Consider the following 288358-nt stretch of genomic DNA (forward strand, 5'->3'; position numbering starts at 1 on the left):
ATGTTTGTAAAACTAAAATACCAGAGACAAAGACGCGAAGAACATGGCATTCGTTTTTTAATTCAAAAAAGAAACAGAATATAAATGTATAGTAAAAAACGTGACTGTTTAATTTTTGAATGAAAACAAAGGAATTGATAAACAACGTTCGTGTGTTTTATAAATGTGTAACAATTGTATAAAATACGGAAAAGTTACTATAAATGTTTTATTAAATAATTTTTGTTACAGAGATATATTTTTTGTGTATATAAAAATCGCTTTTTAATATTAAAAATGTATTACAAAAAAATAGAGGTAAGTGTAAACGTTGATAAGAGGTATCAAATGTTCTTTAAATACAAATACGTTGGAAGAGGGTGTATTATAACACTTTTTAATCAATAATAAGCAAAAAGTTTAACTCGTGGAAAATATAAAACGACTACATTATTATTTATTTTAAAAGTATTTAATCTTACCAACAAACAACAAGCAAATGTATTTTTCTTTCACTAGAATTCGAGCACAAATAAAATACACTATGTATGTCGAAAGTTAATAAAGTTTGTCGTTTGCTCGCGACGCTTAAGCGCTACGTTGCCATTCGGCAGCTGTAGGCGTTCTGGGCGACGCCAGACTGACGCGCGCCTTATATCGCCCGTAGCAACCCCTGTGACGTTACGTTTCCCGCCAAACACCCCTTGTCCATCAATAGAAGACAGATAAAAAAGAAACCTTTTTACTTTCGTATATTTGTTTTTCATTTTTAAACTTTAATAGTATACAATTCTTCAAAATTTTCAATAGTGCTATAATTTTAAATATAAGCATTTTTCCAGATGTACGTAGCGTATATTTAGTTTACCTTTTTTACATTTAACTTGACGTTTCAAATAATTTTATCTTATGTTTCTGTAAAACTGGTTACTGTAAAGTAATCGAACGTAACGTCGGGTTAAGTATTAAAAATGTAAATGTAAAATTAAATATACACAATTTAAAATGGAGAGAAAAAATATGTATTTTTTTATATATTAAAGTTTCAGATTAACTGTACGTTGATTTTCGTATATTGTAATAGATTCCTTCTATTTCGATATTTTAACTTTAAACTATGATCGGGTTTAATTTCTTCCAAGATAGGGTTGAATTTTAATTTCGTGTCTAGTATATTTTGTACGTAATAGTGTTCCCTGTCATTTATCTATTTTTTAGTCCATTAAAAAAAATCAGTTTACAGTACTTTACTGGTGTGTATGAAGTATAAGGATATATATTGTTCCTTAAAGCTTTGGTCATCTGTTAATAAAAAAACTAGGTTCTCTGGTTTTATTGACACAATGATATGTTTTTATGTATCCTTTAATTTATTTATGAAATTGAATAACGATATTAGGTGTCCTACACATCACATGAAATATATAAATATATGAACCCATTACCCCATGAAAAACACATATACATGATCTAAATATTTTACCAAACACTCACAAACAAAATACAAAACACATTCGATATACATTACATTTCTAATTTGAATATCTTACAAAACTTTTGTCAAGAGATTCTGTTTATGACGGAATCACATTAATTTACAATTTATAATCTGTTACAAACACTTTCGATCTCATTTTCTCATTTATGAGTGAAAGCGTCAATGTGTTATAGAAATTTGTACTCACCTTAAGACGCGTCTCTCATAACACAAACTTAAATAACAAACACATTTTAAATAACCGGCAACTGAAATGAGGCAATCAAACACAATAATCTCGGAAAAGTGCATCGGAGTCACAATTAAACATAAAAAAACTGTTTGTTTACACAAGCTTGATACTAAATAAGATATGTTATGCGACCTCGCGAACGGCGACTAGCGGCGGGCACGTGAAACTCGCTAGGGCGGCTAGGGCCGAACGTAGGGTAGCAACTGTAGTGATGTGCCTATTTCCGTCTCATTTTCACGCATAGCGATACGAAAATCTCTGTTATATAGTGTTACGCAAAAACGGAGCTTTTATCAATGACATAGGATATACAGATTCTTGCGTACGTTGCGTATCTCCCCCGCAGGCGCGTAGTGGCCTTGAGCCTGATGTTTTCATCCCGTGTGCGTAATAAAGCGTTTAGGAAGGGGACGAGTGACTTCTTCTGAAGGATTTATGGACGAATCTCTAGAATTAATTCGGACCGATTTTAGCCCTCGTGCCTGTCAAGGGGAGATGTTATACTTGGAGTTATTTACATAATTATTAGCGGCGTGTTGCCACCATTTGAATATTATTGTAACGATGTTTCGAAATTTGAATTTACATATTATAATTTCTTAGTAGACGTTGAGCTGGTGACATATGGTTAGATTCCAGCAAGAAGTTTAAATTAAATTTTAAAATAGTGCATTCTAACTACACGAACAAAATTCTTTTTATTAAAGAAACTGTTCATGTGACAGTTTGTATATATAGAGAAGTTACGGGGGTTAAGAAGACCAAAGGGATATTATAAACTACAACACGAAACCTCCATGAAATTGTATTTACACATGCGAATCAATAAAATAAATGATTCAAAAGAATACTAGAAATTTATATTGATATACAAATGTAGGACACTTAAAGGGCACAGACATTCTCCAAAAAATGGTATGATTGATTTAAACTATAAAGCAATAACAATGTCAGATTTAAAAAATGATAAGCTTTTGTTTTTATTTTCAACATCTACACATAATGCAATTGAATCTTTAGATTTGCATCTTAAATTCCTCTTACATTTTTAAATTTAACAAAAGGCAATAATATTAAAGCCGTGTACAATAAAAATCAGAATGAATTTAAAATTTATTTATAAAAACGAACATTTAATGATATAAATAAACAGAATACACATAAAAAAGCAATTGCAATTTACCAAAAGTTCCATTCAAAATGGTTTTTTATTAAGATTTTGATTTTAACAAATCTAATTTGTTGCATCGGATATAAGTACAGTACAGCCTTTAAAATGCATAGAAATTAAATATTCTTAATATTTTAAATAATTTGACACTTGTATTATATTTTTATGTACTATATCTGTTATTTGACTATAAGATGTTATCCAATGAGCATAGGTTCTAATTTTCCGGAATCATAAAGATTTTTTACATCAGAACCACCACCGACACAGTTGCCGTTGATAAACACTTGAGGTACCTGAAATTGAAACAAACAAATTTATGATTATTTGTGATGTTTTCAATAATAATTTAGTCTTATATAAATATAAAAAGGAATTTTATGAAAATTTCCAGTATATAAATGTGATAGTTTCTCTTATTTGTAAGACAGTTAGTGAAACATTTAGAAATCTATGTAGGAGTTATCAGAATTTGTCCGTCAAACTCAAAATATGGTATATATATATGCTACGGCTGAATTAAAGGAAAATTGTATACAAGATTCTAGCAATACAAATAGTGAAGATAAGTGATTTTATTCAACAAATAAATTTTGGTATCAGAAAGCATTTTAAATTTTTTTACTAAATAAACTTGTGTCCTACATATCAACATTTATTTAAACCAATTTACTTAAATATGTGTAAGACAGAATATTAAGTTTGATTGAAACAACCTATTAAGATGTTCTTTACAGTCCATCAGTTTACCGATATACCTAACTTTGGATAATTAACAAAGACTTATTTTTTTTACAATGGTAATGCCATTGTAAAAAATATATGTATATAAAACAATATTATCAGTATCTATTAGTATGTGACCACATTCACTTTCCACAGAACCTTATCAAACCACATTAAAATTTTATCAGAATATGGAACTTTGCCAATTTAATTGATTCTTTGTTAAAATGGAAAATTCTTACTTATTCTATATATCACTAATATTATATATTGTATTATATACTACTAATCATTTTTATTTTGGATGTCATTGAACTTGTAAGGTGAGGTGGAACATTTAATACAAAAAAAAAACAACTATGAATCATAAAATTGTTGAGGTCACATTGATAATGAAATAGTGTTTTCAAGTTACTCATGAAACTCAAAGTAATTTACCTACTTTCTAGTCAAACTTATAGGAATTCATTTAAATAATTCTTTAATAAAATAATTTACATACCGTTCCAAATCCTGTAATTTTTTTAAGGTTTTCTTGGATGACTGAGCCGTCTTCTCTCTCATCTAACTCGTATACTTTTATCGGCTGCTTCACTTTGCTGAATACCTGAAACCATTAAATTGTTCTCTATAAATTTATTATATTGTATAAAACATTAAGCGTATACGAGTTAAAGAAAACAAATAGAGAAAAATACTTAAACAAGTTCAAACAATAAAAAACTTACATCTTTCGCCAGTGTACAGTAAGGACAATACGATTTTGAAAAAACTACAACTTTTTCTTGAGATATAGCATCTTTAATAAATTGTTGAATTTCGGCAGAGTTCGCCATTTTTGAAGCATGAGCAATTTTGCTGGAAAATAGACCCATTAGACAGTGAGTTGATTACCACGAAAAAAAAAATAAGGATGTTTAAATAATCGATGTGAAATTCGAAGCAAATGTTGTTTTAATCGGAATAATCGATTCACCAAAACGTTTAGATAAAAATTATTACAAAATTTCCAAAAGATAATCGATTGCAGATCGTTAAATGTGATTTGTAGTTTTTTGAAAGAACAAAAATTTTCTAATCAGTAAGTATTACATAACAATTTAACATTATACATATCGTTGCAATGTAATCGATTTTTGAAGTGAGTCCATTTCATCGATCAAATAATACATTACTAACAATGTTGCCATCAAAAAAAAAATAGACATTGACACACTATCAACCCATATTGAAATTTGTATAAAATATATCCATATAAATTTTCAATTAACCATTGGTCCTGTTTTAATTAAAATTATAAAAAACTAAAAAACTAAGAAATATCCGAAGTTTAAAACAATCAAAAAGGTAGCTGTTGTTTAAAAGATAAAGTCTTTAATATCAGTTATTTTATAATGATATAACATAGTTGTAAATTAATATTTCTAGTGAAATATTAATTTTATTAAAGTAATGGAATATCATGATACAAAATTTTATAATTCATCCATATTGAATAATAAACCTTATAATTTCTATAGAGTGGTTTTAAACCACAAGAAATTTTGTAAAATTTCTACTTAACACACTATTTGTTAAACAGACCAAATCAGCACTCTGTATTAAAATGGATTATTAGTATAACCGTTAGTTAATTACAGTAGCGCAAAATTTATAACTTTGCGCTTGTCAATGATTCTGGTAGCCCCGAGAAAATGAGTGCAACTGGAGATTGATATGTCAAATTTATCAAGCCAACATCTTCATCATTACTGATCTCCGATTTTAAATAACAACATTTATTAAACAAGTTTTGATTAAAACTGTCCACCAAATAACCTCTTGATTATTATTAACTATTTTTTTTAAATTTTCAAATTAATTTTTTTTTTTATTTTATACTAGTTTTTGCCCGCGACTTCGTCCGCGTAAATTTCAGAATTAGTAATATATAGCTTTTACCCGTGACTTCGTCCGCATTGGATAGTTTTTTTGTATAGTAGTATGAAAAAACCTGAGCTGTACTTTTTGCACGTATGTTTAAAGTGTACCGAGATGGGAAGAGGCCATACTAAGTGTGATTGTCATAGGTTAGGTTAGGTTAATACATTTTAAGAAGAAGATAGGTTACTGCAAAACATTTTTATATTCGATGTTTTTTGTTTTTCCTTCCTTGGCCAGAAAAGTAATTTTTCCAATGGGAATGCGTTGTTTTCCCGCGGTCAAAAGTAACTCATGTCCTTTCTTAAGTTTTAAACTATCTCCTTACCAAATTTCATTTAAATCTGTTCAGTAGTTTAGGCGTAAAACGATCTGCTCACCTGAATTTTCCCATGGCAATGCGTCATTTTCCCGGGGTAAAAAGTAGCCTATGTCCTTTCTCGGGTATCAAAATATTTCTATACCAAATTGCGTGCAAATTGTTTCAGTAGTTTAGGCGTCATTGAGTAACAGACAGACAGACAGACAGAGTTACTTTCGCGTTTATAATATTAGTATGGATAAAAGTAGCTTATGTTCTTTCGTTCCTCATTAATTGTCTAAATACAAAGTTTCATTGTTATTTTTCCAAAACTGACGATTTTCCATACGAACATTCATAACCTGTTTTTACCTCAATTTTCTCCCTCAATTTTCGCTATAAAAAGTAGACTATGTTCTTTTATTCCCAATAAAGTGTTTAAATAAAAAGTTTCCCTGTTATATCTTCAAAAATGACGATTTTCCATACGAAATTTCATCACCTCTTTTTACCCATTCTCCCTCATTTTTTAGTGATAAAAGGTAGCCTACGGTCTTTCGTTTATCATAAAGTGTCTAAATATAAAGTGGCTAAATACAAAGTTTCACTGTTACAGCTTTAAAAATAACGAATTTCCATATGAACATTCCTAGCCTCTTTTTACCCATTCTCTTATTTTTTGCAATAAAAAGTAGCCTCTGTTGTTCCTCAGGGTCTATTCAATCGTTGTACTAAATTTCAGCAAAATCGGTTCACTGGTTTAGGCGTGAAAGCGTAACAGACAGACAGACAGACAGAGTTACTTTCGCATTTATAATATTAGTATGGATTGAAGTCAAAATTCATTTGAAAATCGAATGCTATAAGCAAGAAAATATCAATCTTATATTCTTCCCGGGAAAACTTAGCTTTTTTCAACAGTGTTATTACTATCTTGGAAAATAAAACCTTCTCGAATATTAAAGTTCCTCTTTTTGCACTGTGGGTAGTAGATTTTATTTATTCTTTTAGTTTAACGGACCACACTTTATCGAAAAATACGTACTCAAGAACCTACAGGACGAAGGAGAACGGAATTATATATGTATCATTATTATGGTCTTTTTAATTAGATCTAAGGATATACATATTTCATTTTATTTTACATATAATGATATTGTGATTCAAAAATAATAGACCTCTGTCTGGCGTCTCCATTCCATTCAGGGTTTTATAAGTCTGACTCCTGACTTATGCTTATGCTGACTTAAACCTTGGCCTGGGTATTTTATGAAAAAAAAAATATTGCGAAACAAATTAATTTGAATGATAAGTGCACATTGTTATTAAGAGGTTCTCGTAAATTCTAAAGAACTTTAAGTGTTCTCTCCTTTTTTAGACAGTACGTCTTTAGGGGTTTGAGTCACATTTTTATTTCTTCTGACAAGGATCTAAATTCAATGGACCGTGTAAAGGATCAAAATAAAGAACCTCATTGTTCTATTATTATTCCAAAAATCTAACTAACAGCCAAGATAAAGTACAAATATTAAAGAAGTTTTTATTAGAAACTAGATTCCATTTACTCCTTTATTTATTACCAGCTTCTTTTAATTAAAAAATTTATTCAACCTATCGAACTTGATGCCTACAATTATTTCATTAACGTCTGATCTTTAATTGGAAGTGTTCATCTAGAAATGCATGATCTCTGATAGATTTGTGGCATTTTATATGTACATGACGTGTTTTGAATATCAACATGAAACTAATACTCCCCACAGATATTAATAATAGATCATTGTTAGACCGATATATAAAACATCTTTAGCACCTGGCCATACAATGATGGACACAGGAACTTCTTTGTTTTATTAGTAGATAGATATACTTCAATTGTGTTTATACTGAATATTCATGCTGTTGTGAGTTCTGACTAACGTGATTTAAATATGACGTAACGCTATAATTTTGTTATGAACAATCTCCTTGTATTTTAACACCAAGTGCAGTTAAATCTTTTATACAATTTACTTATCCAACATCAAATGGTATGCATTCTATTAGTAGGTAAATTAAAATAGAACCTGAGGTTTACGAAGAATTCGAGAGTGCACGCTGGTGACCGTTTACGGTCAGGTGAGTTGGGCAAAGGCGTGTTAGGCAAGATTCACATTATCTAGAATAGGATAGGTGACTGAAATGTGCGTAATAAAAAAAAATGAGGTGGTGAGCTGCTCCGTGCTTCATACAATATGTAAAGTCGTTTGTCATAACACAGACAGCATTTATTACAGCAGGTAGCGTGTAGTAGCTTAAGTTGGACTACAGTGAAAATTTTTATTCCGGACGTCCAAGATATTAATACCAAATCCTAATTTATGAAAATATTGTCTCATTATTTGTTTTCTCTAGGGAAAACCCGTAATACCAAATAAAAAAACATTTAACATGGCACCAAAAATATTTCGTCTGTACATTGAAAAAAGTTCTATTTCAAAAATTATAAAAATATAACTAAATCAAGATATCAAAAAATTAATATTTGGAAGAAAAGTAAATAAATTAAAATTTTCGGTTTTCCATGTCTATGCAACTTCAGCGACAAGTAAAAAAAGTGACCTAGATTAAACAAAAAAAAAAAAAACATCAAATGTTAAAATAATCCAATCTTAATAGGATCACAAACAACGACAAAGCGTGAATATGGTTCGTTAATAATAATTTTTTTGTTCGACTGAGTGTCCTAAAAAAATAATCGTCTTTAAGATAAGACGTTTCCCTCATTAGACATTGTAGATCTTTGTTTTGCGAACAGATAATGTAATATTCATCATCTTGTGTGTTTATTCAATTAGAATAACAGAACAATGACACATTTCTTTCCGCATCACAGCACATAATTACAGCATTGTTTGAAAGTAAAAGGATACGTTCATTTAAGACATCTAAAACAATACTTCATCTCGCTTATAAAACATAGAAATCCGATAATATTTTTTTATTAATAATCTTAATTCATTTCATTGAAAATCAATCAAATTAAACCACTTCACAGAACTTAATATATAGATTTTGTTAATGACGTCAGTGTCTATGCGTCATGACCCAGCACCATTTTTAGGTTGACAATAAAAATACAACCACAGCAAATTCAAGGCATGTAAAATTTTGGTATAACGTTTTTTTTTGATACATATACGTTGTTGCCTATTGAAATTAGGTCATTTGAATGAAAATATAAAAAAAAAATATTTTGAAAAATATATATTTGAACGAAACAAATTGTAAGTTTTTGTCGAAGTACGTGTTTTGTTTGAAAAACAATGATCCTCGAGTCGTTCGGGATCTTTTTAGGTGTTTGTTCAATTCGTTTTCATGTAACAAAACCATGTCGGTGATTCGAGGAACAGTCATAAAACGAGTAACATTGTCACGTAACCACCTTGAACCTGATCGTACGTGTGTAAGGTTTATTATGTAAGGTTCAATGTTCAAATTGCAATGAAAAAAAAATACAAAATTTACATTATAAAACTATGGTTTACTAATATTGTCTCTATAACGAAAATGAGACTTGAAATTTATGATGTTTTTTTATTTTTTTAAATTATAATTATTCTGCTTAATAGAAATGAATTATTTATATATATAAATTATTTATTTTGTGAAAGGTTTAATATGTGTAGGTTTAGTTAAAATACCGTTTTACAAGTCTAAGTTAGCCTTAATGACATCAAAAAAAATATTGAGTACTTCTTAACGGTACAAAAACAGAGCACCTCACGGCTCAATAAAGTAAAGGTAAAGTAAACTTTTACTTATGATTTTATATGAATATTTCTTGCCAAGTGATTTTTCATCCCATATTTACAATTTACAGATGCTCGGAAAGATTTATGCACTCCAAGAAACCTTGCAACTCTTGCTTACCGAGTTGCCTCCACAATTGATCATTTTGTGATACTGTTTCATATAGAATTACAATTATGATTTTCCTGTCGTACTCTGTGACAAAACACCAGGACTAGACATCGTAAACATCGTCGAAACCATCTTACACAAAAAAATAATGTAGATGCGACTTAAAGTTATTTAATATTATAATCACTATGGGATGTTTGACCGATTATTCTTGGAGTTTCATTTCTCGTAAGTTTGTGAATTTTTGAAGCAGTGAAACTGAAAAGTTCTAGAAATGTCTTGCAAAACAAAAAAAATATTTTGTTTCTATCAATTTGATAAACAATTTGAACGCTTCTAAGCGTCGTCAATTTAAGAAAAAATAAGAAAAAATCTGGTTGAAAATTTTATAAAATAGATAATTTATTACTGTCTTATATATATTTTTAAACCATTTTGATTGATGAAGAACGATACCTAAAGTTTAGTACGATTGTAAACTGTAAAAAAAAACTAAATGTCTTTGTAACGAATATACGATTCAAGCATTTTTCTTTTTTTTTTTTAATGAACACAATAATTAATTAATTATATGAAAAAATAAATATTTGTAAATTTATCCTTATACTTTCGTTACACTAAATAATTTAAAGATTTTTTTAAATATGAATATTTTTTTGAATTACATCCATTACAAGTATTTGAAGGTAAAGACTAGACGTAAATTATTAATTCGCATGTTTCCGATGGCTCGTTATCTATGATTGTGTTATCAAGATGGATAATATGATAAGAATGATTAATTATCCTTGAAAATTAACGGAAGAGAACCACTTAAGGCTTACAATCTAGCATACCTTATAAACTTATAACCTAATTTAGAGATAGGCCAATGACAGTCACTAGTTGAGTTTAAAATGATATCTTATATATTATTAAAGGGATAGCACCTCTATGATATTAAATTTATTTTTTATCTCTAGCGTTCTTACAATTCGGAAGGTTCTTCTTGACTCGTCTTGATATCGGCCAATAAAAATAGTTGTTCGATTCAGGTTAAGCCTTCCAATACCGAATGTCCCACAGCAATGATGATTATATACTAATATTGTAAATCTGAAAGTCACTCTGTTAGTTTGTTTGTTATATTTACTCAGTTTAATCACTGAAACGATTTCAATGAAATAGTTAAGAAGATGGGTAGACTGCAAAGAATTACAGCGGCCACTTTTATCTTAACAACCTAGAAATTCCTTTTAACTTTTTTTGGATATTAGTCCTGCTAAAACTATTCAAAATTATTGAATACATTCCCAGCAACCTGTTGATATTATACTGACAAAAATTATACATTATTAACTTTGTTATTTTTTACAGCTTTACAGAAATCATAAATTCTCTATAAATAAGTATATTTTATTAACAAATATTTCAGAATTTAATTCGAGATCAATTTAAATTTTAAGTGAAATTTCATTTAAATTTGTACCTATTGCTCATAAAATCGTACCTATCATCATATTTCTACTTATCAAATACTTACTTTGTAAATTATAATATTAAAAATATATACAAGATACAGTTATAATAAAAAACGGTAGTTGTGCGGTGCAATTAAAATCATGATATATATCAAGTGAGCACCGCAAGCCACAATACCTACATTACGCAAGACGGCCATTATTTATGTTACAGACACTCACACAATAATATTCACATCTATATGAAAAGATTGTATTGACTGATTGAGAAGAAAACTAAGGCTGATTAGTGGTTCGTCTGTACCTTCAAAAAACTATTAAGTGACGGCATTTCTATCTACTTAGCCGAAATATGTTTGTAAAAAGAGACGAAAATTTAAATTAGAAGATATTGAACGAAAAATTCGTTTACACGAGCAGGATTCGAACCTAAGGGTTGCGAAATGACACGTTTATATTGCGTTACCAATTAAGTTAAGGTGTCAGGATGCGACTATATATTAATTCAAATATAAATCAACATTGCTTTTATGTGAAAAACATAAAATACCTACATGAAAAGTTGTTCTAAGATATTCATGTAAATGCGAAGGTATTTGTAAATCGCTGTATATGCTGTAGGGCACAAAAGGTAACATTTTGATGGTCTACAATATCGGTTTGTTAAGCAAAACTTCTATTTTTACACTCCTTACGAAGGTTTTCCCGTATCTTTTTCAACTGAATAAGAAGCGGGGTACATGCTAGGTTACTTCCTACATTAATACTATAATATGAATCATGTACTAACAAGAAGTACTTTAATTAACCTAACTGTAGAACGTCTGCAATATCTGTCTGCTTAGCATGAGTATGCATCAACATACTACAGACGAAGCGTTTCCCGTTTTTTAATTAGTAACCTACGTTAATATTATACCTAGTGTAAAACAATTTCAGTGAAAAACGTTTTGTATTTTGTGTGACGATCTAAACTTTGAGTAAGCGTAGTGTCGGCTGAGTCTCCTATACTGATCTAGTCTGACAATGACTATTCATTATCTACCTCACTTTTAAGAATTACAAGTTATTCATTCGTACTTCGCATATATAAGCTCAAAATAATTTATAAATAAAATTGTCGTACAATAACGCCATAGTTACATTTTTGTACCTATGTTACTAAGACGGAGATTGATTTAATTTCATTAATTGAATTACACATAAACAAGTCTTTTATATACGGCTTACTTTCAATAAAAATACGGACTACAATTGAAATTAACTGAAGCGGTTAGTATGAATCTACTTTAAAGTAGTAAATGATTCTCGGACTGTTTGTAACGTATAAATAATGCCAATAATAGATGTGCTTGAATCTTGCATGATCGAGAACATGCTAAAAATAGAATTAACTGCATGCTTGTAGATGTTTAGATAAATTTATTTCACCTGCCTCTAAAACGGGTTCCGCACGAGATAACACCATTTGCAAAGGATTTCAACCAAAACAAAAACTTTCAAATATAGCCTATATAATTATGATTCTGAATCATAATATTCTATGTATCTATTGAGATGTTCTAATAAGAATTATACCCAACATTAATCATAATATTGTTTAAATTCATTATATTGTGATAAATTTACGAAATAATACATATTATTTATATATAATGTATGTATATGAACTAAAAATATGTAAACTTATCCCGTTCTTGGATTAGAATTTCTAATTTAGGGGAAAAAGTTGGCAAGAAGATTCATTTACAAATAAGGAGTCACTTCATTTATAGTTAATTAGAATTTCTAAACAAAAATTTGTTAAAATCTCAATTATACACTTGAAAACCAAATCGCCGAGATTATGAACTCTGCTAGTTTTGTCATTTAAAAAATCAGGTTACACAAAATATGAACTTTGAATAATGTATTAATGTAAATTGGTTGGAGTTAACCTAGAATTCCCAAATCGCTAAACGCTGCTGCAATGATAGATAACTCAATATGATAATTAAAAAATCCAACTTATTTATGGTTCATCTCTATATTTATCTATGGGCTAGCTATCCGCCTATCCACGCTAAAAACAAACAAAAACATATAATTTAGTTTAGTTTTATGAACTAAGTGGAAGTTAAGCGATAAGTTAATATAGCACCGGTGTTAAATAACATCAGAGGGCGATTAAAAGGCTTTGCAGAGGATTAAAATATTGAGTGTCGATGGTGCCATCCGTCGGGCGAGCGGAAACGTTACTCGTGACTCATACGAGTTGTGTGTAGAGTGGCCATATAAAGACCTGTATGCAAAACACCAGTTCCACCGATATGTGTTTAAGATAGGCATCGATTTTAAAATACACTCTTTACTTATGTAGCGTTTTTTATCATTACAGACATTACAAGCTAAAAGTTTTGATTAGATTAAAATTGTTATTAACAAAGGTAATTTCCGAAAGAAATAAATAAATATATATATATACATATACCGAGCTATAGAAAGCCAGAATTCTTTAACGACTCTACATATTTTATATGAAATATCTAAGACTTCCAGAAAATGCGCTATCGAATTGCAAAGGCCGCATTTAATTCGGAACAATAGATTTTGAAAGAGATCATGCATATTTCAGAAACTACCTTTTTGAAGTGTATTAAAAGTTCCAGTTAAATTAAATATCGTTCCTTATATACCTTCAAATCATATTTATAATAAAATTTTATATATTTATCATACATATATAGAAAGTATGTATAAATGACTGTTTCTCAGATTTTTTAACTTATTACGCGTGTTTTACCGAATGTAAATAAATAATTCATTCATTGTTAGTCAGAATTAAAGAAATATTCGTTCTGATAGAATATTTTAAAGATTATTACAGCGATAAAAGTTTAATTAATTTATATTTAAGAGCGACTGTGCCTGGCTATGTATATTATTGTTTTTTCTAGTAGATAAATAGTAACACAAATTCTCTTTATTCACATATGGACCCTTTAAGAGTGCATCAATGGGATACTTGCTGCAGTATTTCCTAAATATATATTTTTATATGCACATTATGTATTTGTGTATTTCAATATTAATCATCCATTTTTATGTTATCACACCTTAAACATAAACCACGCTCTGTCGGTTCAGCGTATTCTTTACAAACCTCATATCAAAAGCTATCAATAAAACTGATAAGTGTCAACCTAAAGCTGAATACAAATATTTTTAAAAACTTACAAAGTGCGAGCGCCAATAAAAGCCGGAAGTACCAACAATTTATTGGAACGACAAATATTCTCTATTTGGTGCTAACTATTAAGTACATATACTTAACCTTGTGTTTGTCCACGTTATCAGATAACATAATCTGTGAGCGGAGATAAAGATAACAGCTTTGATGAAAAGAAAACCTTTATAATCTGAAATAATCTATAAAATTAAAAAAAAAATCCATCAAACTACTAATAAATATTAAATTAGTATGTATTAAAAATCCCTTAATTTTTTAGAATATTTATGTATTTATACCAACTTATATATATAATATTATCAGCTATAGTGATGGAAATGAGTTAGTTATCAAAAATATCCTTCAAGAGCGAGATATAAGTCACGACTAAACTGTCAATCTCAAATAAACGCGGATCATAGACACCCTAACCGGGCGCCATTCTCTTCCATTGTCTACCGCTCTTCATAAACTGTGACCAGCCATATATGTTATCATAATAAACATGTCGTTCATTGTACCACACAATGGTCAGCTAGATATTTATATGAGAATATGATTTTTACACGAATAATACAGAAAATACTTATAATCAATTTTATGTATTATTTATAAAGTTGTATCATCTTATATCATTGTTAAATCTGTTTCAGAAACACCTTTGATTGGATGGTGCCATTTTTTTTTTTTTCTAAAGGGTGATGACCTTAAAATACATATCTTATTACATTAAAATCAAGAAGCAGTTCTAACATGTTTATAATAATAAATAGAACTATTAAAATACATTTAAATATTTAATACTCATTAGGGAAAAATAAACACGCGTATACATACTTACAATATTGAGATTCGTCATTAATAAAAAAAAATCGATTGATCTCGAGGATTTCATTTTAACATAATTAGAGCAGTTAGTTGTAATTTACCGATTTTTATTTCAAAATCGGAACAAATATCGGTATTAGCAATTAACGTAGCTCTAATTTCTAGAAAAAAATCGTATGGTATTTTCATTTCATTTTCTGTTAATATTCTTTGTTAGTTAGCTCCCAAAAATTTTAATGGCCCACACGACATTTTTCAATGATAAGAAATATATGTTATACCGTAATATAGCTTAGTAGGTTAGTATACAAAAAAACTCATAATATATTCATAAAGTTTATTAATATCAAATTAAGAGATGTAGCACGTCGCAGGCTTATCGATAAATCGATATTATATTTACAATTATCTTTTACGCGGGAATCGATAAAGCAACTAGAACAAAAGTAATATAAAGTTGTATAATATTATGTAAGTCGTTCCAATTTACATTTTATAGACTGGACGGGTCAAGTTTATACATTTAATTAATTATTTCAAGAGAGCTGATCAGGCGACGTGAGAGCTATATACATTTAGCTCCCACAGACACCGAAAAGTATTCTAGATCAATTATCTAGTAATTATCTTAATCGATTTGATTATGTTAGTCATTACAATATTTCTATACAACCACATCAAATCTTAAATTGTAATAAATGCGCAATAAGCCTCGCAAAATTATGAAAGCGTTTTAACATCTAAAATATCTTAATCAAATCATGGTCAGTCTTATAAATCTTACAAATTACAAGAACCAACTTAGGTACTTCAAAATTTGACAATAGCTGTGTAATATCAAATAGTACAGGAATATATAGATATATATTTTTTTGTATTATTCGATACATTTTCTTTCAAACTTATAGAAAGCACAAAACCGTTATGTGCGCCCGCGCAATGCAGTCCGTAAAATGCTGGGGAGCGCCGATCTAATGTTTTCCTACATACAAATTGTAACAGATACACATTTTGACTGATTCACATGCGAGGCTGAATTTTATTTATGCGTTCAAAGTTATTTTAATTTAGGCACTTTTAAATTTGGTCACAAATATTTAACGCAACCCGAAGTATAATAAATTAGAAATACACTCGATATCACAAAATGCATTCACAAAGTACGTAATACATAAGTATGAACTGGCACGCCCTAACGGCGCCGTGGTACAGCTGTCCATCGCAATCACTTGGGGATCTTACAAATGAGTCAATCTTTATCACGGAGCAGCTCAGACTTTGCACTTTTTTCGTTTCCATGAAAAGAAAAGTTCTGATTATCTTTTTGTTTATACGCTTTGTTGAGTTTCGCCGCAGGAAGATCGTTATCGACGGGCGCGGGGGGCACCGCCACCGACACGGGCTTGGCATCTATGTTTTCACAACGGCAGAATTCTTGTAACCAATGTTCAGAGTTATAGGAAGGCCCTTCCCCGCCTAACTCCGCTGGTAAAATATCCAACGGTAATGCGTCATGTAATGTAGATAGATTGTTCCCATGTAGAACTATTCTTTCACGGGTTTTCGCTTTTAGGTAGGGCTTGATAACTGCTAATGCTGTTTCTACATACCATGGCTGTCCAATGAAATGTATGCTTTTAAACCGCGCCGGCATGCAGTCTTGCAAACAATCGATCATCATTTTTAGGATTTTCGCTTGTAAGCTACACGACTGTTTAAACGTAAACTCTGTCCAGTCAACAACGATAACGTATCCGTTGGCTTGATTTTGCACTTCATTAAGAGTCCTTTCTAGTGTGAGAAGCAGGGCACGGAACACAGATATTAGAGGGCATGCATGCGGAGTCCAATTGGATGCAAACATAATGAGCACGCAACGACCGCGCCGGTCACGTTGCGCCAGCACGCCTGGGAGTCCATCGGCGAGGGCCCTCAACACACCGCCGTCCGCATTCGCCCATAGTTCCGGATGCTCCCGACGATGTTGATGGTAACGTACCAACAACTCAAAACTCTGCTGAACGTCGTGTTTACGGGCGTATAGAAACCGTCGCAGAAAGTTATCGTCTTGACAGCGGCTCTTGTCGCGAAGGGCCAAGTTGAGACTCGAGTCTACGGCGTCCTTGAGGCCATCCAGAGCTCGTTGCCTGTCCCCATCCGTAAGTCTCTTCCTGGACACGTCACAGAGCCTTTCATTCTGAATCTGCTGCAGCTTCCAGTCGTACTCCGCGTACTCGTTCATCTCTATCGTTGCTATGAGTCATGCGTCCTTTCACCGTTTGTCTGTGTTGCGCGCGCGCCGCCCGGAGCTCGAGGCCGACTGCGCTCTGTGCTCGCTCCGCGCGCCGCCATCTTGGGCCGTTCATTAAACCGCAAAATGCTTCCTTTACATTCACTTGATGGTCGAGTTACTCGCACCTATGACCAAGTTAATTTTTCACACTACTTTCAGACCAAATATTATAAAATAAGAATTGTGTCTTACTTTATGGTACATTTTTTGGTAATATTAACCGAACTTTACTATTAATATTTTTCGTTTGTTACATAAATACAAATGTTTCATTATAGATATTAAAAAATAAACCTAAATATAAAATTCGATTAAAATAAAATAACATAAAAAGTAAAATAACTTTTGACCAAGAAAATTAAAACATACATGTTATTTTTTTTACAGTCTAATTTTGTTTTATATATTATAATAGACATATATATTAACACTGATCATACATAATAATCGCGTTCAAGTGTCTTGCTAGTAACTTGATTCGTTCAAACGAAGCATAACTTACCGAGCGAAGCGAGTTATAAATAAAAGAAAAACTGAAGGTTGACTGTATACCGGTCAATTGGCTGGCTGGTTTCTGCGATGACGTCGGCCGAGAGAGTGAGACGAACATACACATTGTACCATAATTTCGATGAAGCCTTTTAAGCGAAGTATAAACGGATGGCCGAAAATCGTATAACGTCCGCGCTTTGTCCACATTATCGTATGCCTCGTAACCGTAATGGGTAACATATTCATGCAGCATTCATAATAGTTTCCATACCCGTGGAAGACAAACGAGTAACATCATTATCATATATAAAATATAATTTGGCATGACTCATCCGAGCGTTATATAATAGTTTTGTTTTAAATTTCGAACATAAAGACTGGTTTCAGTTGACCGGTTGTTGTTACTTATGCTATAGAATCTATCATCTAGAAATACGATGTAAAACACGCCAATCCACACAATAGATGAGTTGAATTCTCAAAATCAACACTTAGAACAGAATACAAAGGCACATAATTCCTTTGGGTTCACTTTCTCTTTGTAATGTAGGTCTTATCATATTTGGTTAAGTGTTAGTAAGGACGTGAGGGTTCCGGTACACGAAAGTGGATCATAAAATACTGACTGACATTACCTTGACGTTTGATTTCGGGTCTAGTCGGGGCAATGACTTTTAAAAAATCATCGGTGGCTATGCATCGCATGGTCGTTGCCCCGTGACTAGCAGGCTAAGTAAAAATAGATTCTTGAATCCCAGATTGTCCCTACGTGTAGCTCGTAAATGGCGATGCATCATGAACACACGAACACAGCATATAGGATCACGGCTAGACTACGCAAAAACATGATAAATCATCGCTTTGACATTCGTGTCATGTAATGCATAAGATTGATCACATGTACGGCTGTTTTCTTTTTTATTGTTCATACCCTTTAATATAATTATGTTCAGTTTTATCAAATATAATCAATGTGTGTTTACCTTTATTTTAAAAACTAACATCTACTAAACTTGATAAAATTTCATTGAATAATATTGTTAAAAGTTAAAGCGTGCCCAACATTATTAGTTTTAATACAATATAACTAACTTTATGTATGTATTCTGTTTATCACATCAAAGGAAATATGTTGTTTCTACCTAAAACGTAAATAAAGCTGTCACACGGTTTGTCTGTTGTGTAATGTGATATTCATATTAAAGTTTAATAGGTGTTATTCATTTATGTAAAAACGTACATACACTTCGTACATTAACACTCTTACTTTGACAGACTACTTACTTAAAAAGTTTTTTTTAACTATATTTTTAAAGTAAAATTATCTTCCGACATCTCATATAAAGCAAAATTAAAACTGTCTCATTTATTTATATCGTCTTAAAAAAAAATCATTTCTGTTGAACATGTACTGACATAACGCAGGTCCTCGCTACATAAAACTATCGATTTACTCTACAAATTAATTATAATTATTACAAAAGATACACTTCTATAATACCTAAGTTCATATTTTCTAATAGAAAAAAATTACCACAAAATTCATACATTTTGTGACGCAACGGCGATGAGTATCTTAGTTCATACAAAAATATTAAAAGTCGGTCGAGTATATTTTTCTCCTCAGATCCCAAAAACTATTTTATCTCGTTTTTGATTGATAGCTACTTATTATCTGATTGGTATCAAAAATTAAATTAAATACCAAACGTAAGTTATTATGTTTTAATATTAATAAAGACTTAATAAGCCTATGTTCCTTATGTTCCTAATATTAGGTTCTTATCTTCAAACCTAATTCAAATTTTTTTATCGCACATATTTAGTAATGGCACTCAATGAAGCTGTACGGCTTTTCAATTAAAAAAAAAGATAATATATTTTAAATGATCCCTTTTTATTATTACTCTAACTTCCTTCTAAAAGTTTAATATATTTCTTCATCATTCAACAGCCAACCTATTAGTCTTGGTTTATACTTATAAAAGCTTTACATCACCAATTATAATTATGTAAACATATGTACATCCAGCTTAAAATACAGTCTTACTTGTATACGTCAAGTTCATTAAAGACCATTTTAATTTTAATAACATCTGTTATTATCTGTATTTTAATCACAATGACGATGTACAATCTATACTGTAATTTATTTACTTATGACAGATTTGCAAACACTTTTTGTAACGAAATTATCATACGTAAATCGTAATATTTCATTCGTATATGTTTAACTAAAAGAGGTCAACTGTTTTCAGACGTAAGATAAAATTGTCATTAGATTGTCAAATATTTACACTCTGTGACTCTTGTAATCTAGTTAAGGTTTCCAAACGATTTTTCTTCTATAGAGATGTATGTACATATAAATATGTTTTATGTTTATGACATACTAAGTTTTCAAATTAATGTTTATAAAATTAATAACTTATTGTTTGCATATGTATGTATATTTAAATCAATTTAAATCTTTTCTACGAGAAATAAAGAACTTGAAGTATATTTCTGATTAAGTAGATATGATAAATTATTAATTGGTAACACTTTGCAGGAAAATTAATATAAAACGGTGTATTACCGGCGAAGTGAAACATAAAATCAACAAAGCATCCACGTTTCGACCGGTAATTTTATTTCCCATCTATTTAATAATTACTAAGGACCCTATTCATAGTCATACATTTAAAAGCAGAACAATAAAATAGTACGAACTGTTTTAAAAACCTTCACTACGTAAAACAATATCTTTTATTTATCGTTTTGTTCACTCTAATCTCCGAAACTACATAACGAATACGTATTTATTCTCAAGGTTTTTATAATAGCAATGAACTTAATTTTAAGTAACATTTTATCTTTGTTTCATTAAGCCTGTAATCATGTATTATTGTATCTGAATAATGACAACAGAAAACTATGTCTGTTCGGTAAAAGGTATACCAAAAATATTTATGGAAGCCATAAAAATTATAGAACCCATAGCAACTATTTTTGTTTCGCTGTTTTCAACTCTGTTTATGTGAGTGTCCTTAACTATTTAACAGCTCTACCCTCGAAATTAGATAATGTCCTCTGACTACATCTCCATTGTTTACCAAACACATTTTTTTTAGCATAGACTATATAATAACATTTCAATTTCATTAAAACGTTCCTTTAAACTAAAAACATTAGAAAAAAGGTTTGTTTTTGTTAACCGAAATATTAAATTTGATTACTTTTTGATCTAAATTTATTTAAGAAATGCTAAACGTAATAAGGTGATGCGTTGCTTTTCTCATAAGGAGAGAAACAGTTCATTATGTTCGAATAAAGTAAGGAATGAGAAAAATAAACATATTTTTCTGTCAATTACGATATTTCTTGGAACACTGACTCGTGACAAACTTAAGAAATATAACGAACGTAACAATGAGTCAGCGATTGTGTGAAACGATTCCTTGATCGATATAAGAGTAATATTGAATACAACAAAGATTTCCAAAATGAAAGTAATTGGAGGAGTTATACAAAATTTAACGGAGAAAAGTAACGAAACGACTTTCAAAAATGGCGAAGGACTATATAAATACAACCCGCATAGTAATTCCTATTCAGGATTCTCGATTTAGTGGAAGCATAATGTCTTGTTTAAACTTTGTCTAATTTCAATAAATTTTTGACAATTTTAATAGCTCTTTATTCAACCACCCTAGACTCAGGACGATTTAGAAGTTGTCAGGTATTCATGGTACTACATAACATTCTAGAACATTCCATTGTAATTTATGTTAAAAAGAGGTTACATTATTCACGAAACCAAAACTAGGGTGATTGTCAATAGTTCTCAGAGATAAATAACGATAACTTATCAATACCAGATAGTATGCCATGAGTGCAAAATCTACATTATAACCATGCACATGAGATATATAGAAAAGAAAACTATTGCGTGTTATGAAGGAACTAATTTAATTGCAATTTATGATATCATAAATGAATTATTAAAGAAGACTATAAACGAGAAAGTTTATGCTTTCAGTCACGCTGAAGTTGCAACACAGATAATTTACATGTAATATTCCTCATACGTATAAAAATATACATACTTATACAACTACAATACACATTTTTTTTGTAAATCTTTATAAACAAAGAAAAGCAACAATAAAATTATTAACGGACTGCTTATTCTATGTTATCTTTTTTTGCTATTTTTAATTTCCTTTTTAGTCTGGGATAATTTAGTTCTTACTTATAAATTATGTTTAAACGATTTATAATGTGTATGTAGAATGCAAATGTCCGTAGCACGTGTCATTATTGACGTAGTGTATAAGTCAGGATACAACATCACCTGGCCGGCTGCAGAGAACAGAGCAGCTGGCCACTTTACTTCCCAATTGAAATGAATACCGTATCAAAAAAAGGTTAGGTCGTCTTAAATTTAAAGTAGAACCGTCAGAAAAAATATATTATGTAAACTGTTTTCGCAACTTAGTGGACTAAATGTTACTATGTTTTACATGATCAGTGAAAGTCCAGTTTATATATCCCGTATGTTATTTAATTTTACCTACAGTGATTATGATACTAGAAAATGCAAATATTTATAAATGTTAAACTGTCAACTACTGAACATTTATATATCTGTGTGACGATTCCATCGCGGTTCTAAAGACTCGCTTTTATTATAATGTCATTTCATGCCAAACAAAAGAACTAGGTTAATAAAAAAAAACCACTAAAATAAAAAAGAGTCAATGACCTCTCCTAGGAGATTATTAAATAAAAAACTTACCCACATTTTTATATAACCATACGTTACGTTATCATCTCAAAGGCTTAACTTAACCTACATATTTTGTAAATAATATGAAGACAAATTCCTCTTAAAATAAAATAAGGTCAGTGTCAGATAAGACGCTCCAATGTATTAGGACTCAGTAATCTACATTCGTTCAAAATCTGTTACAAGCTATACAAAAAAAAAATTAAGCTCTGTTGTCTGTTAATACAAGTCTAGAACCACTTTACGAGCAGCTACTCTAGTAGCATTCGCATATAGTTATCTCCCGCAACTCCGTCTAGCAATTTATTTTATAGCAATTGGGAATTAAAACCAAGAATTATTTAGCATTCATTCTAATATCTATCGATATGAATTGAAAAATTACTTGACAATCAGTTCAGAAATAAGGCCTCAAAACAACTTGAAAATAAACAAAGTTACGTATTAAAAATACTAAGAAGAATGAGTGTGTAAATACTTTATAACGATAAAGAGATTAAAATGACATTTTGGAAGAATTCGGTCCATGATTGAAAAAAAACGGATCTTAATATTTTTTACGTACAATTCTAGACAACACTGCCAAAACACTCTTACTTTTAGTTCTACATTGTTTGTTTCTCAAATCTAGTATGTCAATGTCATTTATTACGTCAATGTCATGTCAATGTCATGTCAATTCCAGAAAAAAATAATTTAATGGATGAAATTAAGAAAAAACTACTATAAATTCCTATGTGAATAGGATTTTTTGACAGTGTTGCAGTCATAAAACTATCGAAGCTCTCGCGTGGGAAGTTTAATTAATAAAAAACTATGTAGTACACCGAATAATTTTCCATTTACTTATATATATTTTTAAAATGTGTACCACGAATAAGTCAACTCCAATATATTGCTTTTTAATATTCTAGACAAAATTTTAAATTAATCGGTCTAAGTAGTTAAAAAGCATAAAATTCTATTTTTATCACTTTTTTATGAACACATTGACCATCAACTGGAATATACTTGTACTACTAAAACTTGTACTGAGACTCGAAATAAATTCTGACCATAAGTAACTTTTAGGAGGGGAGTCAAAAAGCCACATGGTGCTAGGACAATAAGACACGTCAGGTAACAGCGCGGAATCAGTTACGAATTTTGTTAATGCCGTCACAGTTATGTAAACATTGATGTATCTTGATGATACAGGAGTTTTATCTAAAGTACTAGGGTCTTTTTTTTGTGGGAGCCAATGTCTAGTAGAATTAAACTTCCGACATGTTTAAAAAAAATCAACCATAGTCTCGTCCTTTGTACTACAAAAACCAGTAGCTTTTACTGTAGTTGCCGATAAAATCAACTTAGCCTTTGACGCAGATTAGCCAAATCTTCTTAATCGTCTTAATAAGTGTTTATTTCCGATGTACTGTTCTGGGATCATTGCCTCAGGTTTCATATAAAGTAAAAAATCATTAAAATTACCTAAATCGCCTACATAATTTAAAACAGTCTCATGAAATGCTCGCTTTCTTTTTTGTACTTTTCACAAATCAGGAGTCGTTGACTAAAAGGTTGTATTTTCTCTTTTCAGATATATCAAAAAACTAGGCGATGTTTCTCATTTTTTATCAATAATCTTTCAAAAGTAGCACCTTAAGTTTTGCAATATTTTTGTTAGTAACAAAACATTCATGGGCCTCAAAAATTAGAAGGCGTTTAGTGCGATTCGTCTTTCCAGCTTAAGTAAATAAAAATCATGTATATATATATATATATATATATATATATATATGTATACATATATATTTATTTATTTATATATGGACGTATCTTCATATTTTTTCTGTCTTACTATATAATTCACTTTCAGTTTATATTGCAGTCAGGAAAAAATTAAGAAATACTACGTAAGTATATCCCAACCTTCCGTTTCAAATATATCAACAATTTTGCTCCTACATCTACGGTTTTTTTTTAAGAAACTGGCCGAGTGATATATATTATACGAAACTTCTTAAAACACTTACACTTTTCAATAATATTTTTATGGTCGTACCCATACCGATACAAATGTAAAAAGAAAAAATGTTGAAATGGTGTTTAGTTTGAGTCTACAAGATCTTCTAATAATAAACTTGTTTCATATATTTCATAGTATGATACAATAGATAATCTAAATCACATACCAGGCTGTATCAGGTTAGAATTTTATCTGATTAACTTAATTATAAATGGTCTCTTATGCACTTGCATGCAAATAAAATTCATACGCCGAGAAATCAGGAGAGAGCGTGCTCATTGAATCATGTAAAGAGGTCTAGTGTTACCAGAGCCGATATGGCTGAGGATAACATAACGGATTATATGTCATATTGTGTTATAATCGGAAACACGTTAAAAATATTATCGAAAAATAAATTTAAAAAGTATAATTTTACCATGAAGGTTACGGTGTTTTAAGTAAATATATTTTATGTATAACTACTTCTTCCCTTTCACATGACATTTATATTTTCTTTCGTTCACTGTTAAATTTGTTTATAAAAATTTTAAAAATATTGAACTCAAAAACCTAAACGCTGTTTTTTATTTTTAAATAATATTTTCGTAGATATTTTTTAAGGGGGTAAAATAATTATCTGCTAAGACATCTTATTATCGTCCCTTTATTTAAGAACAGGGCACAGGCATGTCCAATTTAAGCGTTTCTTCTAGCGATATTTTGTTAACATTTCATGCCAGCGTTATAATGCCAGTGTTACAACCTCTAATAAAGATAATTTCGACAAAACGTGCATCACGTTTCATCATATAAGTGTATTATTACACATACAAATTGTTTGGTAATATGCTTTTTAAAGATTGTCGAGTTTCCACATATAAAATTTTAATTTGGACTTGTTAATTAAAATTTAAATCAAAATTAAGTTAAACACTAAAAATATTCATATATTCGTTTGGATCTATAATTTGTTATGGGATATCAAAAATCTATCGTTTGTATGTATGTTTCTATACCAACAACAAAGAAAGACTATTAAATTTCGTATGAAAATATATTAAATCGTATTAAAATAGTCCTAGCAACAATAAGCTCCTATTAACCAAAAAAAAAAATTGTTTTTACCATATACAAAAAGCTAATAGCTTACGTTTCAAGTGGAGCAAAAAAAAACCTCGACATCGGAAAGGCTGTCAGTCCGGTTCTCGCAGCTCGTTACAAAAATATGGCGACATATTTAATTATTAGGAAACAATTTTACTTATACATATTTAAGGTAATAACACACCCTTGCTTATTTTTTGTTTTATAACAATATACATTTTAACAGCAAGTATCTTGAGTTTCTGCGTTGTATTCAAATTTGTGTTGGTTCATTTATAAAATGATTTAAATTTCTTTATCAATTGGTCTTTAAACACACTTAGCTCTCTTGACGCATCAAATGTTATCTCTCTTCTCGACAGTTTTGACTTCAATCTGAATAAGTGAACTATGTACATATTCTTCTTCAAGCCATTCCAAGGCCAACAGTGAAACTTTATGTGCTTTGGTTCATCCGCAAGAGTTACATTACTAGACTACATATTTTGTTTGAATCATATAAAAAAGACTAAAAACATTTACTGTAATTGTTTTTTAGTTCATTAACATCATAAGTAAGTGCCCCCGTTGGCTTAACAGCGGACCAAAGCTAACGTTCTATTTATTGGGACATGCAACATGCAACTATTTCTAAATATCATAATTTTTATCAAACTAATATACGTATATATATGTATAATTATTCAAAAATATTCAGTTCTGTATAATATCATTACACAATACTATAAGGTCTCAATTTCATATCAATACCATATTATATTTCGGTTTTGTATTTTCTACGACATTTTGTTTTTGTTTTGGCATTGCTATTACCTAAGCCGGTTGAAAAGAAACAATACGTTACGCAACAGCTTGACCGGTTTCATCTATATCGTATTAAATAGAAACTAATAAAAATATACTAACGTAATAACAAAGGAAGTGTGTTAATTAGTTACTGAAATACGTAACTGTAATTACATGTGATTTATCCACAAAATATTCCGCACGAAATATTTTAATTGCTGGCAATAACAGAAGTTTGATGGCAGTATCGAAAATGAGAGTATAGTATAGTTATAATAAATTAAAGTAACAATTATTACAAACTAATTCATAGGCTGAATTGTGTTGCGGGAAATGTTTTCACCGTTAACAGAGTATGTCGTAATAATTGCAGACGTTGGAAAAACATTGCCGCCATTTTCATCCGCATTGCATTTGACTAGCAAATTTCCATTGGTCTATTGTTACAAAACAAGTTGAGTAAAAAAATGGTAGCTATAGACCTGCTTATATAAATTTTATTATAAAATGATATTAAATTTAAAAAAAATATATAAAAAAAATCAATTTCTAAATAATAAATGATATAACGTATTTTATGTATTTTAAAATGGCTCACGAAATTCGATTATTTCTTTTGATATATACTAGATGGCGATACCAAACTTCACTCAGTCCTCGCCCGCATCAAAACCGCATACAATCATTTTGCACCACGTTACTTTAGACTTAACTTATTACGTTATCGTTATAAAGTGATACTATTTTTAACATTTTCGACGTATGGCAGTGTTTAAATTTTTGGATGTATTCGATTTGACAATTGCGGCGTGTTAAGTCAATAGCATGAACCGACATTGACGAAGTGGCAAGCACGCCGCTACAACAACTTACCGCAACATTCTTAGCGTAAAAGTTACCGTGGATGGTTTACTCTAATGTAATTTGCGATTGAGTTTATATAAGTCGATCGAATAAAGTGAAACGAATTCGAAATATCATTTGACTTTGTGATGTGTGATACTGATGTCCAATATAGTTTTCGTGTATGAATGTTATGTCCGGATTTGCTTTTATTATTAGCACACGTAAGTATTGCAGCCCTTTCTATAACAAAAATAATGTTCTAAAACTTTTAAGCATTTAATTTTAACATAATTTGCTTACTGGTTTTTATAAATAAATGAGAATAATTTAAACATAATTTTTTGAATTAATGTAAAACTACAAAACCTCATTTGAAAGTATGCAATAAGCAGGTAAATAAAATTTGCCCTTGAATTTGATTACTCGGATATTTGGTTCGCATTTGTGTATAGTTTTAATTTAACATTTTATTTTTCTTCAATTCACCGAAGAATCTTTAATATATTCTTGTATCTCATTAAACAACAGATCCTGAAATAATTAGGTAATTATAAAACAACGCCCTTGAGTCCCAATTTACTTGTTTCTTTTTTTCAAATATTTCTATTTTTGAATCAATTTTTTTCTAACATAGTGAAGAGATCAGTAATTTTCCGTATTTCCTGGTACACCTATTGAGCTCGACGTTCATAGTATTTTCTTATATGGCGTGCCATGGAGTTTTCTAAATAATTACGAGCGACTTTCTAATACATGTCTACAAGTATATATTACGATAAAACATCTTATTCCAAAAATAAAAATATTTTTTCTTGTATCCATAGAGTTGTGACGTAACTTAAATTGAAAATCGACTCACCTTTATGTTCGAAAATCAAAGCCGATTGTCGTTCGTTCGAAATGAAATTAACTTTTAATATACAGTTATTGTAAAACTGTTTTTAATTTTTCGTTAAATTACTCCGTGAAATAAGTCGGAATGGAACTCGGCTAACAGTTTTGTTAATGTTTTATAACAATTTATATTTATGCTGTAAATAATAAAACTTCCAGCATAAAAAGTAATAGCTCTGTAAAAAGACTCATGAATATTCTATTTTTTTTTTAACATAACTCCTTGTTATTAAATTAATAGCTTTAACATTATTTAAACATACCTACTTATATAATTATAATATTTTGTTGTAAAAGTGAATGTTAAATAAATTCAACATTTTCTTCATCAGCGGTTCGTGCCTAGAAGTAGGTTCTGGTGTATTGTGTACATAAACTATGATTGCAAGCACAAAATAGTGCTTGTGAAGCGAATTGTGTTCTTGCATTATTTGCTGAGAAACATTTGTTTGCTGGTTTTGTAACTAGTTATGTGTTGTAATACTACGATTTTTGTATTAGTTAACAGAACATAATGTGTTTTATGATTTAATAGTCATTTTTAATTATCAATTGCAATACAGATAATACCGCAAAAGTTAAGTCCAACGTTGGCACCATGGTAAGTGTTCTGACCCCTTAAATACGAAGTACGTACATCCTAACAGTTCAATAGCGCAAACCCTACGTAGCTATTTTCCCTTTCTATTCCCGACTGACAGTAAAGCATGGTTCTCGAAGTGTCTGAATTTAGCTATGGCTATAATTTGGGTTTATGCGTCCTGGCGTGACCGATTGCAAAAAATCCAAGAGGCTCCGCGAAGGAGTAAGCAGATTTTTCCAAGGGTCTCCACTCTCCGAACTATGGTATAAGAAAGACGAATGAATAGATAAAAGGAAGGTAGCATGACAATTCTATAGGATCACAACTGGAAAGAAGTGTACGAACCTAGCTACGTATTAATCGCAAGGAAACCCGAGAACGATTGGTCAAGTTTTAACCTTGACTGATCTGTGGTTTCTGTCTCAGAAGTTTCATTTCAGATTTTATAATGAATTAGGTACATTGCTAAAACACAAATATTTGCCATCACAACAGCTAAGTCTAAGAAAATGTAAGCGTAGGTATTTTTTCTTATAAGTGCAGCAGAAAAACTATACTGTCCCATCTTAATATTTTATCCTGTTTGATTGGGCTTGTTAAAAGCTTGTTATCAGCTAGTTGGTAATAACTATAACAAAAATTAGTAAAACTATTTTTTTATTCGCTAATAATCATAATTATTAAATGTTTGTATAAATTTAGCTATAATTCGCAGCATTTTTGCAGACCTCTATCTGATAACAAAACGAAGGATTTAATTCTTTTGCGTTCATAATTTACTTTATATGTTGTACTGAACGCTGTATTTTTTACAATTTTCGGCATGTTACGATCTTTCATTGCAATTATAACAGCCGTTGTTTCACCTTGAGGCTGTTATTGAATCTATTCTTCTAGAATGTGTAAGTTGATAGTTACTTATACAATTATTTTAATGTATATTTTATTTAAGAGTGTTAATAACGCCCTTCCCTTCAGAAAATATAAATATGAAATGAAAAAAAAAACTTTATTTATAATGAATAAAATTATATAACACAAAGTAGTAAATAAAGAAATAAAGCATTATATATTCTATAGCAATAACTTTACTTAATTGACTTATAAAATCCTCGATTGTAACCACTTCATTGATTTGGAAAATATAAAAAAAAATCATTTTCATATATTTTGCTAGGTATTCTGGAGATTTATGGCGTCGGGACTTGACGACCCCATCGCCCACCGGGTAACCGGTGCAATCAGTCACGGGGGGGAGGCAGGACCTTGACCTCCTTGTGGGGTCTTGGTCCAGGGCTGAGGGTCAGCCCATGGAGGAGGCGGCCGTTCGCGGCTGCCGCGTTTGGCGTCGGGACGTGACGACCCCATCGCCCACCGGGCAACCGGTGCAATCAGTTACGAGGGGGGGTTCGCCGCTGAATGCGGTGAACGGAAACTCAAGCCTCTTCGGAGGTCCGGGTCGCTTGATGGCTGGTCTCCGCTCTGTCTGCCGTTGGACGCTTGCGCTCGGCGGTGGGTGGTTGGAGACTGGCCGCGTGGGCTTGGGTGGGAGGGGTAAGGGGTTAAGCCTCTCGCGATTAAGCAAGCTCGCCAGGCGGACGCTCCTTGTCACGTGGAGTGAGCCCTCGGGGGGAGGTGGCCGTTCGCGGCCTGCCGCCGGATCGTCGCGGATGCATGCCTTGAGCGATTCCCGCGTCGATCCACCAGGCGGTGAGGAGAGTGACCGCTGGTTTTTTAGTGGGTACCATGGGCCCTTCTGGCCCGTGAATCCCACATAAGATCCTCCGTCTCCCCTAGACGGAGGGGTAGGTATAAAAAAAAAAAAGATATTCTGGAGATTTGATATATTTTATTTATAAGATTTTATTAATAAAATTGAACAATCCTTTCTCATGGTCTGTTGGAACTAAGTCTAATTGTAAATTCAAAGGAGAACTATAAAAGTCACGAGCTACTTTGAAAATATCGTTTCATACAAGTAACGCAAGAATGCGAAACGATGCTAACATATACAAGGTTGCTGTCCTTGCATTAAGTTCTAAATAATTTTTCATTAATTCTTACTGTTAAATACACGTATTTATATGTATTTAAATGTCCATAATTTTTTCAGTTTATTTTTTTTTTTTACATTAGGTACAGTACACACTCCGTTCAAGAAACAGTATTTTTATGAAAAAGTTCAAAATATACCTACCACAGATTATAAACGTACGTTATGGAGTACCGTTCTGTTGCAGATATTCATGTCGCGTGAATGCAAATCGCAATTTCCTTTCATTATCAACTTCAATAATCTGAAACACAATATAAAATATCTCTGAACATATTAACATCGTATTAAAAAATGGAAAGCTGTATGGTTTGAGTTTTTGCCGTACGAGTATCTTTACTTGATGTCTCCATGCGTGAAGGTCGTGTATAAATGATTTATGTATAGTGAAAATAAAATACAAGCATCAATATGTAATTAAAATTCCAGATGACAATTTTTTTTAATGTATGTGAATAAAACAATACCATCCATCAATTGCGCGATCCTAACATATTTTTTTATTATGTCATTTTGAGGTAGATATGAGTATATTATGTATTAATGTTAAGACTCTATACATACTTTTAAACCGATAAAGAGGAAGACACTGAAATTTCATCCAGAAAAAGACTGTTATTTCCCGATAATCTCGACTTACAATAAAATCGAAATACGCTGTGAGCACTTCCTTTTACTAAAAATTTAAGATATTGGAGGAGGTTTTGTTTTCATTGAGTTTCGAGAATTAGCCAGTTTATTTTTCCCAAAAATTTAAATTACATTTACCTGACTAGCGTAAAGTCAAATTGTAATAGTGTCGAATGTCATTGCGTCTTTCATTTATAATTTCTGTGTGACCCTTGTCTTCACTCATTGATAATGTAACACGTACATCAAGGGACATATTATTTATAATCATAGGATGTCATAAGTCAGTCAGTTTATAAACAAAATTTACCCCCTTTTTTGGCCTTCAATGTAATATTCAATCAATGAAGTTTGAATCACATTTGGTTGTAAGAGATGTGATTCTGTTTCAACTAACTGTAACCTTGAATAGAAAACGGTAACAATAAACTTAAAACCACAGCATATAAAAAATAACATCGAACAGAAACACGTCACTAAAAATTAAATTGCTACAAAACATTGCTTAAAAAATCTCCTTATAAAACTACAAATGAAGATCATTGAACTATATAAAATAAGATAGAAGTATTTTTTAAGAATTAAACACTAAGTCTCGGTGTCGATAAAACTTAGAAAAAGTTTATATGTTTATAATACGATAATAAAAACGAATAGGTACCTATATATTGTAACTAAAACCGACAGACAATAAACTGTCTGTTTAAGATTCAAATGATTAAAAAAAAGCAGATAAACAGTTTTTGCGACATATTTAAAAAATATAAATTAACCACCAAAGAAAATTAACAGATATAAATAAAAAGACGATAACTGATTTAATTATTCTATAAAATTCTTAATGAAAAAAAATATTAAAGAAAGTATTAGCTTTACCGAACATTTTTCATATTATTTCCTTCCTTTTCATCAGTAGATTAAGTCAAAGTTATTGACAGTCACATGTTCTTTAAGGACCACATTCAAGAACATAGGTATATATATACATAAATATAAATATATAGTAAGTAAAGTAAATATAAGTAAAGAATATTTTTTTAAATCAACCTAATTCGAATATATGATACGAAAATGAGAAAAGATAATTTGGTGAAACAACTTTAAACACTAGACGATTTAAGATAGCCCGTTAGTCAAGTCTTTAACGTGGCGGTCTCTGTTTCGTTACTTACATACGGATACCTACTTTTCTGTCGAGAAGACCGTGAAGTTACATTATGCGTGAGTTTTAAACCGTGAAATATGATAAAAGTGTACACTATGTTGTACTCTATGGTAAAAACAATCTATTAAAAAGCTTTTACAAAGATTAGATGTACGCTACCTACGATGTAATTTATAGTGCATGTCCACTGTGTATAAATGCTTATAATTTTTAATTTTTTGTCAACAGATATTTCAAAATTATGTAGGTATTTTCTCTCTGCAATTCTATGTTAAATTATTGATCTTTTAAATATCACACATCTCTGAAAACCAGACTGAGGTTAGTTTCTAGAAGACTGTGCGTTATACACGTGCGTGCTACAAGTTAAAAAATTATAACATTGCTAGTATAATAAATCTTAAAAAGTAGCTCTTCCTGACATCATTAAATATTATTAATATAATAACTAGTCTAATGTGCACACCGCACACGGGCCTTTGAATAGGTGTCGTAGATTTCCGACAATTTATTTCTTACCGTTCTGAAAAATTCATACATTAATTCAATTAATAAAAAAAATAATAATTTATCGTGTATTGTATTTGATATTATAAATATTTCATGTTTCAAAAAGTTAAGATCGTATGACCCACCACTTTCGTATCAATGTTGGCAACCTGACAAGTTCTTAAAAATAATATATTAAAATCGAGTTTCATTATGCGACAAAATGGATTTATAGTAAAATTGCCGAGCAGATATCTCGATAACGCCGAAATATTAACTCTAAATGTCATGTTATGCGTAAAACATTAAATATATTTAAACTTCGCTGAATACTGTCATTAAAACATTTTAAATTTTATTTAATTACTGCATATTTATTCTGTATATAACATGGATGTACAATGTTTACATTTTTAATTATCTGTATGTCATTGTTTTGATTTTGATGTTTGCTCCCAGTTTTTGCAACTTCACCATCTGTTTTGTATTTTATTTTGTAGAGCACCTGGTCAATGTGAATTAAATAAATAAAATGAATAGAAACTGTGGTAGAAAGACAGAGTTTCAAGACGAGCACTACTGCGCCGGAAATGTCACTGGGAATTTCCGACGCGCTTGTTCACTGCGGCTGCGCGGTGAAAAAATGGTGCAACGATCCCCTTTAACAACTAGAAAATATATTCCAATAATCACGGAAAATACAAACCAGAAACAAAGAAATGGTTCCCGTCTTCCGGAGCCGAGCTACCGCGCAAGGAGTCAAGTATGTTCATAATATATAACCCCTAAATTAACATTCTAATTCGATAATTTTTTCATGGCTACCCTAAACAGGCCGTCGAAAGTTATAAATACATTAACCTTTTCTATTATTCGATACTACGTCACCTTAATCTTTAATTAAAACCACTGCGGAATTGTAACATATGTGTTTTATTTTTTAGTCATTTAACTCCACACAAAAACCGAAAAAATCCTGTTTAAAATTCCAAGAAACCTCCATAGATAGAAACCTCAGTATGACAGACTCGGCCCACACACCACCAGGATCTCCAGAAGATTTACCCGACGATGAATCTTTACATAGTTACGGAAGCGCAGCCACGGCCGCCTCTATTGATGCTGGATATGCACCATTCAATGGCACTACTTTCAGTGGTAGATCGATGCGTTATGTCTTACACTGTTCCTCACATGCCGGCCTAGCTGGAGAAGATTATCTCACACCAACCCAGAGAGCCCAAAAGCAAATACGTCGACTGAAATCTCTGTTAGCTCAGGCCAAGAAGGATTTAGAAGAAAAGGATAGTGAAATTTTTCAACTTACAAAAGAAGTTGTTGAGCTCCGTCTCTACAAAGCTTCAATATTTTCTCCAGATGAAAAGTCAAACTCAAGTGAAATTGTGACCGTCCGAGAAAATAATGATGAAGCTTCCATAGAAGAAGAGAGCATCAAATGTAAAAGTGCCCTTCGGTCATTTGACATCACTGATAGTCCTTTGTACAAAGATCAAACACCAACAAGATGCCGCAATGAGATGCAGGGCTCGTTTACTGATTCCGGTCACTTTGAGGACCTAACCAATTCTTCTTTACATTCAAAAGAATCTGTGCACATGTTGACCCATGATGCTGCATGCATGACAGAGACAGTTGACAGTGATGAAGAGCGCCGGAATTTAATAGCTTTCTATGAAAAGAAAGTAGAAGACATAATGAGAGCTCATGTTGGTGAGACGCAAGAAATTAAAAAATCACACAATGACAAAGTGGAGGCGTTATTACAAAAGTTATCAGATGTCAACACCAGGTATTGTGAACTTCTACCAAACTATGAGCAGGCTAAAGAGAGGATACATATACTGGAAAAACAGTTAGAGAATGCCAGCAAGCAGTTACAAGACGAAGAGAGCAGACACCGTACAGTATACTTACAAATGTACAACAAGGGAAAGGAAGCTGCAAAGTTTGAACTAGATAAAGTATGTTATATATAAAAACACTTTATTATAATAAGTTTATGTCATATGTATATACTATGTTTCATGATGTTGTAGGAAATAGATCCCGAACCTAGTACAAGCCAGCTCAGTAGAGTCTCCGTCGAGGAACTGTTGGAACAATTGCAGATAACGCAGACCGAGCTCGAAAATGTCAGAGTAAGTAATTTTATTAGACAACTAAAAATAGCCAATGACATTAAACAGATGCTAATATGTCATTCGAACCAGACATTTAACTTATATGTATGCTATGATTCTCAACTAGTAATTAAATAATTTTCCAAATTCTAAAACATGCTAACATTTCCTGTGTATAGTCAATAAAGAATTTAATCGGCGCCGTTAATATCCGTGGGTAAGAACTACCCACATTGGAATCACAGCAATATGCATGTAGTGGCTATTAACAAACCTGCTTTAACATGTAGTGAATTACAGGATTCGGCATTCACAGCGGACAGAACGGCAAAGTCACAAGTACTTCTTAGTGCAAAGGAGGCTGTTTCTTTATGGGTCCTAGGAGCTCGAAAGGTTGGACTACACTACTCAGAGAGTTCAATAAACATGTATCTTTTTAATGTACACCTCGCTTTAGTGCACAGGTCTTAGTCATACTGTTTGTATGAAATTAAAATTTTCTTAAATATAAGTATGTTATATATATGACTTTTCATGGAACTTATTGCATGTTAGAATCTTTTTTTTTTTTTTGTAATTCCTGTGCTATATTTAAAGTTTTGTACATATTATTTGTATTGATGCAGTAGGTCCCATTATAGTGGTTATGGTTTTAACATTGATAATCCTAGGAAATCTATTCTATCTCAAGGAGATCCTGTACTTATTCAATATGTCATTGATATGATAAGTACAGATCCTAAATCCCCTGTTGGTGTACCCTCATGCTAGTTTATTATTTTTATATGAATTAATCCAACCTGTGCTTTAAGTTTAAGCTTTGCATGCTAAGTTGAAACAGCCTCTTTTGGTTTTGGGGGAAGTACTTGGAATACTATGGAAGGTATAAATTTAAGTTTTTAGAATAATGACGTAGATAAAGCCAATAACAACGTTATTAGGTTACTTGCGTTTTATTATCATGTATTATTTTTATGTGCACATTTCAAATTCTACTGTAATTTTTTCAGTTACTTTTAATATCTTATTTTTATTTTTGCTGTTCATATCGTATGTTAGTTACGCGAGTAGACATTTGAAGTGTATGTTATTTTTATTTGCAGTATGTAGATATTAGTATAACTACATAGTTCAGCTTAGTCGATATATCCTTATGAATTCTAACTCTATATATTACTTGCAGGCAATGTATCGACGTATTGTGGAATCCCAGAAAGGTAACAAGACCATCATTGATCCGGAAGTGACCTTGCAGTTCCTGAAATCGGCGATCTACTACTTCCTGACGGATCCCGAAAACCATCAAGGTCACCTGAATGCCATCGAAAACATCCTAGGCTTCACCGAAGCTGAAAAGAAAAATATACGCAAAGCGAGAACGACGTAGGCTGCTACAAATATGTGATAGTAATAGTTACATGCCACTTAGATATAAATACTTGTTGCATGTCCACAAAGACTAGTTGTTTAAAACAAAACAGATGCACATCGTTTTAAGTTGTTCATAATACTTTTACCATAATAATTATTATTATCTTGCACTTCCGAACTGTTTATCAGTTTGTTTATGTCTTATTTCTGCAAGTTATCTATCGAATTTTTTTAGACATTAAATTTGTGATTATTTTTTTTACTAGTTTTTAAGCGCCAAAGAAAAGCATTCCTTGTCTTGTTTGTGCAATTTTAACTTATCTTTATAAGTGTACAATGAGGGTTCATTTTTGATGACAACTATTTTAAGCGTTACATATTATGTTTCTATATACTTTGTTCCTTTTTTTTATTAATTTATTTTCTGTTATGTTATTTCGCATGTGATAAGTTTTACTTATTTTATTTCAACATCCGTAACGAGTACTTAAAATCTGTATAACATTGGAGATAAATTTTATATTAACTGCCAACACGACAGCAAATCTTATGCCATGTACTAAACAACCAGCCGTCCCCGAGTTACAATAAAATTAATCTTCTTTAGTTATTACGTTCTAGACTATACATAAATCGTATTCTTGCCTTTTAAAAGCTGCATCTGTGATTAGACTATTTATTAATTAAATATAATATCATAATAAAATCATGCTTTGATCGCTGTTCCATCCTTGTTTGAAATACTATAATTTATTTATAATATACTCTTTTCAATTTGAAATTCACAGAAATTTATTTTCATAATAATGGATTAGTGAAGGCATGATTGTATTTTTAAATGCTATATTGTAGGTAATTTTTAATCAACATCACATATTATTTAAGTGATGCAAATGTAAGTGTAATTGAGATCAGGATATTATAATAACTTTTCTGGGTTTGTCAAATTGATGAGATTAAAGTGAAGGTATAATTTGAGGCTATCGGGTGGATATTTGTGATTTTGCAAGAAATTAATGTGTGGAAATGTCTTATTACCTGAAACACGGTATATACCTATTCAGTATACTTATTTACATAAGTAACTATAAGTTATGACATTTTCATTGACAGCAATCTTTGTGTTTTCAATAAAAAGTGAATTAAATTTGTTATTTATTTACCGAAGTCCTTGATACAACAAAAAAATATATACGATCAAAATATGTACTAATAAATAAATCACTGATCGTATTTCAATTTACATAGAATGTTAATAGTTGTATTAACTTTAGTTCATATTTAAACTAATGGAAAAAAACGTATTTAAAAAATACTGCTTTGAATCGATAAGAGATTCACGTGAGAGAGAAAAATTGTATTTATACAAAAATGACCTGTTGATGTTTATGCATAGATAAATAAAAAATAATGAAATAATGTAAGCATAAGTTAATTCAATAAATCTTAATTTCTTTAAAGGCCTAAAAGTGCAAAATATTCTTCCTTTTCTATATATATTATTTATAAAACCTGAAAAATATATTTTAAACCTTAGTCCCCATGTGCACTAGGATTAAGACATTTTTGAATATGGTGTGTTCTTAATTTTTACTTGTACAATGTATTAAGATACTTTTCAAAATAGAAACAAAAAAATTAGTCGTATTATGCACTGTCTGTTAAGGAGCTCTCTGTCGTTTTATAATTTGTTTTCATTAAACCTATTTTTAATTAGGAACTGCAGTTTGAACTTTGATCTCTTTACTGATAACTGGCAACAAATATTGTTTATTACAATGATTGGTAATGTCACAGTCAATCTGTCATTGTATATGTAAAAAAAACGTAGAATGGTATTTTTTTTTTGTTATAAAAAACCTAATAATTTATAATTAAATTTTTATTTGAAAATAATCTCTTGTATAATGGAATCATACTACCGCCTGACGGGTATAGGGAATATAATGACAGCTTTTTTCTGAATAACGATTAATCCCAAAATGAGTTGTTTAGTAAAAAAATATTTTACTTCATATAAAAGATACAAATATTGATAATCAATTAAAGGTTTTATGAATCAATAAAGACGGATCAATAAAAAACTAATGAGATCTAAGACTTTCGCGAGTATTCATTTAGATGAAACTAATACTTTCGTATTACTACGCGTATTTTATTATTTTTAAAAACTAAATCCTCCCTGACTTTTCGGTTACTTTGCAGCAAACGTGATCACGGAAAGACAAGATGTGAAACATGTCAGTAAGTAATTAAAAAAAAAAATACGCGTAGTAATCCGAAAATATTAGCTTCATTTAAATGAATATAAAACTCCAATAACCGGTGGTCGATAAACCGTACTATGCCTGCCTGATGAAGGACTAATAGATATTGAAGGCATTTAATATTCCACTTCCGATTTTGATAGCTTTAGAATTTTCATACTTGATAAACTTGAGCAGAGCTGTAGACTGTTTTTGTGTTTGGAAATAAAAGAAAAATAAGTAAATTTTCATTTATAAATATTTATTTCGGAGAGCATGTAAAGACGTCACAAGTAAAAATATTAGCATACAATTTTAAAGCTAGCACAGACTTAATTGTATTGAATAATCAATCTTAAATGTAGACATTAGTTATAATTGTACTTATTTCATAGTAACTTCTATTGGAAGACTGCAACACAAACAACGTTAGAAGTCACAACCCTTGTACAATCGCAAAAAACGGATACCTCGTTTTAACTTTGATGTTCTCATCAGGAAAATATTAAAACTACTTTATTAAGTAATTAATAGATTTGATTTCAGTAAAATTTTTCACAACACATCATGTGATTCCTCAGGTGTACAAAAAGACCTCGTGTCTATACTTTTTATGGCACACAATAAGCATTGGATTTATTTGTTAAAACAAAAATAGAGATTCAAATCAGTCTTGTTGTAGATTTGTGTATAAAACGTCACAGGCGATCTTTATATAATGTAAAAATTCCTATCATTTAATTATTATTAATAACTAATTACAATATTAATTAATCACTGTTACCTTTGGGCTGGATGAAAATAGCATTTGAACTTTTGCTTCTTACAAACTAAGGGTTTATCAAAACTGTACTGTATATTTATTAGCATAAATGTATAAAAATACAAAAATCAAACACAACGCGTCCGCCATACTAATAGTATGTTCCGTTCCGGACGGTAAATGCATATTCAAAATAAATTTAAATAGTCGAGATCAAAGCTCCGATCGATATGTATGTCGACGTTTCATTATTCACTCAGCCGCTGAGACAATAACGAACGAGGGTCACGTTTTTCAGTCGAAACTAAATTTGACCTCCTCGCGCGAGGGGTCCGCGTTGGCTGCGACCGCTTGTAACCAGTACCGACTTATCTGGCTTTCAATCGAGGGAGTACTTTCTTTACGCACTGAAGCTCGTTTACGTTTGGCTTTACTGTGTTTTGTCCGCCGCCGTCCGACCTTAGTCTTCATTTCAGCTATTTTCACCGAAAGTTGACTGTCGAGCGAGTTACGGCGCGATTCCACGGACACGTGGCGGAGGCTGATGCTTATTTGTGAGTCCTAGAAACAAATAAATATTAAACACATATTAAATTTAAATATGCTGAATGTACAAGCTTTGCATACATTAACCGATATAAAGCCAACTCAATTCACTCTTATCACACGGATCTTCGAAACGATTTACGGCTATTAAGTGCTTGTGACAGAATAGAACTGAATAAACACTAAATAATATATTTTAAATCTTGTGAAAAAATATAATGTTTTATTATGTAGCTTATTGTTTGAATAAAAAGTAGAATGTGATTATTACTTGTGAGTTCCTGCGGTCCGGAGTGGAGGACATGTCGTGCGAGTGGTGCGCGTGTTGAGGCAGCACTAGGGCGTCGCGACGTCGGACGAAACGCGGCAAGTTCGCTGCCCACGACGACGACAACTCGCCGCTGAAAACAATACCGCTGAATCAATTTGAAATTACTATAAAAATAATATACGTTTATAAGAGAAATCATAATGAAATTGAACATAGTATAGTGAATGGCAGTTTTGTTCGAATTTAATATTTAATGTGACCGATATCAATATGGAACATGACTTAGTAAAAGACTTTTTGTGTTTTAGGAATATTGTGTTAATTTCATCAAACAATAGTAACCACAGACACAGTTATTGTAAGTAAAAAATATAGTGATTCTTAAACACTTGACATATGATTTGGGTAAATTGTAGTTATTGCAAATTTATTACGTAAATTATATACAATTGTAACTGTTCCTATATTTCTTTACCTCTCATGTTTGGCGTCTTCCGGGTAATCAGCGGGCGAGTTGTCCAAACAGAAGCCCACGGGATCTTGCCTGGAACCTCCGAGCGATATGGAAAGTCTACCTCTAGTAATGAACTCGTTGCGCCGCCTGTACGCGCGCGCTATCAGCTCGTGTTTATGAGCACGCCGCGTCATATCGGCTTCTACAGAGCAACCACATTTCCTACAAAAATAATTTTATTATTATGATTCAAAGGAAATAAAAACACAATAAATTCTGTACATGTCAGAATTTTTTAATATCTATGTCATCTCAATGTTTAAAACACAATACGACGATTAGACTCATCGCAATGTTGTTATAATACTTTTAAACTTTAAGTTTGATAGTAAAATGTAATACTTGGCCATATATCGTCTCCAGGCGGCTGCGGCTACGGGCGTCCAAGTCCACGAGGCCATTAGCGCTCCCGACGCGAAGCAACACAGTAGGCGTAGTTGTAACACCGACACAGACGGACGAGCGCCTTGCGAACACTCGCGGCCAGCCAGTGACGGATCACGCCACGACTCTAGGCGACAGCTGGAAAAATATAATCACAGTTTTATAACTGGAATTTAGATACTATGAGAGTGATGGTTAACTATAACTTAGATTTAAATTAATAGTTACTTGTCGAATGTAGTTCAAGTATTTTTTTTTCATTTGATCAGTCGTTTCGATTACTTTTTCAACCAAATTAATTGGGGAAGACGAGACGAACGAGACATTTTTATCAATGAGTGATCACTAACAATGTAGACGAACGAGTCTAAAGTATTAGTTCTCAATTGAAAAGATTGATGAAAGTTACACATAAGTATCTAAAGGGATAATAATCTTTAGCACCTCTTTTGAGGTGCCATCGCTTATGCAGAAACAAATTTATTTTTAACAACATTGCAATAGAATAATAAAAAATGGAACCAACATGATGTTATTCTTGAACGCTTCCTTCCAAGCCTCGGCGTTTCTGAACTCGTACACGTGACACGCGAACGTGACGCAGATGAACACGGCCACCAGGGCAGCGGTCAACGAACACCGGGTGATAGTCTGACGGATCTTGTTGGAGGCACGCGGAGAGATCACGTCCTTACTGGACACGCGGACCGCTATCAAGGAGAACACACCTGAAAAGTTTCAAACATAATATATATGTAGTGTCAAACGGCTTAACGATCGAATATTGTAGAATGTTCTCGATATTTAGCGACAGCGCCATCTCGTGACGAGTGGGCGGACTATTAACTAATCAGACTAGTACCCTGATTATATTACATATCCTGTATAAAACGATACCAATGTCATCACTGGTAAAGTCATTCAGAAGATATTCTAATATTGATTATATGTGGAAACCTTTTATGGAGAACAAACCTATATAAATACTCTATTTCTTTTATAAAAATAAGTAGACGAATGTGCATATGTCTTATGCTAGTGCCATAATTTATAACGCATCTGGGTTGAATACTATTTTTATATAATTTACATAAATAAAAATTAATGAAATGTTAAAAATGTATGTAGTCTTAGTCACTCTTTACTACATTAGCTATATGCCATTTGAATGACCCTTCAAAATCGTTCTAGAATTTTCAGAGTTTAGGCCCAACAAAATGAAGACAGTTGCAAAAAAAAAGGCATTTTGGTATATGCACAGTACATACATCCATATGCACGTAACTTAAACATAGCCAGTTATATCTTACAAACAGACTCCTCGTTTTATTAATTTAGATTTTATATTGTTTTTTAACACTCAGTAGTCAGTAGGCCACTATACAAACCTCTCAGTAGGAAATAACCGCCGAGTAACAATACTACTGACAGTGGTGCCAACAACCAGGCCGCTCTCATCGGATGGTTGACGTAACCCACGAAGCAGATGCCGGTTACGCTGTTACCGTCGATCTCACCGAACGCCATGGTCGTGATAGTGAGTATCAGTGGTAGGGACCACGCCACCAGGTGAAAATATGCCGCCTTCTTGTCTATACGATCTTGAATTTTACCTGGAAATAATGGCAAATAGTAAATGAAACCAATTTTCTGTCTGTTCGTGATCAAGGTTCAGCAAAGTAACCGAGATGTGGGGAGTATGTATTATTTAAAATAATAAAATACGCGTAGTAATCCGAAAAATAATACTTTAATTTAAATGAATACTCGCGTACGTCTTATATGCTTTAAGACAGGTTCTAGATTTCATTATCGTGTCTTGAATTTACTTATATTCAATAAATATTTGAATAGATATTTATGTATTCTGCTTTTTTTCTATTTTCTTGGTAATCACTTAATCACAAATCCCGCACAGACTTTCGTCTTTTTTTTTTATAATAAAATATATAATATTATATACTCGTGGTGGCCTGGAGGTTAAAAGGCCCGCCTCTCATACGTGAGGGCGCGGGTTCGAAACCTGGCAAGTACCAATGTGATCTTTTCCGAATCAAATGTATTTTCTAAGAGTATTTAGACACCACTGACGGACGGTGAAGGAAAACGTCGTGAGGAAACCTGGTCTTATAATTTCGAATTATAAGACTGAAATCGCCAACCCGTCTTGACAAGCGTGGTGGTAATGCTCTAACCTTCTCCATGTGAGAAGACGCCTTTGCTCAGCAGTGGGCTCGGATAGGCTGATGATGATGATGATATAATATTAGTAGGAGAATAATCATACCAACACTCACCCAACGCTTTGAAGCTCATGTGCCACGCGTACGTGAATATCACGAACCAAACGCATGCCGCCATCATGAAATAATAAACCTGTTGAACAATTTTTTTCTTATATAAAACAATGTAAATTAAAATACAAGTAATTATTTTTAAAAAAATTTTTACCAATACAAAGACAACAACACAAGACAGATTCTCTTCAGCTGAAGGCTCTCCTTGGCGTCTAGTGCCATCTTTCGAGCAAACTATATCATCCCTCGAACCCACTCCGAATTGTACCAGCCAACTGAAATATAATGTCTTTATGAGCATTTTATATATTACAATAAAATATGCTTCATGTGATGTTAGCCACGAGGCGTCGTTTTATTTTCTTTAAGCAAAACAGCTGTCTTGTCATATTTTGTAGATACAAACAGTAGGTATTAGAAATATCAAAATTGTGCTAAATATCATCAATTAATACCCCATGGACGCTACCGCGAAGCACACGTTGATGTAGAATATGACGAGCGCGGGGTACTTATTAGCGCTGCGCCAGTCTATAAGGAAGGTGGCCACGGTGAGCAGGTTGAGCGCTAGACATGAACCCGCGCCCCATGCGATCAGACGGTGGATCTGCGCGTGCTCGTCCTCCGTGTACAGGGGATCGCGGCAAGGTACGCCACAGCCCGATATACCTGAACAAATTCATTACATATATATAGAGGTTTCGTTTGTCTATACACACAGATATATATTCATGTGGTACAACTAGTGTATGCCCGCGACTTCGACTTCGTTCATAGAGGAAATATTAATTAATAATGTATACTGAAATAGAATTATCAGTAAACAACTGTCTGTGACGTGACAAAGGTCTTGACAAAATATAGCTAACGATGTGTTCCTTGGTGAAATATATCAAGATTTTTCATAATACAAGCAGGATAAACATTAAACATATGTACCTTCGTAAAAGTGATGTCGTTTGTCCGTGTGTATAAGCGGCGGTAGACATTTACCGGTCGTGTTGAATTTCATCTCCCTGGCAGCGTTCTCGCATTTCGGCGGGAACAATGTGGCGTTGCATTTCAGAAAGGACGGAAAGTATGAGGTGTTATACAGGATCGCACACGGCTCCATAGTTATTTTGCACATCTCGTACGATGGCAGGTGCACCATGTCCTGCCCGTTAATACTCTCGCAATTGGGCATGAACGTAGCACAGAGCAGTGGCTGTATAACCGCCCAGCATTTAGGAACGTTTATCAACTCCCTGTACAGCTCCAGTTGGTTTTGTATTTTGTACTGACTGTCGTAGAAGGTCAGGCGGACGCTTGTCCTATTGTATGGTAACCTAACTCCCAAGCACGTGGTTTTGGTCAAAGGTTCGCACTGGGCTCTCCTGACGCAGCTGTCTAGCTTCAACTCCCGTTCTGGGAACCATTGAGGACTTTTTTCTGCCTTAATCACTCTGTAATACAGAGTTCCCTCTATGGCTTCGAGTCTGACGGTCGTGTTTTCGCTGGTTCCAGTCGCGCCTAGCGAGTTCTTCTCGCCGCCGTTATCGTACTGGCTCGCCCAACAGCTCGATACAACCAGCATACCCCACAACCACCCCGAGCGGAACATCTGTAACAATAAACAACAAAAATGACGAACACCTCCAACAACATCAACAGGGTATTCATTGTATGTGATAAATTAAAACTACTTCATTGTTTTTTTAACGATCTCTTTATTTATGTAGGCAGAGGGCGATATCAAATGAAACCCTTTTTATTTCAATAAATTTATTCTTTAACAATTTTCAAAGGCTTAATTTTAATAATTTCAATGTGCATGCGTGACAAGAACAGTTCGTGTTTTAATCCAAGAGGAAAGGGGTGGGTGTGAGGAAGTCAGTACAGAAAGGCTTTAAAAAAAATGTTAGCAAATTAGTTTGAATACATTAATAGAATATCATTATATTGTCATGTACGGAGATATTTTTATAAAATACACTGTACTTGCTATTATTTCACCATTTTAATATGTTATATTTTATGACCAAAAATGTCATTGTGAAAATCATTTTTTTTTTTCATGTATGCGGAGTTAATAATTATATTATAATTTCAAAACATTTTTACAAGAAGATACAAACAAGACTTGTACTGACTATTTCCAGGTACACAGGAAGGATGTCTTTGGATTTTAATTGACTATTTTTTTTCTCTCTTTATTGCAATTAATCCCAGATAAACAAAATTATGTATAACAGAATATAAAGGAATGGGTTTAATTTTATTTGTTTCAAAAAATAAAAACAAATTTATTTATTGACAAAATCAAATAATACCAGGCTCTTACTATAATTATGATGTGTATCGCTGTGGTGGATCCGAGCAATTTTCTTCACAATTGGATCTCCATACTGCTTCTAGCCATCGGTGTCTTGATTTCTTCCTCAAGGAAGTATTACCTGGTATTTTAGAGAAAAAAAAACAATGAAAAATTGTACGAATAACAAATTAATTTTAAAAATAGAACTGATAAACTCACCGTCATATCCGCCGAAAGGAATTTCACAGGTGGAATGGAAATCATCAAATATATTTTTTAACTTAATATAAATTTATTAATTTTTCAACTTACGGAAATGAAATACAAGCTGTAAATAAAATTATGTACAACCTTTTTATTCACCAACACTCTTACACTTAGCACTTGCAACTTATAGTTCAAATCAGTGTATGAATTATTGTCTATGAAACATGCAGTTATGTGACAAAAATCTATCCTACGCTAGTTAGTTTGTTTGCTACCTCTTCTAAAAACCCTATTAGCTCCTGTACCGCGACGCGTCCACGTAACGCCTCGAGGCGGACCTCCCCTGCGCATATTCCTACCGAAACCATTCATACCTCTACCGCGACCTCGATCCTGACCTCTCCCACGGTCGTGACCTCGACCTCTATTGTTTCTCTCTTGACCCCTGCCTCTAAAACCACCAATCCACCTCTGATTTCTTCCATAGCTATCATCACCGTCCTCTTCCTCATTATAATTCTCCTCCTCATAATTTTGGTCGAATGATTCTTCTTCATTATATTCACTATTCTCTTGTGAAAACGACTGGTTACTTTCATAACCACCCTCAAAGTGTCCTTTATTGTAGCCGTTGTCTGAGAAAGGCGGTAATTGGTTCATATTGCCCATCGGAGGCATATTTCCCATGGGGCCCATAGGAGGCATTCCACCCATAGGTGGCATGCCTCCCATGTGTGGTGGTGGCATGTGCATGGCATGAAGTGGTGGCGGCCCTAAAGGCGGTCTCATAGGTCCCATATTCATTGGAGGTCTTAACAAACCCATCGGTGGCATATTACCCATAGGAACCATGGGAGGCATCATTGACATATCGGGTCCATTATCATAATTATTATAATCTTCTGGATTCTGTTCACTAGTTTCCATCTCATTGTTAAAATATTCTTCTTGTTCATAGCTTTCTTTTTCCGCATTTTCATTTTCGCTTTTCTCACCTTCATTTTCATTATTCTCTTGAGTTGGATATTCAAATGGAGGGAAGTTGTCGTCGTCTGCGTCCTCCTCCAGATGGGCCATCATTTCATCCAATTCTTCAATTTCGCCAGTAGCTATGTATCTCTTTAGTGCAACATGACCTTCTGTTATAGCTTTTTCTAATTTTGAGCCAGGTTCTACTGGTATTAGTTTACCATAAATAAAGATGGCAGAAGGATTGATCTGCTGCAGTGGAACAGCTCCTGGAACAGATTCAACTAAGGCCTGTGTAAATGCCTCGGCAGCTGCATCGTCTACAGCTGGGCCATGATTCCACTGGGCTTGGAAATTCCTTGGAATAGGTTTGCTATAAGGCACCTTCTTAACTTTCTTCTCAAACTCCATTGGAATTAATGTAGTATCTAAATCTAATCCAGGAATCACCTTATCGGTGTCAGATGAGAATATATCAACCTTATCTTCAGGACCCATTCCAGGGATTGCTGCTGGTTCTTCAAGGTCATTATCATCTTGTACACCTGGTGGTAGGGTATTGAGATTATACTTGTCTCTCATTTGATCTCCAGGTCGATTGCGCGTCCAAAATTTCGAGGTGTGGTCATTTGATCCTGAACACAATATATGACCGAGTGGATGCCAAGCCATAGTCCAAACAATTGATTCATGGGCTCCTTCTATACACCCTACTTCTTTATCTGTACCTACATTCCAGAATAAAATAGATCCATCAGAGCCACCAGAACAAAACAGTCCTTCGTGTGTTGGGTGCCATACAACACTTGATGCTTCTTTCTTATGACCTCTAAACACTTGTACTTCCGTGCCTAACTTGCGAATATCAAAGAGCTTTAACAAATGATCACGAGATGCAGTTATTAACCAGTTTCCATTATCATTCCATTTCAAATCCATAACTGTTGATTTATGTGCATGAAGAGTACACAATGCCGTACCAGATTTGGGATCCCACAATTTTATTGGTTGTTGATTATCTTTACTTCCTGACACAATAAGTGCTTTTGTAGGATGCCACTGTACACATTTTACGTCAGCTCCGTGGCCTCTTAATATTCTCTCTTCTTGACATCTATAGAAATCAAATATGCGCAATGTACCATCATCAGAACAAGTTACCAACTTAGCATCACTGGGGCTAAAACTTATACCTCTAACAGCTTCTTTATGGGCTTGGTACATTTTAACATTGTTCATGTTGCTTTGCCAATATTTTATGAAGCCGGAGTGGTCTCCTGTTACCATCCAGCCCTCTCCATGAGACCAAACCATAGATCTGACTGGAGAGTCATGTGCTTGCAAAATTGTTTCAAAATTAAATGTAAGACCATTCCATAAAGTAAATTCACCAGATGAAGCTCCAGTTATTAATCTCCGACCTTCAGGTGTCCAGGCAACAGCGAAAATTGGACATCTCATTTTATTTGTTGCAGTCTTAACAAATCGTGTGGTTACAGCATTTATTGGATTGTCTGGGTATGAAGGTGGTGGTAATAGATCAGGTGTGTACATAGCATCCGGTTGTAACGCATGCCTATCCCGCCAATCCCTCTGCCAAACGCGACATTCTAAAGCTTTTATAATAGCTGAATTATAGTCTACAGTCTTACGCATAACTGATTTACGTAAACGTTTACCATCAAAATCATCTTGAGTCATGTTCAAAGGACCCTGTGGTGGAAATCGCATTTGATAATTGAAAGGCCTAAAATTATGGCGAATATTGTTTCGACCTGGTGGACCCATAGGTCCTCCCATGCCGGGTGGAGGCATTCCCATGTTTGGAGGAGGGGTCCCAAAATCCATGATTAAGACTTCGACACCTAATCGGACAAACATGAGGATTACAGCTTTATCTAGTGTAGAGTCTTGTGTTTTTTCGATATTTTATAAAGCTTTCAAAGCGGTCTTACCTTGTTTTTAATGTAGACGATATGACATTATACACGCTTGGTCCACATTCGCACACACAGCTTCGAAATACAAGTTTGTATACTATTAAAAAAACATTTATTACTAACAATCACAACTGAATAACCTATATATAACTGAAAATTAATTTAGCGGAATGCTACCGAAAAATAGACAGCCAACTAACCAAGCCAGCCATGTTTATTTCTGTAGATTATAAAGGAATAAACAATGCATAAACTGTTAGCGAAACAGATAAAACAAAAGATTTTTATAGAAAAATCTTTAACTGAATTATTTTTATAAAATATTCATGTATGTAAATTATAAATATATATATATAACTTAACAAGATATATATTTTAATTTATTATAAATAGTCTATTTTCAAAAATAACATTTTCGATAACTTTTGGTTATAAAATTTTATGTGAATAAAACAATAATATAATGGTATGAAAGGTTCACGAGATAAATTAACTCCTTTATTTTCACTAAAAGTTTTATTTATAGAATCTTTATGTAGACTTTTTAATGTAAGACGTTCTTTATTAAATACTCTTGGATCTATTGTATTATCTTGGATAAATCGATTTTCAAACCGAGTAACAAATGCATACACATTACAGTGAAATGTAAAATATTCTTCACATAAATCGCCATTCGCCATCAATTATTATTGAAGTTGATTGAGTATACGATTTGTTCGTAGAATTATATCTAGCCATAATTAGTTCTTACTTGTTATTATGATATTTTCATACAATATAGTAATTCGGGGACGGATGGTCAATGTACCAGTCCCAAAACTTACACTCATCAAAAACTTACACTAAATTGGATTATTATTAAATTATTTCAGAACGATATAGTAGAATAACAATTAATAGAACAACAGTAATTTTTGCGTTTGGACTTCTAATAGTTTGTACAGCAGGGCCGATTGGTAGCCGTAAGCTAAGCCTGCTCCAGTAACCTTAAAGCTAAGTTTATTGATTATGGATTTATTTATATCAATTGCATGAAGATTTTATGACTAATACTATACTATACTCATATAATTAAATGTTCTTATTAAAAATACGATTTTGAATAAAAATTACTTATTTCTTAACTTGTCAGCATGTTGAAGAGATTCGTATTATAATAAATATTATAATCTGGAATATGTTTTGTTTCATAATACCTTTGTAATATATTTTTGTTGTTGAATGCGATATACTTACCTACCTAGTACCTACCTATCATCAGTAAGCAACTGTGACAAGTATTTATTGTTTCATTAATAAAATAAATGTCAATAACTAAGTTTCAGTAATCATAGTACAAAAAAAAGATAAAAATTTCACCTTAATCTTAGTTTATTTATAACGGTCAGTGAAAACATTAGCTACATCATTATATGTCATATGACATTCGAAGAATTTACTTTTATAGTTTCTCGACTAATTCTAAAGCAATAGTAAGGATAATTAATCTATGACTTGACAAAAGAATTCTAGTGAAAACTAGAATAAAATAAAAGGAAAAACAAAACACTCATAGATTGTACACCTCCATAAATCACATTTATTTGATTTAAAAATCTGGTTGTATTTTTATAAGTCGTAAACAATTTTGATTAAAGCGTTTGCCTCCTTTTCAGCCTTCCTTCCCTTGTTTTATTTAGACTAAAATGTATTTAATTAATTAACGTTTCTCTATAGATATCAGGTGGCCAGGTACCGGATATAATAATATTTCTATTTTCAGACGTTCGCAACGCTTTGACGTTATTTTGTAACTTCTTATAATATTTGCAAGGATGCTCTTCATGGCCAGCATCCCAAAATGACGCCCTGAAAGAAAATTTAAATTTCAAATAAGATAAACTCTCATTAATTAAGAAATTAAGTTCTTTTTGAAGGTTTTTCTACCAGAAATCCATATATATCGTTAATAAGAATAGGAACTGCAAATTTATTCAGGAGGGTATAAAATTTTAATATTTTTCACATTTAGGTTTAGATACGTGGGGGATCCGTTTTGAAAATTTTATTCACAGACAATATTATTGTATTGAACCATTTTCAGCATAATATTTGAAAATGCATTCTGTTGTTTCAATTTTTGAAAACCTGACTGTTGGTTTGAATTTTTTTGGTTTGAATTTTGTGCTTCGAATAGAAGTTCCTACAAAAAAAGTACTGATTTAAGTTATCTTTAATTCCGAGAACATTGTCAAATTAATGTTGGCTATTTAAAAGGACAGACAAACGCACCTATGCAATTTCTATTGCCGTAACTGAACGGTATGTATGAGCAGGGATGACGCTTTGCGCTGTTCTCTGGGAGGAATCTGTCAGGGTTGAACGTGTCAGCATCCGAGCCCCAAATACGTTTCGATCTGTGCATCACGAACAGTAACACAGCACAACCCACACCCGCAGGAACTGTGCATTTCGCTGAAAAATTCGTAAAAACAAATTCAAATATTGTTCTAGTGATAATTTTTTTTTTATATAATAAACGGCTAAACACAAATTAGCGTCAAATTGGCGTCTTTAAAATAGTTTTTTTCTTTAAAGCCGCAAAGTATATTTTAGCAGACCGTACTGTATATTTGTGTTCGTTAAAAACCATGTGATTTTTTTTTCTAGTACATTTAAGAGTTCAAAGTTAATGAGGATTTCTAACTTCCATAACGAAGTTTAGGTACCTAATTGTGCCTTATGTTATGAACTTAAGCAAATTTGAGACTTAGGCAGTTCTATTAAAGTTGAAATAACTGTAACTTACAGAGTTTTATCTCCTTTTGAGTTTCTCTGCCGATGATTGGAACAACAGTGTACAGCCTCATTGTCTCTTTTATCACCCTTTCCAAATATTCCATTTTATTTAAATCTTCTTTAGTTGGCGATCTCAATGAATCACCAAATATATCTCGTAATCTAAAATTAATTATTGATTTATACAATTTCACAACAAACAGAAATATTACAATATATTTAATATATATTATATATGATTAGAGAAGGCAGCATTAAGATTGCTTACAAGATTTAGTACAAAGAATCAATAGTTATATCTACTAATAGTATTATTATTATTCGCTTCGTAAATTTTCGGTTTTACCTCAATTACGTAAATAAAGGAAAAAATACTTGAGATATTTATTTTATATATTACGTACTCATTGTAAACTTTATCCTGTGCTTCAGAATGTTGTCCCAATAACAATAGTGCGTAACATATAACTAGAGCTGTGGTATCATTGCCCGCGATAGTAATAGAGTCTATATGCTCTCTGAGTTCCTCGTCCGTAAACTTCGTGTCTCTATCAAGCAACAATTCTAGCAGATCTCTTCGACCTAAATCAATTATTTTATAAATATACTAATAAATTCCTTAACATATTGCTTAGTATATAATATTTACCTTGTGTTACAATTTTTTCTCTGGCCTCGAATAAGGTTCGCTTTTTCTTTACTACCTATTAAAAACAGGTAAATATTAAAAATATATTTTTTTTTAATAGTTGTCACGAATTACTTAGCATTTCGATTCTTATTTATATATTGAAGATAATATTTACATTATTCGTGAAGTACCACTTCAACAGAGTTAAAAGATTTTTAAAAACGGAAGATCCTTTTTTTTATGTTTTTTTATTGTGCACATTCTTGCGACGGAAGAAGACATCGAATAATAATGAAAATCTACTCACAAAAAAATTCTATCAAATTGATTATACATAGCTAGTTTGTAGCTATGTATTTTCAAAATTCAATGGAACATTGATTTTTATTACATACTATTTGGCTGTCAACAAAACGATTAATTATATATAAAACCATGAATTTTTATATACATGACGATTCTAAATTTTTATTCCAAACAAACAGTGCCGTTATGTACAGTGACAAATGAAAAAAAAACTTAAGTTGCCGTGTTCTATAACAATAATTGCTATATATACAGCAAACGGAATTTTAAATCTCATTACCTTGGTATTTTATTTCATGGTAACATTTGCAAATGATCCACTAACAATGACATCACAATATACCAAAAAACCACTGTAATTGAATATTAAGTAACCACCGCTTATTGTGGAAAGTAAATTTGTTATTTTTTTGTTGAATTACGAGATTAAAAGATATACGATTGTAATAAAGGACAATAAAAACGCAACTATGAAAGTGACAATAATTAAAAAAAAACAATACACTCTTCCAAACGACTCGTCTAGCAAATATAAATAGTTAAACATTATAATTACCTCATCTGTGAACTTGTGTGTAGCCTCGATGTTTTCTTTCTGAGTTTTGGAATAAGATGTTAGATTAAATAAGGCGTTTGGTTGCATCCAGGCTTTAAAAAGCCTCATTCCAATTATAGATATGACAGTGTTACGAGCCCGCAAGTATGGAGTGTCAGGATTATACTGAACATTCATTTTCTCCCCCATAGCAGTTTCTATGACATAAATAATACATTTTGAAATATTTAACATAAGTGTTTTATTTACCGTCTGACAAAAAAAACATTATTTTTTTTAATAATCGGAAAGATTTATGTATAATGTTTGTAACATCCAAAATAATAGTTAAAACTTTTTTTATATGAATTTTCTATTACTAACCAAATACGATATCCAGCATACACGAAGTTATGTATCTGAACACGTCAAACTCCTTTTTGCCTACTTGGTCTTCTAGTCGTCCAACCAAGACTTTTCCTTGTTCCCCGAAAACACCCACGTAATCTTCAATAATTCTATTGTGAAACACAGACAGAAGAACTTTGCGATGTATTTTCCATAAATCAACTGAAATTAACAAAAATTATGATAGAAAATTATTAATATGTAGGAATACTAATTTTATAAATACAAAATTGTATATGTATTTATTATTTTATAACACAAACAAATGAGTTTTGGAGTCAGTTTTGAATTACGGTGTTATTTTTTTTTTCTCCTTTTATTTAAGGAGTGGAAAAGAATCTCTCTAAAGTTCTAACTTTCGAAACTTCTTATATTTTTAACGTAAAGTATTTATTTCTCTAATTAAGGTTACTAATGGCAACTGGATAAGAGATACGGCGAACACATGGGCGTAATAGAGTTTTTATTAAATTGAAATAGAACAGAAAAATATATTCATCTTCAAATGTTTGAGCCATTACATGTAGTGATTAAAAATTTATTTAAAACAAATTATTAAGCCACATTATTAATTTAATTAATAAAAAAATAAATATAATGAGATCATAAAGTATGATTATGGTTCTTAAAAATATGTATTAAAGCTCCAACGTACCTGGAGCCACAAAGAGACCATTTCCCAACCAATCCTGAAGAAATCTATACGAAGAATCCTTTTGAAGGGAGCCCTCTAGAATTTTTTGGACATCTTCTGGATTGAAACTCACTAAAATATAATCATGTTTCAAAGCATATAATTGAATTAATAGTAACTTTTCCATATGTCGTTCTAACAACTCACCGATGTATAATGAAGGGCCGATCCAAATTTTACCAATACCGCCAGAATCATCGACCAATTGAGCTAGCTCCAGTATGTTACTTAAAATCTCTAAAATTTTTAAGTTATCCATATACTTTTCAGGTTCATAAATTGTTAATTAGTCCAAAATAATAAGTATTTTTTAATACTTTTATTGAAGCTTCCTTTATATTTTAAAGCTTTATGTGATTGAAATATTCTATGTAAGTTTAGTTTATATGTTAAAGGTTTTGCGATATCAAAATTAGAGCCATTTAAATATAATATGTTTTTTAAATATTAATTATCATGACTTACTTTCCGGTCCTCCAATAAACCAGTGTGTGTGCCCAAGTATCGGAAGACATCCCGTATCAGGCAGGCTCTCAGACAATGCATACAACGGCTTTCTCATCCGTCGAAAATAAACATAATATATACAAGACAATACAATTAGGAGCGGTATGATCACCATTTTATGTCCTGTCTTTCACAATTTCTCTCACAATAAACATAAGTCAATCGTACTCGTTTCAGAACCGCGCAGCAAACTGCTGTACGGGAGGAAAGTTACGTAGTTTTATTGACATCAGCATTGTTTACAATATGTTCATACGGTAAAATATAAGTAATTATGATTTATCGCTTTCTTTATAAGTAGTCAGGTGTTCTTCGTAAGTATCATGTGTACAATAACATTACTTATTATAATATTGTTATAATTAAAATGTTTATTTTTTTATTAGGAAAAATTACTTTAGTTTACCTTAGAACCAGCTTGCTTGGCCAACTTAAGTAAAGGAGGTTTCCAAATTATTCATGTTCCTTTATAAATGTTATCGTCTAAGAATTTTTTAATTAAAATCCTTTGAACTAACGATGAGATCTGGATTCAGTTCATGATATCGGTCTAAGGATCTTCTTTTAAAGGCATTTCATCTGTGTTTGTTATTTTATGTGCTTGTTAAAGAATTCATACAATCTCTGTAACAGCTATCAATGGAATATTTTCTATAATATTATAATATAATTTGTAATTTGTAGCTATTTTTTGTACTTAACTGTTTATAGTAGGTACGAATTTTTTTTTTCGTTTATAATTTGTTCTTGATTAATTTAATGTGTTGTCATATTTATTATAAAACTTAACCACCTTCGATGAGTGACGATGAATTGATGAAAATGATGAATTTCTGTCACGGTCACCGTATGGCGCAGTTAAAACGTTAAACCGTTTTAAAACAAATATGTATGTTATAAGCTATTGTAAATGAAGCGAAAATGTTTGTACATTTTGACGCTGTATTTTTGCTTTTTTGCATTTTATAGCCTGATAAAAAAAATCTTGTCTGGATATTCCGTTCTGAAACAATAATAAATAATTTTAGTACCCTCAAAACGAGACCGCATCAGAAACTAAACACAGATAGTTTCAGACTTTTCATTAATACTTTGATTTAATAATGTGCGAAAACAGGAAAAAAACTGGTTAACGAATAAGGACACGGTAGCTTTAATACAAGTTTTGCATTGTCGCTCTACATACCGAAAGATCAAGAAATTAATAATATCATTGAAAATTCTAAACTAACGTTTCGTTCTAAACTAACGTAACGAGTGACCATGCAGACTTGTTGTAATAAAACAGATGGCAAAATAGACAATGAAACAATATCCTTCGTATGATGTTGTCTTCGGAATTCTTATGCTATATGTTGTCTAGTTTTCAAATTAGTTTTGAATTTTAATCCTGACAATCACACTAAGATAAATAATCATAATAAATCTATGTTTTACATACTAACACACGAGTCGCGGGTTGGGTTGTACCTAGGAAATTATAAGGCTGCGTCATTTTTAAGACTTATGATACAAATTTTTCAAATCAGTTTCAAATATGTACGTCCTCATCTTTATAAATTGTATTATGCAATGTCGTTTTGTTTTTGTGTTTTTAACTAACAAACATATACATGTACATTTTTGTCTATTTAAAGTACTTCTAGAACCAACATATTTTACTGCATTTACATATTCCACCTTGTGTTTTCGTAAAATGACTACGTTACTTATTCGTCTTCAAATCTGTATATTCTTTTTTTATTTATCTGATTACTAAATAAAGTGATAAATAAATATTAATTTCGTTTTCATCTTTTATGAGCAGAAAAATGCGTGTATATAATTTTTCCTTCACATGGCACATTTTAAACAATTTCCATGTACATAAAACTTTGAATGATTCTTTGTATTTTAGTAATGGTCATTAAATTTAAAGAACGTGTTCAATAACACATGGGCACTTAATCATAGTATTAGGCTCTGTGACCAGAAGCAATAAAAGGTGATTTTTATTATTTCCAGAGTAACTTTGCACTTGGTACGTTCTATATGTTTCTTGTAAACATTTGATGAGTTTTTAGCGTGTAAACAAACTGGAAAAACAAAGTTGTATATGCAAGGAATTGTTGTGGTATAAATGAAGTTGAAATCATTAGCAGTCTTCACTCGGTATAGCTATTTTCATAAGAAAATTTAAGTGATTTTGGACTGTTACAAGTAAGTTGAACTTTTTTAATTTCATCGTAACAATGTGTACTCGAGAAGGTTTCTGATGCCATTTTTAAATATATAATTATAATAATACTTCATTGTTAAAAATATTCACCGCTGGTACCGAAAGTACTACAAATACCTATAAAATTTTAAAACTTTTTTTTATTTCTCTATGGCACTTTGAGCCTAAATGATGTTAAGGAAAGACATTTTTAAATTTTAAACTTCTGTGTAATCTTTTATCATGTTATTATAATATATAGTGTTTTAATAATTAATCTTAATTTGACAAAATAAATCCCGATTCCAATCTAACGCCTTCGTTGTATGTCGCGATAATTAATTTCACCTTATTAATGGCAGTAAAGATAACAAGAATGATACTTCCAACTCATTTTTGGATGGAAACCTTTTCGATAATCTTACTCTAGTAGGACTGTAGATTGTGCAATTTTGGTAACAAATTGGTCAACATTGGATGTTATATGACAGAACTCATTTTGTTTGACTGACACTACAAATAAAAAATATTCGACTGCCTCAGGGCGATCTCCATTCAATGTCCGTAACACTTCAAGAGATTCTTGAAGTGTTACGGACATTGTTTTGTAACTTGTTGAATAATATTTTTAAGAGTTTAACGCACTTACATTGTAACAATGAAAATACAGTTGATGGAGAGGTTATCTCACTATACAACGATACTGGTGCAAAAGAAATCGTTCTTATTGAGTAATAACCATGACTACTGACGCTCTTAAACGGGTTCGATAACGACCTTGAAATAAACAAGAGGCTTCATGAGAACCTAGAAAACACCATATCTTCCCCTTTTATTTGCAAAGTAAAGAGAAGTCTGGTCAATTTTTTGCACGCTTCTCCACGATGATAATTTCTTAGTAGAGCGCTATCCGACGTTTGTTTGAAACACGCCTTCAAGTGCAACCGCAACATGTACATTGAGGGTTGAGGGCTAAAAATGTTTAATATAAAATTAAGAATTGACTTCACGTTGAAATTATATTTCAAGGGTATTATTTTCTATTCCGAATCTATTATTATTCGAAGAAAAATTCAAAGAACTTCTTATTTAGATATATGGGGTTTTCCAATAGGGACGCTTGAACTTTGACAGCTGATTGCGGCCATGTTGTTTGAGTGACAGCTGTCAAATGCAGTGTGTTACCCAAGAGCTCAAGGTTAATGACCATAGACAGCGCCGTGTGTTCGCTGACTGGGCATTAGAGCAGTTGGAAGTTGACGCCGATTTTGGCAAAAAAATCATCTTCAGCGACGAGGCGCATTTTTGGATGAATGGCTATGTCAACAAGCAAAATTGCCGTATTTGGGACGAGACCAATCCACACGAGGTTCACCAAGTGGCAATGCACCCGCAGAAAGTGACTGTTTGGTGCGGATTTTGGGCCGGAGGCGTGATTGGTCCGTATTTTTTCGAAAACGATAATGGTGTGGCCGTCACCGTCAATGGTGAGCGATACCGGTCGATGATAACCAACTTCTTTTGGCCTGAAATCGAGAATATGGATCTGGACAACATGTGGTTTCAACAGGACGGCGCTACGTGCCACACAGCACACGCTATGATGGAAGTTCTGCACGAGCAATTTCTGGACATGGTCATCTCGCGCGGAGGCGACGTGAACTGGCCACCGAGATCGTGCGATTTGACCCCGCTGGACTTTTTCTTGTGGGGTTTTCTTAAGTCGCAGGTCTATGCCAACAAGCCGCAAACCACCGATGCCCTCAAAGTCAACATACGCCACGCCATCGATCAAATACAGCCCGATTTGTGCGCCAGAGTCATCGAAAATTGGACCTTTCGTGTGCGCGCCACCAACCGAAGCCGTGGCGGTCATTTGAATGATGTCATATTCCATACATAATGGGGTCGATAGACCTTCCAAATAAAAAAAAAATTTCGCAAATATCTTTCCTACATGTATTTTTTTTTGCATTTCAAAGATCAAGCGCCCTTAATGGAAAACCCTATATGACGTATTTTGAAGGAGTTCTTGTCTGAGCTTTCATCGTAAAACTTTTACTTAAAACCGTATTTTCCAAGTCCAAGACGACGGGTTATTTTTTTTTAATTTTATTTGTTACTTTAGAAGTGCTGATGCGCTTTTAATTTTCTCAACCAATGGAATTCAGTTAATAATTCTCTCAAAAATATACCATTTCATATTTTAATAGTATTTTTCTGAATGCGAGTCTGAAACTATTTTACCTCCATATTAACATTCTGCCTAACTTGGTAGAGATCTAATTTCTCCCAAGGTTCAAACCATAATAAATAGAGTTTTTCCCGTATAAAATATATTTTTGCTTTCAGTATACACTACTGCTGGAATATGATCATCTTCCTGATGGTAGTATTCCTGTTTTGTATGTACTGGTTGTTCTGGATGTCAAAAACACGGCGCATTGAAAAGTTCACGGCATCTCTCCCTATGCCCCCATCCTTACCTGTCATCGGCCATGCAGCCCTTTTCTTAGGAAACACCGAGAGTACGTAGACATAGTCTAAACAGTATCTATTTATTTTTCATTTCATTGTATAAAATAATTCTAAAAAATATAATACCTCATACGTTTTGAATTCTTTGTTAGAAATAACTAAGGATAAGTAAAGTAATTACCGTGAACGTAAAAGGTTTTATATAACAGTGGTAAGTAATATTGTCACACACAAGTGTAACAAAGATTTATTTTATTATGTGATACAAAAATTACAGTGTCCAGGCAAAATATGATCCGTTTATTAAACATCTTTTGATCTATAAAAAATTACATCATTATTAATAGCAATAACACATTAAACTTTTATCACAGTTTATGAGTAGTTTTAAATACGAATTAATTGAACACAAAATCGTACGGTACCGTATAAATGCTCTGTTTTTGTAAACAGTCAAACAAGTAATTTATAAAAGAACAGCAAATAGGTTGTTTTATATAATTTTTAATATATAGTTGCCAGTATCATATTCTATGCTAAGATTAAAAGAAATACTATTCAGCCTTATAATCATAACACACAAATGTAGTGCTTTATAAGGTCAAATGAGCACATCACTGTTGAGCTATGCAATGAAATATTTTAACATTCCGATTAGAAAAACGAAATATTTAGACGAACCACCTGTATATAAAGAAAAATGAAGACGCCTTAATAACTTTTCCATACGATAAGAAATTGTTTATACTTTAACAATTACAAAAAAAAAAACAATAAGTATTGAGAAATTGAGCGCGATTATAAATTATATTACATAAAATATATGACCCATAAGTCAGAACACATAAATTTAAACTATGGACTGTGCAATATTGTATTGCATTCTCGTAATTTATCCATTAATATTAAGTTATACTTTTATAAATTAGGATATATACATATGTATGTATAATTATGTAGGATGAAAAAGTATCGTCTACTGTATACAGACAACTTACATAAAGGCAGTTTAACTAAATTTTAATTGGTAAAAAATTTGTAATTACACTATCATTAATTACAATTAGTCTGACACGTCTTAACAAGGATACAAAAAAAATTGCTATTAGTTTTAGCATTAATAATAAAAGTAAGTAGTCTTGTCAACAAACCAAACATATATTATGTATGATGTTTGTGTTATAATAAAATAATAAAAGACAATTCACTTATATTTTTACGACCAACATTTGAATGGTACTAATTTTATTTTATGTGTTTCTCGGTTTTATTGTAAATCACATGTAACGAAAACAATGTCTGACATAATGCCACTGTAGATAATAGTACTGATACTATAGTGTAATAAATATAAATTGTCATATTTTTAAGCTTAGATTTCGGAAGTTAATCTTTATACAGGCATTATATTATTTCTTTTTTTTCAATATTCAAATCAACAAACAGAAATCCTTAAAAATCTAGAAGACATAGCCTCTATCGCACTTAAAAACAACGGAGCTGTGAAACTTTGGTTGGGCCCAAAATTATACATTGGTAAGTTACATATAACATCGAAAATTTATTCGATTGACAATTTTTTTTGTGAACGTAATGCCCAGAACATAAATATTGTATCCATTTGTAGCAATCGGCAACCCTGAAGATGCCCAACTCATTTTGGAGAACTGTTTAGACAAAGATGTCGTTTACAGATTTCTGCGTCCTTGGCTAGGACAAGGCTTGTTCATTGCCCCGCGTAAGCTATAATTTTAGTTACCACTAGTATAAAAAAAACTTAATAAGAAATTTTAAATTGTTAAAATATTAAATCTCTAGAAGTCTGAAAATGTAACATGCATCAACTTTAAGCTCAGCTAAAAACAAATTTTTGTACCCCAGTCAGACTGTGGAAGATGCACAGAAAGATTCTGTTGCCAGTGTTCCACAACAAAGTAATAGAAGAATATATCGGTGTTATATCGAAACAAGCAGACGTACTCACAGAAAGGCTGGAAGAGCAATCTGGGAAGGAGACATTCGATGTTTTAAGTTACATTTCAGCCTGCACTTTAGATATTGTTTTTGGTAATATTATTTAACCTCTAATAAATCTTATTTCTTTAAATTAACTAAAACTGACTATGCCTTAATTAATTTATTACATTAACAAGAAACGTCTATGGGTGAGAAAATGGATGTCCAACATTGGCCTGATACTCCATACCTGCGAGCTCGTCACACAGTTATGGAGATTCTTAATAAACGACTATTTAAGGTTTGGCTCCAGCCTGACTGCCTCTTCAAGCTAACCAGATACGCTAAAGAACAAAAGAAGAATATCGACCTCACTCATAAATTTACAGACGAGGTAAAAGACTCTCTAAATGTCAAATAATAAGGTTTTTCGGCCAGCTCCGATGTATACTTTCGATTTTTGATCTAAACTAACAAAATTAACAGCAAAAAAAATCACATGTAGTCGATAGAGTTCCTGGACTGGAGGAAATTACATCAAAACACATAATATGTATTTTGAATTTTGATAAGATAAATTAGTCAATTAAACGAACCACTAAACATTAGTTCTTTTTTAAGTCTTTAAGCTCCATTGAAGGTTTTTTCGTAGTACTTACCTAAAATGTTTTGTTAAATGTTTCGTAATTTTTTAATTTGACTTAAGTTTAGTTATATGTTGAGTGGAGTTTTTTTTTTTTTGTTTTCTTTAAGGTTGTTCAGAAAAGGCGTCTACAATTTGAGGCAAAGGAAGCGATTGGACTTAACAACACAAAAGATTCAGGTATTAAAAAAATAATATGATAGTTACTTCATCTACAAATTGACCTGAGATATTTTTATTGTAAAACTAACTGATGTCCAAAACTGTGATAATCAAGTTTACTCATAATTACGTTTCACAATAATGTTAATATACTGATTATGAAGTAAAATATTTATTTTTCCATTACAACATTTAATTATAAAGAGCATTCAGCTATGAATGACCGTGACTATACAATGGGTACTTTAAAAGTGCTTCACGGTAGAACTAATATCATTTACGTTGACATTATTGCATGGTTTGTTTTACGAGTGTTTATAAGAATTCATAAAACCTTGCGTCATATGCCAGAACTTACGTAGTGTAGTATAAAAAACGGTTTAATAATTAAGTGTTACACCACTTTCCATAATGTCACTTGTAAATTCTACGCTTTTTAAAAAAGAAAGGCTTTTTTATGAAGTGTACTTTAATACAATTCAGCCGATTCGTATTTTAATTACGTTAAAATAAAGGTAACTAATAATATATATATATATATATATATATATATATATATAAGTTAACTCATAACATCAGTATGCTTAATCTAAATTGGCCACATATTGAAATTTACCGGTTTTTCATTCATGAATTTTGGTACACTAAGAAGTTTCGTCTCATTAACAATCGTTATTTGGTTGGGAAACCCTATCTTTTCGTATGTAGTGCAATACAGAGTGCTTTCCACCTCTCAAAGATAATAACCATGTAAACCCTTTAATTTTATTTTATTTTATTTGAACTCATAAGGTTAATGACTTAAAGTTTAAATAAATCATACGTTTTCTCACCACGTGTCCAAAAACATACATACTTTTTAAAAAATCAATATTATTATAATAGAATATTTTTTTTGTAATCTAAACATTTATTATTTTTTATGATGAAGCTAATATTAGTAAAACAGTACTGTTATCTTGAGCAACTCGATGATTTCGTAGCCTGAATCATAGAGAATGTTTTTTTTTTTAAGTTAAATATAAACAGCACTATATTGATGTAAAGTTTTGTCGATAGTCTTTATATTTGGACAATTTAGCGTTAAATCAACATTTGCCGCCATTACGATCAATATCAACGTCAACATTGTTACGCTAGAATCTAGATATTGCTAGATATAAGGCCGGATCTTGTAAAAATGAATTAGGTGTAATATCTCATTAGCACTTAAATAAGGAAAAGCAAATATTATATTGCCCATTCATATTAATTCAATTGATTTGTAGTATTTGCTGTTAAATATCTAATAAGAGCACTTAATAATATTAATAAATATTGTTCGTAACTTCTTTTCTTTACTTATATGTAATCTATTGATGTTTACTAATTTCGATGAAAAATGATGCGGTTTGAAGTTTTTTTTTATTGTTGTAGTGGAATTTGAAAAGATCTTAGCCTTATAAAATTAATTTAAATGTCTACGTCACTTGGAATCATAATAAAAAAAATGTTTGTTCTTTGATTCGCATATTGATAAGATCATACTATTGTTTATTTCTAAGTTAATGTTAAGAACTATAACGACAAAAAAAAATTGCATGTCCTCTATATTTAAAAGAGATTATTAGAAACTTTTATAGAAATTAGATTAGAAGTTTAATATCACTTGCTTATATAAGGCATGGAAATATACAAAAAATGGACCCTTATTAACTATTTAATATTACAATACACTTTCCTTGTTCTTCACAACCAGGTGATAAAATAAGACCAGTTCTGGATATGTTATTCGGACGAGAGATCGAGTTCACGAACGAGCAGCTGAGGGAACACATAGACTCCATAACTATAGCTGGAAACGACACCACCGCTCTTGTCATAGCTTACACCCTCGTGATGCTTGGAATACATCAGGACGTTCAGCAAAGGGTATTCGAGGAGTACGTTGGGCTTTTATTATTTATTATTAACACTACATACGTAACAAGTAAAGTAAAACTTGAAGAAAGGGAATTTACAGATGCCACCGGCCATTGTATCAAAAGTTTTATTGTTTATAACGTAACATCTTATAATAAAATCTGAGAAATAAGTAAAGTTACGTAGATTTTTAACTTTATTTTATTAATCATAATGTTTCTTTACTAAATAATATATACCTTACCTTGTAAACCATTGGTTTGGAGTAGCGTGAATGTAAGTCAAAGTATAAGTCCTTCCATATTTGGAAAGTAACCAGCCATGAATATATCAATTGACCATGACTACTTTTTTTTTTTGTTTTCAGACAACAATTAATTTTTGGCAAAGAAAAAAGAGCACTTAACAAAGAGGATTTAATACAAATGCAATACTTGGAGAGAGTCATCAAAGAAAGCATGCGACTCTACACTGTGGTGCCAATTATAGCTAGAAATATTGACCGAGATATATATTTACGTAAGTATATGTTAAAATAACCGATCTCTTATCAAAATAAACTGAGTTTGAAGATTATGTTCTAATAAATTCTTTTTACGACTTCTTTGTCAGATTTAAGTTAAGGTAAATAGTTGTTAAGTCTTGACCCTCATAAATTGAAGGCCAAAAAAGATGTGCTCTACAATTCTCTGTTTCATAACGAACTTACAGATAAATAGACAATACATCTATAAATAGAAAATACAGAACGCTAACGCATTACTCTCCTGTTTATTTATTTTTTATAAAATATGTTGTTGTTGCCATGTCGCTAATTTAATTTTTTATTTTTTTGTAAATTGCTATACAATAAAACAATGTCCGCCGAAATGAAGGTATTTTAAGAATATGAAGTTGAAAAAATAAGTTCATATTTTTAGTAGACAGAGTTTTGTACCGATAAAAATTTTCACTTTTATAAATCCTATTATTTGCATGCATTATGATGCATGTTTTATTTATAAACATCGTGTTGTATTACATATAATGGAGAAAAATAATTATATTTTGCATTTATATTTTTTAAGCTAGGGTTTTTATTTGTTCTTTGCTTTCATGACATTTATTATATTTTAATTTTCATAATTCATAATATTATAACATGTAGGTATTAAAAATATATAAACAAACACTTACGACTTGACCGACGGACTTTTTAATTCAATAAATTAACATACACAACATTTAAAATGCACTTAATAGTATACACCCTTGTCCTTTCTTAAATTTCTCCACACTAAAAAAATATCCGTAATTCGGTAAATTTAATTGTTGTATTTTTACGTGAACAGATAAAAAAAAATGCAATTTGAACAACAAGTCGTATAAATTCAAGGTTTGGTTTAATGCACTACGAAACACATTTATAATTTGCATATAAAACTAAGAGTTTGTTAAGCTTAAGGTTGTAGATCTAAATATAATGATATTTTTAGCGCACAGTAAAGTGACAATACCATCAGGCGTTGGAGCGGTTGTTGGAGCTTTTGCGATACACCGTTCAGTTGATGTGTGGGGATCAAATGCCAACGAGTTTGATCCTGACAGATTCCTTCCGGAACGTTCTAAGAATAGACACCCGTGTTCCTTTATACCTTTCAGTCATGGCTCACGGAATTGTATTGGTAATGTTCATACCAATTTCCATACTAAACTAACATAAAAAGACGTCAAAACATTTACATTTCTTATGATCAAATTTCAGGCATTAACATTTAAATACATATTCTCAAATATTGATTGACAATAACTAACGATGTCAAGAAAATATAGTGATAGTTTTATTGAATATACTAAAATAATTCTCGTCTTAAGATTGTCATAACATAGAAATAATAATAAAAGAAGTATCATTTTATTTATCGTAGATGTTGAATTTAAAAAATAAACAAAGCATTATTTTTTTTAAATATTATACTGACACACTTTAATCACGAAAGCATAGTAAGTAATCATAGGCCAAAAATGCCTAACATAATTTTGGATAAGAACTGATACTCTTACACTGGTGGACCCATACTAACCAAACATTGCTAATAGCCACTGCAAGGAAAATAGCTTTGAAATAAAAAAAACTTCATCAAAATCGGTCGATCATTTTAGAGCTACGATGCCACAGACAAACGTCGACGTCATTTATTACATCCCTCTTTTTTCGTAGTCGAGAAAATGTAATAGCAATATCATTCATATTATTTTTTTAACATTTCCTTTTTACATATAATTAGTTAATTACTAAGTCCTAAAGCTTTTCTGTAGGGTGTTCATTAATCAAACAAAATACAACGGCATGTAATTCTAAAATAGCATTTTTCGTTTCAGGAAGAAATTTCGGTATGATCATCATAAAGGGCATCATATCGAACGTGATCAGATCGTTTATAATACAAGCGGATGAGGTGGGACCATTGAAAATCGAGATGCTTTTATTTCCCACTAGAGGCCATCAAATTAAGATAACTAAGAGAATGAATTAAATAAACTAGCATAATGACTTATATCTAATCTACGTCCTATTTCATATACAAGCTACGATGTCCTTTTTGTTATAAATAATTTTAAGCACATATAGTATTTTTTATAAAAATCTGTTTATTTAGTTACTGTAACAGGAATAAAATGGATGTATATATTAAATTTACATACTTTTACATGTACAAATAGAATTCATTCCAAAATAAATAAATTAATTATTATTATAGAGTAATAAGATATTTTATTTAGCTATTATTGTTTATGGGACTGGTGAAGTGATGTTATCGTGGGGTGTAGTCAGCATGGAAGGTGTATGTAACATTTTGCTTGTGTGATCAAATTCGAAGGCCATCAGTTCGTCGTGGTCTATGACGTCACGGGAATCATCAACGCCGCAGGATAAGAATCTATTGTATTTACTCAAATCAACGAACCCAATGCCACAGGGTCTATCGATGAGACGGGATATCATCATACCCTGAACGTAACCAGAGCAAATAAGTGTACTGCCCAAATCATCCTGTAAATATATTCAATCACAAATATACGAAGTGAGCTCCCACAGAATATAAATAGTTTTATATAATTACAATTAAGCCAGATTATAAATTTAAAAATAACATTGTTACTGTAATTAAAATTTGAATTAAATTAAAAGATGAAACTAGTATTATTCGGATTTACTACGCGGATTTTATTATTTAAAAACTACATAATCTCGACGTTTCGGTTACTTTGCAGCAACCGTGATCACGGGCACGTGGACGTGGAGGCACACCTCGTCTGCCCGTGATCACTGTTGCTGCAAAATAATACTAGTTTCATTTAAATGAATACTCGCGAAAATCTTAGATCTCATTAAATTAAAAGATATAAAAAAATTGTAGCAATAAAATGAAATTTATGCTAAATATATATCTAAGTATAAAAAGTAACGTAAAAAAATAAAATAAAAAAACTCTAAAATCGAATAATAAGAAAGAAACACACAATCCCTTCATTATTTTATAGGACAATAGTACTTATACGCTCTACGTGAATTACTCAAACCTCAATTATTTTAATTTTTCAACAATATAACATACAAAAATAAAATGATATTCATATAAATTTCAAATAGAAGAAATAAATGGTATTAATGTATTTTTTAAACGTAATTAAAAATGATTTCTAAATACATCCATAAAGTTAGTAAAGTTGAATAGTTCGTAAGTAAATATTATTTAAATATTTGCTTAATACACGACAAATATCTCTAAGTTAGATTAACGAACGAATAAAGACTACTCACCGGACACAATGCTCCGTGTTTTTCTGACTGGAAAATATTTATATGAGTTTTATTCAACAAAAGAAACATCAGATAGTCAAATTTATTTATCAATCTAATCCAATGTCAATTTCTTTGCTTATATTCGGATATCTTCTAAGAGATAGGAACCGGTTACATGAAATTTTCTTTCCTCGCTAAGGTACAAATCTATTAAAGAAGACTATACCTATCGTACTTACTAATATTATTACTGCTCTTACTAGAATATTACATCGACACACCACCTAAGGAGCGTTTATAGTGAACACGAAGCAAATAAATGCTGAATGACAATAACATTATAGCCTTTTATTCAGATCCGAGTTACAAAGTACATAATAAAAAACGTAATAAAATATTTTAAACCTAGTCTATTATTTGATTTTTTCTTATTTTTCTGCAGATCTGTTTGACAGTCGGCAAAGGCGTCCTCTAAGAATGACAATAATGACGCCCAAATTTTTTGACTTGCGAGTTGCGATTAAGCGAATACTCACAATTTTGACACGTTTAGGTATATATAATCTAATGATGAGTATATAATTACCTTACACTTTGGCTGTTGAATGCAAAGAAATTTGTCGCCATAGTTGAAAATCGGTGCGCAATCTTCAGTTGGTAGTATTGTGACGTCCATTTTATAAAGATGGATTAAAAGTGGAATAAGATAACCCTTGAAATATAATGTAATTATAAATTAAAAAATATACAGTAGTAACAAAAAGATTGTTTTGTAAATTCTTATCATATAAGAGCTCACATTACGTCTGCTTCCCCAGCCATAAAAACGACAAGATTTATCTCTTATTCTGTTTTCCGGACTAATAGCTACTCCGTAACGGGCGCGGTTTAGAAGAAACTCAGTATAAGTTTCCCGCTTGTTGAAGACAAACGGTTTGTTAAGACATATCAGAGCCAAATTGTCGGCTGAACAACCTTCCCAGCGCATCGAGTGATTGTACCCTAAATAGAAAAAAAAATAGATTTATACAAATCCATAAAGTTAAATCAAATAATATTAGCTCTTATCCTTTACCGTTTACAAAAAAAAATATCATTATATCATCTACTATCATATTTATCACAGAACATATAAATACATATTTTGTTTTATTAATTTTTTTGTAATTACATTCAGGCACATTGACAAAGAGTAGTCGACAAAGTCAAAGTTATATTAGTTACATCAGTCATCAATAAAATAACTGTCCGTGGGGTAAAATTTCAAAAGGCAAATGTCATAAATCATATATGATAGAATGGACTGTGCATAAAGAGTAAAAGTTCTTCTAATCAAAAGATTATTTAGAAAAGTGGTCTAACATTAATTTAATAGGACTTCTAAATGATCAATAGACCTTCAAGATATACTACCACGGATCTGTCTACTTTTTAGCATGTTTGTAATAATATTATTATTTATTACCCTTATGTATACAAAGATGCTGGACCTGCCGTGCTATTCCAGAGTTCTCTACAAAACTGTGTGTGCCAGCAAAGATTTTGAATTTATATGTTTCCCCATATACACAAATAGCTGGTGTTAGAACAACGTGAGACTCTATAATGGCACCCAAGCAAAACAACATGGCATGCGATAAGTAATATACCTTAAAAATTATATAAATGACTTCATATTAAATAAAAAATTAGGGTTGAATAATAAGAGTTAAGTAATTATCTCACGATAAATTGCCCTTCTGTTACTTTTGCTGGTTCTCCATAAAAGCCAGCAGCATTATTAAAGTCTATATCCACTGGAAAGATAAAAAAAACATTAGATCAATTTAATGTTGTTAAATTTTGTTCTATTATATATATTTACGCAGTGTTGCTATTCCTCCAATTTGACCGGCTCCCATTTTTATAAAGGTATAGATAAGAGACTGTTATTCTTTCTTACAATATAATTATACTTAAATATTTAGTTGGTATTGTAATAGAGGGCAACACTGCGCTATGTTAATTAAAACAGCTGTATGTTTATCATCTATATTCGATTCAATGATTTTATGAAAATTCAATCAAAACATTCAAATTAATTTTGTAGACGGCTGTAGAAAAAGGAGAATGCTAACTAACCGATCCTTATGTAAAACTTATTATACGGAATCTATTCTCTCCCTTATATGAATATTAATATCTGAACAAAATTTTACATAAACTCTAAACGTTAGCGGTTCTTACAGTCAGTGCCGGCGTAAGGGCCACTGATACCCCGGGCGAAAATATTGTGGCGCCCACTTGAGGGAAGCAATTTCAAGTGTTAGTTTTTTGCTGATCCCAAGTAAAATTATATTAAGAATTTCATCTTTCCTTTAGCGTTACCCAGAGCTAACGACGCGGACGTAGAAGGTTCAGTTATCCCCACCATCTACCACGTGTCACGCGTATCGGTTTGGCGGTGGAAGTATTGCACCAATCGTAAGCGTAAGCACCGTGTGGTCGAGGAGCGACTCTAACGATATCGTTACCCTCAAAAAATCCATCTAAAAAAAATCTCAATAAAAAATATGCATATGCACAGAGCGTAGATGACAGTTCTGAGGGTTTGCACTAAGAGAGGCAAGATACTCCAACTTCAGACCTTGGCGCCCCCCCGAATTTGTCGCCCTGGGCCATCGCCCCATCACGCCCCCTCCTAACGCCGGCACTGCTTACAGTTTAGATATAAATAAAACTTCTCTAGGATATATTGGGCGTTTATATAATAAATGAATCCTTATGTGAAGCGGAAAATCTAGGAAATATAGGCTGATAATTATTTATTGTGGTTTTGTCATCTTCGCTATTATTCATCGAAGCCTTATGGTTATCTTTGGTTTTGATTCCTACTTGAGTTTCTGAAAACCATGATATAGACCAAAAACAATTTCGATAAAAGTTGAAAAAAAATTAAAGTAATTATCTAAATACAGATCAAGTATAAAGTATACCGTATAAAAATATATTACAAATTATTGCGTACTTCCCTGTATGCACATACCTGCAAACTGTAAGTGTAATCAGTACCTAATGTTTTTGTATAATACAGAAATGAAGGAGAGGAAAACTATGGGCTCAATCTGTTATCTTCTCAACGTAACTCTAGTAATTAAAATTAAAAATTTTCCCAGACGGCGCGGCGTCATATGAACGGAACAAAGATTGATTTTAATATTAGGTATTCATAATTTAGATCTTATGTATAATCGCCAAGAAAAGCTTCCATTATCTCCAAAGACAAACTTTCAAATTTTAGTTTTAGTTCCAATATTAAATTCATTCTCGATAATGTAGTATGGCTACAGAAGTTATAGCTTAAATTAATACATATATTGGTGGCTTATGGTAAACTCGTACTCTGTTATTTTGACAAAATCGCTGAAATTCGGTAAATGTGTAAAAATGCTAAGTAAAGAAAATGAAAAATATATTAATAAACATTATTTCGTTTAATTCACATGCCGTTCTCATAAATCACTTTAAAAACTTTACTATTACATAGACAGTAACTACATTTTTAAGTGTTCTTATTATTAGTTTTACTGGCCCTTATCTAGATGGCGTAAACAAACAGATATGTGGGCAAAAGGCCTCGAGAGGGCTCTCTTTCTTTATTGTCTATGCGCTGTAAATATTTTAGTCTCTGTATTGTAAGTTAAAAACTAATATACGTCGGGTGCATTAAAATGTTTATTTTATACTAAATTATTTTATTGTTTTTCACTGCTCTTTATCTTTTCACCCACGCAAACATTACGGATCTGCGTCCTATTATTTCCCGAGTAGATAATTTCGAATTAGCAATGCTGTAACAGTGAATATAAATCGTTTTGGTAATACAGTGATTTTTGAATTTAAGAAACTGAAGTAATAATGAATAATAGTGTTTTAATTTTTTGTTTGCTTACACTGCTAATACACATTAAATCCTCGATATCACTTTACAATAAACAGTGGAGTGACAAATATGAAAGCAACAAATGCCCTAAATTGTATCCTAAGAATTTTGATAACCATATGCCCGTCGGTAAGTATAAAATAGTGTACTGCATTCTATAGTATAATCCCCTGTGTTAATTTTACACTCTTTATACAATACATACTACTTTTAGAATTATTCATACTGTAACTATTTCAAGGTATTTTAATAATATTTGTTTATGAAAACCATAGCAGTAATAGTTGTTTTCATAACATTCTTAGGTAACGTGACTGCTGGCAATTACACTGAGAAATCTGAATTAAAAGGTCTTAGACAATGTGTAATGGGATGCTGCCTTATAGAAACATGCAACATAGTGTTCATTTATTACTCAAGGTGCTTTCACGTGGAGTGTGTGAGCAATGAGTTGTGTTTACCATTGCCAAAGGTTGCTTCACGCAAATGGAATACACATGTGTCGATGATACTTGTTAAACCTGTACTTCCCAATGGTAATATTCTCTTCATTATTTTCCAATAGCCATGCTTGTTCTATAATGCCTTAGATCAAAAGTCCGCCTGTTCATAATTGACAATATTGATTTTTAAACTATCTAACAGGTGTCTAGATTTTTTTATCATCTGACTTTTTCTCTATTTAATTATTAAGATATCTGTAATTTCGATTTTCAATGTTATTGTAACAACACACAATAATCAAACTAAATTAACATTAAATTTATAATATTATTATAAAGTATTCTTGCTTTATAAAAAATTTCTATTACACCTAGATCATAATAGAATGAGTTCATCCCTACCATCTGTATATAACACAGTGTTTGTCATGTGATTTATTATAATTGAAATATTTCATGTATTTATTTCAGAAAATTGGTCAGATATCTTAGAACAAACAAACTTCAGAGAATTGAATACAAATTTTTCACCGGAAGAAGAACCAGGGTACTCTTATACCAATCAACGTAATGACATCCAAGATGATGAGGAATCAAATTTTCTTACGCATTTCATTAATAATTTGCCGTCGATGGATGACGAAGAACAGCAAAACTTTGATAAATACACTGACAGTAACGACAATGAAATGATGCTGGCTTCTAGATTTCTAGAAAAAGTATCCTGTGAAGTTGGTGCAGATGATTGCCCCTTCAACGCAGAATGTATACCGCTAGGTCACAAAATGCGCAATGGCTTATGCAAATGCATTATGGGTACAGAGGAGAATGCCGAAGGGGCTTGTGTTGCTAGGAGACCATTTTCAAAAGGTCCAACTATACCGTTGGAATCAACGAAGAAAATTGAGAATCTAGATCCTGAAATTAAGTCTAGCAACCTGAAATCAGAGCTATCATCACATCAGAACTTGACGGTATCAATATCATCTAAAGAGGTAAGTAATTTAAATCCAGACTTTCTTCACTAATTCATTACCAGAATAGATTTGTTTAACAACGGTTATAAAACTTATTGCACTTTTTGTTTCATAGGTCCAGCTACCGGAAGATGAAGTGACTTTGGCTGCTTATACAATACCAGATGAGAAATCTACCATGAGCCACTATAACTATGTGTGGACTCTTGTTGATCAGCCAAAAGAAGGTTTTACAGGTAATGTGTGCTGGAAACAGATTTCAGCAGTATATATTAGAAACAAGATAGCAGTATATGTTAGAAACAAGATTTGAATAGGATGTGGATGACAAAAAGCTCATCCTGCTTGTGTCAATTGGCTCGGCACTAACCTTAAAAACATAATTATAGAAATTTATGTAATTTGTACTTAAAAATTCTTTGCTGTTCATCTATTTACACACTTTCTTACAAAATTTACATACAATTATTTACATAAATCTCATGTCCTTGTATATTTTTTGAATTAAACATTTTATATATTTTGTTAAAGGTAACATGATTCAAAATGGTGGTACTGTGACCTTAACCGATCTCACCGAAGGCCAATACAGGTTCAAAGTTACTGTGAACGGAACCAGCTCATATGGGGAGGGTTTTGCCAATGTGACAGTGTTACCACCAAAGAGAATTAACACCCCACCACTTGTAGTCATCACACCACAGTCCCAAACCGTAAAACTTCCTAACTCTGGTGCTGTTTTGGATGGCAGTGCTAGCAAGGTAAATGTATTGTACTCTATACATATGTTATATTATATAGTATTGTTATGGTTAGCTAGCAAATAATTCTTTACATAGAAATACATAAATCATTATAAATATGCCTTTTTCTACATTTTAAGGACGATGACGCAATAATATCCTGGCACTGGGAGTTATCGGCTGGGCCCATAAGCTATCAGACACCACTTCAAGACGGACCAACTTTAGTTCTAAAAGATTTGAAACAACCCGGGAACTATACATTTAAGCTGACCGTTGAAGATTCCGATCATGTAAAGAATTCCACTACTGCCAACATCACTGTACTCAATCACACAGACTACCCACCTGAGGCTAATGCAGGTAGGACTCAGTTCAAACACGTAAATTAATTCACATATAAAAAACATATTTATGTGGATTCTATTCATTCAAAAAATATTGATGCAAAATTGAAACTAATCTGGCCGCTCAGAGTATGAGTTTCTGACAGGTCCTGTTTAAATAGCCTTTGATCTTTTAATCGAATTAAAATAAACGTAAATACGTCAAAATTTTTAAAATTATGTTTTGATTTACAACATTAAATAATGATGAGTTTAAAAATTTCATAATTTTTATCTAACCGGATGCCTAATTCAAAATATTTATATTTTTTAAAGGTCAGGATGTCATTATATATCTTCCGAACAACAACCTCACTTTGAACGGCAGCCTGTCGACGGATGACCACGAAATCACGTCCTGGGAGTGGACCAAGTCCGCTGCGGACGAAAATAAAGCTGTGGATATGCAGAACACACACTCGCCATACTTACAGGTCAGTAGCCGAAATGAGGAGTTTTCATATAATTTCAATGAAGCAATGAGATCTAAGACCTTCGCGACTATTCATTTGAATGGAACTAACATCTCGTCTGCCCGCGGTCACGGTTGCTTCAAAGGACCCGGAACGTCGGCAGTATGTAGTTATAAAAATAATAAAATAGACATTTCCGAATGTATTAGTTTAATTTTAATTTTATACACTAAATTTATTTGGTTCATTGTCTTTTATTACTACTTTAATTTCGCTATGAAATTTCAGTTAGATCGTAATTATACTAAACCGTCTGATGATTGTTCCATTGAGACGTTAACAGCATAGCTTTCGTGACTTTTATTTTAAATAACTTCGTTAAGCTCGATATATAGCCTCTTTAATAACAACGAATACATCTATTCCAGTTATCCAACTTGTCGGAGGGGGTGTACACGTTTGTGTTGAAGGTGACCGATTCTTCCGGTCAGTCGTCGACGGCAGAGGTCCACGTATTCGTTAAGCCTCCAACAAACACGCCGCCCGTAGCTGACGCCGGGCAGGACGCGGTTAGTTAAAATGACTCTTATTTTAATGGGTTAGATATGTTTTTTACATAAAAAGTGTTTTTGATGTAATACATCGAGACGCGACAATCTTTTTTTTACCAGTTAGTAACCGGTGACATACTATTTACTTGGTGACATAATTTAAACTTTATTGCAACCGGATAGAGTTGGTTTTTCGCAAATATGCTCGATCATGTGATAAGCACAATGGGCCCGGATATGTAAATTTAGATACTATTTGTTAAGTAATGTTGATAAATTTAATTATGTGGAATGTTGTACTTGACAAATGTATCGCTGGTGAGCATGTGTATGAGGGTATTAATAGCATGCGATGTAACAAAAAAATACATGCAATGGCTTCCAAAACTTCCAAAACAATCGATTTATAAATTAGTAAATAATCTATACGGATAAAACCAATTTTTTTTTTTTAATTAAACAAATTCTTCGTTTAAAAATGGAATCCATTGCTATCTAAAAAAATCTGGATTGCAACATAACAAGCATGACATTGACAGTTCGTATCCCTCCCACAAACGTGGAGCGTGCTGAACGGCTCAACATCCCGCGACGATCATCGGATAGTCGCGTACACATGGCGCTGGGTGTCCGGACCCACTAACTCTAACATCATCAGTTACAACGAATCCGTCGCTAACGCCACGGCACTAACAAAGGGACAATACGTTTTCGAGCTGACTGTACTCGACGATAACGGAAACTCGGCGACCGATGACGTCACGGTCACAGTTACTCAGAGTAAGTCGGCTTGACATATTATATATAGCATGGTATATTGTAACATCTCTAGTTTTTGTTTTCCCTTACAAAAACATATCCACACCATAACCTATAACAAAATTTCAATATCAATAAAAATTAATAAAAGCTTTCATATGTATAATATTTATTATCTCTCAGATAAAAACAGTCCGCCGAAGGCTGTGGCGGGAGGCGATAAAATTTTAAATCTCCCAGTACCGGTGCTGGTACTGAACGGGTCGCAGTCCTCGGACGACTTCCGCATCGTGTCCTACAAGTGGACAAGATCCGGTTCCGGTCTCGCGGCCGGGACGGTCATCATGAAATCCGATGCAACGCCCGTTCTCATGGTACGAGCATTATATTTGTGATAGCAAAGAGTAATGTCCATATAATAAGGCAGAGTAATTAAGGGATGGTAAAGAGGGGTAATGTTTGCAACAGCGATGAGAGGTCGTGTAGGATGTGACAAAGGTACATGTATATACTTACATATACATTTTTACAGTTGACAAACATTGAAGTGGGAAGATATGTGTTCGAGCTGACTGTGACCGATGACCAGGGCGAGTCGGACAGGGACACGGTTAGCGTACAAGTGAAGGCTGACCCGTTGGAGATGAAACTTTTAGAAATGACCCTCAACATACCCATCTCCAGCTTCACCAAAAGCCAGCTCGACTCGCTAGTGCAGAAAATGAATTTGTTACTCAAAGATGGAATATCCGTGAATGTGACAGAAATCCGCGGGGAGGTCGACTCGGGGAACACTTTGATCATATACTTCTTGACGGAAAAGGTGCATCCTATGTGATAGTAATAATTGTTACCTAAATACTTAAAGTGTTGATTGTTTATTTAAAAAAAAAAATAAAAAATGCGTTGTATTCATTATACAGAAAATTGTTGTTTTGTTCCCATACTTCTTTCGTAGCCTCATTTTAATGCTAATTATTAGAATTAAATGAATTACTAATTTTAATCTATATACAGGGTGTGCCAATGGATGGCATAGAGGCGTTATCCCAATCCCGAAGTGCCGCTATAAGCGCGGGCGCCCGCCGCGTGCGCTCCTTCCGCTGTCTGAGCACGTGCTCCGGCCGCGGCGTGTGCGACCAAGCGACGCGCACGTGCCGCTGCGACGCTTTCTGGATGCAGAGCTTACTCACTCTGATGCAGCCGGACGCTCAGCCCGACTGTGGTAAGTATTTAATGTGATATACTTATAGAAAGATATCAAAATAATACTGGATTACAAGTATTAATAGAAATGCGGAAGTTTGGTCTATATAATAAATTAACTTGTGTTCTTTAAATTTTATAAGAGGAGGACATGTTCACGTTATATTTATTACATTTCTTTGCATTTATGTAGTCTTTATGTTAAGGTAAGACAAAGCTTACATACTACATCTATTCTATTCCATTATTTACAATATAAATATATATTTGTTAATTACTAGACTGGTCGGTGGTGTATCTGTCTGTGTGCGGTGTGGTCGGTCTGTGCGGAGCGTGTGCTGGAGCGTGGGCGTGCGGTCGGGCCGGGGCACGTGCTTGCTCACCGCCCCGCCCCAGAGCACGTGCTCCGTACCGACTACTACCGCTGGCAGAGCACGAGGACAAGCCATGTGAGTCTTAATATATATTTATATATTAACGAATATTAATATAAAATGCAAAAACTATAAGAAGACAATGTGTTTGTTTCGATTTTATGGAGACTAATCCTATAGAGAGATTGTATTAGTCAGCTTATTTAAAAAAAATCAATTAATTCTATATTTAAAATTCTAAATCGCCGTGAAGTTTTACAACTCAATGGTTTTAGTAATTTCTAACATACCTATTGATTATTCAAGGACTTGTATTGTTAATAAATTGTTGAATATTAATTATAGTCGCCAGCAAAGAGGTGTTATCGGACACGGACAACGATTCCGACGTCCTCTACGAGACCAAGGCGAAGATGACGTCATTCGGCCGCACGTGGAACGGCGAAGTTAGCAACGGTTGGAAGAACGGCCACGCCAAGAATACGAGGAGAGTCAAGACGTAGCTTAGAAATACGTACGGTTAATAAATATACGAAACTAAATGATGTAAAGTGCTAAACAAAAATATGTTACGGTGAAAAGCACTCGCGACTTCATCCGGTGGGTATTGAATGAGTGAAGCATCTTATAATATGGCGTACAAAAACTATCGCTTGTTAAACGATCCGGCGCTACCTGCCCTTGTGATAACATAACAATTGTCCGTAACGACTTAGCGCAAATATATATGATAACGTATAGTGTTCACATAGATATAGCTATTATGCATTTAGATTTGTTGGACATAATATATAGGCTATATATACATATATGTATAGCTAGTTAATTAAACATAATAATTACACTGATAAATAATGTGCAAATGACTGCCATACGGGATGTATGTACACAACATTATACGAGAATTTATATAAATTATTTATCAGGAAAATTATTGTATCACGCCAAAGGTTAGTTTGAATGAATTGAATCGTCAACACTGAATTATATATGTATGTGAGGAATTATTTAAATCGTGCTATACATTTTGAGTTTTAATCAAAATTTCGAGACAATGGATTTTAGAGTATTTTTTTTTTATTTGCCATTCACTAGACAGATAATAAATATAATTCGATTGTCGTGTGTTTTATCAAATCTAAGATAAGATCAGAATTCGCTGTACGTTGTATCGAATAACATTAATTGATAAATATAATAAATAATGTTATATATAATTAAGATTTTTATAACGTGCGTCGACTGTAGGAGCCGACGCGAGAGATTTTTGACGAGTCATAATAATTATGTAGCTATCATATACAGATCGTGATCACTTAAATACATGCAATTTTGTTTTTGTTTAGATTTTGTTTTATAACAATATTTTTGCTTCGTCACTACAGTATTTTTGTATTATTCGAGATATATTTAATGTAACAGTAAATTCGGCAACAGTATGCAAGGTTAGTTTAAGTGTTTAAGTAGAATACAGTAAGTTACTTAATAAAGACATTATATTCTAGTCGTAATTATAGTTATGCATAAAGTATTCCTTATTTTTCAATTATATTTACTTAAATGCGTGATAGAAGCATATTTTTATTTTACAAACATTATATATAAAGGTTTGTTTTTTTTTTTTTTTGAAAACGATTTAAATAAAGCATTGAAATAAGAGACAGTTTTTTTTTTTTCTAGTAAAATTTATTGCTTTCAATTTTACTACACACTATTAATATTAAAGCAACTTGGAACATCCACACACTTGTGTATGGATGTTAAAATATTTTATTATGAGCATTTCATAATGTAAGGCCGCTCATGAATGGAATGGGTAAATGCCTAGCAAGACATTGCTTTCACTGGTAATAATTATCAATCCTTACACTGAATAGCAGATACTTTCAGTGTATTTCCATCTAATTCGAATTCTCTATAATAACTCACTGGAACATTTCAAAACCTTCATACATTACGTTCAAAAAGCTTAGTCGAAGCACTTATATAAAACTTATCACTATGCTAATGTTCTATTCAAAATAATATCAATTTTGTAACTTTGATGGTCGAATACGTAGCATGGTAAAAATTATTAGATAGTTTAAAAATTAAATAACAATAAACTAGAGTATTTGTGTATGTTTACATTATAATAAAAAAAAAAATTAAAGAATTAGAAAATTAAATAATAAACGAACATAAGATTGTCAGTTAATTTGTCAGCAAAATCATTTTGCTAGCATTTAATTATCTTATCTTGTAATTTTAATAGCCAATATATTCCTAATCACCTTACATAACCACACAATTTAAGCTAAAAGTACCACACCCAAAAAAAATTCAGCCAATAAATAGAGCTCTGTTGCTATGAATCTACTTGGCTTTTTTCTTGCCCGACTTAACAGTAGCTTCCACTTCCTTGGCCCATACAGATCGGTTTAATGTCTCCCCTAAAGTATAGAGACCACAGACCAAACCAAGACTGAATAAGTAGAAAATGATGCGTAGTGGCCAATTCAATACATTAAGGATAGGATACACCCAACTTCCAGTTTTGAAGTAAATTACATGAACCCAAATTACGTAGCCGAGCATGAATGCTGATAGAATTGATAATCCAAATTTTCTACCGGGATACATCCTGAATGATGTGCTGATTTCTATTATTGTAAACAACACAATATTAGAATGCATCACATGATTTAACCAAGTAGGGAAATATGCATCCATAGCCTTAGGTAAAATTAGTTCTCTGTCAACTGCATATATAGCCCAAAATGAAATACCAACAAACATTGCTAATGGAAAAGCAAGAGCACTAAATAGAGTATCCTTAATTCTTCTCACAAGTGGTTTATTTGAAGGCGTTGATTCATTGGTCCCAATAATATCATTAATTAACGCCACCGTGAAGTAGACCGTTTGCAACATCTAGAAAAAAGATTGATTAATGTTACTATATGTTTAATGCCTTTTTATTCAGAAGAATTTATTAAAATACCTACTGCATTTAGGTACGTCAGGTATTTAAATTTTCCACCGAAGGGGGTCACTGCCGACGAGGTACTAGGTATTTTTACGTAAGTATAATCATAATAACAGCCATAGAAAAATTGAATAGCTCCCAAAAGATGGAACAATATTTTCAACATTTTGAGTTTTTAATAATAAATTAAAAAGATTATTAAGACGTCCTTTGAATAAAATAATCCTGTTTTATTTACGTGTCCGAGTGGCGGTTTAAAACTAAGAGAATGTTATTTTGAAAGAAGTTGTTATATGTGCCAGCAAATGTAAATCAATATCGGTTTAATAAATAAAAAATTAACTTCTTCAAAATAAACTGTGTGATTTCACAAGAAATTTTAAATAATAGCCGATTTATATAGAGGTCTTCATACTTTGATGGAATTGATTACACTATGAAGTTTGACAAAATTTGTCATTTAATGACAGTATAATTTAGATAGATTTCACGATATATTTCTGCTTTCGATTCGAGGCTTGACATTTTTTTTTTCATTCTTCAAAAAATTATAATGCACAACTTTAACGTATGCGTATTCAACAAAGTCATAATTATTATAAGAAATAAAAATTTTATCAAGTTTAATCAAAATTTCAATACATGAAGAGGCAGTTGTGCATACTTATAGCAATTGTTCGAACTATATTTTTCAACTGACATATTTTTAATAAAAAACGCGAGGTAATAATCTAAAAATTAAAAAAGGGTAATGATTAAATGCAAGTTATAAAACTTTATTAAATAATTTATCAAATGGGCGGTAGTTTATAAGGCGGAGGTGCGAGATCAGGCACTGGTGCGGCGAAGGCACGGCTAGGCGCAGGACGTGTGGGTAGATCTGGTAGTGCACCACGAACCAAACGACGAAGCGCCGTATTACGAGCTCGTAACTGGGACACTTCGTTATGAATCCGTTCGCGTTCTGATGATATATATTTGAATTATCAGCCGATCTTCATATAATTTTAATATCATAGAAACGTGATACGTTATGTTGCGGCAGAGAAGTAAACACAAAAATTTTGAATACCTTTAAGCTTGTAATTATTGCATTTGTCTACATTTTATAATCAAAACTTACAAAAAAATATTCATTCCCTGGATGGGGGGTATGCTGGACAAAATTATTTTAGAAAATCTGTCTTACATGATCAAGTCAAAATGTGGAAAATCAAGACAAACCTTGTAATATAGATAAATAATTATTGAGACCAGAGAGCAATCCGTCCCAAAACCGATCTTTTTCAGGAGGAAACTGATTTTTCCACTGTGACCAATACTGATCTATTTCTTGAGCTGTTAATTTACGTGATGGTGTTGTGAAATCCGGTGGCTTGACACTGTCCCTGATACATGAAATTACTAATTTTTAATAAAAACTATCTATGAAATATAAGACCAATTATAATAATAATACTTACAGAATGTTATACAATTTTCTTTTCTCTGGTGGAACAAACACAGCCATAAACTCATTAAGTGCTGTTAATACTTGCATTGATTCAATTTCTAAATAATGCCCAACTGAAAATACAAAAACTCTAATTAAATTCGAGCTTCAGCTATGAGATTCTATAGGATAATAAAGCGTTATTTGTTCTTCGTTTCAAAAACTCCTATCGGTATGGTAACTGACCGGGGCATAGGAAGGGGTTGCTGGCACGTGCGGTGACCATCGCTGGTGTTTGGGAGACAGTGACTCCACGACGACGAGCTGATCCGCCTGCTTCTGAAGCGCTCTCTGATGGACACGTGCTTACTGGACACATTATTTAACGTGTATATTATTGACTTAATTTTAGATTTCTCTCAATAATGTTCATGATATTAATAGTTTTATATCGACTGAAAATATAATGTTGGTGTGTGCTTCAGAACTATCGTTATTCTTTATAAGGCCATAAAATTCGACTAAATGAATATCAGAATAATTGAAATTGATGGACATATGAAAACAAGTCATACTTATTACTTTGAGTATGACAGACTCGCGTCTTTCATTTTATCTTTAATAAAAAAATAAAACTCAATGCAAATTGAGATACATATGTAATTTTACCTTTAGGATCGCCACATTTCTGCAAGATTTCGTCAGCTTCGGCTATCAAAAGTTGGTCGGTAGAGGATAAAGATTCAGCCCTTCTTAAAAAAATTTAACAATAGAAAGCATGATATGTGGAATAAAATGTAGATGATACATTAATATTGTTTATTATTTACCTAAATCCAACGTGAACTGACCGAGATGTGCTTGCGGAAATACTTCTAACAACACTAGACCGTGCACGAGTTGAGGAACTCCTTTCTCCTAATTTTAAGAAATTACTGTGTAATATAAAAAAAAAAAAACAAACGAAGTTTTGAAATCCAACCCACCTCTACCTTTAACACAGACGCTTACACGGTGAGTGTCGTCTTGGGATTCCATCTAAAATCATAAGAAGATATCTTTATTACAGTCTCTTGTAAGCTTTTCGATTTATTACAACTCACCCCCGCAGTTGAATGTTCCATCATTTCGGATGTGCGTTCTTCCATACCGATGCATATTGGACAAAACGCATAATTGAGAAAAATTTTACACATTAATTCGATATCTTCCTCCGCTTGGATCTCCAGTGCCTTTAAAATGAACGCGTATATAAAGTCTTAATTGTTAAGAGCAGGTACATCAGTTATTTACTGAGGCTAAGTTTTACCATAAATATAGAATCCAATGTGCAAAGATTTCTGGACGTTAAAGGATATTTCTCAATAAGTTTCAATAGACGGTCTTCAACTAGAAACCTGTGTTGTCTGCTACCAGTTGAAGAATGTGACGTACCTGGGATTTATAAAAAAGTATTACCAGACTAAGAAGAATTAATTGCTTAATTATTTTCAACTTCGAACTTACCAATCTATCCTTTGCCTCAGCGGTAGCCATATTTTTTGGATCACCAACTTCTTTGCTATGTAGAGGAGCGGTGTCTTTTACAGGAATTTCGTTCTCTATAAAAGTTCCGAAACATATTCTTAAGTCTTAATAAAGCAATAGACAAAATAATAATTATTAATTACCATATTTGGCTAATGGACTCTTTGGTGGTGGTGGCGGCGGCGGAGGTGGGGGCTCGGCAAGCACGTGCGCGTGTAGCGCTGTTTCGGCGTTCCGTACTCGCCGAGCAAGTCCAGCGCACCGCGACCCGCACATGCGCCACACCTGACTAAACTTATAATTATTCACGTGTGAGAAATGCCGGCACTTCCGTTCCAGGTCTTCCATCGCTTGCATCAGGCTGATAATCTCTGCGTTCGCCTTTATCTCCTCTATGGCCCCGTCCTCGGCGGCCTTCCGTATTTTTGAACGAAGCGTGTTCGCTATGTCTGACATCTTATTGAGTTTTCGTTTTTGTTGTGAACGAACGAAAACATTTTCCTCTTCACGTTTTTTAAGAACCTGTTTCAGTTATTTGTATTTCAAGACACTTAATTTCGCAACTAAATCAAATATTCGACAACTTATGATTACCTGATAATTGTATCCGATCTTTTCTGTGTTTATTATACACGTGGCCTTCAATTTTTCTAATTCTTTTTGAAGTTCTTGGATAAGAGTTTCGAGTTCTATTTTGGCTTCCCTATATTTGGCATGATGGTCCCACATGATAGCCTCAATCTCTAGTTTGTGTTCCTCAAGCTATGAAAAATCACCTTATTTCTACAAGAGTTCTCATCAGACTAAAGTTGAACTATTATATCTAAATTACCTGCTCAAACTTGAATTCCAAATGAGCAACCTCTTCTTTATCTCGTTGTTTGTATAGTGCTTCCCATCTTTTATTATTATGGTCTACCATTACTTCACGCTCGATGTTAATTGCTTGTTCAATTAAAAAAAGTTGCTTTTCGTAAGCTCTTTGCATAATTGTGATTTGCTTTTCAATTCTGTCGGAAAGTTCTTTTATGTCTTTATCCTGTAAAAATTGTATTCGCGCATAGCTACAGATTAATATACAATATCTAAGTTTTCACAATATTAGATTTGTTTGAAATTAATCAGTTTACACAACAATCTTAAACGACTAATGTTTTTTTTTTTGTGCAAATTATGCCTATTTAAAGTTCGAAGTTAAATTTTATACACCCATTGAAATTAGTAGACTGTTTATTAAAACTAATTATATCTTACAAATGAACTAATCCATACTTTAACGGTTTCAGAGATTTTTTTTCGTACTCCCAGATTTAAAAGCAAAAATTATTACTAATCACCTGTTTTTCTAAATCTTCATAGTATCCCAGATCCATGCGATTGAGATCCTGTTTTAATTCAGCTATCAACCCATCTTTCTGCTCTAATAGCTCTTGGCACTTTACTCTTTGTTCTTTTATTGCTGCATCTATGTCCAAAGGATCTTTAATCTCAAGCATAACATCCCAATTAGTAGTAATTGCATCGTACTTAATTTGGGCCTCGGCTGCTTCTTCTTCTATCTTTGCCAAGGAAGCTTAAACAAAATTAACTTTTAGTCTCTGGGTTGCTAATATGTAACTCACATATTGTTATGAAGAAAACTAACCTAACATTTTATCCGAAAACAATGTTCTGCGTATAACTTCTCGTTCATCAGTAGTAACTTTAACATTAGTGACTTTCGCAGTTCCGTCTAACGCAAGACGTTGAAGTTCTTCAGCAGCAGAACTAGTCGCTTGCTCGATTGGTCCTGGTTCTTCTTCTTTTAATGTTTCTTCCGAAAGTTGCTCGGCTCTAAGGTTGTAGGAGAGAGTAAGAATTGTTAACAATAATTACATAAAGTTCAAAAATAACAAATAACAATGAACATATTTTACCGTTTAAGAGCTTCTTGTCTTCTTTTAATTCGTAATGCTCGACCTGCTTTTCGTTCCTCTGGATCCTGTGATGTAACCTGAGGCTCCTTTGGGGCCAAAACATCGTCCTCATCATCTCCAAATCCTTCGAATTTACCCGCCATTATTTATACATACAAAAACACTTTTTTGATAAACAAATATTGTATTGATTGCAATTTCATATGATAACACAAATAACTTATGAAACAAGTTTCTGTTGCCATGACAACGTAGTTTTAATTATATTCATCCTTTTCGATGTAGGTATAAACTTGGACAAAGTAAAAAAAAATTGCATTTTAAGATCAATTGACATTTAAATATTTTTTTTCAGGGCAAAGATTGCCTAATTAACTTGTTAATTTTACATTTAACTAACATTCGTTGTTTTACCAAACACAAAGTATGTAAAGGGTAAACGTAAAGCCAATTTACCGATATCGTAATTTAGACAGATATTGGACCGTTAATCATCTGACAACACTCGAGCGCTAGTCAACGCGTGCTTTATTAAAACGCGCGTTATCATGTGTACGGTCTGAAAAAAAAGTATGTATGTAGTTGTAAAAGCGCGCTGAACGCTTGTCATCTGAGCGTAGCCTAAATCGTACAACGAAAATCCCTAAACGAACGTTACCTCAATTACTAGTGATATATAATGTTGGTAGATAAAATTATTTTAATTGTCACTCAAATTACTTGTAGGTACGCTTAGTTTAAATTACAGCATCACAGTATGTATGAAGAGTTTAGCGTTTCTCATTTAATCACCGACAAATATAAAAATCAATAACGTAAATACTGTAAGTTGTGAAGATTTATTAATGAAAAAAAAAACACGTACGCTAACATTACGTTAGTCGTTACCAACTTGGACTATGCATATTTTTAATCCCATACTATGGTTATACTACAGCAATGGGAGCAACTCCATCGCCAGTAACACACACTCCACCGCCAGCACCAACTAATGCCAGCAATGAATCGGAGTTAGAATTTATTTGCGAGTAACAAAGTGTTTTTTTTATATTTCTTTTCTTAACAAGTTAATTTGATTTTATTGATTTATACATATGTTGATTAATAGAAACTTATATAGATATGTTGATTAATAAAACACTTATCTCAATGTAATTATGAGTTTTTATTCTGGTGAAATGCTATATCGCACAGCGTTTTTATCTGCTACGAGTTCATCGTTTATGAGAGCCAGTAAGCCATCAAATGACTTGAGGGTCATTCTGAAGTAGTTAAAAAATTTGGGTCCGAAGTGCCTTAATTTAGGATACAAAATTATGTACTGGCTTTCAGTCAGCCTGTGTGACAAAATTGGGTGGACCAAATATCTACGTCTTCTGTCGCGTCGGTATAAAATCACCGTTAAAACTGGTTCTACGTCCATCTCCGGCAATTGTAGAAAACTACTGAAATCTATAGCGGCCGCGAAAACGAGCGTTCAACGCCTGACAAGCGCGTCATGTGAATGCTATACAAAAATTTAGCGCACGTTCAGCGCGCGTTAAACGCTTGTCATCTGAACATACCCTTAAAAAGTATTTTATCGATTTAAAAGCACAAAAGTAAACGAACGCCATGTTGCAATTGAACGTTACGACGAAATACCTACTCTCGAAATTATTTTTTCCATTCAAATTTTAATAGTCATAGATTTTTATAAAATTGTAATTTATTTAGAAAGTATATATCGAATTATAACAGATTTAATCTTATAAATACAAAATTAAATATAATATTAATTTAATTATGTTCAAGGGGTAAGGGAAAGGTTTATTAAAATCAAACAATTCGAGTAGCCACAAATATCATGGCACGTTTATTTTTCTCCACTACATGGCGACCTCTAAAAGAATCGTGACTTGTTATTTTGCATTCATATAGTTTCTTTTTAATAGAGCTCGTCCAAAAGAGCACTAATAATAATTATACAATGTATATTTTCCATAAAATTAAATAAACTCTGTATTTATTTTGACCTCGATATAAATCACTATGAACTTAAAAAAAAATGAATTAAAATCGCTTTGTTAGTTCGCTAATTGTATTGATTGATGATACTATATATTATAAAGAGTACATTTAAAAAATCACATTAAAGCATATACATAATGCTGACTACATAATGTCCCTTACAGCCTCATTACTAGTGTAAATAGAATTAACGATAAACAATATTAAAGAATATAATATTATGATTTCAGTTTAAGGTGATGATAACACCTAAGCAGTAGCAGCAGAGAAGGCGAACCATAAAAACTGTCTTAAACAGTAATGTTATACATTTTTTTTCAATATAACATTCAAATAACATAAGTAACTATTATATAATATTGTGTAAAAACATTCAATGCACCACCGCAGTGCCGGATTAACCGTATGGTATTGTAGGCAATACAAGTGCATAATTCCTCTTTTGATTTAAATGACATTTCTCTATGGTTTTCAGTACGTCTTTTTTCTTGTCTATGGTTTTCAAGTACGAGTATGTTTATTTGTGCAATTTTTTTTTAATTTTTTTTTTTTTATGAATTCAATGTTGTCATACCTTGGTAAAATAAGACAAACTGTAATAACTAATTATAGAATCACTTATACAGCGGTGTATTTGGATAGATACACATGTGAAGAGGTCCGCATATACACAGACGGTTAATCCGAGACCGACACCACCTTATAGGAATATAAAACTAATTGGTGTTAAGTGTTATCAGCCGCTTAATAATAACTAATAATTAATTTATCACATTGCATTCAGACTAAAGAAATATTTAACGTAAATGAGGCTGTAAAGGTGATATATACACGTGCGATGTGATATACCACAGTTAAGAAATCTAACTTATACAATAAAATATAAACTAGCCTAAAAATTTTAACAATAAAAAGGAAAACAGTTGTTATTCAAATATTGGTCAATAAAACTCTGTAGAGCTATAACTAAATGACCGCTGTTAAAAAAAAAACATGCCATGATTTTTGCTCGTAGACTTTTAATAAAAATTAGAATTAAAAGTATGTAAAATACTCCAAAAAGTGTCAAGTGAGGCTTAGAGCCGTATTTTATTAATAATAATAATATATATAAATTACAAATAGTAAAAAATTCAGTGACTTAGAAATAGCTCTCAGCATGTATAAAAAAAAAAGTTAAAATCCTTAGGCTGTACTCTCGTATGATTATGATGTAAGCAACGCAATATGTCGACAAAGCGGGAACGCGTAAATCTAACGATATAATATAACTAAATATATATGTAGCTTAGACATAACGATTACACAAGGCTGACTGACTGTTGTTCGCAAACCGGCCGCGCGGCCAGGGACTAGTGCCATACGCATACACTCATTATAATTTGGATAAGGGATATGTAAGATTTCTTCACCGAAATTACGAATTACATGAACTGGTTGGTCCGACACCACAACCTGTCTCGTCTCAAACAATACTAACGTCAATAGCCGATTACTTTTCCTCTGAGTATTTTAAAATTTATTTTCAAGTTGTGGATCCTTTTTTTTTTCTTTCTAATAAATTCAGTCTTTTCTACGGTTGAAAATAAGTAGAGATTGAGATATACAAATCAAAACACTGACGATTACGTAATCAAATACATAGTACAATATTAATTTCTAAGTATATAGTAGCTAACATCGGTATGTAAAATAGTTGGGGCAGAAAAGACACACAAATTCTATAATCACTACGGACATTTATAAAAAAAAAAATTGATTCTGTGTAATCTATTCAATTTATGCGTCTTAACTGTTTATTTTTATTGTTAATATTATTTTTGACACCCGCATCGCTTACGAAACGCGCAACTTGCCCTACTCGATACGTAAATATGGGTTGTAAAAAAGGAGCTCGTCTCGTAAAGCAAAAGGGTCGCTAGTGTTTAGTCTTCCTGTCGACTCGACGGGACGGAAGCGGATATAGATCGGTACACAATGAAAACAATCACAAATACAGAACAGATAACAAAATATATTACTTCTAAGATGATTAAATTTAGCGTCGATCGCGCCGAGCCGCACATGACTATAAACATATATATATATATTTCATATACCTAGTTCGCTATGTTGGTGTTTCTATTCCCATTCATAATATCTATAGATAAAACAATGTTACGAACATTCGTATATTAAACACCAATTATTCGGTAATCGAAAGTTCTAGAAACTATTGGTAAATAACGTTTTTCTCAATGGCAATTCGAACTTGGTAATTGAGGATTTACACTACTCGTTAAACCAAACATCTAGTGTCTCTAAATAATACTGTTCTCAATGGCTTGGTAGGAAACTTAACAATTTTTTTTTTTTAATTATTACTTTTACTAACACGGACAAAAAAATATTCAGATTTTAAATCTAATTTCTCATCTTCCTTCCATGGGAAACTAAATGCATCCGTCATGTTAATTATATCTTAAAGTACACATATTCATTTTATATGTAATGATAAATGAGATATTGGCCTATTTTCTCGTGTTTCAAATACAGAACTATCAAAATATAAAAAAATATTGAGGACTATCAAACAACATCCATATGTATATATTATTATCAATATGTATATCTACAAGGAAATTTTGACTTCATTACCCAAAAGTATACTTCTGCGCTAAATACTCTATGATTAATTTCAATTTTTTTTTCTTCAGTTCAATATAATCTATGATTGTAGATAAAAAACTGTTCTACAAACCATACGCTCTTATTACCTTAATTTTGAATCGTATTAATTCATATCATTCCAATAAATAAATCCTACCAATATTTACAATTTCGAGCTCATGGACACACACAACGTTGTGGAAAAATAATGTATATAAAAACAATCAGAACAGAAAACAAAACAATATAATTATTATAAAAAAAAAACACAGGTCTTCAGAAGTCGGTACATAACGCTAGGAGAAGATGAGTTCTCTACTATATTTAATTTTCAATCTACCCTGACCTGCAAAACTTAACTAAACTTACGCTACCACATCATTTACAAAGAAATGGCACCAATCTATCTTTGATATCAATAATGGCAAACCATAAGGAACCCCCGCCAGCGGACACATTATTTGCACTCCACAATGCAAAAGAACATTGTCTCAAAGGTTTTGGAAGACTACTGCGCTATACTCTATACTTTATCACTATTATTCGATATAACAGCAATGAATAAAACATTTAAACCGATGTAAGATAATATCTATGTAAATTCTAGATACACGCTAGATCGGAAAATAATATGTAAACGAAATATATATATAAAAAAAATATATGTGAAAAATAATAATAATAAAAAAAAAACAAAGGCTATAAGTCGAGACGTGAATAAAAAGTGTTACGATGGTATGAGTGATATCGCCTAACGCTATCTGCTAGAAGGCACACAATGTTAAGTAAGAAGCTTCACACACCGTACGCGGCCGGGCGAGCCGGGCCTTATTGCCGCACCTGACCGAGCCGATCACAGAGATCACACAACATGAACACCGAACGAATATGAACCAAATACACGATTAAAAATATATTGCCAATTTTATGTTGCAACAGGCACTTATCTGGATTACTCCAATAAACATCATAGTAAATTTATTATTATTATTATTTGTTTTTTTTTTTGTGTTCTCCCGTCAACGCCTCCTCGGACTCCGATTATTATCATTTGTACTTGTATTTTATTATTCCCACATGAAACCTGAACAGTCATTAAAGCATTCTTACGGATTACGAGAAGTATCGTCTAAAGAGTCCGTTCGGTTTCTATATCGATCAAAATATTGAACGTTTCATCGGTAACAGTCCTATAAAATTATCGAACTCCTATACACTGACACACTAAGTTAAAGCATCGCGATAAGATAGGTTGTTATCACTACGACTAACGACGTGGGCGACGAGCGACTGAACATTGACAAATTTAGAATTTCAAATTTGAAGATTTACCATTTAAGTTTCCGAAATTTATCACTAAGCAAATAAGAATATGAGATCAAAAAATTTAGGCCTACAATCTATAAAAGATGAGAGTTAAGTATCGATTTATATATGCCACCACGAATAGTATACGGTGTGGTGGTAGAGATAAATCACAGTTGCGGATATAATCACAATGAATATCATAGGCGGTACCGCTACGTGATTACTGCTACTCCCTACTGCGTCCGGGGGGACTCCCCTCCCCTCCACTCCCGCCGACGAGCTACCGATACTATGCACGCGTCACGGCCGACGAAATAAAAAAAGATAAATAAATAATATAAAATAAACGATCTGTTTTTGTGTATATCGTCCACGCTGGACGTTACAAGAGCTTCGCTCTCGATCTAGCTCTACGTATATAATCTATGTAGCTGCTCGTGATGGCTGCCTCCTTCGTATATTGCACTCGGGCCGTCCAACGAACAATCGAGAGTTATCAGCTGTTCTGTAAACATAAAATACATTACTTTATATAACACATAAAATTACACAAATATCAAAAATAGTGACCGTATTTTATGTTCATTACATCGAAACATCTCATGTTATACGAATTATATGACTGAGTTCTTAATATAATTTTAATAATAAATAAATAAACGTACGTAGTGCGGATCAATCTGACAGTCGCATGGACATCTGCGGCTGGGGCGTGGGGGTGTGCGGGGGCGGCGGCGACGCTACAGACAACAACATTAGTACTATATAGATACCTCAACACTCTTGATATCTTCAATGATGAATGGAATTAAAAATTTCATCTAACTAGACAATCAATAATAATAATATGACAATTACTGTTATTCAATCACCGATTGTTCGTAAAGCTAACACGGAACGAGTTGAGACCCGTATACTATTGTTTTCATATGTTTAATATATTTATTTAATATAACAATCTCCTCACATATTGACGCGATCGACTGCGGCGACATGGCGGACATTTTCGTGTCCTGCATGGAAACCTGCGTGCCCTGAGACGTCATGTAGCGATTCACCATCGGCACGAAGCTGGCGGACAACACAGATATGTTAGTGATTGAACAAAAATCGTCACTTCATCCTTATATATGAGGAAACCATTCACCAAATGTGATCCAAAAACAGCAAATACGGTATTGCATGCATTAGTATTAAAAATATTAATTAGAAAAATAATGATAAAATAAATAAAAAAAAACTACGATTATGAGATTAAGATCTGGTTGCGGACAAAAAGGGTCTCTTATCTATTCTGAAGGAACATAAATCAGTATTACTACTTTATTTTATCAAACAGAAAGAAAAGTCAAAATATAAGGGAAAGTAGTATTATCCTTAATAACTTTCATATTACTAAGTTCCTGACAACACTTTGACTTACTTTAGTGGATACCAACATTATTATTTTTGATAGGCTATCTTTTCATTATTAGAACAAGTAGTATGTAAATATAACATTTGATGAAATAACTTACAGAAAAAACAAAAATTAAGACATTAATATTCAACTTCCTTCAAGTCTATGTACTGAAGTCCTACTGATATGGCGTTATAGTAATGTAGGTGTACCTGAGGTCACAGACGCCTGGCGAGTCGTAGTTGCCGTTGTTGGAGTTGGTGTTGGTGGCCACGCTGTTGATGGTGCCGATGCTGTTCGCTGATATGTTGCTGTGGTTCTCACGGTGTACGCGGTTGTGGTGACTGTTCATAAAAGACATTTAGATTATCATCTAATGATTTTTATAATGGCAACATTTTTTCGTTAACAAATACGAATATTTTTAATAGGTTTCTTTTTTGTCCCTGACATAAAAGATGTGCTAAACTGCCGCCCTAAACCGATGCCCGATTGTGGTATCGTAGCTCTTAAACAGATAGATTAATTTAGGTGTTTAGTTTATATTATCTCAGAAGCAAGAGCAGCTGTTTTTAAAAATTATTTAACAAGGGTTCGCCGTCTGATAAATCGATTAAGAGCTTCCCGCGTGCCAGTTAAATGATTTAATAAGTTTTGTTATATAATACCTTTTTGATATTGTTTTCATTAGCATTTTTCCGTAAAAAGTAAAGGAAGAAATTATTCTGTATACTTTGCTCTTGACTTTACAACCTTATTTAAAAATTATAACATCGTTTCAGTATATTTTATATTATTCATGTCCTTGCAAAGCACTGAACGGATTCTGGATTCGTTCTGTACGTATTCTTTATAAATGGAGTTTAATAATATTAAGTTATATTTACCGTATGAGATAACTGTCCCTGACGAAGGTCCGGCCGCAGACGCTACACTCGTAGCAGGGTCCACTGGCGTGGGTCCGGATGTGGAGGGCGAACTGGGACTTGGAAGTGAACGTCATAGAACATCGCTCGCAGTTCAGGGGTTTGTCCGCCACGTGGGACCATCTGGACGAACAAAGAATAAGACCGGATTATATTAGCGTCGTTTATATAGTCATGTACAGCTATAATAATTCTGTATTAAGACTTTGTTGTGGTTTGAATTTCGAGTATTCTCAAGTTAATAAAACTAGCGCGTTAATTTATGTCACATAATTAGCGGTAACAGCTTTGCGGTTTGTGAATTAAACTTCTAACATTCTATCTATAGACTCAAACGCAGACGTGTTCTACGTTTGAGCCGGAAAGGGTTCCGTGTTTGAGTTAACGCTGCCTCCTGGGACTAGTAATCCTTATATATTTTTGTATGCATTATGTATATTATAGATTGTCGTTACGTTTTCAGTAAAAAAATCTTACCGGTGCGCTGTTACGTAGCTTTTAACTGCGAATCGTTTTTGGCAAATATCACATGCGTATGGACGTTCGCCTGAAAAATTAAAATTGTTACGTTTTTTTTTAAATAATAAAACTGGTTGATAGCAAAACAAAAGCAAAAGATAGGTCATTAAATAGAAAAGCAAAGTCTAAAACAAAAATGGAGTTAAAAAGACGGCAAGATGCAATTAGATAGTATGATGATGTTTTTAAAATAATGATTTTAAAACTAAGAAATTAAAATAAATGATAAAATATTAAACACAAAAGATGATGTAGCTGGCGATGAGGAATAATGAAATGAGACTGTCGGTGCCACATCATTAGGACAATACATGTATCGCAATTTGCCGTCTTCTGTGTACGTTTCCATATAAATCCACAATCGCAGTTAAAATATTCACACAACGAAAATTTTATATCAGTAGTGTGTGAATACCCCAAAAAAATATGACGATTACCATCACTCGTACCAATTGAATATTATAGAAAAATGTTAACGTTTTAATTTGAAAAAATGCTAATCGTCACAAGTTTACAAGCGCTACCATAAATCACACATTACCGAGCCAAAATAGATAGCACTTTTGGACCTCCGCACGCGAGATCCAATAGTTCATATCTGGCGATAAGACTTTGTTACGCCACGCGGATCATACCGGTATGAATTCGCTTGTGAATGTTGAGTGTTGATTTCTGGGTGAAGCGTTTGTAACAGACATCGCACTCGAAGGGACGCTCGCCAGTGTGAGTGCGCATGTGTATTTCCAAGTACGGCTTGCATGTGAACGCCGCCGGGCACTCCATGCACTGATACGGCCTCCCTTGCACTACCCACAACCACCACACGTTAGATTCACTCCATCACTGACTGGCTCATACCGACATGTGGCACCGACAACGTCCATTTCATATGGCATTTAATGACAACAGTATTGGGATAGCGTTTATGGAGGAGTGATGATGGTGACTAACCTGTGTGCGTTCTTTTGTGTATGTTGAGTGTAGACTTTTGCGCGAATCTCTTGAGGCAGACGTCACACTGGTAGGGGCGCTCGCCGGTGTGCGTGCGGTTGTGTATCTCGAGGTACTGCTTGCAGGTGAAGGCGGCCGGGCACTGGAGACACTGGAACGGCCGGCCCTGAACTGTAAACACACGGTCAGTGGGCGAGGGTCGGAGACGTCGCTTCCCGTCCGCCGGCCTCTCCCGAACTCCCCGACACATACCTGAGTGCGTCCGCTTGTGGATGTTCAAACTGGATTTCTGTGTGAACCGCTTGAGGCAGATGTCGCACTGATAGGGCCGCTCGCCTGTGTGTGTGCGCGTGTGTATCTCCAGATATTGCTTGCAGGTGAAGGCGGCCGGGCACGACAGGCACTGGAACGGTCTCCCCTGGACTGGTGCCCAACACATACATTATAGCGGCGGCGAGCCCGCAAGGACGCTAACCGCCCTCGCTCTACGGAGGTCGCGGCGCGGACTGGTCGCCGCTCGCCGCTAACTCCGCTCCAAATCTTTTCATTATTTAGTCTATAGAATCGGGGATCCGTAATGTACTTCCCGACAGACGAAGAGACACACGAGTGCGCCGGAGTCGTTAGATTTGGAGGAGAGAGTGAAGGATGGAGAGGCCGGGGCGGGCGGGGGGCCAGTCCGGCCCGCGGGGTCACCCACCTGTGTGCGTCCGTCTATGTATATTGAGGCTGGACTTCTGCGTGAAGCGCTTGAGACAGGCGTCGCACTGATACGGCCGCTCGCCTGTATGCGTGCGCATGTGAATGTCCAGATAGGGGCGGCGGGCGAAAGCCGCGGGGCATCGCCCGCACGTGTAAGGTCACCCTTGCACTGCGCCCGGTGCACACACAAAAGCGAGTAACGCACGTCGCCGACGCAAGCGACAGACCGAACCGACCGCCCCCCACCCGCCCAGCCAATAGTCCGCTTCCCGCCCAAAAAAATGATGCACCCAATTTTGTAACGCGACATCGAAATACGACACCTAGGCGCCTTGATTGCGTCTATTGCGGCGATTGCATTACCGCTTTTGTGACTATATTAATAATCATGAAGATATGATGGTAAAAAAAAATATGCACATCTAAAATGAAGGAACGACTATGCGATGGGAATGCGGCCGGTAGAACTGATAGAAGTGGAAGGGATAACGGCGGTGAGTGCAGAAGTACATAAAAGCGCGAAACGATACAAGTTAAAAAAAGAGGTCGAGATGTTAGTCTGAAGCAACTATATGGAAGCCGTCGACGGAGGAGCGTAAAACAACGGGTTAGGCAACGGAAAGGAGAGAAGCATGACGCTAAATGAGATGTATGAGTGTGTGACGGTTCGTAGGTCGCTTATCGTACCGGAAGGAGAAACTGCTCATAAAGTGTATATGTGGGCTACTAACCCGTATGTATCTTTTCGTGCAAATTGAGCGCGCACTTCTGCGTGAAGGACTTGAGGCAGACGGTGCACTGGAAGGGCCGCTCGCCTGCGCTCCACAGGGCAGGGACAGAGAAACAAAACAAAACCACGATGGACAAATAATTATACTCATCACTCACTGCTGCACAGTCATAACACCGCTACCATGAGGGAATCTCGACCAAGTTATTTGTCCATCAAACATTCTCTCCTACTAATTAACAGAATCCTCACAACGTACACATGCTTTACTTTCGATTGTTTGTGAATAGTTTTTGAGCGCGGTCCGCCTAATAATATCAAGTTATCGTCATTATAAATATATATTACAGAAATTATAATTAAAACCAATAAGAAAATTATAATAAAAAAAAAACACTTCCGAATCGCTAATCTCCACGGAAATAAAGATTGGGAGCCCTTAAACTATTCACAAAATGGTGTCAAAGTCACAAGATTTACATGAACTTAAGATAAATGAACATAAAATTTGTGACTTAGAGACCTTATAAACATAAAATGTAATCAAGGGACCCACCGGTGTGTATACGTTTATGAGTGCCAAGGCTGGACTTCTGAGTGAACCGCTTGTCACAGATGTCGCATTGATAGGGGCGCACTTTGTTGATCAGCGATTGGATGTGCTCCTCTAGAAATATCAATAAAATAAAGCTACAACAACCTCCCCGCCTCGCACGATACGTACACTGCCTAAATAACGTTGAGCTCTAAATAATTATTTGCTACTATAGGATTTTAGGGCAAAATGCCTACCGGTGTGTATCTTTCCGTGTCGGCCCAGGCTGGACTTCTGAGTGAAGCGCATAAAACAGATGTGGCACTGGTACGGCCGCACTTTTTCTAACAGGGCTCGTCTGTGCTCCTCTATAAGTTATACGAGTTTCGATATAGCAACACTACATCTCTCACATTATTCAATGTACACCTAACACTAACATATTAAACGCACACACATTCACACGCGCAGGGGGAGGTAGGCTATGCGCTATCGAGTAAAATTTAACCAGTGGTGATAACCTATTTGCCAGCCCGATATGTTCTGCTCGGTAAGTAAACATCCAAAAATCCTAGCGATGAACGTAAATGTTATTTATTACATGAGTATAGCCATATAGCTGGTACAGTGGAAGCGTTAATATGAAAGACAATGGGTGTTGGGACGCACCCGTGTGTATTTTCTTGTGTCTGTTGAGGCTGGAGCTCTGAGTGAAGCGCATCAGACAGACCTCACACTGGTAGGGTCGATCCTTCACCATCAAGGCTCGCATGTGCTCATCTAGAAGCCACATACCAACCGTACAAACCAAGCCAACTCACTGTGACCGAAGCCCCGTGTGAGTTCACCTCCCCCTGTTTACGTCTCAGACTTTCTTGGCGCCCCCCATTATTATAACACAACTCAAAAACTATTCACATCGTCATGTCAAGCACATGTATTGTATGTTTGCCGTGAGCGAACTGTGAGTCGCACCAGTGTCGTAACTTCATTACTACAATTTGTATGATTTGTTATATAGTGCATAAAAAAGGCCGGAAGTGTAGGCAATTCTTTTTTTCTAACTAAATTCCGTCCAGACCATGTTCTATATTCAAATAGCACAGACATTAAGAATGGTACTATGATGCCATTTAATGTGGACTAAACGAATTTTCTCAATCGCAAACTAAAAAATAGAAAGCTTTGGTTCAGACTTCAATACAAGGCGTAAAACTAAAGTCACAGCCAGTAAAAATAATAAAAAAAAAAAAACAATAAGGGCGATAAAACGGGGGCAGAGGCAAAAAAAAAATCAGCAAAAAAAAATGACATCTCGGAAACAGGAGGAGGTTGACTTGATTATAAAAATATATATATATATAAATTTTCTTGATAACTGATCCCCTCATGGTAAATTAACATGGGAGTGTCAATCACAATGAAGTACTAATGTAACTTCCACACCTCCGTCCCAATGGTACTCTTATCCTAAGTTTGACTTGTAGCAGATAATTTAATCTGTTCTAATATTAGAATAAGCCAAGAGAAATGTGGGAGATCTATAAAACTATGGAAATTACATTTATAGTACATGATATCATATTACATTGAAATAAAAGTTCGGAAATTTATGTATAAACTGTATTGGTATTGATGATTTTGACTATTATTTTGTTAACTCTTCTCATTGATCTCAGTATCCAGTCACCGCACTGGATAAATTAGACCTTATTTCTTTAAGCATATGGTTTAAATTAATTTATCACTGTTCAGATTGTATTTAGAAAATAAAATCTGCTCAGTCCACTGTATTTATATATATGAAACTAGATTATATATGTAGTCATTTTGCTGTTGATTGCTGAACCACAATCTTATTATAATATATATATTATATAAACATTCCAAATATATAAATAATTATATAATTATGAATGAGCTCATTTAAACCCTGAGCCAGCAATCATCAGCAACTTAAATATAACTTATATTGTAAAAACTGACCGGTATGTACGCGCTTGTGCGTGTTGAGGCTGGACTTCTGTGTGAAGCGTTTTAGGCACAGATCGCACTGGAAGGGACGCTCGCCAGTGTGCGTGCGCATGTGCACCTCAAGATAAGGCTTGCGACAAAACGCTGCGTCGCATACCTATTAAGAATAATATTTTAATTATATAAAAATCTGCATTCGTTCATCGCCTAAACCTTCTAATTACCGTCTACCGTAATTGGGCTTATTAAACATGGTAAAAAGTTAATTAAAAATTTAATATCTTGAAAGAAAAATTCCTTACAATTAATAATATACATAGATTAATACCTATGACTAAGGAAACCGGCTAATACACTAAACTCCGGCTTCCTTTTATAGATTATTATATGTAAATTAATGCAAATCACTACAATAATTGTCATAACATTGTTACAACTCACCGTGCATTGAAAAGGTTTGTTGCCAGAATGTAGCTTCATGTGAACATAATATGACGATGCTGATGATAACACCTTACCACACACCTGGAAATATGCTGAGTTGAAATTTATGTTAAATACAAAAAAAAAATATCACGTCTTACGAGAATTATAGTAAATTATCAATATTTATTTTATATATACTTACTTTACAAGCTTGTGGTTTCGATCTTGGCATCCCACCCCCGTTTGAGACTTCCATTTTGGTTTGAACTGATCCCATATCGACCATGCCCTGTCAAAATTAACGATCGGTCATATATATTCAATATGTGTTTATTTATGATAATGTAGTATTAAATGCACCTGAGAACATTGTCTGCCGTCCATGTCCAATTCAACACCTTCATCATCCATGCCTTTGAAGCTTAACTGAAATTTATATCATTTTATAGTTGTGCCACTAACAAAAATAATTTAATATAAAAATTACATACATTATCAACATCATCATCGTGCTGCAAGTCCTGTTGGTGCTGTTCCATCAGCTCTTGTTGGTGTTGTACTTGCTGTTGTATAAGACTGTCCTTGGAGTCCTCCTGGGGGTGGTGCTGATTCATACTGATTATGCCATGGCCGGAATCCGAGCGCATTATCGTTGGGGGTCCAGTATTTATATGTGAATGTGTGTAAAAGCTGTGAAAAAATCACCATGCAATAAATATATGTCTTATGATGAAGGGTGTATAGGAATAAGAAAATAACTTTACAAAGAATTTCATAGAGTCCCTGAATGGGAAGATGAATGGATAGGTTGCTACCTGCTAACACTTAATGTGTATTTCTTACCTCATGGGCTCTGCCTTGATTTGTTGTTCGAACATGGATATCGTGGCGAGTAGGTCGCCGGGGGGTGGCACGGGGACACCAACGCCCCGCGCCACACCCCCGACGCCCACGCCCCAGTGTGCTGGGAAACTAATGGCGAACTGCTTCTGGTACCCCCATCATTAACCGCCAACCGCTGGAACCATAAGTCTATTATACCCACTGCTCAACACTTTCTTAATTTTAACCTAATGAATTAATTGGATACTAATATATTCAATACAAATTATATTATATCTTAGGGGCATGTCTGTTAATATTTATAAATTTGTCTCTCAATATTAATTCTTTTATACTTGATACATAGCAAAATGTAAAAAAGTGGATAGAAATGTTTATTTCATCTTCATCAACCCAAAACAATTTTTATATCAATATAAATAGAATTCTTATATCCATAGATTTAATAATTATATGTCTTAATTGAAATGTAATTATAACTCTCACTGAATTTATTACAATAAAAAATATATTTTTTCTTGAGATACATATACATGGTGTATGTTCTTACAAAATATATTTAAAAAAAAGCCAAAAATTTAAAGTCATAAAAGTGGAAACTAAGGTCTTTGAAAAGAGTAAAATAATTAAGGAACAGCATACAAAAAGTAAAAACACCAGGAAATCATTTAAGCATTAACACAAAATTCAGCAAATTTTTAGTACAACAAGAAAACATCTATATATGGTTGATTAAAAAATATAATAGAACATTATTTAAAAAAAATACATATTAAGAAAAATCTTTAAATTCAAATTTGTTTTAAGTTTAAGTTTTAAAAAAGGCAAATGTTTGATATTTTAAACTTCATTAAATCATTATTTATATTCATCTTGTGCCTGTAAAATAAAATTTAATTTCCTGTATATATGATAAATTAAAACATAAAAAACAAATTAAGCTGTCCAATAAGGTTCTCTAATAAGATAAATATTATTAATATGATTGCTTTTATCATATTAGAAACTGGCATTTAATAAAATTATTGATTGTATAGCACAGGACATTGACATTGCACTAAGAATGAAATATAGAATATACTGTGATATAGGATTATTGTACATTATGTGTTTTAATATATTCACATATATCATGCGCGCTTATCTCTACGACGTATGTAAGCATACAGTATCATATAACAGTTTGTTTATATGTTCATAGTTAACATAACAATATATACATGAAAGTAAACAAATCTCTGCAAAACGAAAACCTGCCCAAAAATTCAATGGCCGAAGCTCATCGCTTGTCTCCACCCAGCTTCCCCCCCTGCCATCAATAAAATGGCCAATTCGTTATTGAATTTTGTCCCCAACTTTCAAGAAGAGGCTGCGCGATGCCGGTTACGAGAAATGTAATTAATGACCATTACAATTGTAATGTAAACAAAAACTAGTATTCCTATATGCAATTGACTATTAGTAAGGAAAGTTATGTCATATCTCAGGCCTAAATATGCAGAATGCATTTTTGCGATACCATCAATAGCTTACATTTAAGTTGTAAACACAAACAACGCTCGCATATAAATACTTACACTCGTTACAAACACAGATCTTTCATACTTTATGGAGGGAACGATCTACATATTTTTTCAATTAATATCATTCCATTTATGCTAAAATGATAAGTTTTATTACGCTTATTATCTATTCATTATAAATTACAAAACTAAGTTTCTACTCACATAAGTAAAGAAACACCTAATAATATTGGCGTGTGCAGAAACACATAAATTAAAGCACTAATTACACAATTTCGTTAAGATTGGCCATTCGAATTATGTTTTTCTTAGCCACCGACATAAAATGGCTGCTACCTCATTGTTCTGCGCGCTCGTTCGTGCGCATAGAAGCCGTGAACGCTTGGGGACGACTTGTCCGCCAATTAAAATTGTGGCGCGAAATTTAAGGCGCATTAATGGCCATTATTTATGATAATTTTAAACAATTAAATATTAATTAAACATTTTTATTAAACCATAAAAGAATACAAAACATATGAACACAATTTGTATGAATACTACAATATAAAATAGAGGATCGAATTTATAATCTTCTTGTTGTATTGTAGCTTTATTGTTAATTTTAATCATTTTGTACTGGTGTCCAATGCCCTCGACGTGTTGATTGAATTGATTTGATGAATTTGTGAAAATATCACAAGTAGGGCAATACCACCGACGATATTTAATAGAGCGAATATGCTTATTTTTCTCTACAACATCCATCTGCAGTCTGCCGAGTTTTTAAGAATTAACGGGCTTTTTATCCTGTCGCTTCAAAGTCGTTTCTGAGAATAGATGTGTTTATTCTAGTATGTTTGAGTAATTACTAAATTATAAAGTATGCCGACGACTAAATTATGGGGTACCCACTTAAGTAAATTATAAATAATAACGCTTACCTTGTCACTGTTTATAATATAAAATATTTTCTTATAAGCATTTACCCCAAATAGGAAAACATAAAAAAATCTTTTCGTTAAATTAATCAATTTACATGAGAAAGTTTTCGTGATGTACATATAGAATAAAATAGCAACATCAATTTAAATTATTTCGTGAATTTATTTATTTATTACAGACAGTAAAGGGGGCCATTATCTTTGATAATTGTTATTTTTTCTTGGTAAACTTTTTATATAAATACGTTTTAAGCTCACAAGTGAAGAGTTTGCGCTGTTGTTTAAATAAGATATTAAAAACATTTGTCAAGTACGCGCTAAACAGTTTTGATAAGAACCACAACAATAAGATAACAATGAATTGAAACCTATAAAAACTTATTATGTATAATTTTTATTACAACTTTGATAAATCTTTTATTTTGAAAATTTATTTATGTCCTTATTTTAAATATACTGACATAGTAACTTTAATGGTTGTTGGTAAACAGCGCCTGATACTTATACCATATATAAATAGTGTCATCATTAAATTGCCTTTTTTAAAATAATGCAATAAATTTAATAATTGAACTAATTCTATTTATAATAATCTAACGGTTTTTATTTGTTTTATAATTGAACGAAAAATAAAAGACTGAACTTAAAGAATCAAGTACGTATTAAAAATAAAATTTTATTCTTCAAATTATGCGCCTTACGAGAAAAGATATCTAAATGATAGCTAAATCTCTTATGTTATGAGGAAATATCAGATAGAAAATTAAATGTCCAGTAACAATAAAAAAAACACTTGTTCAATGTTTTGTTCAAAATAAATATTTTGATTCATGTAGCGAAATCGAAATTTTAAATTTCGACTTTTAAAATTTAATGCAAAATTTTCTTTGTTGAAAATGTTACAAAATAGTGGAAGCAAACTAGTAGTAATAATTTCTACAATTATACATAATAAATTGAATTAAATATCTAATATATACATTTATTCCTTATCCAGATATTGATTGATTGATTTGACTTTAACAATACTATTGTCACCACAATGAATTAGAACATTTGTTACAAATTAAAGAAAAATAATTAATTATACTGAGTAGTTAATTTACAAAAAGAAGATTCTTGTAACAGATTTGATATTAATATTGAAATATAAATCATTAACTTAAGTTGACTGAAGTGTAAAATAATTGTCAAAATAAACTGATTATAATTGAATATATATATAACAATAGCATAAATAAAAATTATTCTTAAATAATCTTTTAATTTTTTTTTTTATTTTGTGAAAAAATGAGCAAAAAGGTTTATTTATTTATTTTCTATTTTAACGTTATCAAGGTTTAATATATTACTTTTAAATTACGCTGGTGAAATATTTTTGTTATTATTAAATAACATTGTATTTTGTCTATGTTACATAAATAACATAGAATACGTATCAACTGTCAGTTGGAGTTTATGGTTACCGAAATTGACATTTTAGTTCTTTCAAAAAATTGTAATCATGGCGGTAGGTGTTTTGTATTTATCGACTAGTGAAATCCAATTTAATCAGTGATTTATATGATTTAACTATCTATATACGCTTAATTTTGCAAACTGTAGTTATTTGCAAATACGATTTCAGTTTTATTTTCACGTTTTTATTTGTTTATTCTAACCTGATCGGCTCCGTTGAAAGATTAAGCAGTTTCATGTGAAATTGTGTAAGTGTTAATAACCAAATAAATTATCTGGTATTATGGCTTTCAGCGTGTACCACCGCCTGCACTCAAGAGGGACAAGAAAGAGAAGAAGCCCCCTAAAGATAACTCCAAAAATGTTATGCGAAACTTGCATATCAGGAAATTATGCTTGAACATCTGTGTTGGTGAATCTGGTGACAGATTGACACGTGCTGCTAAGGTTAATAATTTTCTTTTACATTCTTTGTTAAACTTAATTTATTATACGAGAGTAATCCCTTAAAAGATAACCTTTTCAATCAAAATACTCAAAGGAACCAAAATAGCTAACGATTGTTTTAGTTTGTTTACTTTTAAGATTGTTATAAAATCGTCAATTATGGAATTTAACTGATCATGGCTTAATCAACTTCAACAAACTGTATATTTGCATGAATTGTTCAAGAGTCATGTTAATCATGATATCTTTGTAATTTCATGCTAAATCATTATTTCTCATTGCAACTTTTGGGTACTGTATTCATCACTACCCAAAATACTGACAGAAATTACAGATCAATTGAAAATTGATTAAGGAGTTTATTATAAAAATGTTTGTCATTTACAGGTGTTGGAACAGTTGACCGGCCAACAACCCGTCTTCTCCAAGGCCCGCTACACTGTTAGGTCTTTTGGTATTCGTCGTAATGAAAAGATTGCTGTCCACTGCACTGTGAGAGGTGCCAAAGCTGAGGAAATCCTCGAAAGAGGATTGAAAGTAGGTTCCACAGTCAATATTTTTATTTTTCATATGTTTATGCATGAATTATGTTCAAGAAACATTTCAATGGTGTATTCTTTGTAAGTTCATGCAAGAACAATATTTCCAATTGCAACTTCTGTGCACTATTATCTTACTGCTCAGATTACTCAGAGAAATTACAGCAACAATTTATATACAAGTGATTTAGTTTGCAAACATATGTATTATTAGGGTCTTGTTTTTATTGAAAACCAGACATCTTATAGGTACTGTAAGATATATTCACAATCAAGTAGCATGGCATGTAGAAAAAAACATCAAAAATTTTAAGTCTTTTTTGTAATATAATTCTTGAACCTAGCAACACTATATAAAAACGGCTCGTTACTCACATGTTTTCTTATTTACTATTGTAATAAATTTAAAATACATTTTTTATCATCAAATTGAGATGATTCAGATGCAGGTTTTTACCTTAACTTATTGAAATTACTGTTGAACTTATGTCAAATTATTCAATTTTGTCAGACGAATGATATTTTAGTTACTATGATTTATATTGTGTACTTTAATTACAGGTCAGAGAATACGAGTTGAGACGTGACAACTTCTCAGCCACTGGCAACTTTGGTTTTGGTATCCAAGAACACATTGATCTTGGTATCAAATATGATCCATCCATTGGTATCTATGGTTTGGACTTCTACGTCGTCCTCGGAAGACCAGGTAAATAAACTTGTACAACATTGTTATGTACCTGTGTGGTTGTATTTAATTATTATCAAAATGTTATAAATATGTGTCTGCACATGTGTTCAAGTGAGTGGATATTTGTCCACTCTCTGTAAAGTATGTGCCATATCAAACTTCCCTCACAACGGGGATCAGTTAAGTGTTGATTCTTAGTGGGGTGTAGGTACACAACCTGTGCATATATATTTGCATTTGTTATGTACACTTTATATAAATCTTGTACTATGATTTTAGATTACAAATAAAATTGTAATTGTTTACAGGATTCAATGTAGCACACAGAAGACGTAAGACTGGCAAGGTTGGTTTCCCTCACCGTTTGACAAAGGAGGATGCCATGAAGTGGTTCCAACAGAAATATGATGGTATCATCCTAAACAGCAAAAAGTAAAATAAGTAATAAAAGTTTATAAATACATACATGGTAATTTAATTTAACCTACATTAAAAACCTTTTAAGTTTAGAGAGATATAAAAATACTTATGTTACCAACACAACATCTGCATAAATAAGTTATAATCTCAAATTATCGACAAATTTTCTTGGTAGGTATTGACAGTTAAAGCCAATTTAATTTGCTTGAACAGAATGTACACATTTCACTACAATATTAAATATCCTTCATACAGCATTGTTAAAAAAACTATATTATTTGGTTTGAAAAAAGATGATTAGTCAAAGGTGTTTTTTTAAGTGGTATTGTATGAATCGCTGAATAGTATATCGAGTCTGGGCGTCGCTTAGGCGTTACATCCGTTACAACTAGTGTTCAAGACACAGTTTCAGTCTTTGTTTTGTTAATGTTCAGCGTTACTTCCAGTTGTGTAATACCAGAAGCCAGTAATTATAGTTTTCAAATACATAGTCATAAAAATAATTATAAGGATTATAGTATATTACAATTAGTGCGGCACAGATGGCAGCACTTGTAACAATAGATTACACCAACTACGTTAGTTGCGCGTGGTCCCATACAGTGCCTGCTAGATTAGAAGCTTATAACAAATTGTATCCATTGTCTTGAAAATGTTTCTTAACAGACTGGTATTATGAAGAATCGCATTACGAACACGCAGCTGCTAGAAGAGCGATGTAGGGAATTATGTTGTGCTCTCTCGCCAGTGACGCAGACGTACCGAATAAAATTACGGCGACCTTGTTCAGTATCTCCTAAGTTTCTTTCTAACCTAACCTAACTAATCAAAACTAGGTAGTTAACTTTAAAAAAGTCTGGCATAATTGTAGTCAAAGCTCAATCATGTTATTGTGCATAATTTAAATTTTAAAGGGTATTTCCATTATAATGATCTCGTTCTACTTGATTGATACAGCTAAAACTAACACAAGGAGAGTTTTCAAATAACAAAAACTGCATTAAAATCGGCCCATCCGCTTAAGAACTACGATACCACGGGCAGATATCGCCTTGGAATTTATGACTCCTGTTTACGCTTGGGGGGAGTTGAAAGCGAAATATATCACAAAAATTTCAGGTTTAAACTTGATCATTGGTAGTAGTAACGAAATGATACTAATTTTTTTATCCTTTATATTTTCGGATAATAACTAAATAATTTCAATTATTTTTTATATCATCATCAGCCTATAGGAGCCCACAGCTGAGCAAAGTCCTCTTCTTACATGGAGAAGGTTAAAGCATTAATCACAACGCTTGCTCAAGACGGCTTGGCGATTTCAATCTTATAATTTGAAATTATAAGACCAGGTTTCCTCAGGATGCTTTTCTTCACCGTCTGTCAGTGCTGTCAGAAATACTCTTAGAAAGTACATATGACTCGGAAAAGATCACACTGATACTTGCCAGGTTTTGAACCCGCGCCCTCACATGTGAGAGACGGGCCTTTTAACCTCCAGGCCACCACGACTTATTATTTTTTATAGAGTTTATAAATTATAACTAGAATTAAAGGAAAAAGTGAAAAAAAAATACAATGTTATTTTTGTTTTATTTTTTTCAATCCGTATTATGTCAGCTGTAATTTAACAGTCTACGACAATTTCTTCCTTGACGACGTTAGCGTCTCCCGCCGGCGTCAGTGTGTTATCAATGAGAGGTGCTGGACTCTTATAATACCGGTTACTCGCGTGGTGCTCCTTCAAATATTCCCCACCCATTTCATAATACTCTTCCTTTGATATACACCAGTCTTCGAAATCGTTGCTACCAGCGAAGTCCCTTGCGCCATACCAGGCGTCGAGATTTGGATTTTTCGCCATTACCACTTTGTGACTTGATTGGAATGGTCGCATTTCTAAGAGTTCTCTCTCCAGTCTTTCCTTTAAACCTGTAAAATAAAAATAATTGTATTAAGCCTAATAATAGATGACTAGATATAATAAATAAATATGTAATAACCTGGAAATTGTGAACATCCCCCGGTGAGGAACACGTTGTTAGCTAATAGCAGCTGGTCTTCTTCACTGAAATGTTTGAATACATACTCCATTGTTTCAGCCAATCCAGCCTCTAAGTTTCCCATCATTGACGGTTGGAACATCAATTCTGGCGCTCTAAAAGAATAATATAGTTCACACAAAACAATAGATGTCACTAGTACAGAGTACCTAAAGTATTTAGTTAAAACCCATAAGTAAATAATTAAAAAAAAAACATAATTGATAACGATGTCTTTTTTTACGAGATGTCAACAAAAAGTAACTGGCTATCTGCATTTTACAATTAAATTACACTATCCTCAATTACTGAACGAAACCAAAAAGGTTAAGTACATCTTTTTTAGTACATAATTATATCTACGCGTTCCTTACCTGATGGGTTCTATGGCGAGATGTAGTTGGTGATGGTACTGTGAGGGTTGCGCTGGTTCGTATTCCCTCAGCGCTTCCTCTAACTCCACCAACCTTTCGCCGTCCGCCTCTGAATCAGAGTCGGCTTCACGGCTTATACTGCATCACATAAATTCAAAGACATTATAGAACCCAAGGTATTAACTAGTGGAGGAATCCTTTAATCTTCTTAATACAATTTGTTAATTTACATCATATTTTTAAGTCTCCATAAGGTAATATTCAAATTCAACACATACATTTCTGATATAGTTTAAATGAAATAACATTTTACTTGAAGTTTCTATTTGAAGTAACTGTCACAATATAACAGTTTAGTTCAATAGTATCAGTAATTATGTAAACCAATTTAATACATGTTAAATTACCTTTTATAGACGTCCCAATCTGAATCCCTATAACCGAAGTCGTCACCCGCGGCCGCTAGTCTAGAGATAGCTCTCATACGTTCAGCGGCGGCGGCTGTGCGTCGCTTAGCCATCGCCGCGCGACGCGCCCTGCGGGCCTCACGACGAGCTGACACTTCACGGTACTGACAGATATATGTATTAATTCACTTGATTCTGTTAAACGTATACACTCACAGATTAAAATACATCTATCCCAATTTTATAAATTATAATACTATTTTAGTTGATTATCTTTATCAACTTGCATAATTTATGTTTTTGAATTGTTAAAGTTTCACTTAGTATTAGATTGTGGCCGCTCTTTGATTGAATTGATTTCGGAATTGTACTTTCACATCTCCCTTAGAGATTTTTTTTTAGTATAGTGACAAAAATTTTACCAATTGAAATACGTGTGAATATTTCTTTGTAAAAGAAAATTTTTATTATTGTCAGTATAACTCAAACTATTTTCTAATGCTAACAGCCAACTGTTAAAACATTATATACACATATAAGTTTTGAATATTGTTAATTTATATTTAAACATATACATATTTAGACAAAAATTTAATAAAAAATTAGGAAAATTCGGTGGAACCTTCACTTTGGTACACTTTAATTTGAAAAGACATTATGAAAATATAACTGGAGGTACCAGTTCATATCCTATATCTATAATTCTTCCATAATATAATAAATTTGTATATTACATAGTATAAATTCTGTATTTAAATTACTCTTATATGGTGTATAATGCAGCCTATATAACGTAAAATATCATACCTTAGCCCTGGTTTCCTCTAACCACACTTGGAACGCTTCTGGATCATTGGGTGGCTGGTACCGCCCAGCCGGTCTGGTCTCTACCACTTCCTCAGCATTTGCCGCTGCAGCAATACGTTGTTTGTTCTTCTCAATCCTCACATTCAAATTTGCTATTTGTCTCTGTAATGGTGATAACATTACATTTATTTCATATTTTGGACAGATTTGTAATTGATTCAATAGTTCATGTTTATAGCCTTTCTAGAGTAGAGAATATAAAGTTATAGTGTCTATATAACGGTATATTTAAATGAAAAAGATAATGTTCAAATTTTTTTTTTTTTTATATAAAAATTTTCCACTGCTTATGATGAAATATACCTGCAGATCACCATAATTCTTTATATCAAATGCTTTGATCGCTTCATTAAACTCATCAGTTTCACCATCTTCAATCAATTCCTGAAATTGATACAAAAAAATCTGATTTATTGAATAACATAACAAATAGGTTGGATTTAAAATTTCATGTCTTTTGTAATAGTAGCAATTTATATTAATTACTCCGCTAAAAGCATTATGATAAAATTTCAAAAGTTTTATAACAATTTATCCGTACATATAAAGTGATATTGCTTATGAAGTTAAATTATTTCCATTATTTTAATATTTATCTCCTGATCATATAAAGTTAAAGAAATAACCCTTTTAAAGGCATTTTTCCTACATAGTAACGTCAGTGATGTTCGGTTGACATATGAAAAATTGGCTCATATATTATCAAATATCGCTGACGAAATTTTAGGCATCAGGTAATCAAATGTTATAATCATAAAAATGCTTGTACACTTCTCAATTTCAGCTACAAAAGTAAACCGATTTTGTATTAAAATTGCAAGAAATTGTTGTTTAAATATTTTCTTACACTTCTTAGTTATTTAACTTGCCAGTTTCATGCTCTGGTTTCCCAAACCTGTTGGATCCTTGTACCTTATCTTTAGTTTCTTATAAGCAATGTTATATAAAAGGAATAGAATTTATTAAGATAAATCACCTGCAAAGCCAAGAGCTGGTTCAACTGTTCTTCATCCTCTAAGAGCCGTTCTTCCCTCTTTCTAGCATTTATTTCAAGCAAACGGCGCGCCATTTCCTTCTTTCTTTCTTTTTGTTGCTCGGCTACAAAGTTATTTCAGAATATCTTTTATATTCTTTAAGATATTTATTTATGAACACAGCTATTGCAGAATGAATATGCTAAACATATTAATGATTATTAATAACATGAAATAAAAGATAATATATAACCTGTTAAGGTCGATGAACTTGATGATTGTACAAATGGCAATTGGACTCTTTTAACATTAGCTTCATAGTAATCTGGGTTTGCCCATTTCCTTATTTCCTCCTGATAGTCCAAGGCTATTGAACAGTGTTCGTGAAGAATCTCTTCAATCCTGGACATTGTTATGGCATTTACATGAACAGGGTACTTAAGTTGCAGGAGTTTGTGCATATATGATATAATTTCACTTCCACCTATAAAGATATGGTAATTATCATTGCTATATTCTTATAAACTTAATTAAATCTGTTGTTTTGCTCTGCATTAAGGCATTAAATCATTTAATCTTCTGAGAGCTATATATATATATATATAAAGCTTTTACCAAAGTCTTTTGTCATGAATTCAGTAGCATATAGAGAAAATTACAAATTTAATTATCATTTAAGTGAAAAATTTAAACAAAAAATTGTTATTCTCAGTATTTTATAAAACTAACATAATTTAATACCTAAGTTAATTCTTCTAGCACGCTCAGCAACAACTTTTCCTTTTAACACGGGTATAAAGTGAATAGTATGATAGCCACAGTTAACTATTAATGCTGTGTCTCCAATACCATTTCTGTAGAAACTAAACAGGGAATCCACTCCATAGCTCACTGCTGGTATACCATAAGCCTCAAAAAGCAATTCTGACATCACTGGAAACAAATCAGTACATGCGAATTAAAAGAATTAATTAATGTGTGTTCAAAAGCAAACTGTTAGATGTTTTTCTTGTATCATAGTTGTATTGCATAAATTTACAAATATATACCAAGTAAGAATGTTTACAACTTTGTTAAGACATTGATATGATAGCTTACACTGTCGGCTGTAGTTGGGAGTAACAAATGCTTCCGTCATAACAATAGGATGTGGAACATGACCCTCACTGTCAATACCGAGGTGGGAAAAGATATAATCACAGACTTGCTCTTGAACTTCAAAGTGGGTGACTATATTTTTATCAAACTGTGTTTTCAGCTGAAACCTACAATAATATGGAATTAGAGAAAACTTTATATAATATATTGAACATTATAGACGTAAAAGTTTACCTTACAGCTTCTATATTAATTATATCATTTCCAATTTGTATAGGAGGTGTTACCGGAGGATCAGCGTCTTTTTTACAGCGGTCTTTACGAGGCCTAGCTATCAGATTTTTAAATGTTAAATACGGCTCGTCGTATATTGACCAACCCACCCTACACTGATATGAACCTAGAGAATAAGAATATGAGTATACTTATTAAGTATTATGTTTCAATTTGTAATCATTAATTTATATTTTAGTTAATTCTAACCATTGTCAATAACTAATGGTATATGACCGAACTTTAAAGATGGAGCATATTCATGAACTATATCAGGAATAGTTTTATAATCCTTAAGTACGAGAACGTCGTCCATATTATTATAGAAACAATAATTATTTATTTATATGGATATATTTGTATACTTTATGACTACGTTTAAACCGCACAAGCGATTGTTTGTTTCATGTTTGGGTAATGATTGTCAAATGCCATTTGATTTTGACAATTACACTAAACAGTTGAGAAATTGACACATTATATATATACATTCATGATTAAAGTCTCCGTCCCTGCTTGTATAGAATTAACTCGACTTTTTAAAGACACTTGTTACAGTTTCCAGAATAAACATTAAGAGCATATACAGATTCATAATAAAATGGTTTCATCATCTCGACATTCTATGTTTCTATTAATTAACTGGATGTTCTCCATTGTACTGTGGAATAAACAATTTAAACCCATGTCTCTTTCAATCTTAAGATTATATGGGTTATTTTTTTCACACAGTAAATTGAGGGCTCCAAACCATGACTACAATGAACAAAAATATTCTTGGATTCGAACTATTACTTAAGAGTAAAAAGAACTAAGAATAAGGTGAATAAATCCAAAAATGTAAAAAGTTTGTTTGAATTTTACTTATAACTTTCATCTTTGCAATAAGTTTTCTTAACCAAAGTAGTGTTCCAGAGAATTCTGGACTTGATCTTCCTGTTATTTTTGTTACAAAAAACATTGTTTCCACGTTACATTTATTATTATTACAGTGTTGTAGTTTAAAATACCTCGAAGGCATTAAAAATATATACACACTTTTAACTCAAGGACACTCTCATTCCATGGGATTGTTTGAGGTATGACGCTTAGACCTAGACTTACTCTTACTTATTCATAATAGCAGGAGCGTACGAAAAGATTTGGGGTAGGTAAAGTAGATAGAAGTTATGATCGGATTTACTTTATTGAAATAACGTCATTTGCGGAGAGCTCACTGTTCACAGATATAATTTTCTATAATTTGTTTATAAATTCATTAGTTACAACAATGTATTAGAAAAGAATGTATAAACAAGATAAAATAAATAGTCACGCTAAAATCGATGATCGTAAATGAATCTGAATCTTAAATGATCTTAAATGAAATTTGCAAAAAGCATAAACCATAACATGCATGGTTTTTACACAACATGGTAATATTTTCTGCATCAGAAACGAGGTTTCATAGTTACGTATTTGTACGGGGAAAAAGCAGTTATAAGAACTGTTAACGGCCACACCGGCTGGAAGTCGGATCTAGTAGTGGTCGTCTATGTTTCTTTTATTTTTGATAGATACTTTTACTAGAATAGAATAGAATAGAATAGTGAATATGCGTATATTCTTCTTATATTTTATGCAATAATTTATAATATCATTGTCATAGTCGTAAAAAAAAAACGATTAACAAAAATAACTAAAATAAAGTAAGAATTTTTTTGTTTTTATCAGCATACAGATTCGGAAAATGTGAACGGTGTCTATTTTTGCGCAATTGGTATAATATATCTCAATAGCAAAATACTCAACGTAATGTACTTGTTGCCATGATAATATTATAGACTGTGGTCTATGACGTCAAATTCGTTTGGACCAATAGCGTTTCGTTTCAATTACTTTGAATTTCGATAAAGTTTTTGAATAAAATATTTTATCCTTTTAGGAATCACACGCATTTTCCCTACTGAATATCTCCAGGAACACTGGTATTGAACTATATAAGAATAAAACAATGTAGGTTTAGATGTTATTTCTTGTAAGTTATGTAGTGCTTATTTGCATATTATATAATTCGTCGATAAAGAAAGTAGATATCGGTATATTATTTTCATTTGTTATTAAAGGAAGTAAAGAAAACAATTGTATTTTGAATTAATACTCATAGTTTATTTACTGATGAAATCATTTTACATGAACAAATATACTATAATTTCTACACATTAAAATATAATATAGAATTTTATAATGATTACATCCATTTCATTTTCATAACAACAACATATGTTATAGGAATGTTCAAACAAAAATAATAAGAAGCAATAATATTGATAACCGATGCCAGCGTTTTGTAAACTTTATTATGAACATAAATAATTAAAAATAAATAGGTGTTTATGTTAATATTATACATTTTCACATTACAATGTGTAAATCCGAGTTAATATTGCTGTAATGGGTATAATGTAACAGAAAATAGTGTTATGTAATGTAACTATCAACTTTGTAACTCTTATAGGACGTATGGCATAAATATTGCTAAGTGCAATAAAGGTTCAAAGACAACAATAACAATTTTTTTTAGAACATTTGTAACATTTTAAGCTTTAGCACCGACGGCTGTTCCACCAGACTGTTTGTCGATTTGTTCCTTCTCCAATTGCTTGCCGAGATACTCCCTACAAAGTATAATAGTGTGTTAATTGTTTTTAATATTTTCGTGAAAATTTATATTACACCTTTAAATTTTTTTTATTTTCAATAAAGGTTTCTTTAGCATTCTACAAAGCTTAGATTACATGGAAATTTATTGATTAGCTATCATTACAATTTTTTTGTATTCTGTCTGTTAAAAAATAAAACACGGTATCACCAGTTATGGGACCGCCAATACAACTCTTTAGAGTACAATAAAATAAAATAAAAAATCTAAAAATATTCGATTTATAATGAAAGGTACACATAATCTGAAATGGAAAATTAAGACAGACTTCATATTTTTATATTGGTCATGAATAAAGAGTAATAATATCTCACCAGTTGTGAACCATGAGTTTCTGTACAGCGAGTAGTGCCTCATACCGAACATTGGGGTCCTCGTGGCTCAGTAAATACATGACACGTTGTTTTCCACCCAGTTGTTCAATGATGCTGTAAACAAACACAGGTTCATTACAATAATCACCTTTTTAATTATCTTTCTGTCATTAAAATTTTTATTAACTTATTTTTTAGGTCTCAGTGAAATTTAATGATGTTTGATTGTTTTAGATAACTGGTACGCACTAAGAAGTACATGAAACAATTTGAACACTATCAAAGTCATGAAAAATAATTAAGTTGTTATACACAGATGTCAGCACTTAAGATATATATCTTAATATAAAGGTGTACAAATGCAAAAAGATAACATACAAAATAAAATATACATATAAAATATATGTATATACAATACTGTAAAGTAAGTTATATTAAAAGCTATGTAACTTAAAAACTTATATATAAATTTTACAAAGAACAAGGTAACACTTGCCTGAGTGCTTGGGTACAAGTACCATGTAATAAAATCCGACAGAAACTATTTTATATATATGTATATAGAGAAAATCTATGCAGATATAAAAAAAATGCAATACATACTGCTTGCCGCGTGGGTAGTGACGCACGTATTCGCCAACGTCGTAGCAGGCTACGGCGAGTACTACGGGGTCCCGGCTCTTCTCCAACAGATGTACCAACGTCCGTAGCAGCTCCTGACCGCGCTCGTTCAGACGGGCGGCGTTCTCGCGCCAGAACTTAGCTGATTTGTGCACCGGTGACCATTCCAGACTGGATAAATCATAAAAAAAAACTTTATAGAAAATATATTTTTCATAATGGCAACATTTTTATTTATAAGTTAATAGTATTTAGGTGTATTACTTTACGCAAAAATTAGCTTTATTTAAGACGACTAAAATTATTGATTTATTAGCTAAGTCTAGACTTGTTTTGTTATAGATATTTTGCTTTAACAAATCATACGAAACAAAGAAATAAATACCCTTATTTAAAATTTTGAAAATTTAACTAAAATAAACTCACCGTCCACTCTTCACTTCGGTAGCATACTGATCGAAGGAGCTGAGGTCTTGTACGGACGCCTGCAGACGTTCGTTCAGGAAGTCGACATCATTCATGATGTCCTCGTCGTCAGACCGCTTCTGTTCTAGTATAGAAAGCTGCTTCAGGACCTTGCACTGAACCATAGCTATGCAATGCTCCTTTGCCACCTACAGAATAAATAATGTATAGAATAATTAAAGAATCCTCATATAGTTATAAGTCAGAAATAAAATAATGAATAGTAATGTTAACGAGTTAATTTGTTTAAAGCAAACCTGCTGGTCTTCGGGTTTCTCAATGAGGTTGCGGAACACGGCCAGCACGATGCGAGTGACCTTCTCCTTGACAGAGTCACTGAGGATGTCGGCTAGGATGGGAATAGCATTGAACTTGTTCATTTTTTCGGCCAACAGAGGATTGAAAGTCAGCACCCACAAGCAGAACACCAACTGGTATTGGACCTAGAAAAATTCATGGAATCTCAAAACCTGTTTTTTTAATTTCTTTCATTATCATATCAGATCTAAGCTTATTTTTAAATCAAATCTGGTCACTGACAAAAAATATCCTGGCAACAATTTTAATTGGTTCTAAAATTGACTGTGATAACAAGGAAATCATAGGCAGCATGTTTTAAGATCTTAGCCTGTCAAAAAAACGAATTGAGAAAAATAAACAACGTCATATAACATATTATAATTTATGAAGTGTGCAATAATAGATCAAACTTATTACGAAAGTCGTTTGTCTCATTACCTGGAAGTTGACTCTCGAAGCCAGGATAGAAAGGAGAGTCGAGATGCCGTCAACGGATAGGAAAGCGAAGCGGTACTCGTCAACGCGAAGCATCATCTGAAGACAGCGTGCTACCGACTGGATGTAATCGTTGTTCTACACAAAAAAATTTTTTATAAATAACAATAATTTTTAGTTATACAAAATGTTTGGAGATTCCTCGAATGTTAATTTTATAAATAAGTAGTATAAGTTAATTTGATAAATTGGTGTACTATAGTTATGTCGTCATCAAAGACAACATCAAAATTTAGCGTGTTACATTGAAATCTATTCCTGTATATAAATCAATTGCTATAAGTTACACTCGCTAGACCTCCGAATCGTAGCAGTACCCCAGTCAATAAAATAACAAACTCGCGAGGATGCTACTCTCAAGACTAGTAAAAAACTGTCTGCTAATTCATATATGAAGTGAAGACAAACATAACATGTTTTTTTAAACTAACTATAAAGTTTTACATAAACGTGTAATAACAATTTAGGTGTTATATTTTACAAACATATTCGTTGGTACATTTCAGTAAATTTACTGAAAAAAAGAAGCATTTGCAATTTATTAACAAATATATTGTCGCATCTGAAAGCGGCGTCTATTGTTTGTGTTCATTTCCGACGAAATAAGCTTTTTAGTAGAACCTTGACCTGCTAAAGCTACTAAAACACACATAGTTAGTTAGTACAAGCATGCCATTATAAACAATATTAGTTACATACTTAAATCATAAATAAACACAATTACTCAATTCCACTTGTGTTATTTAAACACATTCATCACAGAGCCCTGTTGAAATACCTTTACAAGACCATCAGGGAGGTCCTCATGAGATTTTAAGACATCAAAAGAGCTGTACAGGCTCTTATACTTCTCGGAATCCTTCACATCATCCTTTTCCTTGTGCGTTTTAGTTGGTTTATCAGAGAAATTTTGTTTCTCATGCTCCAACATAACCTGCTCGGCATGTTCTAACTCTGCAGACACTTTCTCCGCCTTACCAGAAAACAAACCTCTCAATGTTACAGCACTCCTCTCGGCCATCGATTCAATTTTCATCATTACGTACACAATGACACACAGCTGATGATATTCCATAACCATGAACTGCTAAGCTTTGTTAGTTTACATAACTATTCTTTATATATAAATTTAAATTTAAATTAAACATAATAAATATAAATATGCAATATTGTGTTAACATATATTATTATTTTTATATAACAAATCAAAGCTTCTGTTTCTTTTTTTTAAAACAAATCCTTAAAATTTAATTGATATTTTTTTACTATGATAAAATGTCATTATATAATTAATTACAATGAAGTAAAGTTTCATATATATAATGTCTGCCAATTTCATAGAACAAAGTTATTATGAAACGTTATCACAGAGATCTTAGAAAGCTTGATATGAGAAAAAATATATTGTAACTATCAGAGATTTCAAAATGTATTTTATTATACAATATAACATTTAAATGTTATTATATATTGTTAGGTCAAAATATTTATCTTATAATTGTTACTTACAACTACTCATTTATTTTAGTTTGGTTATGGTTCCAGGCACTAGATTACTTTTACAGTAACACTGAAAATCTATGGATACTCTTTATATTATAATATTAACATTTTAATATTTAAAATCTGACAATTTTGTAGTGTTGACAGCAGAAATATAATAAAATTGTCAGACTAAAAATCAACAAATTTGCATAATCTAGTACCCATGAAATATAAATTCTTCAACCTATTATTGATTACATAAAAATACATAAAACAATGTGTAATACATTTTACTTATAAAATTTAATAGATAATTATAAAAATAAAATAGATGAAATGGAGTAGAAAAAAATAGATATGTTTACAAGTAATGTGTTCTTAAATACGGGTGGTATGCCTGTTTAAACAAATAATTTTACAGATTTTTTTTTTATAAATTACATAAAAAAATATGTATTATCGAATGCAGAGTTCAAAATGTACTAAATGTATAAAAAATACTACGTATTATATAATTGAGAGTTCCAATTAGAAATGCAAAGCTCATTCAACGATGCACAACCCTAAAATCATGCCATGCATTCTGGATCATATGCATAATAAAGCTTGACTTACATTCATTTTAAGCTCATCCTTGAGCCAGGACAGGTAATGGTGAAGGTCGCTCTTCTCCATGAGCTGCGGATGCCAGCAGGCAAGCTTGGCGATGATGCGTGACGACATATGCTGGACAAATTCATCCTGACGGTTAAGCAGGCTGAGGAAAGGCTGCCAGACATTCCCATGACGAGCATTACGGAAGATCTTCACTCTCGACTTATCCTCCTAAAAATTTTGCAAAATTACTATATCACTTGGGCAATAACAGCAAATATGAGAGTACAATAGTTTTTATGTACCTGAAAAATAATGGAAAGATTAAAGTTATTGAATAACATAATTATATAAACAAACAGAGTTCAGGCCAGAATAAACAAAATACTTAAATATTCTTAATAGTTTGATAATTGATACAGTATGAGGCATAAAATTTTTAGGTGGATTTCTATTTATTAACAAAATTGGGGTTATAGAATTTAGACATAAGAAACTATGTTCCTTCTTTTATCATATATTCACATAATTGTATAACAGTTTTTGATATTAAACTTGAACATTACATATTATATATAGATACACTCACTGATAGAATATCGTCAATCAGGACAAGGACATATTGAATGGTGTTATCTTTGCTGATGTGCGCTACCAAGTTTAGAAATACATCGGCACATCCTTCTGGGTTTCTGTCCGGCAGATCCTTTTGACCTCTCTGGTCCAGGTTCACAATGAAATCATGATCACGCTGAGTAATCATCTGCGATCTAAACGACAATGTATGATGTTGTGACTTGGAATATATATATTAAGAAGGATTAAATCAATACTCACTGCAGATATGACTGCCAATTAATTTGGCTTTGCCGGATTTCACTGGCCCTTATTTGTAGAACGCTGGTAGCAGCGATCATGTCTGTACAATCATTTTTAACGGGTTAATCATAAAACTTTTTAAAACAAGAAAGTGCAAAATATTTTCACTATGTATATCATTCGCAGTCACTTACCAATCTTTTCATCGCCTATTAGTTTGCTTACATTTTCTTCAATGTTAGCCATTTTGGCTATATTAATAAAAGAAAAAACCTCCACTCACAATGAAATATATTACAAGGAGAATTATTCTTCAGAAAACAGAAGATTGGGCGACAGTGAACTCAGCTGAGAGGTCTTGTGACTACTCGACGTGAAGTTTTCTTTAATGAAATGTAAAATAATGCTTACCTTCTCTAATGTAGACTTTTTTGGCTGTAATAAAAAGAGATAGCTATAGGAATTCAACGATTGTCAGTACTGATTTTTAAGCAAGTTGGGTAAAATAAGAAAATTATAAACTGTCAAATGTGTACATGATATTAAAAAGACAAAAATATAACTATAATAAAATAGAGTACAGAAATACTTTATGTTAAATAGAATTTATGTAGGTATTTATATTGATATAGATCGATAATTAAAATAACTAACGAGACGTATAAACGTTTTATAATTTCTAAACTGGTAATTCATAATAAAATGTCAAGGCAAATGACATATAAGAATAAAAAAATATTTTAAAAATTGATTAGTCGAACGATTTGACTTGGATACAATTACCACTACTCCCTAAAATAACAAAACATTGTTTAATTTTCAGATATTTTCTTATGTAGGTAAAATACGTTAAATTTATTGTACTTTATTGTGACAGGATTTTTCTTAGACATCAAGCATATAATCAATATTTCTTGATACGATTTTACATGATGCCATAATTATGAATCTGATGTGTTTATTACAAGTCGATAAATTAGATATTAAGTACAAGTTTGATGTTCGTATTGATACAAACGTCAAACAGTGTCGTGGAATGTTTGTATATTTATTTTGTACTTACGGTTATATCTTTCAGTTTCGACATCTCGCCTCACTTTTGTATCCATTTTTATTAAACAATATAATATTTAACAGTGAAAAAAATACTAAAATTTAGAAAGTATATGCATGATAGTTTATTTTGCTGAGAACTTGACTTTTTCTGTTACAGATTAATAATTTAAGCTTGGACTTGTGACACATTCTGCTAAAAATAATTTTTGGGTAGTGGCCAGTTCTTTTGTCATGACTAGTATGCAATCAAAAGATTGCTGTCAAATGAATGAGAAAAGTAGCACATCTATGGATGAGGAAAAGACACTTCGTTTTCCTTTGGTTGACTCTATGTGTATTCTGTTTACTGGTTATTTTAATGGTGTAGGTGTTGAGATTAGGTCTACTGATGCAATGGCACTCTTGCATCATATAGGTTGCTATGGTAAAGGAAATACTTCCAAATCTAGACCTAAAGTTAAGAAGGAAGGAAGTCCAATTATTATGAGAAAGAGACAATTTTTAAAAAGAAGTTATTGGTACAAGAGGTTTGGAAATGAAGAGAAAAATGAAGAGTCAGATTTTTTTTTTAAAGATGTTTATGATTTGATAAAAAAAATCAAACGGGACACAAAAAAGGGTGTTATTGACTTGGTTTCGAGTGATGATGATGGTGGTGATGGTATGTCACAATTTTTAAACAACCATTCACCATCTCACACTCCTCATGAACAAGACATTGTAGTTGTTGTGGCCAATAGTGACTCTGAGGATGATAATTATTTTGCAAATTTAAAACCTCACTGTTGCCTGAATAAAGTATCCCTGCAGGAAAAGCTTATGCTTACATTACAAGAAGCATTCTTCTTGGTATACGGACTTGGTTGTTTAAAAATTGTGAAGGAAGAAGACCAAGTATTGAACATAGAGGAATGCTGGTCACTCTTTTGTAATACAGACAAATACTTTGTCAGTAAATACATAGTTTACCATCACTTTAGATCTAAAGGGTATGTTGTGAAATCAGGAATTAAATTTGGTGGGGATTTCTGTAAGTTAAATATTAATAATATATACTTATGACATCTCCATGGTTTTGTGATGCAGAGACAATATATTTCTGTTGTATTTTTCAGTGTTGTATAAAGAGGGACCGGAAGTAAATCATGCTGATTATATTGTTGTTATCAAGACTGAAAATGATACATTTAACTGGATATCTTTGTTGGGTCACGTCAGAATGGCTACAACAACGGTGAAGGTTTGTGAGAAGTCTTATTTAAAAAATATTTTATGTATTGAATTTTTTTTTAAGTCTAGTTATGTCTTTATTCTGAATTAAACTAATAAGGAAATTATTATGATTTTTAGGAAGTTATGATTGCTGAGGTGAAATCTGAAGGTGAAAATCTACGTCTACCACATGACTTGTGTAAATATAGTGTTCGGGAGTTGGTACTGTCAAGGAACTTACCAGTAATAAACAATGAAATAGACTAAATTATGTTTTATTTATCTTATCTACATTAAGGTACATTCAAGATCTCAAACTCTTCTTATTGATTTCTTTATACCTGTTTTTCTATATTCACTTCTTTGCTGTAGATATTCCTCAGTGCATACATTTTTAAATTTCTCATCATTATACCATTTAGCCATGCAAGATTTTAGCGCTGAGTTTTCATCTCTACATTTAAAAACCATAAAAAGAGACGAGGCTTTACAGCATTTATTAAAATCTTCAACCTCCTTGATGCATTTTTCAGTTTTAGCCTTTTCCCTCATTAGTTTTGGAATAACTACTTCGACTTCAACTTTTCTCAACGATCTGTCCTCAGGATCTCCTAAAAAGAGTTTAATAGTCGTTACATGAAATGCTACCTATAATTAACAATTTAGTATTGCATTAAGAGTTTTAGTATTAAACCTATATGTATAACAGTTTTAACTTACCAAGTCCATGAGGTCCATCTGAAAATTTTTTTGGTAGGACTGTCGCTTCCGGCATTATTTTACAGAAATACGAATAAATATGTGTCTCACCTAAATTCTATTTAATTTTTAATTTGTTACATTTATTTTTATAAACATCTGATGAAAGCTTGATTTGTCAATTGTCAATATCTTAATGTCAATTCTCAAATTATCAATTGCCTAGAGATAATTAATTGGTAAAGACATATTTTGGTATATTATACATGTGAATAATATTATAATTAAGATCTTTGTTTAAAACTATCCGTAAATGTGTATAAACAAGATAAAACATTAAGCATGTAAAAGTTGACACTACAGAAAAATAATTTTAGCTAATTTTGAACGATATAGATTATGAACATAAATAGTAAAGAAGTATTTATTTATCTATAAGGATTAATTAAATGCTCATTTAGAGAATAAATTATTTTTAAGTTCTCATATTTACATCTACTGAAAAACCACTATAACTTATTCTAACCGAATTAAATTACAAAACACCTCTCCACCCCGGCTTCTATGTTGTTTAAAAGGTTAAGTATTAATAAATATAATTTTTAAACAAGAAAACAAATCAGTGTTGTTTTTTTTGTAGATATTTTATTTTTATTGTAACACTCTTCATGAGGTTGCATATTCGACAGTTTTGTTGTCAAAATCAAAATCAAGTCATTCAGATGTCATCATAAAACATAGCTATCCATTTTGTGTGTATCCTTGTTTAAAATTGTGATAATCCTGTAGCTTTAACACTGATTCATACAGTTTTTATAATAAACTTGAGTATTTGACAGCAAAAAACCCAAAAGGTAGGTTTTCTTAAACCATTACAATACATTGAAATATTTACGTATTCATTTTCATGGTTATACGGTATTTTATTTTAAAGTTTCAGTTATGGATCGTCTCTTACGGCTTGGAGGAGGTATGGCGGGCCTCTCACAAGCGCCGCCGCCGAGTGATGCCCCTGCAGTCGATACAGCTGAACAAGTCTATATATCCTCATTAGCTTTATTAAAGATGTTAAAACACGGTCGTGCCGGAGTGCCCATGGAAGTTATGGGTCTCATGTTAGGTAAAATAAATAAAATTATTATATTCCTGTTTTGTTATCTATCGGTATCATTATGTTTATTTCTATAATTTCAACTGTATTTATATTTATAGGAGAATTTGTTGATGACTACACCGTTCGTGTTATTGACGTATTTGCGATGCCACAAACTGGTACTGGTGTTTCTGTAGAAGCTGTTGATCCTGTGTTTCAAGCTAAAATGTTGGATATGTTAAAACAAACAGGCCGTCCAGAAATGGTAGTGGGATGGTAAGCTCATTTTATACCAAAATAATATGGAGTTACTCCATTGACTTTATATATAATTTAATGTAATTTTTTTAACATACTTTTATTAACATTTTGTTATATTTTCTTCTTTCAGGTATCATTCCCATCCTGGCTTTGGCTGTTGGTTATCTGGTGTGGATATTAACACTCAGCAGTCATTTGAGGCATTATCAGAACGTGCTGTGGCCGTTGTTGTTGACCCAATTCAGTCTGTGAAAGGCAAAGTGGTCATTGATGCATTCCGCCTCATCAATCCAAATATGATGGTCCTGGGACAGGAGCCGAGACAAACAACTTCCAATTTGGGGCACTTACAAAAACCATCAGTGCAAGCATTGATACATGGTCTCAACCGTCACTATTACTCTATAAGCATCAACTACAGAAAAAATGAATTAGAACAAAAGATGTTACTTAATCTTCACAAGAAGTCATGGATGGACGGACTTACTTTAGCTGACTATAAAGAGCACTGTGCAATCAATGAGACCACCGTCACTGATATGCTTGAACTAGCCAAAAACTATAACAAAGCTTTGGAAGATGAAGAGAAAATGACTCCTGAACAGTTAGCTATTAAGAATGTTGGTAAGCAAGACCCCAAGAGGCACTTGGAAGAAAAGGTTGATGTGCTTATGGCAAATAATATTGTTCAGTCCTTGGGTGCAATGCTCGATACCATGGTGTTCAAATGATTGTGTGAGACTGTTTGTGTTAAGGTTAAATAAAATAGCATTTGTGTATACACCGAGTCTCACAATTGAAATTTTTAACCTAGTATGATATATTTTATGTATTACTAGGCAATTTTTAACAATAAATACACATTTCATTTATAACCACTTTATTTAGTAAAACAATCTCTGTGGTGCTATTTCGCTACAAATGCTTGCAAGTTTCTTTTTTATTATGGGATGGTCCATATTGGCAAAGTCTATATCAAACATCGGTTTTAAGTCCTTCTGGGAATGGACTATGTTTTTTATAATGTTTTTTAATTTTTTGAATGCTTCGTTTTGATTGTCCATGGAGACCTGGAATGTTATATTATTATTCCAAAGTTAAGTACCTAATGTTGTATACTTCGAATATATAGAAAGTCAAAATACAGTATCCCAAAATAGCCCTGGACAGTTATGATGTATTTCTTCATAATCATCTCTTATATTTGTTGTAAAAGTTTCCGACGGCAACTGAAATAATTACAAAAATAATATGAATTTTATTTTTGTGCCTTATCATATTCAATACAAGCCATAAATACCTCTTTATAGTTTTCTAGTTGTTTAATTAAAAACTGCTGATCATCTACTTTTGTTTCTCGCCGGAGTGGTTCAGCTAAAAACCAATAATTAAGTATTTAAATATTTCGTGAGATCCGAAAAATTCTATATGAATATAAATACCAAGGTTGCTTGAGGTAGTACAAGCTTAAATATAGGGACTAGGCGAGGGATTAGTTTTAAATAAAAACCACCCATTTTACTAAAATTGGAGGACGAGTGGGTGGAGGAATGAAGAGTGAGAGGTCGTCTTCTATGGTTCTTAGGTTATTTTTTGGGTGTGCTTTCTCAAAATCCAATAGGATGTTGGCGTGTCAACCCTCACAAAGGATAAGGGTAAAGCTTATTTCAAAAATACAGCAGTTTCTTAGCTTTCCTTACATGTTACGGCTGCAGGTGAATCGTTATATTACGTTATATTAAAATATTTAGATGAACGTACAAACATGACTCTCGGTATCGCTAGTTTGCAATAGTTTGTTCTCGACGAGGAATGCAAGCCACAAATCTGAGTTTTCTGGTCGGGGACGCAGAACCTTTGCGCTTATCGACTTCATTAATACGCTTTCCTCTAGTTAAAGTTTTACAAAAGAAAAAAATATTATATTTTAAATCTTACCGATCTTATACCTTAAGTTTTAAAATATTTTGGAGTATAGTATCTTATTTAAGGTTTTACGATAGATTTTTTAATAATTGTCTGAGATATCTTTATCACCGTCTGCTTCACGTGGAGTCTCGACCAACATTCCAGATGGATCAGTTTCCACATTATGGAGTTCTTGACGTTCTTCATAAGCAACTCCTGATGTGAATGTTACGGACTTTGACGACTTTCTGCTGCCAACTGTAACACATAGAAAACTTCTTTTGTGGAAGTAAGTAGAAATTATTCTAGAAAGGAGAATAGGTCTCGTAGCAACAACGTTGATGAACATTTTCAACATTTCACAGAAAGAAAATTTTGACGGTTTCTAAGAGGGTGTAAATTCTTTGTCACATGTACATTGCATATAAGTATTACCTTTCCACGCAGAAGATGCATGGTGCCGACCATGGGTGCTACCTGGATCTTTTGCTGGAAGTGATCGAGTATCAATTGATCTGAAAAAAATTTAGCCATCACTCCAGAATATTTAAAAATAAAAAAATTGTAACTTGTAGACACTTTAACAAAGTCGTGAATAAAATTTTTAGGGGAAAAATTGATTTTATTATTTTTAGAAAAAACGTCTCAATAGACTGGATGTCTATAATAATGTATAAAAGGTAAAGTATCTCTTGGCGAGTTAAAGGCGACTAGTTCCTATTATTAACATTTAAAATCTAGTCGAAGCCTAAAGTTTAAACAAATATTCTATGAGCACAACTCAACTACATCAGTATCCCATATCCTCCTTGAGCTTTCGGTCTCTTATTATTATAAAAAGTACTTTAATAAATTTTGCCAATAAATTATTCTGATCATCGTGGCTATTACAAGTAGAAATCAATATTCCAAAACTAGGAAACGGTGATTGGTGGTCCAGAATATTTTAAGTAAAAATTAAGCCATGTTTACACTTTCTTCGATTATAATAAGATAAATCAAATGAAGATTAAAAAAACATACATTTTAATGGAGATGCAATAAATTAGCAATGACATTTTTTGTGCTTTAATCATTGAAAATACATATTTTTACAATAATATATAACATACATATGTTCAATTCTTAAGACACTGAACTTGTTGAAAATTGAAATCACCTTTTCGATAGCTTTTCATGGAATAAAACTTGTCCATAAACATCGCTTACATATTCATCCATGCCTTGGGGTTGGTTGTATAAAGAAAATAAACTTGAATCTGCAGGACTTTTATTGACTTCTTCTCTAGGAAGCGAGGTGGAACTCTGTGGTACAAAATTGAGTGTTACGAAAGTAATTAAATTTTGTATGACCATAGAGTAAAACAAAGAATGGCACAAAGTAAAGACAAAGTCATAATATTTCTTTGTTACTATTGACAAAATGATTTTGTCACATGGTCAAAGAGAGCAAAGTTTCTACAGTGGTTATTTTTTCTTTATCTTATAAGAGAATCTTAAAAGGAGTATTGTATTGTAAACCAGTGATCTTGATAAGGCGATCCTATCCAGGCCTCTTACAACCTTTTTTTCATCTTTATGTTTTCGTCTTAATTCAACGTCCAAGAGTGAACATTGAGACTCAAGTAAGAATTCAGAGGATTCTGAGTATTCTAAAAAATTCTGAAACAAAAATATTGGCGATATTAACTTTTACTATCACATAGAAAGTCGTGTTAATATATTTTTTTTGGTGAAATTTTATATTTTATCGCATCTTATCCAAGATACAATGAGCAGATACTTAAATTTTTTAATGATTTTTTTTTTATTGATGCAATCTTATACTCAGCATACAAATCCTAATCAATTCTATAACTAAATATCAAGAACGTACTAAACTTTGAGTCTCTGCTATTTCTTCAATAAAAGAAGTAACATCTTATTTACTATAAATATATTTGAATATACCTGAACAATTTCATTAAGCAATCCTTTGATAATAATTCTTCCCGACAGCAAAACTTGCAAGGTAGACAATTCCGTAGGCGGATCCATAGACAAGCGTTTCTCGTATGCCGCGTTTCGTATTCTATGTTTGGGAGAATAGTTATTGTTAAATCAAGATAAAATGCAACAAATAAAGTAACATTCGAGGTATTCAACTAAACATGAAAAATGGGATCATATTTTGCAATTTCTTCACATTGTTACATTTTTTTAAATAACTTTATTTTTATAAATGTATTGTGAACGTGATCATCTTTGATAAATGTTGTGCAAAGTTAATATTGTATAGTTTTATTAACTTGAATATTTATAGTACACATTTTAAATATATATTTTTAAGGGCTATTATTTTAATTACTGAAATCTCTTTTATTGCACTACGCAATTTTTTTTTAATACCTACATCTTACGTTCTTGCTGTCGAAGAGCCAGTGATCGTTTGTCATGACAAAATGTTAGTATCAAATAAGGGCGATATCCCCTTAGTTGCAGCATCAAAGCACCGATAAGATCCATTGTGACGATTTTTACTTTACCATTTTTCACAAACGCTTGTTCACGAGCTGCAAGTTACGGCATCAATTAATAATTGAATTCTTAAGACCAATCAAAATAATTTTTAATATTATTGTTATTAAAAAATTATAATAAATTCACATATAATATCAAACGCCAATCTATATGTACATATACCATAGTTAGCTATTTTATTGAATAACTGATTTTTGATGCAATTTTTTAATTGACATCGCTGCATTATTTCAGGTCGAATAAAAGTTACAAAGCTGATGTATAGGTGACAAAAATACTTTATTAGTAGGACTATACTTTAGGAATTAATGTAAAGTTGTAGGATAACACATACGTAGGCACGTGCCTACGTATGTGCATACGTATGCAGAAATGTGTAATAGTGTTGCGAGCGCGTTTAAAAGTTCGCTTCAGACTGAAAAATAGGTTAATCGGTTTCGATAAATTGTTAATCGTTAGCCTCGCTTTTGTGGTGGGAATTGCTTTAGATATATTAAAAATGGCGTTTTACTAGCACAATAAAACGAGGTTCACGAGTTCAAAGAATATATTTTTATTACCATTGTAAATTTTTTGTAGACACCTCATCAGCAGGAGTAATATTTAAATACATTTGTTTTAATAAGTAGCTATGAATAAGAAAATTGTATTCATATTATAGATGTAACAGAAGAAAATGATATATCTATCTGTCTGTTAAATAATTTACGTAATTTTTATTTTTTGTAAGTTAAAACAATCAAACTTGAAGCGCAAGTCTTGTTAGGAGACTTTTTAAACTTGTTCAATATATTATCGTATATGTATATTAATAAAAAAAATCAACTTAGTCCATATGATTCGCCGTCCATTTCACTATAAGTGAGAAATTCGCCGTCCAGCAGCATTTCATCAAAATTTTTCCGAGACACAACTATGTAGTTATCTATTTGGTGATAGAAAGCAGTTGTATGTTGTAGAGCTAGTTCAACGTTTGAACTGCATTCTGTCGCAAGACGACGGGCAAGTGTTCCTGCATAATTTAAAATAACATTTGCACTTAAAATATGCTTTTTCAGGGGTAAAAGATAGAGTAAGAAAATTTATATTATTAGCTGTATTACAATATTGAATAAAGCATCCGATTAACTTTTCTCTTTTCAGGCAAAATGCCAAAAAAGTCAAGTTGGTTTTTGTGTAGCTTGCGTCAGATGGTTCCGTATAGAGTAGATAATAGTTTTTGGCTCTACCATGTTTGTCTCAATTAATGTATATTGTGTAAATTTAAAAACATTTTCAAAGACGACACAACACAGGGAACACAAGACGAAATACTGGATATCTTTGTTATAAAATATGATTCATTTCAATTTAGTTCACCTTTACCAACAGCTTCGTATCCCACAAGTATAACAATTGGTACATCTGTGCTGTCTGCTGGCGGAGTGTACATAGATACCCGAGCTCTGGACAACTGTTCAATGTACAGGAGACGTGAAAGACGTCGCGAAGCAAACGTTTGTATGTCTGGTGTCATATTCATTTTTAGCGTTCTCTGCGGAAATAGAGAAATCTAATTAAAACGAAAGAAAAAAATACAGGATGCTCAAAATAATATAAGCTATGTATGTAAACAATGTCAACAATGTCATTTCATTTGTTTAGGGAAAAAATAGAGCATCTTTATATATTATTTCCGCACAACTATTTTTACCCTCATTTTTATTTTCACGTATCATGTAACAGAACAATTTTATTATTCGCCTTTTAGCACTGATCCTAGTTTTCTTGTTATCCGATAAAAGGATTTTGTTGTAAGCTTAAGACTTAAAGATATTTGTTATGTAGAAAAGGTTGGACTAAGATTTACACAGAAATTAGTTTCTATGTTGAAATACGCAAGTTCTTCTGTAATTTATATTCAATGTGATATTATGAGGTTTTAATGGTTAGCAACTTTGTAAGTACAAGAGACATTAAAAGTAACTTCTATACATTTATAATTTCAAAGAATTTTTTATTTGACAGGAATATTACATTAAAAAAGTGTTTTCCAACCAAGTCCGACCAAAAGTGTCAGTTATGTTTAAAATAAGGTATAATTTAGTACAAATGCGAAACATATTTCATACTTATGTTGTGACATTCATATAAATAGCACTCATCGGTATGAATAGAGGACTGAAAATGCCTAGTATTTAGTTATTATGTAAAGAGATAGGCATTTTTAATATTAAAAAAAAGTTTTTAAGTTTTGCTATTTTAAAAGGTAACTTTATCCCTTTATTATTTAACTTGCATTTTTACGCCTCAAAACGAAAAAAAATATTTGTTCTAAGATTTTCGCGAGTATTCATTTAAATGAAACTAGTATTATTCGGATTTACTACGCGGATTTTATTATTTAAAAAATATTTGTGGTTAGCGAATTATATATGAATAAAGTATCGTTCAAAATAATTACTTGTTCGATGGGATCCAAATCTTCGTTGTCTAAATTTAGTAGTACTGGAAATGTGTTAATGACCACATCTTTGTAACCCGGAACATTACATATGGGATTCGAGCGCAGGTCAATCAACCCCAGGCGCCGCATTGTTCTCATGTATACTGCTAATTCCAATAGTATGCTTAGTTGATTGTTACGAACATGGAGCTCCTTTAATCTATTCAAATTTTCATAACAAGGCATACATTTAACTTAGTACTCATTTTTAAGTCTTGGCTGTATGTTAAGGGAATAAAGCAAGTTACCTTGTGCACCCGGAAAATAACTTTAATGAGGATAGATTGTTTTCGTTCAGATTTAGGTATTCAAGGTGAAGCAACGTCCAAAGTCCCACATCATGTCCAAATTCGAAACTACTTATATTGTTATTGGATATATCCAACCACACAAGTCTAAGATGACTAAGATTTTCTAATCTTTGTATGTGATTAAACGATAAATCGAGGCGTCGGAGATATCTTAAATGAATTTTATTCTTTGAAAGCATATCAGTGAGTAATTATTTCTTTATTGTTTAAATAAAATAACCTTAAATTTTGAAGTCCACTAATATGCTTTATATTGTTGTGTGATAGATCCAGCACTGTCATCGACCAAAATTCAGTTAAATCCTGAATGTTCATTACATTATTGTACTTAAAGTGCACTTCTGTTAAAAACCATTGAGCTGTCAGCATAAAAACCATAATTACTCTTAATGAGAGAATTCGCGTTCATCATTAAGTGGGTGAATTAAAGACAATTACGACTTACCGGGGCTGTAATCTAGAACTGACTTCAGTCTATTGTAATCAACGCTTAGGTATTGTAAATATGGTAGGTTTGAGAGCACCGTTAGATCGCTTAAAAAGTTGCATGATAAATCAACATAAACTAGGTACTTATAGTGTTGTAAAACCTCGATGTTTACTAATTTCTGTTAACATAACACTTCAATTAAAATACATATTGTAATGGCCTTCAATACTTCAATATAGCATTTAAAAATGTCAATTGTATTTCTCTCCAGAACCCAATAAAGACAAATACAAGGTATTGAGTTTAGAAAAAAAGTTATAAACTCGAAACGGTAACGTACTTACTTTGGATGATAAATTTAATTTTATATAGACAAAGTCTCCCAGTATTGGAGTTCGTTTCAAATAACTTAGACAAGCAGTGACCATGTCCCTTGTGAGAATTCCCTCTTCTAGTGGTGGCACATCTTCTATATTTCTTATTTTGACCACGGGGGAATAACTATCATCGTAAAGTTCGGAGAAGTTATAGAAACATCCCCATAATTGGTCTTCATTTAACAGTGGTGTTATAATGATAGGAAACTGAAGGCGCAAATTTAGGTAAGGATTTCTGTCATCAATCTTTATTACATTAAGTAGCTTAATAAAGGAGTATTTAAGTGCGGACTAGTTTTAAATTTGCATTATTCATTTAGAAATTCAGCGCTAAAATTTACTAATGACTGAAAGAACAAATTATCTTACATTTTCAGAAGTGAAACTGTCTCTTCTTTTTTTGTCCAGAATATCAAAAGCTAGACTGATAAGTGTTTTCGGGAGAAAGTTTGAGCTGAATATGTGTTGTTCTGTAAATATATTCGTATGTATTTTTTAAAGCAGCAATATTTATTAAAAATATCCAAAACAACTGCAACAAAAAAAATAAAAAATAAACAGTAGCCTAGGTACCTTTGGATCCAGTTTGTAATGACAAAGCAGACAAATAATTAACTTTTGAGATTTCTTTCCAGGTTTTCAGAACACTGCCATATTGTAAGACTCTGAAGGTTGAATCAGATATTCTAACAGATTTTCTAGATTTCAAATTTAAGTCAATGGACGGAATATCATCAGCCTCTTCTTCTATTATATTCTTATCATCTTCATTCATTTTCTTGATACTTCCAATTAATAAATTATATTATATTTTTCGGCTTCTACAAGTTTTTTCTTAAACAAACCCTGTTTCCATGGATACGGTATTAAATACGTTTAATAATGTAATAGTCAAAAAGTATAGCTATTTTTTGTTCAAAAATTATCAATCACTCCAAAATACGAATATTTATAAGACTGGTTTTAATTTCTGATGAATTTGATGTGTTGTTTTGGCATCTGCCTTTTAAAAATTTGCACTTTCAATAGTGATGTGGGATATAGTATATGTTTTGATATATGCAACTTGCATGAGTTTTTTTTAATAAATAAAATATTTACGTTTAAATGCTTTTCCATCATGGTATAAACTACACCAGTCTAAGCTCCTGAGTATATATGAAATAGGGGATATATTTTTTTTTTCTGTTACTGTGATAGAATTGCAAATATCTTCCAAGACCGACGATAACTCCTTTAAATAGTTTATGTCATGGCTTGTTTCTTTAAAGATATTCTATTAAAGAAATTACTAGAGCTACAACATATTTCAAATGTGTTTTTGTAACTTGTGTTACCATAACTGAAGTAACTACGAGTAAGTAACTCGTAGAATACCGATCATGGTCTCTGTGTTTTGATAACATATATCTCTGATTTTATAATATATTCCTGTGTTCTGGAAGTATAGCGATCAAAGCATTCAACTTAGTGTCATTACCAAGTAATAAAAAAATTGACATAGTAAGGTCAATTTTTATGGTTATTCTTTTCTTTTTGTGATGTGGAATAAATATTTTATAGTTTATTAAACAGACCAGATAGCTGATTGTTCTAACCCACAGTAAATAAATTAAGGCATAAATAACACTCTTAAAAAATAAAACTCCCTAAAAAATATCAAGTGGATGACGATTTGTTATTGAATAAGATATTCAAGAATCTTTTTGGGATACTATTAATAATATTAAGGTCTAATTCCAAGAAATATTGCATGAGTCCAAGAGACTCGATTTTGTTTATGAAATCAGTACTGATAACTCGACCTTAAATACATGGTTACATTAAATATGAGAGCAGCGTTAAAGTGACCTAAGGAAATAACCAAAATATTAGAATGATTTTTAAAGACATGATACTATAATTTTTGACCTAAGCTAGATGGAGACAATATATTGTCATCGGACACATGCTCACACTAATTAGTGAAAACTCGTTCTTTAAAAGTTACCCAAACAATTTTTATTTCGTCTTTTATGAATTCTTTTGTAACCAAAGTTTATAAAACCTTTTTAGCGTATAACCACAGACACAATTTTTTACTATGAATGAGTAAGTTTAATAAAAAATGTGTATATAAGTAGTCTTTAAAATTTTAACGATATATTGTGTAGACGTAGCAAATTAAAAATTAAATTTAAGTGTACTAACCTTAATATTTTTTATTTCTTTTGTAAGCCTGGCCTTGGACTTTTCGTTTTTCAAACTTAGACAGTTTTTTATCCACTAGAAGATGTATACTTTTAAGTTAAAAAAAAAATGAATTGAATTATATAAACATTTATTTGTTTTGAAAACATGATTCATAAAATGTACTCGTATTCAGTGGAATACGAATTATAATATATAATATTAAAAACGCAATATAATTGTCTCAAGGTTTTTAGTTGCAATAATACAGTATGCTTTTCACTTTCGAATAGCTGAATAAATTTTTTCAAAGTTAGAACTGGCAAAATCTATAGATCTCTATGGGACACCAAAGGCTATATTTGTTCTTAATGCTATCTTTGAAGGGCATACCCATTACAAAAATACTTGCATATAACACTATTGCTTACACATTACTTTTCTAACACGATAATACCAATGATTTAAATGTTCCGTTGTTTTGGTTTTAACAAGTAAGTTAATTATGTTCTTTTTTTATATAATGCTATATGCTATTTCAAAGGACAAACCGTTCTTGATTCATATATTAATATATCTGTTTTTATTACAATCTTTGAAGAGCATACCCAATTAAACCGTACGATGGCTTTTGTTGGAAAATATAGGGAGCTCTGAGAACTCTGAAAATTTATTATATGTTCCCGGAGAGCATGAATTACGTAAGGTGGGGGCAGTATAGAGCGTCGTTCCGTGTCAGAAGCGTCGTGAAGCGAGGCACTGAGTTGAAAAGCTGGTTTAGGTTACCGATATCTCTTCTCTCGGCCTCTTGATATGCCATGGAAATAATCCGAACATATACTTTTGTTTGTGAGTGAGCAAAGTCCTCCGTTCCATCGCCCCCTATGGGGTGAGCGGGATTAGTGTGGGACTCAAACCCACTAAAACCCCACGACGTACCTCTTCGCCTATGTGGCAATAGTGGATTGCGCTTATGCATATGTTTCCGAATGGGATTGTGATTTTTATCAAATAATTTTAATACCCTTACTAATTCCATATTAACATAGACACTACAACATATAACATACAATATCTCATATTAATAATAAAATCACCGGTTTTCAGTGAACGGAGCATATGTATTAAATCATCAGCTTCAGCTGTGGACAGATTTAAAATATATGTATGATATATCCCCTATTGAGGACATCAATTCAGGCTGTATAAAATTATAATTAACTTAAATAAAAAAAAAAAACTGGGAATGATCATGAATCAGAGTATTATATCACAAATGTTAAATTGAAATACTCCGTGTATTTTCAATTGAAATGAAATTTCGTAGTTTTTTTGCCATTGTGATTGCTTCGGCTTTGAGACCTCGAGGTTTATGCAGCTTTTGAAATTTCCATTACAGGGTATTTGAATTCTTCGCTTGTGGTAGAAATGCCCTTGCTAGAATGTAAAGTTTCACATCTTTATATTTCCACGGTTAGGATTGTTGACAGTATTGGTTTTAAATCAAAAAGTAAAAGACGACACAATCAATGGACCATGCTTCCAATTAGGATGTTATAACTTAGATCAGTGTTACTTTCTTTATGTATCAAAGTCTTTTCTGTTGTATTTTGCTTAAGTAATAAGAAAAAAATATATAATTTCGGTAATTTTGTCTATAATTTATGAAAATTTGCACTACAGCAAAATTTAAACTGATCATAAATAGAAAAAAATGCGATAAAGAAGTGAAAACAAATATAAACCTATAAATATCTATTATTTTAAATCAGGAAATTGTAGATATTAAACGTGTATGTTATAGTTGTTTCAATTTTTTATGAGCCTTCGTTCGCTATGTTCGAAGTAATTGGTTTTTTACAAAAAATAACCTTATGTAATGATATAATTTCTTAGCCTTCTTAGTAAGTATTGTTACTTCTTTGCACATTTTCTGTCACTTTATTATTAATAATGTCATCCAAATGCACAGCGTACTGTAATATTTTTATTTTAGGGTAGGTGAGTTGCATCGTTGTGTCACAAAGGATTCGTTAAAACTGCCTTTAAATTTATACAGATCAATTTAAAAAAATAATTACTAACAAAAAATAATCATATTTATATTTAATCTGTAACGGTATGGACAAAAAGTTGAAGGCGCCATTTGCTTTGGTGTCAAATAGTGTAACGATATCCAAATTTTTTATAATTATCAATAAAATATTTTAACATTTACTATTCAGTTAGAATTACCAACGGTTTATTAGTATAATATATAGATAGCTTAGTAGCTATTCAAATAAAAAAGATATGGACAGCAAATAACATCATTACAAGAAGTAGAATAACATCATTACAAGAAGAAGAAGAATTTAATTGTCTTATTTATTAAAACTTAAAATGTCAACAGTGAGCAAGGAAACTGAACATTGAAATCATTGATGTTCTGGAAAATAAACGTGTAGTATGTACGTGTAGTAGTGCTTTTGTTATAATTATTATAATTTATTGGGTATGCTCTTCAGTTCATTGTAAATATACCAATATTTATTCTAGATTTTTAGGCAGTTTTAAATTTGAAAAAAATAAGCATTTTCAGTTATAACCGGAGGGTTTGGAAATAAAATGTTTGCTGTATTATTGCCACTGAATAAGTTGAGGTATTACACTTTAGGGATTCATACATTTTCCAAAACTTTTATTGAATTTTGTTAAAATTCTTTGTAGGATACAGTTATATATATATATATAACTGTATCCTACATATATATATATATATATATATATATATATATATATATATATATATATAATAACTTAACAAGGAGAATTTCGAACTTCTTTTCACCAAATCTTATCACTTGATACTTGAGTTTATTAAAAATGTCTGGTTCCTCATCTCGGCTGTTCCGTGACGTTGGACCTAAAATGGCGTCACAGCGCTCAGTCGTCCACAATGAATGTGTATATTAAGATTCAGCTCAAATATTAAAATATATCCTTGTGATTTTTGAGTTAGAAGATCTCATTCCGAAAAATTAACATACATACATGCTTCGCAAACTGTATAACAGGTTGTATTAAAAAAAAGAAAATTATTCAAACGTAAGAAACACAATAAAAAGGACCTTACCCGTAATAAAGGTGAGTAACTTCTTTCAAGTGTTTAAAGGTCAGTCACTTCTTTATTCCCTAAATAATGGCCCACTTCGTACATTTCATTTCCGTCTATAATGTTCTTCATTTTACTTGAAAAAGGTGGAAATTTTTCCTTTCAATTTATCTTTAAAAGTGTACCTTATTGTTATATATTTTACAAAAAGCTTCATTTTTTCATTTTTGTCATAAGATTTTATAGGAAACTAGATTTTACCAGCAATCTTTGCATCCTTTTTTGAAGTTTACTATAATATAGAGTTTCAAGGAAGATTTTGAGTGACTGTTTCAGTGATTAACAAATTTCCACACAAACAATCACAAGAGATTTATAGGATTTTTAGAAAATGTTCCAGCCAAATATATTAAAACATATTTATATATTCAAAAGGCCTTAAGAATTGTATATTTTGTACTTAGATACAGTGAAAAACTTTAATTTAATTCAAACCCCTTGGAATTGAAAATTCTTGAAAATCTTTGTATTATGGATCCTTTTAAGCAATTCAGTGTAACTTAATAACTATAAAGAAAAGTCTTAAAAAGGTGTCAACATTAAATGAAATATTTTTTCGTTCATAAATTATTCTTTCAGTTATATTTTATATAGGGTACAACCATACAATATAATTTTACACCTGTGAGGATTATCCTTACGACTTGCATATTATTTTATTATCCAAACTCAAGTCAACCAACAATCGAAAAATTTATAACGAAAATAATATGTAAAAAACTAAAAGTAAATTTAGGCGTTTTTAGGCTTGGTAGTATGGTCTTTGGCCTATGGTCTATTCATCCTCAAAATATATATTTTTTTAGTATCAATTATATTTTTTAATAAAGGTAACATTTCAGAATTAATTTGAAATGTTCATAGAAATTGGAATTTCTAAAGTAGCCCAAGGCGTCCCCGCTTTGTAATATTGAATCTCTCAAAATGTTAACAACCGATCTTAAGTATAAAGTATTTAATCCCGAGCAATAGCAAGTGTTTTAGTGTTAATTGTTGTTTAAACTTATTTAATTTAATTTATCGGCATTTTTCCATTAGGAATAGAAGTATTTTAATCAAATATTTATTTTTATTCTATGCTTTCAAATACAACGTGTTCATAAAATGTAAAGTTTATGTGAGATAATATGTATTTTCTATGAGTCGTTCATTGCCAGCCTTAAAAATTAATATTCTATTATATGTATATATACAAAATAAAATTATTTACTAGAGAATATTGAATAAAAAAAATGTTTATCATGTTCAAGGAAATTGAAATAAGATCTTAAATTTCACTTATTTCATAAATTTTCTAAATAAATTAACTGATTTAGACTACATTAATATTTTTGTTATACAATGTTGAAATATAAGAACTTTTTGTGTCACTTCTTTACCATTATAGTATATTTTTAAATTTGGAAGTTTAGAAAATTTGTAGTTTTCTGGTTTCTTGAATCAAATTTTGTTTTTGATTATTTTTTACAATTGCAGATTAAGTTATGAATGCGTAAAGAATAAAACATATTTCTTTTGAAAAAAATCTTTTTAATTTGACCTTTACATTATGAGAACAATAAAAATTTTAAGACAGATCCAGAGTGTTGAGTAAATGTATACAAAGTTTTGATTTGAAGGCTCAATAAAAACAAAATTACTGCAGTAAAATAGATAAAAACTTTGTCATACTTCGAAATATTCATATTCTTGATGTTAATAAAATAATGAAATGATATCTAAACAAAGTTGAACATATAATCTTGGTAGGTTTCCAAAAAAAAAAAAATAAGATTTTTTTTCATAAAAACATTTTCTAACATTCAAGTTTGTTTTATATTTCAATTGTTTGACTTTATGTAAGCTATGACAAACAATGTGATTTTTTATATTAATTGTTTAAATGAGATTGTTAGATTCATTATAAAAAGCTTATAAGAAGGTATGTTTAATTTATGGAAACACGGAGGGACAAAACTAGTGACATTTACAAATTTAATTTTAATAAATAAAATGATAAAATTATTCATAACTATGGTGGTTTTTAAATGGGTTATCTTTCTTGGATCCAATAAGAAAATATTGGAAGCAATATAACATATCCTAATAATATATAGTAAATCAATTTTTTGGTCTGTAGTTCAAATTGTATTAATTAAAAGGTAAAAAATAAGATAATTAAAGGAGAAATCAAAAATGAGTAATGGAAAAATATTAGCTGATTATCACTTGTAAAGAACAAATCCTTTTATAAATTGTCATATTTTTAGAATACAAATTGTATTCAGATTAAAAATGAAAAGAAATATTCAATGGAATATCCGACATGGACCGTGGCTTTTGGTAAATAAGTTAAAAAAAGGAGGAGCTTTCCATCCGGCTGGACATACTTTAAACATGTCTCTTCTAGCTTTTATAAAATGTTTTTAAATTTGTATTCCTATTGTTAAATTTTATTGATTTTAACGCGACTACTTCATTCATAAACTTCTTATTAAGTGACGTCTAATTTTAATAATTCTTAATAACTCATATTGCTTATTAATAGATTAAAGAAAACACCATATTTTTTCTGTTATTAATTCAATTACTGCTTTGCGTCAGTTTAAGTTTAACTATTTCTAGTAAACTATTTGTTAACTCTTACTTAATACGAGCATGTAATTAATTACTCACTCACTCACCATACGTTCACGGATAGTGTCAACTGAGTAACAAGCGTTTAATATTTACATTTTGTACGCTTGTTGCAGTGTTTGCGTTATTTCAATATGTGCGAAGTTAATTAATTCTCTTGTTTTCCTCAACCCATCAAAATGCAATATATTCGATGATGATTTTTTAAAATGTAAATTTTATGTATCAAAAATAGTTATCAAACAAAAAAAAAAGCATCTTAACTATGAAGTTTAGTTCACAGTACATTTAAATTTTCTATAAACCTTAGGTATACTCAATAACGGAAGATTTCAGTCGTAATTGATTTTACACAGATGGTATTTCATCACAGAATATTCTCATGGGATATTTTTAGATGCTATAAAAGAAGGCTTTATAAAATGATAATGATGAGTTATAATGAAAACTATTTAATTATACTTCTTTTTACTCAATTTTTTGTATGTTTCACAATTATGTCGAGCTTAGAAAACTCATCTTGAGATTATACATTATGTATAAGTAATATATATTTATTGTTGCTTTACCTTTTAATAGGTAGGAATGTTTCAGTAAAGTTTATTTCATTCGCCGACCCTAAGCCTTTTACAGTTCTCTAAAATCCTCAACTAACAAACGTCTATTAAGAGAAATATACGAGAATTTGAACTCACAGCACTGTATTTAAGTGAGTGTAGATACAAATTATGACAAGGCCGCCGAGGAGTTGAAACTTCTATTACGAAAGGGAGCCTCCATTTATTCTAGTTTCCGAAAAGGCTTAACTAACTGACTGGTACTTGAGGATTTTGTGTTACTTAATACAACTTTCAATGCGCTTTCCACAGTTAGCTAGCTTTACATAAAGTCATAAACTAGTTGATAACGAAACCTTGACGGACTCAAAGTTAAATTATTAATATAAATTTCAAAGAAACGTCATGTGCAACTTACTAAAGTATTAAACCTGCCACCGGTTTGGATTATGTTTTAAAGTGTGCGCTTTCCGTGAAGACATCTCTCAATATACCTCAGCAGTAACACTTTTTAAAAGTAAATTTACAAATACTGAATTAATAATACACATTATAATATTCGTTTAAATTTTAGAGTTGCTTAAATTTTTTATAGATATATTTAATATTTATTATACATATACCTATCGGTTTAGGATTATATAAATATATAATTTTATAACACACAAATAAATTTCGTGAATTTGGACAGCTAGATAGATTTATGAAGAGACTTTTCATAATTAAAGTTATTAATAAATAAAAATTTCTTACAAAGTTATAAACATTTTATATTTGTAGTGAAAATTTATAACGATACTGCTGTGTATTTTGAAATATTGCTGATTAAAACAAGCAAAAAAAGTACGTTAATTTTTCGTCTTCAATTAATTTGAAGAATAGTGTTAAGTTCTTTAACTGGTTCAGTATTCACACCTGTGACTTCTGGAGCAGCTCAGTTTCTTTGAATAACAAATACATACCCTTCAGCGTTCGTAATGGAGTCGATAAATTTATATATTTAAATGTGACCGCCAGGAAAAGTATTTGGAGAATGTTCCCATTTACGAGTCTAAGGTTTCTTACGGGAAACCAAAGTAATGATTTCCTTATTTTTTATATGGAAAATAAAGAAACCGACAAGTCAAAATGCGTTCAATTTACAACTTATATATTGAAGATAAATGTTGTACAATGTAGTGTGATTACTTTGGAATATTCTCTATTTTAATTCTAAGTATCCTTGTATTCTGTGTACTCAATAGACTTTGACATCTTTATGTCTAGATCTTTCTACAGAGTATGAACAAAGAGATTTATCTTTTCCACTTAAGTTAAACGGAACTAGACCATTGTTTTGTTTTATATGAAGCAGTTCCTGATCATTGTTGTATTTGAAGTGTAGAAATATAACAAAGTCAACGTCCATTATTCCGTATCGTTCACCTAGTGTAATGAAAATTTAATGAAAAGCATAAATTGTAAGAATTTTGCAACTACGTAACGTAAAATAACTAACGTTATTTTATATAATACAAATTATAAATATTTTACGTAAAAAACTAAATTGATTTTGTGACAAATTAAAAAATAGCGACTTCACTTATTAAAATAGGTGTACTCGTTGAAATAAAGGCATGTACATATAATTGTATATGTGTAAGTAATATCATAATTGTATGAAAGTGGTCAAGTATTAAGAAAAAAATTATTAAGCGTTTTTCTAACTTAAATTGACACTTAGTTAAAATTTATTTTCGAAATCTTCATAAGCACACTGAATGCTTAATATAAATTTTCAATATAATAGATTATAAAGTAAGTAAAATAATAACTCTAACGTCGTAACTTAAACAGACTTATGCAAATGCTATTCAGGAGTGTGTTATAAAATTTTTAAATATGCGGACGGTAATTAACTGCTTCCAGAATTAATTATGATATCACTAACATGCTATGGATGATGAAAATCATTTTTTTAAGTCAGTAAAATACTTAGGAGCGAGTCTAGGCTTATGAATGATGTTAATTTATAGATTATAAAAAGTAATAAATCATTTTGAAAGGTTGCGCTACTTACAATACATAATCTTTCATCTTTTTTAGGACATTTATTCTATTATTCTATCTCATAAACTCATCATTATGTAATTGAAGATCAAATTATCGCTAGATGATACAGATTTTAGTTTGACTTTATAAAAATTAAAGATGAATGTTTTTATGTACATATATTTATTTTATAGTATATATGCTTACATGATAATAAAAGATAAAATAATAGAAGGTGCTCAAGAACATATAAAATGTTATCTTAAAGTAAATTTAAGGTGAAAAGATATTTAGTAAGATGCCGTAAAGCAATAGTTCAACAATTATGCTTAGACTTCCTACTAATACCTGCAATTAATAAAAACAAATCATGTATTTGTAAACTGAGGTGTTTTGTTGTTTTTCAGTTGTAGACATAACATGTTCAATAGAATAATGCCTTAAAACACGAAACTACGTAGCCAATACAATAAAATGTATAAGAATTTCGATATTGTACGTTTCTCTCATTGACATAGAAATGTCGTGTATATTCATAAAATGTACAAAAATATGTATCTTTAATATTTTTGTTAAATAACACGAGTAATAAACTTATTAACTGTTCGCTTCGAATATTTGGTAGAGCACCATGTTTTTAAAATTTGTAACTTGTGTTAAACAGTTTATATTATTATCCCATTATAAGATTAATTCGAGTTACAACTTAGTATTACCGTTTAGAATAACGAGTTGTTTAACGTAACATTAGGTATTTATGGTCGATAAGAAAGAATACGACGGTGAAGAAATGGAATAGCGTATTCCGAGTTCTCTTTCATTATGGATAGCAAAAGTGATGAAAAAATAAAAGTAAGGGATATAAATGTCAAAGAATTAGTTGATTGTTATAAATATATACAATTAAGACAAACTTGGATCGTTAACAACTTAGGAATAAGATATAATATGATATTTTTTTTATAGACAAAGATTTAAACAACGTTACATTACTCGATGGTTAAATAATAACGATAGAGAAGAAATCTTTTTCGTTTGATTTTTGCTCCCAAAAAAATTTATGAAGGAAAACATGGATGTAGGCCTATTTATCTTATGCTTGTACTAAATTACTTTATATGACTTGAATGTAATTGTTAATGTTCCATTAATTTACTCTGTTGAGAAAACAAAAGATGGTAGTAACAATACGGAAAGTAAATAAGAGACAAATTAAGCAATTGTGAGCTCATTTAAAGACATTTATTCTCTTTTTCGTAATAAAAAAATCGTACGGAATTTTCTATACGTTTTTGTAATGAAAAAGCTTTAGTTGTTTATATCGTCGCAAATATTTTAGTACTGTAACAAATTTGCCTAAATTATTATTGGATAGATTCAAGCGATAAAATACAGAATAAAAATTGTCTTCTGTATAATTTTATAGGGTTAATTACATAACTGTAAACTGCCAAATTTTTTCCAGTACTTCCAACCCAAAAGGTGAGTAAAAGAAACTTTTACAAAATGTAGGTATATGAGTATTATGAGATATTAATTATCCTGTTTTTTTTTTTTATGTTCTTTTAATGATTTATTTGTTTTGTCCTTGTTATACTTATACGGATTGTAAAAATAATCTTTATGTTAGGGGTTATTGCATGTGTTTTCTTGATATAGGTCGAAGTTAATCCGAGTAGACGTTTTATCATAGCTAAAAGCTTAGGTGTGACGGGTGCCTGAAAGCCGGCCGTTGTTCAATTAGGTTATCCAGGTTCCAGGTACCAGGTCTACGTTTCCAAAAACATAAGGCTTTCTTTTGAAATTGCCGAAATTATTTTCATGAAAAATGTGATATTTAAACAATCAATTGTAGAATTAGTTTGGAATTTTTACGTTTATTGGTTAAAAAACTGCTTGAATTTTTATTTTTACAGCAAAACGGCACAGAACTTACTTTAAATCTTTAGTTCTTCCAAATTATCAAAGCGATGAAACCGACAATTTTAAAGATGACCGGATGTCTTTATTTAAAAAAAAAATCATAAAATATTTATTAAAACTTCTTACTCTTCTCGTATATAGTAAGAATAATTCTTTTATTCGTCAATGAGGACAAAAATTCTACTAAAAATGTTGTGTTATATTATTAAATAGTTTCCTCCAAAATGAAACATTTAGTATTCAAATTAGCTCATTGGGATTTAGTTCTCAGTTGTAATTAGTTTTGTAGATTTCGGTGTAGCACGGTGGGGCTTAGCATTATATTTCACGCTAGAATAATTTTAGCAAATTATTTACGAGTACATTCGTCCTATATTATGATGCTCATTACAGATGAGATAAGCATCCTTTAAGTGGTAAGAAATTTATAAATTGCTAATACTTTAGTTATAATTGTAAAAAAAATACTGTTAATAATATTCACATAAAAATATTTTCATAAATTTATATAAATTCTTGTAAATTTTTGTTACAACTGAGAAAGTTTCATAGACATGTACTTTTTTCCAAAAATGAAGTTATTCGTGTATCTGGAAGAACATGTTCCCGATCGAACTTAAGAAATAGGTTGTATATTGGAGTAACATGAGAGTTATTCCGACTTGAATAAATACACAAGTTCTTTTGATGTAGTCCCTAATGTAATTGTTCTATATAGTGGAACAAGACATCACCTCTATCGTATCTGTCAGTCAAGAAAAGAATAAGTTTCACTTTTATAATGCTTTCATAAATTTTAACCACAGTCACATTCTTAATCTTAAAATAGCTTAAATTCTTTACTGCATTTTTCTAAGCATACACTCATATAATATATAGAGTAAAATTAAATCTTTTTTTAGGTTCTTAAAAATATGCTCCGATAAATAGTCGTATGGAAAGGTTAGGGATCTTACAAACAGTGCAGTGTCGCGGAGTAAATAAGCGACTGATTAGACGTCTGTAACGTTGAACACTGAGCTCTGTAGATTGTATACGTAATGTTTTGAAGGCATTTAAGTTTTATTTTATACCTGACTGTTGCAATGAGCCGTAGGGTGTTACTTTCATGACGAGCTAATACTTTGTAGCAACATTAAAGGCTTACGGATAAAGTGCGAAGTTTGGACGTGGTCAAGTCCTGGATGGTTTATTCAGACATTCGGCCATTCACCTTGGAATCTATTTTCTTCAGTAAAGGAACAATTTCTGCCCTCCGGTACAAGATTGCAGAACATAGAAATTCAAAACCAGACTAGTATGGAATGGCAAAGATCGAACTTCTTATCAACCTAAATTTTAATTTCGAGGTCGTTTTAGTTCTACTGGAGTAAGACCTTGATTTGTCAATTTAATACAGTTTTCATTTCATATCCATTACACTGGTATTTTAGGCAAATATTTAACATAAATTCTCAACATACAACTGTATCATATCCTTTTCTAAACGGGAGAAGTTGTAAATAGGTACAATGATGTTTATATGAATGATAGCATGAGAGAAAAGGTACGTACGACGTTTGATTTAGTTTTTTTTTTAGCAATTGTATTACACTTAACTAAATGGCTCCTTTATTTTACATCAATAGCGTGGGATGATTTTAGTATACGACTTATAATAATTAATTTGCGCTATATCGATCATTGTAACTTATTACATTGGAGCAGCTGGAGATATAGATAAATTACGATCGGTGATTAATTACCGTTTTAATAGTATTTATGTGAACGCATCGCATATTTTATTTGTAAATATAATTATTATAATTAAACATTTAATTGAAAACATTTAAAATATAGACTATATATTTTTTTTTTTTTATTAAATTGGGTAGAAAGAAATTTAAAATTGTTGGGAAATAATGAAAATATTGTTTAATTATAGCAATGTTGTCTAAAGTGCACATGTTTTGAGAGTACATTTAAACAAAATATCTGTATCATTTTGATTTTATTTTAATAAATTATACACGAATTAAATACTAACGAGAACTTGCTCTTCACTTGAAATATTTAACGAGGTCCGAATATTAATTAAATGTAATTGAGGTAAAAACTTTTTTTTTTATTACGATGTACGTTTGTAGCCAACTACGAATTTTTATTTGCCAATGAATTTACAGTATTTATGGAATTAAAATGTTATTTGGTTTGTAATATATATTGGAATTGACTAATAATATAACTAGACAATATCAAACATTCCTTCAACGTAATTGTTCGTTAAGCCATATACGATATAATTTTATTCTGCTCGAGTTAAACAAGCCATGTACTCGTATATAAGATTATAATAATTGCCTTTTAGTAAATAAAGGCATTTAATCTAAAGTCCTTAAACTATAATAATTCCACAGTCTTATATCATTAAGCTGAACGTACATATACATATTCATCAAGTTTATTGTCCGGGAGTAGTTGTATTCTCGTTGTTAGAGTTTTGCTTGCTTTCTATCTATTGAGAATAGTTTCCTACCTTTTCTTTGACGAACAAAACATTTAAAAACGATTTTATCATATTGTATATGTCATGTTTTAGGAAACATTCTGCTGTATTTTTCATTTTAATCATTAAATTTCCAATATAACTCAGACTTCATGGCAAACCTGTCTTAGACTTGACTATAGTAGCTTAATTGAGACAGATGCATTGTCCTGTTTCAATTAATGATTTTTATAACTGCCTCAATTCTACAATTAAAAAATATATATTTATTCATGTTATGTGTTTAAATTGAAATTGATTAATAAAAAACCTACCAGATGTAAACTATTGCATGATGTTAGTTAGTTTGTTGAAGAACTAATATCTTATCCTGTATATCGTATGTCCCCAATGTATCAACTTAATGCTCTTATAATCTATCCAGTATTTATAATATTTATAAAGGATCTCAAAACTATTTGGTAAATACTTCAGAAACTGAAATACTAAAGAATTAAACAATATTTTACCTAAAAATTAAAAAAAAAAACGAAAGTAAAACATTGGGTTGGAGATTTAATGAAAGAAAAGTTAAAATTCAACTTAACTTCCAACTTACGGATCAGCACCGACAAATGAAACAAACGTTTAAAATTCATAGCTTTTGATAAACTTTACCTTCGCTCGTAAATGTTGAAAAGAGATTTCATCCTAATTTAGGATCAATTATATATTTTTTTCAATTAAAAATTTCAAATTGTAAAAACCGCTTCTATATTTCTTCTCCGGTTGTTTATTGTTTAAATGTTCAATGATTCTATACTGCATAAGTTGTATAAACAGTAAACGGCCTTGAGGTGGTGAGACCAAATGCCAGAACACATGGCAATACCTGCCAGGGTCGCACTCTATCAAGCGACTAAACGTGCCCGATGGAAGCAGCTTACCCAGAAACTCTGGAGTCACGATCCTCAGCACTCTAAGAAGAAGAAGTAATATATTACTTCTTCTGTGTTATAACACATCGAGATCAAAAATTGTTCGAGACGGTTTTTTTTTAAAGTAATACGAATGCAATATGAATTGAAAAAGCAAGTGACAGCTTATGTTTACAAAGTGATGTATTTAAAAAAATACACGCTATATTTTCTAAAACACTGTATGTTTGTCCTTAATCTTTAAAACGACTAAACGGAGTTTAATGCATGATAGACGAAATAGTAGACCAGAATATCAGTAGTACAATAATTTACCAGAAATGTTAATAATTGCATTTCGTGTTATTAAAACTTCATAAAGATTAAGAAAAAATAATTAATCATATTTTAACTAATAAGAGTTGTTTGAAATTGAATTTGATTTTAGGTATTATATAAAAAATAAAATTTAAAACGTAATCAGGTCACTCATAATAATAAAAGTAATGACAGAAATAATCAACCATTTAAATATGGAACAGGTCATCGAATGCATACATAAAATCTGGTTGAACAGATATTGGGTAATTTAAATCTTAACACAATATAAAATACTACCTAGAGTAAGTGAAAACTTCTTTCTGTTCTTATTTAGTTAGAAAAGGTATTTAATGATGCTGTACGCTATAAAAAACATCACTCGAGATGTTTATATGCAAATTAGACGGAACTTATATAAAAACTAATCTTTAAAATATCTTCATTGTGTTTAATTACCCAGTATTCAGTTTCTACTTTATTTATTTATATATTATTTATGCTTTAACAACGTTAAAACCTCAAATGAGTATTGCCTGTAATCACTTCCGAGAAAAATATCGCCTTCATTGTTTGTTACTAAGAAATATTTTTGCTATGAAAAAAAATGTGTATAAAAACATGACTGGGAATATTTTATTTCATGTTGTGAGGAACTTGGGTCATCTATCAAATAAACGGCTTACGAAATGTGTAATATAGAAATACTCCTATTGTGAGTTATTGTTTAGATATAGTTGCTCGGGCGTCTTTTGTTTAAATAAAATACTCGAAGAAAGTGACAAAAGATTTCTTTAATTTATTCTCTTAATAGTGTTCACACAACTTATACTATTGCTAAGTTGTTCACAACAATACCGTTGCCATTTTTATTTCAAATAATTTTTCGGCATATAATTATTATACTGTTAAAAGCTATTTTAATATTTTTTATTTAATGTTTACTTTACTTTAACCCTGTGTTGATTTATATTTGATTTTCAGTCAAATATGCAAGCGAAACTAAAAGTTATATTAAATAACTCGGTAACCATTACGCTGGTTTCCATTAGTTGGTAATACGAAAAAGTAATCGAAGAAAAAGTTAATTAAAAAAGTTCTTTTTGTTTAAGAACTACCTAAGAACATGCTTTACATCACCCGGTAGAATGGAGTGAGGGAAATTTTCACATGATTTTTTTTTTTTATCAATATTTAAATCTATACATATAATAAGACAGTAAAAGTCGAATGTCTGTACATTACATATTTTTCCAGAAACCTGATAGGAGGCAATTAAAGAAGGATCATAGAAACCAAAATAACAATTTTTGGAATTTTTGTCTGTCTGTCTGTCTGGTACGTTATAACTTCAAAACTACTCAACGGATTTGAACGCAGTTTTCACAGTTGGAGTACATATAATTAGGAGCATTGTCAAAACTTTGTTTCTTCAAAATCGGTAAAGGGAAAAAGAAGTTATGGTCAATTGAAAATTTACTCCAAGCACTGCTTCAAAACTTTTAAACACTACAACTTAATATTGATTAGTTATATATTAGTTAATATGTTCTAATATATGTTAATCTTAATGTTAAAACTTTGCGAGGTAACAAAAATAACAAATAACTCAGTGCGCGGTTGAAGTGTTGAACACTGTCCTCGATAGATGGCGTAGATAAAATACGCTATCAACCTAGATCGCGGTGTTAAGATTCTCCGTTGTGGAATGACTACCATGCGATTCGAGAGTTTATTGTTGTTAGTTGGTTGTGGATATCTATCATTTGTTTGTTAGTTGTGGTTGTCTATTTGTTTTCATCCCTTTTCTGTATGTGATTATTTTAAGTTTGATATAAATATGGTTGTGCGATTATCGATTACTTTTCGATCTACTACAATACAATCTATCGCAAAAAAATCACTATTTACACATATATATTTAAGTAGATTCATATTTTGTTACAGACTTATTAAAATTAAACCATTATTGGTAGAAGGTTACCAAGCGTACCAAGCGCTCAATGAGATTTCAATAATGGAGCATTTTATAAATTATTTCCACATCGTTACTTAAACTAAGTGGTCATTATTTTAAGTTACATCGAATTATTATATTTCAATTCAAAGAAGTTGTTACATTTAAAATCGCAGTTCAAAAGTCTTATGTTACACAGGTATTCTTTAAAAATCCTTTGAATATTTGTCGGGGTAATTATAGTTGTTAATTAATAAATGAACAATATTTTTTTGTAAAATCAGAGTTTTCTGCTATCCAAGCTCCTCTCTCTACCTAACTAAATATGAAACGAACCTACCAGGGCTGCCTTCGACGCACGTTCCAAGAATGAACAGATGTTAGTTTTTGGCAGGCCTAAGTCTTTTAGCAGGTTGTAGAGATTTGGCTGTTATACCTCGCTCCTACTTCTATCACGTACAAATTTACAACGTATATATTCATAGTGAGGTCATTAGTGAGCTCGTAATACTTTTTGACTTTGATGACATGGTCTTTCGGGATGTTGGGTTCCCAAGGAACCGTGAGATCTATTAGTACAGCGCGGTTTAAAATTCGCGAATATAAAAATATGTCCGGTCTGGAGGCTGACGCACAAATATCCTCTGGGATCTTATATTGCTTCTCATATGTGTCCATCATAAAAGTCCAATCCGAAGCCGCTTTAATAATAGAGTAAGGCTTGACGTTTAATTTTGTAGCCTTAGTGCCTTCTCTCACAAAACCTATTGACCGTTGGTTCGAGGTTATTTCTTTTTGCTACCGGTAGACTAATCGCTTCAAGTATAATTTCTAAAACCCTATCGTGACGACGCGAGTATTGTCCACTATCCAGGAGTACCTTACATACCACCAGCAAATGCTTAGCAGTTCCAACTGCTTCCCCGCGGATGTAGCAAGTTTTTTCGGTACCTTTGCCCCATCTTGCTAAATTACTCTGATCTGGAAGTGTCATCTGAAACGCATTGAGGTAAAATTTTAGCAGTGCTGGCGACCAATCATGAATTAAAGTGCGCCATTTTAGTGCTAATGGGATGCACAAAATCTCCTATGTGTAGCCACTCCATTCTGAATTTCTAAGCTCATTGCATATATATAAATATATCTTATTTAATTTTGTATTGTCCTGTCTGTATTATTTTTTATTAGGGGGTCCAAGTACAGGTACATTGAGTACTGTGGATCTGAGAAAAGTAAGTAGTCACTTAAACCAATTGAATAATGGAAAAATGTAAATAACTCATGAAAATTTTTCTGGAAATTTTAATTGAGTTTTAAATTGTTTCGTAATTTGTTAGAATTGAAATATTAAGTAGTATTTTAATCATCTCATCGAGAATTTTCCTTTTCAAATTATTTCATTAATAATTAGGAAGAATAAAGCTATTTTTGAATTTTTTTTAATGAGAATCTGAACTTTGCTTCTATTTTTTCCCTCACATTTGTCTCGAATATCACGATGTTGCTGTAGATTGTAGAATATTACTACCTATATGTTCTAATATGTATTACAAAAACTATATAAGTTGTATATGACAAATAAGTTATTTTTAAGTGAAAAAAACCAATTTCAAAAAACATAAGAAGACATTTAGACAAAAGGATAATTAGACAATAGGAGAAAAAATTTCACTTAAATATTATTTCCTAACCTAACCTAACTTATTAGTTCTGACACTGACTTCAAAAGATGTTTAGATATTAGAAATTGTAAATATATTTAGTTCAGTATTAAATTCAATTATCGTAAAGTAAATAAAAATAGGGTCCATTTATCTACAATAGTTGCGTAGTCGATTTTTGTGCAGATATTTAGATTTTTTCTTTAGATAAATAGCTTAGGTTAGGAATTAGTATGTAAGTGAAAAATATTTTTTTTCTTTAAGCACTGTCTTCCTTTGTTGTTTTTTTTGGAGTCGTTTTTTTTTAATTAAAAATATTTTTATTTCTGGTCCTTTAGTATAATTATGAAAAAGATACGTAGGATATAGTAACTGTTTCAAGATGAGGAGACCTTTCTTACGTGCATCTCGTATGAGAAAATGAGCTTCTAAAGCGTAATAGAGAAACAAATACAGCACGACGTCTGGAAGACTCATTCAAAAAACGTGAAGAATGACTTTCTCCAATGTGCATTTATATATGAGAGTTTATCAGTTTTTTTTTGCGTGAAAACAAAGTGTTGAAGTAAACTTATAATCTTTGCACTAGCCCGTTAAGCAACAGAATGGGCGAGGGTACGTTCTAATGATCGTTACAGGTTTGTTCGAGATGAAGTAGCGGCCGAGGACGGTCCCATATCAGTATGACCGTGACGTCACGCGTTAGTCTGTGGTGTCAACAATTGACACGACTGTTATTGTTACTTTGAGAGCGACAAGTCACGTCACTGTCAAGGAGCATCATATTGTTGGAAATTTGTTTGGAAACTTAAAATTTTGAAAGTATGATCTATCTTCTCGTTATTACAAAGGAAACAATTAAGCCACTACAGCAAAAAGAAAGGACTATCTTGTTTTCACACATAAAAATATACAAACAGTAACAATGTTAATTTATGTACTTATAAACTTTCAAAGTAAAAAATAACATATATGGCAGATTATACTGTTTATTTAGTGTAATGGAAGTAAAATAATGAATTTTTTATTAATATATTTTACAAGGGAATTTTATTAAAAACCGAACCGAAAATTATAAAAGAGTTTAAATTGTGGCAGAATTAACAATTAGGCTATTTTATTTCTTCTTAAATAGTGGATACAATATGAGAGTAAATTCTATAATATATTAATGTAATTCTGTTGTTATGGCTTTAACAGATAATAGATTAAGACCTCCATGATATTAAGTGCTTAAACATTTAATGTCGGGGAGGTTTATGTCGGATTATTAAATTACTTATGCACGTTTACATTTACGAAACTAAACTAAATTGTTCCGAATGGCACATTATATTTAACACATATGTATAAATATTCACCAGCGTACATATATATAAAATACATATACAAAAACTTTTGTATTAAAATGTCTTACTAAGATAATTTATATTCATTTTCTTTTATAATTCTAGCACCTATTTTAAAATAAAACATGTCTAGATTTTATTATTAACGTATTTGAATAGAAAAAATGAACCTATAGGATTTATTTCCACCTTCTGGTGTAACGATTTCTATTAGAAAAATAGAAATCATTTATAATTCATTAACGATTGAGATAAATTTATTTTTTTCTAAAAAGATATAATTTTTATTTATGTTTGTATCTATTTATTACAGACTTCTTACAAATCTATTTTAGGTTTAATGTGTTTATGGTTCGCTATTACTAACAGTGACAAAATCTATTCCCAAAATTACAAACTTTCACATAGTTAACGCTTAACATTGGAGTTCGTTAAATGATTTGTCCTGCGAGAACAAACATAATAATAAGCTTAAAACAGGGAGGCACACCAAGTTTCACGTACAATCTGGTTGGAATAAAGCAACTCTACTCTGTTATTGACGTATTTCGCTTTGTGTGGTTCAGAATTTTGTTTCCAAGTTTGATATAGAAAACAATGGTTGTTTATTCGAATGGATAAAGTTTCTGAGACGTAATTAATCTTTTAATCGTTTTGGATCCATAAGAAATAAATATGTTATCACCAGATAAAAAATAAATAGATATTTTTGAAATAAAGTTTTTCCTTTTAGACACAAATCTTTTGTTTTAAAAGTCAAACATTTCTATTTTTTGGTTTGGTTTGGTGGTTTGTATTTTTTTTCATTTATTTAATATTCCTGGCCATTTCCAATAATTTAAATTTTGAATATTATTTAAATCGAGATTCAACGGTGCAATTTCAACAAGGTAATTGCGTTACTTTAGCTACAGTCGGAAGGCCGAAGATAAATAAAAAGTACCGTAAAACTGCTTTTTTTTGTTGTAGGGTTGGAAAATCCTCATGGAGCCCCCGCCACCCTCGGGGAAGAGCGAAGGGGACTGTCAGACTCTTACTGACTAAAAACCAACCCGTGTTCCTCATGTACCATGTGTCAGAGGGGTAGGTATCGCCGAAGCATTCGTCGCTACCCCCGACAGGTATTGACCCACCAGATGGTCAGGTGGGCCCCGTCACCCACTCTGCGGCCGTCACCCGGCCACAGGACTCAACTATGAGGCACGCGCGGCACACGCGCCATCGCCTCGAAGCCTGCAGCTGTTACCGTAAAACTGCTTTTATTATTTAAAATTTGCCTTAATTCTCATACTTATTGATGCATGATGTACTCAATGTAAGCCTCTATAAATGCAAAATTTCCAATAATAGTACATTTTTGTTTATTTGACGGAAATCTACATTATCTTTAAGCCTGGAATGCATTTGTATGTAAATAATATTTATATTTGTGGTAATAATATCACATGATATTACAAACATTATACCTGTTGTTATTAAATAAACAGAATAGTTTAGAAATAGATTTCTCAACGAAAAAACATTACATGTCCACAAACGAGGATGAGCCCTAGTTATAAGCTTCTCATTTACCTACTTTTAAGTTGCTATCTTTCCCGGACATCGAGCTTATAAATTCTGATTAAGGGCAACGTAGCATGACCTTAACTAGACGGTTCTTTAATCCAAGATATAATCAGTGGTTCATTTGATTCATTAAATTAAGTTAATTAGATGATAAAATCTGATCTCTAGATAGAGTAAAGTTACCTCACATGACGCTTTAAATGAGGCTCGAAACCTCCACACACCACCAAATAGACTAAGATAAGTATAGGCTTAACCATAACAATAAACACTGAAGTTCCATAAATCTTTCAAGGATTATGTTGAGTGTTAACTAGCAAAGAAGGTTAAGCGTAGGTATTATAACCTTATTGCAACTAAATGAGGGTAACGAAAGTCTTTTCGGGTCACTCTTGGTCCCTTATGCAAATCTTTCCGTACAATTACCTAATCCATGGCAGTATTTAAAATACTTTTGTGGTTGCACAAGTATCCTAGGAAGTATGAAACATTATATAAAAGTGAGCTTGGCCTTCGCATATTCACTAAGATACAAATTTTTCAAGGTAAGTTAATTTAAGATATTTTAAAAATGTGAGCCTAAATGACTTAAAAAACATTAAAATCTTTAGGCAGAGCAGCCTTAGACTATTTTTCTAAAGTCTATGAAATAAGGTATATCTACGATTGGTAACTAAATCTCAAATACTACAAACCTGCCTTTTTTGAGGATTAAGTTTGTACTGCATCTAGATTCTAGAGGCAAAGCGAAAACGTAGTGGCTCAATAAGTGTCACCCAATACGGTTTTTGTGAAACAAATTTTATTGTACATAACTGTAAATGATGACAAAATATCATTAATGAGGTTATTTCTTGAGAACTCTTAAATGATATTGGTTTTTAATTATATAACATCCAAACGATAAAGGTAAACCTAGCAAGTACCTGCCTTAATTTGGATTCATCTTCCCTGTAGGAGGAAGTTGCAGTATGGAAAACGATACAAATTTAAATTTTTATAAGTATGTAAAATTTTGTTTCCAAATGTATTACCTAACTTTAGTACTTTTTTAGGAATAACCTTAAAAAATTGCTCTTCTACAACAGTTCAATTTCATATTCGTAAGCCAGAAAGTGATAGTATATAATGAAATTTTAAAAATATTAATTATACAATATTGCGTGCTGCGATGTCCAATACCGGGTCATTTTGAAATGTCATGTTAATTAAATTAAGATTATTAAAGTAATATAAAATTTCTTAAAGCTATTAACGTTCAATTAAAAGCTTTTATTTCAAGCTGTTAGTGAACATATAACTTTTATAACTGTTATACCATAAAATAAAGTCCTTTCATTATTATTATTTTTATCCCAAACGACGTAATATAAGTATTTTTAGTCGATTATCTTTTACATTCTTAATTTTTCATAAATTGTTGAATATTAACACCACTAGTTTATAAATTCTTGCTATTTTATTGGTTTAGCAACACGTTTTTAATTTAAAGTATGTAAATGATTTATTTAAAATATACAGCACACTTTTTTCCTCCGAATAGCCTTTACTCAACTGACCTAGAAGCATTATTTTTTTGCGACCTGTAACTCACCGGTCATGTTAAACATTCACGCTCGCGATAAGCGAGTTGAACTGTCGAGTTTACAGCATTCAAAAAATATTTTGCTCACTAAAAGAAGATTTGCAGCTTGTATACTCAATTAGATAATTTTATAAGTAAGGTTAGCTTCAAAAATACGCCCAAATGAGTATTTATACTGATATTGATAGAGAGTTAACAGCCTTATTTTAGTACACACAACAAAAAAATATAAATTATTAGGAAATCAAGTGTGAAAATTTTTAATAATTTTTATTTATACGGATATTAAAAAATATATTTCTGGAGTACCTGTGCACTTTTTAAATGCAAATAGCGTGATATCGGAGATCAAATTGTTAGTATAAATGTCAATAAATATTGTAATGTAAACAACATTATACAAAGGAAAAGAGGAATTTAATCCTACTTATACTTTAGACAGTCGGACTAGTTTGACGACGTAAAGTCATATAAATGGCACGGTAATGATGATAATTATATTGCATCATGGAACTAATACTAATATTATAAATGTGAAAGTCTCTCTATGTGCTTGCTGCATTTCCACGCCCAAACCTCTGAAACGATTTAGATGAATTTTTGTATAAAAATAGACGGAACTCTGGAGAAGGACATAGTCTACATTTTATCACGATCCCGAATCCCGATCCCCATGCTGACGCCGACCATAAAACTATACGGGTGGAACTATGAAGTGCAGTTCGGGTTCCTAATGTCAGAGAACAACTCTTATGTCCACGGACGGAGTCGCGTGCAAAAGCTAGTCATTTATATTTTAATTGTGTCAAGTTAATTTATATTAATTGTCTCTGGTACTTGTTAAATAGAAAAGGCCTGGTATCACGAATATGTAGTATTTAAGCTGTCAACTGTTAGTATAATATAACTCTTAGTTTAAAATAATTATCGTAGTGTTGAAAGTGGTTTGGAATTACCAATAAAATTTGCATCTATGAAATGACGTGGGTAAATTATAATTTATAAGAAACTTCGTATCACATATAGAGATCTAAATCTTATACAAAATTATAGGATGCAATGTTTTCATTAAACATCTACTCTTGGATTATCGATAATTTTCCTTTAAAGTGTTTTAACTCAGTGGTTAATAATTTAAATTCTCATAAATTGCCATTCACATTTTTCTATCTTCTACTTTTTGAAATTGTTTTTTGAAAAAGTCCCCTTTCAATAACGAGGCATTCAAAATCCCGTTTCTGGATAGCGTCCAACTACAAATGCATGCATTTAACTCTTTGATATTAGTTTCATATCAGTTACATTGCTTTCAGATCTTAGATTATCATCTGAAATTAAATTTAAGTATTTCAATTTCCCAGCCCAAGGTTTTAAACTTTTAAAAACTGCTAACCTCCACCACTACTACGTTATAATTAAAAAAACTTTAAAGTAACTTTTCAGTCCCCACAATCTTTATCATCGATATGTCCACTATCAACTCACTTAGCGAAAAACCTTACAATTTTAGGTGCTTTTTTCTATGTTAATGTTATGTACAATATTGGTCACATTTAAACTAATTGTTATTATTGTTAATAGATAGCATTAAATATAGGATCAAATATTTGATACATGGGAATAATCACATTCGATGCTAAGGCCGCTTCGTGCCAGTGCATTAAGGTTAGGCAACATCAAAGCCCAAGCAAACTAGTTGACCCGCTTTAGTTACACAATTTACCTGGAAGCTCTTTTAATAACACATTACTTTGAAAACTTTAACACTAGTTACTGAAAATATCTTTTGGAATTTAATTAAACGTATTTTCTTTCTGTATTATATTTTCTGACATCATTCTTAAATGTATTAAGTTTGTCTTAAAAATTATGTAATAAATACAGATAGAATTTCGTTTCTATAATAGAGCAGCCTGTTTTTGGGACCCGGTAACTTGGTAATAATATTTATTGATATGATCAATGAGGCTAAAAACACATTATTAAAGGTATAAACACACCTTACTCTCGAATATTGTACTGTTGAGACCGCTCTCATTGCACTACTTTCTTTCTATCTGTACCTAGATATATATATAATGATAAAAAATAATAAATATATAATATTTTTTACTATTAAGTTTATATCTAATTTGAATAATAAAAATATATAATCTGAAAATATAATCTTATAGGGTAAAAGTATTCAATAAGCATATGATTAATATGTATATAGGCAAGTTCAAAACAGGATATGTTCGACTACTACAACTACCACCATTGCTATTGCGACCGGTTTTCTGACAGACAGTCGGTTGCTCCGACGAAGGTATAGATAGCGAGAACAAAGGGTGTTGTAAATGGTACATAAAGAGTAGGAATAATGCGAGAGCCATGCTTTTCGGTATGGATTTATGGAAATCAACTTATCAGTTGTGCCTTGTAATTATATATATTATGTACATTTCAATAGATAAGAGTTATAATAAATAAATGTCAATATTAATATATAATTGTAAATATAAATAAACTAATTGCAGGTAACTTTAAAATTATTTATAATTATTTATAAGATTGTATATTTATATTATAATTATGTTTCTGTAAATACTGTCATTAAAGTTTGTATGTTTTATTCATAAAATAAAAGAAGCCTACAACGCATTAAACAGTTGACGTCGAATTTATTCACTGTTGACATTTAAGTTCGCTAAATGACAGTCGATTCGTTTAATCTGTCATTTGATTAACGAAGAGCCTTTGAATTGTAATTTTCGCTTCAAATATTTAAAGTAAAACGAAGCATTGTTTTGCGATAATGTGATTTTATTTTTGTCCCAGACTTATGAGATACATTACAAAGTTATGAATTCTCTAAAAAATAATGATTACAAATTTAAAAAACTGATATAGTGGATAACAGAAGTAATAAAAAGAAGAAAATACTTTAAATGGGTTCGCAGTCGCAGCTTTAAGGATTTTATTAAAACTTTTATTTTAAAAGTGTTACCAATTAAGAGACACTAACTTAGTATAATGTCGATTGTATGAGCTTATAGTTACACCTGCAATAAAACAGATAATGCCATATAATTGTCAAAACAGATAATGCCATATAATTGTCAAAAATAGTTTAAAAAGTTTCGTTACATTAACTTTGTTTAGCGTAATATGTGCACTCAGGAGGTGCTGAAAGTCACCCTTTTTAAATTTTTGTACTTATTTCTGATTGTAATATTTTATTTTAATTCAGTCACAAAGGTTTCTATTTAAACTTTACTTTTTAAATAAATGAACACACTCGGATTTATAAATAGATTTTTTTATAATTTCTGTAAAAAATTTTGTTTATAATTTTACAATTCTTAAATTTTCATGAAATGCACAAAAAAAGTATTTTTCTAGTTTTTTAATTCTTACAATAAGTCATCATGATTTGCATTGATTTTAAGAAATTGATCCATTTCCGTAAATGTGTCCCACAAGATACTTTTAAGACAATGGTTGTAAGAAATGCCATCGTTGTGAAATTGAACCTTATACCGATCAGATTTCTGACAACCTGCGAAATGAAGCCAAATCGAAGTCGCAGAAGCAGGGAATTTCCGGTAACTCAGTAAGTCTGATTTTAAAACGAATTGTTATTCAGTAAAGGAGCTGGTAATGAAGTCCACGATGCAAAAAATGTGTCTTTTATTTTCCCAATCTGTATTATTCATAATTTTTTTTTTTTTTTTGGATGGGACGTGTGTCTGATGAATTACATGAAACTTAGAATCGATATTTTTCAAAGTTGACGGCTGATTGCAATTATGGATGATACTCTTTGCAACAGTTTAATTTTAGTATCATTTTAAAGTTATTTACACAAAAGTTTAAAGGAATTAGTCAAATTATATAGTTGAACCATAGTTGATATTCAAAAGTAGTCCAGAATTGTTTTAATGTCATAATTATTTCCTTTGTGTCGAAGATGGCCTACAATTTACGAGTAGTGTTAACCTCATGTTTCGGGTCTCTGAGAGATATTTGGTATTTTTTTAATGCCAATAAAAAATGGGCATGTCTTTTCCTGGCCATTTTTATTATTTTTTTTATTTCAAAGACGGCAAACTTGCCTGTGGATAGAATGCCTATGAACATTTGCAATATAAGGGATGTTGGAAGAGCTGTTACCTGACTAATCACCGAGCTGTCCGAAGTTGTCCCGTATGACAGAATTTATATGATTGCTATTATACCTCTTTATAACAGTATAAATTTACAACGAACCTATTTTTAGTGAGTTCATTAGTGAGTTCGTAATACTTATTGATCTTGATGGCATGGTCTTTGAGGATGTTTGTTTCCCAAAGAACAGTAAGCTGTATTTCCACAAGGCGCTTAACATTCACGAATACAGGAGTATGTCTGGTCTGGACGCCAACGCACAAATACCCCCTGGGATTTTATATTGATTTTATACGTATCCATAATTATATAATAGTTCAATCCAGATCTGCTTTAAGGATTGAGTAAACCTTGACGTTAAATTTTAAGGCTTTAGTGCCTTCTCTAACAAAACCTATTGATCGCTTATTAGTGTTTATTTCTTTTTCGCTCTCTGGCTACCGAAAGATTAATCGCTTCACGTATGATTTTTAAAATCCTGTCGTGGCGACGCGAGTATTGGCCTCTATCCACGAGTACCCTACATCCAACGTATGCTTAGCATTTCCAACCGCCTTCCCTCAGATACCGCAAGTTTTTTCGGTACCGTTACCCTATCTTACTAAATTACTCTGATCTGAGATAAAAAATTTCTAGTGCTGCCGACCAATCATGAGTTAGGTGCGCCATTTGAGCGCTAATGGGATGTAAAAATGTCCTATGTGTAACCACTCCTTCAGTTCAGAAGAAAACTCTTTATTGTTTGCATTGTTTGTTATAGTTTCCAGAAAGGATTAACTAACTAGCAGTAATTACGAAGAGAGAGTATTTAATATTTTGTACAAATTACTTGTCAACAGTTTAATAACTTCGTTTAAATTTAACTTATATATAAATCTATTTTAGAAATACGTACGTATGTAACAGAGATTAATTATGATTTTAAATTGTGTATGTAATCACATATATCTAACCAAGAAGATTATCTACTTGAAAGGTAAACTCATCTTCATTTTATATCGATATATAATTCTCGATAAAAATATTAAACTAAACTGACGTTTAGCGTAATATTTTTATCGAGAATCTTATCATACTTCAAATTAAATGCAAGTTTTCCGTAACAAAATACTATAATGGAAACAGAAAGGTAGATACAAATAACATTGTTATAACGAATAACCAGACATACTCGTAACATATTTGGTCAGCTGAGACTAATTACTTTATGTTCGTAATGAAAATGAATAGTATTTCTGTTATACATTATATTGGAATAACAATAAGAAACAGCGTGTTTCATAGTTTTGTAATTTTTGATAATATATTTTAATAAAAATTCTTAGATATATATTATAATGATAAATACATTTCCTACAATAATACGTTGTTTTCATTTAATAAAATTACGGCATACGTTTTTTTTTTTGATATTAATGGAATAAAATATTAACATTTATAAGCAATACGTACAGCAATTAGGTACTTTATATATTAAGTATTAAATTCCATGTTCTATAACAATTTATATGTAGTTCACATTGTTTTTGAGATATATTAACATAGAAAATCATGTCTTTAATTAAAGAAAACCATTCTTTTCTTCATAGTTTGTTATATAGACCAGTTTCTTGGGATTGCTTTATTTGACATCTTGAGAAATATAACGAAGTTAGGGTCCATTATTGTTTGTTTTATACCATGTGTGTAGGAGAAAAACAAAAGATTGAAATGATATTAAATTATGATACTTAATAAAAAGAAAATTATTTCGGAACTCACCATTAATAATTCTGTTAATGTTTTCAGTTAAAAGATATAAATAAAATTCAAAAGACAATTATATATTTATACAGTGCATGGAGACGGTTCGTAATAAATTTCACTTACAAAAAACAGTTATCGTAAATAAATGATATTGAGAATGAATTTATCCTTCATATATGTGTGTACTGACCATTAAAACATACATTGTGTTTACAAGTCTAGAATAGCTTACTCTAAAATGTGTTGTTGAAACAATATAAAAGGTGTACGGACCGTACAGCTATACGTAAATATTGGAAAATGTATTGATAGTTACTTAGTAATAAGGTGTACCGTAATTATAAATGTGTAGGCTATTTATAATATTGATTATATTTACTTATGTTTTGATAAGATTATGAAATATGTTAGTTACTGCTTACATTTTTAATGAGTACTTTCGGGTACTTGAAAGAAAAGGCAGTTGTTTTTGTTCAATTAAAACTTAATGTACCTAAAAGAAGAAAAGTTTTTTTAAAACATCTGAAAGCTGTTTTTTTTAAGTCTCAACTGGTTCTAGTTGAGACTTAAAAAACAAATTTTGTAACTAAGCTGTAGTTTTCATGAGTAAACTGTAAACTTTATGAAAGCTGCTAGTTTAATAGAGTGTAAAGTTAGGAAAATAGTAACTTTAAAACTTTTACGATATTTATATTTTGTGTAATGAAATTCTTAAATAAATAAATTGTGTAATATTTGATAACCATGAATGAGTTTTATATTTATGTAAGTCTAAGTTATACCAATGGAAAATGTATGAAAAGTACACTTATATTTTTTTTCTTTTTCTAAAGGTGTCAACCGAGCAGACGGCCTACCTGATGGAGGTAGTACCGTCGCCCATGGACATCGGCAACATAGATTTGCGAATATGTTGCCACCCTCGATTAGGGAAAAGAGGGAGGAAAACGTGGGAAAGGGAGGGAAAAGGGAAAGGGTAGGAAAGGTTGGGATAACAGAAAGAGCAACCAGCTCTCCTCACTTCTCGGACGAAACGCAGCCATTAAAGACTACTTCACGACGATCTTCTGTGAGAGGGTGGTACTTCCCCGGTCGAGCCAGTCCATGTTCGAGCTGCAGTAAATTGATCACAGCTGGGCTCTACCGCCTACAAATTCTAAACAATATCTTTTAGCAACAATTGGAAGTCGGGTATTTATGCCTGTATGTTCAACTGCATACAATTCGTAATCCTATCTAAAACTGGTGAAACCCTCTGATGTACCTCACATAATTTTCCAAAATACTGTCTTGGTATAAAAATTTATATGTAGGATCTAATTTAATTGTACAGAAATTAATATACAACGATTTAATTTTTAAAATTAAATATTTTCAATATTAATGTCTAGTATTAAATATTTATAATATAATCATGTTAGCTGACTGAAAAATGCTTGTATCTTATTATAAGGGACTTAATTATTCTTGTAATTTAGTATTAGCCGTTTATATAAAATTTTATTAAATTACTTAATATATTAGCACCTTGCGTTTCAGTATTTATACAATTCAAAAATATTAACTTTACATTAATAAACCGAGATTAATTTAAATTAGGTACGTCTAGGTAACACAATTTGATTCACAGTACTAAATGCGTTTTTTTATACATTACTTTTTTTTTCATAGTATAGTGTAACCTTTAAATATTATAATAAGGTTATGTAATCTTTAATTTCATTACATGAAAATTCAGATGCAAAACTATATAAATTTAATACTATCAAATTAAAGTATTTTAAAGTGGCAGATAAACCTTTTTTTAAATATTATATTGTCACATCTTTTTTGTGTGATAATAATAAAATGTTGTTACTTCCATTATAGTTGTATTAGCCATTACGTACAACTATTCCAGACGTTTTATACAAATCTGTGTTATCCAATAGCAGAATATCCGAATTGTATAAAGATTATTTGAAAGTTGTTAAGAAAATCGCTTTAGCGCCTTTTATCTAAACGGGTATCAAACATTCATGCGTCCATCCTTACTAACTTACTTACTTACTTACTATTTATAATAAATTGTAATGTATTTGTGAAGAAAAGTCAAAGGCTCGATGTATAATATTTTTGTGTGTTAGCTTTTGTAACATTATAATATTATAGATAGGATATATATCCTTTACTGTTCACACCACTACTCAGATTTATTATATGTAACAAAAAAAAAATTGTTTAACCTAAAATTTCATAACAACGAAAGTCACTATTATGCAAATTGTTAATTTACACAATGATTTTTTTTTGATATTTTCTTTTGAGAAATATAGTTTTTTTTATATGAGAAGCCAGTGTATAGGGTTTCTTGATGTTCATAGGTCGTAATTAATCCGAGTGGACATGTTATTAAGGCTGAAAGCCAAGCTGTGATGGATGCCTGGATGCAGTATTTATCATTCTACTAAGTGATCCGGATGAAAGCCTCCGTTTCCAATGATAGTCGTCGTAATTATATAATTTTTGAGCAACATTTAATGAAACATCGCTTTTCTCGGGTATCATAGTAAAATGATGTGTGTTTGACTTTGATTGAATTTTTTACTTTTAAATGGTCCATTCGATGTAACTGAATTATAAAGCAGTTGTTTTCGGACGGTTTGAGTTTAATTTTCGGTTAAATGTTTGCTTTGGTGGGGAAAAATTAACATAGAGAATAACCTGAAATAGTGGTCTCGAAAATTGGGAGCCAAATTTAAGAATTCACTTTAACTTGTTTAACGTTGTCTGCTATAACATAATTTAACAGAATATAATATCTATACCTAACTAACGTGATTTTAGATAAAAAGTTTAATTAAATCGATAGATAATAACTTTCCTACTCTAAAAAACGGGACAAACCAGCTCCCTCTTAAGTAAACAAAAATGATGTAACCAGAAAAATGTAATCCTTTTCTTATATTTTATTCTACTATATAAACATGTTTTCTTTTTATTTAAAATTATTTTCTTTACTTAATCTATAAACAATCTTTCAAAGCAAGATTGTAGCATGACTGGATGAGATCCTGTATTTTTTTTGCATCCCTTCTTTAATTTTTTAAGAAGCTAGTTCTCGCAACAAGATATCCGAATATTTAAGTTGTGTACCGACGGCGAAATAAAGCGTGAAAATGTGTATGTATGTAAAGATTGCAAGATACTGTTAAATAACAAATTCAGAAGGAGAGGATTTCAGTAAATTCAAACAAATATATTTGATAAGAAATATTACCAGTGTTTATTGCTTTTTCCACGGAGATTTTACACACAAAATTGTAACATTTGCAAGATGAAATCAAATCGCTTAGTTTTTGATAGTAATATTACAGGTATTTCAGAGAATCAACTAACAGCACTTCCTCTAATTTTAATGTTCGCCTCGGCTTCTCGAACTAGAATGCCGACCGATGCCGATGGCCGTGTAGTGAATGATTTGTGATCGTACGAGTGTTAAAGTCAATGTAGGAAAATCGAATGATTGGACTGTATGTGACATAGAACGAATACGCTAACAATACTATATCACTAACCAACAATTGAATTTCATATTCTATAGAGAGAAAGGAAAACATTAAAATTAACAACATAAATAATTTTATTTGTAGAATAATTGGGTTATTTGCTTAATAAACGAAAATATACCATTCGTTTAAAATATATTCTACTTAAAAGAAATCCGAACAAATTGCTTTTTACTTTTACAGTGAGACGAAGTGAATTTATATATTTTTTTAATATTTTACGAATACCTCCGACAGTTCGTCAGTATCATTTTTACATAATATTTTCTGTTTTTGAATGAAGTTTTTGCTCATAGTAATGCTTTTAAAATCAGTGGTAGGTAAATTGCATAACTGTAGAGAAACGACTTGTTTATTCTGCCTTGACGTTGCCGAACAGTAATGCACAAAACAGAAAACAAATTTTGGATCTGATATTATTTGTAGTACAATTTTGTAGTACAAACCTTTATCTTATCTTATTATTATAAATGATGTTTTGAAGCTTTTGCATATTTTTACCACAAAATATACTTAATATAAGTGATGTTGCAAATCAATTAACGCAATTAGATTAAAGGTGTCTTATATGTAAAACTTGTTTATAAAATTCCACACCTAATGGAATGGTAAAGTGAATATTGATCGCTCCCATTCAGACTCCAGTCACCTACACATACGTCGATAGCTGCACAATACTCCAGAAATTTAATACACCTCTATTCAATCAGCCAAAGTAGGAAGTACTTTGTCGTCATGAAGCGATCAAAGCCTTTCGCAACTAAGAATCACGACGTTTCTTTTTTCCTACATAACATTCCAGTTTTCTGAGAAATATAAACGAATTATTAAAAAATTAAAGTAAATAAATACTCAATATATATTTTCTTCAAACTTACTTCGGAGAGTATAAGTCATTTTACACAGTTTTTATTTTGTACATTTGATAATAGTATCGTAGAGCCAAAAGAAAAAATCCCATATTTTTTTTAACTAAAAATAGATATTGATAGAATAGTATTTCAAATTAAAATTTTATTTCTATTTTTATCATAGGTTTTAATAATTTATGTCCTAATCCGTAATAAGTCATAATTTTTTATCATTCTATAAATATTTAAACAATGACAAACTTTTCACGTGATAGAAAAAAACAATAAAATACGATTTTTTAATTTAAATGTTTACAAATACGCTTAAACATAAACTTCAATAATAGAAAAAGGGATAAATTCTTGTCATTAGGAATCCTAACAATACTTTGGAACATACTGTTTATGGGAAACCCACACATACGGATAGGTATCTCAATGGTAACTCACATCACCACCCTATCCATCCTAACCTGCCCGTGCCTCGCCTGCATCCCAAGAACCACTTGAAGCCAACCATAGTTGAGCGACAACCAGCGATACTACCATATGTGAAGGGAGTTACTGACAGAATAGCCAACACCTTGAAGAAGGTTTCGATCAAGACCATATACAAATCACACAAGAAAATGAGCCGATTCTTGAGACCGATAAATAGTACCATTTCTTTGCAACAAGCGGGTGTATACAAAGTCGATTGTGACTATGGCTTGTCATACATTGGACAGACAAAGAGGATCATCGCTACAAGGGTTAAAGAATACATCTCAGACATCAAAAATAGGCGTGCGTCGAAGTCAGCAGTGTATGAACAAACAATGGACAAACCAGGCCAGTGCATTCGGTTTGATAAATCATAAATTCTCGCTCGGGAAGACACGTATGTACCGAGGTTAATCCTCGAGGCTATTGAAATTTAAAAACATCCCAATTTCAATAGAGAATATGGCTGGAATCTATCAAACACCTGGGACCCCCTTCTTAAAAATATAAAATCCCATGTCCGCGATCACACCGCAAGACCTCGGGACACCGTAAGCCCGTTCTGCCAGCATCCAGAGCGGTACACCAGAAAATTAAGAAATCGAAGGCCGTAGATAATAAATAACAGGACCAACTGACAGATATTTAAGTAGCCGAAACGTCGGGAGTATGTAGTTTTTCACCAAAATAAAGCAAACGTAGTATATCCGCAAAATAATATTTTCATTTAAATGAATAAAACTCGCGAAAGTCTTAGATCTCAAATTAATACTTGCAAGCACCCAAAATTTCATAAGAGCAACGACCGTATTTGTAACTAAATATCAGTCAGAATGTTGCAAACAAACTTTTGTACGTTATTCAATAGGAATAATACTCTTATCTTGTTACTTTAATAGATAACTTTTTTCTTAAGTTTGATAAGTAACTTGTTTGTTGGAACATTTCACTTCAGCTTCAAACAAAAGTAACCTTTAATCTTTGTTCGAAGAAAAAAATGTAAGGAGTAATTCAAGACTTCTAAATGATTTTACTTCAATAATATATATTAAATTTATTTTAATTAGCAAACATACAGCAACCTCCAATACTAATTGCAACTACAAATTTAATCCATTATATTAAATTATGCATTTTGGATGAGACAAAATTAATCATATATATATATATATATATATGTGTGTGTCGAAGAACCATGTCCAAGTTGATTATTAAGAGCTGTGACGTCAACAATGCTATCGTCACTAACACTATTTCCACCTGTCAGGTTATCCATTTTCACCAATAAAGCACTCTCACTTATTTGCACCACTTTATTTTCAAATTTAACTAACACTATTCATAATTTCATAAATATATTTCGCGCAAAAATCGGCTTATGGATGAATAAACCGTATGAGAATCGGTCGATACGTTTAGAAGCTTATAAGCCACATGCAGATATACACTAATATCATCGTCAAACCTATAACTCCTCTTTAATTGCGTGAGGCCTTAATGGAAGGCGTTTGTGTAAAACTAAGCTTTTACTTGGACCATAAATATACATTTGGATAAAAAAGTTAACCGTTAAGTTCAGAAAATACTGAACTTAAAACAAACAAATGTATTGCATGTGTGGCTTACTTAATGTTATTCTACATAAGGAATGTCTTTAATTAAGTGACTTCATTTTTACCTTAGCACGTATGTATTCAAATTGATACGGTATTATTCAAAGGAAAAAATATTTAGGGTTTTTATAAAACATATAAATAGATAGAGAAAGTTTCTCGCTTTTTCTATTTATAAAATCAGCTGATTTTTTTTAAAACAGGATACTGTTTATATCCCTCTTTACATTTGTATTTTATTATTATTATTTGCAGCAATGTTACATAAATTTGTTCTTTGTTTTACATTTAAGTAAAACAAATTGGCGTTAATTTGTTAAATAATACTAGAACAAAGAAAACGAATTATATCCATTACATAGCTTATTTTCAGAATAATTCCTGTTTTATTATTAGAAAGGTTTAATTTTCAATCCACATTGACCTTATATTATATTTTCTTAATGACTTTTACTCAAAATATGAATAGTTAGAGTATGATAAACAGGAACAATGCCTATAAAAAGTCACAAAGAGTACCTTTAGCTGAAAATAACGTAGAGTTTTTTGCTCAACGAACTACAAAACAGCTCGTTTAATTCAAAGCATGTTGTTGACGTCGTTGGCATGTAGAATATTTTGTGGCAGTTTATAAGTGAAGTTCATTATAAGAATGTCAACGTATAACCGGTCATTGTGGTACTGTCAAACGAGAGTTTATCCGTAAAAAAAATAAGTGAAAGCCTAGGTATAATACCTTAAAAGCAATTATAACTTTATTAATAAAGACTATTTAAACTAGGTTAACTGTCACATGTATATATATATATGGATTGTAAGGAAACAATTGAGATGTTTATTTTAAGGGTATGGTTACATTGATTTATTTAAAAAAAAGACACTTGTAAAGAACTTTAGTTCGATTTAAACTTTGCTGTATATTTATTGAAAACTAAAGAGTTTGGAAATATATAACCAATTATTTATTTTAATATAATGTTTTTAATAAAGTCGATTCATATTTTTCTAAGTTAACAACTGTTTTTGCATATCAAACAGCCACAAAAGTATTAATATTTCATCTTTGCCACTATGTTAAGGTACTATAACAGCAATAATGTATGATTTTTTCGTGTTATGTCTTAATTAGATATGTTGGTTTATCATAAATAACCTACCACTATCGTTAATCGGACGTGAGTTGTCTTTATTTCCACCCTTCTGGTTTATATATTACGACGGTTTTCCTTAACCAGTACTCCGTTCTTTTCTTTCCTCATTGTCTTTTATTATGGTTAGAAGATTGTCCGCCCGCTCGTTATTTTAAATGCACATACGTATATAATCTTATGGTGTTTTAGCTTTGTAAATTTTTACGGAATCATTTCCATGGTGAGTATATAATATTAAGTTTTATAATATTTATGAAACGTTTGATTGTATCTTTGTATCTTTTATTTCTATTTTCCTGAATAATTGTGAAAAAAGTCCATATTGATAATTTTTTTTTTTAAAAATATGTTAATTACTTAATTTGGTTAAAATATTATCTCAGAGACACTTCATTCATGATGCGAAAAATGTCTGAGCTTTTTTCGGTTGAAATTAAATTACACGAAAAAAAGAAAAACATAGAGAAACTCAAATATATATGATAATATATTTAAACAACACAAAGCAATCTTATGGAAAGTTTACTGAAGCGGATTTTAACAGTTTTAAGTCTATGTGTCGAGTAGTACTCTAAGTTAAAGACTATTCCTCTTGTCCATCTGCATCTTATTAAAGCTTCCATAGAGAAAGTTACTCATATTTTAGTTCTTTTAAACAACTCTAAATGAATTTTGATAACGTTACGTACATATCTATGTACTATGCCTCACAAATTCATTATAATTGAAAATAAAGAATTAAATGTTGACATAAAAATATACAATAAACAGTGTATAGAATATGAAAATTGCTTTTTACATAGCACAGTCATATAAAACGTTGTGCATTAGAATATTATATGTATCCTTTAAATAAATCCATCACTTCAATGATCGGAGGTAATATGAAAAAAAAATATTATTAGTCTATATTACTTATAATTTATTAACAAATATTATAAAAATCATAAAATTAAATGCAAAAGTTCGTGTCTAAATACTTAATTTATACATCGATGTATGTCGTTTCACATTTAATTACTTCCGTACAATAAGACGACATCTATTCGATACCTTTTATACTTCACAAACAAAACAAATGTTTTGTTTCATAACAGTCACACTGTTTGTGTGATAACAATGGGCACTAACTCTGTTACACCTCTTCAGACCTCAAACAAAACAATAGCCAGACTTTGATTTATATAATTGACTGTGAAGTTAAATGATGATGTTTCGTTTATCTTACAGAGATAAATCTCTCCAACGATATTGCTTAATACATGCATTTATTAAAAAAAAAAGTCAAAGATCAAGGAATTCAATGTGGAATATAAGTGCAGTATTTATTAGTATGTGATTTTTGTCTAAAATAAATATGTATAGTATAAAATAGTGTTAGAGATATTAATCAAATGTTTTTGCATAATATGGTATTTATATTTTAATAGTGGATTTTGTGATTATGTAGTTTATAAGTGTATAATACAAATACTTTTTTTTTATTTGGAACATAAATTTACTAGAGGAGTTCGTAGTAGAAGGAGTTAGAGATTGCAAAACAAGCTTTGTGTAGTTGCAAAGTTCAATGTTATTTTGTTTCCACCTCTGTAGTTAGCTTGTTGAAGTAAAACATTACGTTTATAATATTAATTTGGACAAAACAATCCAAATAATTTTATTTGTACAATGTAGCTCTCTTTCTTGAATTTATTCTGAAAAGGTTATGTAACCATAATCTTAACGTCGGAGCCCTATTAGATTTTTAAGAACTGTGATGTCAGCAATGAGGCCGACACTATCTCTTCGATAATCGGGTTATCCATTTAACAAATAAAGCACTCGCACTCACTTACACTACTATATTTAAGACTTAACTTTTACTTGTAATTATATCAACCTGCCCATGTATAGCTCTCGCAAAAATGTGTCTGTACAGTCTACAGTCAACATTTCCGAATATAAAAGTTTTTTGTGTAGTGATAATATGCAAACATTTACTCTTTTTATTTTAAGATAAAAAATTAGGATGGATATTGATAAATTATTTAATGGAACAAAATGGAATTCAATACCTTAAATTTCATGGCATATTTAAGTCTATACTTAAACTTTTTTAAATTACTGTAATGACAGTAAATCATAAACTGAACTTGATAATATTAAATGTAAATAAAATTAAAAAATTAAATACGGTATTCATAATGTCTGTTTCCAAAAAAAACGATGTTAATTTTTAAGATACCACCGATTTTTTTGCTGGTGGGTGTACCTACATTAAAATCAGTGGCGGAATAAATGTTTTTGTCAGTTGTACTTTCTTTAACTATGTTGGATTTATGTATAGCTATTCGAATCTTAGAAACTGTATTTTGTATAAGATTAAGTAACGGTGAACTCTTAAATACCTTACGATTAATTTGACTGAATGCCTCAATAGCTTAAGCCTTATAATAGAAATGAAAGATTGGAACCTGAAGTAACGTTATTTTATACAGCATTGCCAAAATTAATTGTCAGTTGTGTATATTCTAGAACGTCTTACTATGGGGAAACCGCATATATTTCGTCCCAAAACTCCGTATCTCAGTTATTTTAAAACTAAACAATCTGTAATTTTGCACACATATACGTCAAAGTATATGGTTAATAGAAAAAAAATAATAATTTTGAAAATTATGTTTTTTAACTTATTTAAAAAATAAACCTTAAAAAAATATGTTTTGGCACCGTGTCAGAAAAGGCGCAAGTATGCGCAATTTTTTTTTCTCCTTGTGTAAACTAATGTATACAGATCGTAATACAATAAATATCTCGATATTGGCAAACAGAGGCAAACGTGTAAGTCTCGTAAAAAAACGCAAACCCGAAAATTATACCATCTTAAACTATATTGGTTAATTTTAATTAATTTATTTATTATACATAATATTATTTAAGAAACATTATGAGGAGATTTTAAGCATTTCAAAAATGTAAAATACTTATACATTTATATCAAAAATTTTCGAGTAATGTGGCATTGAATTGTAGTAATGTATTGTGCCAAAATCACACCATTGAACATGAATTAGCTTTGATGCCTTTTTATAAACCTTATGGCTCGCAAAAAATAATTTAAACAATATAGAAAAAAAGCTAGTTTATAAGACTAAATTAATCAATTAGTTTTACTCCATAACAACGACTTTCACCTGAAACTTTCTGCTTTCCCATACTGCGTCCCCAAAAAAAAGATTAAGAGTTAAATTTCAGTATCATATAATTATCTAAGATTTTCTCAATAAACTGAAACGATCCAGATTACTTTTTGATTATTACATGATGATTTAACTACAGTTATTATTTAAGAGCAACTGCAATAAAGGTATAATCTTTATAAATCATTTACTAACTAAATTTATAGCACTCAACAACTTTTCTTTATGTAACCTTCTAGAGCAATTTTGTTCTCGCAGGTCGGGAGCAAAATGTTGCTTTTAGAGTGTCTAGGGTTAATTTATCTTCGTAGAAGAATAAAAATATAGTAAGAATAAACCAAACACCTACAGTGTACCTTGTTTTAAATTTTTATGACTAACAAGGTAAAAAAATACCTCTTTGCACTGGTTAGATTTATTGTTTTATCTAACTATGAAGGTCAGCATAATAGCATTAGCTAAGACGATAAGTTGAACACATAAAAAAACAGTTCCATTAAAAATTATGGAAAGGGAGATGTACTATATTAGATAAGTACTGACACTTAATGTTTATAATGAGCATTCTACATATTTTATTTATATAAAATATAATTAACTACAAGACTGGGTCTGATATTAAAATTCATAGCGAGTGTTTGGACTGCCGTAGTAAATTTTTACTTAAAAAAAATTGTGGTTTGATAAGCGTGGTAAAATATTTAATCAGCAAACGAGATGTACCATTTGTAAATAATAAAACTTACCAAATATTCAATATACAGTCTGTAAATATATTGCATTGATATAAGTCGCATCTATATAATTAAGGCATAGCGCTCCTAAGCTCTTTACTATCTACTATTGAAGATGTTTTTCTTAATTTTTTAAGAGATATTTCTTTTTGTCTTTTAGTCTACAGTTATAACTCAAAAAAATAATAAATTAAGGTGTAGAATTTCATTAATATCACTTTTTTTTTATTAAAAATAATTATTTTCTATTTGTAATATACATAATATATATATTATATTCTCTTGTAAAATTAAAAGCAAAACAATGTTGAAGCTTGCTTTACTAAGGTACGAGTGTTTTCGTTTTTATTATACTTGCAAAACTTTGTGTTCCTTTACTGTCAGCTATCATCAACTTTTTTACTATTTTCTTTATCTGCAGGTAATAATTTCAGTTTTGTATTTACAGAATTCTCATTTCACATTCAGTTTTTAACAGGAATAAGGAGTCAATAGGTCATTGTTATATCAAAACGATAAGCAGATAATTAATTATTTGACACTTTTCTTAAATGTTTGCATTAATTTTGAACTTCAAATAATAATGAGAAAATTTTTAAATTGAGAAGTATACACTAGTAGATTAATTATTTTGACAAAGAGCCATGCTAACCAACGGCTTAGTTTAACTATCAATTTAATAAAAATAGTTTAATAAGCAGATTATATATTTAACTTGCAATCGATAAAGGAAGATCACAAAAATAAAAATTTTGTCTAGAAAAAGTAAATAGAACTCGACTTCTATTTAAAGAATTAGGTAGATGTTGAAATCACTTTATATCAATGTGAAATTTTCGCTTGAAATACAATTGTTCTCGGTACAATAAATAAAAACTCCACTCATGCACTTTCAAGTGTAGGTTGTAAGTTATAGGAATTTGAAATATATTTTTAGGTAGCTTTCGTAGTTTTCTGGGACTTGTTTAAGGGTAGTGAGTGGTCTTAACTTGACTACTTACAATACATTAAATAAAAACAATATTTGTATCGGTTATATTGATGTGATTGGAAGCTTTATTAGTGTTAAAGGAAATCAATATTGTACGAAATATATATATATATATATATATTATAAAGACTTATACATGCAATAAACGTATTTGTAGCTCTTTTTTGAGACATCTTTTTTCCAAACGTAGCATAGACGAACACTAGTTCAAATCCTGATTTTTTTCAAATTGAGTTTAAATGATTAACCATAAGATTTTTTCTCTGATTGGCCTTTTCAGTATCAATCCACTTGTTAGTCAAAAGACCGGTGGAATGAATTCACTAAGTATCATTAACTTTGGTGATTCAACGCCGTATGTGAGTACGTTAAGTGGTTAGTCAGCTAATTTATTGGCTAATATACTAGTTGCGTCTAACCAACTCATAATAAATATTTTACAGTACAGGTTAAATTGTCAAAAAAAATTACATTCACTATACATATATAAACTTTAAGGTCTCAAAGTCCCACCAGCGGTTGATTTCGGGTTATTGAATGATGATACCTGTAATTTATGAGCACTTGTTTTAGTAAGGTCGAAGGTTTCGAAGAAATTATGTTTTAGATTTATTTGAATTTTCAACATCTCTTATCTAATATGTAATTTAAAATTGTGTCATATATCAGTCTTATATCAATGAATGCTGATCATACTATTGCTTTTTATCTTCCAATAATGGGTTTGAGATCTTTTTTTAACAATATTGGTCCCCATAATGAGATCTAAGATTTTCGCGAGTTTTATTCATTTAAATGAATAAAACACCTCGTCTGCCCGTGATCACGGTTGCTGCAAAGTAGCCGAAACTTCGGTGTTATGTAGTTTTTAAATAATAAAATCCGCGTAGTATATCCGAATAATACTAGTTTCATTTAAATATTGGTCCCGTTGAAATTACATTTCGATAAAATATAAAGCCATTTTTACCTATTTAAAAAGTGGGTTTTATAATTGAACGATGATTAGAACTGGATGCCCTTTACCTCTTCCCACCCTTTCCTGCCCTTTGCCTTTTCCTTTTCCTTTTCCTTTTCCTTTTCCTTTTCCTTTTCCTTTTCCTATCCTATCCTCTCAAGGTCGGCAACGCATCCGCAATATCCCTTATGTTGCAGGTGTCCATGGGCGATAGTGACTACCTTCCATCAAGTAGGTCGTCTGCTCGGTTGCCCCTTTGCTAGATTGTGTACGATTAAATCTCATATTTGAAAAACTTTGACGAAACCATTCATAACCAAAAAATGATATATCATTCCATACATTTAATGATGATATAATTTCTCACGATTTACGTATTATTTTATATGTGAGAGCGAGGGGATCCTCGTGGAACCTTGGCCAAGACCCTAGTCCTTTAAAAGGCTTTCGAGTCTGGGCGTTAAGTACCGATGACGATGGACAGGCTTCTTTTTTGAAGCAAAGATAGTCTTTACTCAAAATGATACTTGTTTCTTGCTAACAAATTCTTACAATGAATGTCAAGAATTGTATAGCAGAGATTCTACCACTGTGGCTCCTAAGAGCGACCAATGTAGAATAAGTTCAGCACGATTATGCTTGGACTTTTATATGGTAAATTCTGTATAACAATTGTGGGTACTTGGAAAAAACTAATCACCTGATGTATTAATAAAATTATTAACATCGGTGAAGTGGGTAATTTGAAAACAATTACAATGAACGAATACACGAAAAAGGAATATTTTCGATACAAGAAGGCTGTCGGTGCGACATATAAGAGACATGCGACAAAGAGAGATAGAAAAAATTAAAACTAGTACCAAAGCAATAAATAATAAAAAAAAATTAAAGTAAGTTAGGCTTTTTTATCGAGAACTTTCCATCAAGAATTAGACATGTTACGATTATTGTTGTTTAATAGTGTACAATTAAGTAAGCCCCTGCCAATATCAACTAAATTCCCATATAAATATGTAAGGTAAAAGAAAAGACGTCAAAATACGAGGAAAATTATATATGATTATAAAATAAATAGGTTATAGAATAAAAATTTCTAGGTGATAAGTTATGTTGTAGTTCAAAATAAGCCGAGTTTTTTTTTTCATACGGAAAACAAACTGTTGTACATTATAAAACTAGGATAGATCTCATGAATTTTTTTCTCTTTCAATTATATCGTGATAGTTATTTAATGATACATAGATACTATATACTAGATGTACCTATTATGTAGGTATTTATGTACCTTCAATAATGAATATTAACTTAATTGTCGTGGAGATTATGTGTTAGAATTTTATGAAGTTCATTTAGGGGAATTATCTGTAATCTTGAATTTAAAGACAAAAATATCTCCTATTTATTCTGTAAACAGAATTTATAAAGAAAAATTTAATAATAAACATATTTTTATAATTACCAACTTACTCTTGCACTAACATATATAAGTATAATTTAGGTTTATAAAACAGCGACTGCATTAGCATATTTTGTTGTTGTAAAGTTACTAGCCAGTATAATACTATAATAAGAGTTAAGTTAGAATTGTAGTCCAGTACTTTTGTTTCAATAAAATTGATAAGAATGGGTTTATTATTTGCCGACGCCAAAGATCTTGTGTAAGACATACATACATACATAGATTTTACTATTTAAATTTAATTTTTCTACATTTTATAAGCATCTTAATGTGTAATATTTTAGAGGAATCAAAAAGACGTCGGATATAAATTATATGCGTGTTTTAAAACTTGGACTAAAAGTTATATTTTGTTATCCGCATATAGAGGGGGAATTGCAGTCGAAATACGTCATACTAGGAAAAATCTGGGTAACGCTTCTTTCAATCGCGACCCTTTCTGGGCAAATTCTTTATTTATATCACAAAACGGGAAAGATAATTTTTCTTAAATTAGGACATACATATATAACAACAGCTATGAATAGTGTAGTTTCAGTAAGTTATTGAAACAATTGTATGTTTATTGTAAATGTTATTCAATGATAAGAAGATTTATTTCTGTGTTTATGTTTCAGTTCAGAATAATGCGTACATTTCTCAAGAGTTATAACGAAATAATGAATGACTTCATGATTAAAATACATATATTCAATCACAAGGATAGATCTGAATACGCGCTGAAAGTATGTCTAAAAAATTTTTTTTTTTACTTTTCATGGTCGCAGAAATTTTAAAAAGGTTTGAACACTTTTCAGATACAAATTATAATTCACAAAGCGTCCCATTTCGTTACAGTGTTTCTTAACAGTGGTATGATTTTTGCGATAATTACTTTCAATATAGCACCTTTGTATAATAACTATAGGTCGGGTGCTTTTAATGATTACAAAAATGGTAACGCGTCATTTGAACACTCAGTTTTCTTCTATATTCCTGAAGAGTACGAAAATAATATAATTATTTATACAGCGATTTTTATTTCGAATTGGTATGTGTCATTAATGTGTGCTATGCTATTTATACAGTTTGACTTGATATTGTGTCTCATGATAATAAATCTCTGGGGACGTTTCAAAATTCTTATTCATAGCTTAGAAACTTTTGGGGAGTCGTTTCATTTTGAAACATTTAATAATACAACACAAGAGGGGTTTACTGTCAACCAATCAACGGAAGTCAATAAAAAGCTTGAAGACATTATTACACATCATCAAGTTATAATTAAGTGAGTTATTAGTGTATAATGTGTTTAATATGTTTGTTATAAAATATTGAAATATTCTGGGAAAACTATGTTAAAATTTTAGTTTAGGTTATTTACATTTGTGGTCTCATTCTTATTGGTAACTAAACGCCAATAACTGTAACGTTATTTTAAGACTCTCATTTAATTTTAAAATTAAATGAAATGAGAAAAAAATAGATGCTGATATGATAAAACCTTAAGAAAGTCAAATATGGTGCCATCTTCTTTTATGTCCGTATAATATGCTCTCTATGGTCCATTCAGATTCACATCAAAGCTCTCTTCAACTTTTGGTCCGGTGTTATTACATTATTATATTTTCCACATAGTCACTCTGTGTATTTTACTCTTGGAATGTTCTAAGATGGTGAGTATCCACGAATTATTTTGTATCCACTCAAGAAAAAAACATTATACTCATTAAATATTATAGCACTGCCTATTTATTTGAATCAAAATCTTTGAAATGTTTATAATAAAAGAGCAGATAATGTCAACTTGACCCATTTTATTGCAGAACAAGCATAGTAAGTGAATTTTTAACTTAGTGTACAATATAATTTAACAGAATAAATTCTTTCTAGGACCCTGACGCCTTGACACGTTACGGGATCTTAACTTTTCTTGTTGTTGAACAGCTTATTCAAGTATCAGTAGCGTTTGAAATACTAGAAACTATGGTATGTAATTGTCAATAAACTTTATAGACTGCATTTTTATTGCTTTATTTTTGTCAAAACAATTGTTATTTTTATATTCTAGAGTTCTAAACTTGAAAAAGCTGTGTACTACCTACCGTGGGAATGTATGAATGTTTCTCAGAGGAGGGTGGTACTTATAATGTTGATGCAAGCCCAAAGAGGCGGGACTGTTAAAGCATTGGACATGGTGAATGTAGGAGTACAAACAATGGCTGCAGTGGGTTTAAAACATAACTATTAGAGTACAAATTTAACAGACACATGTTTTGTCGATGCTCACAGTATTCTTTTTGCAGATATTAAGGACATCGTTCTCTTACTTCATTATGCTACAAGCACTTGAAAAAGAGGAGTCATAAATGCTCGTATTAAGAATACAAATTCGTTCAGGATATTTATTTTATTATAACTTTCATCCACAACTTTAAGCGCACGGTTTACCTCTTCGATGTCACCTAAATATAACTTAAAGCAGCACGTTTTTTTCTTCTAATACTTGTAAGGATAATGAAACTAAATAGTTTAGTTTCTTATTATCCATATAGTTAGTAGTACATTAGGTAGTAATTAATTTAAATGTTTGCATATCTAATTACATGTAACAGGTAGGGAATAAAAAAAAACTGTATTTTTATTTTTATTGCTTCACAAAAAAAAAAAATGATTTTATTTACGAAAATTATAAAGATTGCATAGAATTTACAGTTTTAATATTCTACTAGGTCATAAACACTGAAAGTATCTTTAGTCGTCATACACTTACTATTTCTGATAATCATCTGCAAGTTACGAAACACATTGTTTTTTATATTAAAAATATAAACTCAATTATTCTTTTTACTTATTCAAACTGATTTATAGGAAAAACATTAATGTTTTGTAATTATTAGTTTTTATAACAAAGAAAGGTACCTTTCAACAGTAGCGATAGCGGTTTTTTGTTGTCAGAAAAAGTGATCCTTAATGCAGAGACGAAAATAAACACAGAGTACAGAAAAATACTTAAACGGCTTTTAATGGGAAAATGGTGAAGTGGTGGATAATTGTCGTTTAAAAATATTTTCATCTTCGACTACTGAGTTGAAACAATTAAATTATATTTTCATTCGTGAAACAAACATATGTAAACCAAGTAAAGTAAGTATGTCCTATGCTTGGATGCGATCCAGAAAGAAGTTCTAAATGTCTCGTTATTTGACTTTTGACTTTATTCAGAAAAAGAATATTGTTAGTTGAAATATATAAAAGTCATAAGTTGAAAAAAAATTAATTAACGTTTCTAAGCATTCTACCAGTTTTTGTGTTCTTTTACGGTAGTTTTTGTAAGCACGGTGTAAATATATAACCTATGTATGTATTTTTCTATTGGGACTGAAAAAGAATATGTCGTAAGCCCAAAAGTAGTAACATTTGTTCTATTAATGTGGTATTAGTGCTTACATATGATACATATTTCGTCATATTTTATTATTATAAAATACGATATTCAATATCAGCTACCAGAAGTGGGTAGATCGACAAAGTCATCATTTTAAAGTGATGTATCAGGCATTTTTGTTAAAAGAACAGGAAAAAAAAAAATTGAGCAATTCTAATGTTTCTATAATAATAAGTTCCGACTTGTATTATTTATATTTTATTCTGGGCCTTTGTCAGAACACTTAGCCTGTTATATAGTATCCAAAGTAAAAGGATATTTTATCTTATATCAAAAGGAACAAGAATGTGTACTTCTAAGGAATCTAAAGAAGGATAGAAAGTTTTTATTTTTCAAATTCAAAATGTGTTACCCTTGATAGGGATCCATATCGTAACGGGAGATATTTACTTTTAAAACCTTAAAAATAAATGAAAATCGACCATTTACTACGATAGACTTATCGCTTATCGTTATCTACAGATGTTAAACTTCAGAGGTTAAGTTAGCTAAGCTAAATATATTGGCCGTTGCAGCTGAAGGTTGCTTAGTAAGAATTAACAAGGAAAGTAGGGTAACCAAAACTTTATCATATTATGTACTTTACTATGGTCAGTTAATTTTGCAAGTAATTGACTCTTGGCGGTGGCACTTTTGAAATGTAACTCTTATTGTATTTTCTAGTTATTTCGTGATTATTATCGAAAAAATAAAGTAAGCTTTTTATCCACAATTTTCTATTATTTTAAGTTTTACAATAGTTTTTAGTACGATGTTTACAGAACATTCATATTGGGAACGCTATCCTAACCTTGTTTAAAAGATTATCTGCCTTATTCGTACTTACAATAAGCTTTCCAAAAAAAAATTATGTTTTTTCTTATGAATTTATAAAAAATGAGCATTATAAAATAATATTCATTCCAGAAAAAAGTCAGTTCGCTGGGTATAGAGGAAAAGCGCTCATTTTTTTAAGAGAATCCCTTATAATAAATATCTATCAAAATGATGGAAAAGTATCAAAAATCGCTTTGTATATCGTTACATATACGTATACCAAACAGATAAATAGGTTTGTAAATACCTATTACTTTATGTTCTAGTTATTGTACCTATATTAAGATTAGCACATAGTCCTCATTCTCGTTTGCCCACGTGAATGTTCTATAATTAGAAAACCATATCAATAATTCAATTTTTATTTAATAAAAGCATATTAATTGTGTATATCATACTGCGTTATATTGTTTTAAATCGGCTCATACTTGAAGAAACTAACTAAACTAGTTACAAGTACTCATTTGAAACCATTTGTATAAGTATAATATTCCATTTTTATTTCCCTAATACCTTACATTTTGTGTGTATACCTTACCTTACATTTTGTCATACAAATTATCATTCGAATACACATCTTTTCTTTACTAAAATAAATTAAGTAACAAAATTCTGCAGCACACATATCATGGATTAACAGACTAGAGTTGCTTTATTCTATACAGATTGTACGAGTAACTTTGTGTTTTAAGTTCATTTCTATATGAATTCGAGGAACAAGTCATTTAATAAACCCCAATGTAGAGCTTTGATTATGTTTGAAGTTTGTAATTTGGTAAATGGATTGTTTCTCGCTAGTATTAATAATCATATGTAAACAGATTTCGTACAAAATAGTTTTGCTTTGAATTGTCTGTACACAAGAGAACTTTCTTGATAGACGGTAATAGGGTTGGAATTTAGAACGTACTTCCTAATGATACTGCGTTATGACAAACATTTCTACGTACAATTTAACGACAGTCTCAGAAATTAGATAAGATAGACAAGATTTCCTAAATGAATAGACTTCTTAGTGAAAGTCTTATTTGCGTTGTAATTATAAACATCTTTATTGTTACATGTAAATAAAACTAATATTTTTCGGAGATACTACGCGTGCTTTATTTTTTGTAAAAAAATACATACTCCCGACGTTTCGGTTACTTTTCAGCAACCGTGATCACGGGCAGACGAGATGACCGTCTCGTCTCGATCTCGACAGTATTAGATCTCATTTATTGTTTCATGTTTAAACCTATCATATTCAATATTTAATTGAATTAACAAAATTTCAATTTTATTTTAAATTGGATCCTATTATGAAATAAATGACATAAACCTAATTTAATGATATTGTTGGATTGATTGTAGTTTAGTTTTATAGTTTTCGAAGACAATAAATCTTTTGTTATAATAAATAATTGCAGATAAATGTTTGCATAGAAATAGGCTTTAACCCGAAAATTTTCAGACTAATCTAACATAACGAGCATTTTTATAAATAATAGTTTTGGCTTCATATGCTTTGATTAGTAAGAAGATCGCCACTCGGGGACATTGGAACCTCTTAGGACTTAGAAGGATGTTAGTAACGATAATTTTCTTACTCTTGTATAAAATATTATTGTACAAAATCTTTAAAGTAGCGCAGAGAAACAAGTTTACTTCCATCTGGGTATTCCATTCCGTGGTAAAGTAAAGGAAACGTGAAGAAAATATAAAAAAGTGACTGATATCCAAAAAACAGTATTATTAAATTGTTTACTAAACAAGATATTTGAAATTATTAACAGGTACACAAATATATATGCGGCATTTAAATTTTTTCGTACATAAATCAAGTCAAATTAGTCAAATTTTATCATAGGTTTATGTATAGGTGTTAATATGAAAATATATTCGCAAATATGTATACTTGCAAGATATTTAATATGAAGTCCATCCTATTTTGACTAAACACTTATTATAAATAAATATTTTTCAACGAAATTGCATTTTAGCTTAAAAACCAGGAATGCCATAAAAAGGATCATGTTAGGAAAATGTATATGGTTCCTAATGAAAATTCTACTAAGGTAACATGCTTTTTTACTTTTACAAAGGAAGCGTAAGATCACGTATTACGTCGTGTATTACAATAATATTTAAAAAGGTTTTTGATTATTATTTTGAGAATCTTGCAGAGTACTACTCCAGTAAAAAAAAATAATTAAAAGCTTGGCTGTTTTTCTAATGTAAATAAGAGGTATAACATCAACGTTTTATTATTTATACACATCTTTATATTTATATAAGAAAACTCACATATGCACTATTACTTTTAAGGATTTTATAGAAAAATTTTTGAACACCTGAAACCATCTAGAATGAAGAGTGACGAGTATAAAATTATTTTTTTTTTAAAACATCAATGAATAAGGATTTAATTCTCTTCACTTTGTTTTTATTTTCAGTTATGTTAAAATGACAAAATATATATAGAAAGATAAGAATATATTTCTTTTCAATTGCATAAATTAATGGATATTTTTTTGTCTCAAAATTTTTACCAATCAATACATAAAATAGTCAAAGAAAGTTACTGCCAAATAATACCAATGAAAGATATTTAACGCCATAATATTAATTTATCATTATTTTGCAAATCTTACTTCTATTGTGTAAAAAAAATTTTCCTTATATTATCAAGTTTAAGTAAATTGCTCAGTGTAAGATAAATTAGAAAATAACAAATACGAACATTAATATTTTTGAGGCCCATATTAGGTTACATCAACATTTTATCTCGTGTGTATTTCTTAACTTATCAATGGTATTCATGGAATGCATGGAAAAGATTTACCTGAAACCTTCCGAAAAAATTATGCCGGTTAGTATCAGTAAAGGTTTTTTTTCCTGTTTCACAGAGATTAAAGCCTTTATACAAAATATGAAACGAATTTTTTTTTTAAGTGAAGTATGACAGAGTATTACAAAGTTTTGACTCCAAAGCAGAACTCTAAAAAATGCTTTAGTATCAATGATTGAATGGGGGTTCAAATATTTTTGGTCATAAAAATAAGAAAAAGTACTATTAATATCGTCTTATTTAATTTTTTTTCGGCGCATTTAACATAAATAACCCAAACCTAAACCTAACTTAACCGAATTTATCAAAACACTATATAATATTATGTTGTGTTCACTTAAGCGAATTTTTGTTTTAAATATTGTACAAATATTACATTGTTTGAATATGAAATACTGATATATATTACGCCAGCATTCCTCTCAAAGTATTTTTTTACTTTAAAGAATTCAATTCTCTAACTTTCTGTTGGCATGTTTGCAGAAGTTTATAACATGTGACCGATATGAGCTGAATGTTTAATAAGATATTTTTATAAGAAACATAAACTTGGTCACGATATACGTTTTCTTGTAACACGATATTTTACTGTAATATCTTTATACATCCAGACGTAATAAATTTTTTTTTATTAAAAATATTTATAGAATTTAAACCTTTATAAAATAGTAGGAATATTTAGAAATCCTCTCTATCTTTCATATATACCTCTTTTGTATGAGCCATATATTTTAAAGAATTTTAAATTCATTCTTAGTAATAATAAAAAAATATATCACTGATCGAGAATAAATTAAATAGGACAAATTAAAGTAAAGGTTTATAATGTTTAAAACATTTTGTTATTATCAATACTAGTTTTTTGATCTATAACAATCTTTAAGTTTGAGAGAGCAGAATGAAATAAATCTTACAATCTTTTTTAAAAAAATAACGTTAAACTTGTACATTCGGAAAATAAAATGTCCAAAGTTACTTGCAGTGAAAATATGAAATGGGTACACATGTCGTCTTCTTACTTATCTGGCATCTTCATTGCAATAAAACTTTTACACATATTTCATAAAATTAGAGTACTTTTTGAAGATATTAATAAAAATTTTGTTTGCATTCCATATTTCAATTTAGGTCGCTCCTTATAGTGTGACTGATATGATATGAGAATTTGAAATTTATGCAATATTTTGATATCTTGTTTAACATACACAACGAGCATGCAATTCTTTTTTATCATACCTACTATTATTTTCATGAGTTGAATTTGCATAAAGGGAGTATTTTAACATTATATAAAGACAGTAAAAATTGTGTCACCGCAACCTAACAAAAATCACATTTAAATCGATAGAAGAATAAGTGTTCGTTTTCCCTTTCAAGGACCGTGTATGTTTCAATATTGAATCCCTGTAAAGTGTACAAAAACAAGATTTAGGAGCAGATACGTATAAAACTTTTGAATACTTAGCCAACTTTCTCCATTTTGAAAGCTGTACATATATAATGTAAGTAATAATATGAGGTGCCTTTAGGAACGAATGATGACATTCACGTCGGAAAGCATGTTTGAACTTAGAAGTAAAAATGCAAAATATATATTATTTTTCGTTATAATAATAATACGAAATAATATAAATATAATCGACATATAAACGGTATTATAACGGTCACAGAAAGAAGGGAATTGATTATTTATACAAGTCTTTATCGTATGTTTAGTTTGTTTGATTCATAGAAAAATAATAACGCCTCTGAATTCTCTTTCTTGGGGTAAAATTTAAATAGGTCGAATCATATCACAAAGGGATTTTTTTGCATTCTATTTCTTTCACTACTTAATATTTCCTCCGTCTTTGAGACATACTTTTGAAGTTTTCTTTAATTTAAATATATTTTGTTTAAATTATACAAATTTTATAAATCATTTTTGTATTCTATTTCATAACGTCTGTGATAAAATTTAAACTTATGTATAGAGGAATAAAATATCGAGATAAAACCATGTTGGTACCGTGCGAAACGTAATTAATGGTAACGATGGAAAAGGGATTGATTGCGCTGTGGGAAATGAAAATTCCTCCATGGAGTCCAAAGTTGCAAGGGGACATTTAGGAGCATCGGCTCTAATATGACAGAAGTACTTTATCCTTATTTCCCTTATTTCCATTCCTTGACAAGGTTAACAACTATCTTTGCAGCAGCCACAATCTTCGACTCGTTATAAGGTCCTAAGTAAATGTTTTCTTAAATTATAATTCTAATAATAATCTAAAAATTATATCAAAAAGTAGATTTTTATGTGGATGAATAATTAAAAATTAAATTAAAGAATGACATTTAAACTCCTTGTTCATTAAAGGAAAATTCTCCTTTACTGATAACTATTTCTACATTTACTTATTACTAAAATAAATATACTCCTTTAATGTATCAAAGGCGTTAGAATACCACACATACATTTTAAAATCTATAAATTATTGAAACCTGACAATAAATCTGTGAAGCATATATAATAAAGCTATGGAATTTGAAATTATTTGTTTATCTTCCAACACCGATTTTACCTGGCGGCGTATTTTGATACGATTTTCACTGATAGAAAGGGAAATACAAATAGACTGACACAGGATATTACAGTTTGCATATCAGACAAGTCGGACGCGTGTTCTTCCTACCATATAATATTAATGTTTTGAAAGATGGATAGATGTTTGATGGCTGTTTGGTAAACTTTTACACAAAGATATTGTTTTTAAATTTTTGATATATGTAGTTGAAGGACTGTTATGTTAGAATTGAATACATCTTTAATGTTAAAAAAACATCACGTAGTAAGCATCAAACAATTTTTTTCCCAAAATATTAACTTATTATTACTTATTTCCATTTTTCGTTATTCGATAGGGTTAAATTAAAATTCTTACCACTGAGGACCAAAACTTTTTGAATTTAAATTTCGCAGGTGTAAAGTACACAATGAAAATAATTTAAGTGCTAATAAAGTTCCAAAAACTTGGTTAATGCCTTTGAAGTAATGTGAAAACAAATTTAAATATCTTAAAAGTTAAATTAATAGTCGTTAAATAATAGAACAATTCCGTGAGTACTATAAATAGGTTTACTTCTCGATGTACTTTGTAATAAAATAAATGAATATCTTACATTTTATTTACTGACATAAATTGTCAAAGTAAGTTTTACCTCGGCGCTTTTTGTTTCTAAATATTTTCTTTGTGTGATGCAATACTAACTTTAAAGAAAGGAACGTTATTTCAAGAAGTAAAAAGTAAAAGGATTGTCTTTATAATTAAATTATTGTAATTAAAAGTTAAACAACCTTGAATTACAATTACAATTTTTTTCACTATTATAAACTAATAGTGAGATAAATTGTCTGCTTGGTTCGTAGTCGCAAGGGAGTGGTCTCACTTTGAATAAAGGTCTATAAAGATATATCCCTATTTTCTAGACGGTTATTATAGAAAAAGAGCACATTGAATTTAATAAAGCAGTTATAAGCTCATTAGAAGAACTTGGCTTTACTTTTACTGAGCTAGTTTGAATGTCATACATGAATTAAGTCAAGATGCAAATGTTCTAAGGTGTTAACTAGCATAATAAACAAGTTCGTCTTGATAAGAAACGGTAAGAACGTCATGTTTCTTTGCAATCGTAAAAAATATTGGTACGTGATTCTTATCTTGTAGCGTAAATTCTAAAACAATTTATAAATAATAGAAAGATTTTTAATATTGGTTTTTACAAAATAGGCAAAATCTTTAACTTAATTTGCGTTTTGTTCTGTTTTGTATTAATAATCATATTATTCTTAGAATTTTCCTTTTACTTAACTATCCTACCTGTTAAAGTCAATGTTCAAAAGGTAGCCCCAAAAGATCGTAATACCATATTAAACCGAGGTTTTGTAAATATTTTTGAGACTTGTCCGCGGGGAAAAATAATAAGCATTTGAAAAAACTTGGAATTGTACTTGAAAGGCTGGCAGTTCCATTTTATGTTTGTAAACTGTCACTAAGTCACTAAGCCATTAAACGTACATAACGTTATTAATTGACGTGTTTCTTTAAAATAAACATAGGTATATACATACATATATACGAAATACGATATACTATGTACTATAAAAACAAACATTTGTTTTTATAGCTTTACTTTTAGTCAAGGTTTTTTTTACACGCTTAAGATAAACGCTAGTATACTAAATGTCTAAAACAATATAATTGATGCCTCAATTAAGAGAAACCTTTTCTCGTCATTTCTGAGTGGAGGTAAACTTTATCAAAAGCTATAAATTTTTAATATTTGTAACATTTCTGGGCCGGGATGTGTAAGTTGAAATTTTTTTAAAGTGAAGTTTCAACTTCTGTTTTATTTAATTCCCAGTTTTAATGGGTTTGAATGTGGCTGAAATTGTTTTTTATATGTCACTGTTTTAATACTAGAGCTACGAATTACTACTAGTGATATGTTATTTGTCTAACATAATATTTAGATTTATGTTATGAGTTTAAGTGTTCAAGACTCTGAATATTATTAATTATATTAATTTTTTTTCAAACATTAAAATATTTTTTTTAATAGTATATAATAGTTCCAACCCCCGATGTTAGTTTAAAATTTGTAGCACTATTTTTATACTTTTGCGCTAAGAAATATTTTTAGAACATTAAGCTCTTAAATTTTATGTTTTAAATATTATATTGAATATATTGGTATCAGTACCCTTTTCCTGAAGATTGCTGTGCCATTAAAATGATTGAAGTGGATACTAACATGAATCAAATGATTGATATGTTTAAAACTTTAAACCAATGAATATTTACTACACTAGTTGCAAAATTCTTGGACCCTCGTTCTAAAAATATCAAAAATATTATACGTACAGAAATTACATATATATTGGTGTGTGTTGTGTAAATCTTTTGCTCAACAAATATTAAACTAAGTTTTGTGAAATTTGCAGCTCGTACAGTTTGCGTGATTTCAGAATATAAAGTACTATAATGTAAACCTTATTTGGTTTTTTAAAAGACAGACTGTGTAACGATTAGCAGTTAGAGTAGCAAGCAACAGGTAAGTCAATAAAATACATCTGGTTGTTTGAATCCTTAACATGAACGGTTTAAATGTGATGCTGAAAAAAGTCATGATATTTGTGTATGAAACCATTTTTAAATGAAAGTGAGTTTTTAGGATACGTGTATTTTATAATTTTATTTCTACACGGTAACGACGTTTGGATTACTTTTTAGCAACCATGATCACGGGTTAAAGAGATGAAAAGTGATCGTGGTTGCTGAAAAGTAATCGAAACGGGAACACAGAGAAATAATTTTATTTTGTTTTTTACGGATACTACGCGTTCTTTATTATTTAAGAAAGTGTAGTGGTATTCGAAAAATATTAATTTCATTGAAATCTGTAAACGCGAACATCTTAGATACCTATAATTTTTTTGGTATTGAAGCCAGTTTAGAACATATAATAAATATTTTCCAATAAATTTGTTAAAATTAAGTGGATTGAAGGCAATTGGTCCTTGTGGCTCTTAGTCTCATAGTGGTTATTGAATGTCTATAGGGAAAATTAGATCCAATATTTAATAAAATAAAGCAAAAGCAAGAACAGTCATCAGTTCTTAAGACAGATAAAAAAAATACAAATACATGCACCCTTATAAATCACTAATACCACTATAATTCACTAAGGGAAATTTGATGAGTATGTAAATGTACTTCCAGCTTAATGATATGAGGTTGAGAAACCATCAATACTTAAGAACTTTACATGAAAGCTATTAATCACTAAAAGTATGGTATCATAATATTAAAATAAAATACGTGTTAATAATTTAGAGAACTTTGTTAACGAAGAAATTAGATGTAAATGATTGGTTAGTAAAATAATTAGTAAAATAAATTATGTCACTATAGCAACCAATTAACTTTTTATTATTTATAATAGTACTAAATAAATCATTTTCATGTTTAACTTTAATTACCGTAGGGGAATAAGCGCTTGGGGCCGCGCCGGTACAGATATGCATCATCATTACCGAAGCACTGATTCACGATACAAAAAGTAAATTACGTAATACTGTTATATCTATGTAATGGCACTTGCATTAATTAATATTACAAGATTTAAATACTATTTCATGAAATATTACAAGATTTAAATACTATTTCATGAAAATCACTCACTCGGCATTAAGTTCGGCTGAAATAGTAAAATATATTTTACTATCTCAATCTTTTTTAAGTTACTGGGTTGAAAATATTCTAGTTATATATATTCCTACAATGTATTCTTTGAAATGCACTTACTTTAGTTATTATTTTTTATATTAGAGACTAGAAGTGGAAAGGCTTTAGCTTTAAAAAATATGCGGATCTTATAAATTTTAATTTTTGTCTTGATTGAGTAAGAAACAGGCATTATGACAACCTCTATTTATCAATGTAAAAGCCATAAATGCTATCAAAATTAGTAATTAATTCTGGACAATAATTTAACTTTATCGCCGGCTGCGTCTGATGAATAACTTATATTGACCGGTATGGTGCCACAGCTTTCAGGCAATATTTAAGAAAATCTCTTAGTTCAATTGAAATATGAAATGAAGGGATAAATTAAGTGAACTATGTTCTGTTACTAAAAAGAACGTAATATACTTTATCGCTTCGCTTTGCAGTACTAGGAGTATTATTTTACCCTTCAAATAGCTATTCAATCCTCGCTTGAAGAATTTCTTGTTGTAGTCTTTTGGGAAAACCTCAGCAGGGAGTTTATTCTAAAGTGCCAACGTTTGTGGGAAGAAATTCCTTTGAAACCGTGCTGTACGTTGCCATGGGATAGCCAAGGTGTGATGATTGACTCGATTTCCTCTCGATGGCTAGTGATGTGATGATAAGAAGTGATTCCAGGCAGCATGTGAAAAAGGTATTCGGAGAATATCCCCTTTACGGGCGGTAGAACACCCAGGGAGGCAAGATTTCTCTTGAAACTTAACTGTTCTATATCGCATGTGAGCATGGGATCGTCAAAATTTTCATAGCTCGTTTTTGAATGAAATTAAAAATCCATTTTGGTATGAGGCTACGCGAAATGGCAGCAGTCTTACATAGGGGCCTCACTTGTGTTTATACAGCAATAATATGTGCCCCGTGGTGAACTGCCACCTTGCTCTGTTCAGAATACCAAGTTTCTTTGAGTCTTACTTTGCAAAGTTTGTGTTTTGTCTATTTCATTTTGATTGAACATTGCATACTAAGTAGTGACAAGTCTTAACTAAGTATGTTGGTAAACGACAGGGATATTGCCAATGTACGTGTAACCTCAACATAGAAATTAAACGTTGCTTACCGACCTAGTAGTAGATTTTTTATAGACATTCGGAAATTTTACTTATTGTTGAATTGGACAATATAAATTTCGTTAACATCCAATGTAGGAGTTATTCGTAAGGAATTAAAAAAATTTCACTTACTTCCTAGACGATGTTATACTTTATATGATGTTTACATTTTTATAGATTATTTCCATATGACTTTAGTTACTTTTTAAATACTGTTTCCCATAAATTTGGTCGTGAAATATTTATAAAGAACTGAATTATTGTAGTCGTAAAAAAGAAAATAATTTAATATCATAAATATTAAAAAAAAAAGTTTATAGAAGGGTATCTGTAATAAGCATAATTAGAACAAGTCACGGAGAACGACTTGATTTACGTTTTCAATTTTAGACCTATTTCACTGGTTCAACCAAAAAAGGTGATTACATTATGCTAAGTAAGGATAAATTGTTTCGGTGTTATAAAACAATATACATGTCCACTTATTAAAGTTTATCAAAATCATATACAAGATTAAAAGTTTTATATACATCTTTTAGTATCAGTTTCACTAATTCTAATAACTTTATAAATTTATCTTACATATCCTACCCAAGTATAAAGGAAAAACGAAACGCCATCAAACGTGGACTTAGAAAGAAATCGTCGTCATTATGAAGCTTAGAACATTTCTGCGTTTTATATTGTGAACTTTTCATATATGGGCATAATACAGTTGAGTGAAAAGAGTGCAGTAAAATGGCACGCGATAGAATAAAAAATGTTTTTACTTTCATGAAAATGACTCGTCGTTGAAATACCTTTTACATGTATACACAATTTTAAAACCTGCGGTCATATAAAACGTTCTAGCAGTCAAAAATACTCGTATGTGGAGACACGACTGTAAACGTGTACTTCATTTTAGACTGTGGTCATGCAAATTAAATTGTAACATTTGATGCTTTCCACGTATTTCTATTACACTGTTTTGAAAACATAAAAAAATGCCAGCGGGAAGTCCTTTTATGTTTTGATGTATTCATTCTGCTTATGAAAAAGTATTTCGAAAATAGACTTTATGCAGGGTTAAGTTAGGTCTGTGACAAGGACGTGGAAAGCGGGGAGGTTGCCCGGGGCTGGGTTAGTACCGCGTTAGACGCCATCGCGTCAACATTAAGAAACTGCTGTTCATTCTCATTTATGATATTTTTCTCGATTCATTTCGATATAACGATTAAATATTCTAAGAAAGTATTAAAGTGTTAATGCTAGTGTCAGTGTATTTTGTATTTTAACTATTTAATTGTAAGTATATATTTTTATTATACTTTGTAAACGTATATGAGCAAAGAAAAAAGATTTAATGTTTATATATATATTTTGCTATGCCATAAATGCCAATTATATTTTTTTTTTGGAAAAATTAGTTGATTTTAAGATTATTGTAGTCGTTTTGATTTTCATAGTTACTTAAGCGTTGAAGTCATAAAATGAATGAAGTAATAGTAATACTGATTATGTATTTAGTCATCAGGAATGCCACGTCCAGACTTATTAATTAAGCAGCAAGTTTGGTGGCTGGAGCCTATTGAATAATTTAATTAAAAAAGGCCTTTATCTGAATTATATACACAAAAATAAATTAAATGTTAAACTGACTTTACTTATATCAAAGAGAACTTGCTCAGCATTCTTTTTATTTTCATTCATAGCCATTGAATGAGACGATTTTGTTCTCTCACGAAAGAGAGCAATGATAAAAATTTAAGATATTTCTATACGCATAAAGGTAGTATAACTTAATTATGTTCGGAGTATTAAATGTAGAATTTTCATTTATGTCAAGAGTTATTTTGTGAGACGTCAAGTGCTACTAAAACATTTTAATTGGATGCTTTGTTATCGAGGAAGACCTTTTAATAAGGACTGAAAATTATTCGCTTATTAATTTAAATAATTTTTCTATTTTATGATCATATTAAATTTTTTGTTGATAAAATTAATTCAATGTTTAGGATATATATACAATCAAATAAAACAATAGTTGGTGTCAATGCGATAGTAAGAGTGTTATGATAAGGTGACAGTAAAAAAGGGTAATAAAATATTTCATTTGTTTATTATATAATAAACTTAATTTTATTATTCTTTTAATTTAAAGTCATTTTTTAGTTTTACTATTATCTTGCGATCTGCTTCAGTGAGGCTGGTAAATGGTATGTTGTATTCAATAGCCCCTATTTTACCGATTTCCAATATCAATAATGACAATTTAAAGTAAGAGGCATCTCTTGATCCTTATAAAAGATTATGTTATAAAATGGAAAAAAAATTACCTTTGTTTAAATTATTGAGAGAAATGAGTTATGACTTATATTGAGTGTTGTATGTTAAGTTAATTCTTTTAGATTGATAAATCTTTTGTTTTAGGTATAACTTCCCAGTTGTTATAAAATTTAATGTGCTTGTAATTTTCTTCAGTGTTTCGATTTTTTCGAAATAGCTTAGTAAAAACTTATTTTAGCATCGTATTTATGAGTTATTCATAATTTAAGTTGCATCGTGTTTAATTGTATTTGTTTTAATGTTAAGAATAAGGTTATATTGCCGTTATTCTTTGTTTTTAATACAACATTCTGTGTTACCAGTTCTTTTTTTAAAAGAACATTACTATTGTTAGTGACATGCTGATATTTCTTACTGAGCTGAGAAGTAACAATAGACAGCATACAGAACGCAAAGAAAACCGGGCCACGGACTAAATATGTATCACTAATGATAAAATCGCTCTTATTTCTCTTATAATGTGGTCATATACTTTAGTCTCATTGAATTATTTATGCCAGTTACAAAAGGCGGATACTTTGAACACTAAAAGAAATTTAATTTACTAAATATTCTGCATATTATATATTAAATAAGAACTCACGAAATTATGAGGTTAAGTTAGTTACTATTAAAGTAGGTCGTCTTAACAACTAACTAAAGAAAATATATTTAGCGACTAGAATACATGCAATTTTGTAAATATTTTTGCTGCTTTATACGATTATTAAATACTGAAATTAAAATTAAAATCGGGTTATAACTAAGTTGATGTTAGTTGGTGTATTTTTTGTGAATAATTTAAATGTCTATTAATGAAGTTTTATAAGGAGGCATCCCTTTTTTCTGAACTGCCTTATCTTTTTCTTTTCCTCCCTGTTTATCTTTTCGAATAGTAAATTAACGCCCTGAGGTGTGTTTGCCTCAACCTAAACGGTTTAATGAATTATTTCTTTCTTAATCACAAAACAGCTCTATGGTTGAACTATTAACTTTGTAGCTATTAATTTAATAAACATGCTGTAAATATAACTTTTCTGTACTCGTTCTAGCATACCTTATTTTTATTACCAGTAACCTTATTAATTCGATAAAATAGACATAAAAATACTACGGATTTAAAAACACATGTTTGGACTATAAAATAAGTATATTTCTAATGTAATGTAAAAAAAATATATCATTTAAATATATCATAAAGTAACTTTTATAACATAACCATTTTATGTAATGCTATCTATGTGGGATGATATATATAAGTATATATTTTGAAATAACAAATGAATCAGAAAATACGCGAACACGCACTTTGTTCTATATATAATTTTAGGTCTATAGATTATATAAATAAATCGTGCTACTTTATAAATACAGTCGAAGTCCGTTGATATCAGTTTTGCTATAATTTTATAGCACAAACACATTTAGACACCAATATTTTCTTCTATATTAGCCCTCGTACTAGTTTAGTAAATGAATTTCGTTTAATGTATTAAGCAAGGTTAATGGAACTGTTTATTCCCTGGATTTTTTTCATTTTCATTATAGGAATGGTAAAAAAGTGGTCTATGATTAAGAGACGCTATGAAAAAAAACGAGAAAACTTTAGTAAAAAATTGTAATAATTTAAATTCAAGAGACTAAACGGTGCCAAGTTATTCATTAAATAAACCACTGGTATGTACATAATGAGCCGCCGGCTTTAAAAGTTAAAATGGGAGCTAAACAAGGAATTTCGCGCAAAAATAGGGTTGATACTTCGTTTATATTTTGATAAAAATTGTCTTTACTTTTTTATTTCACATTTTTTTCTGTCCCTAGGGTGTAAAGTACACATATAATATAATTTAATGTTACGTTTTTTTTCTGATCGAAGCGAAGTTCGAATGATAAAGGTTTAATTTCTTTAAAATAATCCTTATGTTTCTTAACAGTAGTGGGCTGTAAAGTGGAGAAATATGTAGAAGATGGCTTTTATGGGTTTCAAAGTGTCACTTCGGGTCGTAGAAAACTAAAGAAACACGAACTTTTTTTGCTTTAGTGCAAAATTTACTGCTTAAAAATATGCTGGAAATGTTATGAAAAAAGTTGACAGCCCTTGATAGTTTAAGTAACTAATTTTGAAAGTTAAAACGTAGACCAAAATATGAGTAAAGCATTTTAAAAGAACATTTTGCGAAAAGGCTATTTGATATTGCACTTTTGAAATAAATAAAAGTTTTATTTATTTTACAGGCGTTTTGATTTTGAAATCCATACGCAAATTAAATTTAAATTCTAGTACACTTATTATAAGATTCAACTACTACATTCGGAAAAATAAGACATAAATGTGTATATATTATTGTATGAAAAAATGCTAAACACAACTTTGTTTCGCTCATAATTCCTTTCAAACAAAACAGAATCTCGAAGTGTCGGAACACAGAGGTGACGTGAAATTGTAAAATTATACGAGCTGAAGAATAAATCATTTTCACCCCCGGGGATAAAATAAATCCCAGTTCACATTACTTACAATCATTTTGTTTTAATAATGACTAATAAGAAAAGGAAATACAATTGATGAAAGTATTTTTTTTTGCTATTTAATATGTAATTAGTGTAGTGGATAATTAAATTGATTACAAACAGTTTTGCCTATTTTCTTTAACCGATAAAAGATATGCAAAAAGTGGTGAAAGATTACAGAGTAAATATATTTCCATGATTGAGAGTTCTGTAAACACCGTCGAAACCAGTTTATTTATAAATGACTCGAAGGAGTCAAAGCAAAATGTTTATATAAGAAATTCGGACAAGAAAATTTTGCGATTTCCCCAAAGCACTGCATGGGTTGCTTTTATGGTATTAAAATATTCTTAAAATACATAACTACATTTTTATTTTACTAATAATCGAAGAACAGGGTTTTTTATAGTCATTAATTTAGCTCTGAATGCGTAATATATAAAAAGACATATATTAATAATGCAGGGATTCAGCGTCTGTATTCAGTTCTTGCAACCAAGTGTAAAGAAGATAAGGGAAACCTTTATGCGTCATTTACATGAAAAAAAGCTTTTTAATGTTCTTATCACGTTCAATAGTTTTATTTTTTCTTATTATTAATGGTATTTTCAATGAATATTATACTCATTTTTCAATATCTCAATAATATGATATACCACATGATTGTGGTAATATTTTCTAACAAAGAATTTATGAAATGAAATATAAATCCGACAAAATAAATACAATCACATTCTGTGACTTTGATTCTTCATTCCATATTCACTTCGTTTCCTATCAAGTGAAATCAGGAGACACCCGCATATATCAAATAGTGCTTCGTGGGAAATATTTCATCTCTTTTATGTAAAAACTTGTATTTCATGAGGAAGGGTTAGGAATGAGGTGCGGAGACGAAGCTAGCTAGTCAAAGGACGGATAAATGGAATTTTTTCGTGATATCTTACATTCGTTTCTCCGATGATACAATTTACAATCGATGACACAATATATAGTTTTATATAACTCACAGATCACGTCAAAAATACATAAGTATATATATTTAATATAAATTGACATTGGACACTATTATTAATTATTATTATTATTTTCACATTTATCCATCGCACTTTCATTTGACATTATAGGAACATTTGTTGTCTCTCATAAATAAGCCCATTCACCGACAACAATGTGTTGAAATGCATCAGCTTGGATGAAATCTAAATGTTATAACGTTTTACACTCACCCGCTTCTGTAACAAACGTATACTTGCGTAGTTTAAAACGAATATATTCTATAAATAATTATATCTCATGTATAAATTTAACTTTATAAAGCATATGCAATTATAAAAATTATCTCATGTTAAAATTTAAGGTTACAAAGTTATTATACGAAACCCATGACTTGAATAGTATAAATAAAAAGAGATAAAATCACAAATTTTGCCTCACGATAACCTTTATACGTTGTTATATAAATACCTTCAATCTTTCTCTGTGCTAAGTTCATTCGTGCGTCATAAAAATAAATCTCATTCTCGAGGCTGTGAAAATGAATTATGTCTCAACGTTACTTTGTAGATATATTATTGGTTACTAAGTTTTATTTCCGCGGTAGATAGGATTATCTGCCTAGATAGAGTGGGCGGGGTGACAGGCGTTGAAATGAGATGTAGCGCGTGCAGAATAAATAGAAAAAAGTGTCCCGAAGCGCGAAGAAATACTGGGTTTTTATAGTCTGAACTGTGGGATTTACACGATGAGGTTGCGATTATATCGGTCGGATTAGAAGTTCAGCCGCAGTGCGGATAGTGGAAAAAGAAATTTGTGTTTGAACAAGTACTATATTCTAAGCGTGGCCCAGATATTACGTAATTTATTTCTATCTTTTTTTATCCTTTTTGTTTTATACCTTTGTTTTTTTTAATTAACTATTATTATTGTGATAAAATTGTTAAATAAACACAACCCACAACATTCCTGGAATTCCTCTTTCAGAAATACGTACTGACTCCCCATTTGTCTCTTTTCGATATTAAATATTAGATATTGATAATAATTAAAACAATAATTTTGATTTCCAAATCTCTTTAAAATAGAGGAGCTAGTTATTTTATTACAAAAAAGTTTGATTTTTTTAGAAAATATTTGATCGAATAAAATATTTTTGGTCTTGAAACTATTTTTAAACAATTCGTAAAAATTTTGACAAGTGCACGGCACTCTGGAATCCACTCGGAATAAAAGCAAAATGGTGCTCGTAAGTTTTTGTCTCTTTGTAACTCAATTAAGCGCTTACACCTCAAAAACTTTGAATATGTAACATTAACATAATATGACTTTGCATATTACCCTTTCCTTTGAAACAAACAAAGGCTTTAGATTTTTATTTTTATTTATTTGTATATGAGAAGTGCTGAAAATGAATCTTGATCTTGTGTATAATCAGTATGAATCATAAAAACTTATCTCAATAAATTTTGGAGTTATACAAAAGAATAAACACTGTATAGTTCAGAAACATGGAAATGAGACGACGTTGTACCGTTCAGGACTAGTAACAACTATTTTATTTAATCTTATATTACAATAATTTTGTTTTTTTGTTTAGTCTAATAAAAAGTGTACAATATACATAATCTATTTTGAGCATATCTGTGCCTTTTCTAACTTCTTTTTCTAAATATACGAAAATTTAAAAAAATAATTTAGGGCACACTGCTAAGGCTTTTATGTCAAATTGAAAGTTGTAGCTTGTGAAGATTAAATTCAGTATCTGAAGTTAATAGAAGATATTGCTGCTTTAATTTAATGATTAAGTCGAAATCTGATTCCATAGTCTCTACTTTATTGATGCATAAATAAAAACCAATATACCATCTCCAAAATTACTAAAGTCAGTGATAAATTTTGTAAGACTTGACTACCTACCAGTACTTGACTCCCTAAATGTGAACAAATTTTATATTTTGAAAATAAATTGTCGCTATTTAAATAAAACTTATATTCAAAAATTCAGTATTGTTTTGGTAGTGAGACTTTAGGATGAAACAAATCGAGAAAATATATCATTTTCAAGTCAACTAGACTACATTATTGAAAAAGATTTTTTTTTTATTATTTTAAATATATTTATACTATTTATACTGTCTTAAAACATCACATTCCCGTCAGGTAAAAAATATTTATTCTAATAAAAAAAAATCACCTTCAAAAGGTAAAGCGTCGTTAACATCACTTTACACGTGCCGACATTTTTTCCGAGGGAAATAATTAATTACCCCCTAAGCCCCGTAATTTTAACATTTAAGCGCTGTTCATTTCACAGTTAACAAGATTTCATTTTGTCAGTTTTGTGTTTAGAGATAGAATATCACAGTAAATTTTTATTGATTTAATTAAATTATATGTTAAGTATATATATTAAATAAAATTTCTAAAAGATATTATACAAAACTAATTACAAAAAAAGCTTTGGGGCACTAAATAGAAATTGTCTTTTGTATTATATTAACTTTATTTATTTTTATTTTATAATATTTTTAAAACATTGTCAAGATCGGGCAGTCTTCCAATCGGAGCAGCGATATAATCGCAATTTTATGGTTTTGCAATGACAGTCAACCCCAGAAGCAGGTAACCTAAATCTATTTATTACATATGGTTATTTTTAAAACGGTTATACTCCCACAGATGGTCTATTTTGGTAAAAGATTATACATTATAATAAGTGAAATCAGTTCTGTAACATGGAAATTTATTCTCGTTTATTTATTTCAATTACAAAAACTTAATATGTCACTGTTATAAAATATATTTTCATGTCTTTGTATTACCATAAAATTTCAATAAAACATATACATAGCATATGTTCATTATTTAAATAATATACATAAAAAATAAGGTGTCGTCAAAGTACTTACCTTATTGTAATAAATACAGTAAGTAAATATATTACGAATAAAATATATTTTATTTATTTACTCATAGATGAAGTAGAAATAAAAGTGAAATTGATCCTAAGATACTGACGTTGGTTTAAAAGTTTTGGGTGATAACGATCGCTAAAGACGACTGTGTTCTGAATGTCAAATATAATCCACTACTAAGACGTCATTTATTATAACAAAACTGCTTTTTAAGACACCATTCTACTGGAATACACATACATATTATACACAGATTTGGTTTGGGTTGTTGTTGTTTTATTCTTTTATTAAAATATTTAACGTTTCTTTTTAATCGTTTTTATGGCAAACATAAATAAAATTAGCATACTTCAAGCCATATCATCGTAAACTATGACGCAAATTTACTTTCATTAATGTAAGATAAACAAATAGTCAAGTTTCTACAACAAACCACTTGTAAAGTTATCCCCTTCAAATATAATTACGTAACTTGTCAGAACTCTGCCTGTTATCATTATCGACGTTAAATAAAGTTACAATCACGTATTTATCATATAACTACCAAATATATGGCTAAAGAACCCATATTGCCTACTATGAGAATCCTTTCTGTGCAGTCTACGCGTAATAAGTCCTTTCATCAGCTGACTCCCAACCCCACCAATAAGCCCAAGTAGGCCAATAATCTCATTTCTCTAGGAAAAGTTTATAGGTACCAATATTATCTACTAGATATGAGAGGATTCATCTCGGGAAAGATAGATTATACCTTTATAATTTTATTATTGGTTAAAGTACAGAATTAGTTATGAAAAATATTGTAACTATAATTTCAGAATCGGACATAAAAAATATTTTAACTGAATAAAACTCATTGTTATATCTAGATGTCATCCATTATGAAGAGCATTTCAATGTTTTTATGCATGAGGAAAACTCGCTTAAATAATAAAAAAAAACATTTATATGAATTTTAAACACATTATGTAAATCAATGCAAATAATGTCAATGTGATATGTGGACTATACTGTTCGTTATAATATGAATTTAAACAATATGACTTTTGTCAAAAGTAGTTACTTAATAACTTGTTAATAAAGTACGGTGAATATATTCAAGTCTACAAATCGCGATGATTGGACTATAATACTTTATTAATCCGATAAAAAAATACGGTTTAGTAATTGTTTCAAAGTAAAGCTGAAACAGATCATAATGATTTCGGGTATGAATATATATTTGTGATTATTTCTCGTAGATAATTGAGCATATTTTACGATGTTTCTTAGTCATAAATTGAGGAAGTCATCTGTTTATATTCTAGTTTTCGCAAAAACTCATTTTCATATAAATTAGTTACTGGCTTAAAAAAAAAACCAATTGAATGTTTACTGAATCGGTTAGGATTATGGAAACCAGTTTGATTTTTAGAATATTCTGTGACGAAAAATTTAAAAAGTAAATTTTTTTTTGTAACCTTAAGCTTTTTTTTAACTAGGCTGCAAAATCTTTTCCAGTTTAGTTGAGAGACTATTCTATTTAAATAATAAAATTACAAAAGCAGAAGTTTATGTGTCTTTTATGTTAAGGTTCTGTATCAGTCTTTTCTGTCTCGAATTTATTATTTCTGATAATTGCTGTAGTGAATCAACTTAAAAGTATTGAAACCCAATGAAAAAAATTAATATAAAATCTATGTTATAGTTTGTTTGAGTTTTTGTTTGTCTGTTTGTAAGAACTTCATCAAGAAACGGAAGTGATTTTCCTCTATGAGATCTTCTGTAACATAGAACTGGTTTACAATACAATATAATAATAAATATACATAAATAAGAATACAAATATTAGAGATTCGTAATATTTTTAATGACCTTCTTCAAGGAGAATTACTTTTCCCTATTCAATAAAATAGTATGGTTCGAAGTAATTGTGAACAAAAATTTACATAACGCTACATAAAAATTTTTGGTCTTCTATTGCATGTCATATAGCAACCGGCTGCGGTATAAGGTTAAAGTCAAAAAGCGCTTTGTAAAGCAGACAAGGCCAATATGACGGTGCCAATGGTGCGCATCAGCTGACCATGTTGCGTTTGTACTTTCATAATTTGTAGCATTTCTCTGCTATATTTGTGTGTTTGATCATTGATGTGTAGAATTATTGTGTTCAGTCTTTAAAATACATTTATGATCTAACTATCTATTATTTGTTGTTATATTATGTATGAGTAATAATGAAAAATAAAAAAAATACCATCGAATGTTATTTTATAAATACTGTGAAAAAGCAATATTTTTTACCATTACCAAGTTATAATTTTTCGTTGGCAAATAATTGAGATAAATATTAATTTACTCTGATGAGCATTATGATATGATTATTTACATGACGTAAAAGATTATTCTTGATAATTAATTTCATATTAATAGAAATATCGGATGTTTATTCAGTTTCATTGTGTTCGAATAGTTTCAATACATAATTTTATAATGTAGCGATAATTAAAATAAAAATTAAATAAACAGTGATATTAATTCAAAATACCAAGTGAAGCTGTTTTATATTTAGTTTTATATATTTTCAGCTTCCTAATGTAACGATTAAAACATATACTATCTAAATTTAAATAATAATGAAAGTATTAATAATCTTTCACATAATATGTTGTGTATTAAAGAACATCTGAACAGCTGATAGTTTTTGATCTATTTTAACGAAAATCTTTATCGAAATCGCTTTCGGCGGAGCTTTAATTATATGTGCTCATCTGTTCAAACAATTGTTATTTTTTGAGTTACAGAGACTAACAACTTTCGTACAAAAAATGTTAAGGTTTTGGGCTTCCCAAACATGTATTAATTTTTTCATATATTTACAGTAAGAAGTAAATATTCGTGATGAAGTAAATATTATGAATGATAATGATGTTATGTTTATTGATATATATTTTAAAGTTTTATACGAACTGGTATATAAAAAAAAATCATTTTATTTTCTTATTTGCTTCACTTTTTGTATAATTAATATGGACAATGTTAAATTTTCAAGTGCTCTCAATAACCGGGTCTGTAGGCGGATATTACGTACCCACCGCTTGCATAAGCACTGACCTAAGAACTTCTTTAGAATGAGGTCGCTGTGGAACATTTCTTTATCATCGTGGAAAGGAATATCAACCTACCAATAAAGTAAATGACATTTTCATTTAAAAAATTTTTTAGCCTTTTGTTTACAAAAAAAGTAGTTTTAATTTAACAGTATTTAAAGAACTTGTGTATAGTTCCTCGTTAATGTATATATAACTTTAAAAAAGCATGTTAATAAGAGAGGAAAACATAGAAAATCAAAGTCAAACTTCTCGTTAAAGTTAGATTTATTTGTCTGCTAAGTACCTTAACTAGCTCCCTAGACTTGAGCTTCAGTAAAACAGACTATTAAGACGTGTAGCTAATAATTTTGTTACAAGTAAGCTTTAACGTTTAGGAAGTTACCTACATACATAACACTATTAGTTCTTTATGTACTTCAACAGATAGTGGAATTTGATTGAAATAGTAGAATAGTTACATTGTTATAATCATGAAGTTAAAAAAAATCAGTTTCTTATTTATTTAATTTAAAAAAGCTTGTTACAAATCTAATTGCAAATTAAATATTTAAATTTGGTTTGTTATTATGTTTTTTTGCTGAAGCTTCAGTTGTTTTTAAGTATTTTTGTATGTTTTGTCACTTGAAGGAAACGAAGGCTTTCTAATTGATTTATATATCTAGATGAGAAGATTATGCATTGAATAAAATCACACTTTCATAGTATTCAATTATAATTTAATACTTGTACTGAGTGTAGCTTTTATAAATAAAAAGATAATCAAAAATAGATATCGAGTTAATAAAATTTTTACAATACGTTAACTAAACCATACACAACCTTTGTATTAACTTTTTGATGAAGAACTCTTTCCACTCACATTTGGAAGCATGGAAAAGTTAGGCATACTTTTATCATAGTGCCTGAGATTTTGCTCTCAATATAGGAAAAGCAGTGTTACTATCGCTTGTTTTAGCCTCGATACATATATTGCAGAATATATATTAATATTTATTAAAATCTGTTTGCAAAGTTGTGTCGAAAAATCTATCTTTATGTATATTTGTTAACAATGGAAGCGTTACAATTCATATGGGTGCGTGCTATAGAAAATCTTAGTTACTACGGAGATGTCTTTAATGTTTAAGTGATAAGTTTTTAGGAATCCTTAAAAAATAAATAAACCAGATTTAATATTCACAAATTTAAGAATAAAGTGCAGTCTGCTGATATAGAAATTTTAACTTAATTTACTGTACTGAACACAAAGTGTAAATAATACCACGAATTCTCACTAGCAAGAACATTTACTAACGTGACAACCAGCGTGGAAAACTTCGCATTAATTTAATGGAATGAATAAATTAAAAAATTTATGTTTCAGTTAGTTCAATGTTAGCAACTGAATAGTACTTAAGAACTTTCTGTTAATTGCAGTAATGAAAGACCGGTTTTAATTTAATTATTTGACATTTACTTTGAAAACTTAAATTGAAATACTTATATAATTTTTCGATAGAATTGTATAGGAGTACACATTACAGACTTTGAAATGAGTGGTAAAGTTAAGTTTTACATGAACGTGAAAAATATCTTTAGAAATTAGACCAAACACTAGAGGTGGCAGGTGTATAATATACGAGTATGTGTATATAATAAATGACCTACTTTTTAATTTAATACTAGAGTTTTTTTACAGTTTCCTTTTTATGTATATGCAAACACACACACACACACACATAAACACACACAAGCACACATAAATACATACATACATATACATAAATACATATATATATATATATATATATATATATATATAAATTGAATGAACAAGAGTGAAGTAGCATAACAATATCAATGAAATAATCATCAAACTTTATTAAATCGAAACGATCGGACTGCGCTTTATACGGACCAAGTTTGTTTTGTGTTCCATCTACAATACTACTTTGTTGCTTGAATTACTTCCTCGGCTTGGCTCTCGATCAATTATTAATTCAACGTTTTAGTAACCGTGGTTTTTATGTTTTAAAGCGATACATTTTCGGTTTAGGTCTATGGTATAAAACGTTAACGTCAGAAATTAATTTACTTTGCTGACAGTTTAATCAATTTCGAATAATATTTCACCGTTCACACGTTATGTGTTGGTAAATTATTTCCTTTCATATGACAAAATGTTATATTTGATTTAATTGTTTGTCATACAATTATTTCCTTACAACATAGGGATCTTCATAATATCTTTAGAATTTGAAAATGTTCTCTACTTTTACACTAGGGCGGCGTGTACGCAATATTCTATATCAAATATTACGCTCCCGGGTTATCCACATTAGGGATAATTACAGAGGTTAACCTGGTCGTTATTCAGTCGAGGATTCTCGCTTTAGTGTAACCGTCTTTGTGGTTACGGTGTCCCTTACGTCAGGTAAGTACAGGTTAGCCATCCTAATTCAACGACCTCTTTTTGTTTCTGGCAATCTTACTTCAGGGATTCTTGTAAACTTTAATAGAGCCATATTACAGATTCAAATGGCAGTTATCAATGTAGAGTTTCAATATAAATTTTATATAAAAGTACCTTTTTTGCTTAACTTATGACAAGTAGTTTGTTGTTAACTTATGTCGTTCAAGAAGAATAAAGTAATAAAAGTTCTTGTATTATTTTTGTAAGAAAATTTGTAAATATTTTGTTACAAAAATCAACATCGTCATCAATGGAGACAATATTTTGTGTTAATATATATATTAAAATAATGACAATATATAAAATTATAATTATTTTTAATTATAGTAGCCAGTCTTGGAGCAGGACTGCTTTTACTTATTGCTTTACTTCATCATTATTAAATATAAAAAACACCAAACAGAAAACAATGTCTAGTTTTATTTTATAATAGTGAAAGTATTTGCTAAATTATTGATTAAACACAATGACATTTATCGTAAATATTTTAACACTGTCCATTAGTCTGGATTGCCAATCAGGCACAAAGCCATCATAAAATTTACAGTCACCACGAGCCACTAATTGGAACACCATTTTTCTCATTATACTCACAGTTTTCTCAATCGTGAACTTCATTTACGTTGCACTTCTTTACCTTTAAATAACAAAGAGAATTGTAGCAGTAGATCTGTTTATTTTTTTTAAGCGGACTGTAACGCTTACACTTGTTATATTTATGTATGTATAAGTATTTGACTTTTTGACTTTAACCAATAATATCACAATCTAAATTTAAAAGTAAGAATCATAATGACATGAAATGGGCCAACATTTTCGTGCATTTTCTTATAAAATACTTATTTATTTTTCAGATATTTCTGAGTTCACTATTTGAATATAAAATGAATGTTATAATTATTTATATAAAAAGATTTATTGCAAAACAATATTTTAAAATATAAATTTACGAACTATCTTTGCTCGAAATTTTCAAACTAATGAAATCTAATTGGTTTGGAAATTTCGATTAATTCAGTTTTAAATATATATATATATATATCTAGGTACCAGCCCCGGCTTCGCACGGACTAATTACAAAAAATATAAAATAGCCTATTTAATTTTGAGAATTAATAATCTTATATTATGATAACTTTCAAATGGTAAGCCCGATTTAAATGATTTAAAAAGTTATTTACAGATAATAATGTAGGCTTGAAAACGAAGTGATTTATTTTGATAAGACTAAATACCGTATTTATGTAAATAGCTTTCCAATAAACGCTTTAGGAATGCCAATTTTTAAAAGTTGTAAAATGGATATAGTATGTTATCCATAAGGTATAGATATATGTCACAGCGAACTTTTCTGTAGACCTATGTATATAAGATACACAATTCCACTATATATTATTTTGTTATATCTCAAAGACTTTAGGCAGCGTTTTCGTTACAAGCTCTCAGAAATCTCAATTTTTCCCGTCATCTTCAACAAATATCGTTAATGTACACACAAGTTAATACAAAAACTTTACAAATTATATACTAAAACCTTCCTCGAGAATCACGCTATCGTGTGGTGATAACTGTATGATAATTGGTGTAGTAGTTTTTCCGTTTATCGCGAACAGACAGACAGATAGACGCGGCCAGGGACTTTGTTTTAAATATAAGAAGAAACATTTTTATTAAGAAAAATAATATATTTATTAAAACGAGCAAAATAGTTTATTATATATGTTGAAAATAATATGAAAATATTTACAAAGTTTTGTACGCAATAGTTGTCTCCACCTTAGAACCAAAATTTAAACTTAAACTCAGTTTTCCGTTTTGGTAACGTGAAGATTATGGAAATTTGACTCTTTGGTCTCGTAAATTGAGTAAACGAGTACATACGAATACATATATATATTATGTATGTAACGTAAGTCATCTTAAAGATATTAAAAACAAAAATGTTACATTTTCTGTAATGGTAATTAAAAACTACAGTCATTATATTTTTTACCTAATATTTGGTGTCCCAAAAGAAATAAAAAAGCCCTCAATTCTAGGTAAGAACAATTATTCCAACAATAAGTTGTTATAGCGAATAAATGTGAAGAATTAAAAATGGAAGGTTGAGTAAAATTTATAAGCAAAGGAAATAAAACTCAAAATGAATATCATTTTAAATTATCACGTCATATTTTAGCCACATCATAATTGATTTTAATTACAGTTACTAATTCTTCATTATCATATATTTAAAAAACCGCTAAAAACTACATGGTATTTCATGGCAAGAATGTACTTATTATAATGAATGAACAGGAAAATTAAAAAATCTGGGACGCTGTATTCAAGAAATCACAAGTTCGAACTTTGTTTGTGTAAAGTTTGAAATATTTATCTATACTAATACTTTATCCTTTATTTGAATTTAATTATTTGACTTCAATTTGTGTGAATGTCTAGCTAAATACTTTAATCGTTATATCATTTAGCTATGGAAGGCAATTGTTTGTTAGACAGAATAAGTTTTTGGGTGAAAAAATTGACGCAGCGTTTTACGTACACCATGGCTAAAAGCAATGAAAAACAAAATTGGTAGCACGTATCATATAAAGTGCTTAATAACTTGCGTTTAAATTTACACTTTTATGAACAATATTATTGTTACGTTTGATGTTATTAAGTTACATGCAACAGTTACGTTTGTTTCTTTATATTTTTAATTAAGACTTGTTCAAACAAATTTCTTTTGTGTATTTTATAATTAAGATTCTTATAACTTTAAAAATGTGGTGTAATTAACTAATTGGTCATAAATATATAATGACATATTGTTAATAATATATATATAAGTACTCCTATAGCGTCAAAATAGATTGAAAATACAAGGAATAGTGTTGAGGATAACCCAGTGAACTTGTCTGGTATACTGCTATGTGCCTTTATGTTCAAATCCACGTGTAGCAATGGTCGTAACATTATAATCCAAGTATAATTTTATGGTCTCAATACTAAAATTAAAGGAGTATTTGAGTCCAAAGACTCCTTATCAATATACGATAACATTTTGAAAACCTGTAGAAGATATTTTGTGTTACATAGAAAAGTAATTACTTAATATTGTAATCATGTAATGTTATTTCCAATTCACACAAAAATTTATCTTTCACACAAAAATAATACTTATTGATTTGTTATAATACAGTTTTTTTTTAACTTAGAAAGGATTGTTGACAAAATAAAAATATTATTGTTCAAGGAGACAATATATTAGTATTTAAATCATTTCTACATCTTATCATGAAATATCCAAGAAGTCTTAATAACGGAGAGTTATTTCTTAGTATTAAAACTATATTTCCCAGGAGATACCAATGTTCCTTGAATTATGTATAAAAATTGCGTTAATCAATATTAATGTACCAAGGAATATAATGAACATATCATAAAATCTCGTATACTTAGAAACAGTACTATGATTGTTTTCTTTATAAAAAGAAAAGTTGCATCTTACCATTTTTTAAGACACAAATTGGTCGTTTAATATGTCATATATAAATACATACAATTTAAATTTTATTTGAAGTAAAACCTATTTTAATATCATTTGATATACAATGTTACTTTATGTAAAACTTGCATATAATTAAATCTGAACAAGAAAAGTTTCTTATATAAAAGTTTTCACAAATTTTCTCTACCAGTCAAAGGAAACTCATTAAAGGAGTTGGGTATTCAAGGCGAGTTGTCTTTGACTTATAAGGTATGAATTGTATTTGTTGTAAATTGAAATTTATGAAATGAAATGGTAAGATGAAAATATTATACTCTTAACTACAAATTATACATATGACTCTATTCTTGTTAGTTGTAAGTTGAAGCCAAAAAGACTGATTAAAGACCTTTTCACATATTCATGCTTAATAATTTAAACTTGAGTGAACCTTAAAAAATTCGTTGATAGGTAATTTTTCTTTTTGTTTTGTTTGTTTGTCTTGACATGAACAAAAATATAACATTTTATTAATTAATTTCGTTTTTCATTCGGTTCTTCTCATATAAATTTCAGTAAAACTTTTTTTTGGTAGTTTAAAAGATTTATGTAACTTGAGACTATGAAACTCGTATTAGGAACCTTTATTCTGAACTCCATATGTATGGTTCTAAACCAAGGGAATATCCATAGAATAGAGGAAGCTAACGACCACACGTTCAAAACATCAATCTTTAAGAATGAAGCAGGTTTTATTTCTTTTGATGGTTACACAATGATGATAGATTATAATCTTGTTGTTTTATTCTTATACATTATTTAAAGGTTTCCTTAAAGTTTGCCTCAATATTGAAATTGATACTTCAAAAATTGAAAAAATCTTGAGTAATTATTAAAATCGAGTATCGATTTATTTGTGTATTAATTAAAATGAAAGTTACAAAAAAATATTTGTTCCATAAAAGATCTTTATCTTTTGGTCAAGTATCCCAGAGGATCAAAAGGGAAGCCGCTAAGCCAAGTGTCGAATACCTTAGCAGTCTAATATCTCACATTCATGAAATTACTGGGATAAATTGAAATTAATGTTTCAGACCGTTCATCAATCATTAGTGCTAATTGTGTTTCAACAAAATTTCATTTTAAAAGGAGTACAATCGTGATCGGAAGTAAGTACTTTGTGAAGTGTAGTGGCGTTAAGGAATCAATTGCTTTCGATTGCATTTGCAATTCACTGTGGAGTTTATTCAGTGCACCAATGAACCTGATGTAACACTCACATTAATGGTTCCGACACCTTCTACACTATAATATAGTGAGATTAAAACGGATGTTCTTTTCATAAATGCTACTATGGTGAGATATTACTATATAAAGGGATTTTAATAATATTGTTTGGAAATAATCACATAAAATATTTTATATATGAAATAGTCACTCGTTACCTGGTTTATTTTATAACAATCACAGATTAAACGTCAAGAATTGTTTACTGTTTACTGTTTTTACAAAATGCGTAAACACAATAATAAGTTATTGTTCAGTATTTATGATAAATCAGATTTTTTATACATCAACACATCCTACTTCTATTTATTTAATAAATATAAGAGCTTGTGCGTGTTCGTGCGTATATATTATCTTTACTCAATCACGCAAAAATACGAAATCAGATTAGATGTATTCATATGGTTTGTTGGCAATAGAGCCATAATCAAATATTATACTGTAATATAATCTTTAAATTGAAAAGTTCGGTAGTAAAATTTAAATATGAAGCATAAGTCGAGGAAAGAATGTAATATTTCATAAACCATATACTCTGAATATATTTTAAGAAACTAACTGCACCTTTGTGTTGATATGTGGCGTTTGTAAGGGCTGTTTTATGATTTCTATTAAAACAAAAAAATATCAACGAAAATTAAACAAAAAAGTCGACCGAACTTATTTTATTTAAATGTTACTACAATTAAAAGCCTTTGCACTTAAACTTTTTAACAAACAATTTTTTATAATACATTTTTTTTTAATTGTACTGTGAAAGTAAATTCAGCTTGAATAAAAATTTGCCAAGTAAATATAACTCGTCAAGGGCTATAATTTTTTTATTTATCGTTGAGCTTAAATGTATCTCCCACTGTTGATATAGGATGAGTGGGAGTAATGTCGGTCTCTAGAGATATGACAGATTGTAACAAATATTATTAATGAGCAGTAATTATTTTGGGAATACAACACTTAAGTGCTTTCACCAGGTCATATAAAAGTACCAAAATGCTTCCACTATTTCTTTTGAAAAGATTAATGATTCAGACGAGTGGCCATTAGTGGTCATTTTGAACTTTTTGCACTTTTAAAACTATTCATCTATGTCATATCCGAATAAAAACGTTTTGAAATTAAAGTAGTCACTTTTTCCCGGCTTTTAGTTTTGGTTACGGCATTCAATTATTAAACTTTAATAATTTAGTTGAGACGTTGTTACTCAAAGGTTAGGTCGTATATAAGTTGATGGAATAACCTTTGTGTGGTTCGTAAGAAGTGAAATGAAATAGTTTTATAGTAATAATAATTCTTAAAGATCAATATTTGTCATCGCATACAATACAGTATACGTTATAGAATTAAAAAAAAAATACAAAAATATAACGGATAAGCAAAATAATTTAGATAACTATAAGCAATGCTTAATTAATAATGTTGAGTAAACCTTCATTACTTTTTATTTTATAGAATGTCAATAAATACATGAACTAAGTCTTTAATTATATGGGATATTAAAATTTTTAAATCTGTTAAGCTATAAAATATGATTTACTCAAATGAGTAAATTTCAGTTAAATTAAAAAATAGCTGACATTTCGCTTAGAATTTTTACCTTGTAAAGCATTTTAGGTGAGTTAATATGTAAAAGTTAGAAACGATAGGATCACTTCATTTGTATTCAAGTAATGTATGGTTTTAATACTGAAAACCAAACTGACACTTTCACAAAAGGCGTTAGGGCTTAATGATTGCTAAAGAAATATTTACTGAGTGAGTTATAACTGACTAACTATTGATTTTTTTTGTATAATTACTTGATTTTTTTTCATAATTATAAAATTTTAGGAACAACATTTTTGGATTATATAATTAAAAAAAATTTAACAATTAGGTACAGTTTTCCAGCTCAACTATCACCAAAATCATATAGTAATAAGAATACATTAAGTAATTTGTTATATTTTGGACCTTCTGATAGAGAGAAGAATATTAATATTTAAACTTACGTAGGTCGAATAAATGGTTAAAGTCATTATCTTGTAATGTATGTACATATATAAATAAGCTAAATTTGCTTAAAACATGTCGTGCATAATATGAAGACTAAAAGACCTGGTTGGGTTATCATAAAACGTCTTCCCGTTTTGGCTTTTATGAGAAGATTAAATGATGCTATAATTTATTAAATATGCACATATTTAAATATAACCTGTCACATTATATACAGCTACAGGATCGTAGGAGTAAGATTTGCTATTGTTCGAAGAAAGGAGTGGTTGTGCCAGCCTTTTATTCAAATATGTAACACCTCTTGTATGCCTTTATGAAATTATCTATTCAAACGCAAATGTGAAGGCTTATTAAGACTATAACCACACAGAATATTAAATGCAATGAAACGTCATTGAGATATTGCTGTAGTATATTAAAATAATATATTTAAATTACTGTCTGAAAGCTCTTAAACTACGTGTCTACAGATGTGTATCCAGCGACTTATTAGTTTCATAAATTATACAATTGAACAACCCCCTTAAATCAACTCCAATAGATATATCTTGCTTATACACTAAGATCAAACTTAGTTACAAGAAGCGTTCAATAATATCGGAACAGATGATTGTGCCAGCCACTAAAATGTGAATTTTAATCAAAAATAATAATAAATAAAATAAACTAAAAAGATACGAAATATACAATAAGGATACAGGTAGAATTATAAAGACAAGAAAAAGTGACTGATTTAGATTTACATACATGTACATTTACGTGGGGTTGACTATAGTTTCAGAATCAGGAATAATAAACTAAATAAATCATTAAATAACCATTTAACACCAAAATATATTCAGATAAACTAATGTTGGTTACAATTCTGTTAGAAAAGCTATTTCTAACGTTAATAAACTTATCGTATGATTGCTGTCTGGCCTGGTCTTTAGAAGCTGTTTTCAATTCAATAGTCATCAATTGTTAGTCTAGGACTATATTAACTATGAAACTAATTGCTTTTTTTACCTTTTCACTGTCAGTTCATTTACTTACGTTTACGGAATCATTAACTAATGCAAAGAATTAAAACTATTACCATCTTAATATTCCAACTTACCAGAGTAACTATAAAAGTCAATAGTAGATGTATAATAAGTAGATATGTGTTAAGACTTTGTTTCTATTAGTTCACATTATTTATCCAACGTGTTTTTTATATTTTTAAGACAAAAAAAATATTGACAGGTCATACTTAATATAAGAAGTGTAACGTGATTACAACTAAAAATAATAAGTACAACACTTATTTAATTAAAAAATCTGTCCTGTCGTATATTATAACAAATAAACAAACAGATCAATTCGATCTTGCTTTCAACTTCGTTAATTATTCTTGAATAGATAATGAATACAGAAACGATCTTCTGTTTGGTATTCTTATGTATCAGATTACTTAATTAATACAAAAATACGATCTGTATAGCATGGTTTTTAAAATTTGAGATACGAAAGTAAGTTAAAGCAATATCTTTAATAATGTATGTACCGCTGTTTATTTTTTATGTCGATTAAATAAAATGATACAAAAACGATATTAATACAATGAGAAATGTTTCTTATCTTAAACTGTAAAAAGAATTTCCAAAGTATTACATTTTTTTTTACGTACATTCAGAGGTTATTCAATGTCAAAGCAAATTTTTTTGTTTATAGATATTAAACAACATAATACTTTTTGTACTAAATAAAATTAGGCAGCTTAATTGGGAATGTAACTACTGCTCATTTTCACATTTATGTAACAATACATATGTGTAAATGAGAATTCTTTCTCTGTCTGATTAAATGAGGGAACCGTCTTCATAATGAGAGCACCTGTTCGTGTGGAATGTAATACAAAATAACCTTCGTACGTTTTATTAAGGTCTCAGGTCATGTTTGATGTTAAGATTTATGTTGAAAAGTTGAATGTACAAATTAAAAATACTTTTAAACGGGACGTTTGTCAGTAAATTGGAATGATATTTGTACTGTTGATTTTTTATATCTATGTATATTATTGGTGGAATAAATAGGGTACTTTTATATACGGAATATTTAAACTAGAAAATATGATGGGTTACATTGCTAAAGTTTTTATACAAATATTTAATCAGTACAAAAAGCTTTGCCTTAAAAATTTAATCTGCTTTCTCTAAGTGTTAAAAGACGAAAGAATCAATGACAACAGAAGTATCTATACAATACCAATATCTAAGTTATAATCGAAAGTTGTGATACTTTTAAAAACGATCAATTATGATATAATTGTAGTTCAGTCGAATGAAAAGAAGCAGTTAGTCAAACTTCTTTCTAAATTCAGAGAGAATGGGTGTCAGTAACTTGAATAAGTTCAATTTCTATAACACTTAATTGCCTAGGTAGATAGTAATCATTCTTATATGGTCATCTCGCGAAATTTACAGTACATCAATAGTTGATGCAAATCTCTAACAAAACAAATTTTTTTGGCAAACAACTTAGATAGCTATTCAATCTTAGTTATTTGCGAAGAACCTATAATATCGTGTAACATATTTCATAGCCGTGACGATCAAATACAGTTTTAAACATAGATTGTATTAAACTATGCAAATAACAAACAAGAAAAGGTGCTTTCAGCTACTACTGTATACAATTAAGCCGTAATTCAAACATAAAACTAATTAATTACTCAGACATCCTGTGTCTGATTTACTGCGAGGTTGTTTTGATTAATATGTTTCGTTCATTTTTTCTAAATAATAAATGTCTGTATTTTATAAGGAACGTTGAGTGTAGCGTTCATAAATTGTTTGTAACACGGTTTTCGAGAACACTGGGAATATGTATATGATGAATTCTTATATTTATCCGGAACTGGTCTAAGAAGGAAATAAGTTGAGGAAACATGTATATTTTGCATAAAAAAAATCTAAAATGTGGCCCGCCCTATCTGACTAGCTTGATGGCTTAATCTTTGAATCCTCTTATTTAGGTGGGTTGCTTGAGTCTGTAAGTGGGTTTGGTTTATACAAATGAAACTAGTATTATTCGGATTTACTACGCGGATTTTATTATTTAAAAACTACATAATCCCGACACCTCGTCTGCCCGTGATCACGGTTGCTGCCGTAACCGAAACGTCGGGATTATGTAGTTTTTAAATAATAAAATCCGCGTAGTAAATCCGAATAATACTAGTTTTATTTAAATGAATACTCGCAAAAATCTTAGATCTCATTATTTAGTTTATACAATTCAAAGTAATTTACACTAGTATATTAATCTAAGCTTCAATAATTATTAGAAAAAAAATTTAAGCAATGATACATAAAATTTTAAAATAAAATTTTAAGACGCCGTTAATGTGGTTCTCGATGCGTTTCTGAGCCATTGATCTGAATATTATAGAACTTTGGAAATAATTTCTTACATAAGAGAGGTTTCCTTTGAAAATGTACATATTATCAATATCAGGATAAAAAGTTTCTCTAAAAAGAGAACGAGGCTACTGCCATTTACATTACAAATATGTGAGTTGATTGTTTATAATATCAACAAGTCAAGACGTCTTGAGGCAAAAAATTAAAACGCTTTCATACAAAAAAATCTATTTTACAAGAGATTTATTTTTCCACTTTTGTTTTCCCATTGACCTAAGAAAAACTCATTTATCTTTTAATATGAGGCTGGTGTAACTTCTGTTCTACATAAATTATGTCTTCTATAATTTATCACTTTTGCTCTTTGTGTAAAATTATAACACGTTCTCTTAATTAATGCGTGACATGCTAAGCCCCTAGTTAACTACATGTAATTGCAATGATTAAGTGTTTGTTTTAATAACTTTTTATCCTACAATTTGAGTTGCGAACGTATTTAAGGTAATTAATTTAAAAAAAAAAACAAGAAAACGATAATGATTATAAGGAAAATAACGTTTACCTTTTTATGAAAGATAGATTTTGTTCTCTACCAAAATAAAATGAACTCATTTGAATCGATACATACGAAGTCACGTTTTAAAACGAAGGATTACTGAAAATTGTTTTATACATGTTTGTATGTGTTAAATTATCCACATGAAATTGGTAAGCAAATTTATAATGAAATTTTATGCAGGGACTTACCTTTGCTCAATGTATCAAAATTATAGTTGCAATTTAAATTACTTTATTGACTTAGAACGTTACGCACTATAAACATTACATCAAAAATGGAAAAACATACACTTTATAAAAAAATCTCAAATATAACATAACGGATAAAACAGAAAATAATATTTGAGAATCGTTCAAATTTCAATAAGGAACCAATGAATTGTCAAAGAACATTGTAACCAACGAATGACCATTGCTATAAGAGCAGAACGCGTGTTTGTGCATATCTAATGTATTCCCAACCATTACCTGCGATTTATTGCCGTGGCACGTTTGAATTTAAATAGTCAATTGAAATAATCCGAAAATACATATTGAGTTTACAATTATTCTCTCTTAAATGTTCAACTAGTTAGAAGTACTTTTTAAAAATATGTCAAATAAAAAAAACTGATTTATATATAATTAAGTTTTGATTAAAATTTATATCAATCGGTTTGAAATAGCGATCCTATTAAATATTGTTAGCGTTTATTTTAATCTTTGTCAGGAGCACCTGCTCTGAATACTAATGTCATAATTAGTTAATGTCGCTCTATACTAAATATCATGTTTTTGTAACAAAGATATCCTGAATATTAATACAATCTGACCCGTTCCTTAAGTTCAACATAGAATATTCTGTATTGTATGCAAATTGTGCGCCGTCTTCTCTTCTAGGAAGCACGTCCAAAACATTGAATTTAAACATCTATTTAAGGAGATTTCACTCCATAAATTTGGCTATTTACATTTTGTACCGTGTTGAATATATATTGAGTATGCTTAAATAAATATGTACAAAGTGTCATGTTAAGTGATTTTCCCTTTTATCTTTATAGGTACAAGATGAAGGCATTTCCAGTGTTGAGGAACTGAAGAGTGTTATGATTTTTTCATAATGTGTTGAGGCGTAGGGAGAATGCGGAAGAGTGCGAATTCTCCGCATTTGTGACGGCAGACGGCTCGAATGCGTCGCGGAAGTGTATATAGTGTTTGCGAGGGTGTGGAGAGGTGTACTTGCACCAGGTATGAAAGAATATTATATTATAGAAATATAGAAATAATATTACTTAATAGACATAAAATATCCTCTTAGTAAAATTAAATCAATTGATAGCAAACTTCCGAATCAGTTGAACATAAGTTAAACGTCAATACTAAAAATAATTTAGAATCCACTATTAATAAATAAATTTCTTACGTAGGTGCAAGGTCATAAGAAATCGTATTTTAATAAAATTATTTTTGGGTCCTTCGTCTCTCAAACTCCACATAAATTTTTCTATTTACATAATAATTAATTCTCATTAATAATTCATCATTAAAACACACATATTTGTACGATATTAAAATACTACTAGTTGCTACTTCTATTAAATCTCAATTTCGTTTCAATTTTATCTTTTCCAGTCTTCTCTAAACACTAACGTTTACGACTTTTACAAAGTGTAAAACACAATTTAAAAGAAAATCCCTCAACGATTTGCCGCAGATTGTCTTCAGAGATAAAACTTTTTAACGATAGTTAAACAACTAATTTTGAAACTTACAATGTTTTGAAATATTTTAATTTTTAACATATATTAAGTGAGGATACAAAATTTTAGAGGTAATTTTAAAAGTACGTATAAAATGAAATTACAATGGGTAATCTCAGTGATGTCTTTAAAGTGATCTTTAGTCATGATATTGAAACTGCAGAATTATGTCTTTTATGACTTATGTCTAAGGTCTCTCTTTTCTCACTTTTGTTGGTTCACACAGCATGCACTTTATTTAACTATAACTTATTTATTATTTTTTATTGTAAAACTGTAATTATTATATAACACTTACTATCTCCAAAGAATCCATTCAGACTATCCTCGATGTTATAATCATATAAACCATTCTTATTAATTTCTTCGTTCTAAGCTTGTAACATCAACAGGACATAATTATGTAATACGTTAACATTAATTTCTTTATCACCGGTACAATCTACAAATTATTTTGCTAAACACAATGTTTCTTGATTATTAAATGACACGGTGTATATGTGTAGGTAGCAGGGGCGCGGGCGGGGGTGCGGGTGTGGGTGCGGGTGCGGGTGCGGCTGCGATTGCGGCCATGGCGGGCTGATGGAAGCAGGCTGGTGGTCTCCGTCGCCGTCGGCATCGCCGCCGCCGCCGCCCCGCGCCCCGCCGCGCTGCCGCTGTCGACCACTCTCCAATAGCTATAACTGCTTACCTCATTACGGTAAATAGTGATATACAAAGAACCATAAAATATTGTCTTCATCATATTAATAATTAGAAAGCTGTGTTGGTGAGAAAAACACTACTTACTATATTAACGATTCGGAATTAGACAAAAAACTCAAAAAAAAATTTTTTTCTTTTTAAGCGGTTAGATATTTTTATGGTTGTTTTCCTTTATGAATATTACCAACATAGTCATTTGTATTGTCTGAAATTTTAACAAATTTTTATAACTGATTTTTTTTTTTTATTCTACAATTTATGAATTAGGCTATAAGTGATGTATACAAATTAAATATATAAGATATTAAAATGCTATTTTAGTTTCAGAGTAAATATTGTAGCGAATCGGCCTATAATTTAATAGATAAATTATTGCTATAGAATAATCGTGGTATTTATATAATATGTATAAGGCGGTTTAAACAGATGTCGAAGATGAGTCGACCGGTGGAGCGCTCCGTGAACGTGAATTGCGATCATTGCACCGCACAGTGCCCGCACTGCGACGTCGGGAACTTGACACTCGGGCCATCAAGCATCATTTCTATCCAGAGGGAGGTTGGGGGTATGTTAAAACGAATCTCATAAAAGACTTGCTCTAGAACACAATTGCTCTTTTGTTTAACATGATATAACAAAAGCTTTGACAAGAGTATATTAAAAAAGAGCTACTGTATCTTTTAAATAGCTATCTTTCAAATTTAACCTTTTGTCGAAATCAGATTATATTGAAATGATTTAATGGAAAATCATTACTGAATTTATTTCATAATTTAAATATAATGTTATATAAAGCGTAATTTATAAATAAAAAATATTTTTTTACGAAGATTTCACACTCCATTTATCCTGATAAATAAATTTACACATTTTGTGTTCAGTCACTTGTAATTGCCATGAACAAGATTACTCGTATTATCTTCCACATTAAACTGTCACACACAGTTATAATAACTAACTTGGTGTTCGGTACCTATCACCTATTCACATAATCGTTTTAACTATATGTCATGGAAATGAAAATAAAAATTTTACAATTCATTAATTACATAGGAGATAGTATTTCTATTTAGTAAGTATAGCAACATGATCAACATTGCAGACTTGAAACAATTAATAAGCATAAAATTAATTTATATGAAGATTTTAATTAAGCCTTTATATTTTTTTTGCTTGTCCTGGATGAACCTGTTTAATTGTTATATATCCGTTCTATCTATCAATATGAATTTATTTACAAATAGCTTAAAGACAATATTCGATTTAGCCCTTTTATACTCAGTTTAAATGTTAGGAGAAGAGTAGCTATGAAACGACTATTATCATGTACATATGAGTTCGTGATAGAAAGTAAGTAAGCCTATATAACAAATGTGTTGGTTTTACACCTCTTGTATAAGAATGAAAAGTGTTTGACGTTCAACCCACAACGCTATTCTAAAACGATTTAGTGGGTTGTATATTTATATGAAGGCTTATTTGATTTATTATATGCATAAGTTTGGAATATAATAGACCCGAACCCATGTAAAACAGTGATAGTCAAACCCAATTATTTTATTTCCCTTTAAAACTTTACCAGAGCAAATATGTTATTTGAAAATGACAGCTTAATACGAACAAGGTTTTATTACAACTGACCTTAAATGTCTCAAATGAGAAGGGTGAAATACGACTTGAATTCCAAACATAAAATAGACCATTAGCTTCATATAAAGAGACGAAAATTTATTGTCGCAGAAGTCTTCCAAAACCCTCGTCACGCTTCTTTATCACATTTAAACGGACGGAAATTATTAATTAGAACTCACCAAATATGCTTTAAAATGGTTTATTACTTTAATACAATAATGAAAATATATTTTAATCTAAATGTATGAAACAAAATCGTGTTAGATAAACTATTTATAACTTAGAACAGCAGTAGGGATTCAGTTGAAAATTTTGCGGAGATGTAGCTTAGAATCATGAGACGGAATTAAGAAAATCTCATAATCCTAGAGTATCGTTGTATAATTTTTTGCTTTAATTAGATTTATATTAATAGAAAATATGGATTTTACTATAAAAATCAACGATCTATGGTTTTAAAAAATTATTATATCCCTTATCCAGTGCTATGCTGTATCTTTATTTCATGAGTGTTTCAACATATTGGTAATACAATTTCAAGCAATAGTTCTCAAAGGGCCATACATATTTGCAGTTTTCATTAAACGAGAGTGGATATTTTCCGTTCAATAGATAAAAAGAAAAACAATGTATATTTTTCCTACAGTTGGATCGTTTGCGGCGCCGCTTTCCTTGCTCACTTGCTATCAACCGGACTACAGCTTGCTTATGGCGCATTGCACGTGTATGCGATACGACACCTCGGGCCCGCCGCTGATCACGCCGGTAAGCAGCAACGTATATAGTAACATAATAATAGAATGGAAAACAAATTAAATTTAAAACAATATATTTTATAGAAATATATATTGCATTATTTTGAATGAATAAATAATAACATATCTAAAACGCTTGTCATTAAGTTCATTTAAATGAATATGATAGAGGAAATTAATCTATAAAGATTAAAAAACAAATGTTCTTTTTTTTAAGAGAACCTTTAAAACAAAAAGTTACCCTTAAAATTTTATTATTCTGAAGAATAAAACTAACTTGATATAAGGAATGACAATATAATAATCTATTCTTTACTGCTTTCAACAGTTAAAATTGTGTCCACATAATCAGGAAAAAATATTGTATCATTAATGAGAGTGTTTTTTGAAAGGAGTATCAGAATTAGTATTTCCGAGTTAATGCATCCGTAAATCAATACGGTCTTTACTTGTTTATTCTTGTTACTATGTTACGATAGTTTGCCTTCAAGCACTTAGCTGTAATTAGTATTTTACGGTGTGCACTTCAATTTAAAGCAAATGTAAACAAATGTGTGTGTAGCCTTAAAAACAAATATTATATATAAAAAGCATTTTAGGGACATTTTTATTTCAAAGCTTTGTTACTGCCAGCTAGTTTTATAACAATCAAAATATAAAATACACTTTTATGTTAGCTTACAAGTTATTCACGTAAATTTTTATTTATTTCATTCTTGATTTTTATTTTTACTCAACTCGATACAAATATCAGAACAGTTCAGAATTAAATATGAACATCAAAAATAATGTTTGCATTTATTTTAAAGCGATCTTATTTATCTTTTTGGAACAAAGTTAAAACTACTTTATTATCATAAAGAGTTAACTTAATGTCACTAGTCCCTTTTTGTAGATATAATAAAAACAATATTACACTATTTGGTTATTTTAGATAATCTACCTAACCAAACCACTCCCGATGAAACAAAACTTTTGTATAACCAACCTGTGGAAATACCGCAATAAATTTATGAGGTAGGAATAAAATACAAAAAAGAAGAATAAAATATTATTAAATGAAATCGAATGTTACGAAAAAGCAACAAACATTAATATTTAAAAGGAAAATTTTAAATTGGTTTTCAGCCTCACCTTTAAAATAATGTGGTTGAATTATTGAATTAATTTGGTAAGATTCACGACCTGTTCGGAATATTAAAAGGTCAACGTAATTTTGGCAATAGCTTCTTTTGTCGCGCGGAGGCGGGTGGACGACCATAATTCTATCAGGTTCACTTTGCCTCACAAATTGAAATTGCGACTAACAAGTTAAACTAACCTTGTCACATAAATCTACTTTATACATTGTTTGCGATAGATTTCTTCATTTATGATCCTATATTGCTTCTGAAATAAATTATTGTGTAGTCTAGAGTAAATAAATCCTGGGTATCTTTTGTAGGATCAGTTATTTTTTGGGAAATTTAATTGTTTATATTGAAGCAACTATATCAATTTATATATGTATGTATTAAATTTTAAAAGTTTTTCTTTAGCCATAAATTGATATAGATGTATTTAAAGAGATTAAATGTAGCATCTTTTAGTCATATTTCGATTCTCAGCCCAGAAGCCAAATTGTTTCAAAAAATTTTCGGAGCAAAATAATTTGATAAATATAACCTCTTAAGACTTATCCCGCTCCTTATGTTCTTATTTGAACGAGGTAAATATATACAGTGTGGGCTGGCGCACTTTGTGTTGGAGTGTCACGAGCCGCTGGTGCCCTTGTAGCAGGGCGAAGGAAGTCTCCCCGCCTCGCAGCCCTAGTCGGTGGTTTGCTGTTACCCCTCGCCTGTCTCTTTACATCATTCGCCACTCAACTCCATCAAACTCTTTTAAGCTACGGTAACTTAAAATTATTTTTAGTACATTACTTCTATTATTTCAATTTTAATTATACATTTAATTTCACTATAAGCAATTTTATGAAAAATTAATTATTTCTACTATGGACTATCAATATATAGACATAGAAATTAATGTATATTTAGTAAAACTAAAAATTGAGGTTTTAATTTGATTTTAACCAGGCGTAGTCCTCGGTGTTGGCTGCGGGCTTGTGAGAGAAGCGGCAGGATTAGTTCTTGGAACTTATTTCCGACGGCGAAGACAGTTTGTTGAGCTTGTAGCACACGCCGGGGGTGGAGTCGGCATAGCGTTATTTAGCGTTGCCTATAAAGAAGCTGTTGGGTAAGATTTTGTAAAAATGTATCTTTTTAAAAATAGATTACTTAAAAGTATTACAGAAATCGTAATTGTGAATATAATTAAATTTTAACAAAACTTGTGTTTAGCATTAGTAAAACAATTTCAGAAAGTTGGGATGGCGATTAGGACTTCAGGCAGTAACCGGTGTCCTTGTATTGGCATTTTTCCTAAGCACAGTTTATCGAAGTGCCTCCCTCTACCACCCACAACGACGTGCCATTTTACACCTCAAAAACCAACGTCGGAAGGTTGGTTTGAATACTTAATGTCTATCCTACATTAATTTGACTTAATATTGCTTTACAATATTTGAAACTTCAGGAGATATTATTTTGATATTGTTGACATGCTGCAAAATGTATAATGGTCTTTCATACATTTTTTTATTTTTGTTAATTATATGTCATGGTAAATAAAAATATTTTTTAGAATTTTTCATTTTATTTCAGTTATATTTCCGAATTTTCTCTTGTCAATCTATTTTTATTACAGGTTAAGGAAAAGAAAACCCCTAAAATTTCGCCTTTTATCGATTTAAGCCCTCTTCACTCACGATCAGCAAAGGTATTGTTATTAGCTGCTGGGTTGGCAGCTTTTGGGCTTTATACCCCCGTATTTTTTCTTGTAAGTAATCTAAAAGGTAAATTCATTAGTCGACTTTATTTGGGTATTTTATCGCATCTTATTATTATAGGCCTTGCAAGGATTTCAAGAGGGTTTGGAAGAGAGTGCTTTAGTATTGCTTCAGACTTTTTTGGGATTCGCAGCAGTGCTCGGTTGTGCTGGCTTTGGGCTCGTACTTGTCCGACCGTCAGCACAATGTCTCGTTTCTAAGCAATATTTGTGCCAAACTGCTATGTTAGGTATAGGTATGTGAATAAATATGTTGATAATGTACTGTAATATATCAATAGAGTGTGATTTATTTTCATTTTAATTTACAGGTATTTCAATGCTCGCTCTGAGTAGTGTTGAAGGCTACCATGGCTATGTATTATTTACTTGGATGTATGGTCTGTGTCTTGGTGGATTTTTGTATTCAATAAAAATGCTTACAATGGAACGGGTTCGGGGACGACATTTTACAAAAGTTTGGAGTGAGTGGTACAAGCAAAGGCAATTATAAGTTTGTAAACTGTTTCACAAACTATTTCAACTGTTCTATTTTGCAGGTTACGTTCAAGGTGCGGAAGCGATACCAGTTATAGTTGGCGTGCCAATGACGGGTTATATTAATCAGCAAGCACCGAGAGCGGGATTTTACTTTTCGACAGCGGCAACACTTGCTGGAGCTCTGTTATTATTTTTTGTTGGTTTCTCAAAACGAGACCCCGAACCCGCACCTGCCCCTGCACCAGCTATTTCAGAGGCGTGTTTGTGTATTACACCTCCACCAAGATGTGAACCTGCATGGTGTGCTTGTGGCGCTGGGGGTGCGACTGCTTACTGTGCATGGCCTGGGCCCTGTACAACGCGTTTACCCAAGTCTCTTTCATACGCCGCACCGTTGAATCGCAGTTGTTGTTCAATGGAGCGGTATCCTGAGTGTTGTCGTCGTGCTGCTTTGTTGCGTCCATCACGCAGTGTCCCAGAAGGTTTGGCGCGTCGTAGTAGCACAATCAGTAGATCCGCCTCTTGCAAGGCGCCTTGCCACCGCCGCGAACATCACCTCATCGAACAAATTACAACTTCTGTATAATATACCTAAATAAATTCTTAGAATATTTTGAGTGATTACTGTAATCGTTTTTAAAGTAGCAGAATATAATGGTTGTAACATATGTGTAAATACTTTCCCCGTAGAAATTATGTAATAAAAGTAAATGTGATAGTTTAATTAATGTTTGAAGCAATAACGAAAACCAATATATTAAATTTCTCTTAAAATATATACATGCGTGAAAACACACGGAAAATTAAAAAAAAAATCAAAGTTCCGATATTATGTGCTAGGATGGAAATATGATGTAACAAAAAAATTTATAAATCTATTGATCTTCAAATTGTTATATCCACTATTTATCTCAAATACTAAAACATTGTAAATTTTAAAAATAGTTTTTATATATCTAATCTCCTTCTGGGATTAAATGTAGATATTGTTTGATATTAGATCAGATTTCCTCATTCTTTAAATAAATGGGACCTTTTAAATTGTAGATTAAATTCGTGTTTTCAAAATTAAAGGAAATAATAAAAACCACTTTTTATACTTCAATTCCTAGTAAATATATTTAATTGGCTTCTTTAACTATAACTTAAAATTATAAACAAGTCGAAAACGGTGTATATTAGTATGATCAATATTAGCGATTTAAAAATATATATATTTGTTTAAAAACAATATAATTTTTTTTTGTAAAATTTTTGTCGGATTGACATCATAACACTTAAAAAATTATTAATTTTAGTGGACGCCTGTTACTATTTAATTTTAAGAAATTTAAATTAAATATTAAAAAAGTTAAACATATTTTTATTCATATTATCCTATAAATATATAGAACTTAATTCAGTTAATATAACATTACTACCCCAAAATACCAAGTACCTAAACGTGGTTAACAAATCTCATCTTAGTTAACACAGTACAAATTAAAGTTCGCTTATATATATGTTCAAAAACATTCACTCATGGCTATAAGGATTTATAAAATAAAACCAAACTCTTATAAAAACGTCTTTGAGTTTTAAAGATACAGATAGAATATACATGTCAACTTTTACTTTAGGTGTACTCATAAAATTTTGGGCCAATTCATAGAAAATTCCCTCATACTTTCGTTACAAACAACCCTCATTCTGCAAAGGAAGTGGCCATAAGGATTTTCCGGCTATAAACGTTATTCTCAACATGGCTCTTAGGAATATAAGTTTGACTCTTTATATTTCTTCTACTATACGATAATTAATTTCATACGACTCACTGCACGCTATTCGATTTGAGAGTCAATATCCGATGTCTTTATTTATATATAATAACATCGAAAATATTTATTAATATACAGAGCTTTAAAACTAAGGTTTGACAAATATTAACTTGAATATTATATTAAAATCTTGAGACCATTAATAAAAAAAATATTAAACCACATACGAAATTGAATGAATCGTTGTTTGACAACGAGATTGATTTAGTCATTACATTGAAAGCATGATTAATGGCTCTCAGCATGGCCTTAGTAAGATGACTACATCAAAATGGATCACAGCTAATAGACTAACATGAGGCAATAGGGATGTTTTGAATAATCTATTTATTGCGACTCACAAATACTTGAATTATATTACTTAAGTGACGTATGAATGACATATTTGATTAGTATATTTAAAGTATATTTGTTTATAGCTTAAACATTTTATCAAATCCAATGAAGAATTGAAGAGAAAATAAAAATGACAAAAGAAGAATTGTTTGGAGAATATTTAATGAAGTAAGATTCCTTTCTCGTGACTCTATCATCAGTTTCGTACAAAATGTATTTGGGAGTCATAAAATTCAGTTATTTTATTAAAAAGCGAAAAGTCTGGCAGGATTTTCAATTGATTGTTGAAGAAAAAATACATCTTATTGGTCAAAAAAAGTTAAGGCATGAAATCGATTTGTTTCAAGTTAAACTATCTATTGAAGCTTTCAATTGAATGAAAACGTTGTACCTTTAGTAAAGACAGTTATTATAAAGCCATAAAATTACCACAATTTGCACGAACCAAATAAATCTGTAGTGATGAAATATTCACCGTTTTTTAAATACATTCTTGATATTATGTATTTTACAGACTAAAAACAATGCTCTCAATTCAATTTTATGAAAACGAGTGACATTTTTTAATAGTATGTCATGAAAAAGAGTTAGTATACAGTATGTATTTTTATAGCATTACAAGTAGTTCTTAATCTTTACTCTCCAGTCACGTAGGGGAAGAGTATTTATTTGTATTGATGTGTCAGTATTTATTATATGTAGTACAAGATAAGGTATGTGAAAAGTATTAAAAACTGGATGATTTCACTCTAAGAGTTACTAAGTAGATTATTTACCCCCACAAATTGTTTCCAGTATATTCGTTCAGGTGAGATAATAAATGAACAAATAAAAATATCCAACAAGACATCGCTCACGCGTTGACACGATCTGTCTTCGTTACAGCTCATACCATCATTCATCTAGACTTGAGTTGTCTCTATAATGCGTTATTTATTTCATTTGATTTTATATTGTTCATAAGAAAAAGGAATTATACTTTCGAATGAGCTTGTTAACATAAATATTACGGCTTTTAAAAAATATTTAAATATATGTATGTATTATGTGTACATGAACATAAAATTATAAAAAAATATTTATTAGCTATTTGAAAAAAATAACAATTACGAAATAGTCCAAAGTTAAATTTTAATTTGCAAAGAGGACAAGTTTTAGGTTAAATTTTCATTGTTTTTCAGTATCAGTTGTATTGTTCTTATCACTAGCGTGTATTGTTAAAAATACGTCAATAACTGTAATTCTATCTTGATATCAGGGAATGTCTATCCTGTCATCTAAAATATAGAGAAACTGTCTCTATTTTACTATTTGCTTTATGTGCATACATTAACGTAACAAAAATAAGTGATTTTTTACACAATTTTGTAGCATTCTTTTAGTTAATCGACCAAAATTAAGTCAGAACATAACATTTGTCACTCAAGCATCTTTGTCAAAATGAAAAATTTCCTCAATATTGTTAAAATGTAAATCTCCTCAAATAGTATTTCTAGTGCAAAAATAAAAGAAATATGCCTACGTATATCACAAACTTTCTTGTTAAGATTTTTTGCTTACTTCTTATATCTTGTACAAACTCTTGTTTCACCATAGGCTGAAACGTAAATTAAATCCCAATATACGATTAATTCGCAATTTTCACCATTTCTTGAACTCAACACACAACCTATCGAGCAACTTTTGTTGGAAACTTTTTCCTGAGAGTTCGTTTTCAATTTATTTCTAAGAACATACGAATCTTAAAGTTTTAAAAGTTTAAATCATGACTCTTATGTAAGAGTTGAGTGGTTGAAAAGTTACGTTAAGATAAGAGTTAGAAATAAGGACTTTATAAAAAAACTACAATAAATAGATTAATTAATTGAAAAACTCTTTTCATTCAACCAAAGCGATGTAATGAATAAGTAAATTTCATTGAAATTAAATGGTGTGAATAGTTTTACGAAAAATAATAATAAGGTTAGCTGTATATTTAGTCACATACACGACTTTGATATGAGGCATAGTGGATGTTTTCTTTTTTTTTTTACATAAAGGGTCTCATATTTAACAGGCAACTGTACCTTCTCATCGACGTTGCACTTACATATCTGGACTGATATGAAGTTTGTTGTTATTTCACTAAATATAACAGTTTACATAAATATTTATCTAATTCTCATCAATATTAAATTTAAATAGGAGCCAATTGAAACAAGTTGCTCATAAGGGCATAATCTCAGGTTTATTAAGATAAATTGAGGCGTAAAGAGTAAATTTTAATTTGTTGTTTACTTCTAAATTCATCATTGACATATATTATGTTTAATTTAACTTTAATTAAAACTATCATCCTCGAAATCAACCTTATAAAAATTTTATATAAAATTATGAGGAAAATTTAAAATTATTCAAAAACGGCTTACAATTTTGCATGAAATATGTAGTGTTCCATTGAAATCTATTGTAAAGTGTTATCCTAATGTAAGAGGAACAGGTGAGATGTTGTAAATATGAATGAGCTGATTCCTAAAGGAAATCTATTTTCGAACGCATCGGTAGTTTCGTTAAAATATTTAGATGTACAAGCTCAACCCCATTTCGAAATAAATGTCTAGCTACACTTTGAATAAATATTATAAACAAAGTTCAATACATAATACATAAACAGAATCATGGTAAATTGTAAAATATGACACATATTTTTCAAGTTGATTTTTACAATATTTTTTTTACAGTAAATAAAAGAATTTATTTTAAAATGACAAAAAGTGGAACTCTGTAAGCAAATTAATCTTTGAGTAACGTTCAAATAAATATTAATGTAATACTTTAATCAAATGAATTTAAATATCTCTTTTTGAAATATATTTGAGCAAATAATATTTGTAGTAATATAGGATAATTGTTAGCTAAGTCTTTCAATAATAAAATAAATATAAATTTTATCAATCAAAATATATCATTAAAATAAATCAAGATATGTTGATCAGATTTTATCCAAAACGAATAATAGTAAAAATGTATATGTTATTTAATACCTGGGTTACACTGAAAGTGTTTAGAAAATTAAAAACGGCTTAATGTAGAAAGTTGCCCATACTTTTATTGTTTTTTGAAGTAATCTCCTTTCCTCTCTAAACATCATCGCATTCGAGGGAAACAGCGAGAAAAGCAGTTCTTTAAAGGCCTCTTCTATGGCATTTTCGTAAGCTTTCAGGGCTCGTAACGCGAATACCTGGAATTTTATTTTTAATTTTTTGGAATAAATAAAAGTAGCTGGGTGCCAGGTCAGCATTTTATGGCGGAGGACTCATTATTTCGACACCTGCCAAAGTCAAGAGACCGTTTTGCGGAATGCATTGTCGTGGTGAAGGTCGTTTCGAGGGCAATGCTGTCGAATTTCTTTCAAGACAACAGGCAAACAGCGATTGACATACCAGTTTGCAGTCACTGTCCTTCCATCTTCTAGCACAGCTTTCGGGAAATGATTTTTCCGACCAAAGAGTAAGGCGATAATCTTTTTCTTGACTTCTACCTTTTTTTAACTCAGTTGGCCGATCCTTGAAAGGAAACACCCACTGAGCTGATTGTCTTTTAGTTTAGGGTTGGTAGCAATATATCCAGCTTTCATTACCTGTGCCCATATCAAAAACAGCATTTGAGTTACCGCTGATGAACTTATCTAACTTATCTTATCCGAAAAATACTAGTTTCATTTAAATGAATAAAACTCGCGAAAATCTTAGATCTCATAATCTAACATTTGGATAACAATCCAAGTTCCTGGGTCAGTTAAAGTATGGGAATCTATGTGATACAAAGCTTCCTGACGCCTGAATGTTCTTGTAATATTTTTTGAACTTAACTTATACCAAAGCCTAGCCTTGTCCATATCTGTTGATAGGTCACTCTCTTATCTTCTCTTACACTGATGTTATCTTCAGTAGTCGCTGTTACAGGACGTCCCTCAAGAAGATCGTCATTGAGAATGCTACGTTCGCGCTTAAAGTCATTAAAGTAATTGCACATAATGGCATGAGATGAGGTTTCATTAAAAAATGCTAATCGTAACCTATCATAGCTTTGTTGTTGAGTAAGTCCACACCGAAATTCATAAAAAATCATTGACCGAAAAATATTCTCGCGTTAGATTCATTTTCAGGTTAAATAAGAGTTTTAGATTTGCCACCAATTAAAAAAACAAATGAAAGCAATATACTGCATTAGGTTACCAAAGAGTTCTAAAATTTAAATTCAAAAAATATTTCATTATCAATGTTTCTAACTGGCCAGTCCTAAACATTTTAAGTGTTATTCATGTAGAATCAATGAGTCATACATATTTTATTACTGTTTTCATAAATATTTAAATTGCTGTTGTTACATTTATTAATTTTTTTTCCGTGTACTCGAACTGAATCATATTTTACTTAGGTATATATCATTGAAAGAATTGTATTAATCAATAATTTGATAGCTGGACGGTAAGTAACAATTGACTTAGAGTTCGAAATTTGGATAATTACCAAATAACATTCTGTGTCGCTTTTATACATACATATGTTCTGAGTAAATGAATCAATTTCATTGAATGAATGTGGTTATTGAATGTTAATAATATTATGCATTGAATGACATTTTTGATGTTATCCATATCTTTATGATAATCATAAGAACTTTTAGGTCCGAAGCAACGAAGCGTGAAATGAAATGCTAAGCCAGCAAAGGAGATTACAGGTTATATACGTATAAATTTTATATCTTATATCTTATTCAAGCTCACAAACAACTAAGAGAATAGTTTTATCTAAATGAAATCACATTTGTATAGTTTTTAAATACATTTTAAATATCTGTAATTAATATATAGATGTTTCGTTTGTGCACCTTGTAATTTATTTATTTTTATATGTTTACCAAAGGCTTCTGTCTATTTCTATAAATGCCTGAGAGTTCAAAAGAAAAACCTTTCTCTCTCTGTAATTTTGTAAATGTGTTAAAAATTTACTTGTTAATTTACTGTCACTCCCGAACTCAATAAAAATTATTCTCTACTAATTCGAAAAGCTAAAAATATTCTTGTTATTGTAAAAATGATACAGACACAATATATAAAATTTCTGCTTCCAAATACGTGTCAAAAATTTGAAACATAATATAAACGTTGCAATTTATTGAAAATCATAGTGAAATTCTCTTTATATTTTTATTTTTCATTCTACTCCCTTTTTTTTCATTTCAAAGCCAATTTCCTTGTGGTGGTAATTATCTCCTTTTAATAAAGATAGGTGTAGCGGTGAAAGATAATGTCTTTTCTAAAATTATGTACAGCTTGTTTTTACTCATTTATACTTGTTTTTTCAATGTAATAAAACTTTCAGCTATAATTTATACTAGCTTATATATATTGCAATTACTCAACTCAATGTCTTTACAAAATTATAATTATAGGAACATTTTGACTATATTAAATATTTTGATAAATATTTAGTTTGATGTCATTGAGTACAGAATATCGTAATGTTAAAATGAATTTAAGGTTTGTATTTTAATTCCAACATATTTGCAGTACCAGCTCTCTAGACGAATAAAGCCTATTGATATTACAAAAAGCACTACTACTACAAAGCCTTACCTATATTAGTCTTTGTTTCTTTACTATTTAGAGCAATAAGATTTAGATGTGAAAAGTATAGCAATTTAATTATCAATCTTTTTATTTAAACTATGAAGTTTTGCTGTTACGAAGTAGCTTCTAGAATTATGAAAAAAAATACCAAATTGTTTAAAATATTGTAACTTCATTCATTCTCCAGTCATTTTTTTAATCCGTTTAATCCGTTTTTATACTTTTAGATTTTATTACTCAAATTTGATGTGACTCTTCATTTAATAAAAGTCTGTTAGGAAAAGAATTATAATATGTTATGATAATGTTAAAAAAATTATAATATTATTGTAAGCTGCAAAGTGCGAAACAGGGTTGTGAACTTTATTAGAATAAATATAGGATTGATTTTGGTTTAACTTTGTTTCTTAAGTTTTAGAAAAAAATACTTTAATATATATAATATCTTATAAATAGGAGATTTTAAATTGATTTGACAATCTTATACTTTAATGAACCTTATAAAAAGCCACTCAGAAAAAATTAAGCTAGCATGAATTTGGCAAATCAATACCATTTAAAACTGACATAATGATTTAGTAAGTATGTTTACTGTTTAGTTTAATATAAATGTGATGTCCGAGAATGGTTACAGACATAATAATATCTACTTATTATTTGCCAGAAATATGTAACACCGGAGGGTTATTACTTTGCAGAAGATAATTTGTAATAGACAAAGTATTGGTCAATTATATAGAGATGCACATTGCTCATGTAAGAAATATTAAATATAATATAGATCTTTAAAGGTTAGCACTTATTTTGCTGTACATGACAAAGATAATGATACCTTAATGAGATTTAAGACTTTCGCGAGTTTTATTCATTTAAATAATGGTACCTTGTTAAATTCCTTGTAAATATTTTTAACAAATGGTTTTAATTTAATGTTAATCTACATCGTACTTTTTATTTATTTATAATATTGCAATTTGTCATTAGTTCGCTTAAATATCGTACGTTGTTACAAAAACGGATATACAGAATTTTACAGTTTCCGTTTTCTAGTTTTGAATGCTTAAGTTCTGTTTTAAATATAGAATGATGCTTTTTGCTAAAGTATTCACTCAGTATTGTTTTTAAATAGACAATTGAATTGTCTATAGTTTTGAGGATGCTTATTGATTAACTGATAGATTGTAATAGAAGGGCCACATGTTCTTTTCAAATATCTGTAAACATTAAATCTCAATCGAACAAAGTTATAAACGTTTTTAATCTCTAAACTTATAAGTTGTAGAAGTTGTGATGTGGTATCAAATAAATTTTGCGCATAGGTATGAAATTTAGCAAAACGTTAAAGCTATCGGAATAAAAATTTTTACTTCTCACAAGAAATTGGAATCGGAAACTTGTCCGACTTAATATTTTTTGATAATTCTGTGTATTCTTCAATTAAAATTTTCTTTGTAAGATTAGTTATAAAAAGTCACCAGTTAAAGTCTAAATATGATTGTACCCCGTTCTAAGAGACAAATTTATTGCATTGTTTATTTTTACTTTAGATTTTTATTTAATGTTGGGAATTTACCTCAATTTTATTTATTAATATCAATATCTAACATTAACACGAGTACACGTAGTTGCTTCGTGTATTTTATTAACATTTATTGTGTCTGTCTGTTATCACAATGAGCGTAAAGTAATCGACACGTCGGATAAAATATAAAATAAAAAAATATAGTCTAAGTAAATCGAGATGACATATTTTAATTAGTTTTTTTGATAACTAGCACACCAATAGCCAACAATGAAAGAAAATTCGATTGCATAGTTAATTGATTTTTTAAATTTTAATCTACGACGACGAAGCTATGGTATTACCATTTAAATTGATTTTGAAATAGTGTTTCTTAGATGCAGAACACCCGGTGAAGGCACCGAATACTGTTAGTTTCAAATACCTGAATTTTAAGACCACGTTTTCATTTCAAACTAAACGATATGCTGTTTTAACAATTTTGTTCTTGTTGGAGTGCTGTAAAATCCAAAGGAAGCCTTTACTTAACTTATATTCTAATGGACAAAAAATGTATAAAAAGTTAGTATTAATGTCTACAGTAAACGTATACATATCTACCAGCTGAGAAGTTTCGTCTCATTATCGATTTTTACTACATGCATATGAATATATATTTCGTACATACGCCAACAAAATACAAAATTTGACTATCTGTCTTATTGTTCCGGTAAATTTGACTGGACCGATTTTGACGGGACTTTTATTGGTAGTTATTTGATGTAAGACGACGTTTTTTCGAAATTCCGAAATTAAGTGTTATCATGCGTGAGTGGGAGGCGGGGCGCTGCGGCGCTTACAAGTTTTTTCACAGGTTCTTATTACGCAGACAGCTAGTTGTAGATAAAATTTAGTTCAATGTTCGGAAGTTTTTTAATATAGTAATTCTACTCTACAAGATATTATCATTTACCACATGCGTTTTCTTCGTTCTAAGTACGGAGGTCCTAAAAAACTATCAGTTTAGATAAGTATATGCATGTTTCGTTAAAAAACCAAAAGTTAAAAAAATAAGCTGGTCTTCTCCAACCTCAGTTGCTATTCATCGCCAACTTTTTCGGGTATATCACCAATTTTTCGGCTTATCAGCTGGATCCTACATACTAGGTTTGGAATTTGGTCAACAATGCAATAGAACCAGTTAAAACTTTAATTAAACCTGTGTTGGAGAAACTGCTAGATACAATTTCTTTGTAACTGCAAGTAGCGTGCGATGCTAAATATGCTTGCAAAACTGTCGGACAATTTTTTTCTCTGGCATGTTTATATTATCAATAGTGGAGGATTCGATTGATTCCAACGAGGCTATTTACACATTCGCTATTAACACAATCTGCACTTAATAATAAGACGAACAATAACAAGAAGAACAAATAGAAGAATTTGAAGGATGTTGAATTTAAAAATTTTATTTCTGATCATATTCGTATTTTAAACATTCTTATTGATTTTCAGCTTTTAATTTGATTGGACTACACAAATATAAAAAAATATCAAGCGAAGTGAAGCGAATAATTATTTATTTTCTAGGGTTTGTTATTTTAAAATGCTATCTGTTTTATCTTTAGTGAAACAAATAGTAATTGCTATTAAAAAAAGACACCTCAAAAGATACAAAGGAGAAATTACAATGCTTTGTCTTTGTTTAGTGTTCACTAATTAAAAATGAAAAACTGAGCTTAAGGAATATTTTCATCTAAATAATAATAGTACATGTTTAATAAAAAACTTAAATTATTCATAATGCTGAATTGCCGTAAATTTAAACATAAGTGATATTTATATATAGTATTATGCGAGTTTATTAAGTACACTAACTTTGAAATATTTTTTAAGGATATAATGTGATAATTAATAGTTCCACTGTGAAATGTTTATGGTATTGGTTATATTTTAATGATTGATTATACATATTCTTCCTATGAGATCTAAGACCTTCGCGAGTTTAATTCATTTAAATGAAACTAATATATTTCGGATATACTCTGCGTAGTATATCCGAAATATATTAGTTTCATTTAAATAGTTAAGGTATAATAGTCAATATTTATATTTATTTTATTATATATATAATTTAAATTTTAGTAATGTCTATTTCTTTCTCAATAATCTAATAAAATAAATTAGTATAAGTGAAGAATACTGGATGACGTGATGAAGAGGATTGAAAAAAGAGGTAGACATGGTTATAGACCCATTGACATAATTATTATAGATATATTTTTTTGGGATAGAATTTTTATCTCACATTAAGGATCGGTATAAAAACGATGTATTTGCTTTGGTTTTTTTGGTAAATTATTAATATCTAGGCTTTTTCATTTTTAATATTGTAAGGAATTGCTTGTGGTGTACGCTAAATGGCAAACATTGAAGACGGAAACTATAAAGTATATTAATATTTAATTCAAAGAAACCCTTATAATTTACAAAAACTGTTTTATGTAATGTTTTCTTTTAAAGAAAACTTATTTATAACACTATGTATATTTTTGCCACAAGTTTTATGACTTTTTAGGCTAACTAACTACAGCGTATACAAGCAATATGTAATTCGCCAATTTGTATAAAATTAGAGAATTTCATAAAATTTATTTCATGCAGATATATATTTGAAAAAGAAAAGGACAGCAAGTTAAAAATTATTATTTTAATTGATTAATAAAAAATAATTCCTGTTACTGTTGCTGTTGTTGTGGCTGCCTCTGTTGTTGTTATTGTCACTGTTGGTATTATTATCATTATTGTGCACTATTTATTTGTATAGACTTATAGTGCAAAAAGTTGTGTTATGACTCCGACTATTCGTTTTACTTCTTTGTATTACTGCGTTGAAGTTGAAAACCGTCTCCTTGTTCTTGTTTATCTTCTCTCTCAGATTTTCTCTAATAAGGTGAAAAAATTGTTATATTTCAGAAGTTCTCTCCCATAAAAGTGTTATTTTTTTGCATATCTGGATAAAGTGTCTGATTATGGTTCATATTCCTTCAGGATTTATTAAGCTATGTTTCCTATATATATCCCAAAGGGATTTCTGAGTGAGGTAACTTACATTCAGATTTATTCCTTGCTTGGAACTATCTTTTGGTCGGTGTGCAGATACGACTGATCCTTAAGGAATGTAATTATTTCATTGCCAATAATTTTTTACATAAATCTTACAGCCATTTTAATATTGACCTTGACAGTTAAATCGTTAGCCAATAGAAGATAATATAATAGAGGCTATTAAATTGACGTGAACAATGGTCGTTGTCAAAATGTATGACGTCATAGTATAATTTTTTAGTAAAATGTTTCCATTAATAATACAATATAATACCATAGTAGTAACACTTGTTATTGTAATAAATAAAACCTCTCATCTGTGAATTTTGATTGTTCCCGGGGGATATTCTATGAAAACATATTGCGTAGTCATTGTTGACTATACCTTGGAATAAATATGTGCAAACAAATATTTTAACCAAGTATTTTAAGGACAAAAAACATTAATTCATAAATTTTAGTAAAATAGGATTAATTTACTAACATAAATTTTTTTAATTACAAATATACCAGCTCTTAATGTTTGTAATAACCAAATGTATTGTTTAATTGTATGAAAAATAATGTTATTTAAAATATAAGTATATGTCGAATTCAGAATTCCTCTCGTAGTTTTTAAGACGATGACGTCAGTTTAACTGATTTATGCTTACCCTACGTTACCAATGAGTTTTTCTATATTATCGCTAGAGTCTCAGGCTATTTAAGGTGACCTCGTAGAGGGTTTGAGGATTCCCATATTTTTGACAGGTCTGATCCCCTGCAACGGCTCGAGGGAGACTGTTTTTAATCTGTACCCTGTATTTATAACAATCAACACTCATTTTTGTTACTGTTTTGTGGTGATACCTGATAATTTTATCTACCCTTTATTATTGCTTATTCAAAGAATAGGAATTGCGCCTATATATATATATATAATGTAATAACAGATTTCATTTATATTATTATATTTTTTTGTTAATACCATCTATCATCGCATTTAAATTTGCAAACCATTGAGTAGGATATATATAGTTATATATAACTTTACAAATCATGATCCCATAGTTTTCATACATATTTCAGTTAAATGTATGTGACCAACAAAACCACTGTAGAATTTCGTTGTCAATTAAGGTGTTCTCGATATATGGAAAACAGGTTTTCGCATGCAGTGAAACAGTAATTTACCAGCTATTGATGCATTAAGCAACACAAACCACAGAATTTAAAAATATTATAATAAGTTTTTGCAGTTCAGCCAAGTTACAAATTAATGATTAAAAGAATGTGATAGATATTTATTTGTTAAACATAAACTGTTATTCATAAAACCTTTACTCACGAGCAATATAACTAAAAGTAAAAAAAAATAGGAGGATATTGAGAACACGCATAACATCTATTTTAAGACTTTCTTATATATTTCGCATTTATTTGTTTTAATTATGGAAAGGAACGTAAAACATACACCAAATATTTAAAAACTATTTTATGGAATACTTTATTTTTTGATATTTAAGCTGTTTATTATTTCAAATATCTCTGAAGGTTTTTGTTTCTTATTGTCATATAAAATATGTATTATTTTTCGTTTAAATACGTATTTAATGCTTATAAATTGTAATAGGTGAAGGTGTATTTTTATAAACTTGAGTTGAATTTTTAAAATGACTCAATTCGATGCGAGTTATGCTTTAAGTACATAAAACGAAATGAATGAAACAAAATATCAGGACTCAATGTCTACTGTAATTCAGACTGTGACACAGTTGGAGACCACCATTGATGAAGACCGAACAAGCAAGCGAGTAAGAGTTCATGTTGGGTGCCCTCGGAGCGTCTCAATAGATTGTTAAAAAGTTTTCTGAAATAAAGATCTCCGATTGTCACTATTTATAACGCAAAAGTACTCACTTATCAAATGGATCTGGTGCGTTGCTTCATCATTACACACCAGATAGCGAGCTTTTAGTGCAAGGTATATTCTCTAGCCCTAGCAATAGAGTTTTGCGTATTTATAGCCATTAGTCTTTCCGCCATAGAGACTACAACTATCTATTATAGATCTGTTCACTATGTTTGGTAATTCCCCCCTTACAAACTGTAGAATCGTCTATACAGCAACTGTTCCCAACCAACAGAAATCCATAAAGAAAATACAGTATCGAATTACCCAAATTGCAGAGTACTACGTGGTCAATAAAAGAAAGTTAATATGTTTTCTATTTCCTTAGAGACCATTGATTATACAGTTAACCCTCATTTGTCTCCAACCCACCAGTCATCTGAATATTATAAAGAGCGACGAATAGTAACACTATCTCGATAATACCTCCGATGGAAAGATCGAAGCCACTGGCTATCTTTGCAGAACTAGAGAAAGCCGAACGCCTAGCTGACAATGTAAAGAGCTAGTATATTCCTAGAGATGAATCGTATGATCCAGGAAGTCGAAAAGTTAAAAAATATTCATAATTAAAGTTTGTCCTTAGACCCAAATACTAAAGTATCCATCCTGAAAATCGTTCAACGGGACATAAAATAAAAGGATTAGATGTTTTTATATAATGACCCAATATTTTTCGATTTGTCGAAAGTGATTAACCGTCTAGCACAATTGCTTAGTCCCCAGTTGTTAAAAGGTGTTACACATGACACGAGATTACTTATAGAATCGCTCTTACCAATACCGAGTGGAGGGATCGCCTCCTCTTCCCTTTCTACATTTTGTATACTAGCGGTATTTCAGCACCTAAAATACCAAGCCATCTGGATCTGGTCCCAAGGCAGTCAGGGATAGAACTACCCGCTTATGGTCTTTTGTCAAGTCGAATAAAAAGATGCGATGAGCAATAATACCCCGTCATAATCTTTGTAGGATCGTGATGTTACTCGACTCGTTGAATTTAATTAACATATTTATCAATAGCACTGCCGAATTATTGAGAGGCTTAATGTCAAAACTAAAACATGGATAGATTTGTATTTTTAGTTTTTTTTTTTACCTTTTACTTTACTTACAATCGCTCGGAATTCTTGAGAAATTTCTGACATACTAACTACCATTATATTATCATCCAGGTCAATGTGGTTATTCTACGCATTTAAGCACGCACGCATCCACTCACTCCCTCACGCAATAACGCTTTGTTTCTTTTGTACTTATTATATACATATGTATGTTAAGAGAAGATTATAACTAAGGAAAATTGTAAGCTGATATCATGCATGAACTAAGCCTCACTGATAAATTCAGTTCACATTCCAATCGATCGTCTTTAACACAATCAATTGATGAACTAGTAAGGGGCTAGCGTATTCCTAAATGAATCAGTTTGGGACTATATCATAATACATATTGTATACGTTTGAATTTTGATCACACTGTAATTCTACAACTCGCAATAATATTATTTATGTTAAAAGTCAAATAAATATGAGAATGCGCCTGTTATAATTTTTATTAAACATGTTTTTCATCTCTCCCAACGAAAGTAAATAACAATCGTTGATGTTACATACTTGTAAAAGTTGTAAATACAAAAGGAGTACTTCTATTTCACGGATCAAATTAGGTAAAAGTAACTTAATACGTCAATACAAATAACAGGCGGCAATAATTTTATTGTCAGAAAGGACTTGGCAACCCTAAACCCTCGTCACGTGTCTTCCTCACAGTTTCACACGACATAATATCGATCAGAAATCGGAGTAGTGAAGTAATCATTTGTCGGAACGTACCGTTTGTATCATCGCTATTAGATGTATATAATTTGGTGTAATACATGTATAGGATTTTAAAATTCAAAAGTATATTTGTATTAAACTGGTTTAATTAAAAATTTAGTTGTTTTATTAAATGCTGTCTTATTAGTTTAGAGAAAAAAAGAAGATTTAATTTTTCAAAATCGTAATGTGTACATTATCTCGCATAATGATATAAAATCTGCAACATAAAAATATGTCAGATAAGTATTATGAACTGTGGTTATTTAAAAAAAACCTTTTAAGAAAAAAGCTTTCTTTAAATACACCAAAACGAAAAAGGAATTTTAACTTTACCATTTAGTTATAACATTATTACAAAATTTATGTGATATAACTTCGTGTAAGCAGGTTTAAACAGTCCGTTTGAACATTTTGATAGGAAAAATAAATCACATCTAGATGTTTACCTGTTTTTCTACTTAAGTCAATATTGTACAATCATAGTGAGATTTGCACTTCACCTATCTCAAGTCCATTTGTACCAAGACGTTATAAATATAATTTTTACATTTATTAACATTATCTTTGTAGGATTGGAATTATTCCTCTTCAGTGATGCAAGGTTAGGATGTAATTTATTCTACAACTATTTATACGATCACATTAAAATTTAATGAGTGAAGATTGATTATTCGGTTGTGTTTGTGTTGTAATTTAACATTCGATTTAATGTGAAGTGAAATATATGATTCCTGGTGTCTTAGTCACTTTTAATTACTACAAACAATTCAACCTAGAATATAATATTAGTCATATAATTCTATCACTTAAATCTTCAAGTAAAACAGACGTCTCTTTTTAATAACAAAATACCTAATGTCATTTATAAGAAACATGTTGCTTATACATCCATTGTTATGTATATTCATAAAGAAGTAGGCTCATTATTCTAAATAACCAAGTTTATAGCATGTTTTTACATGACCTTCTGTTCAAGGTACACTAATTAACATGCTTGAGTTAGGAAAAGACTTGACTGAATAAGTTAAAATTATAAATTGAAAAGATTTTAACTAGACTAACCAAAATTGCTACAAATAATAAATCTTATTATATGTTTCTCTTTACTTAATACAAGTTTAGAGAACGTAAAGGATAGGTTTTATATTTATTTTTACTCTTTCAATAAGCGAACTATAATAACGGCTATTTCCTGAAATTTAAATTTATAGCTGCCCTCTCTAAAATACACATAATTATTTATACCATAATTGATTATATTTCGATGCTTAGGGAGAGAGCTGTAGCTAAGGATAGACGAAGTTAGATCGAATTATTAGTTGTATATAAACAACTTTTGGAAAAAAAATAATTTCATATAAAGTGAATAAAAATACTGACAGTTGAGATATATCTCTAAATGAAAGAACAACAGAAACAATTTATTTGAAGAAATATTTAAAAAAATTTAAGTCTAGACGAGACATATACATTTGTATGCTAGTTTCATCGGCTATTTTATCAACATATAATAGTAAATGGGCAGAATTTTTTAATACGCAGAATTTTTTAATATTTTGGTTTATTTTGAATTACAAACACAATCGTTTTGGTATTAAAAAGATACAATAACGCTTCTCGGCACACGGTATTAAATGTATGGCTAGTGCGGATCAAAACATACAGGCTGTTACGATTACTAACATGGGGTACGGCCGTATAAAGCTACGTAACGCTAGATATTATTCCTCATATATCCTACATTTGCATTTTGCAGTTATTCGTTATATATTTATTACAAGCACAAATGAACTTGGTTCAATTCGAAAACTAATTGACAAATAGTAAATACATACAATATACAAATTGTTTAAAACTACAGGGTACCGGTGCGAATCTGGACTCGAATTAAACACAGCTCTGTAATAATTATAATCTAAGAATCATAAAATTTTTCGAAAATAATAGTCTTGAACCTGTTTTATAGTATAATTATTTCCTATATACTAGTTTTTGGCGGCGACTCCGTTGGCCTGATCATCAGATTTGTCTTTAAAGAGAATGATACAGTTGACTTAATATATAAATATAGCATAATTTTTTATGTAGTAAAGTTTTAGACAATACTACTGATCAAGGAGAAAATAGATATATTTTTATTTGAATCAATGAATTTATTCAATGTTCATTTTATGCTTTTAATTGACATAAGAATTCGAATTTGTTGATTATGTACATATATATAATTTAAGATCTAATTCTAATTGAAATTATATTAATAAGACACTTCCATGTGGTCACCTCAAACGTATAGTCTCAATTGACCTGTTTTATTTTTTTTGTTCTTAAGTCAATCTCAACACTTTGCTTAAGGACACTAAATATTCGTATCAATATTAAATTAAGATTGTACTATTTCATATAAACGAAATAAAAATCTTTAATTTTTACTAGGATATATAGGCATTGTATATATTTTTTTTAATAAGTAAAATATATTACACGATTATTAATAAAAAAAGGTAATGTCACATAAACTCACGGAGAGATGATTTGCATCTATTTGATTTGAGAATCCCTAAAATAAATTGCTTAAAGCTTAGACCGACTATTGAGTATTATAAAATATGATACATTCTATGTAGAATTAAAAAAATAAATTCAAGGGAAAGACTAAGACTAAAGTATATTAATGCTTAGGACTAAATTAGACGAAACCTGTTGGAATTATTCTGCTGATTTATTTGTCAGTTAAATATATATGTGAAATTGTATTTTTTTAAACCCTGTTAATAGAAATGTATTATATTATTATTGTTGCAAAGTGAATATATTATAGATAACAAACAATAAATATGGGTGAAACATTTTAGCATCTGTTGTTCATTTAAAATTGAAGCCATCTATCACCAAACACAGACTGATTAAACATGAAAATCATTGCGCAGATAATTAGAAACGGTGAAAATAACAGATGGATTGACATTCCGTACGCGTAACTAAAGTACTAACACAAACATAAAATACATTATAATATTAAAGACTGACATGGCAAAATATTGTCCTATAATTGCAATTGTTTAAAATTTTAAATATTCTTTTAAGAAGCGGTTGGAAATAGACTTATTAATTACATGCTAACAACAACAATCATGACTACTCAGTCGTAAAACTTCGCAGCCGTATCTCTTCATGCACAATATCAACTATATGTACAAAAAGTACTGAAATACGGTCTTCTCGAACGTCGCAACAAATCTAGTAACCGCACATGTCGCTGGACGGGGTTTGTTGATTACAATATACTAGAAAGGCATGTAGTAGCAATTTACTGACGGTAATATTAAGGAATGTTATTGTATCTTTATGGTTAAAATGTAGTTTCCTTTTGATTTTTGTTAATATAACCTATGACAGACAGACTATTTTTTCTGCTTCAGTAGTCAGTTATTATTGAGGCAAGTTTCATCAAATCATGTAAATTTTATGCACTGATTTCAGTCAGTCACTAGAAAAATAATAAAAAATGGATTTAGCTTTTCTTTTGTTTTAATGAGATTGTAAAAAAAATATATTTATTTATCAAATAACTTTTATTGATTTCCAAAATCATTTCTCAGTCTGTGACACTGTCAACTTCCTTGAGATAATGTAATATTTACTTTAAGAAGATACTTAATAATACTTTTAGTATACTTTTTTTTTTAATCTTTTGGGGGCAAAACTTTGATTAATGAATAAATATTCATTTTATGCATTTTCCAATTATAAAAGTGGAATAAAAACAAGGTTCTCATAGCCCAAATCGAAAATCAGATTACCATTTAAATGTCTACTATCTGAAAAAGTAAATTTTCATTTTATTCTATAACAATATCAAAATCCCGTGTAAATATAAATTTATACCCGGGTTATATTTTTTTTAAGATAATCTTAATGGCTTCTCAACAAGAATACATAGGAATACCCTGCCTGAATTCCAAATTACGCCGAGCAAGTGTAACCAATTCACAGGATTTAGAGCTTAACAATAAATACAATTAATGTCGTCCGAACCGGTTATAGCGATTTAGAATTATAGTCGGATTTCGATAACCGCTACAATTAAAAACATTTTATCATCACTAATAAAATACATCAACCTCAATTGCAATATGTAACTATAAAAACTATATATTTTTCGTAAAGGGGTTGTAAAAAATATTTGTCAATAATAAGAACGTCTAGAAAAACAAAAAAATTTACTACTTTTGTAGCGTATCGTGTCAATGTGCACACTATTGTATGAAAATATTCTTTAAAATAGGGGTAGCTGGTAATTCCATTACATTGCATAATGTCCCTAAAACATCAAATGCATGGGATGGGAAAGTGCTAGAAGTAATTACTATAAATATTTTTTAAGTAATCAAATGAGTGCTTGGCTTGTTTTTATGTGAAGTCAAATAGTTGTCTTAACTGTTCTACGTTAACAAAAAGAGGTTTATTTCTCTTATAATAATACATTATTACACTAGAATAAAAGTTTAAAAAATGTCTTAGTGTATTTATATTTTATCGATAAATTTACGAGTATATTCAAAACTTGGGTTAGGTTGTTGTGTTGAATCATTAATAAATTAGTACATTTCAGAACACTCGTCATTTGTACTTGATTGACTTTTCGTTAAACAATATTTTCAAAAGGGTTAACTTTTGTGGAAAGCTTATAAACAAATAAATAGTCTGCAGCGAGTAGTGCCATCAATCATGATATTTTCGCTATCAGCTTTCAAACGAGCATTGACGCGCAGCTCCAGCTTATTGTATGGCGTTTTTCATATAAATGGAATAAAAAATTCCTTTTTAAATATTTTATGACTTTTCTTTTATGATTTACCTAATAGAAGGATTACTCAAGAAATGATAACGAAACTTCTTTAGAAGATTAATATGCTGGTGAGTCATAGAGATATTAAAAGTAATTTAAGTGTATTTAAGAAATCCTGTTTGAAATTCTACTCTAAACTACAACTAAACTACCACTACTCAAATATGGGGTATCTGTAACTATTTAGGATCTCTGTTGAAAAGCTTGGAGGCTCTGTGGTCTTATAGGGTTGATTGATTTTATTACAGAACCTTATTATGATAATAGAGGCTAATTCGTACCCGTTTAGGTAGTTTTTTAAATTAATACAAATTAATGCATATAAGTGATTTCTAATTTTAGATATTTCAAAGTGCTGTTACCATTATTTTTCCCTCTTGTTTTTAATCAGTGTAATTGACTTTTTATTAACTACAAACATAAAACGGTAATTCTTAACGTGCTATCTAAATAAAACCTTCAAGGAATTAATAACCAGATTTAAACTAATAAGTCTTTTCCCTCAAAGTTTGATCAGACAAGCCGAAAATTTAAGCGTACTTACAATTCAGCAACGAAATATGTTTATATTCAAAGGGGCATTGAATTAAAATGAATAAAGCTCTATAATTGATTTATGGCACCCTTAACGTTAAATTTTCTGTGTAGCTATTTAATTTTTTTGAAATAAAAGGTTTAGAATTTGATACAGGATTAATACAATTTAAAAGTAGGTACTACAAGTAGATCTATCAGCAAGCTAACACATGTAGAGCCGAATGTAACAAATTTATAATAAAATATTTTATTTACATTTATTGAACATATTTTTCTTGTAAAACTTTACGTTAAATTAAATTTATTCGTTACAAAAATTTCATTTAAATTTTTGAGGAATATAAAATGAAAATATTTTTGTGTATCCTTTTATATATTTGTTATTTTATACTTTTTTATAATATGAATTAATACTTTTACCGGTATCACGGTCTGGTTTAAAAGTTCTGAAAAAAAATAAGAATCTCTACACGTGACAACTACAGTAGAGAGAGGCTGAGTAATATTAACCTTAATATGTATGTATGAACCTAAAGGGTGTCCAAATCTGATGTAATTTAAACGACTTACAGTAATGTGTAGGTAACCTATTGATCTCCTTACCTAATTCTACTTAAACCTAAAAATTATTTAATAAAAGGAAAGTTGTTATATTTCAATACAATATTAACAAAGAGCTCCTAATCGACGCAAGCAATAACGAATTCTAACAAAATATAAACTAAATTAATCAAATTAAAATCGTTTTGCCGACCCGACATGTGGCTTTTCATAAACATGATGTTATACATATATGCGCCGATATATATGGATATATTTTATTGTGGCTGCCATGATTATGTACTTTTGTGGTCTAGGATTAGAGTAATAACATATTATATCACAATATTTTTATGAAATATAGCACAAAATACATTAACGTTACCTTTTTTTATTGTACCAAAGTAAGACAAAATATTTTTGATAGAATATTCAGGGTTTGTTTTAATAATGAGAATACCTTTCCTTTTAGTTCTTAATATCAAACAACACTTTAAAACGTTGGAATGTTTTTACGACACTTGTTACTTTAAACAGGATATTTGTTAGACTAACATAAGGTTTAAGATATTATAACCTTTTCAAATTTAAACTTTTTTGATAACAAAGTTTTCCTGGAGTATACAGTTATTATTTAACTCTTATTTAGGGAAAGTGGGATACATGTTTTCATTATAAACCAATATTTCATTATATAATATATAATTCTTTTTTAATAACATTTGATAATCTTATTTTAAAAAATATTCCTATGCATTAATAAAAGTGTAAAAGTTAAGGTCAATTAATTTGCTTGCATAATGTTAAAAGTATACAGATCTATACACGGTCAGAAGAATCTAAATATAATAAAAAAATAATGTTATAAAAATAATTATAAAAATTTATGCTCCAATTAAAAAGCAAGCACGAACCAAACATTTAAATAACAAAATTTTACATTTTTATGTTGTGAACAAATAGCTTTGTTCTACCAGTTTTATTCTCCACGTAATAAATATATTTAAAGTTATAGATTCTTTTTAATGTTGACCTAGTTAAAGATGAATTTATTCATCCTACTATAATTATGCAAATATACTTAAATATGATAATTTATACTTAAAAGATGTAGATTGATGAAATTTTATTTATTAAACGTAAACTAGTTGTGAAAGAGCGCGTCGTGAACAGGAAGGTTGCCAGTTATAATATAAATTTTATAACCTAATTTATTCCAAGTATTCGATGGTCTTACATATAAAATTTTTAGCATATAAATAGAAGTACCTTCATCTAAATTTATTTCAAGTTTCACCAATTTTTTTTCCTTTTTAAATTTGTTATTTTAGGCTTTACTCACTTCTTTGATCCCACTTAAAATAAATTGTAAAGACCCTGCGAAATAGCTGTCTGTTTAAGCGATAATCTTTTACTACTGTAAAAATCCTTTTCCGCTGTCCAGATTTTGTCATTAGTAAAAAGATAAAAGGGTCTAAATCGGTCTAAAAATTATAAGCCTTAGTATTTCAGTTTGAATCTAAGATTAGAAATAATTACAATGGCGTATTTTTATGGTGCAACGGTTGAAATGTTTATTACAAATAAGGGATCCAGTTCTCCTTCAATTTCTAATCGAATATCGTATTATTCTTTAATTTCTTTTCTCTTCAAAAAGTCAATTGACTAAATTTCTTCACGATTCCAAAATATTAGACAACATCGTACGGATGCACAGTTGCTGCAAAGTAACCGAAACGTCGGGAGTATGTAGTTTTTTAAACTAATAAGATACGTGTAGTATAATCCGAAAAATATTAGTTTTATTTGTTTTAATGAGATTATACAAAAATGCCATAAAATATATATTTTAAATTAGTTTCTGCTGTAATTATTGCGGTGCCTTTTTTAATTGATCTTCTATTAATAATTGTAATAAATTAAATTTAAATTTTCCACCTAATTATAGAGGAAAATTATATTTGTCTATCACAACGACGCGGCTTTCTTTTAATTAATTACAGAAATTTCTAGATCAAAATAGAATTTGAAAATAATTCTTCACTTTTTATCTGGTAAGGCGTCTCGCGAGATATAAAATACAACAATTACAAATATCAATTTAATCAATGTAATTTTAAATGTAGTCTTTAATTTAGATATAAGATTGCTCTTCCTCTTCGAAAATATTTGGCTATTAGATTCATGTTTAATGCCTACATTTTAAAATTTATATTTGGGGGGTTCCTAAAAAAAACATTGTAATGTATTTCAATATTTAACACTAAAGCCATTGTAATAATGAAACACACTATTGAGTTGAAATCGAATTATCAAACATTATCGTTAAATGAAATGAGGATACCCACTAGATTGTAGACCTGTTTAATTTGATTGTATCAATTTAATGGGTACAAATTTTCCCATATACCTATACTACAATACATTACACTTTTAAATTCTGAGAGATCAAATAAGCGGTTTTTATTGCCATTAAAGGACACGTTATGTACTTTGAAACTTTTTTTAGGACGATACATTTAAATTCATTGATGATACAGAAACGTTCAAAAGCCAGAATGAATTATTACAATTAAAAAAATTTTTTCATAGACTGAATGTGCACGATAACTAATTTCTATCACTGTATCATGGCGACGTCTTTTCGAAACCGCATTTTATAAAATTATGTAAGTTTTTTTTTTATTTAGTTCTTTATGCAGTTTTATCTTAATTTAAAAGCCAGCAAAAATAAAGACATAGTAATAAATTAGATAGATAGTAGCTTATTCAATCAGAAGGTGATTTTATAGCCATTAGTCTAAAACTATATTATATATATATATATTTCTAAAACTATCTAAATCCATTACCTCGAAGGATGCTCAAACAGTAATCATTTAAAATCCATTGTATTATATAAAATAATGTAACAATGGAATATATATTTTTATGTAAATGACACAGAAATGCCTTCGTTTCACCAGACATAAAAAAAGAAATGTAGATGTTAAGGGCAAGACCCAATTTAAATTCCCATTTTGTTAAATTGATGGTATCTCAGGGGAGGAACAGCGGAAAACATGTTAAATATAAGTTATCTTTTCTAATATAAATAAAAAGGAGGAATTAAACTCTCTAAGAAAATATTAACTGCATCATCAAAAACACTATGAAAAAACATGATTATAAAATCGTATAATTGATTTGTAAATGGTATCCTACGAGGCGGCATTTGATTCCCTGAAATCAACTAATACACTAGGCTAATAACTACTACTTGCATTTGTCGGATTATAGGATGAACTTTACACTGGAGCTGGTTACCGAAAACTTGCAACGGAGCAGTGTTAAGCTCAGTTTATCCTAGTACTTGCTACCCACTTATATAACATTGGAGCATGCGAAGCAGGGGACAAAAATATTCAATTAGTCATAACATAATATTTACGTAGCCACTAAGTCAATTGACAAATTTTAAAATAATGTAAAACCCATTTATAAATCAGCTTATCTTAAATTTAAGATATATTATATCATAATTTAAATTGTTTTGCTTAAAATTTAAATGATATCAGTTAAAAAATAATGTCATCATAATACCATGGAATAATTTTAATAATTAGATGATAATAATAAATTACGATATATCTGTGTTCCGCAGAAACTGAATTGAAAAATATTTCCTTGTAATATGATCTTTATCGTGCAGTCTTTGTGCTCTAATAACCTGAATATTTATTTCAATTATCGAGTACTATAACATTTGAGATATGGCTCGCTAGTATCGGAACAAATTATATTGTAAATTAAATTTCTATGCGAACAGCAGGGTTTATTCGTTTGATTTGATAAAATATTATATTTTAGTTACTTTCTTTTACAATTTTCTTTTACAGTTACTGATGCGAAGTTATTCTGACCACTTGACATTAGAAATATAAAAATTTACATGAACATTTTCGATTAGGCAATAACACAAGAAGAATCATTTAATATTTACATTTTGTGTTTAACTTTACTACTTTGAATTTAAATTGTAGTTACTTAAGGTTAAATAAAAATCCGAACTAAAAACAACTGTGATATGTGCTGTAGGCAGGTTTTATTAGGCATTGTTAGGCATATTGTATATATTAGGCATTGTTAGGCATATTGTATTCTAATGCGCATGCATTCTAGAAATACCACTATCAAAGATAATTGCTATGAAGTTCCTTTTATTTTAGTGTCTTTGTAATATTTTAGTAAATTATTTGTGATTGTATTTATATAAAATTTAATTCATAAATTTTGATAGTTCTTTAAGAATACAGACTAAAGTATGACGTTTATGATATTTTTTTAAGAAATTTAACTCAAATTTCTGAAGATAAAATATATCCATTAATAACTGTTACTTTAAGTCTTACTCAGATATGTAATTTTTTTTTTATCTCAGATGTGTATGTTATTTTTTTATATTAATATCCTACAAGCATAACTTTCAACTCACGAGGGATCTTAAATAAAACCACTGATTAAAATGTTGTTAAAACCAATTTTAAGATGTACTCAAACATATGTCTACGATAATTAATTATGCAATTTCTTGTGTTGGTCTAGCAACGCCTAATAATCCTTGTTTTTTTTTTTAATATACGCATATAAACCAAGCAAAAAAGTGAAACTGAGAGATAAACAACTTTAAAAACTAAAAACAATGTTTAAAAGCCGATCCTGTAATAAAGCACTTTAAATTTAATATAACTAACAGTTTTACTCAAACGATCCTAATAAAAATACGAAATAGGATTTTCCCGGTGATTTTCAAGTTGCAGTCTGAGTTATAAGTGGCTGAGATTATTTTAGTAATTTTCACTACAAAACAAGAGATCTTCAGAAACTCAACGGAAAAACTAAGAACGTTAACATTTATGTTTCGTAGTAATTATTTTCGAAAAGAAGGTTTACATTAAGATGTGTAAATTATTTTTTATGAGAAGAATATTCTCAGCATTCCATGGATTCACAGTGCGGAAGACGGGTCCTTGGCGTTGCATCGAGAGGTTGTTATATAAAGTATGAAGACGTATATTTTTTTATTGTAAGACATTTTCACATGATTCATTACTATGAGAGCAAAAGTAGTTTTCACACGCGCCAACAGTTTCCTTCATTATTTAAATATACTTGCAATACGAAGGCTGCTCTGTAAAATATACTAGGAGCCACATGAAACAAATGAAAGTCAATTGAAATAGAGTTTTATGCAATTCCTAAAAACTTTGATATTTAAATATGACAGATTTTGGCTGCGTTTCGTTATGAGTGAAAGAGCTGGTTGCCTTTTTTCTTTTCCCACCTTTTTCTCTGTCCCTTCCACAATCACGGTTGGCAACGCATTTGCAACATTCCATATGTTACAGATGTCAATGGGCGACAACGTTTACTTTCCACCTTCCCTTTTTCCGCCTTTAAAATTAAAAACAGATATCAATATTATTATAAAATAACAATATTGTAATACTTATCATAGTTAAATCAGAAATAAATATTTAGTAAAAGTATTTTTTGTAACAAAATATTGCATGAAAGGTGTGTTTCGAAGGAATAAAGGAATGTATTGCTTTATGTACATTTTATTTAAATATTGAATCAGAATTATAGTTAACAATTTTCCCATGAAGATTTTTTTTAATCTATGATTCCTATTTTTGTGAAAGAAAAATATATTTAATTTACATATTAATATGATATGCAATTAATTTTGGGTGGGTTCATGATTTTTGAAGGGAAATTGAGATTAGATTATGAGTATACTACATACCATAGATTAAACAAACTACATGCGATATAAGCTTTTTTAAAATGATAAGCAGTCACAAGTGATATATAAACAATGCTGCTCTAAAACAGTCCAGCTCAGTTTTAAAAATGAGTCCTTAACGATATTTCAAATGTTAAAGCGACAAAACTAAAGACATGAATATGCTTTTGTGAACAATTATCATATGATGGCGGTATGATGTTATGATTAAAAAAATATATTTTATGACACACTAACTAATCTTAATGTAAAATCATTCAACAAAAACGCAGGAAAAAAAAATCTTCTTGCTAGTTTACTATAATATAAATAATACTTATATTTAACTTGTCTAAACTAGTATGATTATTATAATAGAGAAATGTGAACATAATGTTAAAATAAAGTTTTCTTTATGAAATTTTAAATAAAACTTTGGTGAACTTTAAAATTTATTTTCTTTCTTGACGAAGTTAAAATTCTCAACAGAGCACATCACTGGAGTACTCGTTGCTTAAAGTAGCCTACACTTTAGAACATAAATATCATTTAAATTTCAGTAAAAGTAAGAAATTTTAAAAGCGGTATTTTTCGTTAATATTGCAGTAACTTACCACCATAACAAGGAAAATGAATGGGTACTAATTATTAAGCTTTACTTTAATATTTTTTTCTAACCGTTTTCATAACCTTAGGGCAAAAACAAAACTATAAAGAATGCGAATAAGAAATTTTTACTTATTTAAAATGAGTAACTTGTGAATACAAAAACAACAACTCAAAACAGTAACATGAATATAATAAATGTCTGAAGAATTCTAAGCATAATTTAAATTTCAAATTAGATGTGCTCTCTTGGTTCACTCTGATTTCACATGATTAGCTATGATTTATAAGAATTCCCTTGAAACCTGTTCAGGTCAAAAGAATACTAACATTTATAGCAAGTTAATGCTTAAAAGATTTGCTGCTTCGAGTATTAATTGCCTTGTAAAGAGTTTTGCCGAATATAAAGTTTTAAACAAATAATATGATAAAATATTAAAATAATACCATTTTGGGTATTAACTGTAAAAAAATTGTAATTCTAAATATATTAACACATAATTGCATATTAAATAAATGAATTTTAACATTCAGGTTTCTCGACTTAATTTAAATGGAACAATATATAAATTTTTATTGTAATTATTCTATAAAAGCAGAACGATAAATTGAATTTGAAATAAATAAATATTACACAGAAGGCTCTTTTTGAAAGTTTTGTTCTTTTTAGAAACTATTAATGTTAGATTTCAAAAAGGGTATATGCAGCGCCTTGAAGTATGTCTTTTACTCTAGTAATATATATTGAACGACTATGTAAAAATTCAGGTCAGTCAGGCTTAAAAGTGAACATTTTATAGGATTCTGAAAATACGCTGCAGCTTTTGATGTACGTGGTGGGTAAAAAGTATTAAAGATATTATTAAAATTAAATTATATCTATTTGAACATAAAGAAAAATATTTTAAATCTAACAATTTTCTTTACAATTGTTTAATATACTATCTCAATCTTACAAGAATAGTTTACCAATGATATTCTAAAGTTTGTTATATTATAAAATAAATTTCTTGTCACATATCAGAACTGTTCATGATAATGTATAGGACTCATTAAATCACATTCACGATTAAGTTAAATTAAGAAAAAATATTTACAAAAAATATATATATAATTCATAAAAAAAATATATTTTATATAAGGCGTAAATTAATCTTTATTTATATGAAGCCAACACCACGATTAAAAAGGGATAAATTGTTTGACTTGGTTCATTGTGTTAAAATCTATCAAGAATTCTGGGCTATATTGTTAATGACAATACATAATAAATTACTGTCAGAATCAAATCTAAGCCATCTTATTCTGTTCATTTGGCATCATTAGATCTTATTTAGTTCTACAACTTAAATGGTAATAAATCACAAATAAGCGAAACAAAAGTTGTCGATAAGGCATAAAAATACTAGAAAGAGTTCCTATTTAATAAATTTTTAGTAATGCAGTCAATAGCTAGAGATTTTTAAATATTGATGGAAAGTTTCCCACTAGTTCTGCTGATCATTAATCACAATTTATCAGGTACCATTTTTTATGCGTATTGATTATGACTCCAGTCGGACCAGTTTCCGTATACATGAATTTATTTGACGAAACTTTTTTGAAAAAGAACTTGAGTTTTCACGATTTATATTTACTTTGACATGACATAACATAAAATATCACAGTAATAGATGATCCAGTTCAAATTCCAAACAGTTCTTGATCCGCTTATTCTGTGTAAATTAAAGTCCAAGCAAAATAACGGATATACTTTATTCTAAAGTCACAAAGTACAGGTAGCCGAGACGGCTCCATATTTATCTGTTTTGGATCTACTTGCTTTCGAATATCCCATTTCTGATGACCCAAATGTTTCAAACAGAAAATCTATAAAAGTTTATATATATTACAAAAATAAATATGTGTTATATTTCTTTGAAAGTCATATACATATTCCGTTTCATATTCCCATTTTTACTTGAAAATCAATTAAAAATAGTGAATATAAAAAAACTCGAAGTAAAAATAAAAGGAGCTTAAAAATAGTTACATTGGTCGGGTTTGGGTATAATCAAAAGATAAGGAACTATTTTATCAGCCTAGTTTTTCCTGAGCGCGAAAATGCCCATTGTATTAACATTTTTTAGTACTAAAATGATCCTGATGTATGTATGCGATAGGCAATATAAATAGGAAGTTTACATATTTATACTATTAAGGTAGATTTGTTTGAAGGAATACAAATGATTAAACTCTTATGTAAGCAAAAGTTTGTCAGTACCATTAAATCACATATACAGTATGGTTAAAATTTAAAATATATTTATATATTATCTATCTGATAATAATTTCTATTGAACAATTAATTTTTTTTTTTTTATAAAAGTAAAGCAGATGACGTAAAGGCGAAAGCTTATTGAAAAATAATACGGTGAGTGAAGAGCTACAATTAACTTTTGTTCTATTTCGGAGGTCGTTACTATAGCATCTACTTACCTGAGTAATTTGTTTCGTTGCTTTTTTTATTTTATTTCAGTTTATATTATTATCTATTATAGATCATTAATTGAAACCTGCCCTAATGAAATTACTATTACTTAATAATATGAATTCTTTTGGCAATAACTTTGTACATCTAGATCGAGTGCTTAGATTTTTTTATGAACTTCATAATATTATATTTGTAATACATTATTATCAGATTAGTTATTAAATATCTCTTGGGGCAATAAACAACTTTTGTCTCTATTACATTACATAAATATAACCTTTATATTTTTTTTCTCATTCTTTTACCTGAAATAACATTATGGCCCCAAAATTTAAAAAGTTAAATAAATTATAATTTTTTGAAATTTCTTTTAAGTACAGACAATAAACAATTGCTGACAGCACGTAAATTATTTGGTCTTTTTGTAAAAAAGGCCCTATCAACCGTAAGATATTGCAGAGTTTATAGTTTTAGGGTACCTTCATAATTGTTATTATGAATTACCTTAGTCTGAATGAATGTAAAATTTTTCAAAATTGAATAATATGCTGAATTGCAAAACAGGTTTTATGAAAATGATTTCAATAAAATTAATCGCCTCACATATGTCAAAACGACATGTTATTCTATTTCTTAACCCTTTCATGGTACTGTCTTCATCAAAGTTCAGAATTTTCCATTTATTACCTGTGTAATAAATTCTTCGTTCTTTTCAAATATGGTTAGGTAGGGAGAGGAGCTTGGACAGTGGAGGTGAGCGTTTAACGCGCGTTAGTTAGGGGCCCCTTAAACCTACACCTGGGTCGCAAGTCCCAGGCACTGTTGAAGCTCCACTCCCTGCAACGCAATGGACCCGGCACCCGCACGGTGAATCCATTGAATGCTAAGAGGTTTCGTCTCTTTTTCATATCAATAATATCAGATTTTTTAATAACGTTGTTTTAAATCGATATTTCTTAAAAAGTTTATTACTTTTCATTATACTAAGGGTCAAACGTTGCTTGTTGATTGAGATGAATATTTCAATTACTAAAATTTAATATTTGTAGTAAAAAAAAAGTGGCAATAAATCTATAAGAAACAGGTTTTAATATAAAATTATAGTCACTTGACACCAAGCTCCTACGTTCTACCAATTTACTTTCTAAATATTTTATATTAAATAAATTTTTTACATATTATGTCTACAAAAAAGATTTAATTATACAAAATCAAGAAGGCTATACCCAAGAGAGGTTGATTGATGGAATTTAATTTATTTAACGTCAAATTGTTGTACGAGTGTCTTCAGGCTGTGCAAATAATTTGTTTATATATTAACATAATTTGTTTTATTTTACATATTTTTGTCTAAAAACGTGTGTTTACACGTTTATTTATTTATAAAATTGAGTGTGTTTAGTATAAAAGTATTTTAAATAAAGTTAAGATATATGATGTAACTAGCAAGTACCTTTGTTGTTACTTTAGAAGTATGTTCCATGTAAATATTGAGCAAAGTTTTGTTCACGTGTTATACCTTGTAAAAAATGTCGTCACTTAAACCATAACTTTGTCAAACGAATCAAAAATGAACTGTGTTCTTTCTTCTTCTTCTGTTCTTCAACAGTTTTCTTGATATCAGCTCTAAATATACCTACATACTTTATTTGTGTTTACTTAGAAAAGCAAATCATGTATGTAAATATACAGATGTAGATAGATAAGCAAAGAAAAGTTACAGGAGTAAGGATAGGAAGGATAACTTAAGATTGCTGAACAAATTCTTAAACTTTTTCTCGTTTAAATGGCGAAGAGTATATTTTGGGACTCTTGTTCACTACAATAATGTTGTAAATCACAAAGTAAAATAACATAGATTTACAAAAACTAAGTACCTAACCAACGTAATTCACTTAAAGGAATGCAAAACAAGTAAATTTAAGCTTTTGAAAGAGGTCTGAGAAAAGAGTTGTCAGTTTTATACATACTTTTATAATAGAAAACAGTTTTTAAATTATGCTAAATTTAAAAATATATATTTAGATAGGCAAAGGATATTTGTCACTGTCAACGACGTGAATCTCTTTTGTCATAAAATCTTTACAAATTCCCTTTGCTAATGTTCCTTCTTTACGGCTTGTGCCAATGACAGGAAATTCTACACAATAAAATATATATAAAGTTCAAAAAAGAATTCAAATAAATTCACTTGTATAATATTTATTTTGTCTGATAAAACGGTTTTGAAGGAAACTTAAAACAAAATGACATACTGAATTTTGTCCACTTAATTTATGTGACTAATTAATGTGATTGACGTTTTAAAACCATGCCTCCTAATCCTGATAATCTGATTTTTATATCTTTTAGATAGAAATGAAAAAATGGCAGTGTTCACTGTATTTTAAATTTATCACATAATATTGAATTATAAAGTCAATTTCCAGAGACTTGCTTGTATTCTTTTGTTCTTTAATATTTTTTCAATTTATTTTTGACGAGTTTCAAAATACATTGAAGAAGATCTTAAACTGTTTTATGTACTTATGATAAACAATATTTTATCTACATATTTATATTTCAATACATTACCAATTTTATTGATGAAATTGACTGTATTGTCATTAAAAAAAATAATACTATCAAATAAAACAAAATACCTACTTAATAGTCCTGTTTTATTCCCCAGAGACATTAAATATTTACAAATAAATTAAATATTTTAACATGTAGGTTCTTAAGAGTCAAGTTGCTTGAAGTGATTTCTACATTAAACACTCAAGAGATTTATAGTTTTAGTAAAAGGACATGTTTTAAAAGGACATGGTCTAAGAGACTTTAGACGATTATCAAATTAAAAGCAAAAGTGTAGATTAATGTTGGGTTTTAACTATATTTTGCAAAATCGATTTAATATTCCAACCTTCATATGCAGCTGATCAAAAAACGATGGTTTGACGATAATTACTGTATAAACATTAAAAATGGTTTTATCAAATGTTATGTGACCAATGTTAGACCAAAGTTAATAGTGCAAAAATTTATAAAATATTTTCGATCAATGTGGTTTTGTATAGAATTTGCAAGTTATGGTAAGCCGTCAACCTCACAAACATCAAATGGTTTTGTATAATGACATAAACGGACTTACGTTATGATTCAACTGACATTTTTTTATTCATTGACTGAAAGAAACACTGTAGTGCGTGAAGGTGGTATATTGGAGTCTTTGGTGAAATCCAAAATGAGGGGTAGGACACCAAATTTCTAAAATCTGTAAATATTTTGCAATTTAAAGCAATTTTTTCAAGTTGGTTTTGATTTGAATTGTTACTGCCAGCGTTGTAGATATGTCTCGGGTGACATCAAGGGTAGCATATATTTTTATAGAGCTAATAACTATACACCTTTGGCATACTCGGGTGACAATATAGAGATTCTTTAAGAGGACATACCTGAGGCCTTATACAAAATCTTTAGACCACAATACGTCAGAGGTCCTGCGGTGTGGTCACGGACATAGGATTTTATATTTAAAGGAGGGGGTCCCAGGTGTTAGATAGATTCCAGCCATCTTCTCTATTGAAATTTGGATGTTTTTTTTTTAATTTCAATAGCCTCGCATCCAGAGCGGTACGCCAGAAAATTAAGAAATCGATGGCGGTAGATAATAAATAACAAGGACCGACTGACAGATATTCACATCTCGTCTGCCCGTGATCATGGTTGCTGAAAAGTTACCGAAACGTCGGGATTATGTAGTTTTAAAATAATAAAATCCGCGTAGTATATCTGAAATATATTAGTTTCATTTAAATGAATAAACCTCGCGAAAGTCCTAGATCTTATTAACTATAACTTTTTGTTTAAAGTGACCACCCCCCAGTTTGTTACGTTTATTTTTGTTGTTTGATCACTAAAACGCTTCCAACAAAACCGAATTTGTATTCCTCTTTTAGTTTTAAAAAACTCAGTATATGTATTTTCTTTTTTTTATATATATATCAAGGACAGTACACACTATAAAATACCATTTTGTTAATATTCTTGAGAAAACTACTTTTGAATTATAAGTATTTTAATGAGTGCTTTTACCATTAAATTAATTATTATCTAACCTAAGATTATCAAGATCAAGATTAAAATATTCGCGAACCCTTACTCTAGAATATAGATGATGTAAAAAATAGATGCAGCGTATCATAAACTCCGTCGTATCGTCTGATGGTACAGCTTGGTGGATTAGACGACTGAAGTGGCAGTGGTCAGGGCACATACTCGTATATCTTGTTCCAGAGTAGATTCTGGGAACCGGTAAATGAAGTGTAGACCATGTAGCTTTTTGGAAGAATTATATCCATATAGTCAAAATCAAATTCTGAAACTTTTTCTGTTGTAGGTTATATTAGATTCCCAACACCGGTTTATGTTCCACTATAGCAAACAGACGTAGTTACGGTTACGACAATGCGATAATATTTTTTTAGCATTTTGTCGATTTGAAGTGTAACAATGTAATATTAAGATACGAAGTAATATTTTATTCCAAAGACTTTTTTAATTTTAACATGGAAGCAGTACCCAGCTTATGACAAACATTCTTAATACCCAGAAAAGTTACTTTAATTACGAAGTAATTTTTTTAATTATCATAATGATTGCTTTGTTAAACTTTCATATAAAATTATAAGTTCTTTGTTGTAACATAACTCGTCAGAAGAAACCTAATTAATTAATGGAACATGGAACAAAAAACACTCTTCTGTTAATAATATGGGCTTGATTATAAATATAAAATATTTGTTTCTACATAAATACTATTTTATCTCTTACTGATTGGAACTTGCATATACAGTATTTCTATAAATATTAAGCATCGTTTATTACCTCGAACCAATAATTTTCATTAAATTGAATTTTTTATATTATTCAACATCTATTTTTTTATTTTGCAATTGAAACGTTATAAACTATTGAAAGCAAAGTAAGGTATACGAATTATAATAAACTAACCTAACCACAAATGAACAACTGATCATTCCGTTTATATTACGGGAACGTATTTTTTAAATAAAATCACTGTTCTTTTTTACTCAACAAGCTAAATTATTTTCATTAAAAAAAAAGCATTTTTTGGCGATCAATTCAGTTTAGTTCAATTGTAGATATAGAAAGCGGAAATCTAAATAAGAGAATTTCATTTTTGTTTAATTTTTTCCTTGCGGTATAGTTAAAATATGTTTTTTTAATTCATCTATTCATTATATAATGAGATCTAAGATTTTCGCGAGTATTCATTTAAATGAAACTAGTGTTATTCGGATTTACTACGCGGATTTTATTATCACACCTCGTCTGCCCGTGATCACGGTTGCTGCAAAGTAACCGAAACGTCGGGATTATGTAGTTTTTAAATAATAAAATCCGCGTAGTAAATCCGAATAACACTAGTTTCATTTAAATTCATTATATTTTCAGCGATACTTTTGATTCTGTTATGCGATAACTATATAATTTTTCATAATTAGATCCAAAATTAATCATGAATATAAAAGATTTAAAGTATTTTAAGAATATCGACATGAGAATATTATATGAAAATAGCAATTGGGAAATGACTTTTCCTGAGATGAAAATGTTATTGATAATTAACTTGGTATACTTTTATTGATTGTGATTGCTAACGTAATATAAGTTTATTCTATTCTCTGAGATAAAATGAAAGTGTCTTATATGTGTATTAATATAACTTAGTAAAATCTGAATAATATATATATATATTTACTGTGTATAACTCGTGAAAATATTTAAAAATACAAATACAGTACATATATTAACCGTTAAGATGCATTCATTTACTGGACTCACAGGGACTCTTAAATATTTCATTGAAATGAATTGTAGGATTGTGTCGTCCCAGTGATGAAAGCCAACGAGCACACATCAAGTATTAATTTTAACGATTTGAGCAAGGGAGATTTTCTACGACCCTCGTTATGTGTTACGTGTTTACATAGTGTTGTTCCATCCTTTGTATGAACATTTCACAATACAAATACATACATTTTATGTTATTGACTTTATTAAATGCGGCACACGCTCAAATACAGAGAAAAAATATCTAAACGTCACATTCAGTTCTGTTTCTACAATCTTATAAATTTTCCCGTAATTCGAAAAATTACAGTAAGCGATGGAATAATTAAGAACAATTTTTTTCTTTAAGTAAAACTACTATTTTATAACGATTTAGATCAAACACATAGTACGATTTATTAAAGTATTTTTAAATTTAACTTTAAAAATATGCTAATAGTGTTTTAAAGACAACCTAAATAAATTGAAACATATACTTTCATACAAAAAAAAAAAAATATATCGAAAGAGACAATAAAAAAAAAAACTGCAATGATTACATGTATTTTACTATATTTATTGTATACCTTGAGATACTTTTTTATTACTGCCATGATTGGACGGGTGCCCAATGCTTCGAGCATGTAGTCGAAACATACTGAGCTATCATAAACCAGACTCCATAATATTATGTACCTACGAAATTGCACTAGTATTTGCCATAAAATAAACTCCACAATGTACTCACATTGATATTTATAGACATTTTTAAATATTACCTACATTGTTGGCAATTCAATTGATTGCTGAAGTACGAATTATTGTCGCAACGTGTGCTATTTGATGAAGGTTTTGAAGTATCAGACTTTAAATAAAAACTTTTTTTTTATGATAAAATTTTTAACCATTAAAAATTTATCCGTTCATAATATTTTTGTTTGCTATTGTTTTAATGTTAAGTTCTAGCTGGGTCCTGTGAGTTAAATATTACTCAGATAAGTGTTATAACTGTATTATATAAAAAATTGCGAGATTCAGTAGCTGTCATGTGCACACCTATGGTAATTATTGGAATTAATGCCGGCGGGCCGTAACACAAACAGACTCTTTGATATTTACTCAAACACAAATGTATACTCTAAAATGAAGCGCGAAATGAACTTATATTAATGTACTCGTTTAAGTTTTCAAACTTTTCTTAATAATAAGTATGACATTAAAACTATAATCCCTGAAATTTTATTTGGAACATATTTTTATATAGCGAGTTTTCTTTAATAAGTCGTCCATATTCTGCACTACATTATACCATAGAGAAACCATTTAACATTAATTTCCCATTTTGTTCTACTTTAATTCTCGACAGAGCACATCCTTCACTAAAGTAATGCCGGTATGGAGCACTTAAGTGTTTTGTTTTTACAAAAAGTTATTTCTACATTACACCATAAACGCCAGTTAAAAAGATAGGTAGGATTTTTATTTAAATGCGACATATTTCAAGAAAAAGAAAAAGTCAGGTCTCTACTATAGTAGACACAATAGAGGCATAGTAGCGTTCTTTCATAACTTATCATATCTAATTTAATTAATTATAAAAACTCAAGATGAGAAGCTTTTGAACACCAATTGAAATGAACCTAAAACTTACAAAAAGAAAATATTGCAGACAATAAAAAATCTTGAATTTTTTTCCGATTTAATGCATTAAATTAATTTAAACGAAAGTCACAGTCTTTTTAAATTTTGACTAAATAGTGCTCAACTTTCATTCCAACCGTGGGAAGTTGGAAAAGAAGTCGTAGGTGGTGAACGCACTACTTCAGCAACAGCCTATTAACTACCAGATACTTTGTTTATATTTTATAAAATTTTACTTGTTAAAGGTTGTCTATTTTTCAATAATATTATAAATTACTGCAGGAATGTTTCACCACTTTCTTTATTGTAGCGAGAATGGATGAATTTATATTTTTCGGTAGTAAATTCCCTGTTTGAATATTATTGAATAATAAATACATAAAATTTCAATTATTATTTACGAATTTACAATATCTTACAAATATATATTAATCAATACAACATATTTCATCAACATATTTTGATTATGCTTTAAAATCACCGTTTAGATTAATAACAAAATGAAATAACAACCAGTTTAAATTAAATAAACCACCTTAAACGATATTTACATGTAAACTGGTCCACTGCTTCGCCTTTAATTTATAAAAGCTACCCTCACAACTCGATTTAAAAAAAAAATAAGATATCAATAATTTAGACATCAAAGTATTAAAATTTAATATTTGGAGACGGACATTTAATTCGGTTACGGAAATTATTATAATAATGAGAGATAACTTTATAATAATGAGAGATAACTTTATAATAATGAGAGATAACTTTATAATAATGAGAGATAACTTTATTCAGTTAGGTATCTTATTCTACTATCTATATATTATTAGAATATATGACGAGCATTATTCCACTGAATAAATTACAGTCCTAGCCCATTCCAATCAATGGAAGGAAATGAAGTTATGTGCAAATGTAGCTATGGGGCTTTCCCCACTACCTGGTACTCAAGCTATTATTTCAACCATCCAAGATAGTATATACTATTTTAGTTTTCACCCTATATTAATCTTATTTTTAGTCTTATGATAACACGTGGCTATTAAGAGTTGAGTAATAAAACTTAGTGATCTAATAAGATTGCAAAAACTCGAAAAAGTAAAAGGAATAAGGTCCTCCATATATTTCAGGTCATTACTTTTCGATTCTTTGTTTTTATTAAATAGCATAGTAACCTACATGAAGAGTAAATTAATGATAATAAATAAATGTAGTAAAATTATTGAAAATATATAAAATATGTTTATGTTGAAAATAAATTGTTACTGTTACACTGTAGTAAGAATTTTCTACTTTTACTTGATACGTATTTATGGAAATTTAAATATTTATATAATGTTCCCTACTAGTTTTATTTTCCATTACAGTCTATCAGATTCAGTATAAAAGCACTGACTTTGTCCCCGATCGGTTTGATGTAGGTAGTCTCAAGTTTATTTGACTAAATATAACGAGCACTTAGTTTATTATAAAAAGAAAGTGGAAAAAATATAATGCGGTGGATGTAAATGCTACAGTTGCAGCAGTTAGCAAGAGTACAGTTGGAGGAATATTAAAATTAAAATTTACTTCTAGATTTTAATATATAAAAGGTATAATAATACCTAAATATCTAAGACCTGTACTTCTTTTTAAATAATAATCGAGTTGCTCCAGTTTAATCCAAAAAAAGGACATGAAATCATTATTTTCAATGAACCACAGATAATAAATATCAAACAAATTTTTATATAAACAAAATATATAAATAACCTCTATAGAGATTGTTCTTTATTTTCATGGGTATCATTTTTACTCTTATAAACAGAAGAAGATCCTTCATAAACCCTAAATCCCTAGTTTATCCTTTGTTACGATGAAAATGATTGACTTTATCCCTGAGGTACAACACAATATGATGTCGGTAGTCATCCAAATGTAATATTAATCCTGACACTAGTCCCTTAGGTTTTTTTAACATATATTTCTGTATCATATTTTTATTAAATGGCAGTGTAATAAATCATCACTATTATCACAATTATCTACATACTTAAATTTTGATTTAGAAACTAACACGATTTTATATATTTTAAGCATCGTTAAGAATTGATGAGGGCTGCACTTATGATTTTAAAATCACCCGTTTATGAATAAACCCCGTTTGGAAAAAATATCTTCTAATAATGAGAATTATTAATGAGTTAGCTAAAAAATTATCAGGATAGAAAAAACGTAGGGTTTTGAAGTATCTTAGGCTTGTTTTCACACAAATCATTTATGTTCATAATGGATAGTAAGCTTTAATTTTTACGCTATAAGAATATTTTACCTCTCTAATAAACGAGACAAACTTTATATATATTTTTGATTGTAAACCATTCACGTATAACCTCTTATAAGATCTAAATATAACAATGTTGCATATCTCTTTACATGCCTAACTTACACAAAAAATAAAGCAACATTTATGTAGACAAACATTGTCACTTTCTCAGAAAAATAAAATGAAATATTTTTCACAATTCTCACTCATTTTTCTGCAGTACCTATGTGTAGTTCTTATCGTGTATCTATATAATACCTTCAGATACTTTACCTTAGTAGAAGTTTACATTGCTACAGTTCATATGACTTATTTCCAGTTTTATTATTCAGTTTAATTTTCAATTATAAGACTTTGCACGTGATAATTTCGATGTAAGTTTATCAGTGCAAAACTAGAACGCTTGGTCGCTCTTGTGACGATGCAAACTTTTTGTGAGTGTACCAAAAGTAAGCATTAAATTAATTTACGTTCCACTGCTAGTATTTTATACAGTTTTACAAACTATCATAGGTAGAGATATATCAAAATGTCGAGAGTATTCATTTAAATGAAACTAATACTTTTCGATTAAGTTTCCATTTAAATAAAATATTAGTTTCATTTATCATAGGTAGTGTATGTTTTTAGATTTAGAAGCATATTTGAGACCAATTGGGCTGAAATTTTTGTAAAATTTTACAAGACAATATAATTAATTTTATGACGTTATTCTACACAAAAGATAGAGAGAGATATAAGATAATGGACTAGATATTTTTGGGCTATAACAACATGATTCCAATTTAAAAAATGTACGGAGAAAAACTCGAATAGTGTTTTTTAATATCTCCACAACTATTTTAATAGTATATATTTTTTTATAATTTGAATTTTGGGAGTTATGATCATGTCTGCAGTAAATTAACGTTTCTAGATTAAGTTAGAATATGTTAAAAAATTAATTTTATCTTCATTTTTTTTAATCACCAAATTTATTTTGTTTTATTTATTGTGTAAATGTAAATGTAAATTATAACAATAATTTATCAGTAGGGCTTACATTTTTATAAGACTTTATATAATATATACTTTTTAAACAACAACATTAATATGTTTCTATATAAAACACCAACACAAATTTCATTTATTTTTCACATTAAATTATTATTTTTATCCGTTATGACATAGTGTAATAATTTAAAAAATAGAAACAAGGATTTAATGTGAAACTGATTTCTCAGAGGGCTTTTATTTGCTTGATGAAGTATGAAGTGGAAAGTTTGATCGAAACGTATTTATTTCTATCACATAAAAAGGTCTGTAATAAATGAGGTGAATAAATTACATTCTTTTAGGAAATGAAGTAACCATTATTATGTTTCATTTGTTTTTAAGTACTTTTATGGTGCTAAATTTGAAAAAGTAAAAAGAAAACATACAGAGCAAACTGCTACCTGTATTTTTATTCCTAAAATCCCCTTGACTGGGCCGCAGTGTATGACTGATCAATATAAGCAGTGAGTTGAAAAAATAGATGATCATATAATTTATAAATGAAAAATAATTATAATATCAAATTACATCATAACAAGTGCTTTTTGACACGTTTTATTAATTTTGCGTTCTATTAAAACGAAATATATTTTTTTTGCACGGTTTTCATAAAGTACAAAGAAAGAAAGGTTAAACTTATAAACATATATAAAAGTTTTGATGATGGTCTTGGCCTCGGTCCTTCACTTAAATCGCCCCGTATGTTATTGTGTACAGTGATCTTTCGTCCTGTAGTCCGCCTAAGTACCTCCTGGATAAGTGATAAGAAATGGGTTCATGTAGTAGCATTCCCTTCCAATTTCAATGTTGACATTTATAACATAAGGCGACTACAGGCAAACCATTGCGAGAATAAAGGGTCTGGCTCTATTATAATGTTCAACTGGGTTCAGTCTTCGTAGGACTTTACGCCAATATGGTTGCCGGTTATTTTTCAATGCTCATTGGTGTTTTGTGATACTTCTAGATTACGTTAGACTGCTCTTCCCGTCTGGAACGCTTTTAGTGTGTCACTTTTTTTTGGTGGGTTTTTCACTTTTTATTCGTGAAGGCGGCTTTTACTCGAAATTTCCTAAATCTCCGCAGATGCCATAGCACACAATTACTCTGCTGGAAATGAAATGTTTCACTCTTAGGACCTGTAGGAGACGATTTCTACAGTCAGAATAAATATCCCCATTTATTTTCGTAAGTAGTATGAACCTAATGTAGTTCATCTCCAAGAAAATCCAAGTTAGTGCATTCACCGCTTAAGAGAAGATATTATCAGTATCTTTAAAATTTCCGTGTTAAAAGATGATTGTACTTTCTCTTGCAAAAACAAGGTCAACAACATATCTGCAATTCCCTTATGTTATAGATGTCCACGAGTGATAGTAATAATTTAACACCAGATGGGACGTCCGTATAAATAAAAACGTAAGATTTACATAGTAGTATGTGTAAAAAATTAAGCCGGGAAAACAATATAATTAATATTTTATGTACACGTAGTATTTCGTTTTTGAAATTTTTTAAGGTTAAAACTGGGGAGTTTAGGAAAAAAACTCCACTGAAGTATTCGTTGATAAAGATTTCATTTTAAGGTCCTATCTTTGAAGAGAACCGAAGAGTTATTTAAAAACAACTGACTCGGCGAGCATTCTCGGAAAACGCAAAGAAGAAATAGACACAACAATTTCTGTGTTTAACGTTGTGAATGCACTCGGAAAAATAAATGTCTTTGGCAAATATATACACAGTCATAAAATAAGATATTAAAAGTTTATATCTGCATAAAATGGCGTATTTCAGTAGAGCTTTTAACTCAGAGATTTTTCTCTAATGAACATAGTTGTATGTTATTTTACTTGAAAAGATAAAAAGCTTTATTTTTCCTTTATATCAAAATATTATATAGCCTGAGCAGACATTGTTTAAAATAAGTTACTAATCGAAGTTTTAAATAAAAAATGCTTTCCGAATCTAAAATTGCAATATAAAGCTTTAAATATAGAAAGAAATCTGTTGAGACACTACAATATAATTTTTTACTATTTGTATTTTTTTGTAAGTATGTCCTTGAAGAATGTACTTTACTTTATTTAAAAAATTATGACTCCTACTCACATAAAATACTAAATTAGATATATTACCTTTCTCGGCATTCTATATCAAATAAAAAATTAGAACAAAGAAACACAAATCAAACTAGAAAAAAGTCAGTGAATTAGAAATACTGAAAAGTAGCATTTTAAGAGTTAGAAGAAGTAACCAAAGGTTAAATCTAGTGTTCCAACACGCTGTTCTAGAAACGTAAGGGAGGTGAGTGTGGAGCCCACCTATCCTTACCGATGGTGGAGTTTTCGGGACTCGTGCGCAGTGAGCGGAAGAGTGGCAGGCCGTTCCCGTTCACTAGCCTACGCACCGCACAGAGAACTCTGAGGGGTTTCAGTGGGTGGAAATTTAATACGCCCCGGTCGTGTTTTCCCCCACGGCCGGAAATCTTTGTAAAATTTCCCCTCGTAAAAAAAAAGATTAAATCTAGTGATCCGATAAAATAGTAATAAACCAAACATAAAAAATAATAATGCTCATAAATGTTTCCGTTTGCGTTTGTCAGACGATTTTTGTTTTATTATCTTAGTGTATGTAAAGAGATTACAAAATTACAAGAAATATAATTAATAAAATCACGTCACATTTGGTCATTGATTTTATTAAAAAAGTTTTATGAACAAAATCTATTCACTTGGGACACCAGCAAATTGATAGCAATTCACTGTCGGATTTTAAATTGACTAATTTGAATAAGGTAATTGGTCCTAAATAAATCACTGTCACTTTTTCAATTAAACCAAAAAAAAAATCGTAATTTAATCTTTAATTATATGCGACTTGTAATATAGTATAGTATAGTTATTTAAGATTTAGTTTAAGTGTTTAAATAACTACTATAATATCGGCTATACTGTCTCTATTTTACTTTCATCATGCCTTTTATAATCACGATTAATGTAAAGTATTGAAAACTTCGGGTTTAAATATGAAAATTTAAATGCACTACAAAAAAAAATATTTCAATTAATGTTACTATAGCAAAATTCTTAAATGTATAAAAGTAGCAATTTTTTTACCGAACTAAAGAAAATTCTAGACTTTGTGTAGACTACTGCTAACATGTAATTGGTTCCATTGACAATCTTTGATCTAAAAAGATTGTACATTGATTATTATAGTAAAGTAATTTAGATTAAAATAAAAATTAACAATATTTTTAAATTTGTCCAAACTTGTCAAGTATGCCACATTCATTTTCTTAATTTAGTTTGACATGTTTGTAGTTACGAACACACACACACACACACACACGCACACATATATATATAACGTTAACTATACGACATTATTAAATAGATTTGTATGGATCATTGCCATGCGCTTAATATGAAAAGGCTGATGCCTCTATATTAGTTTCCAGCAATCAATAATTTACATTTACCCTTAATCGCCTATTTATATATATACCAACTTCGTGATAATTTCCAATATGTTTTAAAAAGAAAACCGTGTGACAACTTGTCACATATTATAAATAAAACAACAAAATGAAGAGTTTTGAAATATTTAAAATTAAAATACCTTCTATCTATATAATGTTTTTTATCTTCAATTACTCAAAATCCCAAAATAATTTTTATGAACGAGATTAGACATAAACCAGACAGGGCGCTCATTATGTTTAAATCTTCCTAGAAGATCTTTGCAATTTTATGGCAAGGCTTCGAGTAAATTATGAATGTATAATTTACATTCTTTTTTTCATAATTATTTAAAATTGCTTCCTTTAATCGATATTTTACCAACTCATAATGAACATTTTAGTAAATATAGTTTCAAATTTATTTCATAGTTATAATTTTTTATCCTTAATTTTTAACAAAAAAAATTGATTTGATGATGACTTTAAATTTAATATGATAAAAGTGTTAAGTACATATATCATTAAAAAGGATTATATGTATTTGATATAAAGATTAAACACAATTTTCTAGTGTTAAGTATTAAAGTCCAGAACAAATTTTTAAGAGAATATGACTTAATTAGTTATTATGCAATAAATTCAATTCATACCACAAACTTGCGTCACCTCGTTCGAATGACAAACATGTATTAAATAACAAGAAGCATTTAGTTATATCACAATTCTTGCAATTGATGGTCATTAGATTCGTCTTTTTAGTTCGAGTTTGATACGTCATAATAATAAATTTACAGGAAAAAGTTAGTATCATATTAAAAATATATTAATGTTTAAATAGCTTTTTTATGTTTAAGCTAAGTACTGCAAACCTTTTAGAATTAAAACCAATTAAAAATAAAAATGGACCTTAGAGACAAAGCAAACCAGACAGTTAAATATATGGAACTTGTTCATTGTGACTATTTCTTTCTCGTCCCGACATGCAAGTAACATTTCAAAAACATTATTTATTGTAAATGTATACATGGGAAAAAGTAAACTATTTGGCAACGCATTTAATTATGTGAGCAAAATAAAGGTAAGCGGATAAAATAATATTATTTTCAATGTTAAATAAATAGACTATGGAACAACACTACTTAAACACGTAACATAAGGAGGGTCGTAGAAAATCTCTTATACGAGCGTCCGTTTTCCCTTACCTAAATCGTTAAAATTAAATATTAAGTAATGTTTCCACGTTGCTTTTATTGCTGGGACCTTTCAGTTCTTAACTTTATTTTAAAGATATATTAGTTCTAAATCTATCAGTATAGAAGTCATAGTCGGAAATACAAACAATATTATACTGTTTTATTTGTAATGATTTCTAACATTTACTTTTCTACAACGCCCTCATAGCAAGCTTATTTATGGAATTCCCATGAATGTTTGATGAGAAGAGCCATATGTCTAGGAGTCATCCTCGATACAAACCTGCCACAAACTTATACAGATGCGTGAGATAGATGCGCTTACTTCTTAGGTAACCCTTATCGCCTCATATGCAGTAAAAGAAAAAAATGTCCGTAGAAATATGGACATACTTTACAAGACCTTCAGTGCATCTGTGATTTCCTACACAAGCGTGTACTTTACCCTAGCTCACCCTCCAGCAATCAACAAACTGCAGATGTGGCAAAATAAATCCATATGCAATGCCACAGCGCATCCTGGTACAACGAAAACTCTGATCTCCATAGGGATGTCCAGCTTTCTACAATAGTATCAAGTTTCAAGAAGATCCCAATGAGAATTATCGAGATCGTGATTTTACATTACAAGTCACTTGTCGTCAAAGCGATAGATTACTCCTCGTCCCCATACACCCTGATAGGTAGAGGCGTTCTAAGATGTCCTCACAGACCCTAACAATAGAATAAGGACTCACTACACAGATATAAATAAAAATCAGACAAACACAGCGCTCACACGCCGCTTTCGCCAACGAAGACCGCTTCCCTGCTTCATACACGTCGCTCAGGCATTCTCCGCCAGTAGACGTCGTACAGTCGACGTCCTAAAGTCAAAGCTCAGCCTTTTAGAATGACCCTTTTTACGGGAGTATCTCCCCGCCTTCACGTACGTTCTTCATGGGAAGGTTCACCGCCACCCTCCCTCCTCAGTGACGCTGTGAGATACAATAGGGCTAATAGATACTCAAGTCGACAAAATTGTCTGAAAAATGTATTAAATTACATTAAATTTACACAATCCAAGTGTCAATAAAACTAAAAAACTAGCAAAACAGCTCTTAAAATCTATAATAGCCCAAAACAACGTATTTATCTTTGCTGGCTTAATTTACGTTTACCATGAAATTTAAAGTAAAAAACTGTAAACTATCTGTATTGAGTTTGCATACATAAACTAGTGGTGAGGATGCTAATCATTACCATCACGTTAAAATTATCATAGTGTGTGTAAAATTAGAATTTGTATTCTCTTGTATTCCTAATTGTAGCACTTGAGATCCGCACGATGTTAAAATGAAATTATCGTTGAACCGCAAGCGTAACCACAACCTGCTTACTATAATGAAACACAAAGTTTGCTTGAGAATTCAGTATTAAGGTGGAGTTGTTATAATTGGATTTTAACTAGTCTGTTTCATTATATGTACGTACATATATCAATGTAAATTGTTGATATTTCTACTATATATATATATATATATATATATATATATATATATATATATATATATATAAGACGCTTTGGTACTGGTATGAATTAAAACTACTTTACATAATAATAAGCATTGATATTAATTTGTTTATGTATAGTAAAATGTTCATCATCATCAGCCTATAGGAGCCCACTACTGAGCAAAGGCCTCTTCTGACATGGAGAAGGCTAGAGCATTAATCACCACGCTTGCTCAAGACGGGTTGGCGATTTCAATCTTATTATTTGAAACTATAAGACTAGAATTCCTCACGATGTTTTCCTTTACCGTCCGTCTAAGTAAAATGGTGATCATTGTTATTTTTATTTAATCATGAAAGAAATTTTGAGTTCATGTTATGTTGACAGTATGTGAATATTTATTACGACTTTTTGTAATAAAAAGTCCGGCAAAATACTGGAGATTTTGTTTTACTACGTTGGACTTTTTGTTGCGAATTATTATACACAAGGGTATAATATCTCGAAGTTTTATGCAAATTATAACTCATAAATATAAAATATTCAGAACAAAAACATAAATATGTACTTTAACTAAAACTTACTATGTAAAAAGTTAAATTGGTAAATATTATTTTAAATTCACAAAATTTAATAACAGATCAATATAAAACAAAAACACACACATATTTAGTTTTTCTTTAACCGATGGAAGTTTTATACAACTGCTACAAACAACAAGATTTCAACAAAATATATTCGCTAAACAATACCTCATATTCAACATTGCTTTAAAGTGGGTAACATGTTCACACTTGAAAGCTGGTTCGACTAAAGTTTCAAAGATCAATTTTAACTACATTTATCTTGCTGTGAAACTCGAGAGTCTAAATTTACATAAAGACAATGACAAATCTATTTAAACTACCGATTTGTGGGAGCGTTTTAGAATTAAAGTAAATTTGTTTCTAATTTATAAACCGTATGCTGGATATTTTAGTATCACGTGTTTTATTTTCAGTTTAAATAAAAAAAAACATCTAGTAATGACTTTTCTAATAAAGTACATTAGAAAGATACAAATATCGAAATTAAACATTTTCAACCTTTTCATGTTAAATAACTATTTGTATGAAAACGTATAAATTGGTAAGTTGTTGTTTTGTTCTTTCTAGTAGAAACTAAGATTTTATGAGGTTGGTATAGTAAACATGCAGTCAAATTAGTCTTTTGTTGCTTATGTTTAGCAATTTTCTCGTAATTTAAACATAATTATTTTATTAAATATTGTTGCATTGGTGGGTAGATACCCATTTATCTTGAGCTTTGTGTCATAAGACGAGATGTACCACAAGTGGAGAGAGTCAGTCTGTATCCTGTGAATGGCATTGTTACAAGTGATGTGGCATAGGCGAACTGATTAACCATACATATACATCAAATACATCAAATTAGAAATCATCATAAGGCACGGTTAATGTTTTAGAACCAATAGAAGTTACTTACAGTTGAGTGACAATAGTATCTGAGAGGGGTTCAGAATATTCCCTTTAAACAATACGTGAACCACATGAAAGTGTGAGTTAATTCTTGTGATCTTAATTGGTTTAAAACCCCCACCCAAAGTGGGTGTATGCAAATTAGATTATGTCTTGTGGCACAATAAACAAATGAAAGGCATCAGTAAAGACTTTAAAGAATACATTTTAGATATTTTGAATAGAAGTCCATCCATGTCAGCAGTGTGTGAACACACAGTATACAATCCAAGCCATTTCATATCGATTATAATCGATAACGATATTAATCCACAAGTTTATCAAAAGTAAAAACCAAACTTATTTCAGTAGTTAAGATGGCTGGCAATTATTCAACAACCGGGATCCCTCATCAAATCTAGAAAATGCTATATCCGTGACTTTACTGCCAGGCCCGAAGACACATCTTTGCATTGGGACAATTCCTCAAGATTTTTAAGAAATTGTCGGCCGTAGACGAAAAAAATGAAACCAACTGTAAGACACTTTGATATATCCTAGCCGTGATTACGAATGGTATAAAATAATCCGAAAACCATAATTTTATTTAAGTAATAATCAACTGACCCTAAAGTTTTTGCAAAATTTATGAAATCTCTTTTTCCAAAAGTTTATTTGCTTAAATAGTTCTTTATATTAAATATAAATTTTTATTGGTACTCATTAGTTTGGAAAATATTTTGTGTAAGTATCAAATTTTATAAAAAGGATATTTCAAACTAAAAACTTTGTTTTGATGTAACCTGTATCTTCCGTGAACCGATAAATAAATTAAGCTCTGGTTAAAAAACTTACAATTCACAGACAAATTCTTATTTTTTTGCATGAATAGATCACTACCAGCACAGATTTTTAATAAATTTCATTATTCCTGTCACGTTCTTGTCCTTCCAAAGCCTTCTCGATGACGTGCAATTTTAATACAAAAAATTGTTCTTATAATGCAAGAATTAAATTTCTGTTTATGAATTATGGAAAAATGTAAATGTTACAATTGTTATTAATTTCAAGCAATTAAGGAATAGTCGTTTAAAATTCCATTGATTTTATATTATTGTAATTTTTTTATAGTATAATACAATTTAACAAGAAATTAATATTTTTAAACACTATTTGTCTCAATTAGCAAATATACTAGTTTAGCTTTTACGTTAATAAATTCTACTTAACACTGCCATATTGTAAGTTTTCGCTTCGAACTTCCTTACAATGTATTGTTCATCGTATAATGTATACAAACTATACTATAAACAAGTAGTACTTATACATAGGTATGGGGTACATTTTAAACATTCTCAATTAATTTATGTTTTTGTTCTTATTAATAAAAAAATCCTTATTATTATAATATTAAATTCCTATTTTCTTATAAGCTTTATATTAGAAGTAAAAAGTATTATTTTAAACATTATAAATACTTTTTAATAAAAATAAATAACAAATATAAGGATCTAATCTAGACAATTAAATGTAGACAAATTTTTGACGAAGATTATAATTGTAGAGAAAGGATGTAATTTCCTTTATGTGGCTCAGCTATTTAAAGTAAAACATCCATCCTGGGACTTCATGTTGCTAAGAAAACATAATAAATTTTCTGAATGTATCCACCTTTTCCTCTTATCTTTAGATTTTTCCTCAATTTTTGTGTTAATTCCCATGAACTGCAAAATTACAAGAAATTCTCTAGGGATATTAGAATAAAAATTGAAAGTTACACTTGAAGGTAGAAAAAGATAATAAAATACGATAGTGAGTAGGAAAGAAAAATATAAGGTGAAATGTCATTTGCTTAGGGAATTGAATAATGATTTAACGTTATTGTTTTTGGCATTATAATTAATATTTATCTCTTATAGCGTTCTCCTTTATATAAGTGCTTCTATATCAAATATATGTGAATACTATAATCGAAACATGAAGTTTTGCCTCAAATTTCTGTCGAGCTTCTATATTTGACGAATTTATGTAAGAAATATTCCACGTCCATAGATACAAATACACATTTGTAAGATTCCCTTATTTCAATAGAAAAAATACAAATATTATAGCAACATTTAAAAATCAATATAAGGTTTTATATATTAAAAACTGACTGCAATATAAGGACTATAATAAATCTAATTTATTATATAAATTATTCTCACTTACCCTACAAAAAACATTGGACACTATATAACTGTCAAAATAAATAGATTTAACAGACTACATCTGTTATTTATTGAAAATTCGAGTCATCCAATAATAAAAGCCGACTGATTACACATGAAAAACACAGCCGAGATAATTAGAAACGGTGGAAATGAATGACAGACTGAAATTTGAAATGCATGAGATTGTAGAACTAACTTAAATGTAATTTTTTTCTTTTATGTATCGACAGCACGAAATAATATCTTATAATTGCAAAAATTTTATCTGCTATGAATTTAATAAATAATATCAGTAATGATGACGCGGTTTTAAATATGTATGTACATAATAATGTAAATACTAATTCTGTTATCTGTTCATCAACGATCCAGGTAAAAACATTTAGGACAGTTTAGTCACTAATTTTCAATATATTTTTAGATCGCCAAAATATTCTACGAATAGCGATTTTATATTTACGCTACAGATATCACCTGAATCCGTTCGAAAGTCACTAAGTGTCACTTGAACATTCACACTTACTATATTCCTTCAAAAGATCAAAAAGTGTATCAAAAATGAAAACTTTCAAAAGCTGACCGTCATAACGACGAGACAAAAACTTGTCACCATTTCATGCATTTACCCTATAGTGGTGACGTGAGCAATGACCGTTATCCAGGTACTCTAAACTCCGTACTCTAAATCCCACCAGCAAATGCTTAGCAGTACCAACTGATTCCCCGCAGATGTAGCAAGTTTTTTGGGTACCTTTACCCCATCTTATCAAATTATTCTGATCTGGGAGAGTCATTTGGAACGCAATGAGAAAAAATTCTAGCAGTGCTGGCGACTAATCATGAATTAAGGTAAGCCATTTTACTGCTAATGGGATTCAAAAAGCACCTAAACATGTGTACCAACTCGTTCTGAATTTTGAACTCATTGCGTGGATCTTATATTTAGCATTCTCGTCTTGCCCAATAAAAGACTTCAATATATCCGTAACTTTGGCCCTCTTACTTCATCCTAGCCCATCTCTCTTATTTTCTGCTTATATCAAAAACTGCTTATGGAATTGAAGTCTTGACTCTACCTCTGGGGCATTTTTGTCTTTTGGGAGTGATGTAAAGCCTTTATCATGGGATTTCCCCCAGGAAACACTTAGGTTTACCGATACCCCCCTTTTTTCTAGTTGCTTATTAGTTTATCTACTAAGATATTACTTACACTATTAAATATTATTTTACATAAACAACAGCCTTGAGAAAGTTCTACATTGTAACTTTAAGTTTTTGAAAAGCCTTCTTTAGTTACTATAGAAAACTTTAATTTTGAGCAATATCACTAACTAGTATTTGAAAGGTTATATCATTACCATCTTAGCGTGAATGGTATCAATTCATGTTGTAACAACCCGAACGCATTCTCTTAATCCATCCAAAAAACTATAATTTGCCTTTCACTAATTCTGGTATCTTTTAAGCTTTCCGATAACAAAGTGTTGTGTTCCAGGCTTCCAGGAATCCCGGGTAAAACATCTCTTGGGGGATTTGTTTCGAAATCCCTGTCGCTAAGCATGAATCGCGACATTCTGATTTGTAGAACCGAGAAAAAGATTTTAGCTGGTATTTGTTAAGGCTATCGGTCTAGTATCTTTCGGATTCATAACTCGATAGTTTTTGGGAATGAGGACAAAATTGCTTTCCCGAAGGCCTTCGGGATTTGCTTCCTTGACCAGATTTTATCTTATATATTTATGAGATGTTAACTTATAAACACATTTCAAACACTATATTATAAGAGGTACTATTGGGTCCTGGTGCAGATTATAAAGCTGAAATTATATTATTATAAAGCTGAAGAGTTTGTTTGTTTGTTTGTTTGTTTGTTTGTTTGAACGCGCTAATCTCAGGAACTACTGGTTAGAATTGAATTTTTTTTTTGTGTTGGATAGACCATTTATCGACGAAGGCTTTAGGCTATATAACATCACGCTGCCACTATTAGGAGCGAAGAAATAATGGAAAATGTGGAAAAAACGGGGTAAATTATTCATTCTTGAGGGCTTTCGTTGCATGCGTTGCGAAAACGATTCAAGATACCAAAAATATATGTATGAAAGAATTATTCCTCTTGAAATGATCTAAAAAAATGTCCACGACAGTATATATCTATCTTTTAAGATTAACACACTAGAACCGTTTTTATAGTAATAAAATTTGGTCGAAATTAATGCATTATTGTATCAACGTAATAATACAAATCTTTATCCAAATAAATGTGTTGTTGATTAAGATTATTTAACTGTGAACAAAATTGTCTTTGACATCACTTAATTTCAATGAATATCTTAGAAGATATTACAATTTTAAAATAACACCGATATAAAGTTCACCCGCGCGCCGCATGAAGTGCAAAACATAGGAGAGGCGTCGTTGCTTGCGAGCGACGCGGAGGGAGCGGGGGGGGTGTAGCTCTACGAGGTACCATGCCGCGCGGTCGGCTCCCTTCTGAACGGTTGTATGCAGCGTTATTTGTTTTTGCGGAATAATATCGTCGTGTAATAATACTTTTTAAATACTATTTCATTTTGTTTTAAGGATAATATTTGCTTCTAATAATTTCACAATTATCAACATTTTTTTTAATTTTGATGTAGTAAGTAGGTGTCATAGTTTTCTTTATAGTAAATATTTTTTGTTATAAGGATAGTATTGTTTCTAATATTTTAGCAATATTATAACTTTTTTGTTTTGTTGTATATAATACTTGAAAATAGGTGTTATCCACATAAATATTCTTATTAGGTTAGGTTTTAGTTTAAGCATACATTTATCGTTTAACGGTTATTCTTTTGACATATATTTTATCCGATTTACGTAAGTACCAAATACAGGTAAAAATAATTAGGTTCCTAATTATTTACCATACGTTTATTTTTTTCTTGATTACGAGTTACGGTTTGTTTAATTTTTCATATCTTAGGTTCTTTTTTCGTCATTATAATGCCTAGAAAAAGATCTCAGCTTTCTCGGCAGACTGCTACTGCAAAGCGGCTGCGAGTTTTGCGCAGCAATGAAACAGAGGATGAAAATATGCATAGGTTGGCTACTCAACGAGAAATCAGTGAACAAAACCGTGCTAATGAATCGATTATTGAACGGTCGCAGCGTCTAGCCTCACAAAATTTCCGAACTTCGGCAAACCGACAACGGGAATCAAGCGCTGAACGTTCTCAACGTTTAGCTTCACAGAGTTCTCGAACTTTGGCAAACCGACAACGGGAATCAAGCGCTGAACGTTCTCAACGTTTAGCCTCACAGAGTTCTCGAACTTTGGCAAACCGACAACGGGAATCAAGCGCTGAACGTTCTCAACGTTTAGCTTCACAGAGTTCTCGAACTTTGGCAAACCGACAACGGGAATCAAGCGCTGAACGTTCTCAACGTTTAGCCTCACACAGTTCTCGAACTTTGGCAAACCGACAACGGGAATCAAGCGCTGAACGTTTTCAACGTTTAGCCTCACAGAATTCCCGCACTTTGGCTAACCGCGATCGGGAATCGAGCACTGAAAGATCCCATCGATTAGCACAGCAAAATGCACGATCAGCAAGAAATAGAACTCGCAGGCAACATAATTTATTAAATGCTGCGTTTGCTTATGATTGTACACTTGACTATACTGAGCTAAATGATATTGATATTGGCAGAATGAATAAAATATGCAACTTATGCCAAGCAAAAAAATGGGCGACTGAAACTCCTGGACTGTGTTGTAGTGGTGGCAAAGTAAATATACCAATAATTCCGGAACCAACTACAGTTTTAAAAGAACTGATATCAGGCTCACATCCATCATCAAAGCATTTCTTAAATCACTCAAGGCAATATAATACACTATTTCAGATGACTTCATTTGGTGCCAAAGAGATTCGTGAGGGAAACTTTATGCCCACTTTTAAAGTCCAAGGGCAAGTTTATCACTTAATCGGTAACTTACTTCCAGCTGAAGGGGCACAGCCCGAATTTTTGCAAATATATTTTGTTTCACATGCAGATCAGGTATCCTTACGCTCAAATTTAAATCCAAGCTTGCAAATCGATCTTATCGACGCTCTCCAAACATATCTTCACGATCATAAAACGTATATTCAAAGTTTCAAATACAATCTGGAAAATAGACCACCGAATGACTTCAAACTTATTATTCATGCTGATGTGAAACCTCCTAATGAGCATCGAGGTCGATATAATGCGCCAATAGTAGATGAAGTAGCTGTTCTTTTGATAGATGAAGACAAAGGTCCCCGAGATATTGTGTTGACGGCGAGAGATGGTGGACTTCAACGAGTTTCTGAACTTCATAGATCTTATGACCCACTTCAGTATCCTTTACTGTTTCCCTTTGGTAATGACGGATACTGTATAAATATTCCACAGCAGAATACTGCTGCTAGATCTAAAACTGTATCATGTATGCAATTCTATGCATTTAGACTCATGTTGAGAATAAATGACTTTAACAGCATACATTATTTCAAGGGATTATTCAACCAGTATTGTGTTGATATGGAAGCTAAAATGATTTCTGAGAGGCTAGACTTCATAAAAAGAAATCAAAAAAAATTGAGAGCAGAAGAGTACATTCATTTAAGAGATGCCGTGGTTAATGATGCGAATATAGACGCTTCTAATGTTGGCCAGCATGTTATACTGCCGTCGTCATTTACAGGATCCCCCAGATACATGAACGAAAAAAGTCAAGATGCCATGACATTTGTCAGGAAATTTGGAAAACCAGATCTCTTCATTACATTTACATGTAACTCCGAATGGCCGGAAATAAAAATTGAGTTATTACCCGATCAGCATTCTTACGACAGACATGATTTGGTTTCTAGAGTATTTCATTTAAAACTCAAAAATATGATACTCCTTCTGACGAAGAAAAATATTTTTGGGCCTTCAAGAGCCTTTGTTTACAGCGTAGAATGGCAAAAAAGAGGTTTACCACACGCCCACATTTTATTGTGGCTGGCTATCAAAGTACAACCAGATTCTATAGATGCAATAATATCGGCTGAAATACCTGACAAACGACAAGATCCAATTTTTCATAATATTGTCATAAAAAATATGATACATGGTCCTTGCGGATTTCATAACCCTGCGTCACCATGTATGAAAGAAAACATTTGTTCTAAAAAGTACCCTAGGAATTTTATTTCTGAAACACAAACCGGGGATGATGGTTACCCAACCTACAGGCGCAGGTCTCCAGATAATGGTGGAAACACAGCAATAATTCGTGTCAAGGGTACAGAAATGAGCGTGGATAATAGGTGGGTTGTTCCCTATAATCCAGTTCTATCACGAATTTTCAATGCACACATTAACGTAGAGTTTTGTCAATCGGTCAAAGCTATTAAGTACATCTGTAAGTATATTCATAAAGGCTCTGACCAAGCCACATTTTCGCTTCAAAGTAATAACAATGAAGTAGAAACATATCTAAATGGTCGCTATATAAGTTCTTCGGAAGCGATCTGGAGAATTTTCCAATTTCCTATTCATGAACGTTTTCCGGCAGTAGTTCATTTAGCGGTTCATTTGGAAAATGGACAAAGAGTTTATTTTGATAATAATGCAAACCTTCAAGATCGTGTTAATAATCCTTCATCAACGACACTTACAGCGTTCTTTGACCTTTGCAAGAGGGACGATTTTGCAAAAACCCTTTTATATCACGAAGTACCCCAGTATTACGTATGGGAAAGAAATTCATTTTCTAGAAGAAAACGTGGGCAAGATGTTGAAGGATATCCCGGTGTAAAAAAGACACAACTTTAGGCCGTGTCTACAACATTCATCCGACTCAAACTGAATGTTTTTATTTAAGAATGTTACTGCAACATGTTCGCGGTCCAATGTCATTTGAATATCTAAGGACCGTGAATGGTGTTATTTGCCAAACTTATCAAGGCGCTTGCAAGGAATTAGGTTTACTGGAGGGAGATGAACATTGGCAGAATACAATGTCAGATGCTGTAATGTCCGAGCCAGCCACAAAATTAAGAGAATTATTTACCATCATCCTTATATTTTGCCAACCATCTGACCCTTTAGCATTATGGAATAAATTTCGTAATGCTTTATGTGAAGATATACTAAACAGAATGCGTAATGAGAATCAAGATATGACATTAGCATATAATGATGATATATACAATGATGGACTAATCATGATTGAAGATAAAATTCATGAGATTTGCGATAAATCACTAACTGATTTTGGGCTTCCTGTATCAAAAAGGATTAATTCACTTAATCATCTGGATCCGTTAGAAGTAGCATTGCGAAAACCATATGATCTAAATTAATTGAATGATTATATTACTCAAAATGAACCAAAATTAGTTAATGACCAGGTGACCGCGTATTATTGTGTTATGCAAAGTGTTCGTCTTAGTGAAGGAAAAGTATTTTTTTTTGGATGCTCCCGGTGGAACCGGCAAGACCTTTATTACTAATCTTATATTAGCAAAAGTAAGGTCTCAGGGAATGCTAGCTTTGGCAGTAGCGTCGTCAGGTATCGCTGCAACTTTATTAGCAGGTGGACGCACAGCTCATTCCACTTTTAAACTGCCCCTAACTGTTTCTTTACAAAAAGATAGCGTGTGCTCTATACGTAAAAATGGCCCTTTGGGAAAAGTTTTACAAGATGTCAGTTTAATGATCTGGGACGAATGTACCATGATCCATAGAGCTCATGTAGAGGCTCTAGATAGGACTCTTAGAGATATTAGAAGCTGTGATAAAATCATGGGTGGGATTACTGTCATGTTTGCTGGGGACTTTCGACAAACTTTACCAGTAATAGTAAGAGGAACTAGAGCAGACATTGTAAAGTCTTGCCTTAAAAGTTCCCCATTATGGAAGTTTGTAAACATCCTAAAATTAACTACAAATATGAGAGCACATTTGGGTGGAGGTAATATAATTTTTCCTTCAAAGTTACTTTTAATAGGAGACGGGAAAGTACCTCATTTTGAAAATAGAATTGAAATTGATCGTGATTTAGGAGAAAGAGTGAGTAACATTGAGGACTTAATTTCGAAAGTTTACCCCGACATCAGCGAAATAGAAAATAAAGATCATCAATGGATGTGTCAAAGGGCAATATTGGCGGCGAGAAACAGTAGCGTAGACGAAATTAATGATTTAATTTTAAGTAAACTTCCAGGAGACATAGTTACCTACACATCTATTGATAATGTAATGGATCAGGAAGATGCGGTCCATTACCCACAGGAGTTTCTTAATTCTTTGAACCCCAGTGGTCTTCCCCCATATTCCCTCAAGTTAAAAATAGGTGCCCCAATAATTTTACTCAGAAATCTTAAACCACCAAATTTATGTAACGGGACTCAACTTCAAATCAAATTTCTTCGCAATAACGTGATCGTTGCTATAGTTTTGACTGGTCCAGCAGTTGGTCAAACAGTGCTTATACCTCGCATCCCAATGATACCAAATGATTTACCTTTTAATTTTAAAAGAATTCAATTTCCCGTAAAGCTATCTTTCGCCGTTACAATTAATAAATCACAGGGGCAAACATTTAAACACGTAGGAATTGATTTACGCCAAGACTACTTTTCACACGGCCAACTATATGTCGCGTTGTCAAGATCAGGTTGCGGAGAAAACCAATATGTTCTTCTGCCACAAGAAAATAAAACTAAAAATATTATTTACACAGAAGTACTTTAAATAATTATGTTATTTAAAAACTTAAAATAAATAAATAAACTAAATTGTCTAAAATAATAACAGAAAATTATTTATAAAACCGAGTAGGTTTTTTGCAAAAATAAATATGATGCCGAAAATAACTATTTCACGCGGACGAAGTCGCGGGCATAGCTAGTTATAAATAAAACAACAAAATGAAGAGTTTTGAAATATTTAAAATTAAAATGCCTTCTATCTATAAAATGTTTTTTATCTTCAATTAATCAAAATCTCAAAATAATTTTTATGAACGAGATTAGACATAAACCAGACAGGGCGCTCATTATGTTGAAATCTTCCTAGAAGATCTTTGCAATTTTATGGCAAGGCTTCGATATTTTACCAACTCATAATGAACATTTTAGTAAATATAGTTTCAAATTTATTTCATAGTTATAATTTTTTATCCTTAATTTTTAACAAAAAAAATTGATTTGATGATGACTTTAAATTGAATATGATAAAAGTGTTAAGTACACATACCATTAAAAAGGATTATATGTATTTGATGTAAAGATTAAACACAATTTTCTAGTGTTAAGTATTAAAAGTCCAGAACAAATTTTTAAGAGAATATGACTTAATTAGTTATTATGCAATAAATTCAATTCATACACCAAACTTGCGTCACCTCGTTCTGATGACAAACATGTATTAAATAATATGAATCATTTAGTTACATCACAATTCTTGCGATTGAAGGTCATTAGATTCGTATTTTCAGTTCGAGTTTGATACGTCATAATAATAAATTTACAGGAAAAGTTAGTATCACATTAAAAATATGTTAACTTTTAAATAGCTTTTTTATGTTTAAGCTAAGTACTGCAAACCTTTTAGAATTAAAACCAATTAAAAATAAAAATGGACCTTAGAGACAAAGCAAACCAGACAGTTAAATATATGGAACTTGTTCATTGTGACTATTTCTTTCTCGTCCCGACATGCAAGTAACATTTCAAAAACATTATTTATTGTAAATGTATACATGGGAAAAAGTAAACTATTTGGCAACGCATTTAATTATGTGAGCAAAATAAAGGTAAGCGGATAAAATAATATTATTTTCAATGTTAAATAAATAGACTATGGAACAACACTACTTAAACACGTAACATAAGGAGGGTCGTAGAAAATCTCTTATACGAGCGTCCGTTTTCCTTTACCTAAATCGTTAAAATTAAATATTAAGTAATGTTTCCACGTTGCTTTTATTGCTGGGACCTTTCAGTTCTTAACTTTATTTTAAAGATATATTAGTTCTAAATCTATCAGTATAGAAGTCATAGTCGGAGATACAAACAATATTATACTGTTTTATTTGTAATGATTTCCAACATTTACTTTTCTACAACGCCCTCATAGCAAGCTTATTTATGGAATTCCCATGAATGTTTGATGAGAAGAGCCATATGTCTAGGAGTCATCCTCGATACAAACCTGCCACAAACTTATACAGATGCGTGAGATAGATGCGCTTACTTCTTAGGTAACCCTTATCGCCTGATATGCAGTAAAAATAAAAAATGTCCGTAGAAATATGGACATACTTTACAAGACCTTCAGTGCATCTGTGATTTCCTACACAAGCGTGTACTTTACCCTAGCTCACCCTCCAGCAATCAACAAACTGCAGATGTGGCAAAATAAATCCATATGCAATGCCACAGCGCATCCTGGTACAACGAAAACTCTGATCTCCATAGGGATGTCCAGCTTTCTACAATAGTATCAAGCTTCAAGAAGATCCCAATGAGAATTATCCAGATCGCGATTTTACATTACAAGTCACTTGTCGTCAAAGCGATAGATTACTCCTCGTCCCCATACACCCTGATACGTAGAGGCGTTCTAAGATGTCCTCACAGACCCTAACAATAGAATAAGGACTCACTACACAGATATAAATAAAAATCAGACAAACACAGCGCTCACACGCCGCTTTCGCCAACGAAGACCGCTTCCCTGCTTCATACACGTCGGTCAGGCATTCTCCGCCAGTAGACGTCGTACAGTCGACGTCCTAAAGTTAAAGCTCAGCCTTTTAGAATGACCCTTTTTACGGGAGTATCTCCCCGCCTTCACGTACGTTCTTCATGGGAAGATTCACCGCCGCCCTCCCTCTTCAGTGACGCTGTGAGATACAATAGGGCTAATAGATACTCAAGTCGACAAAATTGTCTGAAAAATGTATTAAATTACATTAAATTTACACAATCCAAGTGTCAATAAAACTAAAAACACTAGCAAAACAGCTCTTAAATTCTATAATAGCCCAAAACAACGTATTTATCTTTGCTGGCTTAATTTACGTTTACCATGAAATTTAAAGTAAAAAACTGTAAACTATCTGTATTGAGTTTGCATACATAAACTAGTGGTGAGGATGCTAATCATTACCATCACGTTAAAATTATCATAGTGTGTGTAAAATTAGAATTTGTATTCTCTTGTATTCCTAATTGTAGCACTTGAGATCCGCACGATGTTAAAATGAAATTATCGTTGAACCGCAAGCGTAACCACAACCTGCTTACTATAATGAAACACAAAGTTTGCTTGAGAATTCAGTATTAAGGTGGAGTTGTTATAATTGGATTTTAACTAGTCTGTTTCATTATATGTACTTACATATATCAACGTAAATTGTTGATATTTCTACTATATATATATATATATATATATATATATATATATATATATAAATAAAAATATAAGACGCTTTGATACTGGTATGAATTAAAACTACTTTACATAATAATAAGCATTTATATTAATTTGTTTATGTATAGTAAAATGTTCATCATCATCAGCCTATAGGAGCCCACTACTGAGCAAAGGCCTCTTCTGACATGGAGAAGGTTAGAGCATTAATCACCGCGCTTGCTCAAGACGGGTTGGCGATTTCAATCTTATTATTTGAAATTATAAGACCAGGATTCCTCACGATGTTTTCCTTTACCTTCCGTCTAAGTAAAATGGTGATCATTGTTATTTTTATTTAATCGTGAAAGAAATTTTGAGTTCATGTTATGTTGACAGTATATGAATATTTATTACAACTTTTTGTAATAAAAAGTCCGGCAAAATACTAGAGATTTTGTTTTACTACATTGGACTTTTTGTTGCGAATTATTATACACAAGGGTATAATATCTCGAAGTTTTATGCAAATTATAACTCATAAATATAAAATATTCAGAACAAAAACATAAATATGTACTTTAACTAAAACTTACCTATGTGAAAAGTTAAATTGGTAAATATTATTTTAAATTCACAAAATTTAATAACAGATCAATATAAA

The 288358-nt window shown here is 30.6% G+C and overlaps 22 protein-coding genes and 1 long non-coding RNA gene across 50 annotated transcripts; 10 read left to right on the forward strand and 13 right to left on the reverse strand.

Annotated features, from left to right (window-relative positions):
• Window positions 1–2810: 2810 nt before the first annotated feature.
• Window positions 2811–4707, reverse strand: LOC116771307 (uncharacterized). Its single transcript, XM_032663128.2, has 3 exons — window positions 4335–4707; window positions 4109–4213; window positions 2811–3176 (listed from the first exon to the last, which is right to left on the reverse strand). Exons 1-3 carry the CDS (start codon window positions 4479–4481, stop codon window positions 3078–3080), a joined length of 351 nt encoding a protein of 116 aa, XP_032519019.2. The 5' UTR covers window positions 4482–4707; the 3' UTR covers window positions 2811–3077.
• A 10842-nt stretch (window positions 4708–15549) lies between these two features.
• Window positions 15550–18833, reverse strand: LOC116771312 (clavesin-2-like). The gene is made up of 2 exons (XM_032663135.2): window positions 18647–18833; window positions 15550–17644 (listed from the first exon to the last, which is right to left on the reverse strand). The coding sequence occupies exon 2, from the start codon at window positions 17466–17468 to the stop codon at window positions 16476–16478; it is 993 nt and encodes a 330-aa protein (XP_032519026.1). The 5' UTR covers window positions 17469–17644; window positions 18647–18833; the 3' UTR covers window positions 15550–16475.
• An 8568-nt stretch (window positions 18834–27401) lies between these two features.
• On the forward strand, window positions 27402–37981 carry LOC116771354 (protein quick-to-court). Of its 3 annotated transcripts, XM_032663193.2 has the most exons (6): window positions 27402–27729; window positions 33823–34085; window positions 34267–35304; window positions 35380–35481; window positions 35764–35856; window positions 36647–37981. In XM_032663193.2, exons 2-6 carry the CDS (start codon window positions 33855–33857, stop codon window positions 36848–36850), a joined length of 1668 nt encoding a protein of 555 aa, XP_032519084.2. In that variant the 5' UTR covers window positions 27402–27729; window positions 33823–33854; the 3' UTR covers window positions 36851–37981. The 3 variants fall into 3 exon arrangements, with proteins under 3 accessions (XP_032519084.2, XP_032519085.2, XP_061379359.1); XM_032663194.2 differs by lacking the exon at window positions 27402–27729 and having other exon boundaries at window positions 33757–34085; XM_061523375.1 differs by lacking the exons at window positions 27402–27729; window positions 35764–35856 and having other exon boundaries at window positions 33759–34085.
• A 1340-nt stretch (window positions 37982–39321) lies between these two features.
• Window positions 39322–49481, reverse strand: LOC116771353 (protein smoothened). 5 transcript variants are annotated; one of them, XM_061523374.1, is made up of 12 exons: window positions 46371–46613; window positions 46179–46290; window positions 44795–45458; window positions 44311–44524; window positions 44010–44130; window positions 43856–43934; window positions 42947–43171; window positions 42085–42286; window positions 41517–41696; window positions 41136–41336; window positions 40661–40790; window positions 39322–40404 (listed from the first exon to the last, which is right to left on the reverse strand). In XM_061523374.1, the coding sequence occupies exons 3-12, from the start codon at window positions 45456–45458 to the stop codon at window positions 40138–40140; spliced, it is 2283 nt and encodes a 760-aa protein (XP_061379358.1). In that variant the 5' UTR covers window positions 46179–46290; window positions 46371–46613; the 3' UTR covers window positions 39322–40137. The 5 variants fall into 5 exon arrangements, with proteins under 5 accessions (XP_061379358.1, XP_061379357.1, XP_032519082.1 ...); XM_061523373.1 differs by lacking the exons at window positions 46179–46290; window positions 46371–46613 and adding an exon at window positions 49283–49481; XM_032663191.2 differs by lacking the exons at window positions 46179–46290; window positions 46371–46613 and adding an exon at window positions 49007–49162.
• A 1344-nt stretch (window positions 49482–50825) lies between these two features.
• LOC116771548 (cytochrome P450 4C1-like) lies at window positions 50826–55517 on the reverse strand. The gene is made up of 10 exons (XM_032663429.2): window positions 55088–55517; window positions 54770–54859; window positions 54584–54694; window positions 53905–54090; window positions 53542–53738; window positions 52698–52752; window positions 52453–52630; window positions 52059–52210; window positions 51542–51724; window positions 50826–51118 (listed from the first exon to the last, which is right to left on the reverse strand). The coding sequence occupies exons 1-10, from the start codon at window positions 55242–55244 to the stop codon at window positions 50970–50972; spliced, it is 1458 nt and encodes a 485-aa protein (XP_032519320.2). The 5' UTR covers window positions 55245–55517; the 3' UTR covers window positions 50826–50969.
• Window positions 55518–57187: 1670 nt separating this feature from the next.
• LOC116771442 (cytochrome P450 4c3-like) lies at window positions 57188–67054 on the forward strand. Its single transcript, XM_061523100.1, has 11 exons — window positions 57188–57328; window positions 59679–59854; window positions 61251–61340; window positions 61432–61542; window positions 61686–61871; window positions 61958–62154; window positions 62514–62583; window positions 64304–64487; window positions 64835–64986; window positions 65943–66131; window positions 66829–67054. The coding sequence occupies exons 2-11, from the start codon at window positions 59698–59700 to the stop codon at window positions 66981–66983; spliced, it is 1491 nt and encodes a 496-aa protein (XP_061379084.1). The 5' UTR covers window positions 57188–57328; window positions 59679–59697; the 3' UTR covers window positions 66984–67054.
• Window positions 67055–67111: 57 nt separating this feature from the next.
• On the reverse strand, window positions 67112–70268 carry LOC116771089 (mite allergen Eur m 3-like). The gene is made up of 7 exons (XM_032662785.2): window positions 70119–70268; window positions 69980–70050; window positions 69720–69903; window positions 69054–69256; window positions 68841–68966; window positions 68273–68299; window positions 67112–67501 (listed from the first exon to the last, which is right to left on the reverse strand). The coding sequence occupies exons 1-7, from the start codon at window positions 70153–70155 to the stop codon at window positions 67241–67243; spliced, it is 909 nt and encodes a 302-aa protein (XP_032518676.1). The 5' UTR covers window positions 70156–70268; the 3' UTR covers window positions 67112–67240.
• A 1652-nt stretch (window positions 70269–71920) lies between these two features.
• Window positions 71921–79687, forward strand: LOC116771088 (dyslexia-associated protein KIAA0319). The gene is made up of 14 exons (XM_032662784.2): window positions 71921–72305; window positions 72482–72712; window positions 73091–73614; window positions 73712–73832; window positions 74128–74357; window positions 74480–74702; window positions 75002–75159; window positions 75567–75707; window positions 76229–76469; window positions 76632–76822; window positions 76981–77271; window positions 77466–77673; window positions 77936–78103; window positions 78374–79687. The coding sequence occupies exons 1-14, from the start codon at window positions 72152–72154 to the stop codon at window positions 78529–78531; spliced, it is 3039 nt and encodes a 1012-aa protein (XP_032518675.1). The 5' UTR covers window positions 71921–72151; the 3' UTR covers window positions 78532–79687.
• A 5-nt stretch (window positions 79688–79692) lies between these two features.
• LOC116771370 (androgen-induced gene 1 protein-like) lies at window positions 79693–81435 on the reverse strand. The gene is made up of 2 exons (XM_032663213.2): window positions 81016–81435; window positions 79693–80941 (listed from the first exon to the last, which is right to left on the reverse strand). The coding sequence occupies exons 1-2, from the start codon at window positions 81160–81162 to the stop codon at window positions 80384–80386; spliced, it is 705 nt and encodes a 234-aa protein (XP_032519104.2). The 5' UTR covers window positions 81163–81435; the 3' UTR covers window positions 79693–80383.
• Window positions 81436–81756: 321 nt separating this feature from the next.
• Window positions 81757–86111, reverse strand: LOC116771593 (dynein regulatory complex protein 1). Its single transcript, XM_032663488.2, is given in 17 exon segments — window positions 81757–81960; window positions 82221–82384; window positions 82460–82562; window positions 82675–82797; window positions 83098–83180; window positions 83259–83346; window positions 83415–83466; window positions 83532–83660; window positions 83738–83820; window positions 83823–83862; window positions 83935–84029; window positions 84099–84477; window positions 84550–84717; window positions 84788–84994; window positions 85293–85528; window positions 85601–85788; window positions 85872–86111. Coding segments are annotated over 17 exon segments (2454 nt in total). The 5' UTR covers window positions 86015–86111; the 3' UTR covers window positions 81757–81787.
• A 1592-nt stretch (window positions 86112–87703) lies between these two features.
• LOC116771329 (zinc finger protein ZFP2-like) lies at window positions 87704–102738 on the reverse strand. Of its 13 annotated transcripts, XM_061523041.1 has the most exons (20): window positions 102571–102738; window positions 100844–101018; window positions 100492–100690; window positions 100361–100426; window positions 100203–100289; window positions 100016–100099; window positions 99587–99731; window positions 98270–98380; window positions 97858–97968; window positions 97622–97732; window positions 97067–97150; window positions 96334–96417; window positions 95886–96056; window positions 95634–95804; window positions 94641–94710; window positions 94125–94286; window positions 93450–93581; window positions 92806–92909; window positions 92504–92578; window positions 87704–92343 (listed from the first exon to the last, which is right to left on the reverse strand). In XM_061523041.1, the coding sequence occupies exons 2-19, from the start codon at window positions 100876–100878 to the stop codon at window positions 92514–92516; spliced, it is 1992 nt and encodes a 663-aa protein (XP_061379025.1). In that variant the 5' UTR covers window positions 100879–101018; window positions 102571–102738; the 3' UTR covers window positions 87704–92343; window positions 92504–92513. The 13 variants fall into 13 exon arrangements, with proteins under 13 accessions (XP_061379025.1, XP_061379028.1, XP_061379029.1 ...); XM_061523044.1 differs by lacking the exon at window positions 98270–98380; XM_061523045.1 differs by lacking the exon at window positions 97858–97968.
• Window positions 102739–102838: 100 nt separating this feature from the next.
• Window positions 102839–103537, reverse strand: LOC133319266 (uncharacterized). Its single transcript, XR_009752943.1, has 2 exons — window positions 103290–103537; window positions 102839–103175 (listed from the first exon to the last, which is right to left on the reverse strand). It is a non-coding gene; the product is annotated as an uncharacterized LOC133319266 (long non-coding RNA).
• A 1124-nt stretch (window positions 103538–104661) lies between these two features.
• LOC133319334 (large ribosomal subunit protein uL5) lies at window positions 104662–106889 on the forward strand. The gene is made up of 5 exons (XM_061523333.1): window positions 104662–104799; window positions 105042–105194; window positions 105582–105731; window positions 106295–106442; window positions 106733–106889. The coding sequence occupies exons 1-5, from the start codon at window positions 104794–104796 to the stop codon at window positions 106858–106860; spliced, it is 585 nt and encodes a 194-aa protein (XP_061379317.1). The 5' UTR covers window positions 104662–104793; the 3' UTR covers window positions 106861–106889.
• Window positions 106890–108418: 1529 nt separating this feature from the next.
• Window positions 108419–113359, reverse strand: LOC116771327 (actin-related protein 5). The gene is made up of 12 exons (XM_032663154.2): window positions 113090–113359; window positions 112841–113006; window positions 112607–112773; window positions 112250–112441; window positions 111762–111992; window positions 111511–111632; window positions 110838–110918; window positions 110475–110636; window positions 109668–109831; window positions 109261–109398; window positions 108848–109002; window positions 108419–108776 (listed from the first exon to the last, which is right to left on the reverse strand). Exons 1-12 carry the CDS (start codon window positions 113193–113195, stop codon window positions 108472–108474), a joined length of 1989 nt encoding a protein of 662 aa, XP_032519045.2. The 5' UTR covers window positions 113196–113359; the 3' UTR covers window positions 108419–108471.
• Window positions 113360–115000: 1641 nt separating this feature from the next.
• On the reverse strand, window positions 115001–121878 carry LOC116771097 (V-type proton ATPase subunit H). 4 transcript variants are annotated; one of them, XM_032662801.2, is made up of 12 exons: window positions 121737–121878; window positions 121085–121108; window positions 120692–120773; window positions 120444–120624; window positions 119876–120085; window positions 118554–118748; window positions 117719–117853; window positions 117238–117423; window positions 116942–117129; window positions 116498–116686; window positions 115895–116008; window positions 115001–115536 (listed from the first exon to the last, which is right to left on the reverse strand). In XM_032662801.2, exons 1-12 carry the CDS (start codon window positions 121780–121782, stop codon window positions 115458–115460), a joined length of 1629 nt encoding a protein of 542 aa, XP_032518692.2. In that variant the 5' UTR covers window positions 121783–121878; the 3' UTR covers window positions 115001–115457. The 4 variants fall into 4 exon arrangements, with proteins under 4 accessions (XP_032518692.2, XP_032518694.1, XP_032518693.2 ...); XM_032662803.2 differs by lacking the exon at window positions 118554–118748; XM_032662802.2 differs by lacking the exons at window positions 121085–121108; window positions 121737–121878 and adding an exon at window positions 120868–121058.
• Window positions 121879–121960: 82 nt separating this feature from the next.
• Window positions 121961–123209, forward strand: LOC116771098 (uncharacterized). Its single transcript, XM_032662806.2, has 3 exons — window positions 121961–122759; window positions 122845–122969; window positions 123080–123209. The coding sequence occupies exons 1-3, from the start codon at window positions 121961–121963 to the stop codon at window positions 123206–123208; spliced, it is 1053 nt and encodes a 350-aa protein (XP_032518697.2). The 3' UTR covers window position 123209.
• On the reverse strand, window positions 123201–123891 carry LOC116771099 (COX assembly mitochondrial protein homolog). The gene is made up of 2 exons (XM_032662808.2): window positions 123662–123891; window positions 123201–123552 (listed from the first exon to the last, which is right to left on the reverse strand). The coding sequence occupies exons 1-2, from the start codon at window positions 123714–123716 to the stop codon at window positions 123254–123256; spliced, it is 354 nt and encodes a 117-aa protein (XP_032518699.1). The 5' UTR covers window positions 123717–123891; the 3' UTR covers window positions 123201–123253.
• A 443-nt stretch (window positions 123892–124334) lies between these two features.
• LOC116771233 (26S proteasome non-ATPase regulatory subunit 14) lies at window positions 124335–125869 on the forward strand. Its single transcript, XM_032663034.2, has 4 exons — window positions 124335–124494; window positions 124575–124760; window positions 124853–125009; window positions 125125–125869. The coding sequence occupies exons 2-4, from the start codon at window positions 124583–124585 to the stop codon at window positions 125723–125725; spliced, it is 936 nt and encodes a 311-aa protein (XP_032518925.1). The 5' UTR covers window positions 124335–124494; window positions 124575–124582; the 3' UTR covers window positions 125726–125869.
• LOC116771232 (uncharacterized) lies at window positions 125858–133873 on the reverse strand. Of its 4 annotated transcripts, none has more exons than XM_032663032.2 (19): window positions 133599–133873; window positions 133395–133495; window positions 132993–133232; window positions 132664–132826; window positions 132439–132577; window positions 132156–132368; window positions 131866–132067; window positions 130782–130956; window positions 130249–130434; window positions 129295–129454; window positions 128853–128973; window positions 128466–128564; window positions 128062–128207; window positions 127338–127417; window positions 127032–127160; window positions 126756–126884; window positions 126295–126368; window positions 126140–126223; window positions 125858–126064 (listed from the first exon to the last, which is right to left on the reverse strand). In XM_032663032.2, the coding sequence occupies exons 1-19, from the start codon at window positions 133798–133800 to the stop codon at window positions 125879–125881; spliced, it is 2829 nt and encodes a 942-aa protein (XP_032518923.2). In that variant the 5' UTR covers window positions 133801–133873; the 3' UTR covers window positions 125858–125878. The 4 variants fall into 4 exon arrangements, 3 of the variants coding, with proteins under 3 accessions (XP_032518923.2, XP_032518922.2, XP_061379211.1); XM_032663031.2 differs by having other exon boundaries at window positions 128424–128564; XM_061523227.1 differs by lacking the exon at window positions 126756–126884 and having other exon boundaries at window positions 128424–128564.
• A 44349-nt stretch (window positions 133874–178222) lies between these two features.
• On the forward strand, window positions 178223–180777 carry LOC116771534 (uncharacterized). 4 transcript variants are annotated; one of them, XM_032663409.2, is made up of 8 exons: window positions 178223–178356; window positions 178442–178694; window positions 178775–178882; window positions 178955–179424; window positions 179710–179812; window positions 180030–180125; window positions 180208–180363; window positions 180443–180777. In XM_032663409.2, the coding sequence occupies exons 1-8, from the start codon at window positions 178322–178324 to the stop codon at window positions 180503–180505; spliced, it is 1284 nt and encodes a 427-aa protein (XP_032519300.2). In that variant the 5' UTR covers window positions 178223–178321; the 3' UTR covers window positions 180506–180777. The 4 variants fall into 4 exon arrangements, 3 of the variants coding, with proteins under 3 accessions (XP_032519300.2, XP_061379296.1, XP_061379295.1); XM_061523312.1 differs by having other exon boundaries at window positions 179225–179424; XM_061523311.1 differs by having other exon boundaries at window positions 178297–178356; window positions 178525–178694.
• A 12970-nt stretch (window positions 180778–193747) lies between these two features.
• On the forward strand, window positions 193748–226986 carry LOC116771439 (monocarboxylate transporter 4-like). Its single transcript, XM_061523379.1, has 12 exons — window positions 193748–193892; window positions 218617–218803; window positions 219822–220015; window positions 220447–220585; window positions 222299–222417; window positions 224130–224297; window positions 224483–224642; window positions 224767–224908; window positions 225153–225284; window positions 225355–225529; window positions 225605–225757; window positions 225833–226986. The coding sequence occupies exons 3-12, from the start codon at window positions 219898–219900 to the stop codon at window positions 226357–226359; spliced, it is 1833 nt and encodes a 610-aa protein (XP_061379363.1). The 5' UTR covers window positions 193748–193892; window positions 218617–218803; window positions 219822–219897; the 3' UTR covers window positions 226360–226986.
• Window positions 226987–280968: 53982 nt separating this feature from the next.
• On the forward strand, window positions 280969–283107 carry LOC133319296 (uncharacterized). Its single transcript, XM_061523244.1, has 2 exons — window positions 280969–282436; window positions 282713–283107. The coding sequence occupies exons 1-2, from the start codon at window positions 280969–280971 to the stop codon at window positions 283105–283107; spliced, it is 1863 nt and encodes a 620-aa protein (XP_061379228.1).
• Window positions 283108–283818: 711 nt separating this feature from the next.
• Window positions 283819–286895, forward strand: LOC133319297 (uncharacterized). The gene is made up of 2 exons (XM_061523245.1): window positions 283819–284829; window positions 286758–286895. The coding sequence occupies exons 1-2, from the start codon at window positions 283819–283821 to the stop codon at window positions 286893–286895; spliced, it is 1149 nt and encodes a 382-aa protein (XP_061379229.1).
• The last annotated feature ends 1463 nt before the right edge of the window (window positions 286896–288358 follow it).

The sequence above is a fragment of the Danaus plexippus genome, chromosome 17 (genome assembly GCF_018135715.1).
Source record: "Danaus plexippus chromosome 17, MEX_DaPlex, whole genome shotgun sequence".
Classification (NCBI taxonomy): domain Eukaryota; kingdom Metazoa; phylum Arthropoda; class Insecta; order Lepidoptera; family Nymphalidae; genus Danaus; species Danaus plexippus.

Bases quoted from the DNA above. Each gene is read 5' to 3' on its own strand.
- LOC116771307 (XM_032663128.2), bottom strand. From the start codon at position 4,481: ATGGGTCTATTTTCCAGCAAAATTGCTCATGCTTCAAAAATGGCGAAC. The intron at 4,214-4,334 runs GTAAGTTTTTTA...TAATGGTTTCAG, and splicing joins ACTGTACACTGGCGAAAGAT to GTATTCAGCAAAGTGAAGCA. The intron at 3,177-4,108 runs GTATGTAAATTA...TTTCAATTTCAG, and splicing joins AAATTACAGGATTTGGAACG to GTACCTCAAGTGTTTATCAA.
- LOC116771312 (XM_032663135.2), bottom strand. From the start codon at position 17,468: ATGAACGAGTACGCGGAGTACGACTGGAAGCTGCAGCAGATTCAGAAT.
- LOC116771354 (XM_032663193.2), top strand. From the start codon at position 33,855: ATGAATAGAAACTGTGGTAGAAAGACAGAGTTTCAAGACGAGCACTAC. The intron at 34,086-34,266 runs GTATGTTCATAA...TTTATTTTTTAG, and splicing joins GCTACCGCGCAAGGAGTCAA to TCATTTAACTCCACACAAAA. The intron at 35,305-35,379 runs GTATGTTATATA...ATGATGTTGTAG, and splicing joins CAAAGTTTGAACTAGATAAA to GAAATAGATCCCGAACCTAG.
- LOC116771353 (XM_032663188.2), bottom strand. From the start codon at position 49,175: ATGGATTTTGGGACCCCTCCTCCAAACATGGGAATGCCTCCACCCGGC.
- LOC116771548 (XM_032663429.2), bottom strand. From the start codon at position 55,244: ATGGTGATCATACCGCTCCTAATTGTATTGTCTTGTATATATTATGTT. The intron at 54,860-55,087 runs GTAAGTCATGAT...TAAAAATTTTAG, and splicing joins GTTTATTGGAGGACCGGAAA to AGATTTTAAGTAACATACTG. The intron at 52,631-52,697 runs GTAAATATTATA...TAATTGATTTAG, and splicing joins AGAAAAAATTGTAACACAAG to GTCGAAGAGATCTGCTAGAA.
- LOC116771442 (XM_061523100.1), top strand. From the start codon at position 59,698: ATGATCATCTTCCTGATGGTAGTATTCCTGTTTTGTATGTACTGGTTG. The intron at 61,543-61,685 runs GTAAGCTATAAT...TTTGTACCCCAG, and splicing joins AGGCTTGTTCATTGCCCCGC to TCAGACTGTGGAAGATGCAC. The intron at 62,155-62,513 runs GTAAAAGACTCT...GTTTTCTTTAAG, and splicing joins CTCATAAATTTACAGACGAG to GTTGTTCAGAAAAGGCGTCT.
- LOC116771089 (XM_032662785.2), bottom strand. From the start codon at position 70,155: ATGGGAGCCGGTCAAATTGGAGGAATAGCAACACTGC. The intron at 68,967-69,053 runs GTGAGCTCTTAT...TTATATTTCAAG, and splicing joins GCTGGGGAAGCAGACGTAAT to GGTTATCTTATTCCACTTTT. The intron at 68,300-68,840 runs GTAATTATATAC...AATATTTTCCAG, and splicing joins TTCAACAGCCAAAGTGTAAG to TCAGAAAAACACGGAGCATT.
- LOC116771088 (XM_032662784.2), top strand. From the start codon at position 72,152: ATGAATAATAGTGTTTTAATTTTTTGTTTGCTTACACTGCTAATACAC. The intron at 77,272-77,465 runs GTGCATCCTATG...ATCTATATACAG, and splicing joins TATACTTCTTGACGGAAAAG to GGTGTGCCAATGGATGGCAT. The intron at 78,104-78,373 runs GTGAGTCTTAAT...TATTAATTATAG, and splicing joins AGAGCACGAGGACAAGCCAT to TCGCCAGCAAAGAGGTGTTA.
- LOC116771370 (XM_032663213.2), bottom strand. From the start codon at position 81,162: ATGTTGAAAATATTGTTCCATCTTTTGGGAGCTATTCAATTTTTCTAT. The intron at 80,942-81,015 runs GTAGGTATTTTA...TCTTTTTTCTAG, and splicing joins ACCTGACGTACCTAAATGCA to ATGTTGCAAACGGTCTACTT.
- LOC116771329 (XM_061523041.1), bottom strand. From the start codon at position 100,878: ATGTTCGAACAACAAATCAAGGCAGAGCCCATGAG. The intron at 95,805-95,885 runs GTATGTGTCGGG...GTGTGTTTACAG, and splicing joins CCACAAGCGGACGCACTCAG to TTCAGGGCCGGCCGTTCCAG. The intron at 94,287-94,640 runs GTAAGATTTTTT...TTGTTCGTCCAG, and splicing joins AGCTACGTAACAGCGCACCG to ATGGTCCCACGTGGCGGACA.
- LOC133319334 (XM_061523333.1), top strand. The intron at 105,195-105,581 runs GTTAATAATTTT...TGTCATTTACAG, and splicing joins GATTGACACGTGCTGCTAAG to GTGTTGGAACAGTTGACCGG. The intron at 106,443-106,732 runs GTAAATAAACTT...AATTGTTTACAG, and splicing joins CGTCGTCCTCGGAAGACCAG to GATTCAATGTAGCACACAGA.
- LOC116771327 (XM_032663154.2), bottom strand. From the start codon at position 113,195: ATGGACGACGTTCTCGTACTTAAGGATTATAAAACTATTCCTGATATA. The intron at 112,442-112,606 runs GTAAGCTATCAT...ATTTGTTTCCAG, and splicing joins TCCCAACTACAGCCGACAGT to TGATGTCAGAATTGCTTTTT. The intron at 109,832-110,474 runs GTATGATATTTT...TATATCTGTCAG, and splicing joins TAGAGGAAACCAGGGCTAAG to TACCGTGAAGTGTCAGCTCG.
- LOC116771097 (XM_032662801.2), bottom strand. From the start codon at position 121,782: ATGGATACAAAAGTGAGGCGAGATGTCGAAACTGAAAGATATAACC. The intron at 118,749-119,875 runs GTAAGTCAAGCT...TTTTCTGGTAAG, and splicing joins AGGATGAGCTTAAAATGAAT to GCGGAGAAAGTGTCTGCAGA. The intron at 116,009-116,497 runs GTATGTATTGCA...GTTTGTTTACAG, and splicing joins CACTACCCACGCGGCAAGCA to CATCATTGAACAACTGGGTG.
- LOC116771098 (XM_032662806.2), top strand. From the start codon at position 121,961: ATGACTAGTATGCAATCAAAAGATTGCTGTCAAATGAATGAGAAAAGT. The intron at 122,760-122,844 runs GTAAGTTAAATA...TGTATTTTTCAG, and splicing joins TAAATTTGGTGGGGATTTCT to TGTTGTATAAAGAGGGACCG. The intron at 122,970-123,079 runs GTTTGTGAGAAG...TATGATTTTTAG, and splicing joins TGGCTACAACAACGGTGAAG to GAAGTTATGATTGCTGAGGT.
- LOC116771099 (XM_032662808.2), bottom strand. From the start codon at position 123,716: ATGCCGGAAGCGACAGTCCTACCAAAAAAATTTTCAGATGGACCTCAT. The intron at 123,553-123,661 runs GTAAGTTAAAAC...AACTCTTTTTAG, and splicing joins AGATGGACCTCATGGACTTG to GAGATCCTGAGGACAGATCG.
- LOC116771233 (XM_032663034.2), top strand. From the start codon at position 124,583: ATGGATCGTCTCTTACGGCTTGGAGGAGGTATGGCGGGCCTCTCACAA. The intron at 124,761-124,852 runs GTAAAATAAATA...TTATATTTATAG, and splicing joins AGTTATGGGTCTCATGTTAG to GAGAATTTGTTGATGACTAC. The intron at 125,010-125,124 runs GTAAGCTCATTT...TTCTTCTTTCAG, and splicing joins CCAGAAATGGTAGTGGGATG to GTATCATTCCCATCCTGGCT.
- LOC116771232 (XM_032663031.2), bottom strand. From the start codon at position 133,800: ATGAATGAAGATGATAAGAATATAATAGAAGAAGAGGCTGATGATATT. The intron at 128,565-128,852 runs GTATATTCAAAT...TTTTTGTTTCAG, and splicing joins TGCTTAATGAAATTGTTCAG to AATTTTTTAGAATACTCAGA. The intron at 127,161-127,337 runs GTAATACTTATA...TATGTGTTACAG, and splicing joins TGCATCTTCTGCGTGGAAAG to TTGGCAGCAGAAAGTCGTCA.
- LOC116771534 (XM_032663409.2), top strand. From the start codon at position 178,322: ATGGGTTTATTATTTGCCGACGCCAAAGATCTTGT. The intron at 178,357-178,441 runs GTAAGACATACA...GTAATATTTTAG, and splicing joins GCCGACGCCAAAGATCTTGT to AGGAATCAAAAAGACGTCGG. The intron at 178,695-178,774 runs GTAAGTTATTGA...TTTATGTTTCAG, and splicing joins CTATGAATAGTGTAGTTTCA to TTCAGAATAATGCGTACATT.
- LOC116771439 (XM_061523379.1), top strand. From the start codon at position 219,898: ATGGAAGCAGGCTGGTGGTCTCCGTCGCCGTCGGCATCGCCGCCGCCG. The intron at 220,586-222,298 runs GTATGTTAAAAC...TTTTTCCTACAG, and splicing joins TATCCAGAGGGAGGTTGGGG to TTGGATCGTTTGCGGCGCCG. The intron at 225,758-225,832 runs GTGAGTGGTACA...TCTATTTTGCAG, and splicing joins ACATTTTACAAAAGTTTGGA to GTTACGTTCAAGGTGCGGAA.
- LOC133319296 (XM_061523244.1), top strand. From the start codon at position 280,969: ATGAATAAAATATGCAACTTATGCCAAGCAAAAAAATGGGCGACTGAA. The intron at 282,437-282,712 runs GTATGAAAGAAA...ATATTCATAAAG, and splicing joins TCATAACCCTGCGTCACCAT to GCTCTGACCAAGCCACATTT.
- LOC133319297 (XM_061523245.1), top strand. From the start codon at position 283,819: ATGCTAGCTTTGGCAGTAGCGTCGTCAGGTATCGCTGCAACTTTATTA. The intron at 284,830-286,757 runs GTAAAGCTATCT...TGATCTCCATAG, and splicing joins TTAAAAGAATTCAATTTCCC to GGATGTCCAGCTTTCTACAA.